Here is a 274,348-nt window from a genome sequence, read left to right as displayed (position 1 = left end):
AACCCCACAGGATGACAGAGCTGGGTGGTGTGGGGAGCGTGGAACCCCCACAGGATGATGGAGCTGGGTGGTGTGGAGAGCGTGGAACCCCCACAGGATGATGGAGCTGGGTGGTGTGGAGAGCATGGAACCTCACAGGATGATGGAGCTGGGTGGTGTGGAGAGCGTGGAACCCCCACAGGATGATGGACCTGGGTGGTGTGGAGAGCGTGGAACCTCACAGGATGATGGACCTGGGTGGTGTGGAGAGCGTGGAACCCCACAGGATGACGGAGCTGGGTGGTGTGGAGAGCGTGGAACCCCACAGGATGACGGAGCTGGGTGGTGTGGAGAGCGTGGAACCCCACAGGATGACGGAGCTGGGTGGTGTGGAGAGCGTGGAACCCCACAGGATGATGGAGCTGGGTGGTGTGGAGAGCATGGAACCCCCACAGAATGACGGAGCTGGGTGGTGTGGAGAGTGTGGAACCCCACAGGATGATGGAGCTGGGTGGTGTGGAGAGCGTGGAACCTCACAGGATGATGGACCTGGGTGGTGTGGAGAGCGTGGAACCCCCACAGGATGACGGAGCTGGGTGGTGTGGAGAGCATGGAACCCCACAGGATGACAGAGCTGGGTGGTGTGGAGAGCGTGGAACCTCACAGGATGACGGAGCTGGGTGGTGTGGAGAGCGTGGAACCCCACAGGATGATGGAGCTGGGTGGTGTGGAGAGCATGGAACCCCACAGGATGTTGGAGCTGGGTGGTGTGGAGAGCGTGGAACCCCACAGGATGATGGAGCTGGGTGGTGTGGAGAGCGTGGAACCCCACAGGATGATGGAGCTGGGTGGTGTGGAGAGCATGGAACCCCACAGGATGTTGGAGCTGGGTGGTGTGGAGAGCGTGGAACCCCACAGGATGATGGAGCTGGGTGGTGTGGAGAGCGTGGAACCCCACAGGATGATGGAGCTGGGTGGTGTGGAGAGTGTGGAACCCCCACAGGATGATGGAGCTGGGTGGTGTGGAGAGCGTGGAACCCCACAGGATGATGGAGCTGGGTGGTGTGGAGAGCGTGGAACCTCACAGGATGATGGACCTGGGTGGTGTGGAGAGCGTGGAACCCCCACAGGATGACGGAGCTGGGTGGTGTGGAGAGCATGGAACCCCACAGGATGACAGAGCTGGGTGGTGTGGAGAGCGTGGAACCTCACAGGATGACGGAGCTGGGTGGTGTGGAGAGCGTGGAACCCCACAGGATGATGGAGCTGGGTGGTGTGGAGAGCATGGAACCCCACAGGATGTTGGAGCTGGGTGGTGTGGAGAGCGTGGAACCCCCACAGGATGATGGAGCTGGGTGGTGTGGAGAGTGTGGAACCCCCACAGGATGATGGAGCTGGGTGGTGTGGAGAGTGTGGAACCCCCACAGGATGATGGACCTGGGTGGTGTGGAGAGCGTGGAACCCCCACAGGATGATGGAGCTGGGTGGTGTGGAGAGCGTGGAACCCCCACAGGATGATGGAGCTGGGTGGTGTGGAGAGCGTGGAACCCCACAGGATGACGGAGCTGGGGGGTGTGGAGAGCATGGAACCCCACAGGATGACAGAGCTGGGTGGTGTGGAGAGCGTGGAACCCCCACAGGATGATGGAGCTGGGTGGTGTGGAGAGCGTGGAACCTCACAGGATGACAAAGCTGGGTGGTGTGGGGAGCGTGGAACCCCCACAGGATGATGGAGCTGGGTGGTGTGGAGAGCGTGGAACCCCCACAGGATGATGGAGCTGGGTGGTGTGGAGAGCATGGAACCTCACAGGATGACGGAGCTGGGTGGTGTGGAGAGCGTGGAACCCCCACAGGATGACAAAGCTGGGTGGTGTGGGGAGCGTGGAACCCCCACAGGATGATGGAGCTGGGTGGTGTGGAGAGCGTGGAACCCCCACAGGATGATGGAGCTGGGTGGTGTGGAGAGCGTGGAACCCCAGGATGACAAAGCTGGGTGGTGTGGGGAGCGTGGAACCCCCACAGGATGATGGAGCTGGGTGGTGTGGAGAGCGTGGAACCCCCACAGGATGATGGAGCTGGGTGGTGTGGAGAGCGTGGAACCCCACAGGATGACGGAGCTGGGGGGTGTGGAGAGCATGGAACCCCACAGGATGACAGAGCTGGGTGGTGTGGAGAGCGTGGAACCCCCACAGGATGATGGAGCTGGGTGGTGTGGAGAGCGTGGAACCTCACAGGATGACAAAGCTGGGTGGTGTGGGGAGCGTGGAACCCCCACAGGATGATGGAGCTGGGTGGTGTGGAGAGCGTGGAACCCCCACAGGATGATGGAGCTGGGTGGTGTGGAGAGCATGGAACCTCACAGGATGACGGAGCTGGGTGGTGTGGAGAGCGTGGAACCCCCACAGGATGATGGAGCTGGGTGGTGTGGAGAGCGTGGAACCTCACAGGATGACAAAGCTGGGTGGTGTGGGGAGCGTGGAACCCCCACAGGATGATGGAGCTGGGTGGTGTGGAGAGCGTGGAACCCCCACAGGATGATGGAGCTGGGTGGTGTGGAGAGCATGGAACCTCACAGGATGACGGAGCTGGGTGGTGTGGAGAGCGTGGAACCCCCACAGGATGACGGAGCTGGGTGGTGTGGAGAGCGTGGAACCCCACAGGATGATGGAGCTGGGTGGTGTGGAGAGCGTGGAACCCCACAGGATGATGGAGCTGGGTGGTGTGGAGAGCGTGGAACCCCCACAGGATGACGGAGCTGGGTGGTGTGGAGAGCGTGGAACCCCACAGGATGACGGAGCTGGGGGGTGTGGAGAGCGTGGAACCCCCACAGGATGATGGAGCTGGGTGGTGTGGAGAGCGTGGAACCCCCACAGGATGATGGAGCTGGGTGGTGTGGAGAGCGTGGAACCCCACAGGATGACGGAGCTGGGGGGTGTGGAGAGCATGGAACCCCACAGGATGACAGAGCTGGGTGGTGTGGAGAGCGTGGAACCCCCACAGGATGATGGAGCTGGGTGGTGTGGAGAGCGTGGAACCTCACAGGATGACAAAGCTGGGTGGTGTGGGGAGCGTGGAACCCCCACAGGATGATGGAGCTGGGTGGTGTGGAGAGCGTGGAACCCCCACAGGATGATGGAGCTGGGTGGTGTGGAGAGCATGGAACCTCACAGGATGACGGAGCTGGGTGGTGTGGAGAGCGTGGAACCCCCACAGGATGATGGAGCTGGGTGGTGTGGAGAGCGTGGAACCTCACAGGATGACAAAGCTGGGTGGTGTGGGGAGCGTGGAACCCCCACAGGATGATGGAGCTGGGTGGTGTGGAGAGCGTGGAACCCCCACAGGATGATGGAGCTGGGTGGTGTGGAGAGCATGGAACCTCACAGGATGACGGAGCTGGGTGGTGTGGAGAGCGTGGAACCCCCACAGGATGATGGAGCTGGGTGGTGTGGAGAGCGTGGAACCTCACAGGATGACAAAGCTGGGTGGTGTGGGGAGCGTGGAACCCCCACAGGATGATGGAGCTGGGTGGTGTGGAGAGCGTGGAACCCCCACAGGATGATGGAGCTGGGTGGTGTGGAGAGCATGGAACCTCACAGGATGACGGAGCTGGGTGGTGTGGAGAGCGTGGAACCCCCACAGGATGACGGAGCTGGGTGGTGTGGAGAGCGTGGAACCCCACAGGATGATGGAGCTGGGTGGTGTGGAGAGCGTGGAACCCCACAGGATGATGGAGCTGGGTGGTGTGGAGAGCGTGGAACCCCCACAGGATGACGGAGCTGGGTGGTGTGGAGAGCGTGGAACCCCACAGGATGACGGAGCTGGGGGGTGTGGAGAGCGTGGAACCCCCACAGGATGATGGAGCTGGGTGGTGTGGAGAGCGTGGAACCCCCACAGGATGATGGAGCTGGGTGGTGTGGAGAGCGTGGAACCCCACAGGATGACGGAGCTGGGGGGTGTGGAGAGCATGGAACCCCACAGGATGACAGAGCTGGGTGGTGTGGAGAGCGTGGAACCCCCACAGGATGATGGAGCTGGGTGGTGTGGAGAGCGTGGAACCTCACAGGATGACAAAGCTGGGTGGTGTGGGGAGCGTGGAACCCCCACAGGATGATGGAGCTGGGTGGTGTGGAGAGCGTGGAACCCCCACAGGATGATGGAGCTGGGTGGTGTGGAGAGCATGGAACCTCACAGGATGACGGAGCTGGGTGGTGTGGAGAGCGTGGAACCCCCACAGGATGATGGAGCTGGGTGGTGTGGAGAGCGTGGAACCTCACAGGATGACAAAGCTGGGTGGTGTGGGGAGCGTGGAACCCCCACAGGATGATGGAGCTGGGTGGTGTGGAGAGCGTGGAACCCCCACAGGATGATGGAGCTGGGTGGTGTGGAGAGCATGGAACCTCACAGGATGACGGAGCTGGGTGGTGTGGAGAGCGTGGAACCCCCACAGGATGACGGAGCTGGGTGGTGTGGAGAGCGTGGAACCCCACAGGATGATGGAGCTGGGTGGTGTGGAGAGCGTGGAACCCCACAGGATGATGGAGCTGGGTGGTGTGGAGAGCGTGGAACCCCCACAGGATGACGGAGCTGGGTGGTGTGGAGAGCGTGGAACCCCCACAGGATGACGGAGCTGGGGGGTGTGGAGAGCATGGAACCCCACAGGATGACAGAGCTGGGTGGTGTGGAGAGCGTGGAACCCCCACAGGATGATGGAGCTGGGTGGTGTGGAGAGCGTGGAACCTCACAGGATGACAAAGCTGGGTGGTGTGGGGAGCGTGGAACCCCCACAGGATGACGGAGCTGGGTGGTGTGGAGAGCGTGGAACCCCCACAGGATGATGGAGCTGGGTGGTGTGGAGAGCATGGAACCTCACAGGATGACGGAGCTGGGTGGTGTGGAGAGCGTGGAACCCCACAGGATGATGGAGCTGGGTGGTGTGGAGAGCATGGAACCTCACAGGATGATGGACCTGGGTGGTGTGGAGAGCGTGGAACCCCCACAGGATGACGGAGCTGGGTGGTGTGGAGAGCGTGGAACCTCACAGGATGATGGAGCTGGGTGGTGTGGAGAGCGTGGAACCCCACAGGATGGGATGAGAAGGACATTGGGCTCTAGAACCTAGGGCTCCATCCTCCTCTTTGCAAACCCATTACCCCAGCATAACCATGAGGAAAACATCAGACAACCCAAACTGAGGGGCCTTCTACAAAACACCTGAGCAGTGCACCTCAAAACTGTCATGGTCGTCAAACCAAGGAGAGTCTGAGAAACTGTCATGGCCCACGGAGAGGTGATGATGCAATGCCACAGGGGCCTGGATGGGACAGAGGACGGGAGGGAAACCAGGAAGACGCGGGACAGAGAGCATGGGAGCGAGCCAGCAAGGCTGATCAGAGTGTCGGGTGTACTGGCTGGTCATCAGCACCGGCTTGCTGCGACAGATGGACCCCGCTGTCGTGGGGGGCTCATGGTGGCACAGGGTCTGGACCCTGCTGTCGTGGGGGGCTCACGGTGGCACAGGGTCTGGACCCCGCTGTCGTGGGGGCTCATGGTGGCACAGGGTCTGTGCCAAGAACTCTGTGCAACTTCTCTGTTGATCAGAAGATATTAGAAATAAAAAGTCTATTTAAATGTATAATTAAAGTCCCACCAGTGACTTTGTTGACATGCTGCTGGTGTCAGAAGTGGCTGCTGTGAGTGGGGGCCACGGGGGCTGCAGAGGAGACAGAGATGGAGGCCACGGGGGCTGCAGAGGAGACAGAGATGGAGGCCACAGGGCCACAGGAGAGACTGAGGCAGAGGCAGACAGGCACTCCTGCTGGTGGGGGTTCTGGAACAGGCACATCATGGGAGGGGAGGGCACTCCTGCTGGGGGTGTGGGTCCTGCGACATGAGTCCCTGGACAGGCACACATCGTGGGAGGGGCCCTGGAGTTGGAGATCTGGGTGCTGGAGAAGCCCGCTGAGCATTGGGCCTGGGGACACCAGACTTCTCAGACGTCCTGAGCTGTGCAGGAACAGCCCCCAGCTGGCATCAGAACGCCGGCTCCTCAGAGCAGATGGGCAGGGCCCACCCCAGGTGCTGCTGAACCAGTTCTTAAACACACTGTGAGCCCTGAGCTTCTGGATTAGAGAAGCCTCCAGACAGACCCTTTGGATCAAACTGAAGGAGGCCTTAAGGGACGTGCTGTGGCCTCAGTCCCGTGGGTCCTGGACGACCGCCGTGGCCTCAGTCCCGTGGGCCCTGGACGACCGCCGTGGCCTCAGCCCCGTGGGCCCTGGACGACCGCCGTGGCCTCAGCACCGTGGGCCCTGGATGACCGCCGTGGCCTCAGCACCGTGGGCCCTGGATGACCGCCGTGGCTTCAGCACCGTGGGCCCTGGATGACCACTGCCAGTGTTCCCTGGGGCTTGGCCAGGTCCCGGAACGTGAGGACACCTGGCAGAAACAGAACCTAGGGCTGCGGGCTCCACGAGGCCGGGAGGGAGCGGGCATGGAAATCTCAGCCGTGGAACCAAAGCGGCTATGGAAATGTCTCAAGCAAATCACCCTGGCGCAGCTCACCCACCACGCCGGCCCCGGATGCAGCCGCTGCTCACCTAGGCCCCCCGGCCCGCACCTCCTCTCCCTGGCACCTGCTCCCTGCCTCCTAGAGGCCCAGAGGGAATCTGGGGACCTGGGGCCTGAAAGAGGAATGAGGGCGGCCACTCCGGGGCCCCAGGGAGTCCGTGGCTGCCCTCAGGCAAGTGGGTGACAGAGGATGCCTGGGGTTGGAGTGGGTCCAGGGCAGCCACTCTGTCCTTGTGGGGAGCAACGCTGAGGGCTGACGGGACGGCCGGCTCAGGCCGTGGGGTGGACGCCCTGGAAGAGGTCGGGAGGGGCGCAGTCCTCAGTGGTCCTGGCCTGCCCCTGCCAGACTGAGCAGCTCTGGGCCTGGGGCTCCCGGTCTTCTGCTTTGGGGCCCAGGCCGCCAGGGTGAGCCCTCCTACCCTTGGCTGGGTGGGGCCGGCCGAGCTGGAGAGGCTCCGGGGCGGGGGTGGCCGATGACTCACTGGCCTCCAGGAAGAAACACAGGCCAGGCAGGGCCTTCCTGCAGGTGCTGGGACCCACCCGGGCGGGCCTGTGTGTCTGCGTATGCCCTGCAAACAGGCGTGCAGCTCGGGCCTGAGGTCACGCACCTGCACCTGCCGGGGGCGGCGGGACAGGAAGCGGCCCCACCAGGCCGGTGGAGCTGGAGGCCCCTGTGCGCCCCACCTGCCTCCCCCCACCTGGAGCGGCCTGGCTTGGGAGGCGGGGTAGAAAAGGACCCGCCTGGGCTCAGGCCTCCGCTGGCCGCTCTCGCCCGCCCGGCAGCCCTGCACTCTCACAGTGAACTTCCCCACCGCTCAGCAGGGCCTAGAGTAGCCGGAAGGGGGCTGGGGCGGCCCCCCTCCCTTGCCAGCCCCGCCCTGTGGGGTCCCCAACAGCCCCCAGGCCTCCACCTCTTCCAGGGGAGGGCTGAAGACACTCCCCATCCTCACGGCCTCCGACCGCTGAATCCCCAAACCAACCTCCTGACACCCCCAACCCCACATCTGTGTCACCTGCAGGAACCCACAGACTCCCAGGGCACCAGGGTTCCACCCACAGCACCCGCCCTCCCCCACCACAAGGGGCGCCTCGCAGCCTCAGCCCTCCAGCAAACCCACCCCAGCCGCTCAGCCTCTCCTCCCCCGGGGCTGGGGGGGCCGGCAGTCGTCCCCACTTTGTGTCCCTGCCTCCTTGACCACCACCCTGAATTTCCGGGGCGTCTGGCCCGGGATGCCCGCTGCTCTCTGCCAGGCCTCCTGCGCCGGGTGACTCACCCCCGGCCCCTCCCCCCCACCCCTCACCAGGGTCCCAGGCCCCCTCGGCTGCTCACACCACACACAGTGCACCCGACCTCTGACCTCAGACCCGGCCCGCCCCCTCCTCCTCCCCTCGGGGGCCTTGGTGCCTCGTTTGCTTGTGTTAGAGACTTCCCTTCGTGGGAGAGTTTTTCTTTCATTTTGAAATAATTTCTGCAGAACAGCGGCACATCTGCTTCTTCCGGGGCCCGAGGCTGTCATCCTGACACTTGGGTGTCTGTCCTGTGAACGGGGACCCCCAAACACCCGCAGCCGAGGGCAGGCTGCCGACCTTCCCACACCTCGTCCCCGCTGTCCCCACGGCGTCCTCCATAGGCTGAGGAGTCTCCTCAAGGCTGATCTGAGTCTCCATGAGCCTGGAACACGCCTGGGCCGTTCCCTGCTTCCCTCACAGGTTCCAGGCCAGGCCCTCAGCAGGAAGTCAGGCGTGGTCTGTCTGAGGTCCTCGTGGCTCCAGGAAGCCACAGAGCGGTGCTGAGTCCTGCTCCCGACCGGCCCCCAGGGCGGTTTCCCAGGAACTCATTCCTTCCACACCATCTGCGCGTTCCACTGTGAGGAGAAGCTTCTCCGCTGCCCACTTACTTACCCACGGCCCTCAGCGCGGCCTGGGCACTCCTGTTTTGTGGCGTGGGTCCTGGGCTGTCCTGTTTGGAGCTCAGGCTGAGCTCCTGCCCCTGGGACGCATCCCCATCATCCCCTGAGCTCTTTCTGGAGCTTCAGGGCACCCAAAGGTGCTCCAGGCTCCTCCAGTATCTTTTCTGCACAGTTCAGGAACCTGCCTGGCTCCTCCCGGTGGAGAATGGGATTTAGAAGCCAAGATCTGGGTGCGGGTGAGCTCAGGGTTCCTGGGGTGTCACTGGGGGGACGGAGCTCGGCGATGTGTGTGCGGCAGTCCACAGACACGCCTGAGCCTCTGCCCTGCACCCCCGCCTGCTGTGACGGGACCCCCAGGCTCCCACTGTGCCCGTCCAGCCTTCGGATTCTATGATGTTTGTGACATTTACCAACTTCTAAAATTACTGTGACTTTGTTTCAGATGCTAAATGAATGTTTCACTTCTTTCCAATTTTTCACGCTTTATTCTGTACCGCCGTTCGTGCTCTTTTTGAGGCAGGGTCTCCCGCGTCTCCCGGGCTGGAGTGCAGTGGCGTGATCTCCGCTCACCGCAGCCTCGACCTCCTGGGCCCCAGGGATCCTCCCACCTGCCGAGCCTCCTGGGCAGGAGCCTGGACCACAGGCGCCGCCACACCCAGCTAAGCTGTTTCATTTTTTGTAGAGATGGGATCTTTCTGTGTTGCCCAGGCTGGTCTCAAACTCCTGGGCTCAAGCAATTCTCCTACCTCGGCCTCCCAAAGTGCCGGGATGGCAGGCGTGAGTCACCGTGTCTGGTCTGTACTTTTTTTTATTGAGCAGAGCCCCAAACGATTTGAGGCTCGAGCCTCAGCAACCAGGATGGGTGCTGCCATCACTCCTCACCAACTTACCCAAGTCCCAGGCAGGAGCACCATCAGACCCCCCACTTCCTCCCTCTTTTTATCAGACCCCTTGCAAACTGCAGCCTGAGTTCCGTCATTCACCTGTGGGGAGCAGGCCTGCAAGACAGGTCCAAACTCACCGACTGCAATCCCCCAAATCCCCACACCACTTGGCCCCTCAGCAGGCGGGCACCTCCGGCTGGGCCCTCTGCCTTGAGCCTTGAGCACTTCCCCCCGGGCCCCAGGCACTGAGGGTCCCCACCTCCCTGCCCAGGCTCCGGACACTGGGGGTCCCCACCTCCCTGCCCGGGCTCCGGACACTGGGGGTCCCCACCTCCCTGCCCGGGCTCCGGACACTGGGGGTCCCCACCTCCCTGCCCGGGCTCCGGACACTGGGGGTCCCCACCTCCCTGCCCGGGCTCCGGACACTGGGGGTCCCCACCTCCCTGCCCGGGCTCCGGACACTGGGGGTCCCCACCTCCCTGCCCGGGCTCCGGACACTGGGGGTCCCCACCTCCCTGCCCGGGCTCTGGACACTGGGGGTCCCCACCTCCCTGCCCGGGCTCCAGGCACTGGGGGTCCCCACCTCCCTACCCGGGCTCCAGACACTGGGGGTCCCCCCCTCCCTGCCCGGGCTCCGGACACTGGGGGTCCTCACCTCCCTACCCGGGCTCCGGACACTGGGGGTCCCCACCTCCCTACCCGGGCTCCAGACACTGGGGGTCCCCACCTCCCTGCCCGGGCTCCAGACACTGGGGGTCCCCACCTCCCTACCCGGGCTCCAGACACTGGGGGTCCCCACCTCCCTACCCGGGCTCCAGACACTGGGGGTCCCCACCTCCCTACCCGGGCTCCAGACACTGGGGGTCCCCACCTCCCTACCCGGGCTCCAGACACTGGGGGTCCCCACCTCCCTGCCCGGGCTCCAGACACTGGGGGTCCCCACCTCCCTGCCCGGGCTCCAGACACTGGGGGTCCTCCCCCTTCCCTGCCTCCAGTGGCTCCTTTTCTGGCACCTCCTGTTCTGACCGCTGAACCCACGGCCTCAGGGCTGTCCTTGTTGTCACCTGGTCCCCAGACTGTGACGCCCTCCTCAAGTGCAAGTGACCCACGGCCACCCAGGTCCATGCAAACCTGCAGTGTCTGAGCTCAGATGCTGAACCCCGGACCCCACCCCGCACCAGCCTCCCAAATCCTGGGATCCTCCACACCCCGTCCCCAGAAGAGCAGGCTCTGCCTTCGAAGTGTGACCAGAACCTGGGGTCTTCACAGCCACAGCACTGTCCCTCAACTGCCAGTGGCCCTCCCCTGGCTGGTGCCTCAACGCCCACTGGCCCGTGGCCATCCTGCACCACTTCAGCCAGTGAGGACGTGGGAGCCGAGCCAGACCCCCACTCAGAGCAGACCCAAGTCCCTACGAGCCATGTCCAGGGGTCCCCACCTCCTGCACGCCTCTTCCCGCCGTCACCCAGGCAGGTCCCCTCCAGAGCAGCCCCCAGCATCTGTGCACTCCTGGGTCGGGTCCAAGCGCCAGCCTTCGTGCCCCTCCGGACCAGCCCAGCAGATCCCAGCAGCATCACTTGGGTGTTCCCCAAGCAGAGATGAAATGACAGTTAAAAAAACCCCAAAACCCATTCAATGTCAACTTGTAACTGGCTCTGCTTCTACCTAACAGCGGCCTCTGACCACCCTCCTCCCTCGAGGGGCAGGGCTGGTCTGGCAGGAGGAGGAGCTGAGCCCCTTCTGAGACCCCTGTGGGAGATTCCGGCCAGAGGCGGCCACAGGATGGCGGCTCTGTGCACCTTGGAGACAGTGGACACCGTGTCCCCTGCTGGAGCCACAGACCGATGGCACTGCCAGCCTGCGGGCAGCTTTGCTTCTGGGAGGCCTCGACTTGGCACAGAGCCTGTCCTGGCACCAGCCGGGCCCAGGGGTGCCCCCATCTCTGGCTCTGACACAGCCACGTTTGCACAGGTGACAGATTTGCTTCCCAAAACAGCCGTGCCGGCAGCATCAGCGTCTGATCTGAGTGAGAATTCTCAGATTCGGGGGAGGGGGCTCAGGAACCCCAGGCAGCACCAGGATGGAGCGGAGCGTGCTCTGCGGGTCCCCGGTGACCTCCTGGCCCCTGCACTCCATGCGGCTTTGTGGCCTCTGACCCCTGACTGGGTCAGCTGGTGGGGAAGGCCCACCCCTGAGCCTCGGATGCCCTGGCAGGCCCCACCCCGGCACCACCTCTGCCAATGCTGGCAGCCGCTCCCCCGGCTCTGCTGGACCTGCAGCCCCTCCAGCCTCCTGGACTCACCAGGGCTCTGCCCTGGGCCCCAGCCCTTGGCCTTCTGGGAGCCCTCCTGGGGGGTTAGCCGTGAAGTCGGGTGGCAGCGAGGTCATGGGGATCAGCCATGAGGTCAAGTGTGGTCGGCCATGAGGTTGGGGGAGCCGGCCATGAGGTCAGGCGGGGTTGGCCATGGGGTCACTGGGGTCAGTCATAAGGTCAGGTGGGGTCAGTGATGAGATCAGGTCGGGCTGGCCATGAGGTCATGAGGTCACGAGGGGGTCGGCTGTGGGGTCACGAGGTGGCACGCTCTCCCTGCCTGCCTTCCCCAGCAGCCGTTGGCTGCTCCCCGCTGTCCTGGCAGGGCCTGTCCTCCGGAGATACGAGGAGGGCTCTCGGCGCAGGGGCTGGATGGACGGGGCCAGGCTCAGGTGACAGTGTGACCCAGGTTCCCAGGGAGCCATGAGGGGCCGAGGTGTCAGCCAGGCGGGACTGGGGTTGGGTGTGGGGTGACCTCCAGGGAGAGGGGGAGCCGGGTGCTGTGGGCACTGCTGGCCGCTCGCCGAGGTTTCTGCCTCGTGGTGACTCCATCCCGGGCAAGTGCAGGTCTCAGCAGGAGCCGGGTGGGGCGAGTGACCAGCGCCCCAGTCCACCGGCCTCCCGGGGGGCAGGGAGGGTGGGGGCAGCGAGAGGCCTCGGAGGGGTTGGTGGCCTGTCTGGGGAGCTGCTCTGGCCCGTCCCCATCGGCAGAGCCTGCACCACGGAGGAAGAGGACTCGCCCGGGAGCCCCGGAGGCTGCAGAGCCCTGGCCTGTGCACAGAGCCGGGTGTGCCCAGCAGGCCATGCCCCGGCCAGGTGCGGCTGTTGGAGCTTCTCGGCTGGCGGTTTTGCTGATGCAACGCAGGCCCCAGGAAAGGCCGTCATTATGAGCTGTTTCCCCGCAGGGAGGGGAGCCCTGGGGGCCTGGCTCCTGTTGGCAGAGGCCTGAGCCAGCTGGGCCAGGTGCGGCCAGACTCCCCCGGGGCCTCTGCCGGGTAATTGGCCTCCAAAGGCAGGAAAGTGTCACCCAAGACACCGCTGGGACGAGAGAGAGAAAACCGCCCCCCCTTTTCCACTCTGGGGTCTAATTGTGCCCTGGGCCGCCCAGCCCGGAGGAGCAGGCTTGTTTTTCAGAGGCAGGGAGGGAAGACGCACTCCCACCTTTCCAGGTGCTCAGAGGGCTGGAAACAGTCCTGGGCCTGGGCAGCTGCCTGGGGTGACAGGGGGTGACGGGCTGGCTACGCCAGAGGGAGGGGACCCTGCTTTCCCGGACCTGGGCGGGGACCCTGCTTTCCGGGACCTGGGCGGCAGGTCCTGGGTGTTCTCAGGGCCGGGTGTGATGGGAGGAGGGGCAGAGACCACAGTGCATTTTGCCAGAGAGTTCGGGTTTTAATTGGGGCAAAATTCACATGGCATAAAATGATCCGGACATGGAGTTTGGTGGCGTTTGCTGCACTCACAGTGCTGAGGGCTCACCGCCCGCCTCGAGGCCCAGGACATTCTGCCGCCCGAGAGCTCCCAGGCTGCAGCCGACGCCCCTGCTCTGCCTCCACGGCCTCGCCGTCCCAGCGTTTCCCAGTAACAATTCGGGCCTTTCACGTCTGCCCGAGGGGACCCTGAGCGCCCCACCCTTCCCACAGCCTCGGCCTCCTTCTCCTCCGCAGGGGTGGCGTCTGTTCCTGCGGGGTCTGTTCCTCCATCTGCTTTGTTCAGAGCAGTGGCCCTGCCCTCAGTTTAGGTCCCGGGAGCTGGCAGGGCAAGGGGGCAGGAGGGGCTCCAGCAACATGCCCTCACCCTCAGGGACACCCAGGAAGGACGGGAGACGCCAGGCATCCTGGCTGGGAGCCGGGACTCTGTCCACTCGGGGCCACCTCCTGGCCGTGGAGAGCAGAGGTCGGCCTGGAACTGCTCCCGAGAGGCAGCTCGGGGCTGGGGGTGCTGGACAGTGAGTCGGGGAGCCCCCGGGCCTGAGGTAGGCAGTGCCGGGAGGCGGGTTTGGACCCGAGTTCTTTCTGAGAGCAGGACACTTTGGAGGCCGTTGGAACGGGAGGCTGGGCCCACGAGGCTGGAATCTGGGGTGTCCCGCCCAGGGTGGCTCAGCCCAGCTGGGCTCTCGAAGCTCTTGGAGCCAGAGCTTTGGCGTGAGAAGAGGCAGCTGCCGCCCTCCACGGCCCAGACCCCAGCAGGCGCGTGGCTCCAGCAAAGCTGGGTCCTCCAGAGGCAAGAGCAGCGGCGGGGGATGGACCTGGTGTTTCCCGACGATACGGGGCCGTCCAGGGAGAAGGACCCCGCTGCCCCTGCTCCCTGGTGGATGCCGGCGTTGCCTGGAGCTGCCTGAGAACGCGGCTAATGGGGGGGCCCTCCCTGTGCCAAAACGCTTGGGGTTGCTAATATCAGGGTGACCATGTGCCTGGAGAAGGAAGATCCCTTCAGAGGAGGAGGAGAGGGCGCAGGCAGGAGGTGGGAGGGGAGCAGGGGTCCTGGCTGCCTTCAGAGGCCTCATGGAGGCTGGGGCCAGGCCAGTGCAGAGGGCCTGTGGGGAGGATGGTCTTGATTGAAAGAAGGGGACAGGGCTGGGCGCCGTGGCTCACGCCTGTAATCCCAGCACTCTGAGAGGCCAAGGCGGGTGGATCACAAGGACGGGGGTGGGGTTGGGGTGGGGGTGGGGGTGAGGACAGGGCGGGGACGGGGTGCGGACCGGTGGGGGTGGGTTCGGGGAGGCGGTGGTAGGGCACAGGGGGCCTTAGAGGAGAGGCAGTGCCGGGAACCCCGAGTGCCCACCTGAGCGGGTCCAGCGGCTCCCGATTCCGGGGCTTTCGTCCGGTGGGTCGACGCTAAACTAACCGCCTCAGCATCGCCAAGGACGAAGCCGGGTGTGGCCGCGCGGACCGGCCCTGGAGTGGACCCGGCTTCTCCCGGGCTGATTTCTGGCCCGGCCCCCACGTTGGGCCGGCGCTGCAGCCTGAGCCCTGAGGCTGCCAGGGGCCTTTGGAGCAGTGACGGGGCGTCGGGGAGCACCCCACACCGTTCCCTGGCTGCCTGGTGGGGCCATTCTGGATGCCACGTGTGGACTCTGGGGCCCGTTTCGCTGCTTTACACGTCGACATCCCCACCTTCTGATCCAGGAAGCTCCCCAGGCCCCGGGCACCCGGGACGGAGTCCTGCTTCCATCAGATGCAGCCCAGCCCTGCTGCCTCTGCGCGTGGTCCTGGGACAGGGTTCAGCGCGTCTTGTGAATGGGGCCCTGCCCAGTGTGGCCCACAGGCTGGGCCCACCCATGACCTGGGAGGTGGGCGTGGAGGCTGCTCCATTGCAGAGATGGGGCCGTAGAGTTCACCTGCATCACGGAACAGACCCCAGGCACCCCCACCCGTCTGCAGCATGGCTGCCCCCCCAACCCGGGTGGCACATCTTCAGGGAGCTTCTCCCTAAGTTCTCACACGGTGGAGCCCCCACCGACCCCCCACAAGTACAGCCTGTCGTACCCCAGTCCTCTCTGCTGCAGTGACCACAGCCCCAGGCACCAACAGTTGTGTCTGAGTGGGCCATGCACCGTGGATCACTTCAGGCTGCTGGATGGGACCAGCTGTGGCCATCCCACTGCCCAGAGGAGGGGCTGGGCCTGGACTTGGTCAGATGGTGGCCTGGCCCTCGGGATGCTCCGGCACCCACGGGAGGGAGGAGGCTGCGCCCTAAGCTCCTTCGCACCGTCCAGCGTCCCCCTCACGTGGCCCACAGCCCGTCCCCGTCCCAGCCAGGGTCCTGGGCATGCATCCTTGCGGCCACCCCTGGCTGCTCTTCCCCGTGTCCTGCTCAGGTCCACGCTGTGGCAGGTGGGAGCGCAGGTGTCCCCCCGCACGGCTCACACAGGGCCTGTGGCGGGCGTGTCTCCGAGGCCATCTCAGGCCTCTCCGCTGGATCTGTGCTGACCGGGCACAAGCGGCAGGCTGAGGCCGCACGTGCGTGTGTGAGCCCCGGTGAGCACACCACAAGCACGCGGCGCGCCCCGCCAGCACCCCTCCTGGCGTCAGACGGAACAGCCAGGAGACTCTGTGCAGGGCAGAGGCGGGTCCCCCACACAAGCCTCCAGGTTGTCACTTTTGCAAAGTGACACTTTGCTCTTTTCTCAGAGGGTCCCAGGGAGACCCAGCTCAGACCCAGAGCCTGGAGTGGGGTCTTCGGGGCCACTGGGGCTTTGGGACCCGCGGGTGTGTAGTGAGGAGCCTTGGCACTCGGAGGAGGCCTGGCCAGCAGAGGTGGTGTGGGTGCGGGGCTTCCTGGAGGAGGGTGTGCCAGGGGTCCCACAGGAGGGTCTTTAGGGCCAGAGCAGGCCGGGGCCTGGGGGATCGGGCCAGGAGGCCACCTGGGCGAGGTCTGAGTGGGTGCCGAAAGCAGCATTAAAATTCAAATCACAGATTGGTAGAAAAACGTGGTCACCGCCTCACAGGCTCAGGGCTGGCGTCCGGAGCAGGTGTCCCTCCTGGCCCACTCCTCACCCATCAAGGGCGCCTGCCCCTCCCTGAACCCAGAGGGCAAAGGGGCGTGTGCAGTTTACCTTCGGATCCCGGACCTGCAGGGGCCCTGGCCCCGGACTCTTCCCTGGACGCTCCTGGCCGGGCCTCAGTTTCCCCGCGTGCACCGACCGTCGCTCAGGCCCCTGCTCCTTTCCTCAGCCTTTTGTCTTTTCTTTCTTTTTTTTTTTTTTTTGAGACAGAGTCTCTTATTATTATTGTTATTATTATTGTTATTATTATTGAGATGGAGTCTTGCTCTGTCACCCAGGCTGGAGTGCAGTGGTGAGATCTCGGCTCACTGCAGCCTCCGCCTCCCGGGTTCTAGTGATTCTCCTGCCTCAGCCTCCCAAGTAGCTGGGACTACAGGCACCCACCACCACACCCGGCTAATTTTTGTACTTTTACTAGAGATGGGGTTTCACCATGTTGGCCAGGCTGGTCTCGAACTCCTGACCTCAGGTGATCCGCCCGCCTCGGCCTCCCCCGGTGCTGGGATCACAGGCGTGAGCAGCCACCGGTGACGGCCGCGGCAGGAAGCAGCAGCGTCGAATGTCCGCACAAGCCCCACGCCGCCCGTGCCCGGCTTTCGTCGCCGGCCGGTGACTCAGGTCCCCGGTAGTGCCGGGGACGCTGACACAAAGCGTCCTCCGAGCACCGCCCTCGTCCTGCAGGGACCACGCTCCCAACGGCGGCCACGCCCAGGACAGCCGCGAGCCTCTTCCCCCCTGCAGCCCAGGCCCGGCTGCCCCCCGCTCTCCGGGTATCTGGCGGCCACCACGCGCCTGGGGCACCGTCTCAGGCACCCGAGGACCCGGCTGAGACCCACGCCCCGGACTTGGGGGCGGACCAGCCTGGGTCGTTTGCCGCCATCTACTAACACCCGAGTTTTCAGAGCAAACCGCCCGAGGCCACGCCCTCCAGGCCTAAGCTCGCCCTTCGCTTCTGGAAAACCCACCGCGCTGCACGGGCGGCGACCACCCCACCCCCGCGCGGGGGGCTCAGGAGGCAGTCAGGGAGGGCTTCCTGGAGGAGCAGAGGGTGGGGGAGGGCCAGGGTTCCCTTGCTGGAGAAGGAGGGGCCCGTGGGGTGGGAGCGGTCAGGTGCCCTGCTGAGACCGAGGGACACAGTCGCGCCGTCCGAGTCTTGTCTGTGGGGCAGCCTCGCCCATCTTGGGCCCACGGACCTCGTCCCAGGCAAGCAGGGGATGCGAAGCCACAGCGGTGGGTGCAGCTGGAAATGGGCGCTGGGAACGCAGTGAGAGGAGGAAGCAGAGGCCCCGGGACGGGCAGAGAGCTCTGCAGGGCGGCGCCTGTGGGCACGTGTGCTGGCTGTGCTCCTACCTCTGTATGGGGGATGTGGGACGTGTGGTGTGTGCCTGAGCATGCGTGTGACAGTGTGTGTGAGCATGCGTGTGAAGAACATGTGTGTGATTAAGCACATACTGTTCACTCTTGCATGTGGTTGAGCATGTGTGTCGCTGACTACACCTATGTGCACGTGTGTGAGGAGGATGTGTGTGTGATCAGCATGCCTGTGGCTGACTGCACATGTGGCCAAGTGTGCACGTGTGTGCACGTGTGTGAAAAGCCCAGGCACAGCTGCACAGGGTGGGGGGTGGGGGGCTGGAGGAGGAGACCCCAGGAGACGGAGTGGAGGACCCAGCTCCAGCCCTCTGGAGTTGTGAGGCCTGGAGCCTGAATGCTGGGAGGTGCCATCATCCGAGACCCGCCCCCTGTTCCCACTGGGCAGGAACTCGCCCAGCCCTGTCCCGAAGGCCTCTGTGGGCTCCTGTGATGGGAAGACGCCCCGGGGCGTGAACTCCCTTGGGCCATGCAGAATGCCAGCCTGAGCCTGTGCCTGGTGAGGGGAGGGCGTGAACCCTCCAGGGAGCCCCTCCCTCGAGAGTCCCCACTCCTGCTGGCAGGCTCAGGGGTGTCCACCGCACTGGCCAAGACCCCCTGGAGGGCCCGCCCCACTCCCTGCTGGGGGACCGAGGCCCCCTGGACACAGAACAGGCCCCATGAGTGTCGGGCTGCAGGACCCAGCAAAGGGCTGGGGAGGGGAGGGAGGCGGGGAGGCCGCTCCAGGCTTTAAAGCTCGTGCAGCTGCTGTGAAGGGGCCTGACACACACTTGTAACGTGCTTAAAACACGTGGGCCGGGCACGGTGGCTCACACCTGCAGTCCAAGCACCTTGAGAGGCTGAGGCGGGCAGATCACGAGGTCGAGATCGAGACCATCCTGGCCAACACGGTAAAACCCCGTCTCTACTAAAAATACAAAAATAATAGCCAGGCGTGCTGGTGCGAGCCTGTGGTCCCAGCTACTCCGGAGGCTGAGGCAGGAAAGCTGCTTGAAACCGGAAGACGGAAGTTGCAGTGAGCGGGATCGCGCCACTGCCCTCAGCCTGGCGACAGAGCAGACGGACAGACAAACGCACCATGTGATTTTCTTGGCATTTTTGTTTCTCGCTCGTCAGCTGTCATTTGTGTGTTTTATGTGCGGCCCAAGACAGCTCCTCCAATGTGGCCCAGAGAAGCCAAAAGACTCTGCCCTGTTCCCGGGAACCCCCTGCAGCCGGGACTGACTGGGTGACGTCAGCCCGGGGGGTGCACAGCCTGCCGATCTGGGGCGGGTACGGTGGGGGGTCCCAGCCACAGCCCTCCCAACCTCGGGGCCACAGAGAGCCTGCGGGGGGCGGGGCTGAGTGTCCGGCAGGGCTGAGGGTCCTTGGGGTGGGCCGTCCTGCACCTCTCATGGGGCCCCTCCTCCTGCCTCCTGGGCTCTGCCCACTCCCTCCCCTCCCCGCTCCTCCCCCACCCAGCCTTGACCCTGGCCCACAGGGCTCCTCTGCTCTTTCCTGAGGGTCGCCCTGAGCTCGAGCGGGAGGCAGGAGGATGGGAGCCCCCAAAGCACAGACCGTGGAGAGGACAGGGGACCCCCAGGAGCACCCCCTCCGCCTGGCAACACCGCCTTTGTCCTTGTGCACCTGGCACCAGGCGGGGCTCAGGTTTCCGGGCAGTGCTCTCTCCGGGCGCGCCCTCCCCACCCTACGGCCGGACTCAGCTCTGGGTGGGCGCCCGTCCAGCTGGAAACCCAAGAAGGGACGCGGCCGAGTCAGGCAGGTGGCCTAGAGGCCCCAGTGCAGCCCCCGTCCCGCCCAGGGCCCTCCCGACCCGCTGTCCCAGCCCTGCCAGCAGGGGTGCAGGGTCTCCCCCATCCCCCCAAGTCCTCAAACCACCGGCCGCCCCTCCTGCCGTCCCCCAGGCCCGGCCAGTGCCCGGGAAAGGGTTAAGTCCGCCTGGTGGCCACGCCTTTATTTACCCAAGAGCTGCACCTGCGCCCCAATTAATGCAGACAAATGAAGGGAGATGGGGCCCAACCAGAAAAGGAGCCGCCCCTCCCGTGTGCCCAGGTGGCCTTGCCCGGCAGGGACCCAGGAGTGGGCCGGGCTCCAAACCCCTACAGCTCCCACCCAAGCCCCCTCCTGCTCCCATCAGAGACATCTGAAGCTCCCTGTGTGGGATTCCGCTTTCTCAGCAGGTTTTAGGGGGCCAGTTGGAGCATTGGGCTCATCCCTGAGCAGGAACCACTGCCCCCCCTGCCCCGCCCCCCTCACTCAGCCAGGACCTGGCAGGCCCCACCCAATGTCCTGCAGCTGTGTCCCAGCCTGCCCTTGAGGCAGCCATGCAGGCCCTGGGGGCACCCACTGCCCCTCTGCTGTCCGAGGGGTGACCTGGGCCCTAACTCAGCACCCTCACAGGTGGGACGAACCTCTGAGGGCTTTGCCACCTGGGCTCAGGGGTGGACCAGCAGGCCCAGCCTCACCCCTGCTGTCCGCTCAAGCCCTCAACCATGCTGCCTTCTGGAAGAACCCCCTGACCTGGCACGGCCTCTGGCCTCTACTGTCCGGCTGGAATGCGGCCACCGCTCCCCACCCGCTGACCAGCCAGCCTGCCTCGCTGGTGTGAACGCTACAGCCCCCTGACCAGGGCACGGAAGCCAGAACCCCAGCCCACTCCACGAAAGCACGTCACCTGGTCTGGCTCCACAGGGCCGCCACTCCAGGCCCACCCTCCTCCGCGGCCACTTCACCACCCCCTGCAGTGTTTCTCAAAGCTCTGGCCCTTCCCCTGCCCCACCACTTACACCACAGGCCAAGGGCGGCCGTAGTCCCCAGCCCCGTCCCCAGGTCCACAGAGAATCGTGAGCGGCGGGCTCCGGGCACACAGGGGGCCGTGAGCGGCGGGCTCCGGGCACACAGGGGGCCGTGAGCGGCAGGCTCTGGGCAGACAGAGCGGTGAGCGGCGGGGCTCCGGGCACACAGAGGGCCGTGAATGGCGGGCTCCGGGCACACACGGGGCCGTGAGCGGCGGGCTCTGGGCACACAGAGGGCCGTGAGCGGCGGGCCTGGTAAATCTGGTGAATCCCCGTCCCTACTAACAATACAAAAAGTAGCTGGGCGTGTTGGCGCGCTGCTGGACAGAGGGCCCCGGGGCCACACACACCGAGTGTGAGATGTGCTGCTGGACAGAGGAGCTGGCCAGTGCATTTGCAGAAGATGGTGGCCTTCAGGCCAGGGGCTCCTGGGTGACGGGGACGGGACCTAGGCTAGGAGGGCAGCATGTGAGGAGCCCGGGATGGCAGCGGCTGCACAGGACACCGTCCATCCCTGCCTGAGACCTCAGGGCTGGGGACACCAGGCCGGAGAACGGGCCCCGCCCTCAGCAGCCATCAGCTGGGAGCTCCACCCTCTGGGTCCCAACGAAGGTCAAGACGGCCACAGGCTTCAGAGGTCGCTGAGCCCTCAACCGTCCCCAAAACCTTCCCGCGGGACCATGGCTTCTGTGGGGCTCTGCGCCCGCCCAGACCCCACCGAACTCCAAATGCGCAGACGTGGGCGCCTGCCCCAGAACTCCGAAAAGAGCTGGTCCCATCCCAGCGAGACTCCTGTGGGCGCCGGGGCAGGACAGTGGAGCCCGGGAGATGGCCGGCGCCGTGTGTGGGGTCTGGTGCAGGGACAGCCTGTGCCTGAGCCGGGCGCACAGGAGCCCCCACCTCCAGGCAGCCCTCAGGCCCCTGGGGGAACCGGATGTTACTGGCGCTCCCAGATGGCACTGAACGGTTTAGGGAGGGAGGCGCTCACGACCTGCTCTGATTTTGGGGAGTGGAGTCGGGGTGTGAATGGTTTGGGGCAGGGCGGGAAGCAGGCACGGGCATGTGGGGTGAGGACAGGAAGGGTTCCGGGATTCCACCCTGAAGGGGGTTTTGACAGCGCAGTTCCTGAGGCCTGTGTTTCTTCCGAGAGAGGGAAAACCACAGTTTTCTTGCACACGGAACGGAGCTCCGAAAAGAAGCACAAGCAGCCGCCCTTTTCCAGGAAAAGGAAACACAATCCCTCCCCCGTCCACACCCGCAGGCCAGACTCCAGACGGCAGCCCCGCCCCAGCAGACGCGGGACTAGATCCGACTGGCGAGACCCCAGGGCCCCTGACCGGTGGGAGGGAGGCTGGGGGGACTTCGAGCAGGGCCAGGGCCACGCGGGGTCGGCCAGCAGGGAGGAAGTGAAACGTTAAACCCAGGAGGTGCCGTCCTGGCCGCCGGCCCAGCCCCCGCCTGACACCGCAGGTCAGAGGCCAGATCCGCCGGGGACGCCGGGCAGGCGGGCTGCGGGCCGGGCGCAGGGCGAGGGTGTGGCCGCCGCAGCCCCCCACACCGGACGCCCCCCACGCCGCAGCCCCCCACACCGGACGCCCCACGCCGGAGCCCCGGCATCAAGGCTGCGTTGCCTGCTCAGCCAGAGCGTCCTCCTCAGTGTGAACCCACCGGGAGGCGCGTGCCAGTGACGCCGGACACCCAGCCCCGCCCGACACAACGTGGCCTGTTGCTTCTCACCGTAAACATCTCCACATAAACCCGAGCGACCTTCCCGGGGGGTGGGTGTGACCCGCCCTCCCCACCATGCTCAGTACAGTGTCCCCCCACCTGCAGCTCCCCGGGCTTCCCAGGGTGCCCGGTCCTTCCCCTTCGCGTTTCCTGCTTTCTCCTACTCCCCACATCCACACCCCCCAAAGCTCCCCCCACATCCACACCCCCCAAGCTCCCCCCACATCCACACCCCCCCAAAGCTCCCCCCACATCCACACCCCCCAAAGCTCCCCCCACATCCACACCCCCCAAAGCTCCCCCCACATCCACACCCCCCAAAGCTCCCCCCACATCCACACCCCCCAAAGCCCCCCACATCCACACCCCCCAAAGCTCCCCCCACATCCACACCCCCCAAGCTCCCCCCACATCCACACCCCCCCAAAGCTCCCCACATCCACACCCCCCAAAGCTCCCCACATCCACACCCCCCAAAGCTCCCCCCACATCCACACCCCCCAAAGCTCCCCCCACATCCACACCCCCCAAAGCTCCCCCCACATCCACACCCCCCCAAAGCTCCCCACATCCACACCCCCCAAAGCTCCCCACATCCACACCCCCCAAAGCTCCCCCCACATCCACACCCCCCAAAGCTCCCCACATCCACACCCCCCAAAGCTCCCCACATCCACACCCCCCAAAGCTCCCCACATCCACACCCCCCAAAGCTCCCCCCACATCCACACCCCCCAAGCTCCCCCCACATCCACACCCCCCAAAGCTCCCCCACATCCACACCCCCCAAAGCTCCCCACATCAACACCCCCCAAGCTCCCCCCACATCATCACCCCTCACAGCCCCCCCATACCAACCCCCCCCACGGCTCCCACACATCGAGCCCCGGCAGCCGCTCTGGTCTTTCATTTGCCAGTGGACACATCCCAGGTGACCCCTCACTCAGACGAGGCCCTCCCGGCAGGCGCCCGGCCCCAGTGTCCAGGGCTCGGGGCAGCGACGGTGGCGGGTCTCGGGCAAGGGTGGGATCTCTCTACTGCCCAGCCCCGCACCCCACACCCCGCACCCTGCACCCCACAGCCCGCACCCCGCACCCCACACCCTGCACCCCGCACCCCGCACCCCGCACCCCGCAGCCCGCAGCCCGCACCCCGCACCCCGCACCCCGCAGCCCGCAGCCCGCACCCCGCACCCCACAGCCCGCACCCCACAGCCCGCACCCCGCACCCCGCACCCCGCACCCCGCACCCCGCACCCCGCACCCCGCACCCCGTCTCGGGCTCTGCCCCCCGGGCTCCAACCCCGGTGCGGTCTGCGTGCCCGTGACTCGGACTCTGGCCTCGCGTCCGGCGGCGCGGGGGTCCCTCGCGGACACCTTCTCCGTGGCCGCCCCCACCTTCCCGTGGAGTTTGTCTCTCGTCGCCCGACTTTGCACGAACCCGTTTTAGCTTTAACGTCCGGGTGACGGAAGGAAACGCGGGGGTCCCTCCGGTCTGCGCAAGAGAAGAAGCCTCGGAAGGAAAGGCCGAGCGCCAGGAACGCTCTGGGAGGATGAGCGGAAACACGTGGCCGCGGGAAAGGACGGGAATTATTCCGGGGACAGAAATGACTCGACATCCGCGGCGCCGCCCCACATCGTGACGACATTCGCCAGAGAAAGAGAAACGGCAGAACCCGGTGAGGACGGAGTCACGTCCCGGGGCCGAAGGGCCGCGTTGCCCGGCGGAGGAGCCCGTGACGCAGCGCAACGGACCCGCGCGGAAGGAAGGACGAACGCCTTCAGCAAAAACCCGCGGACGCAGCTTCCGCGCCGGGGACCGGGTCGAGACGTCCCCGCGGACCCACAGCGGCCTCGGGAGCCGGGACCCCGGGGCGAGGTTGGCGAGGAGCGCGCGGGATTCCGGGCCAGCCGCCCGGCGCCCCTCGTTCCCGCGCCCGCGGAGACCGGAAAGGGGAGGGACCTTCGGGACGGGACCTTCGGGACGGGACGGGACCGCGACACCCACAGGACGCCCGTCCTGCCCCGGCCCCAGGGCCCGACCTGCACCGGGAGGTCCCTCGAAACACGCGGCGCGCGGGAACGGAAGTCCCTGCGGAGGGGCTGAGGCCGAATCCGTGGGAAGTTCGGAGAAAACCAGGCGGCGCTCATCAACTCCAGGAAAACAGCGCGGCCCGTCCCCGCCCAGCAGAAGTGACACCTTGGACCCGGGGCAGAGACGGGCCGGCCGGGACGGTGGAACCGGAGGCGGGAGGGCGGCAAACAGCCCCTTCCGTGCGGCGGGTTCAGAGCTAACCTGAAACTGGGGGGCAGGGGCCTCCAGGTGTCCGGAGCTCGTGGCCTCGGCGTGGCCAGTGGCCAGTGGCCACGTGGGTGCAAGCCTGCGGCAGTGTTTGACTCGCAAGCAACCTACAAGCCTAACTTTTTTTTTAATTTTTTTTTTTTTTTTTTTTTTTTTTTTTTTTTTTTGAGACGGAGTCTCGCTCTTGTTACCCAGGCTGGAGTGCAATGGCGCGATCTCGGCTCACCGCAACCCCCGCCTCCCAGGTGCAAGTGATTCTCCTGCCTCAGCCTCCTGAGTAGCTGGGATTACAGGTGCCCGCCACCACGCCCAGCTATTTTTTTTATTTTTTTTATTTTTAGTAGAGACAGGTTTCACCACGTTGGCCAGGCTGGTCTCGAACTCCTGACCTCAGGTGATCCACCTGCCTCGGCCTCCCAAAGTGCTGGGATGACAGGCGTGAGCCGCCACGCCCGGCCACAAGCATAACTTTGATAGAAAAGGTAACACAAAATTAAGTTGGTGCGCACTCTGTCCTCCGAAGCCTGGGAATCGTTTTAAAGTATTGGAATGATCAGTCATTAAAGGTTTCCAAGATGCAGAGCTGTGAACTTATCTGTTCTCAAGGGGGCGTCGTGGATAGATGTTCCTAATTCTTCTGCGATGATCACCTGTTCCTGTCTTCCACTTCTGCCGGTTCTGACGCTGGTGCTCAGCCAGAACACTGTCTGCTTCCCCAGATTCTCCCCTCCCAGGGCCACGTGGAGGGCAGCTCCCCCACCACGTCCACGGCGTTCCGCCCCTTTGTTGGGTGACCACGTGTGGCCGTGCTGTGGGGGATGCTCCCCATCTGAGGCCAAGGGCAGGCGATGTCTCATTCCCTCTGCCTCGCAGGCCGCCCGGACGCTCTGAGCTGCAAATCTCTGCTGGACTGGATTTCAGCCGGGACAGAGCAGGCTGTGCTGGTGGCATCTGCTCCGCCCACCCAGGCCCCCTCCCACGTTGTTCACGGGCCCACGTGCCCTGTCAAATGGAATAAATTTGGTTCCTCGCAAGAGCTCTCTGCCAGGAAATGAAAATCATGGCTTCTCAGTCTCTCTCCCCATTCCAGGGCCCCCTGGCTGGTCATTCACAGGCTCCCGGGGACTCCGGGGCCTTCACAGCCATCTGTTCCCACAGGAACCCCAAAATACCCATAATCATCACAGGGACCCCAGACCCCAGCTTCTCCCAGGGGCACGTGGCCACCCCGTGGCCCCTCCGTGTAGCCACAGTCAGGCTGTGGGACCCCAGGCCCGGCCCACCTGACCAGCACAGCCCCACAGACCCCAGCAGACCCTCACCACCCCGTAGCCAATAGCAGAAACCACCAGCCCTGGGGAAGGGCCTCCGGCTGAAACCCTGGCTGCACCTACCAAGACTGTGCCCTGGGTTCCCCAGCGGGACCCCCGGACCCCCTTAGCACAGCACGGAGGCCTGAGGCTGGGCCCCAGCCAGGCAACTGGGAAGGGGCTGGTCCTGGAAGAAAAGCTTTGTGGGGTCGGAGGCTTTCGGCTCATCAGAAGCCCCTGGAGGCCACCAGCCCTCCAGACAAAACCTCTCAGCTGCCGCCGGTCAGACCCACAGACCTCAGTCCTACCTGGTCCCAGGACGCGGAGGGCGGCGTGTGCGGGGAGCTGACTCCCCTGGGCGCCCTCGTGGTCTTATCTTGGCCCGGCCGGAGGAATGTGGTGGAAACCTTTCCCTGGTACAAGCTCCAAGCAGGAATTTTTTATTGAATAATTTTTAACTTCTGCTCTGCGGAAAGCCGGCGCCTCGCGGAAAGCCGCCTCGGAAAAGCAGAGAGAAAAGAGCAGGAACAGCCAGAGGGGCTGGCAGACCTCCCTGCTGCTCAGCAGTGGCCAAGCCCACAGGCCTGACCTCGCAGGGGGACACCTCCCCACGGGGGAAGCCACGGGCATCTGGGGGTACCAGCTCCCTGGAGGCCAAAGCGTGGTTTGCGTTTCGTGGCGGGGTGGGGGAAACGCTGCACCCAACAGCTCTCTGGGTGCCGAGTAGCTCCGGAACCGCCCCCTCTCCTGCGCGCCCGCCCCTCCTGTAACCCCAGGCCTGCTCCTGCACAGCCTCTTTGAATGCCAGAAACTGCCGGAGCCCGCGCCACCCCCAAAACCTGCACCCGGCCTTGCACAGTCGCGCCAGACCTGGGGGTTCGTTCTGCGCTCGTCCGAGGCTCAGGCCTGTGACCCTGGCTGCAGGCTGCCCCCACCCCCACAGCAGGGGCCACAAAGCCCCCATCCTGGGCCCACGGGGGCCGTGGCGATGACACCTGGGCCCTGCGGCTGCACAGAGACCCAGGGCCACTTCACCTCCAGCCACGGTCCGGGGGACGGTGGCCCTGTGGCTGTGCCTATGGAGTTGGGAAATGCAAGGCCCGAAAGCCGACTTGACCTTTAGCTGAGTCTCCCCCGGCTCGGAGCCGGCTTGGGGACCCACCTCTCACGAGAGCACTGGTCTGCTGGGTGCCAGAGCCCCCGATACCGCACGGGAGCCAGCGGGGCTGGGCGTTGCTGTGACGTCGGCCCCACACACCCGGCCGCCTTGGCTCAGGGCAGCACCCGGGGAAGACGGGGGTTAGGGTGGCCGCTGGTCAGCCCCATTCTGTCCGGCCCCCTGGGAGTGGCTACGGAGGGCACCCCACGTGCTGGAGGGGCCGGGATGGGGAGGGCTGTTGCCCAGAGACCCAGGGGTGACATTTCAGAAAACCGGGCATCACGTGCAGGGCAGGACACAGCTCGCCTTTTCCAGGGGATGGTGGACGCAGGAAGGTGAGGAGGACGTGCCGGATTCTGCAGAGACTCACACGCCGGCTCCTCACATGGGAAGCGCCTCCAGGGAGCTGCACTTGGGAAAATATCCACCATGCACCAAAGAAGCACAGCCGTGAAGCTTCCACGAGGAAAAACGTACTCCGATCAATGAACCTGCAGCGGGCCGGGCGCGGTGGCCCACGCCTGTAATCCCAGCACTTTACAGGCGGGCGGACCACTAGGTCAGGAGATCGAGACCATCCTGGCTCACACGGTGAAACCCCGTCTCTACTAAAAATACAAAACATTAGCTGGGCGTGGTGGTGCCCACCTGTGGTCCCAGCTACTCAGGAAGCTGAGGCGGGAGAATCGCTTGAACCCAAGATGGCGCCACCGCACTCCAGCCTGGGCGACAGAGCAGGACTCCATCTCAAAAATGAATGAATGAAACAAATAAAACGGCAGTGAGGGCCCAGCGCACGCACCACTGAGCAACGAGGCAAAGTGAATGCCGTGGGTGCGGCGGCCGGACCTCAGGCACGCTCGCTGTCCGACACGAACAGCAGACCTCACGGCCCCTGCTCGGGGAAGCTGCTGAAGCCACAGCGAGGTGAGCGACACGGGGCAGGGGGGCAGAAAGAGCCGCATCCCACGGCACCCGTGAGACAGGAAGGCCCCGCCTCCCTCGACAGCACCGGTGAGCCCCCGCCAGGAGCAGGTTGGTGCCAGGCTCCGCGGCTCAATGGCAAAGAACGAAGCCCAGGTGTGGGGACAGCGGCCAGGAGGGAGGAGGACGGAGTGGGTAGAGCGAGGGAGGAGGACGGAGTGGGCAGAGCGAGGGAGCATCCGGGGTGGGTGCCAGGCCAAGGGCACGTGTGGGGAGGATGAGATGCCCCAGCCCCGGGAGAAGCTGGCAGTGGGGGCGGCACCGGGGCCCGGAGGGGTCCTGCTGGATGACGGAGGCCACGTGGTGAAATCACAACCACGGTCTCAGACAGGGCTGCCCCGCCATGCTGGCCAGAGGGGTGGCTGTGCCTGGACAAGCGGGAGGTGAGGGCCAGGACAGGGGCCGGGACAGGGGCGGGGACAGGGGCAGGGACAGGGGCGGGGACAGGGGTGGGGACAGAGGCCAGAACAGGGGCCAGAACAGGGGCTGGGGATCCCCTGCCGGGCCAGGTGTCCGCGCCTGGTGACCCACCAGCGTCATGGCACTCTGCGACCCACAGGGCTGGGACTGTCCCTCTCCCACAGCCGTGTCCTCAGTTGTCCAGGCAGGTGCAAAGGCCAGCGTCCCCTGGTGGCCTCTTTCAGCTCATGGAGCCGTTCAAGCCATCTGGGGATGGACGTGCCAATGTTCACCAGCACACATGGCAGCAGGGACACAGGTGAGCAGCCAGGGACAGGCCCGGAGCAGGTCTGCCCTGGCAGGTGCTGCATGCACACGTGTGTGTGTTAGTGCACACATGAATGTGTGTAGGTGTGTGTGCAGGTGTGTGCAGGGTATGTGTTTCAGGTGTGTGTGTGATATCTGTGTAGGGTGTGTGCAGGTATGCATGTGCAGGTGTGTGTAGGGGTGTGTGTGCAGGTGTGTGAGTGCAGATGTGTCTGTGTGTAGGGGCATGTGCAGGTGTGTGTGTGCAGATGTGTCTGTGTGTAGGGTGTATGCAGGTATGTGTGGGCAGGTGTGTGCAGGGTATGTTTCAGGTGTGTGTGTGATATCTGTGTAGGGTGTGTGCAGGTATGCATGTGCAGGTGTGTGTAGGGGTGTGTGTGCAGGTGTGTGAGTGTGCAGATGTGTGTAGGGTGTGTGTAGGGTGTGGTGTGTGTGCAGGTGTGTGCAGGTGTGTGCAGATGTGTGTGTAAGGGCAGGTGCAGGTATGTGTGTGCAAGGTGTGCAGGTGTGTGTGTGCAGATGTGTGTATAGGGTGTGTATAGGGTGTGTATAGGGGTGTGGGGTGTGTGCAGGTGTGTGTGTGCAGATGTGTCTGTGTAGGGGCATGTGCAGGTGTGTGTGCAGATGTGTCTGTGTGTAGGGTGTATGCAGGTATGTGTGGGCAGGTGTGTGCAGGGTATGTGTTTCAGGTGTGTGTGAGATATCTGTGTAGGGTGTGTGCAGGTATGCATGTGCAGGTGTGTGTAGCGGTGTGTGTGCAGGTGTGTGAGTGTGCACATGGGTGTAGGGTGTGTGTAGGGTGTGGTGTGTGCAGGTGTGTGCAGATGTGTGTGTGTAAGGGCAGGTGCAGGTATGCGTGTGCAAGGTGTGTGCAGGTGTGTGTGCAGATGTGTCTGTAGGGGCATGTGCAGGTGTGTGTGCAGGTGTGTCTGTGCAGGTTGTGCAGATGTCTGTGTATGTGTGTAGGAGTGTGTGCAGGTGTGTGCAGGCGTGGGCAGGTGTGTCTGTGTATAGGAGTGTGTGCAGGTTTGTGTGCACAGGTGTGTCTTGTAGGGATGTGTGCAGTTGTGTCTGTAGGAGTGTGTGCAGGTGTGTCTGTGCAGGTGTGTCTGTGTAGGAGTGTGTGCAGGTGTGTCTGTGTAGGAGTGTGTGCAGGTTTGTGTGCACAGGTGTGTCTTGTAGGGGTGTGTGCAGTTGTGTCTGTGTAGGAGTGTGTGCAGGTGTGTCTGTGCAGGTGTGTGCAGGTGTGTCTGTAGGAGTGTGTGCAGGTGTGTCTGTGTGTAGGAGTGTGTGCAGGTTTGTGTAGGTGTGTGCAGGTGTGTCTTGTAGGGGTGTGTGCAGGTGTGTGTAGGTGTGTGCAGGTGTGTCTGTGTAGGAGTGTGTGTGGGTGTGTCTGTGTAGGTGTGTGCAGGTGTGTGTGCAGATATGCCTCTGTGTAGGGGCGTGAGCAGGATGTGTGTGTGCAGGTGTGTCTGTGTGTAGGTGTGTGTGCAAGTGTGTCTGTAGGTGTGTGCAGGTGTGTGTGCAGGTGTGTCTGTGTATAGGAGTGTGTGCATGTGTGTGCAGGTGTGTCTTGTAGGGGTGTGTGCAGGTGTGTGTAGGAGTGTGTGCAGGTGTGTGCAGGTGTGTCTGTGTGTAGGAGTGTGTGCGGGTGTCTGTGTAGGTGTGTGCAGGTGTGTGCGCAGGTGTGTCTGTGTAGTGTGTGCAGGTGTCTGTGTAGGAGTGTGTACAGGTGTGTCTGTGTAGGTGTGTGCAGGTGTGTGTGCAGGTGTCTTGTAGGGGTGTGTGAAGGTGTGTCTGTGTGTAGGAGTGTGTGCGGGTGTGTCTGTGTAGTTGTGTCCAGGTGTGTGTGCAGATATGCCTCTGTGTAGGGGCGTGAGCAGGATGTGTGTGTGCAGGTGTCTGTGTGTAGGTGTGTGCAGGTGTGTCTGTGTAGGTGTGCACAGGTGTGTGTGCAGGTGTGTCTGTAGGAGTGTGTACAGGTGTGTGCAGGTGTGTCTGTGCATGAGTGTGTGCAGGTGTGTGTAGGTGTGTGCAGGTGTGTCTGTGTGTAGGAGTGTGTGCGGGTGTCTGTGTAGGTGTGTGCAGGTGTGTGTGCAGATATGCCTCTGTGTAGGGGTGTGAGCAGGATGTGTGTGTGCAGGTGTGTCTGTGTGGGTGTGTGCAGGTGTGTCTGTAGGTGTGTGCAGGTGTGTGTGCAGGTGTGTCTGTGTAGGAGTATGTACAGGTGTGTCTGTGTAGGTGTGTGCAGGTGTGTGTGCAGGTGTGTGTGGGTGTGTGCAGGTGTGTCTGTAGGTGTGTGCAGGTGTGTCTGTGTGTGTGCAGGGGTGTCTGTAGGTGTATGCAGGTGTGTCTGTGTATAGGAGTGTGTGCAGGTGTGTCTGTGTAGGTGTGTGCAGGTGTGTGCAGGTGTGTCTGTAGGAGTGTGTGCAGGTGTGTGTGTAGGAGTGTGTGCAGGTGTGTGTGGATGTGTGTTCCTGGCTGTGCCTTTCTCACACATGCCACCATCCTGCCCCTGAGAGGTGGCCGCTGGAGACAGGTGACGGAGCTGTCCAGTCGCCGTCCTTTGGCTGCAGAGGAGAGTCTGGCCCTGGGAGGGTGGCGGGGGGAAGCCTGCCCAGGACCCAGGTTAAGTTCAGGGAGGTTGGGCTCGGCCAACGTGTCACCAGCCACGCGGTCCCCAGACTCTGAGCAGTGGGTCTTCCCAGGCACCAGTCCTGAAGGCTCAGGGCCCTCCCCCGAGGACCGCCAGGGGTGTCCCAGGTTCTGTGACTTCCGGAGGCCTCAGGGCTCCCAGCCAAGCCACTGTCTTCTCTTTGGGATAGGAGGGTCACACTTTGGTGAGTCTCCTTACAAATGTCTCCTATGCATTGATCGAAATAAGTACAGGGTTAGAAGGTCAGTGACTCTCTTTCATTCAGGCGGTGTCGCGTTTTGCCAGCTGTCGTCAGTACAGATGGATCAGATGTGGTTTAGCAGCCGAATGTGCGGCTGGTGCCGTGACGTTTGCCGTAACAGGGTTGGCTTCGGAGGGAGAAGGAAGCGCAGCGTCCCTTGCTCATTCAGAATTCAGGGAGGACGCCGGGCACTTTGGGAGGCCGAGGCAGGCGGATCACAAGGTCAAGAGTTCGAGACCATCCTGGCCGACATGGTGGAACCCCGTCTCTACTAAAAATACAGAAATTAGCCGAGCATGGTGGTGCACACCTGTAGTCCCAGCTACTTGGGAGGCTGAGGCAGGAGAATCGCTTGAACCCAGGAGGCGGAGGCTGCAGTGAGTCAAGATCACGCCCCTGCACTCCAGCCTCGATGACAGAGCGAGATTCCGGCTCAAAAACAAAGAAAAAAACAAGAATTCCAGGGACGAGGCCACCACACCTGTGCTGCCCTGAGAGCAGCTCACACTGACTTCACGGACCTTACAGGGAGGCTGTGGTGTGGGGAGAGCCAGACTGGCTGAAAGGCCAGCACTCCAGGGCTGCTGGGGGGCCGCTGCTGCCAGCGACGGGGAGGACCCCCACCCTGCGGCCTCTGCCCTCCCCCGTCGTCCGTCCTCCCAGAGGGTCCCTGACTGTGGCGATGGCATGGCGTGTGTTTGCAGCAGCCTGTGCCACGGGGCAGTGCTGGGGTCCGTCCGTGGCTTCTGCTTATTTGAAGGCTACTGTGACTTTTTTTGTTTTTGTTTTTTTGAGATGGAGTCTCACTCTTGTCACCCAGGCTGGAGTGCAATGGCGTGGTCCCGGCTCACTGCAACCTCCGCCTCCTGGGTTCCAGCGATTCCCCTGCCTCAGCCTCCCACGTAGCACGCGCCACCACGCCCAGCCAATTTTTGTATTTTTAGTAGAGACAGGGTTTCACCATATTGGTCAAGCTGGTCTCAATCTCCTGACCTTGGGATCCACCCACCTCAGCCTCCTAAAGTGCTGGGATGACAAGCGTGAGCCACCGCGCCTGGCCACTGCTGTGACTTTCTTATGTTTATCAGCAAACTCATGGCTTCTTTTTCCTGTGAGCGAGCGAGGGGGCCAGGGCTGGGAGCAGACTCTGTGCTCCCTGGAGCTGGTCTCCTGGCCTCCTGGAGGGCTTGGGTCTCTGGAAGAAGATGGATTGGGAACGGGTCCCCTCCAAGTGCTCTCCACGCCAGGACGCAGAGGGCAAAGGTGTGGATGGGGTGCCCGGCCTGGGAAATGTGCTTGCCTGGACTCCCGGGGGTTGGATGAGGACAGAGGACCCAGGACTCTCCCTGCACAGGGCCTGGGCCTCCCGCTCCTGCCCTGGGGCCACTAGAGTGTCTGGAGAGGAAATTCTGGAATCCTGGCCTGAGCTGGGGCTGAGGGTTCACCCCGAGGCTGACCCCAAGGGCATCCGGCCCTGCGGTCAGGGAAGGAGCGGAGCCCATCTGAGGTGTGACGCGGGCCCTGCTGGCCTCAGAGGCCACCCTGCAGGACACGCCTCGGCCGCTGCAGTCCCACCTGGAGGAGGAGAGGCCTCAGGGCAGACACACGCCCCTCCCTGTCCTCGCCACGGTCCTCTGAGCTCCTCGGACCCGCTCCTGTGGTGGGGGTGGGCGGCTGCGCTGGGCTGTGAGACCGAGTTCTTCCCTGCAGGGTCAAAATGCCGCCTCGCAGTCTGAGCACCGCCCCGGGGCGTCTTTCCGGGCCACTGCCTTCACTGTCGTCCCATCAGAACAAGGAGAGCAGGCGTGGGGGCCGGCGACATCAGAGGCCACCCTGTGCCTCAGGCTGGGCGCCAGCAGCCGGGGCTCCCACGGGCCCCGAACTGAGCTGGGGACTCCCGGCCAGAGCCCCCTCTCCCGACATCCCTCCTGCCTCCCCCAGGCTGACAGAACCCTTGGCCGCCACGGCCACTCAGGGCCTGGCCTAGGGAAAGCCATCTGTGGCCTTCGTCCCGGTGAGCCCTCATTTGTCAAATAAATATTTGCCCAGGGCGGGGCTTGCTGCTCAGGGTGAGGCATTAAATGAGCCTAAAGTCCGCGGAGCCTGTGGCGGCGCTGTGGCCCAGGCAAGCGACGGGAGGCTGGACCTGGGGTCTCTGACTGCCCCGGACGCCTTCCCGCACCAAACTCCTGACTCCCAGAGACACTGCGAGGCCGACGGGTTCTCGGGCTCTGGAGAAGGTGGAGACCCCAGAGCTGACGCGCTCTGGGTGGGGTGGGAAGGGCCCCCCCAGCCTGTGAGGCCAGCTCCTTCTCAAGAGAGCCTATAGCGCCTGCCCTGCCTACACGGGCTCTGAGGACAGCGTGGTCCCACGGGGCTGCAGTTCCCAACAGGAGAACAGAGGCGGGGGGACCCCTGGGAATGTGGGGTCTCAGAGGCAGCAGCCCCAAGCAGCACGGACTGGGTGCGGGAGGAGCCCCGACGACGCCCAGAATTCATGTGGCTTCCTGCAGAAGTCAGCTGCTACCGTGTAACAAGAGACCCCACACACAGTGGCTGAAACATGGACGTTGATCACATCTGCTTCCGGGGCTCCGGAACCCAGAGCTGTGCACACGGCAGGAGGTGCGACTGTGCGGTGGACGGGGGCGGTTGTCAGAGCTCAACCGCAGGGTGTGTGTGTGCGGGAGTGTGCACAGGTGTGTGTGCACAGGCGTGTGGGTATGTGGGTGTGCACAGGCATGTGGGTGTGTGCAGGAGTGTGCACAGGTGTGTACAGGGCTGTGCAGGTGTGTGTGGTGTGTACAGGGCTGTGTACTGTGTACAAGTGTGCATAGGTGTGTGCAGGCATGTGCAGGTGTGTGCAGGTGTGCACAGGGCTGTGCAGGTGTGTGCAGGTGCGTGCAGGTGTCTGGTGTGTATAGGACTGTGTACTGTGTACAAATGTGCATAGGGGTGTGTGCAGGCATGTGCAGGTGTGTGCAGTAGTGCAGGATTGTGCAAAGGTGTGTATGAGTTGTGTGTGCAGGAGTGCACGGGTGTGTGGGTGTGGGAGTGTGCACACGCATGTGTGTACACAGACATGTGGGAGTGTGCACAGGTGTGTGGGTGGGTGAATAGGTGCATAAGCATGTGCATAGATGTGTGTGCAGGAGTGTGCATGGGTGTGTATGCAGGTGTGTACAGGGTTGTGCAGGTGTGTGCAGGTGTCTGCAGGTGTACAGGGCTGTGTAGTGTGTACAAGTGTGCATAGGTGTGTGCGCAGGCATGTGCAGGAGTGTGCACAGGTGTGCACGTGTGTGCACGAGTGTGCAGGTGTGTGTGCACGAGTGTACACAGGTGTGTGCAGCATGAGAGCATGACCTTCCGTACTTGCTCCTGGACTTCTCCCCGGCTGGGGCTGGCGTCCCAGGGTGAGCCATCCCAGGCACAGCGCGCAGGATGAAGCCATCATAACCCCATCTGGAGATCAGCACCCTCAGTTCCACCTTTGTCCCCAGGGGAGGGGCTTGCACAGGTGGGTCCCTGGATGGACATGGCCGTGGGTTTGCTGTTTGCCTGGAAGCCGCTCCGCCCCATCTGCGGGTTTGCCGGACTCGAGGCTGGCTGGTTAACGGTATGAAGTGGAGCCATTTTGAGAAGATCCGCATTTTGCTTTGGCTTCATGCGGGCACACGCCGGCACACGCGGGCCCAGGAGCCCAATCTCGGAGAAGGCTGTGTGCCCTGAGGCCAACAGCCGCCGTGGAAGTGCGGGAGGCGTCCTCACGGCCTCTCCTCAAAGCATTCCTCGTGGTTTTCACAGACACAGCTCCGTGTTTCACACTTATTTCACTGCCTGTGTCATATTTAATTAAACTACATCCTTGCACAACCAGGTCTGAGTGACGGACGTCTCTACGGCACAGCAGTTTCCTGAGTGGACGTGGGACTTTGGTGCATAGAGATCCCCGTGGGGCGGAGGGGTTGTTGGACGGGCCCCCAAGTGGGCCTCTGGGGTTCGAAGCCGGGATGTCTGCCCCACACAGGCGCCACATCCCTGAGGGCCGAGGGGCACCCCTTGAATCAGGAGGTAGAATCTGGCACCAGAGAGAGGCGGCGTGGGCACAGGAGGACGCCAGCAGGTAGGAAGGGGGCGCGCGAGGCGTGGGGTGCAGTCGGGGTGTGAGGAGCGTGGAGGGGTCTGAGGTTCCGCAGCTTCGCTTCCCCGGGAGCTGGCCTCATAGGCCGAGGGCAGGGCTCTCTGCCACCCACCCAGCCCAGCGGGTGGGGAGTGCTGCCTTGCATCAGTTCCGGGGACTCCTCCAGGCCCTGAGAACCCCCGCTTGGGGCCCCCCGAGGAAGGTCCTGGCCACCCGCCTGCCGTCCCAGGCAGGAGGTGAGCGGCTGGACGGTGTGCAGTGCCCTGGTCCAGGCCCGGCGCCCGCGGGGGAGGGGCGCCCCCTGCAGGCGGGCTGGGAACCTGGCGCTGGGAGACGAGGGTCTGCGGATGCCCCAGCCTGTGCTCCCAGAGCCCCATGACCTGAGAGTCTCCGCCCCCGGGTGCCAGCCTCACTGAGGGAGGGCGGAGAGCGGGGTCCTGTGGGGGCCATGGTGGGACAGCTGTGACCGTGGTCATCTCAGCCCCGGTGAGAGCAAGCCTGTCCCACGGCCGTCGGAGGCTCCTTAGCAAGCGCAGGACAGTTTCTGGGGAGGAGACGCCACCCAACATGACCGGCCATCAGCCGAGAGCCCAGCAGGCATCGGGGCTGGCGGCTCAGCCTGGGAGGCACCAGGACCTCAGGGCCGGCTGGCACCTCTGCCCAGAGCGAGGAAGGCCCCACCCCACCCACAGAGCGGGAGCCACCATGGGCTGGCCTCACCCCGTGGCTGCTGCAGGGGCAGGTGAACCAGAGGGGGGAATCCCAGGGGGCAACGGGGTGGCCGCAGCACGGGCACCTGGAGGGGCTGGGGGTCGCCACAGCCCTGTCCTGCGCAGAGAACACAAGGTCCACGGCTGCACAGACCAGGAGACTTGGCCTCGCAGGGCGGCCTGGCTGGGGAAGAGGAGGGGCTGTGAACGCCGCTTGCCTCCTTTAATTAGAGGATTAACTGTGTGCTGGTAATTGAGCCGCCCCCAGCACCTGCCTGTTTGGGACGCGCGCTCCCAAACACCTGCTCCTCCCTCGGGGCCGGGAGGCCTCTGAGCCCTGTGGGTCGGGGGTGGATTCAGCACTGCCAGGGGTACGGGTCACCGGCTGTGGTTCTGAGCCCGCCTCGTAAAACGCACGTCCCGGTGCAGCCGTGTCGGGGCTGAGCCCCTTCCCCGTGAGCCGAAGGGCAGCCCCCATTGGGGAGGCGAGGCCGGGCCTGCTGGGAAGAGCAGCCCTTCTGGGAGCGGCCTGTGGATAATTGGGGTCCCAGTGCAGTGGGAAGCCAGGGAGCCTTGGCACGCCAGCTCCAGGGACTGCTCCAGGGACGCGACAGAAACCGAGCCCGCTGAGGTCCCCAGATGCCCTCGGAAGAGGCTGCTGTTTGGCGTAGCTGGGAGCTCTGCCTCGGTTTTCCTTCCTTCACAAGTCATCTTCTAGGGTTTTTTTTTTTTTTTTTTTTTTTGAGACAGAATCTTGCTGTGTTGCCCAGGCTGGAATGCAATGGTGCGATCTCGGCTCACTGCAACCTCCGCGTGCCTCAGCCTCCCGAGTAGCTGGGATGACAGGCACCCACCACCACGCCTGGCTGATTTTTGTATCTGTAGTAGAGACGGGTTTCACCATGTTGGCCAGGCTGGTCTCGCACTCCTGATCTCAAGCGGTCAGCTGGCCTTGGCCTCCCAAAGCGCTGGGATTACAGGCGTGAGCCACCACGCCCAGCATCTTCTAGGGGTTTTGAACTCTTTGTCTAAACAGCCATGTTCTAGAAAAAAGGACAAAGTCAAAGGCCCAGAGGCCGTCAAGCCCAGTCAGGGCAGAGGAGCTCAGGGACCCCAGGCGCCCACCCCTCACGGCTGGAACAGGAAGGCATCCGGGCGCACGTGTGCGGCTCCCCCAGCCCCGCAGTCCCAGCACCCGCCCCGCCGACCGCTGTGGTCTGTGATCCAGACCCACTTCGAGAGCTGTAGAGCCCGGCGCGTCGGGGGGCAGGAGGGCAGCGTGAGCCCAGGAGTTCCAGACCAGCCTGGGCCACACAGCAACACGTCCCTGCTTAAAACATTTTTTTGAAGAGGGACTAGCAGACCGTGGAATCAGAGCAGGTGCCCTTTCGAGGTGGGATCTGCTCATCGGCCAGGCCCCTCGAGTCGTCCCAGTCACCCGGACGGACGTGCTCTCCTTTTGATTATCTGCTTTTGGAGATGGAGCCCTGCTCTGAGACCCAGGCTGGAGGGCAGCGGCACGATCTCAGTTCGCCCCAACCTCCGCCTCCCGGGTTGCAGCAATTCTCCTGCCCCAGCCTCCCTCGTAGCTGGGATTACAGATGCATGTCACCGTGCCCGGCTAATTTTTGTATTTTTAGTGGAGACGTGGTTTCACCATGTTGGCCAGGCTAGTCTCAAACTCCTGACTTCAAGTCATCCGCCCGCCTCGGCCTCTCAAAGTGCTGGGATTCCAGGTGTGAGCCACCGCGCCCAGCAGGCTGCTGGCTCCCTCAGGGTTGGCACGGGCTGGGCTCCCACCCACCTGTGGGGGCAGCGTCCTTTGGAGTTTGGACCTATTGCAAGTGAAGCTGCCGGCGAGTGTGTGAAGGTTTTCACTTCTCTGAGGCGAATGGCCCAGAACGCCGCTGCTGCCCTGCACAGCGCGCGTGAGGGACCAGTTGCCGCCGTTTAAACTCCGGACAGGCGTGTGGCATCTCCTCATGCTGTTGATTCGCAGCCGACCAGCAAACATTTGACACCGTATTTACAAAGGCCTATGTTCTGACTCCTTCGCAGACACTTTCAATCAACAAAACCTTCCCCACTAAGTCGCTGACAGCCATCCAAACTGTTCACCCCATAGTTTATCCCTGAAATTCTCTCAAGTTTTCCAAGACTCTGCATAAGGGTAAGTACCGAGCATAAATACCTTCCTCATTCGAACGGTGAGGACTCGCAGGCCAAGTTCTCCCATTGCTAACGCTGAGCCGGGCACGGCAGCTCACGCCCGTGGTCCCAGTGATGTGGGAGGGGAGGCGGGAAGGTCCTTGAGCCCGGGAGCTGAGACAGCACCGCTGCATTCCTGCCTGGGCGACAGAGAGAGTCCCCATCTCGAAAAAACGCCCCCACAAAATCCCCACACATTGCAAACATAAAACAGGTTCTGTTTCAATACAAAAAATATGAGTGTGCAACTCTTGAGTTCCCCAGCCCTTCCCATGCTGGATTCGAAATCTCCAGGGAGGAAAGGGCTCCCTTTCAGAAACTCAAACACCCCAGTCGGCAGAGGTGGGGTCCCCGGTGCCATCTGCGGGTGCTTGCCTCCCCCATGTAACCCGAGTGTGGGACCCAGCCTGCGCGGCCCCTACGGCGGTAAATGTAGTTTCTGCGTTAGTCTACAGATAACAGGTGTCCTTTCCCCCCACGTGGCCTAGTGGAATCTCCCACCCTTTCATGTTCTCAGCAAATGCACAGCCTGTGGGGTGACTCAGGATATTCCAGGGGTGTCTCCAGTGGCCACCTCCCCCTCCCCCAGAGGGAGGACCAGCTATCCCACTGCCCACCTTACAGAAGAGGGAGTGTCCGGTGCTCAGGCAGCTGGTGCCAGGTTGGCACAGGCCGGCAGGGGCTCTGCTCCCAGAGAGCAGGTGGGTGCTGGTCGGGCCCTGCAGCCCCAGCCAGAGGCACAGGCACATGCACTCATCGGCTTCCCGCAGCCCCGGGGCTCCGCCCTCTCACCCCGACAGGGGTCCACGTGCCACATGTAGACAGATGCCGACCCCCGTGACTGGGCAAGGGCGGGGACGCTCACACAGCAAGCTCCAGCACGAGGACAGGTCTCCCAGGAACACAGCCTCGGGCCAAGCCGAGGGGCAGGGACTTGACGCTTGAACAGGCAGCTCCCGCACCTAACGCCCGTGGAAACGCCGGGAATGCCGGCCTTCGGGAAAGTCGAGAGTGGACGCCAGGCTTGGTGGCTCACGCCTGTAATCCCAGCACTTTGGGAGGGCCAGGCAGGAGGACTGCTTGAGCCCAGGAGTCTGAGACCAGCCTGGACAAAATAGTGAGGACCCCCCCCCAACCATCTCCACACACACACAAAATGTGCCAGGCCTGGTGGCAGCTCCACGATGAGCTGCCGCAGACAGCAGCGGCCGGTGGCACAGACTGGACTCCGAGGGGGACGGTGACTGTGTCCTCCCGGCGGTCCTCAGAGTCGCCAGGCCGGTGCCGACACACACAAGCTGCACGCCCGCGGGCGCACGGCGGAAACCCTGCAGCTGCCAGAGAACCCTCCGTGCGGGGCGCGCACAGCCCGGGCTTGGTGGCATCGGCTCCAGCCCAGAGGCCCCGAGGGCACCGGGCCGGACCCCCAGGCGAACGCTGTCCCTCTAAGAGAGGACACAGACGTGGCTTCCCCACCTGTCCCCAACCTCTTGTTTAGGAAACGTCCTCATGCTGTTTACACGGGAGCTTTATTGCCATCGAACTCTCTGGCGTTTACACTTGGGACGGAAGCGCCGAACGGGGACAACCCCAGGGCGCGCGCGGGACGGGCCTGGGGCCCTGGGAGCTGCCAGGAGCCGAGGAGGCCGGAGGGGGCCTGGGGGGCCGCGCCACCTGCAGCCGCCGACCCCCGCAAGGCGCTGGCCGGGCCCGGAGAGGGCCGGGGACGCGGACAGGCCCCAGCGTTTGCTGAGCGCGCCGCGGGACGCTCACAGGGTCCGTGTTCTCCGAGGTGGCTCAGAGGGCGCAGCCCCGGAGAGGCCCACGCGCCCGGCCCGCGGGGCAGCGACGCCGCCGAGACTCACGGGGACCCGGGACCCCGTTGGAGGCCGCAGGGCCCTGACCCGTCCGGGAGGCGGCGCCCCCGGGTCCGAGCCGAGGCCCGTCCCGCCGAGGACTCAGCACAGGCGCCGGCTGCGGACTTCGGGCGCGTTTGGCCGAGCGCTCCGTGGCTCTGGAGAGCGCTGGCTCCGCGCGCTCGCGGTCAAACGTGGTGCAGCCGCGCCGCCGCCTCGGATGGAGTCGGAGCCGCCCCGGTCGCCCCAACCGCTCCGCCGCCGCCTAAACCGGCGGAACGCGACGGACACCAGCGCCCGTGCAGCCCCAGTTCCAGCTCGGGGGGGCCTCATCCGGGACACTCGGACGACACCCCGCCCCGTCTCCCGGCAACGCCAAGCCGCCGGAGCGCGAGGAATCCTGGGGAATGCAGTCTGTCCCTGTCGGGGACCGAGGCATGGGCCGGGTCTCCCAGGACTACATTTCCCAGAGCACTCCGCGACCACCCCCTTCCAACGGCCTTGCTCGACGGAACCACCGGGCGAGGACGGCTCTCGCACGGCCCGCCGGGACTTGTAGTTTTCTTTGGGAGCCGCGGAGCCTGGCCCTGCGGCGGGGGCGGAGGAAAAACTACAAGTCCCAGGGGGCGCGGCGCCACCGCCTGAGGGCGGGGTGTACGAAAGAGAAGCTCGGAGGGCTCCGGGGTGAGTGAGGGGCTGGGGGCGGGCATGAGGGCGGTGGGTGGGGGCGCCGGGGTCCATCTCGGCGGCCCGGGCTGCGCGGGGCGCGCGAGAGGCGGACAAAGGTCGGCGCCCCCGGCCGGGTCGGAGAGACGCCCCCTGCGCGTCCCCCTTCGTGCGGCGCGCGGAGCAGCCGCCCGCGCCTTGGGCCCGCGTCCTCGTCGCCGCCTCCCAGCGCGCTGGGGACGACAAGAGAGGGGGTCCCCGGGGCGGGGAGGAGGCACCTGGGGCGGGGAGGGGGTTCCCGGGGAAGAGAGGGGAGGGGTCCCCGGGGCGGGGAGGGGGTTCCCGGGTCGGGGACGGGAGGGGTGCCCGGGGAGGAAAGGGGGCGCGCTCTCCTGGCCCTCCCCGCAGCCGGCAGTGGGGGTCCCGGCGTGGCCCCCGGTGTCCCAGAAGTCGGCCACGTTTCGGGTCTTTTTCCCGCGCGGCTTTGGGATTTGTTTGGGTCCGTCTGTCGCCTGGAGCAGCCGAGGTGTTTTTGGGGTGCGGTGTTTCAAGGGCGCGTCGTTGCGGTGGCAGCGAGGCGACTTGTGACTGGGTTCCTGGAAGCCCGGGTGTTCCTCTGCTTTTCTGACCGCGAGCGCAGCTTCCCCGGGAAACTACTCTGCGTCCTGTTAAAAACTTCCAGATGTCAAACTTGGCCCCGTTTTTTGGTTTTCGATTTCCTCGGTGTCACCACAGGGTGCAGAGACTGAACGGTGTTCGGCCAGGGTCCTTGGTGGCCACATCGGTTTTAACGTACGTGTTTGTGGATTATACGGAAACGTTCTTTTCCAGACACACACACGTCCCACCCCCAGTGCTCCTCCCAAAAGCCGACCAAGCAGGTGTCTCCGTGCGCCGTCACCTCCGCCCTGGGGCCCACAGGCAGCACCCCGGCCGGGAACCCCACAGATACCCCCCAGCCCCTCCCTGCCTTGCGGCTGCTCTCCACCTGCGCTCCGACTTACTGGGTAACTTATTTAACGAATCGCCAGCACTGTGGATGCTGAGGTGGGAGATGGCTCCGGCCTGGGAGTCTGAGGCCAGCATGGTGGCGAGCACCTGTGGCCCTGTTACAGTCAGTAGCCGGTGGGACGTGAGCGGGGCAGGAGAGGGCCCCACCCGGGGACATTCGGCTGGTCAGAGAAGAAGGCCTCAAGGGAGCGCGCGCACAGCTGCAGTAAACAGTCTGCCGTCCTCCCTCCCGAGTGCTGGCAGCCGCGGTGCCTGTGGACAGCCCACCCCACGGGAAGAGTCGGGAGAAGTGACACGAGACCCCAGAAGCGTGGCAGCGTGTAAGACCCTGAGTCAAAGGTCAGTCCACACTCGCCCTCTTTCAAGGGGGCTTCCCTTCCCTTCATTCCTGCTCTCAAGCTTCTTAACAGACCGTTGCGCCTGCTCTGAAACTGGCTCGATCTCTGCCTCATGCGGTTCAGTCACGTTCTTTCTTCCGAGGGGCAAGGATTGAGGCTGCAGACCTGGACGGTTCACTGCTGCTAACGTGCTTGGGTGTCCGACGTGGGGTATGTTCTGCCACCAACAGTCCCAGGTACTCGAGGGGCTGAGGCCGGAGGAGCGCTGGAGCCCAGGACGCAGAGACTGCGGTGACCCGAGATCACAGCCTGGCACTCCAGCCTGGGTGAAAGAGGGACACCCTGTTTCAAAAAAAAAAAAAAGAGCACCCGTTCTCACCGCAGTGCCGAGGGTTCCGCAGGCCCAGGGTGGAGCGTGGAGCTCAGGCGGGCTCGTAGGGCTGCCGTGGCAGAAGGTACCTAGTCGGGACACCGCAGCGCGTCCGCGGCGGCGAAGCCAGGTGGGTCTGCAGCTGCCTCCGTTCCTGCCTCCGCAGAAGGAAGAATTCGACTGCGGGGCATGAGGCGGGAGGGACCGAGGCAAGCTTTAGCGCGGGCGTGGAGGGACCGAGGCAAGCTTTAGCGCGGGCGTGGAAGGAAGGGAAGCACCTCGGAAGAGGGCCAGGCGCGGCTTGAGGCCGGGACGCTTCCGGAGTCTTGCGTCCCTTCCCCCTGTTCTTCCCTGCTGGCACGTGGGAGGGAGCGCGCGGCCCCGGCTGACTGCAACGGCGCCCGTGCTCACGTGACGCGTTCTTCCCTGACCTGTGAGATGTCCCAAGGACGGCGCGGAACGGTTACATGCCGCCATTTTGCCTCAGTGCACACGCGTGACCCGCCTGCCCCACTCCTGAGACCTCACGTGGAGCTGCCGATCACTGGTTTCAGGCGCTCTCTGTCTTCCGGGAGACGGCCTTTCCCTGGCGCCGGCGCAAGCAGTTCTTTTGGAGGCAGTGGGCAGCCACCTCCTGACATTGCCGGTGGGGCCGGGCCCTCCTGCCCTGCTCACGTCTGCCGAGTCACCTGCAGTAACAGCCCGACTCGCGTGTTCTGAGCCCACAGGCGGGTGGGCAGCATCCCCTGCACGCCACGTCCGTCACGGGGTCCGCGAGATGGGATCTTTGCACAGGCTCGTGTTTCCGGCTCCCAGACCGTTCTTACTGGGCTGCAAAGCCGCGTTTCACGTTGGCTCCCTCCGCTTGCTGTGAAGATGACCAGCATTAGCTGCGGGGATGCGGTGGGGGCGCCAGCCGGCTCTCAGTGCTGTGTGTGCCCGGGTTCCTCGGTGGCAGAACCCGCTCATGAGCTGCCTCCTGCCTCCTGTTTTCAGTCTGGCTGCGTGGGAGGCTGGAGTTTCGGGGACCTCGGTGTCACTGACCCACTGCCTCGGCCGGTGGTTTTGCAGGATTGTCTTGCAGGATGTTACTTCTATAAACTCACAGCGACCCGCGGCATCATTTCTTCACTGAAACCGATTCTTTGTTGTGGCTGTTGAGGCGGGGTCTGGCTCTGTGGCCAGGTACAGTGTGGTGATGTAATCACGGTTCACTGCAGCCTCCACCCGCCGGGCTTAAAAGGTCTTTCGCCTCAGCCTCCCAAATAGCTGGCGCTGGCCCTGCCTGGGCTCAAGCGATCCTCCCAAATGCTGGGATGACGGGCCTGAGCCACCACACCTGCCGTGCCCCAAGGGAGGCCCAGCGTGGTCAAAGTGCCTAGCGGAGTTCACTGTCTCCCTACGTGTCTCATTGCCTTGTAGACGTTTTCACCCCACTGCTAAGCTTTTTGGCTCCAATAAGGTTTTCAAAATAGAAAACACATTTATTTAGTTACTGAGGCATAATTTCCATGCAACGGAACGCACGGCGCTTGTGTCCAGTTCAGTTGTTTTGACAGAGGCGTCCACACACCTGTCAGGATGTAGACTCTGCCTGTGACGCGTGCAGGTCGCCCCGTGGGCTGCCGCGCTGCACAGGAGCAGTGCTGCATTTTTCCACCACTCCCGAGTGTCTGGAGTCTCGCGTGCGTGCGCGGCCTTGTGTCTGCCCCAGCTCCGGAGGACTGTTTCTGAGCGTCTCTGAGGCGTCGTGCGAGCGTCTGGTGTGGGGTGTGGAGTGTCAGGAGTCACGCGTGCGTGCGGCCTTGTGTCTGCCACGGTTTCGGGGGGACTGTTCTTGAGCTGCTCGCACAGGCAGCTGGTGTGGGGTGCACTGCCGTGTGTCCGTCATCTGTGGCGGCGCGGGCGGGTGTCCGGTGTCTGAGGACGTCACGCACCTCTCTGGGCCGGTGTCCGTTTCTCCTCGGAGCGTGTGCGGCCGTGGGCGGCATCCCGGGTGTGAGGGCCGCGTGCTGTCTCCTCGTGGCTGTCGCGTGCATTTCCGCGGCGCCGACCCGTGTCGGGCGCTTTCCGCCCGCCTCCTGCCGTGCGCACCGGCTTTCCGAGCTGCTGGGCACAGTGACCGAGCTGTGAGTCCGTCGTGGGTTCCGTGTCGGCGCTTCCGTCAGGCTCACACGCCGGACGCCTCCCGGTCTGGGCCTGTTCGTCGTCTCAATGGCGTCGTGAACCGAGAACAAAAGCCAAGTCCCCGGCTGACCGAACAAGCCGCCTCTGGCCGAGGGGACCCCGGAGGAACCTTAAAACTCGGGTTTCCGCCTAAGAGGATGGGAGGTGGGGCCCCTGGTTTAGACACAGCCGAGCGCGTTAGTGGACAGACTCTGCGGCGACGAGACTCCGCCAGGACCCCAGGCCGTGCAGGACGCGCAAGTCACGCCCCACACCTGAGGGCACGGCGCTCCGGCTCGTCGCCAGCAGCTGGGCACGGCCTGGCCCGAGACGAGCCCGTGGAGAGCTTGGCGGCTGCTGTCTGCCAGGCACCGACCCCCACCCCGCGTCTCAGCGCCACGAAACCGCAGCCTCCCTTTCCACAGCTTCTCCTGATGAGAGGCCGCTGGCCGGACTGGCGCTGCTGGTGTGTAGGGGACGCTCACGGAGAGTCCCCCACCTTTCTCCATGCGGGGCCGGGTGGTCGTGCGTGTACATGTGAAGTCTCAGCGGACACGGGTCCTGTTTTACCTTGTGTTTATTCAGTACACGTTGCATTAAGACGCTCGGGACGGAGGATCACTCGAGCCCAGGAGTTCGAGACCAGCCTGGGAAATATAGCAAAACACCAATTTTACCAAAAAATAAAAATAAAATGAGCCAGATGTGGTGGCAGGAAGGTAGTCGCAGCTACTCGGCAGGCGCGGTGGGAGAATCGCTTGAGCCCCGGAGTTCAAGATGGCACCACTGCACTCCAGCCTGGGCAACAGGGCAAATCCGTCTCTAAAAGAGGGAAGGAGAAAAGAGGAAAGGAAACTGTTCCCTCAAATACGAATTCCCCATTTGTTCCTCCCGCCCCAGCCCCTGGCAACCACCATCGTCTCTTCCGTCTCTGAATTTGCCGACCCCGGGAGCCTCCTGGGAGTGGAATCGCAGCTGTTTGTCTCGTGATGGGCTGCTTTCTCTTAGCTTGGTGTTTTCGGGGCTCATCGTGTTGCAGCAGGCGTGAAAAGTTGCCCGCCCGTCAGGGCTGCGTGATGTTCTGCTGGGCGTTTGTTTGGACCACGTTTCGTTTATCCGCTCATCTGCGGGCGGTTGTGAGCAGCGCCGCTCCGGGCGCGGTTGCACAGGCGTCTCTTGGAGTCCTGCTTTCCAGTTCTTCGGGGTGGAGACCCAGAAGTAAAGTTGCTGAGTCGTAGGGTCATATTCTGTGTTTAATTTTGTGTGTGTGTTTGATTTTTCAAGAAACGGACGCACTGCTTTCCACACCAGCTGTTCCGTTTTGTCTTCTCAGCAGAGTACACGACGGTTCTCATTTTGGTTTTGATTCGCATTTCCCTACCAATTCGTGACATTAATCGATACTTCTGAGTTGGGGTGCTGAGCCATTTGCAGTTAATGCAGGTCTCAGAGTGTTGGGTCGCAGTCCGCCATCTGTAGGTTTGAGTTCTGTTTGCCACCTCCCTTTTCCCTGTGCCTCCTTCCTTCCTTCGTAGGTGAATCAGGTGTTGTTAATTCAGTTTTCTCTCCTCTGCTTTTGAGTTCTGCCTCTGTGTGTGTGTGCTTTGTTTTCTTTTGTTTTTTGAGGGAGAGTCTCGCTCTGTTGCCCAGGAGGCTCACTGTAGCCTCCCTCCCGGGTTCAAGTGATCCTCCTGCCTCAGCCTCCCAAGTAGCTGGGACTACAGGCACCCGCCACCACACCTGGCTGATTTTTGTTTTTAGTAGAGATGGGGTTTCACCATGTTGGTCAGGCTGGTCTTGAACTCCTGACCTCGTGATCTGCCCACCTTGGCCTCCCAAAGTGCTGGGATTACAGGCGTGAACCACCGCGCCCGGCCTTGTGTTTTTTTAAAGTGGTTCCTCTGGAGATTGAATATGTCCGTTTAACTTACTGCGGTCCTTGTTTAAAAATATTCCTGTACTTCCAGAACCTTAAATCCAATGTCTTTACTTTTTTTTTGAGATGAGGTCTTGCTCTGTCATCCAGGCTGCGGCGTGGTGACACAATTAGGCTCACTGCAGCCTCAGCCTCCTGGATCAAGCGATCCTCCCACCCGCCTCCCAGGTAGCTGGGATCGGGCATGTGCCGCCGTGCCCGACTGATTTCTGTCAGGGGTTTCGCCGTGTTGCCCAGCCCTCAGGTGTCCTCCGGCCTCAGCCTTCCAGAGTGCTGGGATTACAGGCGTGAGCCACCGCTCCTTGCCTGTGCTGCTTCAACTGAGAATTTCTGTAAGATTTTACGGGACTTGGCCAGACATGCTGAATATGTTTGTCGAATGTTGCAAAGCATGTGGTATGGTCAGCTCCAGTTGAAACCAGCAGACAGCAGCTCACCCTGGAGCCAGAGGGCCGGGCCCAGGCCTAACCCTGCCGCTACGCACCGTGTGATCTTGTGCAAGACTTCTTGTCATCTTTAAAGTGGGGTGATAAGAGGCGCTGCTGAGGTTAGTGGAATCAGTTTGTGTGTGTAAATTGCTTTGCGTGGTGTCTGGCACAAGGCGAGTGCTGCGTAAGGGCTGCTTCCTGCCGTCGTTGGACAGTGGACAGGTTCATATCCCTTGGAGATCGAGGATCTGCAGCAGAAAGAGACTTATCCCTTCAGCCCATGCTCTCCAAGTTCTCTGCTGCTAAAGCTTTTTTCTTTTTTTAGACACAGGGTCTAGCTCTGGTGCCCAGTCTGGCTCTGGGACAGGATCCAGCTCTGTGGCCCAGGCAGGAGGGCAGTGGTGCGTTCATGGCTCCAACAGCTTGAATGCACCTGCACATCAGCTTCGGACTCCTGGGCTCAAGCAGCCTCCCGAGTAACTGTTATTTTAGGTGTGAGCCACGTACGCAGACTGCAGGCTTGTTACTGCCCAGAGCTCGGCACCTGAGAAGCAACGCCAGCACCCACCATCCGGAAACTAAAACTGCCTTGGTTTCTGGGTACAGAAAGCCATATGGTGGGATCCCACTTCCAGTGGGGAAGAATAAACTTCTAACAAAGTGACCCTGCCATGGGCACAACCATAGCCCTGGACAGAGTGCGAAAAGCAGCTCCCGAGGGCCCTGGAGAGCGGCACGTTTTGCAGGGAAGTTTAAACTTGGAGGAAGCAACCAGCACAGTTTCCCGTTTTTGCATCTTCACCCTGAGGGCAGCCGCAGTCCCCACATAACAGTGTAGGGTAACTAAAGCGCTCATAGAAAGTCCACGATCTGGGCCGGGCACGGTGGCTCACACCTGTAACCCCAACACTTGGGGAGGTCAAGGCAGGGGTTGGAGACCAGCCTGGCCAACATGGTGAAACCCTGTCTCTACTAAAAATACACAAATTAGCCAGGCGTGATGCAGGTGCCTGTAATCCCAGCTACTCGGGAGGCCGAGGCAGGGGAATCACTTGAGCCCAGAAGGCAGAGGCTGCAGTGAGCCAAGATTGCGCCACTGCACTCCAGCCTGGGTGACAAAGCAAGACTCAGTCTCAAAAAAAGTCTGCTGTCTGGCAGACTTTTTATCAAGAGCAAAAGAGCCATTATTTCTCAGAATCTGATAGACAGTAATAGACTGTTGCCAGCTGCGGTGACTCATGCCTGTAATCCCAGCACTTTGGGAGATTGAGGCAGGAGGATTGTTTGAGCCCAGGAGTTCAAGACCAGCCTTGGCAACATAGTGCTTCAATTTTGCCTCATAGCAAGACCCTCTGTACAAAAAATTAAAAAATTAGCCAGCTGTGGTAGCACTTGCCTGTGTTACCAGCTGCTTGGGAGGCTGAGGAGGGAATTGCTTGAGCCTGGGAGATTGAGGCCATGGTGAGCTGTGGTCACACACACAGCTCCAGCCTGGGTGACAGAGCAAGACCATGTCTCAAAATAATAAGAGACTGTATGAACAATTTTAGGCAGTAAGCGTAGCAATTTCAATGCAGTGGATAAAGTTTTTGAAGAATATAGCTTGTCAAAAGTGACAGGAAATCTGGACAGTCCTCTTTCTGTTTAGAAAATTGAATTAATTACCAAAGAACCTACCTGCCAGGAAAACTCTGGGCATACATACGTGGTTTCCTGGTGAATCCCATCAAACCTTCCAAGAAGAAATAGCACTAATCTTATGCAAACTTTCAGAAAATAAAAGAGGAGGGGGAATGGGTGCCGGGGCTCCCACTTGTAACCCCAACACCTTGGGACTCTAAGGCAGGAGGATCACCTGAGGCCAGGAGTTTGAGACCAGCCTGGACAATAGAGTGAGACCCCGTATACAAAAATAATAGTAATTACGCCTGTAGCCCCAGCTACTCAGGAGGCTGAGGTGGCAGGATCCCTTGATCCCAGGAGTTCAAGGCTGCAGTGAGCCATGATCGCACTATTACACTCCAGCCTGTCAGCAAAGTGAGACCCTTTCTCTTTTTTAAAAAAGGAGGTCGTGTTTCCCAGCTTGTTTTATGAGGCAGTGTAACCCAATACCAAAACCTGACAAAGACGTCTAAAAACCAAATCGTAGACCACTATCCTTCATGCACACAGGCAGAAACCCTTAAGGTGCCGTCAGGTGAACCCAGCCATAGCCGGAGAGGGCAGTGCGCCTCGGCAAGCGAGGTTCGCCCCGCGCTCAAGGTTGCTTCGATTCGTGGTCGCCATGTTACCAGAACAAAGGAGGAAAAGCATGATCACCGAAATAGATGCAGAAAAGACGTTTGGAAGTGTTCACACCTGTTTTATGATAAAAAATAAAAATAAAAAGCCTCAGCAAACTAGGAATAGAAGGAAACTCCCTGAGCCTGATAAACTGACATCTGTGAAAAACCTACACTACCCATTGTACTGGGTTTTTTTTCTTGAGATAGTCTCGCTCTGTCACCCGGGCTGGAGTGCAGTGGTGCGATCTCAGCTCACTGCAACCTCTGCCTCCTCCCGGGTTCAAGCGATTCTCCTGCTTCAGCCTCCTGAGTAGCTGGGATTACAGGTGCCTGTCACCAGGCCCAGCTAAGTTTTGTATTTTAGTAGAGATGGGTTTCACCATGTTAGGCTGGTCTCAAACTCCTGACCTCAAATGATCTGTGTGGGTAACCCCCGCTATAGCCACCGAGGAATGAGAGCTAAGCAGAACCCAGGCACAGTTAGGGCTTGAGGAATATCTCAGTTTACAGTGTTACTACTCAGCTATTTCCTTTTATATAATCCTTTATACAATCCTATATTAGTTTATAGAATTAGGGCTTGAAGAATCCCTTTATATAATCCTCTATGTATAATCATATAAGAGTTGATGGTATGAGTGCCTAAGGAATATTTCCCTACATATATACCTATAATTATACCTTAGTTCATAATCGGAGGAATGCCTAGAGCGGACACAGTACAGAGCATGAATTAAGGAATAAGCAGCTTATAATCGGAGGAATGCCTAGAGCAGACACAGTGCAGAGCATGATTTAAGGGAAAAAACAGTCATACCAGGACAAGAACCCATGGCCCAGGCGGCAGCGTTCAGTATCGTAAAGACACCCGCTGTATGGCAGGCTTGGGGCGAGAGCCACTCCTCCTGATAAAGGAGTTGTAGGACCTTGCTCCAGTTCTTGTGGAGGGCTGCCCTCAGAACGGCAATCCACCTTGGTGACTGTGAACTTTATCAGCTCTTGCTACTGTGCTGCTTGAAAAGCATCTTCCCGTAGAACCCACTGGAAGCTGCCAGAAGGTGGCGGTAACCCTGACAGCTCTGTCACTGCTGTGAGACTTAAAGCATCCTCCTATAAATCTTCTTAGAAGTAGTTTCCCATAGACAGAAGTATTGCACATGCACCCTCTTCACTGCACACGACCCACCTTCAAGCCTCGGTGACCTAATGGGGGTGGACCCCTTACTGCACACGGCCCTTGCCTTCACGGGAACGGGCCCCTTGCTGCGCACTGTCCACCTCCTGGCCTAGGTGAGCTAATGGGGGTGGACCCCATGTTTTATTGCTCACGACCCTATCACTATCCTTAAAGATGATTTCACTCACTGCCCTGCCCCCTAACCTATACACAATAAATACTCAGGCTTCTGGACATTCGGGGCCTCGCCTGACTCTGCTTATAGGTGGCGTGGCCCCCCGAGCCCAGCTGCGTTTTCCTTGTACTTCCGTGTCCTGTCGCTTTATGTCTCGGCTCCTGCGCCTCAGCACAGCATAAGGCTCACCCCACGACCCTGTGGGCCCTCAGCCCTACATCTAGCTCCCAACGTGCCCTACACAAGGGAGAGGGGTTTGCAGGGGGGTGGGTTTGCAGGGGAGAGGGGGTTTGCGCAGGAGGAGCCTGGGCCACTGCATTCCGTGCCTGCTCCCTGAGCAAAGGCTGGGCTGATGGCCTGCATCCCAGGAACTCTCACCTGCAAGAAGCCAGCTTGAGGGAAACGGTCCTGGAGGCAGCTGTGCCGAGACCCCCTACAGCCCAGTGATGGCCCCTCCGGGATGCGCTGCTCGACAGCCAGGGTCCAGCAAGGGGGTGGACGGAGGGCCTGGACTGGACCCAGATCCCCACTGTAGGCCATGGCCCACATGGGTTGCCCTCCCCCTGACCTTGGCCTCACCTGCAGCCTTCATCTGCAGGACCGGGCCCAGGTCTGCAGGGCTCAGCTGAGCCCATGAGCTCCCAGAGCTGACCCCTGACCACCTCGGCAGGCAAGGGGCTGATGTCGGTAGCCCCCATCCTGGAGGGGCAGGTAAGACCCCCCCGCCAACACCTCGCCCCACCCGTGCCTCCAAAGGCCCCAACCCCTCACTCTTTCGCCCCACCTCCATTTGGCCCCGCCCTCCCTGTCTAGGCACTGCACCCCAGCTGTGGCCCTGCCCCATCTCTATCTGTCACGGCCCCGCCCCACCCCGCCCCATCTCTGTTTGCCCCCTCCCATGCTACAGCCCTGCCCACTTCCATTTGGCTCCGCCTACCCTATTTCTGTTTGGGCCCACCCTCCCCACCACAGCCCTGCCAATCTCTACTTGGCTCCAGCCTCCATTAGGCCACTCCCACCACAGCCCCGGCCCATCTCCATTTGCCTCCGCCCTCCCTGCCTCGGCCCCACCCCATCTCTTTGGCTCCGCCCTCCCAGCCTCAGCCCCACCCCGTCTCTTTGGCTCCGCCCTCCCTGCTTCTGCCGGACCCTCCCTGCCTTGGCCAAACCCCCATCTCTTTGGCTCCGCCCTCCTGCCTTGGCCCCACCCCATATCTGGCCACACCTTTCCTACCTCAGCACCATCCCCTTTGGCTCCGCCCTCCTGCCTCAGCCCCACCCCATCCTGGCTCCGCCCTCCTCCCTGGTGCAGGTCACGCGCACCTCCTGCTCTCAGCATGGCACTGCCACACCTCGCCCTCCTGGCTGGCCTTCTGGTGGGAGTCGCCAGCAAGTCCATGGAGAGCATGGTAGGTGCCCCTGTCACGTGTTCATGTGGCTCACACCAGGAAGTCAAGCCAGAGCCTCTCTGGAGGGCAGTGGGCCTGTCCCCTGGAGGGATCTAACCCTTCGAGGTTTAGAAGTCGCTGATGTCCCAGCCCCAGAGGTGCTGACTGGGTCCCCTGTTGGGGTCAGAGGGGAGCCCTGAGCTGCCTACCGGGTGAGCACCTGCTCAGGAATGGCTGGTTCAGGTGGGGCCCCCACGGTGAGGTGTCCTGGCCCCACTGGGAACAGCTCAGCCAGCGGCAATGGCACAGCACGCCCCGAGTTTCTATCAGGGAGCACGTATAGCGGATGCAGGCTCCAGACTCCGAGGCAGAGTGGGTGGGGGGTGAGGCCCCCTTGCTGACCTGGCTGGGGCAACTGAGGGGCTGCACTTGGGCCCCTCCCTGGCAGTGTGGAGTCTCTCCCACACTCCTCAGTCACCCCGAACGCCCTCACCGTTCACGGCGCTCACATCATGAGAAACAGCCCAGCTGTGGTCAACACACAAACTGAGGGCCCCCCAGGCCTGTCCGGCCTGCCTGTGGTCAGGGAATGGGCCCTCGAACGCGCCATACACACCAGTGTATTCACACCTGGGCGTGAATTCGTCCCTGAAACAACGGCCAGGCCCGGGCACTTCCTCTGTGGGGCCAAGGTAGAAACGGCTGATGGAGAGGCGTCCAGAGAACCGCCCCAAACGTCGGGGGCGCTGCCGTGGCCTGTGGGTGCTGCCTCGTGGCTGTGAGGTCTTTGGTCCGGGCATGGCGCACCTCCGGGTCTGGTTTACTCTGTTTCAGGCCCAGGTTTTCCCTGGGGATGGCCTACATTGGGTCCCACAGGGATGTTCGGTGTGGCCGTGAGTCCCCTCCTCACTCCCAGGCCCACAGAGGACAGAGGGCCACCTCATGCTGACTCCAGAAGGGACTGGAACTGTGGGCATTGCGAGCGCTCACACAGCACCCTCAGCTGCTGCTGCTCCAGCATGAGCCTGCCTGGCGGGCGTCCTGGAGTTCACTGCCGTGTCCCCTCCAGGCCCAGCCGCCCCAGTGCTGCGTGGATGTGGTGGGCGTCAACGTCAGCTGTCCAGGCGCAAGCCTGTGTGGCCCAGGTAAGCCGCTCCGTCCCTAGCAGATACAGACTGGCCCCTGAGCCACGGGCGTGTGTGCACCCAGGTCCCTCCCCTTGTGACAAGGACAGTGCTCACAGGCGCTGCGGGGCCAAAGGGGTGGACAGGGTGGTGAGGGCCGTGGAGCTTGGGGAAGGACACCTGAGTCTCCCGGGCAGGCAGCCTTGAGCAGCAGCCCTGAGAGGAGGCTGACCCTGCGGAGGGCGGGAGCAGGAGTGCGAACCGAGCTCAGAAAGGTGCTGGGTGAAGGGTCTGGGGGAGCGGCCCATGACCTCAGCCATTCTCACGGGGAGTCCTCTGGCAAAGCCCAAGACAGTTTTGGCTGTCTCTGCTTGGACAGAGGTGCTGTTGGCACCTGGTGGGTGGAGCCGGGGATGCCCATCAACGGGACGCCGACCCCAGAGGACAGCGGGCCTGTGTCAGTGTGCCACGGGCAGGCCCCGTTCGTGGGAGGTTCTGGGAGGCTGTGGAAGGAACCGTCTGGTGGCAGCCAGCGGAGCAGCCAGGGGAGGGGAGGATGGAGTGAGGAGGTGCCAGGGCCACTCCTCGGCAGCCCCTGGGGTGGTCTCCTGGTGGGGCTGTGGTGGACTTGGGGCTGAGATGCCCAGGCTGTCCCTCCAAGGGCCTTGGCACCCCCATCCTGAGGCCCAGCCCTCCTGGGATGGAAGAACCCGGAGGAGCTGCTCCTAGGGACCCAGGGGCCTCGGGAGGAGGGCGTGGCCAAGATGGAGGGCGCAGCAGTCAGTGAGGCTGGGCGTGGGGGGTCTGAGGGTGAGTGTGGGGGCCTGAGGGTGGGCGTGGGTGTCCGAGGCTGAGCCTGGGGGTCCGAGGCTGGGCGTGGGGGTCCGAGGCTGAGCCTGGGGGTCCGAGGCTGGGCGTGGGGGTCCGAGGCTGGGCGTGGGGGTCCAAGGCTGGGCGTGGGGGTCCGAGGCTGGGCGTGGGGGTCCGAGTGTGGGTGTGGGCGTCCAAGGCTGGGCCTGAGGATCCGAGGGTGGGTGTGGGCATCCGAGGCTGGGCATGGGGGTCCGAGGGTGGGTGTGGGCGTCCAAGGCTGGGCCTGAGGATCCGAGGGTGGGTGTGGGCATCCGAGGCTGGGCATGGGGGTCCGAGGGTGGGTGTGGGCATCCGAGGCTGGGCATGGGGGTCCGAGGGTGGGTGTGGGCATCCAAGGCTGGGCGTGGGGTTCCGAGGCTGAGCCTGGGGGTCCGAGGCTGGGCGTGGGGGTCCGAGGCTGGGCCTGAGGGTCCGAGGGTGGGTGTGGGTGTCCAAGGCTGGGCGTGGAATTCCGAGGCTGGGCGTGAGGGTCTAAGGGTGGGTGTGGGGGTCTGAGGCTGGGCATGGGGGGGTCCGAGGCTGGGTGTGGGTGTCCGAGGCTGGGCATGGGGGGTCCGAGGCTGGGTGTGGGGGTCTGAGGCTGAGCGTGGGGGTCTGAGGCTGAGCGTGGGGACTGGCAAGGCCGCAGGAAGGCAGTGGTGACATCTCAGGTGTGAGCAGCGAGGAGGAAGAGGGCGCTGCTCTGAGGGAGAATAGACGGGCTGGGAGGAAGCTGAGCACCTCGGAGCCCCTCATCCTCTGGCGGGGAAGCTGTGGCGGCCACTGCACTCCCACCACGTGGCAGCTAGAGTGCTGGGACTGGGCGTCTCCTGGGGGGTTCTGTACCCCAGGCACTGCGTGGGTGCAGGCAGCTATGCAGCAGTCACGGTGCCCGCGGAGGTGCCAGGCCTGTGGTGTTGGACGCGCTTCTCCTGTGTGCGGCCCAGCTGGCGGCAGCTCTCAGAGAAGCTTGGTCACCTCCGCTGGGGGAGGCTTTGGGCACTTCTGGGGACGCTGCCACGCTGCTGTCGGGCTCCCTGCGTGGCCCCTATTCCTTGGCCTTCTGGGGCAGAGGCTCTCAAGTAGACAGAGGGAGCCTCCCTGAGGTCAGCACAAGCCCTGTTCCGGGAGACACCGGGAGACCGAGGCCATCCGCAGTGCAGGGAGAGCGCGGGTCCCGGGCCCACTCTCCACCGCGGGTCTCCGTGTGGCCGTGGCCTATTTGTGTTCGGCTTAAACACCAGCAAAATCCACGATGAAGGGCAGAGGCGTGTGGTCCACCCGTGGCCCGCGCCGGCAGCCACAACACAGTCAGTATCCAGCGTGTGTCTGCTCAGCTCAGGGCTGAATGTCAGAGATGTTTAGAAACTCCGCGGGTAAGGCGTGATTCCCGTCCTTAGAGGCGCCCTGGCTGGCGGGCAGGACAGGCTGTCCGTGAAGCCCAGCAGGAGGGAGGGGTGTGGCTTCGGGTGCAGCATTGGCCTGGGATAGAAATGAGGCCTGGTTCTCCAGGATCCCCCAAGAGAGACCTGGGGAGGGTGCAAAGGCGTGGGGGTGGCAGGTGGACCAAGGGTCAGCGTCAGCTTGGGACAGAAGGCCGTGCTGCTGGGGGGTGGGCCTGTCCCGCCTGGGCTGTGTGAGGGAACACAACACACAAGGCAGCAGCTTCAGGCACTGTAGGTGGGGGGTCCTGGGGGAGGCCGTGGGGCGGGGGCTGCAGGTGGGGGTCCCGGGAGAGGCTGTGGGGCGGGGGCTGCAGGTGGGGGTCCTGGGGGAGGCTGTGGGGGGTCCCGGGGGAGGCCGTGGGGCGGGGGCTGCAGGTGGGGGTCCTGGGGGAGGCTGCGGGGGGTCCCGGGGGAGGCCGTGGGGGGTCCCAGGAGAGGCCGTGGGGCGGGGGCTGCAGGCGGGGGTCCTGGGGGAGGCTGTGGGGGGTCCCGGGGGAGGCCATGGGGCGGGGGCTGCAGGTGGGGGTCCTAGGGAGGCCGTGGGGGGTCCCGGGAGAGGCCGTGGGGTGGGGGCTGCAGGCGGGGGTCCTGGGGGAGGCTGTGGGGCGGGGGCTGTAGGTGGGGGTCCTAGGGAGGCCATGGGGGGTCCCGGGGGAGGCCGTGGGGGGTCCCGGGAGAGGCCGTGGGGCGGGGGCTGCAGGCGGGGGTCCTGGGGGAGGCTGTGGGGGGTCCCGGGGGAGGCCGTGGGGCGGGGGCTGCAGGTGGGGGTCCTGGGGGAGGCCGTGGGGCGGGGGCTGTAGGTGGGCTCCTAGGGAGGCCGTGCGGGGGGTCCTGGGGAAGGCCGTGGGGGGTCCCGGGGGAGGCCGTGGGGGGTCCCGGGGGAGGCCGTGGGGCGGGGGTTGGGCGGTGGTGGAAGCTGGCCTCCATCCTCCAGTCCTGCAGAGCACAAGCCCCCACGCAGGCCTGTTCATTCCGGAGGCTGCCGCCCAGTGCTCTCAGGAGTGCGCAGCGCAGTGTTCCCGGGGCCCTGCCACGCTTGCCGGGGGCGTGCTCGTCTGCAGCCCGAGCCCGCCGCGCACCTCCAGAGCACGTTAGCGTTTCAGATGAAAGTTATCTCACAAACTCAAAATAGAGAATCATTCCCGGGAGACCGAGCTGCTGTGGATTTCGCTTTGGCTGAGACGCCGGTCCTCTGCCCGTGCAGGCTGCTACAGGCGCTGGAACGCGGACGGGAGCGCCAGCTGCGTCCGCTGCGGGAACGGAACCCTCCCGGCCCACAACGGCTCCGGCTCCGAGTGCAGAAGCTGTACGTCTGCCCGGCTGTTCCCCGGGTCCCTTCTCGCAGCAGGGCCACAGCTCCGGCCTGGGGAGAAACCCGGGGAGGTGCTGTCCCTGTCCCCACCTCGCCTCAGAGCCGCTGTGCACTGGGGGACAGCCCCGGGAGCCGCGCCTTCCTGCGTCCTTTGGCCCCTCCGGGACAGCTCTGGTGAGGGCTGCCCCGGCCCGACAGCCCCTCGCTTTCACATTTCTGGCCTGAGATTCTCTTCGGGGTGTGCACGGGGGTCCCCTGTGGGCTCCGTGCATGCAGGCTTCCCGCAACTCCGCTCTCCCACAGTCGCTGGCCGCGGTGCACCGTTCCCCGTGAACAGAAGCTCAGGGACCCCCGGGCGGCCACATCCCGGTAAGTCCCTGCCGGGGTCCTGAGCCACCGCCAGGGCGGACCCTGACCACTGATGCGGCCACCGCAGGGTCGGTCTGCACTGCCAAACCGGACCAGAGGGGAGTCTGACAGCCCCAGGGGCTGGGGTCAGCTGGCGTGGGGGTGTGTTGGGGATGTCACACGTGGAGCATGCTGTCCACGTCTGTAAAGGGCCGTGGTTAGGGGAGGCCCTCACGCCCACACCACACGCTCTCAGGTTCACGCTCATGGGTTGGTCCTGCCTCTGCCTCACCCAAGCTCACCCCGGCCTGCGGCCACAGTCGCAGGAACCAGGAGGAGCAGGTGCTCTGAGGTCTCTGACAAGCATGCCTAGCGGCTCTTCCTGAGACGTGGGTGTGGCTGGGCCACGGGTCGTGGTGCCCGCCCAGGTAGTTGCAGACCTCATCCTTCAGCAGAGGACGTGCTGGACCTGGGGCCGGGGCAGAGGGCTGTGTTCTGAGAGGGCAAAACCCTCACATCTTTAGAATGTGGACTCGGGCCTGGAGCTGGCCTGGGCCCACTGCTGACCTGAGAGGCAGTGTTTTTGGGTAGGGTTGGCCTAGATGGGCTCTTGGCCTCTGCGGCTCCCTGCCGGGGCTGGAAGAAGCAAGGCCCCCAGGCCTGGCAAACATGCCTGTGTGTCGGGTTGGGAAGTCCCCTCCCCAGCGCCTCACAGCACACCCAGCAGCCATCAGCAACTGTCCCGAGCCCTGGGCCAGCAGCCCCGCCCATCCTGGCCCAGGCAGCTGGAGACAGGTGGGGAGCAGGGGCATCTGCTGCCAGCTCAAGGCTCTGCACCACGCGGGGGCCCCAGGGCCTGTGCTGAGCCCCAAGGAAGGAACAAGCCTGGGAACCCCAGCTGTCGGGGCAGCTGGAATCGGAGAGGCATTTCCACAGAGCCTGGCCGGGGCCGGCCCCTGTAACGCGCCCAACGTCCGAACTCCTGCAAGAAGCTGAGGCCAGGGAGGTCATAACTTTCCCAGACCCCATGGCCAGATGCCCAGGCGTGGCTGAGCCTGCAGGGACCACCCAAGTCCGCGTGCAGGGCCCTAGCCCCCGCAGCCGGTCCCATGAGGCTCAGGCGTGTTCGGGGAGCAGGAGTCTGCCGGGTGCAGGGGTCGCTGGGGCCGGGTGCAGGGCTGGGGCGCCGTCCTGCTCAGTCGCCTGTGTTTCCAGGGGCTCCCCGCGTGGCCGCCTCCCTCTTCCTGGGAACCTTCTTCATCAGCTCCGGCCTCATCCTCTCCGTAGCTGGGTTCTTCTACCTCAAGCGCTCCAGTAAACTCCCCAGGGCCTTCTACCGAAGAAACAAAGGTATCTCACGGAGCAGCACACGTCCCACGTCCCACGTCCCACGTCCCACGTCCCACGTCCCACGTCCCACGGGAGGGCGCAGGGTGGGCGGGGCCGGCCGTGGGGATGGGCCTGGGACTGTGAGAGGCCGGGAGGGCGCGGGGCCTGTCACGGGGCTTGTGAGAACAGCAGTCACTTCCCAGAAACACCCTTGTGTGGATTTGAGGGGTCCCTCCGTGAAGGCGTGGACTCTGCTCGAAGCACTAGGAGGCCTTCCTCGGGGCCCGGAGCCTCCACTGGAGCCCTCCTCCGGCCCAGCGTCTCCCTGGGGTCCCTCAGGGCACCACGAGGGGAGGGGAGGGGAGCGGGGCCAGGTGGCTGTGGGCAGCTTGGACGTGTGGGCTCCTCTGGCAGCCACGGCCCCTCCCTCTCCTCTCCTGGGGTCAGGGCTGGCCAGGCCGGTGCAGGGCCCACACCCCAGCCTACACAGGTCACCCCTGGCCTGGACACGACCCCTCCCACCGGAGAGGCAGGGTTGTGACTGCAGCACCCTCAGGCGGGGCCGGGCTCTGAGCAGGGTCCCTGGCACCTTTCCTCATTGTCCCTGCCAGGGAGGGTGCAGTCGGCGGGTCAGACCCTGAGGTGAGCACGTGGCCATACTGTCGTGGCCAGAGCTAGGGCCTCCTCCAGGCCCCTAGGCTGCCCCGCCGGCCACCCCCTCAGCCAGCGCTGGTTGCCTTCGTGGGTCCTGGGAGTTGGAGGCCGGGGCCTCTGCCACTCTTGGGTTCCCAGGGCCCAGCCTCCAGTCAGGGGCTGCTGCACAGCCGTGCACCGAGAGACCCCCCACGTCCCGGCCTGCTCAGCATCTCTGCCTACGGGCACCCCGGAGCAGGGGACGGCTCAGGGCTTGGAGCGCCCTGCTGGCCACGGGACAAGGAGAAGCCAGGTTGGCCATGATGCCACGGCCCCCCACCATGGAGGCAACCGCCCACGCCCTGGGGCCGAAAGCCACCTCGTGCCCGAGGCTCCTCCTGGGAGAGCGGGAGGGAGCCCTTCCCCTGGGGCCTGGAGTCTAGAGAAACACTTCTCATGAGAGTGGCTGGTCCCCTCCGCTGAGGCGGGAAGGTGGGTCCGGGCAGGGGAGTCTCACCTGGGGGACTAGGGAGGCCCCTTCACCCCTGAGTGCTCTGGAAGAATGTGGCAGGGTGGTCGGCCAGGCTGACGGCGCAGCAGGGAGAGGGGCGTGGGACCAGCCTGACCCTCAGCCCTCACCCCGAGGGCCTCTGCTTCCCCTGGACGCGACACCGGGCTGAGGCAGCCCCTGGGCTCCAGGTGACCCCCGCTTTCTTCCCCACAGCCCCGGCCCTGCAGCCTGGCGAAGCCGTAAGTAACCTCCGTTGTCCGGGCTGGGCGTCCCCGGCTGCGGGTGCCTGTGCCGGGCCGTCCGCGTCCTCACCCTGCCTTTCTCTCCTTTTCAAGGCTGCAATGATCCCCCCGCCACAGCCCTCAGGTAACGCAGCATCACGGGCCCGTGGGGCTTCCCGTCCCTGGGCCACACCCAGGATGCTCTGGACCTCGGCCGCCCCTGCCCAGGTCCCCAGGAGACCCACCCACGAGGCAGGGCCAGGGCCGGATTTGGCCGGCGCCCAAGAAAGTTGCCCAGGTGCCAGGCAGGAGACTAAAGCCGCAGTGTGTCCCGGCGTAACTGAGCACTCCCAGCAGTGACACCAGACAGACACTAGAGTCGCTCACACGTCAGTTACATAATCTTATGACGTCGTCATTCTCTGTTCATCTTTGCTTAGCGTAGGAACTCGTCTCACGGCATAGCTCTGTTCACTGTCACTGCCGTGACCAAGCGACCACTAATCTGTCACGCCAGGACAGACTGTGCCTTCAGTCTCCCGCCTGGCACCTGGGCGGCTTTCTTCCCACCCCCACCCCCCTTTAACCCCTGTGACTTCCACGCCCTTTCCCATTCTGAGACGTGGGGTCTGCAGGAAAGGAGGACCCCCCACAGGGCAGACCCCCAATGCCTGTCCCTCCTCCCAGTCCCAGCTCCCCCCGGGACAGGTGCAGCTGGCCTCTGCCAGGCCCTCAGCAGCTGAGAGCAGCCACCCTTCAGCGACGCTGGGTCAGGCGCACCCAGGGGTCAGCCCGATTAGGACCCATTTTATAGGCGAGGCCACAGAGGCTGAGCGACCACAGCCCCGCAGCTCCAAGACTAACAGGGCTCGCCCGGCTCCGTCCCCGTGTGCAGAGGCCTCTCACGGGGCAGGTGACAGTGTCCTTAGGGGACAGACAGTTCCTTGATCAAGGCTGGACCTGCCCCGTCCTTAAAGCAGCCCCGTCTGCAAATGTCCAGCTGACCTCACGGTGCCCGAGCGCCCTGCGGCTGCAGCTTCAACAGACCTTCAACCTGACGGTCGCAGAGTTCAGGACTCCAGAGCCGCTGGCAGGCAGGCCACACCCCTCCGGAGGCTCCCGGGGAGGACCCTGCTGCCTCCCCAGCGCTGCCGGCTCAGGCGTCTGTGGGTATGGCCTTGTCGCCCGTCTCTGCCCCCCGGTCCCACGGCATCTCCTCTGTCTCTCTCCGCCTCCCTCTCAGGAGGGCGCTGGCCACGCATTAGGGCCTGGGCGATCGCACCTGAGGTCCTGACATAACCCCGCCTGCAAAGACCCTTCTCATAAGGCCACAGTCGACGTTTCGGGGCTCCCCCAGCCCCTGAAGTGTGTGATGGTGTGGGACCCACACCTCTGCCTTCAGGGGTAGGCTGACCCTCGTCCAGGCCCCCGAGCCCAGGTTCAAATGAGAGGACGCAGCCGGGCAGGAGCTCTGAGGGTGCCTTAGGGCAGGGACATCGGGGTTCCCGCCTGGTCAGAGCCAACAGCCCCGGCTGCCAGTGCCACAGCCGCTCCTGAGAGCCTCCGGTGACAGCTGAGGCCTGCACTGTCCCCGCTGACCAGGTCCCTCTCACCCCGCCTGTCTCTGACCCCGTTTCAGTACGGAAGCCGCGGTACATCAGGCGGGAGCGGCCCCTGGACAGGGCCACGGACGCTGCTGCCTTCTCGGTGGAGGCCCGCATCAGCAACGTCTGACCCGGAGGCCGCGACCACGCCGTGCGCTTGGCACAAAGGGTTGGCGTCGCCCAGCACCCGGGAGAGGCTGGCACAGCCCTGGCTCTGAACCCCCCGTCTCCCAGCGACAGACGCCGAGGGGCCGCGGGCCGCCCGAGCCTCCTTCCCACCGCAGCCGCCTGCATCCGTGAGACCTTGGAGCTCTAGATCGAGGCCTTGGGGGGTCCAGGTCCCCCCAGGAGAAGCAGTGAGGCCCCGGCGCCTGGCTCAGGCAGCCAAAGCTGGGGTGGCCCAGGGGGCAGCCGCCACTCTGCCTGGAAAAGCCAGGGCTCTGCTGCTGTGCCCTCCAGAGCCCATGAGGGGCAGGACCCCAGCACCACTGCAGCCAGTGGCCCAAGACCCCTCTGAGGCAGTGGGGTTGGTCCTTGGGCCGTTCCAGCTGTGGCCCAGCCAGTGGGGAGGATGCAGCCTAGGAACCAGCTGCCTGAGACCAGGGCGCCTGCGGGTGCGCTCCCGCGTGGCGAAGACCTCAAGCACACAGTCACCCATTTCCGAGTTAAGCAGAAATTCATTGTGCAGGAAAGTCCTGCAGAGCTTGGCGACCCTGCTCAGACCCCCGGGCCTGGGACCCCGGGCCTGGTTGATCCTTGCCCACATGGGGCAGGTTCTGGCCGGTGGCAACGGCTACTGAAGCCCTAGGCCAGTGCCCTCAGTGGTACATCCAACCCCAGGGGCCCCCACAGGTCACTGCCTCGTGGACCTGCCAAGGCTGCCCTGGTGCTGAGTCCCAGGGAACCCCTGGCCACCCAGGCTCTTCTGCTGAGTCCCGGGGTCCCTCCCAGGCCCTGGCACCGAGTCTTGGGGTCCCTCCCAGGCTCTGGCGCTGAGTCCCGGGGTCCCTCCCAGGCTCTGGCGCTGAGTCCCGGGGTCCCTCCCAGGCCCTGGCACCGAGTCTTGGGGTCCCTCCCAGGCTCTTCTGCTGAGTCCCGGGGTCCCTCCCAGGCCCTGGCACCGAGTCCCGGGGTCCCTCCCAGGCTCTGGCGCTGAGTCCCGGGGTCCCTCCCAGGCTCTTCTGCTGAGTCCCGGGGTCCCTCCCAGGCCCTGGCACCGAGTCTTGGGGTCCCACCCAGGCCCTGGCACCGAGTCCCGGGGTCCCTCCCCAGCCTCTGATGCTGAGTCCCGGGGTCCTCCCAGGCCCTGGCACCGAGTCTTGGGGTCCCTCCCAGGCTCTGGCGCTGCCCCTGTGTGTCTCGGGCTGTACTGGTGGCAGGTGACCCCGGGGTTCCTGTGAGAAAGGCGCTTAACAGGCTCGGGCTTGGTCTTGGGTCTCGCATGCCCTGCAGTGACCAGCACGTCTGCTTTAGCGTCGGGTCCACCTCTGTCTGCCTGGCCGCCAGGGCCCCATGCTTTTCCTGCGAAGTGCACTGTGGGTGCTGTCATGGTCCCCGGGACCTCGCCAGCAGGAACGTGGGGACGCGGGGTGCTGATATAAAGTCGGCCTTACACAAGACACAAGCTGTGTTCTGAGCTGCTGTCTCCCTCCGCCTGGTCCCTGCCCCAAGGATCCTCTGTTCTCTAAGGGCGGGGGGAGGAGCAAAGCCCCCACCAGGCTGCCCCCCCCCCGCCACCATGTGCTGGGGACAAGGAGGCAGGGCGGGGGTGAAGGGGAGTCCAGGAGCCCCCATCTGCTGCCTGGTTGGGGCCCTGAGAGCCACGAGCACAGGGTGACCACCCCCCAACCCCTGCACATTTTCCCCCACAGATCCATTCCCCAAATGCAGCCTGTGCAGTGGGACCTGTGGCTCCCGACCCCCCAGCTCGGCCCTGAGGCAGGGGAGAGCGTGGGTGTGCATTTCTCTAGGCCAGCCGGGGCTCCAGCAAGACTGCAGTTGGGGCCATTTGGGGAGCGGGGGCCCCGGCCACCCCGAGCCCAGCACAGCAGTCGCTCCTCAGCTCTTTGAGAGGCCGCAGTGTGGGGACGTTTGCTGACAGCGATGGGCCTGGCCAGAGAGGGCCGAGCTGGGGCAGGACAGGCCCGCAAGGGGCAGAGGGCCTGGTACTACGATGCCAGAGTGCTGTGCCTGCCCCCGTCACTGCGGCAGGAACGTGACTGCTGCAGGGCCGTGTCCTTAGACACCTGTGTCCCCGTCCCCATCCCTGAGGACACCCGGCCCAAGGTCTGCAGCCAGGTGGCACCGGGGAACATCCGCTCTGCCCTGGGCCCGGGCGGGTCACCTGGTCCTGGGGAGAAAGGGGGACTGGCCAGCACCGACGGCCCCACCTGAGGCCCTGGGCCACGCGCCTGTGATTCAGGAGCCCCCAGACTCCCCACGTGGGGAAGGAGACAGACCAAGATGGGGTGGAGGGAGAGTCCATGTGCCCCTGGAAACTCCACACCTGCGTTTGCACCAGGCCAGGTGTGTGGTTTGGAGGATAAAATCGGAAACAGCACGGTCAGCAGGTCCAGCAGGCAGGCTCTGGAGGCCGGGCCGGACAGACGGGCACCGTCTCAGCCCACCCTCCGAGCAGCGCCCCAAGCCCTCCCTCTCCTCCCACCCAGTGGCCCAAACCAGAATCCCAGGGTCATCCTGCCACCTCCACACACCCCCTGCTCCACGGGCTCCCCTCGGCCCCACCTGCCCATTCCATCTCGATTGGCCCTGCCGGGCAGCACGTAGTCAGCCAGGACCTGCGGCAACACGGGGCACGCCCTCCTTACCGGGCACAGGAGGACGCACCGGCTGGGCCTCCTGCCAGAGTGGACACTGAGCCGGGCCGCGGGTCGGCCCCACACTGGAAATGGGTGACCGTCAGGGGTAACACTGGACCCCAGTCATGTCCCGGAGCCCGCCTGTCCCATCCCTGCTCCCCACACCGGCCTCCCCTCTGCACACCTGGTCCTCGGGAAAGACGTCCAGCCCCGGAGCCAACAGGGTGGCTGCACTTGAACCAATGGTCCAGCGTGGGGCGGGGTGGGCAGGGCAGGGCCGGGGGCCCCAGAGCAGCCCAGGTCTGGAAGGCCCCTCCCCCCACCAGCCACACCGTGTTCCCAGGCCTGGCAGCACTGGGTCTGACCCATAACCCAGGGGCCTGGCGGGGCGTGGAGGGGAAGGAGTCCCTGAGAGGGCGTGAGGAGACCAGAAGTGAAGGAGGTGGGGGATCAGGCGCACACGCCGGCATCCACACGCATCACGCACACGCGTGCTCACACACACGCCCAGATGCTCAGCCTCCTGCTCGCTGGCCGGGACAGAAGGGACCAGGCGGGCCCACCCTCTGCCCTGGACACAGCTGGCCAAGCTGCTCCGCGGTCCCCCCAAGCCTCCCCAGAGCCCAGCGCCCTGGCCCCTGCCTGGTCTGGGCTGGGAGGAGGGAGGCCTGGCCTGGCCCCGAGATGGCACGTTCCTCCGGCCTTCCCTCACCTTTGCCTCCGGCACGAGTGTCAGCCAGGAGCCCGGAGTGACCTCAGTGCCCAGATATTCCCAGGAGCTGTTGGGAGGATGTTCCCAGAGCAGTGGGGAACTGGGCCCTTCCTGGAGACAGCACGTGACCCTGAGTCACAACCTCAGGAAGCAGGAGCCCCCAGTGAGCACATTCCAGGCTGGATCTCAGCATGGCTCCCTGCACAGGGCCCCTCACAGAGCTCCCATCCCTCCCTCTCTGGACCTCCATGCCTTGCTGAGACCCGCCCCCTATCTTCCACCCCAGCCCTCACCCCCCTCTCTGAGCATCTGCCCCCACTGTGCCCCCACTCCCTGCCCCTACTCTCCCTGGTCTGAGCACCCAAATCCCCCCCCGAGCTCCCACACCCCTGCTGAGCCCCCACCCCCTGCTGAGGCCCCTCAGCCCCCACGGAGAGTCCTCCTGGAACTGGCAGGGGCCCGCCCTCCCTTCCTGAGCGCAGGCCCCCGTCCTCCTCCACGGGGCCTTCCCCGGCCCCCTCTGCAGTCACGGTTCCCACTTCCCAGTGTTCCTTGGGCTCCAAGATGCCCGGGGCATCACTGGGGGAGCCTCTGGGTCCCCACTGAGGGGTCGGCGGGCACCTGCAGGGGAAGTTGCCTGAGGCCGGCCTGTGGGGTGTCCCCGCCAGCTCTCCCACCAGGGTGGGCTCTGAACTGCCAGCCCACCAAGAGCGACATGCCCCAGGCCTGTGTGGGGCCCTCATGGTGGGGATGGGGCCATGACACCGGGTCTGACCTGCCCTCGCATGGTGGGGGGAGCTGGTGGCTGGACGGCCTGGGGGTGCAGCTCGGTCTACACCAGGCCCTCAAGCGCATGGCAGTGTGCATTGCAGGTCCAGTCCAGGCCACTGGCTGCTCCTCTAGGCACCCCCACACCCTCCATCCCAGCCCTGCTAGCCTCAGCCCCCAGACTCTTACCAGCTGCAGCCTTGGTCTTTGCACAGACCAGTCCTGTGGTGTGCTATGGTGTGTGGACAGGGCACATGTGAGAGTGTGACACGGGCATGTGTGAGAGCATGTGACACAGGCATGTGAGAAAGTGTGACACAGGTGTGAGCGTGTGACACTGAGGGGCATGTGTGTGTGACACAGGCATGTGTCAGCGTGTGACACTGAGGGGCGTGTGTGACAGGCGTGTGAGCGTGTGACACTGAGGGGCGTGTGTGTGTGACAGGCATGTGTGAGCGTGTGACACTGAGGGGCATGTGTGTGTGACACGGGCATGTGTGAGAGCGTGTGACACAGGTGCGTGTGTGAGCGTGTGACAGGTGCACATGTGTGTCAGCGTGTGACACTGAGGGGCGTGTGTGTGTGACAGGCATGTGTGAGCGTGTGACACTGAGGGGCGTGTGTGTGTGACACAGGCATGTGTGAGCGTGTGACACTGAGGGGCGTGTGTGTGACACGGGCATGTGTGAGAGCGTGTGACACAGGTGCGTGTGTGAGCGTGTGACAGGTGCACATGTGTGTCAGCGTGTGACACTGAGGGGTGTGTGGGTGTGTGGACACGGGGCACACATGAGTGTGGACATGGCCATGTTGAGAGCAGGCATGTGTGTGTGCGGGTGTGGGTGTGGGTGGATGAGGCAGGTCAGCACACGGGTGGGTGTGGGCAGCGAAGTGGCAGGAATGGCTGAGGGCAGACGGCAGTGACCCCAGGGCCGGGGCAGGCTGGCCTGATGTGGGGGGCTCGGGGAAGGTCTCTGCTGGGAGGCCCACCCAGGAGCTCAGGGCCCCGGGGACCTGAACCTGGGTGGGCAGCTTCCGGAGCACCGGCCTTCTGGGGCCAGAGGGAGAGAGGGCTTAGTCCACATCCCAGCCCAGACCTGCCCAGGCTGCCGAGGCTGTGCCGACCCCACCAGGCGGACCCTCACCCCTCACGCACTGCCCTCCAGCCACCTCTGCCTGGCCCACCAAGGTGTGGACGAAGCCAGCCAATCCCTGCGGCCACACCCTCGGCTGGCACGACCCACAGGGTATAAATAGACCTGCCTGGGAGCCCACACCCGGCAACTCACACCTGCCTCCGACCAGAGCTCTGCCCTGCGCATTCCCTGTGCCCCGCCTGTCTGGGACGGAGCAGAAACCACACCTGCCAGACCAGTGCCACCAGCACAGCTGCTGGGAGGGTTACCTGCCAGGTGAAGCACAGGCCGGCAGGAGGAGAGGAAGCAGACGCTGGGGAGCAGGGCAGCCCCAGGCCCTGGAGCCCCACTGTGGCCGGCGAGGACGACCATGCCCAGGACCCGCTGACCCCCAGCCGCCAGGTAAGGCCAGCTCTGCCCACACTCACCCCTCACCTGCACAGGCTCAAGGTGGGGCCCCATCATGGAGGGGTGGGGCCTGGGGCCAAGGAACCGGTTCTGTGGGGTGCTCGGGCCACAGAAGACACTCCCCAGGTCCCGGTGCCAGGGGCACTCACGACCTCACGGTGACGGAGCATGACTCAGGTGGTCACAGTGGCCTGTGTCATCCCTCTGGCCTGCCTGGGACTCACTGGCAAGTCAGGGGTGGGGCAGGGCAGTGCCAGGTGGCACGTCACAGGCACGCACAGTCAGCCCCTCGAGGCTCACTGTCACCCCTTGCCCCTTCCCTCCAGGTGGGACACCTGTGGCCTGAGCCACCAGGGCCAGACAGTCCTGTGGCTCCTTGCAGCGGAGCCTGTGTGCAGAGGAGGGGCGGGAGGCAGAGCAGGGCCCCAGGTCAGCTGAGATGCCCACCTGAGCCAGGTCAGGGGCAGAGTCGCATCCCCACGGCCCCTGCCATGAGGTGGGAGTGGGTCAGGGAGAAGAAACACATCCTGCTTCCCCCTGGGTGGGTGGCGGAGGGTGTCCTGACCGTCAGACAGGGCGCTAGCCCAGAGGGAATGGCTGCGCTGGTACAAATCCCCACCCCCTGTGCCCATCAGACCCTCAGCAGTCAGACAGGCCGGCCCTGAAGGCCCCAGGCTGTGGCTGGCATGCACCTTCCTCAGGCACTGACCCGTGCCTGGGCCCTCCCTGTCTTTCCGAAGCCCTGGGGCTCAGCTCGGCCCCCAGACCCAGAGACCCCCACATCCCACCCTCACACAGCTGCCTGCAAATCGGGCCTGCACCACCCAAGCCAGGCGCCCATCCTGGATCCGAGTTCAAACTCACTTCACCTAACTTGGAGCCCCCGGCCTGCCTGAGAGCCACATCTACTAGGGCCCAGGGGCTGCTGGCTCCCTTGGGGTGGCCCTGGCTGAGTCTCCCATGCTCTGGGCAGCCTTTTCCACATTGCAGTGTGTATGAGTCCCGTGACGTGGACCCTGTGGCATCTGTGAGTCCCGTGACGTGGGCCCTGTGGCATCTGTGAGTCCCGTGACGTGGGCCCTGTGGCGCCTCTGAGTTCCATGATATGGGCCCTGTGGCATGTGTGAGTCCCGTGACGTGGACCCTGTAGCGTCTGAGTCCTGTGACGTGGGCCCTGTGGTGTGAGTCCCGTGACGTGGGCCCTGTGGCATGTGTGAGTCCCGTGACGTGGACCCCGTAGAGTGAGTCCCGTGACATGGGCCTAGCCTTGCATAAACAGTGGCGACTGTGGCCCATCATCCTTACCATGATTTCCACCCAGGCAGCAGGGCCAGGCGGGGCAAGGCCAGCAAGAAGCGCCCGCCGAGTGGTCAGTGAGACTCCCGTGCATGTGGTCAGCATTCCTGGGGTAGGCTCACCGCTGCAGTAGCTGTGTGATGGCAGGTGGTGAGGGCTGGATCATGCTTGGGGCAGAATGACCTCCCGGGGCACTGGAGGAACTTTCTCTAGGAGTGCATGGGGAACAGAGCCCTTCCCTGGGATCTCTGAGGCTGGTGCTGGGCAAAAGAGGAGGGGGGAGACGGAAGACCACCAGAAGGGGCGGCCTGTGGTTGCTCACCACGATTTCTGTCCCACAGCTTAGAGACGTGTCCTCAGGCCAGCAAGTGTGGCACACGGCTGTGCCACCCCCTTGCCGGAGCAGCTCCACAGCCTCCATGCCCCGGTCCCCCAGCTCAGCCGGCAGCCCCCGGTCCCCTGGCACCCCCGGCTCGGAGAAAGTGGCATCCCCGCTGGAGTGCTCCATCTGCTTCTCAGGCTATGACAACATCTTCAAGACACCCAAGGAGCTCTCCTGCACCCACGTCTTCTGCCTGGAGTGCCTGGCCCGGCTGGTGGCTGCTCAGCCCGAGGGCGGCCCCGGCAGTGAGGCTGTGCCTTGCCCCTTCTGCAGGCAGCCCACGGCAGTGCCGCCCGCCGGAGCCCCCGCTCTGCGCACCAGCCGCCAGCTGCAGGCCCGGATGCCAGCGCATCTGCGGCGCGAGGAGCCCGTGTGGCTGGAGGGCACCAAGCTGTGCTGCCAGCCACCGCCTGCCACGCCTGGCCGCAAGCCTGGCTTTGTATGTGTGGACGTGGGCCTGAGCAAGCCCGCCGAGCCCCCTGAACCCATGCCCGCCCAGGACCCTGCCCCCCGCCGGGGCCGCCTGGCCCGTTGCTGGGCACGCTGCCGGGGCTGGAGGCGCATGGCGCTGGTCTCCACCCTGCTGCTGGTGCTCTTCTGCGTGGTGCTCTGGCCCGTGCAGTGCGCCCTCAAGACGGGGAACCTGAGCTGCCTGCCCCCGACCTCCCAACCCGCCCCCACCACGGCCGCCTTCCCCCTCGGGCCTCTGACCGGCAACTAGGGTCACCAGCCTAGCCCAGGTCAGCCGTGAGTGGGTTCCCCGCTGGGGTCTCAAGGGCGCAGCAGCCACTGAAAGTCGGTCCCTGAGGACCCGAAAGGAGCCCGGCATGTCTGAGGATTCCTCCTGGGCCCCGCCATTTAGTTCAGGCTCCATTTAGCTTGTTCGCCCCTCACTCTCCGGGCTGGGCCCTGATGGGGTGGATGAGAGGGTCCCCAAGGCCTCCCAGAACCACAGGCTCCCACAGGCCGCAGAGACCACCCACAGCCCCTGTTATGCAGATGGGGAAGGGCCCAGGAGGGAACCCGGCCAGCACCCCGCCGTCCATGCACACAGAATCGCCGGCCAGGGAAGGGAGGGGCCTGCCATGCCCCGGCTCACGCTCACGTTTCACCCCCGGGTCCTCCCCAGGCCTTCTTCAGGCGGGGCTGGTCCCTGCCGTTGGGTGGGGGTGCTAGTCTTACCCTCTGACTGGGGGGACGGGGGGGCAGGGCAGCCCCCCAGTGCGTGATAACCACGGAAACTTCCAGCTGCCCCTCCAACCCTTGTGAATTGTAGATTTTTAAATAAATTATTTGTATCCATCTTCTGTAAGAGGGCCTCACTCTGTGTGCCCCTGCCCCAGCCTCGACCGAGATTAGACCCAACGGGATCAGACTCCGAGCAGCCACTGGGACAGGCGGGCCCAAGGTTCTAGGGATCCAGCTCCCAGCGCCTGTGGCTGCGGACAGGCTGTGGGTTTCTGGAGTTGGCTGGCGCCTCAGCAGTGTGACGCTCCCCACGGAGATGGGGAGAACGCGGGGCACCTGGGACAGGCCAGGCAGGACCAGGGGGAGGGCTTCAGCTTGGCCCAGAGCCCAGTGGCTGACAAAGGGAGCCTTTCTCTTCCCCCATCCCCCACCAGGGCCATACTAGACTGCACCTCCAGGAAGTCATGCCCCATGGCCCTGCTAGGGTCCCTGACTAGAGAACCCCAGAACCTGTGACCCCTGTGGGAACCCAGGCATAAGGGTCCCCAGAAGCAGAGGCAGGAGCAGCCAGCATCCAGCCTCCAGATCCGCAGACCTGCAGCCCCCACAGACCCTCTGGCCCTCCCAGGGCCAGCCTCGCTAGAGAAGGAGGCAGAATGCAGCTTCACGAGGGCTGGGCAGGAGGCTCGCCAACCCCGGCCCGACCTCGTCCGTCTGCCATAAACCCCAGGAATCCTGCACCACCAGGCCGGCACGGCCAGGAGGGCCCAGCCAGTTCCAGCTCAAGCCGGTCTCAACCCCTGACCCCAGAGCCCAGGTACTTCCTGCTCCAACCAGCTGGGCCTCTGGCCAGGGTGGGGAGGGGCTCGGGAAGGCCCCACAGAAGCTGAGTCCAGCTGTGGGGGCCCACACCCACCCTTGCCCCGGGCCCCAACGAAGACACAGAACGGAGGACACAGCACTTTACTGGAAGGCCGCAAAGCCACAGGCCATCCGGGGATGTGGGGAGTGGAAGCACGGGCCACGGCAGTGACGTCACTCTGACACACAGACCCACACCCTTGTCAGCGGCAGGGCCAGACGCATGACGCCGCACAGGTGGTCACAGGAGCATGTCACGCACACCTCACTCGACGAACATCCACCCTGTGACTGACGGGGCCGTCTCCACCGGGGCCACGTCCCAGACCACGGGAGCACGCAGGGCCCGCAGGCCGGTGTCCCGGCCGCTCAGACCCGCACCGAGCGGCTGAGCTAGTGGCGCACACGAGTTCACACGTGGTCACCCGTGGGCTTCGCAGCCGCCGCCACTCCCTCTGCCGCCCCTGGGCCTCCATGAGCTGGGGACGAGCTGTGGTCTGTCCTGGACGCAGTCCCGACCCACAGCTCCCGCCCCATGCGGGCGCGGCCAGGCCGGGCGTTCCCTGTGGCTCCTCAAGCACCCTGCGCCCCGCACACCCCTGGTCCCTCCCGGAGGACCCCGGCCCGTTCCCGGCGCCCCACTCACACCGCGGGCGCCCGTGGAGACGCTGGCCGGGGGCTGCAACCCTATTCGCGGGGGGCGGCGCCCGCGTTTTGGTTCTCGCGCTCCTGGGGCGGCTCGGGCCGGGGGGCGGGGCCGCCGATCACCATGGCGACGCCCGCACAGGCCCCGCCCCGCGCAGGCCCCGCCCCACCCGCTCGCGCAGGCGCAGTTGCTCGCCCTGGATGTAGCGCTGCAGCGCCAGGTACACGAACTTGTACTGCGCCTCTGTCTGCACCATCCCGGAGCGCTGCCGCCGAACCAGCTCATCGTCTTCGCGACGTCGATGTCGCAGTCCAGCCTTCGGGACACGCGCGCTCAGGGCGGGGCTACGGCTGAGGGGCGGGGCCTGCAGGCAGGGGCGGGGCTGTGGCGGAGGGGCGGGGCCTGCAGTCAGGGGCGGGGCTACGGCTGAGGGGCGGGGTCGGCGGGCAGCGGTAGGGTCGTCCTGAAGGGTGGGGTTATAGCAGGGCCGGGGAGGGGCGGCTCACCCTGCCTGCGGGTGACGTCCACCAGGATGCCAATCACGGTGATGGTGCCGGTGCGTCCGGGGCCCTCGCTGAGCACAAACCAGGCGGCCTTTGATGAGAGTGGGGGGCGGGGTGGGGGGCCGCCCCACCCCACCCGATGGCTCTGCCCGCAATGTCCCGCGTGGCCCCGCCCCGCCCCCACACCTGCACAGCCCGCGTGGCCCCGCCCCACCCCCACACCTGCACAGCCCGCGAGGCCCCACCGCCCCCACACCTGCACAGCCCGCGTGGCCCCACCGCCCCCACACCTGCAGTGCACCACCACGGGCCCGGCCCCCGGCTCACTGCTCTGGACTCGGTTCCCCTCGTCCAGGAAGCCGAGGACGCTGTGGTCCGGCCAGCTGAAGTACTGCGGGTGCTGCACGGTGCACGGTGCACGGTGGCTCCTCCTGGGCGGGGCAGGCGGTCAGTGCTACCCCCTGGTGAGAGGGGTTGCGGGGAGAGGCTGAGGCCTAACAGGGTTTGGCTGGAGTGCCCAGGTGGAGGGGCTGCGGGGGCCAAGGCGAGCAGGAGGAGGGAGGAAATGGGGAGGGGGGCGCCGAGATGGCCCCCGATGGCTCAGGTGCCTGGAGAAGGGAAGAGGGAGCTGGACGGGGGGAAAGCAGGCTGTGGGGACAGTGATTCTATAAGGAAGAACCCAATGTGAGGGCTCCATGGAGACCTGTGTAGGGCTGAGGGCCCCACAGCGCCGTGGGGTGAGCCTTATGCTGTGCTGAGGCACAGGATCCGAGAAATAGACAGGACACAGAAGTACAAGGAAAACGCAGCTGGGCTCGGGGGGCCACGCCACCTATAAGCAGAGTCAGGCGAGGCCCCGAATGTCCAGAAGCCTGAGTATTTATTGTGTATAGGTTAGGGCGCAGGGCAGTGAGTGAAGTCATCTTTAAGGATAGTGATAGGGTCGTGAGCAATAAAACATGGGGTCCACCCCCATTAGGTCACCGAGGCCAGGAGGTGGACAGTGCGCAGCAAGGGGCCCATTCCCATGAAGGCAAGGGCCGTGTGCAGTAAGGGGTCCACCCCCATTAGGTCACCGAGGCTTGAAGGTGGGCCGTGCGCAGTGAAGAGGGTGCAGTGTGCAATACTTCTGTCTATGGGAAACTACTTCTAAGAAGATTTATAGGAGGATGCTTTAAGTCTCACAGCAGTGACAGAGCTGTCAGGGTTACCGCCACCTTCTGGCAGCTTCCAGTGGGTTCTACGGGAAGATGCTTTTCAAGCAGCACAGTAGCAAGAGCTGATAAAGTTCACAGTCACCAAGGTGGATTGCCGGTCTGAGGGCAGCCTTCCACAAGAGCTGGAGCAAGGTCCTACAACTCCTTTATCAGGAGGAGTGGCTCTTGCCCCAAGCCTGCCATACAGCGGGTATCTTTACGATACTGAACGCTGCCGCCTGGGCCATGGGTTCTTGTCCTGGTATGACTGTTTTTCCCTTAAATCATGCTCTGCACCGTGTCTGCTCCAGACATTCCTCCGATTATAAGCTGCTTATTCCTTAATTCATGCTCTGTACTGTGTCCGCTCTAGGCATTCCTCCGATTATGAACTAAGATATAATTATAGGTATGTATGTAGGGAAATATTCCTTAGGCACTCATACTATCAACTCTTATATGATTATATATAGAGGATTATATAAAGGGATTCTTCAAGCCCCAATTCTATAAACTAATATAGGATTGTATAAAGGATTATATAAAAGGAAATAGCTGAGTAGTAACACTATAAAGTGAGATATTCCTCAAGCCCTAACTGTGCCTGGGTTCTGCTTAGCTCTCATTCCTCGGTGCCTATATGGGGGTTACCCACAACCCGCAGGACCCCCCCACTGGGCAGGGGCTGGGGGGAGAAGGAGGTAATCTACCCGGGACAGAAATGGGCGCCGCTGGTATACAACAGAGCCCAAAGCTGCAGTTTGAAGAGGTGTGTGTGAGGAGCGGCCGCTCGCCCAGGACCGAGAATGCGGCCACGTCATGACCCGTGCCCAGGCCTGGAGTGCGCCTTCTGGGTTGAAGGATGTGGAGGCCCCCAAAGGAAGTGGGGTTAGATGCAGCCAGGTGTTGAGGTCTCCCAGTGCAGGCCCACAGCGGGCACACTCCACGGCTGCCAGGCTCACTAGGCCCGGATGCCACACCTGCAGCTCCCACACAGTCGCCCGTGGCCTGGCAGCTCCCAGGTTACGCACACACGCTCGGCCGGACTCCTGGCTGCCATCCAGCTCAGGCCAGTACTGGAAACACTTGTTCTGGGGAGAATGCTTTGCATCAGCCTCCCTGACAGCCCCCAGCACCTCCTCCCTCCGTGCCCTGCAGAGACACAGGCATGTGCGTGCAGCCACGGGGCTCTCTGGGACCCTCCCCAGTCCTACGGCTTCCCACAGGCTCCTTGGTCTGGTCGGGAAGGGCCTCAGGCAGCTGAAGTGCACGGGGTGGGATGGGCACTAGTGTGCCCGCTGGCACCTCGCCCCTACCCGGCCTCACTCCACCTCCCTGGTGGTCATGAAGATGGCATGTGTTCTCCTGGTGCACCATGGCCTGCAGACAGCCCTGCTTGGTAATGTACACCCTGGCCACGCCACGGCCTGGCTCCTCCTCAGGGTCAGTCTGATATGCAGAGGAGCCCCGGTGGCTCACACTTCTCACTCCAGGCCCGCAAGGGGCTAAGGACCAATGCCTATCCAGCCTCTCCGAGACCCCTTTCGGACTGCCGCCCGCCGCCTCCCCAGAGACCCTGGTTCTTCCTGGGCCCCCCAGGAACCGTGGGTCCAGGCCCGCCTCCCGCGCACACCCACCCTGGTGTAGCTGGCATTGACGTCGTCGGTTCCAGGCCTGCTGTCACGTGGAGCAGGATGACTCGGGTGGTGTCAGCTGGGAAGGGAGGCGCCGCTCAGGTCTCCAGGGTGGAGCTCATGGGCCCCACCCTGCCTCTTTGCCCACGGACCCTGTGGAGAGCAGAGAGGGGGCGTCCAGGGTGTGCAAGAGGGAGCCTCAGGTCAGCGGTGGCAGAGGCACGGCCTCCCCCCACCTCCCCCAGGCCTGACAGATGGAGCCCTGCCCTCTGCCCTCACAGGGAAAGGTGTTCTTGTAGCGATTCTTGGGCTTGTTCTCCACCCACTGTCCCTCCTTCTGGGAGTAGAGGAACCCGAATTCCTTCTGCTGCAGCATCTGAATGTGATGGAGCCTTCAGCCTACGGCCCCAGGCCGTCCCCGGCCCTAGGTGCCCAGCCCAGCCCATCCCGGACCCTAGATGCCCATCCCCAGCCTGTCCTGGACCCTGTGCTCCTCCCAGGCACTTGCCCAGCCCAAGGGAACAGAGTCTGGGGGTGGCAGCCATCAGGGTGCACCTCAAACTCCTCCCAGAAGCCCTTCCTGGCCTTTCCGCTGGCATCGGTGGCTCTGCTGAGCTCCTGCACATGGCTCTCGAGGCTCCAAGCGCTGATCCTCATGGCCTTGTGGGGCTGCCACAGAGAGGCCCATGTCCAAGCTGTGGGGGACCCAGGGCCCTGCAGACCCCACCACACACCCCCAGGGCCCAGTGGAGCCCTGAAGACCCCAACACACCACCCCCGAGGGCAGCTGCCCCGGCCCCCACACCCCTCCACCTACTCCGGGACCCCCTCCTTCCCATGCTCCCTGGAGGTCAGGGCCGCCCTGCCCCGGGACCCCCTCCTTCCCATGCTCCCTGGAGGTCAGGGCCGCGCTGCCCCGGGACCCCCCTCATTCACATCCCCCCTGGAGGTCAGGGCCGCGCTGCCCCGGGACCCCCCTCATTCACATCCCCCCTGGAGGTCAGGGCCGCCCTGCCCTGGGACCCCCCTCATTCCCATGCCCCCTGGAGGTCAGGGCCGCCCTGCCCTGGGACCCCCCTCATTCACATCCCCCCTGGAGGTCAGGGCCGCCCTGCCCCGGGACCCCCTCCTTCCCATGCTCCCTGGAGGTCAGGGCCGCGCTGCCCCGGGACCCCCCTCATTCCCATGCCCCCTGGAGGTCAGTGCCACGCTGCCCCGGGACCCCCCTCATTCCCATGCCCCCTGGAGGTCAGGGCCGCCCTGCCCTGGGACCCCTCGAGTTCACATATGGGTAACCCCCCTTCTGGGCACTGAGGAAGGACAGCTAAGGACCCAGGCTCTGGTGCTGGGGAGGGGCCTACCTGGTGAGGTGCATGATGGCCCTGCCTTCTCCACCATCGGACTCTTCCTGCAGTGCTCCCCCAGGTCCCCGAGGGTGTCAAAGTGCTCCCTGCCTCCCATGTGGTACTTCCTGTCTGGCTTCGGGGGCGGCGGTGAGGGGCCTGGCCAAGGTCACCTGCCCTTCCCAGGGGCCCCTGCGGCCCTCTGCCCCCTCCCACCTGGAATCGAATCATGATGTGGCGACCCATGGCTGGCCCTCCGTGCCCCGCGCCTTGTCCTGTTCCTGTGCCAGCACTGGCAGCGTGAAGTCCCCGGGCTTGCTCTGACTCTCTTGCACCAGGAAGCTGCCTGGCGCCCCTTCTCCAGCAGCAGCTTCTGGGCCTCCTTGCCAGACCACCTGGCAGGGAATGGGGCAGCACAAGTGAGACTGGAGGCCATGGCCTAGCCAGGTGAGGGGCAGAGACCCACACAGATGGGGCAAAAGTCTCAGACAGACACACGCAGACCTTGGGGGTCCAGGCAGCACCCCCATCCAGGCCCCATTGCTGCTCTGCCCGCCTCCCTGGCCCTCACCCCGTCCAGGAGCCGGCAGAAGGCTGGCAGGCTCTGCAGGGGCAGGCACCAGCCACCAGGTGGCAGCCTCGTCCTCAGCAAGGAGGGGCCCAGCAGCCTCCCCAGACCAGGCCTCCTTCCCTGCAGATGCAGCCCTGCAGCCGGGAAACGGAGGGACCAGCTCAGCCTAGGGCACCACCCAGGAGGGCAGGGGTGGGGCCGTGGCAGGAACCGGCTCCCCAAGTCACCCCGGCCTCCAGTGCCTAAGACCTGCAGGAAGGAGGCCCCGGGGCCTCCACCTGGGTCTCGGACTTCCAGCCTCCGGAGGGATGGAGGGCGGGCGCGCCTCCCGGCCCAGCTTACAGTCCTTCCAGCAGCCCCGCCGCCTGACGGGGTCTCATCTCCCGGAGGGCAGAAGCTATTCCACGCACTGCGGCGTCCAGGTCTGTAAACGCTTGAGAGGAGCGACTCACAGAGGGGTGGGGGTGGATGTGCAGGGGAGGGGCGAGGCTGACGGGGCCTGTGTGGCCCCTGGGAGCCAGGCTCCGTGTCTCAGGGCAGGTCAGGAAGATGGGTGTCACTGAGGAACTGGATCTTGGCTCTGGGCACCTCAGGGCACAACGCAGGCAGAGGCGGGTGCTGTCGGTGTTGGGAGGGGAGGCTGGAGGCTGGAGCCCTGCCCCTTCCTAGAGAACAGCCTGCCCTGCCCCAGACCCCCCCCTCATTCACATCCCCCCTCAAGCTCAGGGCCGCCCTGCCTAGGACCCCCCTCATTCACATCCCCCCTCGAGCTCAGGGCCACTCTGCCCGGGACCCCCTCATTCACATCCCCCTCGAGCTCAGGGCCACCCTGCCCGGGACCCCCTCATTCACAGACCCCCTCGAGCTCAGGGCCACCCTGCCCGGGACCCCCTCGTTCACAGACCCCCTCGAGCTCAGGGCCGCCCTGCCCGGGACCCCCTCGTTCACAGACCCCCTCGAGCTCAGGGCCACTCTGCCCGGGACCCCCTCATTCACAGACCCCCTCGAGCTCAGGGCCGCCCTGCCCAGGACCCTCTCAAGCTCAGGGCCACTCTGCCCGGGACCCCCCTCATTCACAGACCCCCTCGAGCTCAGGGCCACCCTGCCCGGGACCCCCTCGTTCACAGACCCCCTCGAGCTCAGGGCCGCCCTGCCCGGGACCCCCTCGTTCACAGACCCCCTCGAGCTCAGGGCCACTCTGCCCAGGACCCCCTCATTCACAGACCCCCTCGAGCTCAGGGCCGCCCTGCCCAGGACCCTCTCAAGCTCAGGGCCACTCTGCCCGGGACCCCCCTCATTCACAGACCCCCTCGAGCTCAGGGCCACCCTGCCCAGGACCCCCTCATTCACATCCCCCCTCGAGCTCAGGGCCACCCTGCCCAGGACCCCCTCATTCACATCCCCCTCAAGCTCAGGGCTGCCCTGCCCCAGGACCCCCCTCATTCACATCCCCCCTCGAGCTCAGGGCCACCCTGCCCAGGACCCCCTCAAGCTCAGGGCCGCCCTGAGCCTGCATACGAGATCACAACTCCTTACTTCCGTGGCGCGGGTCTCCAGAGCTCAGGACTAAATTGTACTCATGTGGAGCCCCAGAGCCCAGAAGGTCAGCAGAAAGAGCCACACACATGAGTGACAAACGGATGGACGAGGGATAGAGGGAGGGAGGGAGGTGAGGCAGGAAGGCGGTGAAGGAAGGAACCGAGGACTCAGCGCCCCAGCCCTCTGCCTTCCCCGGCTGCGATGTCTCCCCAGAGGCAGCTCCCGGGCATCTGGCTCCTGGGCATCTCCTGGCTGCATAGATGACACCCAGCGGGCCGGCGCCTCAGGAGCTCCACACTCAGGCCCCCAGGACAGCGCCCCCACGCCCCACACTGGCCCAGCCTGCTTGTTTGTGGAGTCATAACCTGCGCACAAATGTGTTGGGGCTGTGGGCGGCCCCTCCGCCCTACGAAGGGCCGTTGCTGGGTTCTTTCCGGAACGAAGGCCACACGGCAGTGACTGTGAAAGGCCTCCATGGCCAGCTGCAGTGGCTCATGCCTATAATCCCAATTACTCAGGAGGCGGGCAGATTGCCTGAGCCCAGGAGTTCAAGACCAGCCTGGGTAACACAGCCAGACCTCATCTCACTTGAAATGAAAAGAAATAAAAAATAAAGGCCTCCACAGCGTCTCATTCTTGAGAGGAATTGAGGGGAATGACTCAGTAGAGGGGTGGGGGTAGTGCAGAGGGAGGGGCGAGGCCGATGGGTGCTAAGACCTTGCCCCACCTGCGGCACCCACAGCCCTGGCTGGACCCCTGGGGACCCCATCCCTGGCTCCAGCCCGCCCTGGCCTGGCCCCTCTCCCCCTGGGGACCCCATCCCTGGCTCCAGCCCGCCCTGGCCTGGCCCCTCTCCCCCTGGGGACCCCATCCCTGGCTCCAGCCCGCCCTGGCCTGGCCCCTCTCCCCCTGGGGACCCCATCCCTGGCTCCAGCCCGCCCTGGCCTGGCCCCTCTCCCCCTGGGGACCCCATCCCTGGCTCCAGCCCGCCCTGGCCTGGTCCCTCTCCCCCTGGGGACCCCATCCCTGGCTCCAGCCCGCCCTGGCCTGGTCCCTCTCCCCCTGGGGACCCCATCCCTGGCTCCAGCCCGCCCTGGCCTGGCCCCTCTCCCCCTGGGGACCCCATCCCTGGCTCCAGCCCACCCTGGCCTGGTCCCTCTCCCCCTGGGGACCCCATCCCTGGCTCCAGCCTGCCCTGGCCTGGTCCCTCTCCCCCTGGGGACTCCATCCCCGGCTCCAGTCTGCCCTGGTTGGGTCCGTCTCCCGAGCCCCAGCCCCCCCTCCTCCTCCAGGCGCTGCCTCCATCCCTGGAGCTCCTGCCCTGCCCCTCTGCTCACCTCTGAGCACAACTTCCGGAAGAAGCGCCACGGCTGTGTGATTTGTAAATGCGAACGAGTCAAAACTCAGCAACGGCGAAATTGCTGCTGCTCAGGAACACCGTGGTGCGGCCGGGCTGGTGGGCGCGGCCACCCTCACCCACATCTTCAGGGCTGGGTCCCGCCCTCCAGGCCCAGGCAGGACTTGGCTCTCAGGCTCCTCACGGCGGGTCAGAGCTCCGTCCTTCCAGTGCGCCTTCTCCGGTGGCTCCGCAGAGGCCGCGCTCCCCGGCTTCCCAACTTCCCTGGCTGGGGCCCTTCGCCCTCCTCTTTCTGAGCCCTTGTTGAGCCCCCAGGCTCTGAGCGCCTAACAGACACCTGGTTTCAGCATCTCCGTTTGGAAAGTTAACAGCACCTGTTTCCTGACGTCTGCAAAACTCGAAGCTCCTGATCAGGCTCCTGCACCCCTGCCCCTGTTCATCTTTCCCATTCGGGCACGGGTGCCGGCCCCGCCCCCGTCCCCGCCCCTGTCCTCCGCCCCGCCCGGCCCCGCCTTCCGCCCCGCCCCGGCCCCGGCCCGGCCCTCCGTCCCGGCCCCGCCCCCGGCCCCGCCCCCGGCCTCCGCCCCGCCCGGCCCCGCCTTCCGCCCCGCCCCGGCCCCGCCCTCCTCCCCGGCCCGGCCCCCGCCCCTGCCCTCTGCCCCGCCCTGCCCCGCCCCCGCCCCCGCCCTCCGTCCCGCGCCGGCCCCGCCCTCCGCCCCGGCCCGGCCCCGCCCCCGGCCCCTTTAGGCACGCCCGTCCCTGGCTCTGATCCATCAGCCCCTCTGGTCCTACCTTCAAAAGGTGCCCAGAGACCACACATGGTGGCTCATGCCTGTAATCTCAGCACTTTGAAAGGTCCGAGGCGGCCCAGTCACCTGAGGTTGTGAGTTTGAGACCAGCCTGACCAAGAAGGTGAAACCCCATCTCTACTAAGAAAACAAAAATTAGCCAGGCATGGTGGCGTGTGCCTGTAGTCCCAGCTACTCCGGAGGCTGAGGCAGGAGAACCGCTTGAACCCGGGAAGTGGAGGTTGCAGTGAGCCGAGATCGCGCCACTGCACTCCAGCCTGTACGACAGAGCAAGACGTGGCTTCAAATTTTAACAAAAGGTGCCCAGAACTGACCAGTTCTCCCACCACGCCTGGCTCCACCTGACCCCACAGCCAAGCATGGCAGACAGGGGCTCTCAGGAATTGCACGTCGGAGGTGCTCACAGCTCAGTGTCGGCCTCTATGGCTCTCACCAGACACAGAGTTCCGTCAACCCCGCCCTGGCCAGCCACCTTGGCCTGTCCGTGAGGCACGGCACACACCTCCAGAGAGGCCCTCCCGGGCTGGCACCGACCCGTCCCTGTCCCTGCTTCTGTGTACGGTGCAGATACAGCAGGCGGCACCCCACGTTTGTGTTCACTGGTCTCCCTGTGTCTTCGCCTCTAGAGGAGGGTCCAGGGGGTTGGCCCCGGCCCCAGCGGCACCCCAGGGCCTGCACACTGGTTCAGGGAGGCCCAGGCACTCAGAGGATCCGTGCAGGGCCCCAGCAGTGAGCAGACCCCTGTCCACACCTGACCTGTGGGGATAGCCAGCCGGGCACGTCCTGGGCACTTGCTGAGCTTGCTGCCTAAGCTCCTTCCCACGAAACTGGCTTGGTGGGGGAGCCAGACCTGGGAGCAGTTCTCACTGGGTGGTCCTCAGGGAGGCTACCAGGAGAGGCTTCCCGGAGGAGCAGTGCCACATGGTGACCTCCAGGGCCAGTCACGGGCGAGCAGGGGAGGCCACTGGGAAGGGGTAAGCGCAGCCCTGGACCCAAAGTGAGATGCCGCAGGTCGGGGGGAGGGACTAGAACCCAGGAGGGAGCTTCCACCCACCCCCTAGATGGGCGATGCCCAGGTGTGGGGGCGGGACGAGGGTGGGGACGCAGAGTGGGTGAGGGACCTTACCTGTCCCTGTGGGGACTCCCAAGCATACTTCCCTCCTCCTCTCCTGCCTGAAAGCTGCCACCGAGTCTGTGGCATGGAAATCTCCAGGGGTGTGTCCCGAGGGCTGTAGCAGCTCACACCGACACCCCCATCCCGCTCCCGGCCAGCCCACCTGCAGGGTCCAGCCCCACAGGGTCTAGTGGGTGTTCTTTTGTGTGAGGAGATGATAGATCGTAGAAAAAAAAGAGACGAGGACACAGAGCTAAGAGAAGAATCCAGCCGGGCGTGGGGACCGCTGCTAGCAAGGGGCGGAGTCCAGCAGTGGCCCCACAGTATCAGCCTGGACACGCCGATATTTATTGCGTACAAGGCAGGGGGGCAGGGCCGGAGAGTGACTCATCTGACATGACTGGTAGGGGTCAAGCAAATCACATTCTTACAATACGGGGGGCCGAGTGGGTACAGCACGGAGGGCCCCTCCCTCTCAGGCAGCGGCTGCAAGGAGGGGAGGCGCTTACGTCAGGATCTTTCTGTGCACTTATCAGAGACAGCAAAGGCTTCACGATTCCTCTATTCTTCTCACAGCTTCTAAGAATTTACAAGGGCGCATCGGGTGGGAAAGTGGAACGTGAAGGTGGACGAGGATGGTGACCGTCGGAGCACAGACCACGGAGAGGGTTTAAGCCCCTGGATGTCTGCGGGCCGGCTGGCCAGCGTCAGACCTTCCCCAAGAGCCGGCAGGGCAGAGTTTTCTCTGAACTCCCCAGTGAGAGGGAAACCGCCCCTCACGGCCTGCTAAGCAGCCGCCCCCCAGGGCACCCCCCAACGCTGCTACCCCGAGGCATTTGCTCTCGCCTCTTGATCACGTCTCACAACGTCCCTTCAGTTCCCAATTATATTTCACCCGATTATGTTGATACTATAAGACTAGAGGGCCGGGCGCGGTGGCTCACGCCTGTAATCCCAGCACATTGGCACTTTGGGAGGCCGAGGTGGGCGGATCACCTGAGGTCAGGAGTTCGAGACCAGCCTAGCCTGGCCAACATGGTGAAACCCCATCTCTAAATAAATAAATAAATAAAAATAAAAATAAAAAGTCTAGAATGTTCCTACACTAAAGATTAATAGAGAATAAAGACGTAATAAGATTATGCAATTGATTATGTGATTGAATCTAAGTCTAATCGGTGTCATTGCTGTAACTAAGTAATCAGCTATTTATTATGCTGGGATAGATTATGCCCTCAGTCTCCTGCCGTGGCACCTGGGCAACTTTCCCCCCACACCCACTGCCATCCCAGGCTGAGCCTGGGCCTCACACTGGGCCTGGAGGTGGAGCTGGGTGTCCAGCAGGCAATAGGGGAGGACAGGGAGGCCCAGGTTCCCAGCTCCCATCCCTCCCTCTGGAGGCGCTGCTCAGGCAGGAGAGGGGCTTGGAAGGCCTGATCCCCATCCCGAGGGCCAAGGGTCACCTCCGTGTCGAAGGGCTCCTGGCTCTGTGATGGGCCAGTGACTCAGCTCTGCCCTGGTGACGTGGCCCGCAGGGATGGGGTGGGGGGGACTGTGGGGTGGGCAGGACACACTGGGCTTCAGGCACCCAAGGTCCCCCAACAGGTCTAATGAGGTCACCAAAGAGGTCAGCCCGACCCAGACTGGCCACCAGCTGCTGCAGCTCCCTGTGTGGCTGTGGTCTCGGCGTCTGATCCGTGGGGGGGATGGGTGCAACGCTGGGACCCTGGGACTCCCCCTGAGGAGAAGTGTGGGTGGGAGGACCCGTGAATGGCTTGTCAATGCGTGTGTGTGTGCGCGCGCGCGCACACACACACACACACACGAGGGCACGGTATGGGGCTGCTTTCCCCCAGGCTGGGGCCTGGCCACACCTGCCTCTTGGTGGCCGGCATGCAGAGCCGGGGGGAGGGGTCTCAAGCTCTGGAGGTGCCCTTCCCACCTCCCTCCCTAGAACGTGGAGGTCTCTCCTGCAGCCCCCAGGGCCGGCCACTTGGAGGCGGAGGAACCACAACCAGGGGGGGCTCTGCCTCTGAGACCAGCCACAGCCCCGTTTCTGTCCCCAGCCCCTGAAGAGCAGGGGACCCAGGGGCTCGGTGTGCCCACCTCGGAGGGGCCCAGGACCCAGACACCAGCATCGAAACAAAACATGCACCAGTCACGACCTCACCAGCCCAGCTCTGCTGCCCCATGTCCGAGTGGTGTCCACTGAGGTGCTGCTGACCCCAGACCATGAGGAGGGGCTGGGGCAGTGGGGTGGGCTCAACCCTGGGATTTGGCCCCGCCTGCCCAGGCCTGATAGGGTTGTGGGCAGGGTCCCAGGGGCCAGAGGAGTAAACAGTCCAAATGGTCATCCCAGGGCAGGGCAGGGAAGGGTGGCAGCTTGCGGCAGAGCCTGGCCCAGGGCTTTCCCAGGCAGGCCCCGGTCACATGCTGATGACACGCACACGGCTCTCCCTGAGCCCCAGCACTTTGCCCAGGGGTCCTGCCATCCAGTCCCCGAAATGGACAGTACACAGCAGCCTCTTCCTTCCTGGGTTCCGGCTGGATGCAAAGCATTAGAAACACAGGGCTTTGGGCCGACAGGTTCTTAGTGATCTGACTCAGTTCCACTGTTGCTGAGCCTAAGAGGCCCAAGACCCTGCAGGAGGCTGCCCGGGCTCCCCCCACACACCTCGGCTGCTGGGTAGGGGTGGGCCAAGGGTCTCTACGGACCTTGAGCTCCGGCCAGGAGAAGCCCTGTGAGCCCCTGTTGGTTCCTTCACGGATCTGGGGGTTACTCAGGGTCTCAGGGCAACTCCTGTGAGCTCCAGGCTCACCAAACCCCAAGCTCCAAAGGTGGGGGCTCTGGGTGTTGTGCCCGGACCTGGGAAGTGGTGATGTGTGGCTGTCACCTCCAAAGCTCCCAGCTGGCGGCAAATGCACGAGGCAAGGTGAGCCCACACGCGTGTGCACTCTCGGCAGAAGGGGCGGGAAGTGCCCAGTTCCTGTAAACCTACCACCTCCCTCTCCCTGGAGGCAGGAAGCAGGCCGGACCCGTGGCCTGTCCCAGCTCTCATGCACATCCGCCCTGAGCCCCTCAGCCAGACGGGGATCCTGCCCTCGACACTGGGCCCCCTGGGGGGTCTGGAAGGGAACCTGGTCCTGGGAGGTGAGCAGAGGCCACGCCTGGGTTGGGAGGGAAACTTGGCCTCCAGGACCCCCTGGTGTTGCCGCCTCAGTTTCAGGACTGGGAAGGCCCCCCGACAGACTGCATCGCTGGGGTAGCCAGAAGGGAGTGTGGAGGAGGGCACGGGGCCCAGGGGACAGGGGGCTGTGTCAGCCACAGGCAGGACACCTTCCCGGGGTCAGGGTGCTGCTGACCCTCACCAGGCCCAACCCCTGCAGCCCTTCCCACCCGCCTGAGGGAGGCCAGGCCTGTCGGGCCAGGGACCAAGTACCCTGGCGGGGCCTGCGGGTGGAGGAGGGCGGGCGCGTGGGACCCCAGGCAGCGCGAGAACGTCCCGGGTGGCATCTCGCCACGCCCACCCGTCGGGGCCCTCGGCGCTTCCCCTGGATTCTGGGCTGCCGTGCGCCGGGCTCACCTGCGCCAGGTCGGGTCTCACCGCCGCTCGCCGGCACCCGGGCTGCGCTCTGGGAGGCCCCGCCCCGTCCCCGCCCGACGCCACGCCCCGGCCACGCCCCCGGCTTCCTTAAAGGGCCCGCGCCAGCCAGTCGTGCCGGGCGCTCGGGAGTCTGGGCTGCAGGCAGAAGCTCGGCGGTCCCCGCTTCAGAGCCGGGGGTCCCGCGGGCAGCCGGGTCGTGGGCCGCGGGCGCTGTAGTCGGCTCCATCCCGCGCTCCCTTCCAAGACCCTCCGGCCCTTCCTTGGCCGCCTCCTCCGTGGACCGGGGCCGGGGCTCCAGGCTTGGGGGGCAGGGCCCGCGGGACCCCGGCCCTCGCCTGCGCTCCGCCGCCCCCCTTCTCAGGGGTGGCCCCGGGCTCCACCTCTCAGACCCACAGCCTCCAACCCGGGACCTACCAGCGCCTCTCCGCCCGCGAGGCCTTTCTCCTCACCCCAGGCCGCGGAAGGTCTCGTCACCCTCCAGGTCCCCTTAGTTCTCTGGGTGCTCCTCAAACCCCCTCTCCTGGTTCTGCGCCCCCTCCTCATCCCTCCTCCATTTCTGGCATCGGGCTTGTTCTCCCCTCTTAGGCTCACCCAGCAGGGGCACCTGCCCGGGCTTCAGCCCAGCCACCCCCTGTCTGGCACCCCTCGACCCCCCGGACCCCACTCTGGGGACCCCAGCTCCCCCAGCCCACGCAGTCCCGCTGCCCAGCTCCATCCAGCCCCCGTTGCTCTGACCCGTGGCCTCCGGCTGCTCCTGTGCCTCCACTGCCTGCTCAAAACTCCCTCGTGCAGCCCAGGGCCCCTGCACGCCATCCCGATGGACCCACACCACGTGCTTCACCCCGGGCCTCCACACCTGCCCTCCCCCAGCTCCACTTTTGGGTCTGGGCTTGGGCGTCTGTTTTCCCTGGACCTTTCCGGAAGCCCAAAATTAGTCTGCTCCCCCCTGCCACCATCAGAGACCTGTGTGTGGCTGCCGATCCCGGACCCTCTCCTCCCTGACCCCTGACCCCTGGCACCTGCCAGGCACACAGGGTCACTCAGAGTGTCCCCAGAGAACCAAGTGATGAAAGGCTGAGAAAGCAAATGTCCAGACGCATGGGACCACCTGGGCGTTGGAGATACGAGTCTGGCTTTGTGGCCCACACTGGAGCGCAGTGGTGCAGTCTCGGCTCACTGCCACCACAGAGGTGAGTGAGATGCCAGCAGGCCAGGGCTCTGGTGAGGATGGACACAAACGATGCTTTTAAAGTTTTCAGACTTTATTTCACAGCGATCGACAGAAACATACTGGAGTTAGTAACACGGCGCCCAGCCTGCCCGCTGCCCGCTTTATCTGGTCCTGCTCCTAAGAGGACTGGGCTGGGGCTGGGGCTGGAGGTGGAGACAGGGTGGGGCATTGCAGTTTAAGGCATTTCTGGCTGCGGAGCCATCCTTGCCACCCCTGCACCTGCCCCTTGACATCGGTCAGACACTGGCTGGCCCGGGTCATTCTGAGACAAGGTGACCATCCCTGGCGCTGGAGGGAGGATCTGCAGTGAGGCCGCTCTCGGCTGACACGGGAAGGATGGGATCCACCACTCCAGGGGTCAAATGAAACAAACACACGAAGAACATGGCAGGTGGCCAGGCCCAGGTGCCCAGGCAGCCAGCAGAGGCCAACCCCATCCTACAGGGGCTCTGCTCAGTGGCTCCTCACAGGGCCTGGGGTGTGGCAGAGGGACACGGTCACATCCAGGGTGGCTGGGTGGCTGGGCGGGGTGAGCTGAGGGTCAGGGCACCCAGGTCGGCCCTGGTCTGGCCTCTGCTCCCTGGAGCTGGTGCAGGCAGCAGGGGCGGGACTTTGGAGCTGGCCAGCGGTAACATTGTTTCTAAGTCACAGTATTGGCCCCGGAGGCCCAGGCAGGGCCAGGCCCTGGGGCCTAGCCAGCCCGGGAGAGGGCGAGCCGAGGCCCAGAGCACACACAGGTAGAAGCAGCTCAAATGGGAGCTTAGAAAGCCCCGTGGGGGCACCCAGAGGAAGGGCCCCATCAGACCTCACAGCCAGACAGAGTGAGGGTGACGGGAGCCTCGGCTGCTTCCCGGCAGGCGGGGATGCCTTGGGGGAGGCACAGTGCAAGGCGGGGGCTCGGTGCCCAGAGGCAGGGGGTGCGTCCTGAGGCTGCCAGCCACGCCCGGCCCTCCACGCTGCCACCTTGCCCGCACGTCCCTCAGCACCAGGTCTGTCTGCAGCACAGCTGCCGGGACGGAAGGGAGGCCGGGCCAGCAGTCCCTCCGGCCAACACGCAGGCAAGAAAATCATATCAAAAAGCCACAAGTTTACAAAAATAGAAAATAATTACAGCGGGGAGTGAGGGCTCTGGTGCCAGCTCACGGGGCGGGGCAGGGCCGCAGCTCCGGCTTGGTGACGGCGTCCTCCAGCAAGTGCAGCGGGCGCTGGCCCACCACCACGTCCCGCAGGCAGCCCACGAAACCCGTGCCGTAGGCCTTGGGCAGCGCTGGGCCCACAGGCAGCTCCGGCAGGCCCCCTGCGGCACAGACAGTGGGAGTCACCAGCTGCGACTCAGTGATGCCAATGGGCACAGGGACCCACCGGCACCCCAACAAGCAGGTGGTCCACGGCAGGCTACACACAGGCCCTCACCTCCTGACCCCACAGCACTGGAGAAGAAGGGGCCCAGCTTGCCAGCTTACGTGCTGTCCTGACTCAAAGCCGGCCCTGGGGGTGAAGTCTGTCCCTCAGATATCAGGAGACCCTCGGGCACCCCTCCACAGTCTCCCCCACACACTCACCAAGCCACAGGGCTCCATCGGTGTCCAGCTGCGTGGCGCCCAGAGGGGAGGAGCCGGTCACCGGGGCCTCATTGCCCACCTGCAGGGAACCTTCCCTCTGCTCCCTGGGAGCACAGTGCAGGGGACCGTCAGGGGCCAGAGCTCCCTCTACCTCCTCTAGACCCGAAGTCCTGCACCCTTCCTATGCCTCACAGGTGCCTCAGCCCAGGGGACCACCCAGGTGTCACCCTTGGGGGCAAGGATGGGGCAGCCTTGACCCCAAGGAGAGCACTAGGAGCCAACGCCAGGGACATCCCTGCAGCTCAGGCTTTGCTGGCGGCGATGCCAGGCTCACACCAGAACGGCCCCAGCAGCATCTGGCAGGGCAGGGATGACTTTCAGACCAGGAAACCCATCACTGCTTCTCCCACCACCTTCTCGTCCCTTCCTCCTCCCGCTGGCAGTGACCTCAGCTCAGATAGCAAAGCGTGTCCTCCCCGACCCCTGGGCACAAGTGGCTGGGCACAGCCTAGCTGGGCAAGTCCGGGCAGCGCTTTCCACTATCTTTGGCATGCTGAGTCCCCCACTGACCTGTGTGCAACGACCCGCAGCCAGCGGCTGGTGTTGACGGGCACGGTGGAGCGCAGCACCACGGGCTGAGAGCCCAGGTTGTAGCTCAGCTGTAGGTGCCCGTCCACAATGGCCAGTGCCACGTAGTCTGCCCTCTCCGTGGCCTTGCCGCTCCAGAGAACCAGCCCCTGCGTGGCCTCCGTGCGCAGGCTCAGTTCAAAGTGGTTGCTCTGCAGCGCCTTCTCGCTGGAGGGCAGAGGCTGGGTCAGGGCCTCCCAGAGGGTGGCAGCAGGACGGGGGGCAGGGGCAGGAGGACAAGGGCCTCAGCTGCGGAGGCGACAAGGGCTGGTGATGGGACCCAGGGGTCATGGGTGGGCAAACACGGACAGTGGGAGAGAGAAGAGGGATGGAGACGGGGCAGCCTGGCAGAGATGAGAGAGCGGGGTGGGAGGACAGCCGGGCCAGCCGGGGGTCTGCAGGTACTGCTGCCACATGCTCACCTGTGAAGGGCCCCGGAATCCAGAGTTTTGGGGCTTAGAAGCAGGAAGAGAGGGAGGCGGGTGAGCAGGGGACAGGTGGCCCAATGCAAACCCTCCTCAACACTGGGTCCAAGGAGCAGGCACCCGCAGAAACCACGCATGACCTCGAAGATCACTGGCCCGCCCACCAGAGCCCCAGCAAGGACACACATAATAAGCGTGTGCAGACACGTGAGGGCACAGACACCCGTGTGCAGACAGTGGGGCAGGACAGCCAAGGATGGGAGCAGAGATCAAGGAGGTGGGCGTAGGGTGGCATGGAGTGGAGACCCGGGGCTCAGATGCCAGGGACACACATGCATGTGTGCATGCACGCAAGCCTACACACGGATACACATCTGCATGTTCACAAAGACCTGCACACACACACGGAGACACACCTGCATGTTCACACAAACCTGCACACACAGAAACACACACCTGCATGTTCACACAGACCTGCACACACACACGGAGACACACACCTGCATGTTCACACAAACCACACACACACAGACACCTGCATGTTCACACAGACCTGCACACACACACGGAAACACACACCTGCATGTTCACATAGACCTGCACACACACGGAGACACACACCTGCATGTTCACACAAACCTACACGGAAACACACACTTGCATGTTCACAGACCTGCACACACACAAACACACACCTGTATGTTCACACAGACCTGCACACACACACATCTGCATGTTCACACAGACCTGCACACACACACACCTGCATGTTCACACAGACCTGCACACACACGGAGACACACACCTGCATGTTCACACAAACCTACACGGAAACACACACCTGCATGTTCACACAGACCTGCACACACACGGAGACACACCTGCATGTTCACACAGACCTGCACACACACACACAGAGACACACACCTGCATGTTCACACAAACCTGCACACACACGGAAACACACACCTGCATGTTCACACAAACCTGCATACACACACAGAGATACACATCTGCATGTTCACACAGACCTGCACACACAGAGATATACACCTGAATGTTCACACAAACCTGCACACACACACACTTGCATGTTCACACAGACCTGTACACACACACACAGAAACACACACCTGCATGTTCACACAGACCTGCAAGCACACACACCTGCATGTTCACAGACCTGCACACACAGAGACACACACCTGCATGTTCACACAGACTTGCACACACACACACGGAAACACACACCTGCATGTTCACACAAACCTGCATACACACACAGAGATATACATCTGCATGTTCACACAGACCTGCACACACAGAGATATACACCTGAATGTTCACACAAACCTGCACACACACTTGCATGTTCACACAGACCTGCACACACATGGAGACACACACCTGCATGTTCATACAGACCTGCACACACAGATACACACTTGCATGTTCACACAAACCATGCACACATGGAGACACCTGTATGTTCACACAGACCTGCACACACACACAGACACACACCTGCAGGTTCGAACAAACTTACACACACACGGAGACACACACCTGCATATTCACAGACCTGCACACAGACACACACCTGCATGTTCACACAAACCTGCAAACACATGGAGACACACACCTGCATGTTCACACAGACCTGCACACACACATACCTTCATGTTGAAACCTGCACACACACACACGGAGACACATGTTCACACAGACCTGCACACACACACATCTGCATGTTCACAGACCTGCACAAACACAGACACACACCTGCATGTTCACACAGACCTGCACAAACACACACCTGCATGTTCACACAGACCTGCACAAACACACATCTGCATGTTCACACAGACCTGCACACACACACGGAGACACACCTGCATGTTCACACAGACCTGCACACATGGACACACACCTGCATGTTCACACAAACTTACACACGGAGAAACACCTACATGTTCACACAAACCTGCACACAGAGACACACCTGCCTGTTCACACAGACCTGCAGACACGGACACACACCTGCATGTTCACACAGACCTGCACACACACCTGCATGTTCACACAGACCTGCACAAACACACCTGCATGTTCACACAGACCTGCACAAACACACATCTGCATGTTTACACAGACCTGCACACACACACGGAGACACACACCTGCATGTTCACACAGACCTGCACACACACACATCTGCATGCTCACACAGACCTGCAAACACACATGGAGACACACATCTGCATGTTCACACAGACCTGCACACATGGACACACACCTGCATGTTCACACAAACTTACACACGGAGACACACCTACATGTTCACACAAACCTGCACACAGAGAGATACACACTTGCATGTTCACACAGACCTGCAGACATGGACACACACCTGCATGTTCACACAGACCTGCACACACACGGAGACACACACCTGCATGTTCACACAGATCTGCACACACACCTGCATGTTCACACAGACCTGCACAAACACACACCTGCATGTTCACACAGACCTGCACAAACACACACCTGCATGTTCACACAGACCTGCACACACACACGGAGACACACACCTGCATGTTCACACAGACCTGCACACACATGGAGACACACCTACATGTTCACACAAACCTGCACACAGAGACACACACCTGCCTGTTCACACAGACCTGCAGACACACAACTGCATATTCACAGACCTGCGCACACACACACACCTGCATGTTCACACAGACCTGCACACACACAGACACACACCTGCATGTTCATACAGACCTGCACACACAGATACACACTTGCATGTTCACACAAACCATGCACACACACGGAGACACCTGTATGTTCACACAGACCTGCACACACACACAGACACACACCTGCAGGTTCAAACAAACACACACACGGAGACACACACCTGCATATTCACAGACCTGCACACAGACACACACCTGCATGTTCACGCAAACCTGCAAACACACGGAGACACACACCTGCATGTTCACACAGACCTGCGCGCACACACACACCTTCATGTTCAAACCTGCACACACACACACGGAGACACATCATGTTCACACAGACCTGCACACACACACACACCTGCATGTTCACACAGACCTGCACAAACACAGACACGGAGACACATCATGTTCACACAGACCTGCACACACACACACCTGCATGTTCACACAGACCTGCACAAACACACAGAGACACAGACCTGCATGTTCACACAGACCTGCACACATGGACACACACCTGCACGTTCACACAAAGTTACACACGGAGACACACCTACAGTTCACACAAACCTGCACACAGAGACACACACCTGCCTGTTCACACAGACCTGCAGACACGGACACACACCTGCATGTTCACACAGACCTGCACACACACGGAGACACACACCTGCATGTTCACACAAACCTACACACAGACATACACACCTGCATACACACAAACCTACACAGACATACACACCTGCATACACACAAACCTACACAGACATACACACCTGCATACACACAAACCTAAACAGACATACACACCTGCATACACACAAACCTAAACAGACATACACACCTGCATACACACAAACCTACACAGACATACACACCTGCATACACACAAACCTAAACAGACATACACACCTGCATACACACAAACTTACACACAGACATACACACCTGCATACACACAAACCTACACACAGACATACACACCTGCATACACACAAACCTACACATACACACCTGCATACACACAAACTTACAAACAGACATACACACCTGCATACACACAAACCTACACACGGACATACACACCTGCATACACACAAACCTACACAGACATACACACCTGCATGTTCTCACACACATACACATCCCCGTACGTACACACTACATAGACACACACCTGCACGTCCACCCCCATACCCAAAAACGTATATCTACATCACACCTGCATGTTCACACACACACAGACATGCACACACGGACGAGACATGCACGTGCACACGTGCAGCCTCAGTGGCGGGGGCTGGCTGCGGGGTGACCCTCAGCCTGTGCGCTGGGAGGGCTGACTGCACTTGAGACAGGAACTAGCCTCTTGCTGCAAAATAGCACCCGACCCCCACCCTCCGCCACAAGGGTGGACAGTTCTGGGGGCTCAGGCCTGTGCTCCCCACCGGGAAGAACGGAGGAGGGAGAGGGAGGGAGCAGGTGGGGGCCGAGCTCTACTCACACTGGGATCTCATTGGCCAGTTCGCTTGGAAACAAAGAGACAGACAGTGAGAGGAACAGAGGCGGCAGCACCGGGCCTTCCCTCCTGGCCTCGGAGCGAGAGTGTGCGGGGGTCGCCCCGAGGGCACAGGCGGGACAGGCGGCCCGCGGAGGATGGCACGTTACCTCTCGGTCACAGCGTCGAGGTACTCGATGAAGGTCCGCCCGTCAAAGGCCAGGGCATCCAGGTCCCCCGCCGACTTCTCCACCAGCCCTGTGAGACCAGCAGGTGAGGATGGGCCTCACAGGCTCCCGCCGTCCAGCCTCTGCCCTCTGCCCTGTGCCCGGCTCACCCTTCTCGCAGTGTGGCCCCGAGAATCCCCCCGGACACAGGCACACGTAGGCCGCCTCCCTCGGGACGCAGGAGGCCCCATTGAGGCAGGGGTGGCCCGAGGCCCGGGTGCAGGGGTGGTCGGCAAAGGATGTGACGTCCATCTGCCGCAGCACGTGCTCCGGGGTGAGCAGCTGGCGGCCTCCCAGGGAGACCTGCAGGAGCGGGGTGAGAGCCTTGTCCCGCCTGCCGCCCTGCCCACCCCGGAGGCCCTGGGGGGACTCCCCATCCCCACTTACCAGCTGGATGGCGCCGTTGAAGCCAGAGGACACTGCGGCAGCACGGGCCAGCTTGCTGAAGTCGGGAGCCCCCCCTACGTAGAGCGGCTCCTTCAGGTTGAGGACCGTGTGTGGAACCTGTGGGGGCGCTGGGTGAGGCTTGTGCAGAGCCCACCCGCTGTGCAGACCCAGGGCCCAGCCCCTGCGCGCCCCCCGTCCACTGTCTATCTAGGGGGCGGTGTTAATCACACAGAAACGGCAGGGTCCTTAGTGGGGAGGAGCTACCCCGGGGAGGAGGCGTCGGAGATGGTGAGCGGACGAGGCCGACGGTACCTTGCGGGATTTCTGGCCTCCGAAGAGCAAGAGCAGAGAGCAGGGAGGCAGAGGAGGCAGAGAACAGGACAGGCGGCCAAGAGAACAGGGCAGAAAAACAGCTCCGTGAGCGCTGGCAGGGGCGGGGCCGCTGCCCGGAGGAGGAAGAGCAGGCGGCAGAGGGTCCCCTCACGGCCCAGGGCACTCACCGGGGACTCCCCCAGCACGCGGGGGCCGTCACCCACACGCATGGCACCCTTGCGGCCGTTTCGCTCCAGTGAGACGCTGGTCCAGGCGCCCAGAGTGACCGGCTCCTTGCTCCTGGTGAGGAGGGGGCAGGGTGAGTGGGCTCTGGCCGCCGCCAGCCATCTGCCTGTCCAGGGCCCAAGGCACCTGTTGGCGCCCGGCCTCGGGCACTGAAGCGTCACCTTTGCTGGCCCACCTGATGACCGCCGCCCCCTTGCCCAGGTCATAGCGGAACTCCAGGTGGCGGTCCTGCAGCGCCAGCGACATGAAGTCCCCCTTGCCATCCGTCTTCTGCCCGTTGTAGAGCAGGAGGCCGCTGGGGCCTCGTGCCAGGAACACCACCTCCAGCGCCATCTTCTCCCTGGGGTCACAGGGAGTCGGGCTGTCTCGCTGTCCCCAACAGGACAGACAGGGGCGGGGGCCGGCCCTTCCCCCGCGCCTGACTCACTGACCCCAGGTCCCGTGCGAAGGTGTGCAAGCCTCTCAGCTCCAGGTGGGAGAAGCCGTTGAAGTCGGCCAGGAAGGGCCGGGAGCCGTCCTGCCCTGAGGCTGTAGGGAGTCACCCAGGCTTCAGTCCTGACCCCCAGGACCCCCTGCACCCCCTGCCGGCCGCGTGTGGAAACTAACCCTAACCCTAACTGCGATGCCACCTAGACAGTAGTACCTGCCCACGTGTTTGACCTCCCCACCCGCCTCCGTGAGAGCCCCACGGCCCCGACCTGTCTGGCAGAGGGTGCCCCCCCGTCCCAGGGGGCACTGGCACTGGACGCCACCCTCTGGCAGCACACGGCATGGTGCCGCGCCATGGCAGGGGTTGGGCTGGCAAGGGCTCTTCTCCTCGGCGCAGGTCGGTCCTGGTGGTGGAAGATGTCATCGGTTGAGCACCGTCCATGGGCCCCAGGGTCCCGCCCCCACCCACTCTGGCCCCACCCTCACCAAAGTGGCCGGGCGGGCACAGGCAGTGGAACCTTCCAGCCTCCAGGGCCTGGCATGGGGCCCCGCCGTGGCAAGGGTTGGGCAGGCAGGGGTGGTCCCCACACTCGCCCACGCCAGAGCCTCGGGCCGCAGCCCCGGGCCCAACGCTGAGCTCCAAGCGCTGGTTGTTGACGTCCAGCAAACGGATGCAGCCCCTCAGGCCAGCGCCCACGAAGATCCGCTCGAGCACCCTGCCACCAGGAGGGGCACCGGGTCAGGGTGCAGGGGCCGCAGGCAAAGCCACCTCACACACAGAGACCCCAAAGGGCCAGGGTCAGGCGTTGGGGCCACACCACCCTCCAGGGGGCTCACACAGCAGCCTGGTCCTCAGGTACGCCGCCCACAAAGAGGTCTGTGTCCAGGTTGAGGCCGTCGGTGCCACTCGGGCTCTCGCCTAGAATGGGGGTCTCACCATCCACTGAGAGGGTGCCCCGGCGCCAGTGCCGCGACAGCTCCAGTCGGTGCCACCGCCCCGGCTCTACCGGCACCGCACTGGTCAGCACCGCAGGCCCCGAACCTGTGTCAAACCTGCCGGCGGAAGCAGGTGCTCAGGACCATCGCCCGGCCCGGCCCGGCCCGGCCCGGCCGGCCCCCACCCCACCCCTCTGAGCGGCACTTGGCCCTGCCCTTCCCGCCCACCTGAGCTGCCCCCTGGCCCCGCCACCCTCCCCGCCCCCCTGAGCTGCCCCCTGGCCCCGCCACCCTCCCCGCCCCCCTGAGCTGCCCCCTGGCCCCGCCACCCTCCCCGCCCACCTGAGCTGCCCCCTGGCCCCGCCACCCTCCCCGCCCCCCTGAGCTGCACGCGGCCCCGCCCCGCCCCTCCCCGCCCACCTGAGCTGCACGCGGCCATCTAGCAGCGCCAACGCCAGGAAGTCCTTGCCCCGGGCGTTGCCGTTGTACAGCAGCAGCCCCTGAGGCTCCAGCGTCCGGAATTCCAGCGCCAGGCGCAGCGTGTGGTAGGCGCGGAGGGTGGGGAAGGCCAGGAAGGAGTGGCCCCCGAAGGCCGGCACAGGGGCGTGCAGCACTGCAAAGGCGACCGGTAGGGCCGGCTGGAAAAGCTCCGAGGACTCCCCGCTTTTACCCCTGAAACCGCCCCTTCATCCCGGCCGCTGCCCCCAGCCCAAAGCCTGACGGTGGTTCAGCCCCGCCCGCAGTCCGTGCCCCCACCCTGCCGCCTCCCCGCCCTCCCCTGCGGAGGGCACCCTTACCCCTCTCACAGACGGCGCCGCCCCAGCCTGCCGGGCAGCTGCAGGTGAAGTCCCCGCCTGAGGCCCCATCCTGGCAGGTTCCCCCGCGTAAGCAGGGCTGCGAGTCACAGGGCTTGGGAGGTTGCTGGAGGGCTGGGGGCAGAGGCCGGCGTCCGGGCACACGGCTGGGGGCAGTGGTGGGGGGCCGACGCGTGGTGGGGGCTGCCGTGGTCTTGCCGACGGGCCGGCTTGTGTGACCGGGTTGTGGGGCCCGAGGGGTCGCAGCAGAGGGCGGGGGGCGGGACGCTGCGGTGGCTCTGGCAGTGGCTACTGCAGCAACGGCTCCCGACGTGGCCCCGGTGAAAAACGCAGGAAACCAGTCTGTGGGCACGGGGGGCTGTTAGGGTTTCCTGGGAGCAGCGCCAGGAGGGGTGGGGGCATGGGCATGGGCAGAGGCGGGGGTAGGTGAGCCGTGGCACACGGCCTGGCACTCACCAAAGTCCATGAATCGCACGTGCTCCTGCACCGGCCTCCTCACCCCCAAGGACCGGCGCCTGGACACCCGGAGCTGCCGGAGCAGGGCCCGGCCCACGTCGGGGGCCCTGAAGGCCGTGGCTGGGGAGGAGGGAGTGCTAAGCGCCGCAGAGCCCCGGGCAGCCCCCACCCATTGCCTCCCAGGAGGGGTGCGGGCTGGGGGTCTCACCGGGGTCAAAGTGCACATCCACAGTGGCACGGACGGACCTGCCGGGCCCCAGTTCCCGCAGGCGGACGCTCCGAAAGTCCTTCTTGACGTCCGAATTCCGGAACAGGTCGTCCAGCTGTGGGCGGGCAGTGGGCAAGAACTCGGGGGCCGCCCCAGCTGGCTGCCTGGTGCCGCTCTGGGTGTCGGGGGAAGGCCCGTGGCGGGGGCGCCGCGCCTCCACCGTCTTACCGCGCTCTCGATGGTCCTGGCTGTTTCCCCGAACAGCTCGGACTTGGGGTCGGCCATCTCTGGTGTGTAGAACAGCTCCTGGCCCTCGACGCCCTCCAGCTCCAGCACGCCCTGGAACACCCTGGTGGCTGTGGGGGAGGGGCGGTGAGGCCCTGCCTGGCATCTGCCCGGCCTCCAGGCTGGCCCGGGCACAGGCCCCGGCAGTGGGCCACACGGTGCGGGGAGGGTGGCTGTTAGTCAGATGGCCATGAGGTTAGTGAGGACCCCAGGGTAGGGCCGGCGTCAGTTACCAGGCGGACTCCTCGGAGCAGGGTGCCACGCCGGCTTGCAACGAGAGAGACGGGTTAGGCGTGGGGTCCCGGGCACGCACGTGTTTGTGGGGGCCGAGTCCCAAGACCATAACCCCCGGCACTGACCTGCTGCCTGGGCGAGGGGCCAGCACCCCGGCGGAGCCCAGGCTGCTCCTCACTCCCCTCGCCCAGCCGCCCACTCACCGGGGCAGTTGGAACCCTCTGCGTCCAGCGAGGGCGTCTTCCCATCCGAGCAGCAGCCCAAGGGAGCGTTGTAGCAGGAAGCCCTCTCAACGGGCGGCCCAGGGGTTGCCACGCTGCTGCCCTCCAAGGGCTCGATGCCTGCAGAGCCCACGTCTGAGCCCAGGCCCTGGCAGAGCCTCTGTGTGCCCACCCACCACCCAAGTCCAGATCCCTGCTCACCCCCAGAGCCACCCCCACTGGCCTCCTGGTCCCCGCTCAGGTCGTCGTCACCACTTCCATCGGCACTGCCAGATTCACCAAAGGCAGACGCCACGAGGCTGGGTGCAGGGGAGGGTGCCGTGGGGGGCACGGGCCACACAGTGGTCCTGGGGATGCTGGCGGTGGTCCGAGGTCTCGATGCGGGCGGAGGGGTGGCCTGGCTGTGTGTGGTACTGCTGGGAGCCAGGGGGAGGGCGCTGGGTGGGGCCGGCAGTCCCTGGCTCAGGAGCCCTGGGGTGGTCACGATCACGGAGGCAGATGTCGGGTGAGTACTGGGAGCCACAGCCTCTGCAGGGAGAGGGAGGTTGGTGGGGGGACCGGTTGGCAGAGGGACAGGATCGAGTGGCTCAGGGTGCGTGGGGCTGGACTCGGGGCAGCGTCGGCCTTCCTGGTCAGCTCTGGGGCGGTGCCTGTCAGGCCTCACCCTGGCACGGGCCCAGGCTCTGGATAGAGAGGTGCAGGCCCTGGCGGCAGGCGATGGTCTTCAGCTGACACTCGTTGCCGTACGTGACTCCATCTGACCCGCAGACCTGGGGCGCAGAACAGGGGTGCTCAAGGCGAGGCCCCTCCCCACTCCCTCCTCTGAATTCCACACCCCTCACCTTGGAAGCATTGGCCTCCGGACAGGTGAGCGTCGGGCAGACACAGTGGGCCGAGCCGGAGTCCTCCACACACAGCGCACCAAACTCACAGCGCACCTCCGCACAGGTCTCGGGCGCAGAGGCATCTGGGGCACAGGCATGGGAAACCCCTGTAGCTCAGGTGGCTTCACCCCAGCCCATGAAGTCCCAGGGCAGCGCTGGCCCTCACTCACCAGCTTCACAGCCCGCAGGGCCCAAGGCACGGCCATCTGGACACTGTCCGCACTTGGGCCCGGCCACCCCGGGCTTGCAGGAGCACAGTCCAGACATCTGCTCACAGTCGTCCCGCACGGCGCCCTGGGGATCGCAGCTGCAGGCTTTGGGGGAAATGGGGGAGGAATCTTGTAGGGCTGAGGACCCCACAGGGTCATGAGGTGAGCCTTATGCTGTGCTGAGGCACAAGATCCGAGACATAAAGCGACAGGACACGGAAGTACAAGGAAAACGCAGCTGGGCTCGGGGGGCCACGCCACCTATAAGCAGAGTCAGGCGAGGCCCCGAATGTCCAGAAGCGTGAGTATTTATTGTGTATAGGTTGAGGGCAGGGCAGTGAGTGAAGTCATCTTTAAGGATAGTGATGGGGTCGTGAGCAATAAAACATGGGGTCCACCCCCATTAGGTCACCGAGGCCAGGAGGTGGACAGTGCGCAGCAAGGGGCCTGTTCCCATGAAGGCAAGGGCCGTGTGCAGTAAGGGGTCCACCCCCATTAGGTCACCGAGGCCAGGAGGTGGGCCGTGCGCAGTGAAGAGGGTGCAGTGTGCAATACTTCTATCTATGGGCAACTACTTCTAAGAAGATTTATAGGGGGATGCTTTAAGTCTCACAGCAGTGACAGAGCTGTCAGGGTTACCGCCACCTTCTGGCAGCTTCCAATGGGTTCTATGGGAAGATGCTTTTCAAGCAGCACAGTAGCAAGAGCTGATAAAGTTCACAGTCACCAAGGTGGATTGCCGGTCTGAGGGCAGCCTTCCACAAGAACTGGAGCAAGGTCCTACAACTCCTTTATCAGGAGGAGTGGCTCTCGCCCCAAGCCTGCCGTACAGCGGGTGTCTTTACGATACTGAACGCTGCCGCCTGGGCCATGGGTTCTTGTCCTGGTATGACTGTTTGTCCCTTAAATCATGCTCTGCACCGTGTCTGCTCTAAGCATTCCTCCGATTATAAGCTGCTTATTCCTTAATTCATGCTCTGTACTGTGTCCGCTCTAGGCATTCCTCCGATTATGAACTAAGGTATAATTATAGGTATATATGTAGGGAAATATTCCTTAGGCACTCGTACTATCAACTCTTATATGATTATATATAGAGGATTATATAAAGGGATTCTTCAAGCCCTAATTCTATAAACTAATATAGGATTGTATAAAGGATTATATAAAAGGAAATAGCTGAGTAGTAACACTGTAAACTGAGATATTCCTCAAGCTCTAACTGTGCCTGGGTTCTGCTTAGCTCTCATTCCTCGGTGCCTATATGGGGGTTACCCACAGAATCTGATGTCTGCACCTGGACAGGCTTCCCTACCTCCTCCAGAGCCTGGCCCCTAACCCTGGCTCCGCCAGCCCCAGAGAGGTGTGTGTCTGGCCAGGGCCTGGGCAGGTGAGGAGGGGCACAGCCATGGGGGTAAGACAAGAGGGCACAGCCAGTGGCCAGCCCCGGGCCCTGTCACTCACGTGTGCAGCCACTGCGGCCATCAGTGACGATGCCTCGGAAGTTCCAGAAGCCAGGCTCACAGCGGTCACACCTGAGGCCCCCCACGCCGGGGCGGCAGGAGCACTGGCCTGTGGCTGGGTCACAGGTGCTGCTGTAGGAGCCATGGGGGTTGCACTGGCAGGCACCTGCAAGGCCAGGACAGGATGAGGTCACGTGGCTGCACAGCTGCACCAGGCCGAGTCAGGACTGAGCTCGGGTACTCACTGGGGCAGCCAGCCAGGCCCACACCCCGGGCCACGGTGATATTGTCCTGACAGCAGCCATAGGGCGTCTGGGCACAGTGAGAGGGGGCCACAGGCGGCAGCGGGGCGAAGGTGGGGCCTGCAGGTAAGGGTACAGGACTCAGACTTCGTGCAGTGCTGGACACCCACCTGGGCCCAGCCACTCTGCCTCAACTTGCCCCCAGAATCACCACTCAGGCCTCCCGATCCCAGCTCCCAAAGGAGCCTGGGAGCCTGGGGCTGAGATCACAGATGAGGCCACCACGTCACACACGAGGACGTGTCTGTAAATGCAGGCCCAGGAACACAGAACACAGAGCACCCAAAGATCACGGACACGCAGCTCTGTGACACACGGAGGAGCTGTGCACACGCAGATGAACGCCCTTGCAGATCGAGACACGTACATCTAAAGACGTCAGCATGCACACTCACCCACGTTCCTCCAAACCTGTGCGGTTAACGTACCACTGCAGACACACATCTGCGTACGTGCTTGAGCCCACAACAGGCACCACTCATTCCTCCTCAACATGATACACTGACCCGATCCATGTGTCCAGAGAAAGCACCCACAGGTGGGAGTCCCACGTGGTCACGCTGCCTCCCAGCAGTGAAGCCTGGCCTGGTGCAGGCTCACAGACTGACGGACACACGCCCACACACGCAGCTACACAAGCATGCACCTGCAGCAACACTGGGGGCTTCCTGCTCACAACATGCACGTCCACACGAGCCACCCACATGCCAGCTGCTCGTGTGCCCACGGAAACAGGCCGCCACACCTGTGCACAGGACGCCGTGCGCAGCGCCCGCTCACCTTGGCAGGCTCCCTGAGCCGCCACATGGAGCTCCCGCTGTGACTCGCACCTGGCCTTCTTCAGGTCACACTCGGTGCCATAGGTGACCCCATCTGAGCCACACACCTGGAGGGTGGTGTCAGTGTGAGCGGCTGCAGCCTCGTCCTCGCCACCCACCTAGAGCCAGGGGTGCAGGGCTCACCGGGCTGCCTGGGACACTCTGGCAGCTGAAGTCGCAGACGCACGGCCCGTCCTCCGAGTCTTCGTCCCAGATGCCACCTCGCTGCCGGCACAGCTCCTGCTCACAGTCACCATCCTCCCCGGAGCCGGAGCCTCCGGAGCCGCACTCCACTGCAGGGAAGCGGGGGTCAACCAGGGGCTTTGTGTCCGAGGCTGGAGCCCCGCAGTCTCACCAGCCGTCCCCCGGCCTACACTGCTCGCACGGCCCTGCCCGGGTCTCCTCAATCTGCTTCTGCTGCCGGCAGGCGGCTTCCCGTAGCTCACAGGTGCTGTCATAGGTGACGCCGTCACTGCCGCACACGGGGCCGGGCGGAGGGTGCTCACACCGGGGACACACGCACTGCCCCGCAGAGCACACAGCCCCAAAAGCACACACGGCATGTCCACAGGTCTCTGCAAGAGACAGAGCCAGGTGGGGTCAGCAGGCCCCGGCTGAGGGAGGAACAGGACCCCGGACCACCTGGCCCCACTCACCGCAGGGTCCAGCTGAGACCACGTGCAGGCTGATCTGGTGAGTGCAAGCGTGAACGTGCAGCGTGCACTCGCTGGCGTATGTGTGCCCGTCAGAACCACACACAGGCTGGGCCAAAGCCACGCATTCGGAGGGGCACACGCAGCGCCCGGTCTCGGCCTCGCACAGGGCTCCAAAGCGGCACTGCCCGCAGTGGTCTGGGGAGGCGGCTCCGTCACCGTGGCGACTGGGAACCTCCCTCCCGCGGCCTCCACCCGGCCCCTCGCCCGCCACTGACCACAGGGTCCTTTCCGCATCACCCGGACCTCCCGCCCGAGGGTGCAGGCCGCGGCCTCCAGCTCGCACACGCTGCCGTAGGTGACGCCGTCGCTGCCGCACACGGGATCGTAGAGGCCCGAGCACTCCTGCCGGCATTCACACGCCGCCTGCCCGTTCTTCACCGCACATGTCGCCCCAAACGCACACTGCACCCCGAGGCACGGGGACGGGGCCGGGTCTGCGGAGGACACCGGCGCTCAGCGAGCCCGCAAGCCCCCTCAGCCGCAGGCAAAACCCCCAGCTCCACGCAGCAGTCCCTCTCCCGGGGAGGGGATGGTGGAGAAAGAGAAGACACAGGAGAAGGGCCAGATGCACAGCAAACACGGCAGAGAAAGCGACAGACACGTGGCAGAGGTGGGTGGGACACACCCAGGAGGCCCTGCGTGGCCATGGGCGGGGCTGCCCCCAAGCTCGGGGCTTCCCGACCGTCCACAGCAGGCTATGGGAGGGCCAGACTTCCCCAGCCTGCCCAGGCCACTGACCCCTGACTGCCAGCATCCCCGGGACACCCATGCATGTGGGGATGTGCAGGGCTCTCCGTGGGTGGGAGGAGTCTTGCCCCCCCACCGAGCCACACCCAGGGCTGCACGGGGGAGGAGGTGTCTGTCCACTTGCTCTGAGGACCACAAGGCCAGGCAGCAGCAAGCCACCCCCCCGCCATGCCAGGGGCAGACCTCGGGCTGTGGGCTCCTGACGGGCAGGCACGGCACCTCATCCTGCCAGCAGGTCAGGCTGGAAGACACAAGAGGCGGAGCCGACAGGGAAGGAAAGAGCACGAAGAGACAGACGCAGAGAGAACGGCCAGACGATGGGAGGACCGAGAGGACCGACCGAGACAAACACAGGCAGGCAGAGCCGCGGCACCGGGCCCACACGGGACACGGTGGCCACTGCCTCCACCTGGCCTGCCGTGTCCTGACGCAGACACTGCCTCCAAACGGGCTGAGGCCTGCCCGTGTCCCAAGAGCGAGGGCCCCGGTGTCGTGTCCAGCCTGCCCGCCCCCGCAGTCTGTGCTCGCTTAGTGTGGAGATGCATGAACAGGCCAGAGGGCTCGCAGGGACAATGTGGCTGACTGCAGGGACCACTGAGCCCACATGAGGCCCTGCCTCTGCCCCACCAGCCCCTACCAGGGTCCTAGGCACCCTGTGCACACAGTTTCTACCCTCCCCAGTAACCAACCCACTCCCAGGACCCCAGGAGGAGTGTGACAGATGAAGATGGCGTGTGATGTCCTGGCAGGGACTGATGCAGGACCAGCCCTCACCCTGCCTGGCCTCCACCCCGGGGTGCTCACCACACGGGCCCTGGTGCTTGCTGGGGATGGCACGCTGCTGCCGACACTCGGCCTGCTGGCGCCAGCAATCATTGTCATATGTGCGCCCATCCTGGGCACACACAGGCCTGTAGGCCCCGTCACAGGTGACACGGTCACAGGAGCAGCGGGGGCGGCCACGGCGGGAGAGGCACACGGCATTGAATGGGCAGGGCTCCGGGCACTGGTCTAGGGGGCAGGGGTGAGGAGATCATGGAGAGGCCAGAGCACCTTTCAGCCCTGCCCTGGGATATGTGGGGAGCACAGGAGCAGAGAGCCCTCCCCAAAGGAGCTGCCCACGTCGAGGTTGGCACTGCCCAGAGCCCTCCCCTGGGGAACCGCCCACCCACCTCGAGGCTGGCACTGGCCGGAGCGCACTTTCTGCAGGACGAGGCCCCGGGCGGCCCCCGATCGGCCCATGACACAGTCGTTTTCATAGGTAACGCCATCGTCCCCACACACTGGCGCCCGCCGGGCAGGGCAGCTCTCCGGCCGTAGAAGCATCTCGGGGCGCCGCGTGCGCGGGTTCACGCGGCAGCTGCGGCTCAGCTCGACGAGGGCGCCCTGGCAGGGGTCTGGGGGTCGAGGGCAGGGGTCAGGACACTGTCGCCGCGCGCCCACAGAGGTCGAGCCGTGCGCCCGCCGCCGCGCTCACCGCAGGGGCCGTCGAACTTCTTGAAGACGTTCTCCTGGCGGGCACAGGCGCGGCGCAGGAGCTGGCACTCGCCGCGGTAGTCAGCGCCGTCGCTGCCGCACACGGTGCCCTCGGGGGCGCCCCGGCAGGTCTCGGGGCACAGGCACGAGGCCGTCAGCCCGTCGGCCGAGCGCGCGCAGGTGCTGCCGAAGCTGCAGGTCACGTTGGAGCAGGGGTCCCGGGAGCCTGTGGGCGGGGCTCGCCGGTCACACAGGCCGCCCCCTCCCCGCCCTCCCCCACGGGCCCCGCCCCTCCTGCCCACAGGCCCCGCCCATCCCCGCCCCACAATCCCCCACATGCCGCGCCCCCTCCAACACACAGGTCCCTCCCATCCCCGCCCACAGGCCCCTCCCGGCCCCGCCCCGTAGGCCCCTCCCATCCCCGCCCCGCAGCCCCCCCCGCCCCGCAGGCCCCTCCCATCCCCGCCCCGCAGCCCCCCCGCCCCGCAGGCCCCTCCCATCCCCGCCCACAGGCCCCTCCCATCCCCGCCCCGCAGGCCCCTCCCATCCCCGCCCCGCAGGCCCCTCCCATCCCCGCCCCGCAGGCCCCTCCCATCCCCGCCCCGCAGGCCCCTCCCATCCCCGCCCCGCAGGCCCCTCCCATCCCCGCCCCGCAGGCCCCTCCCATCCCCGCCCACCGGCCACTCCCGGCCCCGCCCCGCAGGCCCTCCCATCCCCGCCCCACAATCCCCCACATGCCGCGCCCCCTCCAACACACAGGCCCCTCCCGGCCCCGCCCCGCAGGCCCCTCCCATCCCCGCCCCGCAGGCCCCTCCCATCCCCGCCCCGCAGGCCCCTCCCATCCCCGCCCCGCAGGCCCCTCCCATCCCCGCCCCGCAGGCCCCTCCCATCCCCGCCCCGCAGCCCCCCCCGCCCCGCAGGCCCCTCCCATCCCCGCCCCGCTCACCGCAGGGCCCGCGGCTGAGCAGGCGGATGCGGCGCTGCTGGCTGCACTGCGCCCTCTGCAGCTCGCACTCGTTGCTGTAAGTGGAGGCGTCCGAGCCACACACCGGCGCCACCACGCTGGGGCACGGGCTCTTCTTGCACACGCAGGACGCCCGTCCCGGCCCCTCCGCGCTGGGTTCGCACACGGCGCCGAAGCCGCACAGCATCCCCCGGCACGCTGGGGCGGGTGGGGGAGAAGGAAGGGGTCGGGGCGCCGCACCCACGTCCACACGCCCGCGAGACCCTGCTGTGCTCGCGGCCCGTTCATTAGCCGCCCCCGCGGACGCATCCACGAGCGCCACCTTGGGCGTCCACCACGGACACGGACGCGCGTGCGCTCGCTCACGGGGCGGCCCTGCCCCTCCCACACCCCGCCGCCGAGGGTTCCCGCCAGCCCCGGGCCTCTCGGGGAGCACAATCTCCCCCCACCCCGCCCCTGCAGCCGCGGAGAGGGGCGTCTCCTGCAACGGGCACCGGCCCCTGTTTCTGCGACGGGCGAGGACCCACTTCCCACCCACCTCGTGGGCCCCCAACGAAAAGCAGAGATGCCTCGAAACCAACTCGGGCACAAGCAGACCAGGCCCCAGGTGTGCACCGGACGTCCTCATCGACTCACCCGGTGAGGACCCTTCCCGGGGGGACCCTTCCCGCGCTGCTGCAGCGTCCAGCACACCCGAGCCCTGCCTCCTCCCGCCCGGGTCCGCCCAGGTCCCGCCCGGCACTCAGGGACATGAGGGCATCACAGGGGGGTGGTGAGGTCTGAGGCCTGGTCACAGCTCTGACCCACCTCTGGCACCTCCAGACCTTCCTGCCGGATCCCTGCGCCCAAGGCGGGTAGGTGACCTTCCAGCGGCCTCTCCTCCCCAACTCGTCCCCAGCTTCCCTGGAGAAGTGCACATTCCCTGCCTCCGCCTGCCTCTACGACTCCTATTTTCCCTGGCCAGCGCCCCCCCCCCACCCCCACTGGCACCCGTCCTTCCGCAGCCTCCAGCCGCTCCCTGGGATCCGTGGGGCACCCACACTCCCCCTCCTCCGCCGGCGTCCCCCTGGGCCCCACTTTACCCTGCCTCCTCCATCCCCCTCACTCTGACAAAGCGACCTTCTTGGGAGATGCGAGAACTGTCTTTCGTTTTACTTCTTACTCTTGCAGACCTTAGTGCCTGGCACACAACCCTTCTCTACACCACGTGGCCGGCTAAGGTGCCCCAGGCACGTTAAAACCCAGAGCCCCTGGGGCAGCCCCTTCTGAGCACTCCCCACCCCCAGGATGGTCCACCCAGGATCAGGGAAGGGCCCATTAGGGGCTGCAGCTGTCTGGATTTAATAAATGTTTAATTGGGCCCAATTATCATTAATAAGTCATGTCAGAGGGGTGGCTACCACCCATCACTTCCCAGCACGCTCGGGAAATGGGGCAGGGGGGAACCCCCCCATCTCCAAGGAGGGTGAGTGCACCAGCTGTTGCCATGGCGACAGCCCACCCCAGGCTCCGGTGCTGTCTGGGTGTTCCTGCCCCACCCCAGAAGGCTGAGTGAGGGTCATCAGCCTGCCATCCCTGCAACCCACCCATGCCCCCTCCACCCCAGCCCTGTCGTCCTCCCAAATCTGGGCTGTGCGCCCCTCTTCCACTTCTTTCCCACCTCAGGTCCCGTAGCCAGACTGCTCTGCACTACCCACCATGGGACTGTGGACAGGTTTTCACCTGCCTGTGCCTCAGTGTCCCCTTCTGTGAGTAGGAGTAATAGCACCTGTATCCCAGGATTGTGGGGTAAATTGGCCAGAATCTGCAAAGCTTGGAGAGTGCCCAGCACAGAGCACTATGTGGCCTGTCTGCTACCACCGTAAGTACAGCAATGAGAGCTGCCATCACCACTGGCCTCCCCGCTGTCCCGGCTCAAACCAAACTCAAAACCACGTGCACCCCTGGCCCCTTCACTTCCCTCTCCCCTCAGCATCTCCCTCTCCCTTTTGTCCCTGTCTTGTCCAAGGCCTTCGGACTCCCAGCCCAAATCCAACAGGCACCTGCCGATGCCCAGCCAGCTGTTCTCCTGGGCTTCAGCTGGACCAGTGGACCGAACGAGGGTTCCCCTGGGTCCCAACCCCACGGCCAAGGACCCAGTCACCTCCCTGCACCTAGGCTACTCAGCCTTTCTCCCCTTCTGGTCACCTTGGCCCAGCCAGACTTCTCCCGAGGCCCTGACACCATGGCCAAGGGCACTGTTCCTGGATGGCCAGCGTGCTCATCCACCAGGACCTGCAGCTCCCTCCAGTCCAGCCTAAGGTCTTGCTGCGACCCGAGACAGAGCCTTGGAGAAGAAGGTGATGATGGCAGCTCACCAGGATGAGTGGGGCTGGGGTACTTGCGGGGGTGCGGGGGTGCGCCGGAGCAGGCTCTGGACGGCGAGCGGGTGGGCAGCGATACCTTAGGACAGAGTCTGAGTTACCAGCTACTGGACCAATGAGGCAGGGCAGTGGAGAGACCCTGGGTGCCTGGGGGGAACCCTGGAGCCAGGGCCGGCCCTGGCTCCCCCTCTGCCTCCAGGGTCTCCGAGAGTCCACTCCTCTGGGACGTCCTCGGATACGAGTGGGGGTGGCAGTGTTTGATGATGTGACGCTACCAGCCAGCACAGAGTTTAAAGATCACAGTGCTGGTCCCTCCTTCCTATTCCCATCCAGGCTTGAAACACATCTGCTCCTCAAGAGTGAGCTCAGTAATCGCCGCCTCCAGGAAGACCCCCATTCTACGCGCAGCTGTGGCGTGGGTGAGGGGCCGCGCACACCACTGTGCTGAGTAACTGCATGCTTCCCCGCAGGCCTAGGGGATCACAGAGGCCCCACCCGGGATCATCGCAGACAGGTGCACGCGGTGACGGCACGCACGCACGTACACGCTGGCGCCGGTCGCGGTGACGGCACGCACGCACGTACACGCTGGCGCCGGACGCGGTGACGGCACGCACGCATGTACACGCTGGCGCCGGACGCGGTGACGGCAAGCACGTACACGCTGGCGCCGGTCGCGGTGACGGCACGCACGCACGTACACGCTGGCGCCGGACGCGGTGACGGCACGCACGTACACGCTGGCGCCGGTCGCGGTGACGGCACGCACGCACGTACACGCTGGCGCCAGAAGCGGTGACGGCACGCACGCACGTACACGCTGGCGCCGGTCGCGGTGACGGCACACACGCACGTACACGCTGGCGCCAGAAGCGGTGACGGCACGCACGCACGTACACGCTGGCGCCGGTCGCGGTGACGGCACGCACGCACGTACACGCTGGCGCCAGGCACAGCGCATCGCAGCAGCCACGCCCGAGGCGTCAGTCCACTCGCCTCCCCAGCTGGCCGGCAGGAGGAAGGTGAGACACGGCTGAGGCCGCCGGACGAGGCCACGCTGCTGGAAACGCCGCGCTGGGCTCAGACGCAGCCGTGCTCCGGTTGCTGCCCACACGGCCCCTCACAGAGGCAGGTGGCGCACGTCGGGGTCCTGCCTCGCCTGCCCTAGCTCTGCCTCCTGTAGGAGCCCCGCCCCGCCACTCTCCCACGGCGCGCGGGCCCCTCCCTCGCCATGTGCGATGCTGGAGGCGGCAGTGCTTTTTATAGGAGCGGGTATATTTAACTCCCTTCCTGGTCCCGGGTAGGCTGGGGGATGGAGAGGACGTGGCCCTGCTGTGGGCTCTGGCCCGTGACTATGGCCGCAGTGAGGTGGCGCCTTGGTGTGGAGCCCTCCGTGTTAAAGAAAAGGAGACACTCCGCAGCCTGCTGGGTGTCGGGAGAGGAGGCTGAGCACCCTGAGCGAGGGGACCTCCCACCTGAGCTCATCTGTAAACCCACGTGGCCCCGGGCCTCCCACCTGAGCTCATCTGTAAACCCACGTGGCCCCGGGCCTCCCACCTGAGCTCATCTGTAAACCCACGTGGCCCCGGGCCTCCCACCTGAGCTCATCTGTAAACCCACGTGGCCCCGGGCCTCCCACCTGAGCTCATCTGTAAACCCACGTGGCCCCGGGCCTCCCACCTGAGCTCATCTGTAAACCCACGTGGCCCCGGGCCTCCCACCTGAGCTCATCTGTAAACCCACGTGGCCCCGGGCCTCCCACCTGAGCACATCTGTAAACCCACGTGGCCCCGGGCCTCCCACCTGAGCTCATCTGTAAACCCACGTGGCCCCGGGCCTCTCGCTCACAGGTGGTGCAAACTCAGTTCTTGCCCTGGCCGCAGCCACCAGCCAGACCTGCCTCCTCCCCAGGACCCCGCCCACTGGGAGGGTTCAGGCGCCTTCCTGCAAAACTCAGGTCCTTCTCTGAGTCCACACCCTCCTGGACTGGCCGGGAGGGAGGACAAGCCAGCTGCTCACCCGCCTGCTCTCCCAGCCCACTGTGGGCCCCTGCAACCCCATGTCCCCTCCCACGCCTCGGGTCACAAACCACCCATGGCGCTGCGCTGCCCGGATCACAGGGCTCCTGAATCTCAGGAGGGGAACGGCAACCCCACCGGGAGGAGGCCCCTCAAAGGTCACGGGCCTCCACCACTGCCGCAAGCCACTCTGGCCTCTACCGCCTTGGCCATGCAGAGAGCTCTCCCCTCCCCACAGTCCAGGAGGAGCCTGGCACTCTGAGGGGCCCTTGGGATCCCACAGGAACAGCCTGGGGAGTTGGAGGACCATCAGGGGCTGAGGCTGGAGGCCAGCAGACAGGTTGCAGGGCGAGAGCCCAGAAGTAGGCCGGGTTCTCCACAGCCACTGCCCCCCATTCCCACTCTGCCCGGAGTCCCTGGGACCAGGAGCTGAGTAGCCTCTCGTGGGAGAACAGGCTGCCCACTCACTGGCTCAAGGCTCCTGGAGTGAAGGACGGTTGACTGTAGGCAACCCCAGCCTGGCCGGCGGCCCAGGAGACAGAGGCACCTCCAGCTCACACTCCTGAATCCAGCTCCAGTTCCCAAGTGCCCAAACTCCACACTCCCAGGGAAGACTCTACCCTGTCTTCAGACCACCGAGCACCCCAAGCTGCCCCCACCTCTCAGCACAGGTGGGCAGCACAGAGCTGCAGACGGTGGGATGGAGGCCCCGCCCCCACCAGGCCCAAGCCCACAGCCACCACCTCCAGCCATCGTTCCCCACTCCCAAGACCTGAGAGTGGCCCAGGCCCTGTCCTCAGGCCACTCCAGGATTCCTCATGTTGTCCTCCCCACCCCACGTCCTGGTCAGGAAAGCCTCACAGCACAGCCCTCGAACAGACAGCCCTGCACGCGGGACTGAACGCAAGCCAAGACCCAGGGAAGGGGCGGGTGCTGAGAGGACAGCTGGGTGCCCCTTCCCCGCCTTCTGGAGAGAACCCCAGTCTTGGCGAGGGAGCCGCCAGTCTCCCCTGCCCCTGCTCCCTCTCTTCCCCCTCACTACCCTGATGACAGCGGCCCCCCAGGAGGACAGGCCCCGCCTCACAAAGCAGGTCAACAAGGTCAGCCCGCCGTCTCCATCACTTGCGCCCCCGCGACAGCCTGTGGAGTCCCAGGGACAGACTCCGGCCTCCAGGCCCCTCCCCCAGCCTCCCCTCTGGGCTCTTGTCCACTTCCAGCCTCTGTCCAGCCCCACCCCTTGCTGAACGGGGAGAAGAGAGGACAAAGGAGAGGAGCCTCCTGACCAGACCGGCCCTGCCCCACATGGGCAGACACCACCTCACAACCTGTGGGTACCAGGACTGGTTCCCAATTCTGAGGCTGAGGGGGCCGAGGCCCGGAGAAGTGAGAGCCACGCTCCGGTGCAGCGACCTCCAGACCCCCAGCCCCGTCTGCTGCCCACCACCGTGGACTCCCAGGACAGGCCCAGGTGCCTTGTCCGGCCTCCTCCCCACTCCAGACACACTTCACACATCTGGTGTGCACACCCCCAAATGGCCCTGACTCCCAAGCGTGCCATGGCCCATCCAGGTCCCCAAACTCAGCCCCACTCACCATCAGGAGGCGTCGGAGACACTGGGGTAAAGTGGGTCCCAGGTTTGTCTGGAAGAAAACAGATCTCCAAGTTAGGCCACTCTGAGCAGGTCCTTCCCTGTCCCATCCCTTTGCCGAGACTGAAAGGGGTCACCCCTGCCCACCCCTCCCCCACCCCAGAGATCCAGGCCGGGAGGCAAGGATGCTGAGGGGTCCAACCCTGACCCCATGGGCTGGTTGAGGCTGTGGGGTAGATGCAGGTAGAGGCCCTTGCTTTTCTCCGCCCCTCCAGCCAAATGGTCACGGCCTCACCCCTGTCAAGATGGGGCCCCAGCCACGGGGGTGCAGGCCGATTCCCTGGAAGAGTCCACCGCAGGCCCTGCCCTACGCGAAACTGCCCCTCCCTCCCCAGCTACCACAGAAAGTGTTTCTGCAGCTTTGGGCGAGGGCCGGGACCCAAGGACAGGCCTCCAGGGACCCAGGGGTCTGGAGAGTGACCCATCCCATCCCCAGGAAGCTGCGGCAGCCCCTGGGGTTCCGCCGCGCGCCCCAGCCCCTATGCGCCCGGCTCCGGGGTTGGGGCTTGGCCAGTGCAGCGGCCCCGCCCGCGGCCACGTACAGTTGTTGAGGAACAGCAGCGCCGCGAAGCCCAGGGTGGCGGTGGCCAGCAGGATCAGGCAGGCGTTGCAGGGGACCATGAAGCCCCGCACCAGCAGGGACGCGCCAGGCGGCTGCCGGGTGTCCCGCGCCAGCGGCAGTGGAGGCATGGCCCGGGGCTCCAGCTCCGCACCCCACTCTGAGCGCGGGGGCTCCTCACGGGGTGCCCTTAGGCCTCTTCAGGGCTGCTCGGCCCATCCTGGGACCCCTGGGGCAGCGACAGCAGCTGTGCTCTCAGAGTTCACCCAGGCACAGCCCTGGGGACGCCAGGTCCCGGCGCCAGCCCTGCGGGCTCATCGTGGGAGGAGCGCAGGATTCTCCCGGAGTCGAAATCCCAACCGTGGGCTCAGAGCAGGAGGAGAAGAGACGGAACCCGCGGCCACCGCTGCTGCCCCCCGCCTCCGCCGGGCCGGCCGCCCTCCCCGGAGCCCGCCGGCTGGAGAGGCGGTGCGCGCGGCAGGCAGGTGCGCGGGGTCCCGGCGCCGAGGGTCCGGGCAGCTCCTGTCCCCGGCAGAGGCGGGAGCGGCGAAGGCAGCGCGCAGGCAGGAGGGGCGGCCGCGTCAGGAGCGACGAGAAAGCGCCGCCTGCGGAGGCCGCGCCGGCTCCCGGGCTCCCGCCACTGGGCGAGCAGCGCCAGCTCCCCTCGCCGGGCTAGGGAGGCGAGTGAGGGGCGAGGGCGCCGCGGAGGGCGGGCGGGAGCAGAGACAAAGGAAGCCGCCTCCGGGGACCCCGGCGTCCGCGGGGAGTCGCAGAGGATCGCGCGGACGCGGACGGGAGAGCGCGGCACAAAAGGCAACGCCAGGCAGGCGGGGGCGGCGGCGGAGCTGGGGGCGCTGGGGCTGGGCCGGGGATGGGGTCGGCGTTGGGGCCGGGGCTGGGTCGGCGTTGGGGCCGGGGCTGGGTCGGCGTTGGGGCCGGGGATGGGGTCGGCGTTGGGGCCGGGGATGGGTCGGCGTTGGGGCCGGGGATGGGGTCGGCGTTGGGGCCGGGGATGGGTCGGCGTTGGGGCCGGGGCTGGGTCGGCGTTGGGGCCGGGGCTGGGGTCGGCGTTGGGGCCGGGGATGGGGCTGGGACTGGGGGCGCTGGGGCTGGAGGTGGGACCGGGACTGGGGCTGCGGGCGCTCAACCGGGACTGAGTCGGCGGCGGGGCTGGGCCGGGGGAGCAGGGGTCGCGCCGGGCAGGGTCTCCTGCTGAAGCGGAGGCGGGGGCGGCCGGGGCAGGTCGGGAGGAGGAAGCGCCCGGCGAGCAGGAGCTGGGTGGGGCGGGTCCGCGCCCCGCGCCCGCTGGGGTGAATCGGAGTCGCCGCAGGGGGCTCGGGCGGGTCGCGTGCGCTCGCGTGTGCGCGTCGTGCGTGAGCCCGCGAGTGTTTCTGCGCCCGCGGCCCCACCCTGGCGGGCCGTATGTGGGGGAGGCCCCAGGTGGGGCGCACCCTGGAGGGTGGAGTGAGGTGAGCGGCCCACGCTCCCCTGGGAATTGACAGCGGAACCTCCAGTCGCCCGCGGCCCCCATTCCCGTGCGGGGCGGGGTCATGCAAATAGCGGCGGGGCCCCCCTGCGGGTCTGGAGCGCTCCCCAGAGGCGGCTGCAGGAACGTCTGGGCCCTGACGTCACTGCGGCCCGGGGTGGGGGATGGGGACTCGGCCCAGCGGGGACCCCTGTCGCGGAGTCCCGTCCCCATACCCACCCCCGTAGGTCGCCCCTTTCCCTGGCCGCTGCCCAGCAGGGGCATCCGGGGGTCAACGAGGGGCCCATCTGGTCCGGTGTGTGCGCCGTCTCTACCGTCCACGCCAGGCCTCCACGACTGCACCTCGGCTCTCGCACACCCCTGTCCACCCGCAGCTTTTGGAAGAAACCCCTGCAATTACCCCCATCCCCCAAGGCCCAGCTCCAGGAAAGCAAGGACCTGGCGCCAGGGCGCTTCTGCTACGCCAGTCCCTCCGGACCAAGCCGTCTGCCACATGGTCTCACGCCCGCTGCAGACGACAGCTGCCGGCAGCCACCAGTGCCTCCACGTGGTCATACCCAGGCCTCACCTCAGTCCACCCCGGAGGACCCACTGCCCACACCCGCCTCCCTGAAGTCCCCTGGCCGCGTCTGTGGGCCCCTCGACCCCCACAGCCTCCTCCCTTCCGGGTGCTGGGTCTCACCCTCCCGCTCAGCCTCCTCCAAGAGCCCTGCCCAAATCCCAGCAACCCCACCTCAGCTGGGAAGGTCCTGTCTTGCCAGTTCCCTCTCCTGGGACTCCTTTCCACCCCACAGCCAGGCGTCCAGCCCATGTCCGCCCTGCCCCATCACCCACACTGGAGGCCTCCACATTTCTATGGCCCTGGAATCTGGTGTTCCAGTGAAACCTTGCAGGAGAATCCAAACGCAGCCAAGGGGTCTCCCCCACCCCAAGCCACATCCCATCCAGAGGAGCTGTCAAAGGAACCACTTGGAGACCCACCCCTGCTGGCCTCACCCTCTCCTCAGGGCAGCTCCTATCCCATCCACTCCGCCCCGCTGGACCTTGGCACTGTCCATGCCAGGTGGAGTGTTCCGGCGGCACTGACTGTGGGCACCGCAGGCAGGGACTTTTTATCTCCCCAGCGTAGGGTGTGGCCCAGGGACGAGAAAACCCAGAACAGGACTTGCTGTGCAGAGCTCAGGTGGCTCACACGGAGTCTCCATTTCTCACCTCCCAGCTCAGAGTCCCAGGGGCAGTGCCAGGGTCAAACCCAGGCCGTGCTACCAGGTAACGTGCCAGCCTGCCTGCTGCCACCACCTCCAGCCAGGGGATCTCTTGGGGGGCTCTGCAGGAGGAAGTCATGCAGGTACCAGGATGTGGGAGGGGTGGGGGAGCCCCGGGTATGGGCTGGTAGAGGGGGGGCCTCAAACACTGCCTGGGAAGTTTGCCCCCACACAGCGAGACCATGGGATCTGCCAGCTAAGGGGGCCCAACAGGCTGAAAGTCACATGGGGGGCCTGGCTGGCCGAGGGCAACACTGCAATGAGGCTTGGGGCCCTCTCGGGCTGAGCCAGGGGGAAGGGGGACCAGGCAGGCAGCCTGGCTCCACCCAGCCCCAGTCAGTGTCTGAGCCCCCCACAGAGGCCCAGATGCCTTCAGAAAGACAAAGGGCCATTGAGGCCCCAGGCCCAGCCAGGGAGGGGAGCTCAGGCGACTTGAGCTATTTTAGGATCTTCAGGAAAAAAATCATTCAGCCCTCACCAGCCCACGCAGGCTCATGTGTGGGAAAGTGCAGGGTACTCTGAGCCAGGCATGAGCCCCCTGGTCTCTGAGCTTACACTCACAGTACCATGCGCTGCACACACACTGCCACAAAATAGGTGCCCCAAGCCTGCCCAGTCCCAGTCCCAGAACCCCTCCCCACCCAGCCTAGGTATAGCCCTGGTCCCAGCAGCTATGCATACACTCACAGCTGTACATACCCACAGGCACCAGGTGTCACAGATGTACCCCACCACCATCTGCCCGCATAGACACCGATGTCCCCACACCTGCCCACGGAGACACCGATGGCCCCACACCTGCCCACGGAGACACCGACGGCCCCCTCCACCTGCCCGCATAGACACCGACGGCCCCACACCTGCCCACAGAGACACCGACGGCCCCCTCCACCTGCCCGCATAGACACCGACAGCCCCACACCTGCCCACAGAGACACCGACGGCCCCCTCCACCTGCCCGCATAGACACCGACGGCCCCCTCCACCTGCCCAAGGAGACACCGACGGCGCCCCACACCTGCCCAAGGAGACACCGACGGCCCCCTCCACCTGCCCGCATAGACACCGATGGCCCCCTCCACCTGCCCGCGGAGACACCGATGGCCCCACACCTGCCCGCATAGACACCGACGGCCCCCTCCACCTGCCCGCATAGACACCGATGGCCCCACACCTGCCCACGGAGACACCGACGGCCCCCTCCACCTGCCCGCATAGACACCGACGGCCCCACACCTGCCCGCGGAGACACCGACGACCCCACACCTGCCCACGGAGACACCGACGGCCCCCTCCACCTGCCCGCATAGACACCGACGGCCCCCTCCACCTGCCCAAGGAGACACCGACGGCGCCCCACACCTGCCCAAGGAGACACCGACGGCCCCCTCCACCTGCCCGCATAGACACCGACGGCCCCCTCCACCTGCCCGCGGAGACACCGATGGCCCCCTCCACCTGCCCGCATAGACACCGATGGCCCCCTCCACCTGCCCACGGAGACACCGACGGCCCCCTCCACCTGCCCACGGAGACACCGACGGCCCCCTCCACCTGCCCGCGGAGACACCGACGGCCCCCTCCACCTGCCCGCATAGACACCGACGGCCCCACACCTGCCCACGGAGACACCGACGGCCCCCTCCACCTGCCCGCATAGACACCGACGGCCCCACACCTGCCCGCGGAGACACCGACGACCCCACACCTGCCCACAGAGACACCGACGGCCCCCTCCACCTGCCCGCATAGACACCGACGGCCCCCTCCACCTGCCCAAGGAGACACCGACGGCGCCCCACACCTGCCCAAGGAGACACCGACGGCCCCCTCCACCTGCCCGCGGAGACACCGACGGCCCCCTCCACCTGCCCGCATAGACACTGACGGCCCACTCCACCTGCCCACGGAGACACCGACGGCCCCCTCCACCTGCCCACGGAGACACCGACGGCCCCCTCCACCTGCCCGCGGAGACACCGACGGCCCCACACCTGCCCGCGGAGACACCGACGTCCCCCTCCACCTGCCCGCATAGACACCGACGTCCCCCTCCACCTGCCCGCATAGACACCGACGTCCCCCTCCACCTGCCCGCATAGACACCGACGGCCCCCTCCACCTGCCCGCATAGACACCGACGGCCCCACACCTGCCCACGGACACACCGACGGCCCCACACCTGCCCACAGAGACACCGACGTCCCCACACCTGCCCACGGAGACACCGACGGCCCCCTCCACCTGCCCGCATAGACACCGACGGCCCCCTCCACCTGCCCGCATAGACACCGACGGCCCCACACCTGCCCACGGAGACACCGACGGCCCCACACCTGCCCACGGAGACACCGACGGCCCCACACCTGCCCACAGAGACACCGACGTCCCCACACCTGCCCACGGAGACACCGACGGCCCCCTCCACCTGCCTGCATAGACACCGACGGCCCCACACCTGCCCGCGGACACACCGAAGGCCCCACACCTGTCCGCGGAGACACCGACGGCCCCCTCCACCTGCCCGCATAGACACCGACGGCCCCCTCCACCTGCCCGCATAGACACCGATGTCCCCACACCTGCCCACGGAGACACCGAGGGCCCCCTCCACCTGCCCACAGAGACACCGACGGCCCCACACCTGCCCGCATAGACACCGACGGCCCCACACCTGCCCGCATAGACACCGACGGCCCCACACCTGCCCGCGGAGACACCGACGGCCCCACACCTGCCCGCGGAGACACCGACGGCCCCCTCCACCTGCCCGCGGAGACACCGACGGCCCCCTCCACCGGCCCGCATAGACACCGACGGCCCCACACCTGCCCGCATAGACACCGACGGCCCCACACCTGCCCGCATAGACACCGACGGCCCCACACCTGCCCGCATAGACACCGACGGCCCCCTCCACCTGCCCGCATAGACACCGACGGCCCCACACCTGCCCGCGGAGACACCGACGGCCCCCTCCACCTGCCCGCGGAGACACCGACGGCCCCACACCTGCCCGCGGAGACACCGACGGCCCCACACCTGCCCGCGGAGACACCGACGGCCCCACACCTGCCCGCGGAGACACCGACGGCCCCCTCCACCTGCCCGCGGAGACACCGACGGCCCCCTCCACCGGCCCGCATAGACACCGATGGCCCCACACCTGCCCGCATAGACACCGATGGCCCCACACCTGCCCGCATAGACACCGATGGCCCCACACCTGCCCGCGGAGACACCGATGGCCCCACACCTGCCCGCGGAGACACCGATGGCCCCACACCTGCCCGCGGAGACACCGATGGCCCCCTCCACCTGCCCGCATAGACACCGATGGCCCCACACCTGCCCGCATAGACACCGATGGCCCCACACCTGCCCGCGGAGACACCGATGGCCCCACACCTGCCCGCGGAGACACCGATGGCCCCACACCTGCCCGCGGAGACACCGATGGCCCCACACCTGCCCGCGGAGACACCGATGGCCCCCTCCACCTGCCCGCATAGACACCGATGGCCCCACACCTGCCCGCGGAGACACCGATGGCCCCCTCCACCTGCCCACGGAGACAATGATGTCTCCCTCCACCTGTCCGCGGAGACACTGATGGCCCCACACCTGCCCGCGGAGACACTGGGTGTCCCACACACGTCTGTGTAACATTAATTGTGTCTCTCAACCCCCACCCACACGCTGGGAAGGCATGTTCCCCCACACTCTCACATGTCCCTGTGTAGACACGTGCACGCTCTGGTTGGGCACTCACAGGTACTCATCCTGCCCTCAGAGGGAGGGTTGGGGCCTGGAGAGGTGGGAGCCCTGGGGCCCTCTGGCAATTGACAGGCCCCAGAGGGGCTGCGGCTCAGTTCCTTCGGAAAGGGTGGGGTGGGTGTGGGTGCTGTCGGCCACACATTGCACATGCAGGCACGCAGGCTCTGATGCAGACACTGACTCCTGGTCTACCCGACCCCAGCCAAGGGAAACAGCTGCCATGGAGCGGTCAGTGCTTACAGGGGCTGCCAGCCAGGGGCCGGGGGAGCTCTTCCCCACAGGAGAGGGAATGGCCGGCAGGGAGACAGCAGCTGGGAGGCATCTGAGGCAGGAGTCAGCTGTGGGATCACGGCGGTGGGTCTCAGCCCTCTCCCCTGCTGCATGTCCACAGCAGCTTTCTCCCACCCTCACCCAAACCACAGGGACCACTGTTCTCTGCGCTCACCTTCACCCCCCAAGACACAGCTCACCCCTGGCTTCCTTGGGAAGCCCTGTGGAGGTGGCCCTAAGAGGATCCATGGCCAACCGTGAGTTGGGGACGGGACCAATGAACGCATCAGTGAAGTGCACACCCAGCCCTGTCCGCGCCCAAGCCTCCCCTGGGGAGAGAAGTGGGTGCACGGCCCCTCCCCACCAGCGCCGTGGGCCGTGGGCGCCGTGGGCCATGGCCACCGTGGGCTGGGTGCCTGTGCTAGGGCTTCTCCAGCGTGGGGCTGCATGGGTGCCTCCCATCTGTGGACACACAGGGGCTGCTTCTCCTAGGGCCTGGTGTGAGGGTTGCCAAGGCGGGCTGCCAAAGGGCAGGGCAGGGTGGCTCAAGCGGACGACAGACTCACCCTCCCACCCTGCCCCTGCCTGGTCTGACTCCCAGACTGCCCTGCTTCCCCCAGACAGAGCCCCATCTGGGCCGGGGTGGGCATCTGTGTCAGCCTGGAGGTCCGGCCGGCATGTGAGGGGACAGTGACCCAGGACCCTCCTGTCCTCACTGCAGCCCCGAGAAACCCCAGTGTCCTCATACAAACATTCAGAAGCCACATCGTGCATCCCAGAGGCAGCGCCTGCAGAAGGTCCCGGGCCTTTCGCCAGGCTCAGGGCAGTGCTAGACGCAGTGAGTTGGGGGCAGGAGACTGAGCAACCAGCAGCAAACTGAGGCGAGACTCGTGTGCAGGAGGTCAGAGGTCAGAGCCCAGCTCCGAGATACCCAGGACAGGACAGGGTCACCCCCCACCAGCCCCATCCCTGCAGCACCGGCCTAGGCTGAGTCCAGGGACACAGGGGGTGGAGGCTCCAGCCACAGTTCTAAAGGGCACGGGCTGGTACATCTGAAGCTGCAGGCACATGCACACACGTGTGTACAAACACATACACACACTCGTGCACACATGCAGGCCACACAGCTGGAAACAGCCGGCTGCCTGTAGGACAGAAAGCTCCCCTTCTCCCACGCCTCTGCTCAGTGGGGGGACTGCAGGGGGAGGGGGCTGGGAGGAGCCATCTCCCCTTTCCCAGGTCCCGCTGTGAGCTGCCCCTGGCAGGGGGCCTTCCTCAGAGGAAGTTCCCAGGATCTGCACTGGGGGGCGAGGCCCCTTCAGGGGGCTTTCCTCTGTGCTGGAGGCTACATTAGAGAGCCGCCTCACCCCCTGGATCCCAGCCACAATCTTGCCACAGCCTGGGGGCGCACAGGACTCCCCCGAGCCCCAGTGCAGCCCCCGCAGCAGGCAGGAGGTGCGGGGGCACAGCTGGCAACTGTCGTGGGGTGACATCTCAGCCCTGAGCTTCCTTTTTCTCATCTGTGAGGGGCAGGCACCCCCTGGGACCCTGAGTGGGGGTCAATCCTCAGGTGGTGGGGCCACCATGGTGATTATGTCTGCAGCCCTAGTCCAGCTGGGCCTCGGGGGCCCTGGGGAGCCCAGTCCAAATGGGGAGGGGATGGCAGAACTAGGACTGCAGGAAGTGGGTCCATTCCTGCACCACCCAGGCCACTGGAGGGGTGGAGCGTGGCACCCCAGCTCTGAAGTGGGCTGTGGACCTGGGTTCCACGGGTGGAAGCAAAGGACTCGGGTGGGGGGGCCCTGCTGCTGCAGCTGGCAGCTGTGGTGATGGGGGCAGGTCAGCCTTTCAGGAAGGAAGCTGCATGGGCCTGGCCAGAATGACCTCTGGCTGGACCTGTGGCCCTGAAGCATGGGCACCCCCTTCTCTGGAGCAGCCCCCTCCCGCTCTCTGCAGGCTGTGGGGCTGAAGATTCCCTTTCCTGATACTGTAGGGACAGGACCTGTCCTCGCCCTAAACCCCTCTCCCCCCTCAGCCTGGAGGCTGCAGCAGGTGCCATCCCCACCACCACCCACAGAGGCCCCACCAGAGCGTCCAGTGTGGACAAGTGGGAGGGAACCCAGTTCCCGAACTGCTTTCCACCTCCCGTCTGCAGGGAGAACAGAGCCAGGCTCTTCTGTGGGCGGGGAGCGAGGGGCGGGTGGGGTCTGGAAAAAGCCTCGTGTAGTTTACACCAGCTCAGCCCGGCTGCTCAGAGGCCGTCCCCACAGAAGCGAGCCACCGACTTCCCCGACCCCTCCCAGCACGTCGCTGCCTTTGCTTTCGGCCGGCAAAGCCCACCCCAGGGCCGCCCCAGTGAGCCCGCGGCAAGGCAGGGGCAAGCCCAGGTGAAGTCGAAGCCGAGACGAGTCCGTTCACGCACTCGGGAAGCACCGAGCCAACTTCCCACTGGGAGCCCCTGATGGGGAGAAGACTGGTGGGCCCTCCCCGTCCGGCAGATCCCCTCCCAGCTGCAGGAGGGAGACGGGCAGCGGCCTCCAGCCCAGACCTGCCTGGGGGAGACCCTAAGAGGGGCTCATGGGGTGGGGCTGGGGGGATCAGGGGCGGGATGAGAACCTAGAGTCAGAAGGGGCAGGAGAGGATGGCAGGAACGGAGAAACTCCCTCCCGCTGTGCAAGAGGAAGGTGGAGGAGTTGGAGACAGGAGCTGAGCCCCGGGCAGGAGAGGGGGACGGGCCCAGCCCTACGGGAGGTCCTCCTGTAGCCCAGAAACCTCCCCCATCTCCTAGACTGCCCCACACTGAGGGGAGCCTGGTCTGCGGGCGTCCGGCCCCTCACCCCCAGCACCGATGCTGCCCCCGGGGCCGTGGGACCCTGGGCTTCCCCCAGGACTGCCGTCCTGAGGCGTAGACAGCTGGCCAGGCAGGGAGGAAGGGAGGGCGAGAAGGCCGGAATACAGGCAGGGCCGGGCCGCCAGGACCCTGGGCTTCGGAGTTGGGCAGGGCCGGGCTGGGAAGACGCCAGACTCACTCCGACCCTGGTCCCTGCCCTGTCCCTGTGCCAGGCCCCGGCAGGGGCGGACAACACTGCCTTTCTCTGCTCCTGGCTCCTATCAGGGAGGGATGTGCCCCAGGCGTCCCTCGGGGGCGTCGGCGAGGCTCTACGACCAGCCTTTGTGAGGTGGGTCAGTGCCCAGACAGGTCAGGGTGGAGGGCCGGAGGAGTGGCCTGCTCAGCCGCCAGCCCTGGGCAGCTGGCACTGCGGAGACCGGGCCACTTCCCTCACAAAGCAGGGGCGGGGGTCTCCTTCCGGAGGGAGCAGCGGGCCTCCTCCCCCGCCCAAAGGTGGCGCAGAGGGAGGGACACATACCTGCCTTAGTTATGCCAGGAATGTGGCTCCCCAGGCAGGAGGGGAGGAGCCGTCCCGGGGGCTGTGGACTGGGGGAGGGGCCCTGGCTGGGCGGGGCCAGGAAGACCAGGCTGGGCAGGGCCAGGCGAGAAACTGAGGAAGGAAGTCCCGGCGGAGCCGAGTCCAGGTGTGGCCCAGCAGCAGGTGCGCCTCGGGCGGTGCGCGGCAGGCCTGGTGGGGGCGTGGCCTGGGGGCGTGGCCTGGGAGGATGTGCCCTCCCCCACCCTGGGAGCTCAGAAGGGCCTTGGCTCCAGGATGGGGGTTCCCCATTAAAGGTGGGACCCGGCCGGGCGAGGTGGCTCACACCTGTAATCCCAGCACTTTGGGAGGCCGAGACGGGCAGATCACGAGGTCAGGAGTTCGAGATCAGCCTGGCCAACATGGTGAACCCCGTCTCTGCTAAAAATAGAAAAATTAGCCGGGCGTGGTGGTGCGCGCCTACAATCCCAGCTATTCAGGAAGCTGAGGCAGGAGAATCGCTTGAACCCAGGAGGCGGAGGTTGCAGTGAGCCAATTGCGCCATTACCCTCCAGCCTGGGCGACAGAGGGAGATTCCATCTCAAAAAACAAACTAGGTGGCACGTAGTGGACTCGGGTGGCTTCCGAAGACGAGGGGCCGCCCAGACTTCACCCTGTGCCCTGGGAGGTGGGGTCAGAGCCAGATGGGGAGAGGCCAGCTAGGCACAAGCCCCCTTCATCCATCCCCCTCACTAGGGTGAGGCCTCGGCTCCCAGAGGGCCTAGGGCGGGCACACAGGACTGTCCCTTCTCCAGCCAGGCCGGCTCCAGGGACCTGTCCCTCAGGGCTCACCCAGGCTTCTGGGAGGCATTTTCCCCATCCTGGCACGCGTGCCCCCAGCCCCTGCAGGTATCGCTGGCCGGCTTCCAAAGCAGAGGCCCACCTGTCCCATGGGAAGCTCCTGGGCTCCCGGGCACCTTCCGGGGCCCCACTCATGCTGCTTCCCTCCCAGAGGCTAAGCCACACCCTCCTGGCAGGGGCTCCCCACTGACCCTCCTCCCAGTGCTGGGCTCAGCCTGGGCACTCACTCCAGAGCCAGGGCCTGGCATGCATAGAGCGGCTTTGGCAAGACGGCCGGGGTGACTCTCCTGCCACGCGCCCTCTGGCCCTACGGCAAGTCCTCAGTTACTGAGTCACGGACCCTTGGGCTGGACCTGCCTGGCTGTGGGGTTAATGATTCCCTCTCCTGATCCTGCAGACAGGAACTGTCCTCACACCGACCTCCTTCTCCAGCCCCTCCTCAGCTCCAGCCGTCACCGCCCCACAGCCGGTCCTGGCTCCACAATGCCTCATCTTTTTCACAGACCACGAGGGCCCCGAGGAGGGCTAAGGTATTGCATCCCTCCAGTGGAGGGCCGCTTTGGGGAGGGACCCGGGGACCCTCCTCCGTGCTGCATTTGGACCCTGGACCCTGGACCCTGAAGACGGCTTGGGGGCTGCTGACCACCGGCTGGGCGAGAGGCCATCCCCCTGCACAGCCCCCAGGCAAGGACAGAGACAGGAAGGCAAGAGCAGTGGACAGTCCGGGACCCCGCAAGGACCCCACAAGAGCCAGGCTAGCGTCAGCGCAGCAAAGTAGACAGAAGCCAGCACTTTCCTGCCGGCCAGCGGAGCAAATCGGAGGGACAGGAAGTCAGGACCCTTGCCGTGGCCTCGGGGAGGAAGCATTCTCCGGGCCCCCCACCGGCACATCCCTTCCCAGACAGCCATGAGGGAGCAGACAGGATGTGGGGGCGACAGGGACCTCCTATATTTTCCCTGCCACATTCCCCAGCCAAGGACCTCAGCCCCCAACTAGGACTTGTCCTGGGGCTGTCGTGGGACTTCTGCTCCCCCTGCCCCCCCCCCCCCGCTGGGGTCAGGGTTAGGGCCACTCTCAGGCCATTCAGCAGAGACAGGGGAACAGCGAGCAGGAAGACCTCTCAATGGCGAATTCCGCACCGTCCAAATTCACAGAAGCCCTCACCTCGCAGCCCCGCCATCCCACCCTACGCCCACGGTTTGGGGCGCTCACGGTGTGGGGTGCTCAAGGCGTGGGCCCCTCTAGATGGATGTCTGGGCTAACACAGGAACTTAACAGCTGGTGACATTCACCTGTCCAGCTTCTCCCTAGAAGGGGCCTCCAGGAGGAAGTGTGGAGAGCCGGGAGGAGGCAGGAGGCCAACCCTTGCAGGGCTGGGACTTGCCTTCCGCCCCAGGGCCAGAGATGTCTAACTCGGGGCTGGCGCTGCTGACCCCTGACGGCTGGAGATGTAGCCGGGAGCCAGGGAGGGGGAAGCTAGTGGAGGACGAGGTTAGATCACAGTCAGACCACACATCGGACTACAAGACGCCGGGTGCTGCAGCAGAGCACGAGAGGACCCCTCCAGCGGCCCCTGCAGCCTGCCCACCTTGGCCACCAGCCGACCCCCGTGGCCCCCCACACGAGCCCTCCGCCACGCACCTTCCACACAGAATTCCACCTCCTCCAGGTTCCGCAGAGTGATGCGCATGAGACTGGAGTTGAGCATCAGTTCGTTCTTGTGAGCCGGCCACAGATACGGGGGTGCAGGGTTCACGAAGAAGATCCGGGTGTCCCCAGTGGACACCTGGTTGTCGCAGATGAGGGGGTCTCCAAAGCCGCTGATCACCACCTTGTTGCCGCCGTCCAGCAGGCTCTCCCGGGCCACCAGGTCTTTGCCCTTCAAGTACCTCCAGACCCGGACCTGGGGTGGACATGGGGATAGGTGTCATTAGTCCTTTCCTGGGGAGGGGGCTAGACTGGGGCTTCAGCTGCTCAGTGCAGTGTAGACTCAAGCCCTGTGCAGAGATGTGAGGAGACGTCTGGTCAGCCTGCCGGGTGGGGGCTGGGGAAGCACACCCTGGCGGCCGCAGCCCATGCAGGAACGCTCAGGGATGCGCTACCTGTGAACACAACCCCCCCTCCAGGAAGCGGCTCCCACCCCGGGTCTAACCGACTTCAGCCACCCCAGCTCCAATAACGTCCCTCTCAGCTGAGGCTGAACTGGGGAAGGGGGCCCACCTGGCCCGGGGTGCCTGCCTCCCATCCCCTCCCACCTGCCCACTGCTCAGGGCCCCCCTCCCGGCAATCCTGGGCAGTGGCCATGGAGGACTCGGCTTCAGGGTACGGGGCAGCATGGCTCCTGGTGGCCCTGCCCTCGGGAAGTGAGAGCCCCTTTTCTGGGCTCCTGGTCTGTGCAGTCAGGGCAGCCCCAGAACCACAGAGTCAAGTTTGGGCAGCACAGGGCGCCCCACCCTCCACCTTCTCAGCTGCTCTCACGGTGGCCTGTGGTTAGCCAACTGCAGACCCGGCGGCCCTCGCGGGGTCGGGGACCCAGGCACCCCTTGAAAACGGAGCCGGGAGAAGCAGCCCCCTTCAGGAGCTCTGGGGGGCTGGGGCGAGACAATGGTTGGCCTGTCCACTGCGCAGCCCCGCCGGGAGCCTCAGGACCGCCGCATCTGCAGGGACCCCTCCAGCAGCCCGGGAAGAGCCGCTTCCAACCCCGCCCCCCCAGCAGTAGCTTCGGGAGGCAGATCACCCAGCAGGGGGGGGGGTCTGGTGGCCTTCATCGCCTCCCCCACCCCAGCCACACCCAGGAGCAGCGGGGAGGAAGTCGGGAAAATCCTGCAGGGACCTGGCAAAGTGCCCTGGCCGCTGTGGAGGAGCCGGGGCCGGCGGGGGAGCCCAGCCGTAGCCCGCACCGGCCGCTGGTAAAGAAGCTGCCACCTTCTCCGCCTCCGTGGGGGGGACGCGAGCCGATTTCTGGTCCCAGGAGTTGGTTTAGGGGGCACAGGGGAGCCGGTTCTGGGTCTCCCGGGCCCCTGCTGCGAGAAGATGGCGGGGGGCCCGGCGTACCGACCCCGGGGGCTCCCAGAGGCACCTGACCGCGACGCAGGGCGAACTTCCCGGGCCGGGGGAGCCCCGGTTCCCGCAAGAGCGCGACGGGGCCCCGGCCCCGCCCCCAGCACACGAGGCCCGGCGACGGCCCCGCCCACTTCTCCCGCCACTGCGGCACCCCCCGCGCGGGGTCGGGAGCTCAGGCCGCGCGCCCCGTTCTCTCTCCCGACCGCCCCGCTCGCCCCGGGAAAGGCGTCTCGGGAGGGGGCCGGCGGGCTCGGGCCCCTCCGCGGTCCCTCTCGTCCTCCACGGCCGGCGGGGAGGGCGCGCGGCCGCCGCAGTCCCGGGCGAGCTGCACTTGTTTCCGCGGTCGGGAGGGGCCGCGGCGGAGGCGCGGACGCGACCCGGCTCCCGCAGCAACTTTCCCGGCGCCCCCCCCCCCGGGGCTCGGCGGTCGTCAAGGGAGCGGAGCCGGGGCCGCGCCGTTCCCACGGCCCGGGGCGGGGTCCCGGCGGGAGGCGGGCGTCGCGCGGCGCACCTTGCAGGAGTAGGTGTGCTGCACCGGGTCCACGTTCAGGATCTCCTCCACCGTGCCCGTGAGCACCACGTTCGCCTCCTCCTCGCGCCGCTCCAGCGCGCGCTCCGGGCACGTCCCGCCGGCGCCGGGCAGGGCGCGCGCGGCCACCACCAGGAGCAGCAGCAGCAGCGGCCGCAGCGGGCCCGGGCGGGACGGGCCGGGGCCGGCCATGGCGCAGGAGAGGCGGCGAGGAGCGCGCGGGCCGCGCCGGGGACGGGACTGGACAGGACGGGACGCGGCTCCGGAGGCGGCGGCGGAGGGAGGGAGGGGGCGGGGCCCGGGTGCGCCCCTCCCCCCCGCCCCTCCTCTCCCGCCCCGCCCCCTGCCCCTCCTCCCCTCCCTCCTCCCCTCCCTCCTCCCCTCCCATCCCCTCCCTCCTCCCTTCCCTCCTCCCCTCCCATCCCCTCCCTCCTCCCCTCCCTCCTCCCCTCCCTCCTCCCCTCCCTCCTCCCCTCCCATCCCCTCCCTCCCCTCCCTCTTCCCCTCCCTCCTCCCTTCCCTCCTCCCCTCCCTCCTCCCCTCCCATCCCCTCCCTCCCCTCCCTCTTCCCCTCCCTCCTCCCCTCCCTCCTCCCCTCCCTCCTCCCCTCCCATCCCCTCCCTCCCCTCCCTCTTCCCCTCCCTCCTCCCTTCCCTCCTCCCCTCCCTCCTCCCCTCCCATCCCCTCCCTCCCCTCCCTCCTCCCCGTCCCCGGCCCGCCCGGCGCCCCGCGACCCGCGCTGGCTGCGAACAAAGCCCTGGGACGCGGCGCCCGGCGAGGCCGTGGGGCGGGGAGGGCGGCCCGGAGGGGGCGGGGAAGGAGTGGGGGGGCCGGCTCCCGCAGGCGCCCCTCCCCGCGGCCCCCCGGAAGTGCGGCTGCACCCGAGTTAATGCCTAATCTGGAGGAGACGTGACGGGACTGCCGAGGGGCTTCGGGAGGGGCCCCCGCCCCCGCCCCCGCCCCCGCCCCGGCCCCGATCCCGCCCCCCAGGCCGCGCCCCTCCCCCGCGGGACCGAGGCTGGGCCGCGCCGGGACCCGGGGGCTGCGGCGAGGGGGCGGGTCCCGGCGCCGGGGCCGACGCTGATTGGCCAGCACGGCGCGCGGCTCCGCCCTCCGGGCCCCGCCCTCCCGGCCCCGCCGCGGGGAGGTGCGCGCCCCCTGCCGTTCGGCGGCTGCCAGCGCTGGTCCCGCCACGCCCCCTCCCCGCTACGGGCCGCGCCTCCGCGGCTTGGCCGGGCTGGGTGCAGGGGAAACGGGGCTGGACGGCCCAAGTGGGAGCTTGGCCCAGCGGAATTCGAGGGGCGAGCGGAGGCCCACTTTGCCCCCTCAGAACTGAGTCTCGGCCGGGCGTGGTGACTTACGCCTGTCATCCCAGCGTTCTGGGAGGTGGAGGCGGGAGGATCGCTTGAGCCCACGTGTTCGAGACCAGCCTGGGCGACATAGCAAGACCCCCGTCTCTCAAACAGAATTTAAAGTTAACTGGGCGTGGTGGTGCGCACCTGTGGTCCCAGCTGCTCAGGAGGCTGAGGCGGGAGGATCGCTTTAGTGTGGGAGGCGGAGGCTGCAGTGAGGGTGGTTTTACCACCCGCACTCCAGCCTAGCTAAGAGTATGACCCTGCTTTTAGCAAGTACATTTTTTGTTTTTTTGAGACAGAGTCTCGCTCTGTTGCCCAGGCCGGAGTGCAATGGCGCGATCTTGGCTCACTGCAACCTCCACCTCTTGGGTTCAAGCAATTCTCTTGCCTCAGCCTCCTGAGTAGCTGGGATTACAGGTGCCCACCACCACGCCTCACTAATTTTTGTATTTTTAGTAGAGATGGGGTTTCACCATCTTAGCCAGGCTGGTCTCGAACTCCTGACCTCATGATCCACTCACCTCATTTTCTCAAAGTGCTGGGATTACAGGCGTGAGCCACAGCATCTGGTCTGTAGTTATTTTTAAAGGACTGGGTCGGCCGTGTGCAGTGGTTGCAGTGGTTCCACCTGTAATCCCAGCACTTTGAGAGGCTGAGGAGGGCAGATCACGAGATCAGGAGCTCGAGACCAGCCTGGCCAACACAGCGAAACTCCGTCTCTACTAAAAATAAAAAAAAATAAAAATAATAAAATAAATAAAAAAAATTAGCTGGGCATGGTGGCAGGCACCAGGAGGCTGAGGCAGGAGAATTGCTTGAACCTGGGAGGCAGCGGTTGCAGTGAGCTGAGATCATGCCACTGCACTCCAGCCTGGGCAATAGAGCAAGACTCTGTCTCAAAAAAAAAAAAAGGACTGGGTCTGTGGTGCACCCCCTCACCCCAAGCTAGCTACTGATCTCTGGGTCAGAGTATGACCCTGTGGGGGGTTCAGGAGAGGCTCCTGGGCCAGATTCACATGCCTACTGTGACAAAGGAGTGAGGTGGGGACCAGAAACAAGGCTGGAGCTGGGACAGCCCCTGATGGGCACACTCGGGCACACAGTGGTCTTGGTGCAGCCGGATGGGGATCCCCCACCCAGATATGGACCCCACAGACCACGGAGGGCTCTTCATCTCCAGCCAGATCCCCCCCAGGGCTCTGAAAGCCGAGGCCCAAGTGCCCCAATCCGGACTCTGTGCGTCCCACTGTGCCCTGTCCTCGAAGTGTCCTGGCTGACAGCTGGCTTCTGGGGGGACTCATTTAGCAAACTGGAATCAAGAGACAGGGAAGGGCACATCAGTGGGGAGGGGGTGTAGCTTGTACTGACTTGGGTACCCCCACCTGGGACGAGCCCTTCTTCCCGGACAGTGTCGGCCTCAATTCCAGGTGCCCCCCACTGCTGGCCACTGCCCCTCCCTCACGCAGAGCCCTGAAGAGTGTGCTTGGGGCCACCCAGGCCATCTTCTGCTCTTCTGCCACTGGCTACAGTGGTGATGTGAGTGCTCGGACCCATCTGTACCCCTCCCTAGCCCAGCCCAGGCAGGTGGAGCAGGCTGTGCGGGCTGCCTAGGGACAGCTAAGGCCCCCAGCCCCCAGTTCCTGTGCAGAGCCTGCCTCACGGCCCACTGGGTAGGCCCTGAGGAATCACCCCTCACTGCTTCCAGGAGCCTCCCCGGTAGCCTTTTGATCTGAGCAGGCTGGTCCCTGCGCAAGCCATCTGCTGTCCCAGATGCTGGAGGGCCAGGTGGGTTCCAGCAAATGCATCTCTTTTTCTTTCTCTAGAAGATAATCTCCCAAAGGGTGGGAAGACCTGTCTTACTTCAGTTTTGGGGGGTCCCTATTTTGGTCCCTCGAGGCTATGACTGCAAACCCTCATCCCTTCACTTGGCAGCGCAGGCCTGGCCACCAGGATGCACCCCGGGTTCTCCCTCCTGACTCCTCCCCTAGCCCCATCAGCAGGGGTCAGAGGTGGACCCTGGAGGAGGGGCAGGCGCAGACACAGAGGCAGCCATTTCTCCTTGCAGCAACCTTTATTTCCAGCACTTGATCCTGCTCAGATGCTGGCGGGAGGCCCTCTGCTCGGCCCGCCAGGCTCCACGCTGCCTCCCCGCAGGCGAAGATTCATGTACACGGTGCACAGGGGCTTGAGGTCATACTCCCCCAGCGGGAGCTGGTCCTCCATGGGCTTCCCCTCGAAGGTCAGCCAGAACAGGTCTTCCTGCACGCCCTCCTGCTGGCTCACTTGCCGCTTCAGCTGCGCCACGGTCTGGGTCAGGGCCACCTCGTAGGTGCTGCTGCGGCCCTTGTCATTCCTCACCAGGATGCTCAGAGGTTCGTGACAGCTGTCCACCACCAGCAGGACGGTGCTGCCGGGGCCCAGGCCCTGGCTGGCAAGGGGGACCCTGTCCTGCAGTGCCGTGCCGCTCGGGTGGATGGCCAGACGCTGCTGGAAGGCGTGCACGCCGATCTTCTGGGTGATCTTTGCCTTCAGCTCTGACACTGACGTGGAGTTGCTCAGGGGCACCTGGAACTCCTGGCCCCCCAGCATCTTCACCGTCAGGTCCCAGCCCTGCAGGAATCACACAGGCTCAGAGACTCCGCACCAGCCCCGGGCCCACCACACATGAGGCTCTGGCTGCCCAGGGACACTGCTCCCTCCGGCCCGTCCTCCACGTGCTGGCAGCAGGGACCCCAGGCACAGAAGGCACTGAGGGGTCACTGCTGGAAGGCCAGCTGCCCACAGCCACCCTGTGGCCTCCCCTTACCTGCTAGGGCGCCCCTCTGTGCCCCACCCCGACACTCTCAGGAGTGGCCCGCTTTCGGGAGCACGCTCAGGTCACCTGGCTGACCACTCAGCAGCTTCCCTCTCCCTGCACCCCTGGGAGACCCTGGCTGGGGAAGGGAGAGGAAAAGGGACTGGAACGCAGCCCACCCGCCCCCCACCCATGGCATCTGCCTTACCATGGCTGTGGGTTGTGGCACAAGCTCCCGTACAGCAAAGATGAATGCGCTGCCTCTCAGCCGCCGGCTCCCGCGGACAGACCCGGCCCTCTTATAAGCCCGAGCCGCACACGTCAGGGGGCGTGCCGGGTGAGCCTGCGCCTAGTGGCCAAATTCGGCTTCGGTTTCAGTTTCCTTTTCCCGAGGCAAGCCCCGGAGTGAGCAGAAGAAACACAACAGAATGACGTAAAGACAGGAAAAGCGGAAGCCGGGTAGGCAGGGTGTCAACGGCACGGTCAGGGACAGGGACTCAGGACAGCGGACAGCGTCCCCACCCTGCCCGACGCCCTGGAAACGCCCGAGTATCCAGCATTCCAGGTCCTTCACAAGATGCATTAAGTCCGTCACATGAACTAATGATTGGCAGTTTTCATTTTCCATTTACCAGTTTGCAAGATTGGTAAACTTGGAAACGAAACGGTGACCGTCCAAACCACCCAGAGATCGCCTCACTTGGTTTAGGGCAATAGTTGCTCAGATTGGTGTTTTTTGTTGTTGTTTTGTTTTGTTGAGACAGGGTCTCACTCTGTCGCCCAGGCTGGAGTGCGGTGGCACGATCTCAGCTCACTGCAGCCTCCACCCCCTGGGCCAAAGCGATCCTCTCGCTTCAGCCTCCCAAGCAGCTGGGACCACAGGGGTGCACCAGCTAATTTTTTGTATTTTTAGTAGAGATGGAGCCTCTCCATGTTGCCCGAGCTGGTCTTGAACTCCTGGGCTCAAGTGATCCACCCGCCTCGGCCCCGGAAGTGCGGGGATGACAGGCCTGAGCCGCCACGCCCGGCCTCATATTGTTTGTTAATAGAAGAGACATATCTTTTATTTTCTACAGAAGTGAACTCTGGGGCCTACTGAGAAAGTGAAAGGACAATCCACAGAATGGGAAGAAATATTTTCAAATTATCTCCCTGATGAGGGGCAGCATCCAGGGCGTACAACTCAATTTTAAAAAGGCAAGTCAATTTTAAAATGGGCAAAAGACTCCAGCAGACATTTCTCCAGTGACACAGAAACGGCCGCCTACCACGGGAAGGAGGCCAGCATCATTATTCGTGGGGAAATGCAAATCAAAACCCCAATGAGAAGGTGATTCCGATTAGCGTGACTGTAATAATGAAAATAAAGGCCAGGCCAGACGCGGTGGCTCACTGAACCTGTCATCAGGCATTTTGGCAGGCTGAGGAAGACGTAGCCCCTGAGGTCAGGTGTTCCAGAGCAGCCTGGCCAACATTTTTAGTAGAAACTCCATCTCTACTAAAAATACAAAAATTAGCCAGGTGTGGTGGAGGGCACCTGTAGTCCCAGCTACTTGGGAGGCTGAGGTGGGAGAATCTCTTGAACCCTGGAGGTGGAGGTTGCAGTGAGCCGAGACTGCGCCACTGCACTCCAGCCTCGGCGACAGAGCGAGACTGTCTCAAAAAATAGTATAAAATAAAAAGAAAGGACAGTAACAAGCATTGGTGAATGGATACACGGAGAAGCTGGAATCCTGGCACATACGCTGCTGTTGGGAACGCAACAGTCTGGCCACTGTGATCCTCTAAACGTCAGACGTAGAACTGAGTAACTCAGCAATTCCACTTCCGGGCATGTGTTCAAAAGAATTGAAAACGTGTTCAAATACACGTATACACGTGTTCATAGCAGCACAGTTCACAACAGACAAATATTGGAAACAGAGCAAACGTCCATCAGAGATGAATGGATAAACAAAATGCGGAACATCCATACAATGGAATAGTATGCAGCCAGGAAAAGCACTGAGGCACTGATTCCACCTACTGCCGGGGAGATGCCCAGAACTGACAGACCACAGCAACAGGAGGTCGGGCCTGTTACCGGGCGCCGGGGAGGAGGGATGGGGGTGGCAACATTCAGAACTCCACAGAGTGATGGCTGGACAACGCCGTGAATAACTAAACGCCGCTGGGTTACATTCTTTAAATTCGTTAGTTTCATGTTATATGAATTTCACATCAATAAAAAGCAAAACTGAAAAAGCCTCATCATGCTTTCACCGGTTTGTAATCTGCTTCATTCACGCAACAGTGTATCATAAACATCTATCTAGGCCGGGTGTGGGTGGCTCACGCCTGTAATCCCAGCCTTTGGGAGGCCCAGATGGGCAGATCACTGGAGGCCAGGAGTTCGAGACCAGATTGGCCAACATGGCGAAACCCCGTCTCTACTAAAAATGCAAAAAATTAGCTGCGTGTGGGGATGTGAGCCTGTCATCCCAGCTACTTGGCGGGAGAATCACTTGAGCCTGGGACGTGGACATTGCAGTGAGCAGAGATCACTCCACTGCACTCCAGCCTGGGCAACAGAGCAAGACTCTATCTCAAAAGAAAAACCCCCAAACACAAAAAGCACACATCTGTCTGTGTTGGTGGATACATCTATGCAAGTTGTTTTAACTGTGGGACGAGTCCCTGACGGCACACGGTCAATTCAGTTAACCAATCCCACAGCACTCAGGGGCTGCGTCGTTCCCAAACTGCTGCTGTGACATGCACCACGTAACAGGCGAGGGCAGCTAAGACTCAGCAATAATACATAAGGTTCAAATCAGTAAGTAAAGGAGTGAGAAAACAACATATTCTGAATACGAATCCTGGCCCTTCCCCTCTCCCAGCAAAAATCTAGAGGGGCACGAGAATCATGAGCATGTAAAAAGCAAAGACACAGCCGGGTGCAGTGGCTCACGCCTGTCATCCCAGTGCTTTGGGAGGCCGAGTCAGGAGGATCACTTGAACCCAGGAGGTCGAGGCTGCAGTGGGCTATGATCTCACCACTGCACTCCAGCCTGAGCAACAGAACGAGAACTTGTCTCATAAAACAACACGCAGGCCAGGTGTGGTGGCTCACGCCTGTAATCCCAGCAGCCTTGGGAAGGTGAGGCAGGAAGATCACCTGAGGTCAGGAGTTCAAGACCAGCCATGGCCAACACGGTGAACCCACATTTCTACTAAAAATACCAATACTAGCCTGGCGTGGTGGTGGACACCTGTAATCCCAGCTACCTGGGGGGCTGTTGCAGGAGAACCGCTTGAACCCAGGAGGCAGAGGTTGCAGTGAGCCGAGAGCACATCACTGCACTCCAGCCTGGGCGACAGAGCTCCTTCTCAAAAATAAAAAAATATATATATATATTTGAGACAGTATCTCGCTCTGTCGCCCAGGCTGGAGTGCAGTGATGTGCTCTCGGCTCACTGCAGCCATCTGGCCTCCCAAAGACCTGGGGTTACAGGTGTAAGCCGCCACGTCCAGGCTTGATTTTGTCTTTAAGCCTTTAACTATCCGGCAACAACAGAAACAACAGGAAAAATCATCCCGAGACTGGTCCTCACCACTTACACCTGCGTGCCCTGGTCCCGGCCACAGCGGCATTTCGCATGGGCTCCCGTGGACACTCCCGGCGGTCCTGCTCTCATGCCGACCCCACAACCTGCTCTTCACCCGGTAGCCAGACTGATCCGCACAAAGCCTCCCATGGCTCTCCTCGGCTCTCAGGGCGACCGTCCCGGCCTGGGCTCGCTGCGTCATGGCCTCTGGCCTCTCCCGGCGTCCTCTCTGGTCGCCCACGACTGCCCCCCATCCCGGGCTCTTTGCTCCAATGCCTGGGTCTCTGGGCCATGGCTGGCGCACACGGGCACATGGGCACCCCAGCCTTCGAGACCCATCTTCCACTGATGCCCCGCTGTCCTCAGCCCTCTAGTGACTGCTGCCGGGTCTTTCTCCCTCAGCAGAATGTTAGTTCACTGTTAGACCTGCCTTGTATGTTTAATGAAACTAAATGCAAAATGCAAACGTGCTGAATCTTAAGTTCTCAAACATTCTGATTTCTTCCTTTTTTTTTTTTTTTTTTTAGAGATGGAATCTCACTACGTGAGACCACTTGCCCAGGCTGGTCTTGAACTCCTGGGCTCAGGTGACCCTCCCACCTTGGCCTCATTCTGATTTCTTTTTTTTGAGACGAAGTCTTGCTCTGTCACCCAGGCTGGAGTGACAACCTCCATCTCCCGGGTTCAAGCGATTCTCCCGCCTCAGCCTCTGGAGTAGCTGAGATTAGTAGAGACGGGGTTTCACCGTGTCAGCCAGGATGGTCTCGATCTCCTGACCTTGTGGTCAGCCCGCCTCAGCCTCCCAAAGTGCTGGGATTATAGGCGTGAGCCACCGCGCCCGGCCCATGATTTCTTAAAAAACTCAGTAACGTCCTCCAGTCTTTCTCCTTAAATAATAAACCTAAATGTTTTATTGAGTTTGCATTTGAATCTAGAACCTTAAGGCTCATCTGAGTGTAAAAATTATGGGTCTAATTTTTTACAGTTTTAATTAGGTGTGACTGACACACAGCAAGTTGCATCTAATTAATGTGCAATTTAATGAGTTCTGACACAGGCACCACCTGGGAAACCGTCAAACGGGGCTTTTCGTGCTTCATCACGTGTCTGTGTAATCCTCACCCACGGAAGGTCACGCCAAGGCTTCCTGCCTTCCCACAAGAGCCAGAGTGATCTCAGGTGCGTGAGCCCCGTCCGGGTCTGAGGCCTGGGCCAGGTGCAGAGCTGACTTGCGGCCCTGGACTCCCAGGGAGGCCTGAGCCTTGGTCAGGTGGCTGTTGCAGGGATCCAGCCTCACAGAGGCCAGAGGCCGGGGCTCATCCATCCGAAGGAGCCCGCCAGCCTGCGGTCCACTTCTTCGCTCCCGTTCACATCCAGACCCTTCCCCGCCTTCCCATCTGGTCAGTGACCCCTCCTCAGCCACCGCCTGGATGACATCTGATTGACTCATGGCTCCCAGTCACATGTAACCTTTCGTCACAGCTCAAAGGTCACTCTGACGACAGGGCTGGACCTCCACCTGGTTCCACCGGGAAGGACGGGCTGGGTACCCCACAGGCACACCACGGCACTCCGAGAAGGTCGCGCTGAGCCTGCCGTGCCCTGTGGCCAGCGGAGGATGACCCGGCAGTGTGTCATGGGATTGACCACCTTTCCTAAGAAACATGCATTGCTGAAGTTCGAGGCTGGGCGGATGACAGGCAGCCCCTCCCCTCCAGACCCATGAGGAGGAGCCGCACCCTGTCTCGCCACCTGGGACCAGGAAGCCGAGCTGCCACCACCTGACCTGGGGCACGAGTCTCACAGTCCTGGATCCCATCTTCCCAGACTGGAGCCTCCCCACCCACGTGGCAGGCATGTCCCCTCCCAGCTGCAGCCCCCTGTAAGGGCTCCCTGGGAGAGCAGGACCCAGGACAGGGCAGAGGGCCCCACTCCACACAGTGGGCCCAGTGGGACACTCAGAACCGCCTGGAGTCTGGTGGGCTTGGCCCTAGGGAGGGGGTCTGCAGGTTAGAAGCATGCCTTTGGCTGTGTCAGGGAGGACAGAGTGGAGGGGAGGCCCATGACCCAGGAGGGCTGCTGCTATTCCAGCCAGAGGGGAGGCAGCCAGCTGGGGAGGGCTTGGGGGTGGATGGAGCCTGGTGCGCTGAATGAGAGCGAGACACCCCCGCTTAGACACACAGGACCTGGCAGAGGACACAGAAGCTGCACACCTGTGAGGAGCAGGGCCCAGAAGCCCCAAGCTGGATACCTGATGTCACACAGCGGAGGGCGGGGCCCTCCTGTGCCGAACCACACCCTCCCACTGCCTGGTACAGTCACCCGGTGGGAGGTCCACCCACCGGATACACTTGCCCAGCTGTCCTGGGGGAACTGCAGCAGGGAGCTAGGGCTTCGCCAAACCAGGCTCCCTAGTGTCACTGCCACTAAATGACACGTCCATCCCTGCCTTCCCAGAGCCAGCAGGCAGAAAACCTGGGGCGTTCACTTGTCAGGCAGCCCTGCCCCTGCAGGGGGAGGGTAGAGGAGAGGAGGGATCACTGCGTTTTCCGACTCCCCTGGAATCCGGCTGCTGTGGCCTGCTTTGGCCAGCGGAATGTGTGAAAATTTCATTGTATGCGTACTGGACCCCAGCTTTCCACCTCGCCCTCCTGGAAGGCTGGCCTTGCCTCAGGAGGAAGCTGACGGGGCGGGCAGGATTCCAGGCCGCACGGCTCTGGCAGAGACTCCAGCAGCCAGGGACAGCAGCCCTGGGTGTCCAGCATGGCGCCACTCGGGCCCTCCCCACTCAGCTGACCTTGGCCCAGGGCGAGGCCTGAGTGAGGCCCCAGGAAGCCGCTGGTACCACCCTGATCCCCGCCGCGAGAAAGAATGGGCAGGTGGTGCTTAAGCCACCCGGGCTGTGGTCTCCCCACAAGAATGGGAGGAAGGAGAGGAGGGAGGGAGGGTGAGGGGCAGACACAATGGCGGCCAGACAGGCTGCTCCCGATGACGAGAGGAGAAGGGACGGAGGGGACTCGGGAGCTCAGACGAAGGCCGGCGAACACACTGGAGACCTCGGGGGCTGAAGGGCAGCAGAGCTGGGGTGGGAGCCGGGCAGAGCCGGGAGAAGCCAGACCGTGGAGGGGCGCGGTCAGGAGAAAGGACCCAGACCAGCGGGGCGAGCGGGGAGGGTGCAGGACCCCTGAAGGAGAGGAAGCCCAAGCTGCTGAACCACCCATCTGGATTTTGAAAGCATGGCTGCGGGAGGGACAGGGAGCAGTGTCCCCTCCTTCGGGAAAGGGAGCCAATGACCTCGACGTGATGATGTCTGCCAGCAGAGCTGGGGTGGTTGGTGGAAAAGGAAACAGTCTGGAAGCGCCAGTGAGGAAGGACAAGGGCACCGAGCTCGTCCCGTGCAGCGGAGGGAAAAGCAGCGCCTGCTGGGAGCGGGCCGGGGGGGCGTCGCAGACACGCGGGGCCGGGAGGGCGGCGCAGACACGCGGGGCCGGGAGGGCGGCGTCGCAGACACGCGGGGCCGGGAGGGCGGCGGCGCAGACACGCGGGGCCGGGAGGGCGGCGGCGCAGACACGCGGGGCCGGGAGGGCGGCGCAGACACGCGGGGCCGGGAGGGCGGCGGCGCGGACACGCGGGGCCGGGAGGAGGCCGAGCACCACCGCACGTGGGGACACAGCTCCCCTGCCGCTAAGCGGGCATGCATCCGGGCGGGAGCGTAACCGCTGGGTGCTCCTTCTCCTGCCTGGGTCCTGCTCTTTCTCCTGCATCCTGGATTCCTGCAGCCCTGGCCTTCCGTCACTGATCCCAGCAAACACCCAGGACCAGCTCTGCGCCCAACTTGGCTCTCGGGGAGAGAAACCCAGGCTGGCCCAGCGCGGTTCCTCGGTGGCTTTGGTCCCAGCTGCCTGCGTGCCCTTGGCAGGAGTTGGGGAGCACGCTGAGGACCGCGTGCAGGGCGTGGCTACAGGTCCCCGTTGTCAGGAGCCAGCGTGCGAGGGGGACGCTGAGGGGCACAGCAGGAGGGCAGCGGCCACCACCGGGTCAGAGGTTGGGAGGGGAGGTCACGGCCAGCACCTGGCAGGCCGCACGGGGACACTGGCTGGGCGTCATGGCATGTGGCCACAGTGGCCCAACGTGAGGAGACCCCCCACGAGGCTGAGGACCCTCCCCTCAGGGAGGGACGGAGGACCGAGGGACTCAGCCGGTGCCCACCCGCAGTACTCCAAGACGGTCATGGAGAAGTGGCGCCTAGTGCCCATTAATGAGAGAAACAGAGAGACAGACGCAGACGGGAGCTGCCGTGTGGCAAAGACGGCGGGAAGAGCACGGCCTGGGGTCCCTGGACTGGGCTCCCTGTGGGGGCGGCGGGGACCAGGGTCCCTTCCCGCCTCATCTGCCCTCTGCTCCGCGAGGGCCCCGCCTGCTGCCCGGGGCAGGAACCGTGGCAGATGGACGTCGTGCTCACTGTGTCAGACCCCGCCAGGTCAGCGGCTTTAAAAGTAGAATCGCCTTCGTCTTCGCAACAACCCTGCGTTAAATAGAAAGTGAGCCCCTTGTGCAAATGAGGAAGCAGTCACAGGGAGGGAAGGGGGCCCACGTAACCAGCAGCGAGGGAGACGTCAGCCCCAGCCACGCGGGCAGGGAGGAGGCTCGTGCCTGTAGCCCCAGCGCGCTGAGAGGCCGAGGCAGGAGGCTGCCTCGGGCTGGGAGTTGGAGACGGGCCTGGGCAACAGAGGGAGCCACCCCATCTCTACAAAAGAATAAGGAAAAAACAGCGATCCTCAGGCCCCTCCTTCCATCCTGAACTCCCTGCCTGTCTGGAGACCGAGGGAGGCCCAGATTCCGCCCAGATCCGGGCCCAGGGGCTGGGGAGACTCAGGCCGGGAGCTCCCCTGGGATGACCCCCAGCAGGGTGCTGCGGACCCTGGGGACGCTCCCGAGCTTTCCCGCCTCGGTGCAGCGCTCAGGCCGGGGCGGGGGCGCGGGGCGCCATCCACGCCACCTCCTGGGCTGCGGGGCCGGTCTGAGCAGAGGGGTCCGCGCAGGCGCGCGCGGTTCCAGTGGACGGTGCCGGGGCCACCTCCGAGACGCCCGCCCGGCCCCCGCGGCTCTCCCCAGTCGCCGAGGGGCTCGGACAGCCTGTCCGCCGGGAGGGCCCCCGCTCCAGCCTCGCAGGCCTCCTAGGCGCGCCCGGGTGCAGGCGGCGGGGTGTGGGGGGCGCCGCAGGGGCTCGGAGCGGGGGAGGCTTCCGGACGCAAACCCCGGGTGGGTCCCGGCGCTCGGGCAGGGGCGAAGCTGCCACTCAGCCGACTCGCCGGCCAGAAAAGCCCCCAGAGCTTCCCCGACCCCTCCCCGGCCAGAAGCTCGCGGTTCCCGCCGGCCGGCCGCCCCTCCCACTTCCCTCGCCCCTGCGCCCCCTCCGCGCCCCCCCGGGGCTTTCCTGCTGAAGCCCCGCTGCCCGCAGAAGCCTTTGGGACCACCCCGTGGACAGGCGTTTCTCCACCAACTCGGTTCTTACGACCGCGAGACTGCGGGGTCTGCCTCGGCCTCCAGCGCGCTCTCCAGGGGGCTCAGGAGGCCGCCGGCGCACGGACGCGTGAGGCCGCGGGGGACCCCGAGTGCCGAAAGGGCCAGCGCGCCCCGCCGCGGCACTCATGGTAAAAACAGCGCACGCGACAGTGACGCCGCCGGCGCCCGCATCCGGCCCTTTGCAGTAACCGGCACGAACAGCGCCCCTCGGTCCTCCGTGAGCCCGACTTCCTGCAGCCGAGCGCGCGGACGGGTCACCCGGAAGCTCGTGACGACACCGGCCCGTGACGTCATCCCACTGACTCGCGTCTCCCGCGGACGTCCTGCTCCTCGTGGTCCCGCCCGGCCCTGCGGGGTCACCCGTGCGCCCCTTCACCATCCGGCGACGCCGCCCTCTCCCCGCCCGTGCGTCCCACGGGGACGCTTCCTGCAGCTCTCGGCGCCCCAGGACGCGCTGGGGGAGGCGCCCCCGGAGGCCGGGCCGGTGTCGTGCCAAACCCGGAGACCCAGCGGGGCCAAAACCGGCACCCGAGGGGCGCGCGGGGTTCGGACCGAGGAAGAGGCGCCGCCCCGGGCTCGCCCACCCCTCGGGGCCGCCCGACCCCGCGCCCCGGGCGAAAAGTCCTTCACGACTCCCTGCGCCGCCAGCCCGAGCTCCGTTCCACCCCCGCTCGGCCCCCGGGTGGGAAAGTGAGCCCGAGACTCCGCCCAGCCCGGGGTCCCCGGTCCCCGTTGTCCCCCCGCGCGGTGCTCAGCCCCGGCTGCAGGGGAGGGGCGCGGATCGCTCGGCCCGGCCCCAGGGTCAGAGGAGGGCGCGGGGGGCCCCCAAGCCTTTGTCGCCCGCGGCCGGGAGCCGAGGCGTGACTGACAGCGGCGCGGGAGGCTGCGGGCGCCGATTGGCTGGCGCGAGTGTGGGAAAGAACGCGGCGCCGGGTTCACACGCCCCGCGGCGGCGAGGCCTTAAACAGCAGCGCGAGCCGGAGCCCGGACAGGCCGCTGAGCGCGGCCGAGCACCGCAAGGTGGGGTCCGGGACGGCGGGGGCGGGGAGGGACGGAGGGACGCGGGGTTCAGCCGGCGCCGGCCGCAGTCCTCCAAGCCGGTCACGGAGAAGCGGCGCCGAGCGCGCATTGGCGAGAGCCTCGCTCCGCTGAAAACCCTCATCCCGGACGCTCTCGGGAAAGAGGTAACCCGGGGCCACGGCCCGAGACCCGGAGTCGGGGGCGCAGCGGAGCCTGGACCTCCCGCCCCGTCCCCGTCCCCAGAGCTCCCGCCACTCGAAGCCGGAGAAGGCGGACGTCCTGGAGATGAAACGTCTGCGGCGCGTGCAGGTGGCAGGTGCGGCGCGGGGACGGGGGCGCGCGGGACCCCCGGGCCGGGCCCCGACCGCTCTTCGCGTGTCGCCTCCGGAGCCGCGCTCAGCGCCGACCCCGCCGTCCTGGGCAAGCACCGCGCCGGCTTCCACGAGTGTTTGGCGGAGGTGACGCGCTTCCCGGCCGCCCGGCTGTCCCCGTCGCAGAGGCCCCGGCGCCCGAGGTCTACGGGGGCCGCCCGCCGCTGCCGTCGCTCGGAGGCCCCTTCCCCCCGCTCGCGCCGCCGCTGCTGCCGGGTCGGACCCGGGCGGATCCTGGCGGCCGTGGCTGCGTTGAGGCTGCGGCCCTGGGACCGCCGCGGAGGCCGCGCCCCGTTCTAGGGCCGGGGCCTTTTCTGAGACTGTACCGGAGGAAACGTGTTTATTATTCCGGAGGCCGCGTCACGAGTTTTCCTTCTTTCGTCTTTGTGAAGAGTCGGCTTTGGTGGCGCCCCCCGGGGTCCCGCCCTCCCAGGGCCGAGGTCCGCAGGTGGCTGGGGTGACCCCTCCGCGACCCCCTCCGCCTCCTGCAGCCCCCGCGCGGGGTTTGCCTCGCCCTGCGGTGCGGTTCCGAGGGGTCCCCCCGAGGCTCAGGCGGGAAGGCGAAGGTCCCTGAGTGCCCAGATGTGTCCCGGCGCTGGAAGGCGGTCGCGCAGCATCGCCGGGCGTCACTTTTTCCGCGGTCCCTTCCCCGACTCCCAGTCCCCGGACCGCGGAAGGCGGAGGCTGCGGTCCTGAGCTGAGCTGAGCCCTAACCCTTTGCCCCGAGGCCTCCCGCTGGGTTCTGCTCGTGCGGAGCGGCCTGTGCCCGCCGCAGACCCCTCCCCCGGGCTCTGTGCTGCGGAGGGTTCGGGGCCGAGCTGGGGTGCGGACGCCAGGTGCCCGGACCAAGGACGCGGCCTCCCCTTCCCGGGCAGGGGAAGGTTCCACTCTCCAGTGGGTAAGGGCTGGGGGCGCCTCCTCACTGGCCCTGAGCACGTGCCGTTGGCCACCACCGAGTTACCAGGCAGCGCCGGGCGTCCCCCGGAGCCACCGCTGCGGTCGCCATCCCGGGTCCTGTGCTCCCCGGGGGGACCGAGGCAAAGGATTTCCCTCAAGCCCCGCCGAGGGCCATTTCCCATCAGGGCTGAGTTCACCGGGGCCCACGGGAGGCGAGGGAGCCGTCCCACCAGCACGGGGCCGCGAAGGCTCCAGCAGGAGCCCCCTAGACCCTCCAAGACACAGCCCCGCGCCACACCTCGCAGGAGCCTCCCAGGCCACCCTGCCCCACCCCCCCACTGAGCTCCCAAGGACCGGCCAGTGACCCTGAGCCGGGGTAGCATTGGGCTGGGAGCCCTAGCCTTGGTCACACCAGCTCTGAGGGAGGCCGCCGCAGCACGGGGATGGGACGGTCTTCTTGGGGGTGGCTGGAAGCTCGGCGGGCTGGCGGAGGGGAGCTGCTCAGAGCAGGCGTCAGTGCAGAAGGGGAGAGAGGACCCGGGAGTTCGTGAAGCTGGGAGTGGGGAGGGAGCCCGGGGCAGGAGGGGCGCCCTGCAAAGTCACCCAGGCTGTGGGTCCTAAGAGGCAGGCCAGCTCTCCACCGGACCCCAGCCTGAAGGCCCTGCACCTCCACTGTGGCTCTCCAGGGCCCACTCAGGTTCTGGGGGAATCACAGCCCTTGGGCAAGCCCGTGGCAGTCTGGGCCCCTCTGTGCTCAGCACCCTGCCCCAGCTTTCCCTGACTTTCCTGCTAACTCGTGATCCATCCCGGCTGCCGCAGGCTCGGGGTCCCTCATATCATCTGGGCACAGCTGGATGGGGCTCCAGAGGGCGAGAGCCCGTCTGTCCTGACGCTCTGTGCTCAGCACCTGCCCAAAACAGGGAAATGGACCCACAGGGACCTAATCCGACCATGTGAATGACACAGCTGGGAGGACTGGGCTAGACCAGGGAGGTCTCGGGAAGCACAGCCTGAGGGGCCAGGCCGGGCGGGCACCATGGGCCCCCAGGCTTCCCCTGCCCCCCGCCGGCCTCCGGGAGCCAGCCTCTGCCCACACCCGGCAGGGACGCCTGCCAGAACCTGCTTCCTGGGGCCCCAGCTGTGGGCTGCCCCCTCTCACCCGGGGTCCTTCCTGCCCCCCGCCCTCCAGACATTTCCTGCCCCTCCCCGCGTCAGGTGGAGGCCGGGTGCAGCTGGGCTGTGGGCGGGTCCCACGTCCCGGCGATTTTTATCTCGCCTTTGTCTTCCTGATGAGTGACAGATGAAGGTCACCTTCTCGATGGAGGAGTGTGGCGGACGGTCACCGGTCACTTGCATTTCACCTCCCGCTGCCTCCCTGATGAGGACGAAGGGTCAGTAAATGTTTGCTGAACTCCTTCGCCTCTGTGGGGTCTGAGCTTGTCATCGAGGATCTGGGCAGCACAACAGACCGCGGGTTTTCAAAATCCGGAGAACAAATGAGTCCTGTGGTGAGACGGTCAGGCCGGGCCGTTACCTCCAAGCGCGGAAATGAGGGATGGGGGTGGGGCTGGGGCTGCCTGGAGCCCTGGCTTGTGAGAGGTGAGGCTGAAGCTCCCCCCCAGGCCCCTGTGCTCACCTGGGTCTCAGCCCCCCCCCCCAGGCCCCTGTGCTCACCTGGGTCTCAGCCCCTCCCAGGCCCCTGTGCTCACCTGGGTCTCAGCCCCTCCCAGGCCCCTGTGCTCACCTGGGTCCCAGCCCCCCTAGGCCCCTGTGCTCACCTGGGTCTCAGCACCCCCCAGGCCCCTGTGCTCACCTGGGTCTCAGCCCCTCCCAGGCCCCTGTGCTCACCTGGGTCTCAGCCCCTCCCAGGCCCCTGTGCTCACCTGGGTCTCAGCCCCCCGCCAGGTGCTCACCTGAGTCTCAGCCCCCCAGGCCCCTGTGCTCACCTGGGTCCCAGCCCCCCTAGGCCCCTGTGCTCACCTGGGTCCCAGCCACCTCTCCTCTGGCTCCCCTGGCTCCAGGACTGTCTCGTCACCCAGGCCTGGCTGCTGCCCCACTGTGCCCTGGAGCCCCAGGGCTATACCCACCTAGGATGCAGCCAGGGCAAGGGCCCTGAGGCCCGGGGTGGCAGCCTCCCCAATGGCCCACGGGCCCCTCATGGCATTCACACCTCAGTGTCCTGAGAGTGGCCTGTGGGGTCCGTAGGATCCTGCTGAGGTGATGGGCTCAGAGTGAGACCCTCTCTCAGAAAAAAAAAAAATCAGTTGACAGTGAATGTGAAGGCTTATTTTTCTGGACTCTCAATTATATTCTGTTAATCAATATATGTCTGTCCTTGTTCTATCGTCGATCGCAGTCTTCCTGGTCACTGCGGCTTCGTAGAAGGTTTCTGTTGTTGCCGTTTAGTTGGGTTTTGTTTTGTTTTGTTGAGACAGAGTCTCTGTCACCCAGGCTGAAGTGCAGGGGTATTATCTTGGCGCACTGCAACCTCCAGCTCCTGGGTCAGCCTCCCGGGCAGCTGGGAACTGCAGGTGCCCGCCACCACGCCCAGCTCATTTTTGTATTTTTAGTGGAGAAGGGGTTTTGCCATGTTGGCCAGGCTCAGGCATTTCTTTTATTTTCTTTTTTTTTCTTTTGAGACTGAGTCTCACTCTATCTCCCAGGCCTGAGTGCGGTGGCATGATCTCGGCTCACTGCAACCTCTGCCTCCCGGGTTCAAGTGATTCTCGTGCCTCAGCTCCCAAGTGGCTGGGATTACAGGCAGCCACCATCATGCCCAGCTAATTTTTGTATTTTCAGTAGAGATAGTTTGGCCGTGTTGGCCAGGCTGGTCTTGAACTCTTGACCTCAAGTGATCCACCCGCCTCAGCCTCCCGAAGTGCTGGGATTACAGGTATGAGCCGCCACCCCGGCCCAGTCGCAGGCATTTCTTTATAACAATGTGAGAACAGGTTTTCAGCCTGTGAGTTCAGGACGGGGCACGTGGAGAGGGAGGCCGTGGGGAGAAGAAGGTGGCGGCGTCCGGGCTGTTGGGCTCATTCTGACCTGGACAGAGCATCGGCTTTTCCTGTTGCTTTATTTTCATTTGATTCTTGAGACGGAGTCTCGCTCTGTCGCCCAGGCTGGACTGCAGGAACGTGATGGTGCAATTGTTAAGGACGATTCTTTTCTCCATGGAATTGTTTCGGCACCTGTGTTGAAAATCAGTTGACCGTAGGCCGGGCCCGGTGGCTCACGCCTGTAATCCCGGCACTTTGGGAGGCTGAGGCGGGCGGATCACCTGAGGTCAGCAGTTAGAGACCAGCCTGGCCACCATGGTGAGACCCCGTCTCTACTAAAAATATAAAAATTAGCCAGGCACGGTGGCAGGCACCTGTAATCCCAGCTACTCGGAGGCTGAGGCGGGAGAACCACTGGAACCCGGGAGGCGGAGGTCACAGTGAGCCGAGATCGCACCACTGCACTCCAGCCTGGGCGACAGCGTGAGACTCCGTCTCAGAAAAATAGATAGATAAATAAATACTTAAAGTGTGTTACGTGTTCATTATACTTCAATAAAGCTACAAAAAATGAAAAGGAGGCCGGGCGTGCTGATGGCGCCTGTGGACCCAGCTACTGGGAAGGCTGGGGCTGCGGGATCGCTTGAGCCTGGGAGGTCGAGGCTGCAGTGAGCTGGGATCGCGCCATTGCACTCTACTCTGGGCGACAGAGTGAAACCCCGTCAAAAACAAAAAAGGAAGGAAGGAAAGAGAGACGGAAAGAAAGAGAAAGAAAGAGAAATAAGAAAGCTAAAGAAAGTAATCGGCGCCCTGACTGTCTCAGGACAAGGGCTTTCACCTGGGCTACGTGGCTTCAGGAGAGGGAGCCCAGCAACCCCAAGGAAGGAGGGGGCAGGACCTGGGGCCCCCTGACCAGGGCGGGAGTCACGGAGCCCGTCCGCTGCTCGGTGGTGTCCCGGTGCCCTCCGGTGGCCGCTAGGAGCACAGCAGGCCGGGTCCCCCACCCCCCAGGCCCGGGTGCTGGTCTCTGCCCCCACCGTAGAGCTGGGTTATTCTTCCTCCCTGGACTGAGGGGTGCGGCTGCCTGAAGTGGGGGGACCCTGCCCATTCCTCATCCGACAGCCGCCTTCCCCCTGCGGCTCCCACCAGGAAGGTTCCTGACGGGGCTGGGAGTGAAGCCGAAGCCTCCGGCCAGCCCCGGGGACAGCGTGTCCTGAAAAGGCCTCACGTGGGACCTCTCCGTCCTCGACCTCCCGCCGCAGGCCCCTGGCCGCAGCCTGGCCGTTGGCCTCCCTGCCTCTCCTGTCCCAAGCCCCAAAGCCTTCGCATCTGGTGACGGTCACGTGGGGCCCGGATGCCCCCTGCATGGCCAGCCAGGATGTGGTGCTGGGTCAGCTAGGCGTCCACATGAAGACAGAGAGGAGTCCCGTGCCCCCACGTCCGTCCACAAATGTCCATGCCAAGCGTGTGCAGATCCGGGCGTGAAAGGTGACATAATGAAGTTTTTTTTTTTGAGATGGAGTCTTTCTCTGTCGCCCAGGCTGGAGCGCAATGGCATGATCTCTGCCCACCACAACCTCTGCCTCCTCGGTTCAAGCCATTCTCCTGCCTCAGACTCCAAAGTGTCTGGGATTATAGCCACACGCCACCAGGCCCGGCTATTTTTTTTTGTATTTTTAGTAGAGACGGGGTTTCACCGTGTTGGTTAAGCTGGTCTTGAACTCCTAACCTCATAACCTGCCCACCTCAGCCTCCCAAAATGCTGGGATTACAGGCGTAAACCACCATGCCCAGCCACAGTGAAGTTTTTTTAAAACGTGAAGGAGTATCAAGCCAGGTGTGGGGGCTCACACCTGTAGTCCCAGCATTTTGAGAGGCCAAGGCGGGTGAATTACCTGAGGTCAGGAGTTTGAGACCAGCCTGGGACACATGGTGAAAACCCATCTCTACTAAAAACACGAAATTGGCTGGGCGTGGCGACGCACGCCTGTAACCCCAGCTACGCAGGAGGCTGAGGTAGAAGAATCGCTCGAACCCAGGAGGCGGAGGTTGCGGTGAGCAGAGGTTTCACCATTGCACTCCAGCCTGGGCGACAGAGTGAAATTCCATCTCAGACAAACAAAGGCACCGTTCAGAGGGTGGAACGTGCAGGCAGAGAGCTTGTCCAGAACATGCAACTCTGGGAGCCGCGGGGCAGCGATTTCTGAAGTGGACCCCATGCGTCCTACAACGCGAGAGGGTCGTCAAAAGGAACGGTCCAGGATAGCCGTGGCTGCGCCACGTGTGAGAGCCGCAAACTGGACATGACCCACGTCGCCACCCATGGGAAACTCGGGCAGCCACGTGGCACGTTCACGTGGGACAGCCTCGCCCGCAGCCACCCACGGCCCTCGTGGCAGCTGTCTCCAGAGCGCAGGCTCGGCCGAGGACAGCACCGCAGAAAGGTATGCAGGGTGTGAAGGCTCACGACAGGCTGGCCCTGGGGGCGGAAGCCTCGTCCTGGGGGCTCCTGCCGGCTGCTTCCTGAACAGCATCGCGTGGGACCAGGCCCCCACCACCACCCCTCACAGCACAGGCCCCAGCACCCTGGGCTCTCAGGAGCTTCCGGGTCCAAGGTCCCCTCCTCAGAGAGGTCTCTGGCCCCTCCGGCCACCCCCCTTCTTCCTTCTTTCTCAGGACGTGTTGCCGTCGGAGCTCAGCTCATCTGCCTGCTTGATCGGATGTTTATTGTGGCTCCCTCGCGCGGTCCTCCTGTCCCCGGCTCGGAACCTGCCTGGGGGTGGGCACCGTGAACCCCAAGGTCAGGACAGCCTGGTGGGTGCAGCTGAGCAGCGCCCGGGATGAAGGCACCGGCCCTGACGCGCCCTGGCTGTGTGGCCGTGCAGGTCACTCGCCCTCACATGAGCCCTGAGGTCAGGACACAGAGGCCGTCTCAGAGCAGGTCACGAACATTCCGGGGCGGCAGGGAGGGCAGGTCTGAGGTTTCACTGCGGCGGCGGAAGCACAGCGCGGCCTTCAGCTTGGGAAGTACCCTGCGGTGCAGCCCATGTCCGACCCACTGCAGCGAGCACCACGCCAGGAAGCTGTCCTCACAGCCGTAGCTGGAGGGCCCTCAAATGCCATCTATTTGTGGCCTGGACCCTGAGGGCTGGCACGCGTCACATGTAACCACAGGGACACGGTATTTTTGGCACAGGGGGTGGAGCCTCTTCAGCCAACCTAGTGCCATGCTGCCAGGGACGGGCTGCTCGGACACCCTGCTCGGCCGCCGGGACCCAGGTAGGACACGACCCGCTGCTTGCTCCTGACCCGAGGGTCCCAATGGCAACAACCCCCAGAGACTTTTCAAGGGACCAGAGAGGAGGTCAAAGGTCAGTGGGCAGAAAGCCGCCGTTCCCTGGCCTCAAGGCACCTCCATCTCAGGACTGTCCCCGTGAGTGACCTCCCACCCCCTGGGTCCAGAGGGGCTGACCTGAGGCCGAGGGGAGCCCCCTCTCAGGGTACACCTGACAGCCAGCTAGGGTCTCCCTGCTTCTCTGAGATGGGGCAAAGGCAGGCACCCCGGGTAGCTGGGCAGGCCTGGGTCGTGGTGAAGACCTTGAGGGCGGCCCAAGGTGGCCGCTGGCTGCTAAGAAACCATCTCACCCTGCACCTCCTGCCCAGGCTCTCCCTGCTGGCCTGGGACAGCACCACTTGGTGAGCTCGGAGGAAGCCCGTCCCAGCCAAGGCGATGGGAAGGTCATCCCCAAGGGCTGCGCACCTGCTGGGCCCTGTAAACCAGCTGTGGCATGCTGGTCAGGCCAGGGCTGCCCCCCACAACCCGAGGTCACTGGTGCCATTGGTGGACCTCGAAAGGGGCTTTGCTGTGTAAAGACAGAGCTGGCAGAGGGTGGAGGAGGTGAGGCTGCTGAGAAGCCGTGATGGGACACAGCATTCGGACCTGAGGACTGCTGGTGTTATAGGGTGCTTCACTGACAGGTCACTCCGACTTGAGAAATGTAGCGACCTGTCTTTCAAAGCCCGTCTGAGCGCGCTGGGAAATAGGGCCACGGGAGCTGCGGACCTCCTAGCTTGGAGGAAATGGTCGCCACTAGGTTTGAAGGAGGCACGGCCCCTCTACATGCTGTTCTCTTCCTTCCAGGGCACGGATAGAGCCCCGAGGCGGTGGGAGCCCCCAGGTCTCGTGGGGCAGGGGCGGCAGGTGCAGGGTGGTGCTGACCCCACATGGAAAATTTCCAGTACAGCGTCCACCTGAGTGACCAGGACTGGGCCGAGTTCTCAGCCACCACCGACGAGTGTGGCCTCCTGCAGGCCGGCCTGGCCTCTGGGGACGAGCTCTTGTCCAGTGACATTGAGCAAGGGGACAGCAGCAGCAGCCCCCCCAGGGCCCCGCCTCTCCCGAGTGGGCAGCCAGAGGTGGGGGGGCAGGGCCGTGAGGAGGAGGAGGACGTGGCCCCGCAGTCCCCGGTCAGCAGGTCTCGGTGTGAGCCTGTCTTGGCCCTGGGGACCAGTCACCAGACACCCAGCACGTCCGCACGGGCAGAAGCTCCGCTGTCCCTCGGCCCCGGCACCAGCCCTCCCGGCCGGCGCTCACCCTGCCCCGGTCCGGCGTCTTCGGCAGATCAGATGCAGAGACTTCTACAGGGGTCTGCCCCACGGCCCCCGGCGGAGCCCCCTCGGAGTCCCGAGGCCCCTGCCCACTGCGCTGCCTCCCAGAGGCCCCCCAGTAGCCCTGGAGCCTCGCCACGGAGCCCCGGCCGAAAGAAGAGGCGAGCGGTGGGTGCTAAGGGGGGTGGGCAGGCAGGAGCCCCTGCTGCTGCCCGGACGGGCCCCCCACTGCTCCCTGCGGCCAGTCCTGAGATGGCAAAGATGACAGCCAGAGCCGGGCAGGAGAAGCCGGGGCCAGGCCCTGTAGGCGCTCCCGAGCCTGGCCCCGGGCCCCCTGTGCAGGATGCCACACTAGGGCCAGGTTTGGGTCTGTCCACACCTGTCCCCGTGACTGAGCAAGGTACAGACCAAATCAGAGCCGCCCCCAGCGCCAGGCTGCACACGGTGTCCAGACCCATCCAGGAAGCCCACCCAGATGTCTCAGGGTCTGAGTCAGACATGACTGTGTCTACACCCGCCTCCAGGCCTCAACCTGGCATGACCGTGTCTACACCCGCCTCCAAGCCTCAGTGTGACATCGCTGTGTCTACACCCGCCTCCAAACTTCAACCCGACATGGCTGTGTCTACACTCGCCTCCAAGCCTCAACCTGACATGACTGTGTCTACACCCGCCTCCAAACTTCAACCCGACATGACCGTGTCTACACCCACCTCCAAGCCTCAGTGTGACATCGCTGTGTCTACACCTGCCTCCAAACTTCAACCCGACATGGCTGTGTCTACACTCGCCTCCAAGCCTCAGTGTGACATCGCTGTGTCTACACCTGCCTCCAAACTTCAACCCGACATGACCGTGTCTACACCCGCCTCCAAGCCTCAGTGTGACATCGCTGTGTCTACACCTGCCTCCAAACTTCAACCCGACATGGCTGTGTCTACACTCGCCTCCAAGCCTCAACCTGACATGACTGTGTCTACACCCGCCTCCAAACTTCAACCCGACATGACCGTGTCTACACCCACCTCCAAGCCTCAGTGTGACATCGCTGTGTCTACACCCGCCTCCAAACTTGAACCCGACATGGCTGTGTCTACACCCACCTCCAAGCCTCAACCTGACATGACTGTGTCTACACCCGCCTCCAAACTTCAACCCGACATGACTGTGTCTACACCCGCCTCCAAGCCTCAACCTGACATGACCGTGTCTACACCCACCTCCAAGCCTCAGTGTGACATCGCTGTGTCTACACCCACCTCCAAACTTCAACCCGACATGACCGTGTCTACACCCACCTCCAAGCCTCAGTGTGACATCGCTGTGTCTACACCCGCCTCCAAGCCTCAACCTGACATCGCTGTGTCTACACCCGCCTCCAAGCTTCAACCCTACATGACCGTGTCTACACCCGCCTCCAAACTTCAACCCGACATGGCTGTGTCTACACCCACCTCCAAGCCTCAGTGTGACATCGCTGTGTCTACACCCGCCTCCAAGCCTCAACCTGACATCGCTGTGTCTACACCCGCCTCCAAGCTTCAACCCGACATGACCGTGTCTACACCCGCCTCCAAGCTTCAACCCGACATGACTGTGTCTACACCGGCCTCCAAGCCTCAACCTGACATCGCTGTGTCTACACCTGCCTCCAAGCCTCAACCTGACATGGCTTTGTGTACACCTGCCTCTGAGCCTCAACCTGACACAGACATGACTGTGTCTACACCCACCTCCACTTCTCAACCAGACACGGACACGGCTCTGTCCACACCAGCCTCCACACCTTGCCTGGATGTGGCCTTGGCTACAGCAGGCCGAGCGGTGAAGCTAGAGGTGGCTTCACCTCCACCTGTCTCAGGGGCTGTGCCAAAGATGGCCGAGTCAGCCGGGCTTCTGTCTACACCTAGTTCTGGAGCTGACGCCACTGGCCCCGCCTGGTCTCCCACCCGAAGAGCTGGGCCTGACGTGGTGGACACGGAGGTTGCGGGGTCTGAGCCCTCAGCAGGGGCCCACGGACACCGCTCTGGGGAGCCCGCACGGGGTGTCACCCAAGTCCCCAAGAAGAAGAAAGTGCGATTCTCCATGGCTGTGCCAACCCCCAAGGAGCCAGGCTCAGGAGAGGCCTCAGGCCCGGCCCCGCCCGCCACAGCCTGGCCCTCAGCCCCCCGGACAGCGACTGGGGGTCACGGGAGGCCCGGAGTCTGGGATGCTGTGGTCGTCGGGCCCCAGCCCCACCAGCCTCGGATCCTCAAGCACCTGCCTCGCCCGCCCCCTTCTGCCGTGACGAGGGCCGGGCCCGGGAGCCGCTTCGCCGTGACCCTCCCAGAGGCCTACGAGTTCTTCTTCTGTGACCCCATCGAGGAGGACGAAGATGCCGAGGCGGCAGCGGCCAGCCAGGGCCCGGCAGACGTCCAGTGGCCGGACACGTGCGAGTTCTTCTTCCGAGACTGTGGACCCCAGAGGTCGAGGCAGCGGGGGGCCCCAGCGCCACCCCCGAGAGCTGGTCCCGTGCCGGCCCCCCCACCTGGAGACCCCGTGCCCATCTCCATCCCTGAGGCCTATGAACACTTCTTTGGAGAGGACGGGCTTGGGGGTGTCCCGGGTGCAGGTGCTGCCCCACACTGGCTGCAGGCCCTGGAGCCTCCCAGCTCGGCCTCCCGGGGGGCAGGGCCCGGGACCCCCTCCAAGCCAGCCACAGTAGAGCGGCTCCACCTGGCTCTCAGGCGGGCAGGTACGTGCCCTCGGATCCCACAGCCCATCCAGGTCCCAGACACACACTGTCCAGGGAGCTCGGCCACGGGGCCACTGGGGGGCGGGCAGGCAGGGCCTGGGTCATCCCAGGACACAGTCCAGACGGGGCGGCCGTGGCCAGGCACCCGGGCCGTTCAGGGGTTTGGCTCCGCACTGGCCGTTGGCCTGTTCAGCCCACGGGATGACAGCGCCTCCCCCGGCCTCTGGCAGAGCTCCCGCCCGCCCAGGCCTGGCTGCCTTCAGGGTGAGGCGTCCGCCAGGTAGCATCACACATCTCATCTCTGGGAGGTGCTTTACACACCAGAAAATGGGGGCCCACAGGCAGTTCCCCCAAACTGGCCCAGCTCAACCACGTGACAAAGTCTCAGGCAGAGGAAGCGGGGGAGCTGTGACTCAGACAGACGCGTCGGGGCAGGTGGTTCTTGGGAAGACGTGTCCAGGCAGTTGTGTCCAGGACAAACGGATCTTGGGACAGACGTGTCCCAGGATGGATGTGTCTGGGGCAGGCGTGTGCGGGGCAGGCGGTTCCTGGGGCAGACAGTTCTCGGGGCAGGTGGCTCTCAGGGCAGGCGGTTCCTGGGGCAGACAGTTCTCGGGGCAGGCGTGTGTGGGGCAGGCTGTTCTCGGGGCAGGCGTGTGTGGGGCAGGCTGTTCTCGGGGCGGGCGTGTGCGGGCCAGTCTCTGAGTGCGGCAGTGGGGCTGAAGATGAGCTTTTTTCCTAGGGGAGCTCCGGGGGCCTGTCCCATCATTCGTCTTCAGCCAGAATGACATGTGCCTGGTGTTTGTAGCCTTTGCCACCTGGGCTGTGAGGACGTCAGATCTGCACACCCCGGACGCCTGGAAAACAGGTTCGGGTGCCGGGGGGCAGAGGGAACTGCGCCTACAAGTCAGACCCGGGGCACCGGCAGGACGAGGGGTGTGTGGGGGACCCGGGGCTCTCCCCTGACCTGCTCCTCCCCGGCCGCACCGGCCTTGCCTGTCCTTCGAGTGCTGGGTGTTTCGGGCAGACGGTGCTGACGGCCACGGCTGGCCCTCAGGAGACCCTGTGCTTCCCTTGCAGTTTTGCTGGCCAACATTGGCACCGTCTCTGCCATCCGATACTTCCGCCGGCAGGTGGGGCGAGGGCGCCGCAGCCCCAGCCGCAGCCCCAGCCCCAGCTCCAGCCCCAGCTCCTAGGAGCCAGGCCCGGGCCAGGGAGACGCGGGACGAGGAGCCGACCCCGAGTGCCTGGGACAGGTGCCGCCCTCGCCCGGGCCCCCTGACCCGTTTTCTGCGGGGCCCAGGAGCGGGGGTGTGTCCCGGTGCTGCTCCCTCGGACTCACCTGCGGGTCCAGCCAGTGAGCACGACTGCTCCCCACACTGTGGAGGGAGATGCCAGTCTGGGTGGGTGGAGGCCAGGCAGGTGGCTGGGTAGCAGGGCGGCCAGATTCACAGACGAAAACACAGGGCATCCGGTTAAATTTGAATTTCGGACGTGCAATACTGCAGAGGCCATGTTACTGAGAAGTGACTTGTTTACCTGGAAACCGCACATGACGGGACAGGAGCTCTGGGCAGAGGAAGGGGTGAGGACCCTGCCCTCCTCACGGGTGGGCTTGGCGGCAAGGGCTCCGAGGCCCACCGCCCCTGATCCCAGAGGGACTGTGGCCAAGGCCTCTCGGGGCTCTGGCCTGACACAGTGAAGGCAGCCCAGCGGCCCCTGCCGGGGGCGGGGGTCTGTAGCAGAGCCCCGAGGGCCCTTGGTGCAGGTGCTGAGGGAGAATTTGGTGGCGTCAGATGGAGGACTGGGCTCCGAGCTTGTCCCGGGGGCTCAGAGGAGTCAGAGACGCAGTGGGAAGGCAGGTGAGGGGCCCGAGGTGGCAGAGGTGGGGCACTGTGGAGCAGCTGGGGGCCACAGCTGAGAGGGGTCAGAGACGCGGTGGGAAGGCAGGTGAGGGGCCCGAGGTGGCAGAGGTGGGGCGCTGTGGAGCAGCTGGGGGCCACAGCTGAGAGGGGTCAGAGACGCGGTGGGAAGGCAGGTGAGGGGCCCGAGGTGGCAGAGGCGGGGCGCTGTGGAGCAGCTGGGGGCCACAGCTGAGAGGGGTCAGAGACGCGGTGGGAAGGCAGGTGAGGGGCCCGAGGTGGCAGAGGCGGGGCGCTGTGGAGCAGCTGGGGGCCACAGCTGAGAGGGGTCAGAGACGCGGTGGGAAGGCAGGTGAGGGGCCCGAGGTGGCAGCAGCAGGGGGCTGCCTGGCTGGGTGCCAGGTGGGGGACCCCTGAGGCAGTGTGAGAGGGTCCCCAAGACTGTGGGAGACCCCAGCTGCTGAGCAGAGAACACGCAGACGCGGCACCAATAAAATATTTTTTTCTTTTTTTTTCTCTCTCTTTCTCTTCTTTCTTTTTTTTTTCTTTCTCGTCTGGTGGTGTCAGCCTCGCCCAGGCCACAAGGCCCCACCTGCCCTCCTCCTTGGGACACCCTGGCTTGTGCCCTTCACACTTGCTGACCTGTGACCCTCTTGCCCTCTGACCTCACATACTCTGACCCTGCTGACCTTGCTCTGTCCTCCGACCTTCACGCCCATGCCACCCTCCCACTCCCAGTAACGCCCCCACGAGTCTCCTCCCCCACTCCTGGCTGGCTGAGCTGAGGGCCGACCCTGTGGATGGCCGGGGCCTCCCTGACCTGTGACCCGGCCTCTCCAGCCACGGTGTCCTTGGGGCCCCTTCCTCACCCCAGCTGCTGGCGCTGAGGAGCGGGAGCCCAGGGCCCCAGACACTCCCCCCACCGCACTGAGTTCAGACCCTGACTTGGACTTTGAAGTGGCTTTGAGGGGTGGGTGCCATGGAGGCCCTGCAAGGGTGGTCCCGAGAACCCGCCCTGCCAGGGCCATCAGATCCACTGCACAAGCCCGCCACTGGCCTCAGGCCCTCCCAGCCGGGCGCACTTCTGGTGGGAGGAAGCCGAAGTCTCATCCCAGGGGTGGCCGCAGCCTGGGCCCTCGCTCCTCCTGGGGGGCTGGCCATCTAGGGGGAGGCAGAGATGCATCAGCCTACGGGACGCCACAGGCACCCACCCCAGGAGGCAGGACCGTCACTCACCTGTCAGAGGCAGATGCGGTTCGGGCGAACCTTCCCTGGCAGAAGAGACCTGGAAACCCCAAATCCCAAGTCTGAGGGGGGCACAGCCCCAGGCAAGCAGCTTGGAGGCGGCCTGTCCACGTGCAGTGCCGGGCCCTGCATCGCCCACATGCCCCTGCTCTCCCTGCCCGGCCCCGTCTGCCCGCCTCCCTGCTGGCTGCGCTGGTCTCCAGCTGCCCCTGCCCTCCTGTTTCCCTCCCTGCTCCCTCAGAGTCCCAGAAGGCCCCACACCAGCCCCCCAGCACCCCCAGAGCCCAGGGCACACCGGCATGGGGCCTGCTACTCACGAGCTGAGGGGCGTCTGGGGGCTGCGGCCCCACGCCCTTGCCTGAACCTCGGTGTCTCTGAGAGGCTCTGGACTGCAAGGCTCCCTTCTTGGAGAACGAGTGGGGGCCAGTGGGGCCGGGGGAGCTGGAGCCAGGGTCAGAGACACGCACAGATGCGGGCGACGAGGGGAGCGGGCTCAAGGGCACAGGTCCAGGCGAGCTCTGCATGGCGCTGAGGAACTGCCGGGAGGGCCTGGGCTGGGACCTCGGTGGCACCCGGGGACCCCAGCAACGAAACTCAACCTCCCAGCACAGTCTGAACAGACCTCAGGCTACGGGCAGCCCCGGACCCCAGGGCGAGATTCACGGGCTAGACCTCCTTATACCCTGAACCTTGGGGTGCGGGCACCTCCCGACCTCAGGCGGCCGGCACATCCCGCCCTTTCTTCGGCTCAGCAGGGGACTGACCTCCTCCAGGCCCTGGACATCTGTGATTCTGCGGTGGGAGGTGGCCGGCGGGGTGTAGGGGTCGGCGTAGAGGGGCGAGTGTGGTGTTTCTGTGTGGCCAGGGGCCTCTGGGCCGCCCTCCAGGCTCAGCCTGTTCAGCTGCAGGGCAGAGGTGGGAGAGGCGGGATCCTCAGCTGGAAGCAGCCTAACCCTCCCCTTCTCTGAGGTGAGGAGCGGCGGGAGCCAGGCCAGAGCCGGGTGTGTGTGCCGGGCCCACCTGGGTCAGGTCCAGGTGCAGCGGGGTGGCGGGGCCGCGGCCCTCTGCCCGGGCCTTGCTCCTGGGCGACCGGCTGCTGCGCCTCGGCTCTGTCCTCCGTTGGCAGATGCTGGTGGGGTCAGAGTTGGCCTGGTCCTGTGGGGACCACAGACCTTCCAGAAAGAGCCTCTGGGGCCCTCTCCCTTGCAATTCCCTGAGGCTGCCAGGGGCTCCCTCCAGTCTGAGTCCGCTGAGGAACCAGGGTCCTCAACACACGCTTACCCAACGGCCTTCTGCCCCACTTCCGTCTGCCACCCCCCAGGGACTCACGGGTGTGTGCAGGGAGGGACAGGCCATGGTGGGTGGCACTGAGGTCTCAGGCAGGGAGTGGCTGGTGCGGGTGGAGGGGGGCGCCAGGCACTCCAAGTCCCAGCTGGTCCGTCCACCTGAGGAGAGTGAGCCTCGGCCGCTGCCCATCGCCTGGGTGAGCAGTGAGTGGGGGTGAGTGAGGACTGGACCCCTCCCCACCTGCCCCCTGCCTGGACCCACCCCCTCCCCACCTGCCCCCTCCCCACCTGCCCCCTGCCTGGACCCAGCCCCTCCCCACCTGCCCCCTGCCTGGACCCACCCCCTCCCCACCTGCCCCCTGCCTGAACCCCTCCCCACCCACCCCCTCCCCACCTGCCCCCTGCCTGGACCCACCCCCTCCCCACCTGCCCCCTGCCTGGACCCAGCCCCTCCCCACCTGCCCCCTGCCTGGACCCAGCCCCTCCCCACCTGCCCCCTGCCTGGACCCAGCCCCTCCCCCACCTGCCCCCTGCCTGGGCCCAGCCCCTCCCCACCTGCCCCCTGCCTGGACCCACCCCCTCCCCACCTGCCCCCTCCCCACCTGCCCCTGCCTGGACCCAGCCCCTCCCCACCTGCCCCCTGCCTGGACCCACCCCCTCCCCACCTGCCCCCTGCCTGGACCCACCCCCTCCCCACCTGCCCCCTCCCCACCTGCCCCCTGCCTGGACCCACCCCCTCCCCACCTGCCCCCTGCCTGGACCCAGCCCCTCCCCACCTATCCCCTGCCTGGACCCACCCCCTCCCCACCTGCCCCCTGCCTGAACCCCTCCCCACCCACCCCCTCCCCACCTGCCCCCTGCCTGGGCCCAGCCCCTCCCCACCTGCCCCCTGCCTGGACCCAGCCCCTCCCCACCTGCCCCCTGCCTGGACCCAGCCCCTCCCCACCTGCCCCCTGCCTGGACCCAGCCCCTCCCCCACCTGCCCCCTGCCTGGACCCACCCCCTCCCCACCTATCCCCTGCCTGGACCCAGCCCCTCCCCACCTGCCCCCTGCCTGGACCCACCCCCTCCCCACCTATCCCCTGCCTGGACCCACCCCCTCCCCACCTATCTCCTGCCTGGACCCACCCCCTCCCCACCTGCCCCCTGCCTGGACCCAGCCCCTCCCCCAACTGCCCCCTCCTGGACCCAGCCCCTCCCCACCTGCCCCCTGCCTGGACCCAGCCCCTCCCCCAACTGCCCCCTCCTGGACCCAGCCCCTCCCCACCTGCCCCCTGCCTGGACCCACCCTGCTGCCCCCCTTTTTTTGTGGAGTCTCATTCTGTCACCAGGCTGGAGTGCAATGACACAATCTTCACTCACTGCAATCTTCGCCTCCCGGGTTCAAGTGATTCTCCTGCCTCAGCTTGCCAAGTAGCTGGGACTACAGGCATGTGCCACCACGCCTGGCTAATTTTTTGCATTTTTAGTAGAGACGGGGGTTTCAGGCTGGTCTCGAACTCCTGACCTCGAATGATCCGCCCACCTCAGCCTCCCAAAGCACTGGGATTACAGGCATGAGCCACTGCGCGTGGCCTGCTGCCCCATTTTTACCACTGCCCAGGACCTGGGTGGCTGCTGACCTCTCACCTGCATTCCTAGGAAGCTCTCGGTGCCAGGCAGCTGCCGGGCCCCCTCCCTGTGGGTGACGGCGCGGAGGCAGAGCAGCCAGTGGCTGTAGTCCTCGTAGCTGGAGCACAGCACTCGGATGGTGTTGATGAGGGGACCTGGCACACAGACGCTGTGAGGGGCTGGCAGGGTGGGGTGCACCCCTCGGCGCCCCCACTGGAGAGCTGGGGCATCCAGCAGGCTCCCACCCCCACGCTGGCCTGGCTGGCAGGAGGCAGGGCCCACCTTCGATCAGGAAGGAGCGGATCTGCTTCTCCTCCTCCTCCAGGTTGATGTGGACGGCGCGGAGCGGGAGCTCCCCCTGTGGGGGCAGAGCGAGGGCCGGGCCTTTGTGGGGCAGCCCCTGGGCCCCCGCCTGGTCTCATCCCACCCTCTTGCCCACCAGAGCTTGGCTGGGCCCTTGGAGAGCCGGGCACTGAGGCCACCACCCTGAGGGAGGCCAGTGGGTCCCATCTGTCCTGGGGCTGCCTCCAACCCTCAAGGGGCCTTTGCCAGGTGGGACTTACACACGAAGCCACAGGACTGGGCTCCTAGGGTCCCTGCCCTGGAGCAGTTGGGGCGGGGGAACCACAGGGAGGCCCCGTGCATTTGTTCCTCGGTGACCTTCCCGTGCGTGCATCCCATGCTCCCACCCCGGAGGGCGCGCACGCACACGTGAACACACAGCCCTCACACACCAGGGTGCACACCAGGCCATCCCAGGAGTGGCTATCACTGCCATGCTGCCCGACCCAGGGTGACGGTCGGCTGGGGCTGAGAACCTCAGGACGGCCTGGGGTGCAGGGCAGGGGCTCCACGTCACGGCGGAGACCAGACTGACCAGGACAGCGGACGGGGTGTGCAGGGCCCCACGCTCTGTCTCAACAGGCCCCGAAACACAGGTTCCTCCTGCATGGCCGCCCCCTCCCACCCCACACAGGTGCCTCCCTGGGGCGGGTCCACAGCGGGGAGGGGCCCACCTTGAAGCCAAGCCCGTCCGGCTCCTCAGAGAAAATGGCCAGGGACGTCGGGTACAGGACCAACAGCCGGTCCCATTGCTCCTGAGTCGGGGATCAAACAAGGGGGAGCTGAGCTGCTGGGCACCCCGGGCCGGCCCCCACCCTGCCCCCTCCTGTCCCCCTACAGCCCCACCTCCCACCCACCTGTGCGGGCAGGTGCTGCAGCTTGACCCTCGAGGCACAGATGGCGCTGCCGCCGGGTTCGTGCCCCGACGCTGTCCGCAGCTGGGTGAGGCGGCGCTGGAGAGTCCAGGGTAGCTCCTCTCCGGGGGGCCCCTGTGAGGAGGAAGTCAGAGCAGGCTGCGAGGATCAGGGCGGGGAGGGCCGTGGGGTCCCTGGCACCGACCTGTGGGGGTGCCGAGTGGCAGCGCCGCAGCCCCCCGACGAGGGCCATCTGCTTCTCCAGGTGGTAGAGCCAGCAGTCCAGCTCGGCCCGGCCGGGGCAGAGCACCAGGAGGGGTGCGGGCAGCGGGCCTACGGGCGGGGCAGAGAGGGCACAGGTTTGCACACACACTCGGCAGCAGGCAGGCGGGCTCCTCTCCAAGGCCTGGTCAGGGGTGCGTCTGGGGGCCCGGTCAGCATCCCACACACCTGTGATCTGGAAGGCGTGCTCTCGGGACCCCTTGAGCGCACAGACGCTCAGCTCCGTCAGTGGTAACAGCCCCTGCCGGGCACAGGATGGGAGGGCCTTCAGGGGTCCAGGGAGAGATGGACGGCCATGCGCCCCCACCCCTCGCTGCCCACCGCCTCACCTGAAATGTGAGTCCTTCACAGCCGTGGGCCTGGAAGTAGAGGTGGGCGGGGAACAGCTCCAGGTAGCAGTCGCTGACGTCCTGCACGGGGAGCGGGGCGGTCAGTGGAGGGTCTGGGGAGCAGGCCCCAGGCTGGTGGGGATGCTGGACGCTGAGCGTGCCCCGCCCACCTGGCCACACCTGGCTGTGCTGGAACCGCAGCTGGACCTTGGCATAGTGCACCACCTTTCCCAGGTTCCTCACGGGCACCCTCCGCCGCCCCTTCTTGAACACACTCAGGAATGGCTGCTCTGCGTTTTCTCGCTGGTTCTCCAGGTCCGGGATGTCCTAGGAGGAGCAGAACTCAGGGGAGGGGCCTGGCCTGGGCTCCCGGGACCCTCATCAATGTCCACACAGCTACACGACAACAGGCAGGGTCTGCCTGTGCACAGCCAAACAACACCTATGCAAAGAACACAGCCCCACGTGCACAGAGCCCTGCACGCTCACAGCCTCCCCACAGGAAGAGTCACAGCAGAATTTACACACACACACATGCATACATATATGCATATGCCCACACACGCGTATGTGCGCACACACAATACGTACACACACACGCACACACACAGACATGCATCACACGTGCACACCCACGTGCACACACGAATGCACACATGGACACACGTGCATACATAGTGTACATCCATGCACACACAAATGCACACACGTGTGCACACACACAGGCACACACACACGTGTGCACACGTACATTCACATACACGCATACGACACACACACAGACGCGCCTCCCCACACAGAGCTGCCTGGTGTAGTGGTAGACGTAAGACGGTGAGATTTGGACTCAGTGGATTAAACCCTATTTTCGTTCTTCCCTAAGACGAGTAACATGGCTTTGGTTATCCAACCTCTGAAGACTCGTTAAAAGAATCTGGGGGTGTCTGGGGGAAGTAGCACCTAAAACTCTCTCGCGTCTGCAGTATTGGCTGGCAAACGTTTAGCGCCTGGTTTTACAAACACACACACCAAGGACCTGATTAATAACGTTTGCCAATTTTCTCAGTGTAAATGTTCCCACTGCCACCCACTTCCAGCCCCAGCCCGAGAAAGATGTGGAGATTTCTGGAGTCCGTCTCCTGGGTGTGTGCTGGCCGCTCTCCAAGCTTCGCTCGGGTGACAGGCGGGTCCTGGCAGTGTCCGAAGGGTCTCCTCACATCAGGCCCAAGCTCTTCGGGACCACTCGGCCCCAACCCCTCCTTACCCACACTGCAGCTCTGCTCAGACATCACCTGTTCTAAGAGGCCCTTTTCTGACAGTCCTAAAATCCCAGCCTTCCCGATCCTCTGCACCTGGCCCCTGTATTTTTCTCCTTAGCGCCGACCCCACCCCACTTGCTGTATCTTCTATTTATTCGTCTCATCATCTGTCTCTGCTGTGGGAATAAGAGCACCAGGAGAACAGGGGTTTTTGTCTATCTCGTTCACTGCTGCGTCCCCAGAGCCTAAGATGGGGCCTGGGATGTGCCGTGGGCATCAATGCTGAGAGGGGCGGGGGAATCTATCTCCACCCACATTTAGCCAGTCCCAGCACACACCGTCCTCTACAGATGGAGGCTGGGATCACCAGGTTAGGGATCGGAAAGGGCATGGGCATGAACCTGGGGCTGGAGAGCTTTGTGACGCATCCACAGGCTCAGGGGCAAGTGGGTAGGTGCCCTGCTCCCTCTAGGAGCTGCCAAGGGCTACCTGCAGGGCTGCTGCGCCCTGGCCAAGCTTAGCTGCCCCCAAGCAGGCCCAGGAATGTGAACAGACAGATGCGTGGCTTCCCTGGCCTCCTGCCTCTGGGTGCGGCCTCCTGTACCCACACCCAGCATGGGAACTGATGCCGGGTTGGCACCCATGAAAAATAGGCCACAAACCAGGAAGGGCCACACAGCTGGTCCTGCAGCCCAGCTCAGCCTTGGGGCCCTGGGGAGGACGTGGCCTGGAGCGGTGGCAGGGCCGGTTCACGGCACAGGTGCAGAGCCCAGGCACAGGCCGGAGGTGCAGAGCCAGGCGCAGGCTGGAGGTGAACGGCTCTAGGACCGACCCAGAACTCCTCCCCCAGCCCCATCTTCTAAGGTTCAGCAGGTTGCCCCTTCCCCGGCAACCATGTCCTGGCAAGGGAGGACCACCAGGGTCACCACACCTCATAGGACCCCACCAGGGTCACACTGCACATCCTGGGCCTGGACAGAGGGAGTGTGGCACCTCAGATGCAGCCAGAGACCCCCACCCCGACCCAGCCCGGCTCTGCTCCCTGCCCACGCCTCTGAGGTAGCATGTTTCCGAAGCCTACCCCTGTCTGCTGGGTGCCCTGAAACTCTGGGGGTCAGGAGAGGCTGTGGCACAAGCTTCCTGCCTGGTGGGCCATGTTGGCAAGGGATCTGCACAGCTGCACCAGCTGCTGGACCCAGGTACCCAGGTGCAGGGCAGAGGTCCTTCCCCAGACGCCCCTGAGGCCCACACGTAGCAGAGCCCAGCCATCCAGGCTGCCGGAGGGGGCTGCAGTGGGGATTCCGGTCTGCCCTGAAGCCCAGGTTCCTCCTCCTGTTCCCTCAACCCAGCACCGGCCACATCTCAAAGGGGCTGGATGTCTCTACGCCGTGAAGACGCCACCCTGGGCCTGGCAGGTTGGGCGCGGGGGCGTTTACGCTCCTTCCGTGGCGAGGTGGCCGCGCGTGGGCCTGGGAGATGCCTCCTCGCTGCGAGGCCTTGGCAGGCTGGGAGGAGGCCGGCCAGCAGCAACTTCCTGCGAGACGCCCGTGGGGAAACTGAGGCCGGCGTAGGTGACCGGAGGGCTCACTGCTCCTGAGGCCCCTTACTCTCCAGGGACGCTACCGGCACGACCCCAGCCCCGCCGCAGCGGCCGAGATGGGCTTGCTGGTCCCCGGCCGGTCTGGGGGGCCCCGCCCAGCTCGCGCTGACTGACTCAGTCCCGCGTCTCGGTTTCGCTCTCCGCTCAGACTTTCGGCCGGATGAGCTCCCGGGGCGGGGCTGCTCCTCACCTGCGGGGGTCTGACTCCCCCGGGTGGAGGGAGGCGCGGCGCACACGCGCGGGCAGAGCCGTTCCCGCCCGCAGCTCACCGTGCCCGGGATGTAGTGGAAGAGCTTGTCGGCGGCGGCGTCCCCGCTCCCAGCGGCCTCGGGTCCCAGCAGAACGGCCGGCTTCCGCGCACTGTCCTCTCTGGGGACGAGGGAAGGGCTCACCGGCTGGGCCCGGAGCAGGTGGAGGAGCCCCGCGCCCAGGTGGCCGTGCCCGCGCCCCTCACCTGTTTCCCTTCAGCGAGGGCTTCCTGGAGAAGGAGGCCCGGAGCCTCCTGGGGGCCTGCGGGACGCAGTGGCTGTTCCCCATGGCCGACTCGCAGGTCGGCAGGTCTGGGTCCCCGTCCACAGCCTTCTGCCGCTCCCTCGGGCAGGCGGGGCTGTGGGACGTCCCGCCCGGCACCGAGGGCTGGGCCGGGGTGGAGCCTTTCTGGAAGGGGCCCTGCCGTACCTGAGCCGTCCGGGTCTCTGCCCTGGGCCCTCCGCACTGAGAGGCCAGCCTTGGGGAGAGCACCCCTCTGGCCCAGACGAGGCCTCCACGGTGCAGGGAGCACCCACTTGCCTGTGCTCGGCTTGGTGAACCCTGGCTGCCCCCACCAACCGTGTGGGCACACACCCCGTTTCCATCTACACTCGGGCCGGCCTGAGTCACCGGTGACTGCAGGGAAGGCTGAGGCAGGAGTTCCAGCAAGGGGAACGGCAGCCAGAGCCACCCAGCCTCTCCTCCTCATCACAGGCCTAAGCGAGGATCCCCAAGGTTTAAGGGGCCCCAGAAGACCACATGCCCCCTAGGCGGCCAGGACAGTCGGGGTACACGGGGGCACTGCCGTCCTGCCCGGCCCCACCCCCAGACCTCGGCCTCGGGACCCAGCCCCGGCAAACCCCACTCACAGCTGGGGACTGGCCACAAGGACTCCACGGCCCCAAGCCCCCTCCTCCCACGCACAGCTCTGCCTTGCAGCCCTCAGAGGCCCACGCAGCAACTCAGGCCCCACCCCACACCCCACGACAGGACCCAAGTTGTGCAGATGCCCCACAAGCCAGAGAGATGCTCAGCCTCAGGCCTGAGGAGCCCAAGAAATGTGTTTATTGTTCAAGTTGGCTTGTATTGCTGTGTAGGGTCCGTGTGCACGTGTGCGCCCACCACAAGATCCAGGGAAGATGGCACACGGCAGACGGGACCCTGCTCTCCATCCTTCCCAGGACCCCCGTGTGCAAAAGTTGAGCTGGGTCTGCAGCTGCTTGGAAGGCCCAGGACCTCGCGCCCCCCGGCCTGCAGGGTCTGAGCAGGCGGTGGCCCTGGGGCAACGAGGCCCCCACCCCGTCATTCCCTGCTGCCCCCAGGCAGGGAGCAGGTGGACACGGAGGGGGACTAGACGCTAAGGGTGTAAAGGAGCGGCCGCAGCACTGCTCGGCCCTCAGTAAATAGATAAACAACCAAGCACAGACGAAAAGGAACGGACGGGTGGTGCGAACGGACGGCGCGGGACGTCCCGGTGGGGGCCGTGGCCCCCTTAAGGCAAGTGGGAGGCCGCGGGCCTCTGGCGGTGGTCGGGTCAGAGGCTGGTGGACGACACGGACAGCGTGGGCGAGGACGGCGGCGGGAAGTTGAGCAGCTCCAGCACCGCCACCCCCACGCTGCTGCGCCGGGTGAACATGCAGGCGGCGGCCACCCACTTGTTGGTCCTCGGGTTGTACTTCTCGATGGAGTTGAGGCTGGAGCTGCCATCGTTACCCCCGACCGCGTACAGCCATCCATCCATGGCCACCAGGTCGTGCGTGCTCCTGGGGGGCAGGCGGGGTGAGACCCGGGAGGCGGAGGCGGGGAGGGAAGGGACGGGGAGGGGCCGCGCCGTGAGAAGGGGCGGGGCGGGACGTGCGCGCTGAGGACGCCCGCCCGGACCTGCGGATGTTCATCGGCGCCACGCTCTCCCAGGCGCCGGCCTTGGGGCTGTATCTCTCCACCGAGTTGAGGCAGCTGGTGCCGTCGTTGCCGCCTGCCACGTACAGGGCGCCCTCCAGCACCGCCACGCCCGCCGAGCTGCGCCGGCTCAGCATGGACGCCACGGGCGACCACACGTTCACCTGGGGGGGAGGGCGCGGGCTGGAGGCAGACCCGCCACGGGCATCCCTCCCCTGCTGCGGCCCCTCCTCCAAGGGTGGGTGTCGGGGATGGGTGGGATGTGAGGGGACACCGGGAGGGGTGCGCTATGCACCTGGGGCTCGTACTTCTCCACGGTGGCCAGGTGTGAGGAGCTGTCGTAGCCGCCCACGGCGTAAAGGCTCCCATCTGCAGGAAGCCAACACACCCATGGCACTCCTGCTGCGAGTGGGGTCTCCGGGGCGGAGGAAGATGGGGATGCCCCCAAGGCAGACCCCGTCACCCACCGAGCGTGGCCACACGCACATAGCGCCTCCGGGTGCTCATGGCAGCAACGGATGTCCACGCTCCCGTCAGGGGGTCGTAGCGTTCGGCACTGTGGGCACCACGACCCGCCGCAGCTCAGCAGAGACGGACGGCGCCCCGGCCCCAGGACCTGCCCTCCCCAGCGCGGGAGGCAAAGTACTCCCGGACAGGCAAGGCCCGGGTGGACAGAGGCCCCGAGCTGCCTGGACAACCCTGGTGTGCACCCGCCCGGGCCCAGCCTCTGGACTGGGGGTGAGGACCCTACAGAGGAAAGGGCACTGGCCCAGCAAAGCCAGGAGCTCAAGCCCAGTGTGACCGTGGCCTGGGGTGAAGAGACCGCACGCACCCCTTTAGCGGCCACCGTCAGACGCAACCTCGCCTCCTGCAGTCGGACCCTGTAAAGCCACTGGGTCCCCAACTACTACCTGTTCAGGCAGGAGGCCCCGTCATAGCCACCGGCCGAGTACAGGAGCCCGTGCAGGGCGGCCACGCCCAGGCAGCTTCGCCTCGTGCCCATGGACACCTCCGGCTGCCACGTGTTAGTCACGGGGTCATAGGACTCCACGGTAGCCAGGTCTGAGGTCCCATCGTAGCTAGCAGAACAGACCCACGCAGGTCAAGACCGGCCTAGCAGGCACGCGCCAGACCCGACCCAGGTCCCGCCTCCAGGCCTACCCGCCCACAGCATACAGCCGGTTCCCCACGGCAGCCACGCCCACCCGGGCCCTGCGCGTGGACATGGAGGCCACCACGTGCCAGCGGTCGGTGCGCGTGTCGTAGGCCTCACAGTCTCCGTGGATGGCAAACAGGCTCCCACCGCCTGGAGAGGACAGGTGGAAATGGGACTTGTAAGAGGACCCACTGCTGGGCCACACCCCGGGCTCCTGCGGAGGCCCCTGGATGGAGGAGCAGCTCAGGACCTGACCGGCACACATGGAGTAGGCTCGTGCTGGTAAGGGCGGAAGGCGCAAGGCAGGAGGGAAGGGAGTGGGGCCGTACCCACGGCGAAGAGCACTGGGCCGGCCCCCTCGCAGCGCCGGGGCCGCGTGCGGCTTGTGCCCAGGACGCCCCTCTGCTCCGGCAGCAGGTGGAACTTGAGAGCCTCGATGAGGAGGTCCTTGCAGTCGGGATGGTGCCTCACCAGGCTCTCGGCATCCACGTGGCCCAGCAGGAAGTCACGGCTCAGCAGAGGCAGTCGCACACACTTCATGAGCTGGGGCGCGGGGATTACCAAGGTTGGGCGGGACCCTTGGGCACACTTGGCCCCAGGGTTGAGACCCCCCCAGACGCCCGTACCACCTGTGACGAATTCTTCCTCAGACAGGTGCGGGCACCACCCCCATGGAGTCCCTGCACTCGGGGAAGATCAGGGCGCACCGGATCCTCAGCCACCTGTGCGCCTTCACAGACGCTGTGGGAGCCCCCGGGGCTGGGCCTCACCCGTGGGACATGCTGCCTGCGGGCGTCCACGTCGTGTTTCACCCAGCTCAGGACGGCGCGGTAGACGTCCTCCTCTGAAGGCACGTTCAGGCTGTCGCTAGACACCAGTTCCAGCACCTGGAGGTGAGGGTCCCCAGGCCTGAGATCTGGGGAGGGTCCTGTGGGCCCAGGGAGCCCTGAAGATGCCTAGGAGGGAGGGTCGGGGGTGGGGACTGAGTGCTCACACTGGGAGGGGCCGAGCAGAGTCAGGAGCCACGGAAGTGGTTCCTGGGGGGCCTCTACCCAGATAGGACTTGGGCGCGTACGGCAGGCACTGAGGGTGGCAGGCAGGGCTGCGTCACGGACAAAATGGGGTCAGCAGTCAAAGGCAAAGACTTGGGTGGGGTCAGGTTGAGAGCGAGGGCTGGGCCGCTGTTACCTGTTTCAGGGGCAGCAGCATGAACTCCTCGGTCTTGGCCACGTCCACGAAGTGCTGCAGCACGTACCTGTGGGCCGCCTTGAGCAGGTCGCTGCAGGAGTGCGCGTCGGCAAAGCCGCGGATGCCCAGGCAGTTGGAGGGGTCCAGCTGACTCAGCAGGAACTTGCAGCACGCGTCCCGGACACCGTTCAGCTGCAGCAGGCTGGCGGCTGGGAGCAGCGTCTGCGCGGCAGGGAGAGGCGGGTGAGGCACGGGGCGGGGGGGGGGGCGGAAGGATCGGGTGCGAGGCCCCCGCGGAGCCCGCACGAGGCAGCCTCACCTGCACGTTGCCCTCGCCCACCACGATCTCAGCCGTGTACGCAAACTGCACCAGCTGGTCCAAGGCCTGAGGGTCGATGTCATGCAGCGTCACGTGGGTCTGGCGGCTCTCGCTCATCTCATCTGTGGGGACAGAGTGTCAGGGGGGCCGACCCGAGGGGCCCACGGAGCGCACAGCGCCGTGCAGGCCGCGCAGGACGGTACTTGCTTGTGAACATGGCGTGGAAGTACGGGCTGCAGGAGGCCAGCACCACTTTGTGCGCGCGGATCTCCTTGGCGGCCACGTGCAGGACGATGTCGCACAGGAGACCGCGCTGGCGCATGCGGCTCATGGCCACGAAGGCGTCGTGGTAGTGGCGCTTGGAGTTGTGGGCCACGCTGTGGCCCTCGCGGCTCAGCAGCTGCACGGCTCCCTCCATGGGGGCTGCGGGCCGCGCCTGCCTGGGCCGGGCGCGCTCCGCCTCGGGGCTGCGGGGGGCGGGTGGTTGGGTCAGGCTTTGCCCCCCCGGAGCCTCTGGACCGGACCCGGGCAGCGAGCGGGGACCCTGCCCCAGGTGCGGCGGGGGCGCCGGCAGCCCTCGCCCGACCGCCGCCCAGGACCGCGCGCGCCGCGTCCCGGCCTGCGCTCCGCCCCGCTCCCCGGCGGGCGCCGCTACGAGCTCGGCTCCTTCGCATCCCAGGCCGCCCTCTCGGGCCCGCAGCGGGAGCCGCGTCCTCGGTGCGCGGGGCGCACGGGTAGCGGGTGGAGCCGCCGCTCCAGGGGGACCCCGCTCAGCACCCGAGTCCCGACCTCCCTGGGCCCTCGGGCGCGGCCCCCGCCCCTTCTGCGGGCGGACGCGAGGGCCGGGGCCGGGCAGGTCCCGCGCCCGCCCCCCGCGCCCTCCCCTCGCGCACTCACGCCGGCGGCTGCGGCGGTGGCGGCGGCGGCGGCGGCGCCTCGGGCCCGGGCCCCGGGCTGCCGTGCTCCGGGCTCTGCGTTCTGCCGGCCGGGCGCTCGCTGCGGGGCTGCATTCGGCCGCCGGACCCGCCGCGGATTCGCGGAGGACGCGCAGGCGGAGAGACGCGGGGACGGCCGGAGGACTGCTCGGCGGTGGCGGCCCGCTAAGCGTCGCTCACTGCCGCGGCTCCCGCCCGCAGCCGCTGTTTCTCGGCGCCGCCCGCCCCGCCTCGCGAGAGGCTTAGGGTACTCGACGTTAGACGCCAGTCCTTCGAGCGCCGCGCCTCCGGTCTGCTCCTCCTGTGAAAAGCCCCCCCAGGGCCCGCCCTCCCACTAGAAGCCCCCGCCCCAGGCCCCGCCCTCCTCCTAGAAGCCCCCCCAGGCCCCGCCCTCCTCCTCGGAGAAGCCCCCCCAAGGCCCCGCCCTCCTCTTCCTACGAGAAGCCCCAGGCCCCGCCCTCCTCTTCCTACGAGAAGCCCCAGGCCCCGCCCTCCTCCTCCGAGAAGCCCCCAGGCCTCGCCATCCTCCTCCTCCTCTGGAAGCCCCTCTACCCCAACCCCCTAACTTGCCCTCCTCCCGGGAGCCCCGGGGTCCCGCGTGCAGAGCCTAGGCCCAGGCTGGAGTCCAGGGAGTCCAGGCCACTCCGCCCACGTCCGCCTCGCCCGCCCCTGCAGCGCTAGGGCTGGGGGAGCCGCGCCTGCACCCGTGCACCCCTGTCGCGGGGTCTGGCTGCCTGGGCCCGCGGGTTTCAGGCTCGCAGCAGGGAAGGAGGCAGCAGCCTCGCCACCGCCTTCGTCTCGTGTGGCGTCCCAGGGCAGGGCCGCTCTGCGGCTGTCGGCGCCCAACGGGCCCCGGACGGGAGCGCCCCGCGTGGTGAACACAGCGCTGGCCGGGTCCGACGGGTCCAGCGAGGCCAGCCTGAGCATCGGGCCGCTGCCTCGTGTCGAGCCGGCGGCATCAGTGCAACCTCCGCCGCCTCTCGTGTTTCCTACTGGACTTATTGTTGATTTGTGGTAGCTCTTTACATAGGGGCCCCGCCGTCGCAGCCTGACATCCTCGCAGGCGCGCGCCCTCGGAGCCCCAGCTGGGCTGCGGGCGCGGCGGGGGTCCCGGCCTCTCTTCCCGGGGATGGAGGGGAGCACCGGTCTCGCCGCGTCCTACGGAGCCGGGCGCTGAGTCCGCACTTCGCATGCGAACGCGCCCGCCCGCCCCGAGGCCGGCTGCGCGGCGGTCGGAGAACCGTAGAGTCACTCGGCTGGGCGGGGTGCGGCGGGGCGGGGAACGGGGCGGGGCCTGCGCGGCGGAAGTGCGCAGCACGCGCGGCATTCTGGGACCGGAAGTGGTGCGTACGCCGCGGGCTAGTGTCATGGCGTCCGCGAAGCGCCGTAAGAGGTAAGTCGTGGGTCCGAGGGCCGGTTCGGCCTCCCGGTGGGTGTCTGCATCCGAGAGCGGTCTTGTTGCTCCTCTCGGCGGGGCTGGGGCCAGCTGGGCCCGCGGGCAGCTGGGACTCTTGCGTGACCCGCAGGCGCCTGGCGGAGCTGACGGTGGACGAGTTCCTAGCCTCGGGCTTCGACACCGAGTCCGAGTCCGAGTCCGAAAACGACCCCGAAGCGGAGGCGCGGGAGGCGCGCGAGGCCGCGCGGAGTCGGGATGAGCCGGGCGGGAGCCCATCGGCAAGGTGAGCGGGGACGCGCGTGAGCAGAGCCCCCTCGCTAGCCCTGTGGCCACCCCGCCACGGGGTCTCGGGGCCGAGGCCCAAGGCCCTCCGACCGCCACCGTCCAGTCCTGAGCGCCTGCTCGGCGCCAAGGCCCGTCCTAGGGAGTGTGGGCGTGCGCCGGTGAGTTCTGCAAGCCTCTTCCCGATCCGGGAGCGCTCTCGCGGTCTCGGGTGAATGACTGCGTGCGGTGTGGTAGATGGGGGATAAGCGCCGGCGAGGGAGTTGCAGGGAAACCGAGTGCTCTATGGGAAGGAGCGGCGGCTGGGCGCGGTGGCTCACCCCCGTCATCCCAGCAAGGCGGGCGGATCACCTCAGGAGTTTCGAGACCAGCCTGACCAACGTGGCGAAACGCCGTGTCTACTAGAAGTACGGAAATTAGCCGGGCGTGGTGGCGGGCGCCTGTAATCCCAACCACCCGGGGGCTTGAACCCGGGAGGTGGAGGTTGTGGGGAGCCGAGATCGCGCCATTGCACTCCAGCCTGGGCGACAGCGAGACTTTGTCTCAAAAAAGAAAGAAAGAAAGTAGCCGGGTGTGGTGGCACACGCCTGTAGTCCCAAATGTTCCGGAGGCTGAGGCAGAAAAGTCGTTTAAACCTGTGAGGCGGTGGTTGCGTTGAGCAGAGAGCAGCGATCGCACCACTGCATTCTATCCTGGGTGACGGAGTGAGACTCTGTCTCGGGAAAAAAAAAAAAAAAAACGGGGGTGAGGCAGATGTGGCTGTTTGAGAAGATGATGTCTGAATAAAGACCGGGAGTGAAGGAGCCACGCAGACAGTAGGGGAAGCGTGTCCGGGGATTTCAGGTAGCCGGAACAGCGAAGGCCTTGTGGTGAGAGCGTTTGGGGACAGTGCAGAGGTGAATGTGGCTGGGGCAGAGTCAGCCCAGGACAGTGAAGAGCCAGGTGCCCTAGACTGTCATAAGATTACTGTGTAAAACAGGAAGTTACTTCCAGGATCGAGCAGTGGAGTGCCTTGTAGGTGGCAAGGGTGGAAACGGAGACACTTTTTTTTTTTTTTGAGATGGGGTTTCGCTCTGTCACCCAGGCTGGACCGCAGCGGCGCGATCTCAACTCATTGCACCCTCCGTCTCCCGGGTTCAGGTGATGCCCCTACCTCAGCCTCCCAAGTAGCTGGGATTACAGGCATCCACCACTACACCCATCTAACTTTGTGTTTTTAATAGAGATGTGGTTTTTCCTTGTTGGTCGGGTTGGTCTCAAACTCCTAACCTAAGGTGATCTGCTCACTTCAGCCTTTTAAAATGGTGGAATTACAGGCGTGAGCCATTGCGCCGAGCAGGAGAGATCCTTATGTTAACTGAGCGTTGAGCTACGCGGTGTTTTGCGAAGAGGCAAGAACAGGTTTGAGAAGTCGTTGATAAGATGTGATGACAGGTTGCATGCTGGGTATTAGAGATAGAGATTTGCCTTTCATCTGAGCCCCTGAAGGGTGAAGTTACGAATGACCAAGGCGGAACATGGCGCAGGCACAGCCAGTCCAGGGAGAGGGCTAGGAGTCCTGTGTGTTGGGTCTGAGGGTGTGTCGTAGAGAGGCTGTTGGGTAGGAGAGATGGGTACCTCCTGGCGATCCTCCTGCCTTGCTTGTTGGTGACTCTTGTGAAGGAAGCAGACGAAGCCTCTAGGCCTCTCCTCGCCCCCTCCACGCCTCTCCCCTCTCCCTCCACTTCTGCTTTCCACTGAGGTCGCTGACTTCTGCCTTCTCAGCCAGCGTAAAGGCCGTGCCTCTGAGCACAAGGACCAGCTCTCTCGGCTGAAGGACAAAGACCCCGAGTTCTACAAGTTCCTGCAGGAGAACGACCAGAGCCTGCTAAATTTCAGCGACTCGGATAGCTCTGAAGAGGAAGAGGAGCCGTTCCACTCCCTGCCAGATGTGCTGGAGGTGAGGGCCTGGGCGGAACTGGGAGGGGGTGGTTGCAGCCTCTCTACTGTCCTTCAGCTCAGCCTTTCTGTGCAGGAAGCCAGTGAGGAGGAGGAAGGAGCAGAGGAGGGGGATGATGGAGACTCAGTCCCCAGAGGGCTGAAGGGGAAGAAGAATTCTGTTCCTGTGAGTCTCGCCATGGTTGAGAGATGGAAACAGGCAGCAAAGGTGAGCAGCGGCAAGAGGGGGCAGCCGGGTCCCCCAGGCAGGAATCTGTCCTCGCCCCACCGGAGGGGCCTGAGGCTGTGCTGGTGGGAGGAGCTCTTGTCCAGCAGGGGACACTGGAGCCCCATTCAGCACAAGTGACGCCACGCTGAGTGCAGTCCCTGCTCCCCGGACGCCCCGGTACTTTTGTTCCTTCAGCAACGTCTCACTCCAAGGCTGTTCCATGAAGTGGCGCAGGCGTTCCGAGCAGCCGTGGCCACCACCCGGGGAGACCAGGAAAGTGCTGAGGCCAACAAATTCCGGGTCACAGACAGTGCTGGTGAGCGCTGGGGGAACCTGGCGTTCACGTTCTCTGCTGCCCTCTCTGTCCCATGAGTGCAGCTAGGTCCTTTCCTTGCAGTGTTCAACGCTCTGGTCACCTTTTGCGTGAGAGATCTCGTTGGCTGTCTTCAGAAGCTCCTGTTCGGGAAGATGTCAAAGGAGAGCAGCAGGTGAGAAGGAAGGGGTGAGGGGGTGGGGGGAAGGACAGCAGGTGAGAGGGAAGGGGTGAGGGGGTGGGGGGGAAGGACAGCAGGTGAGAGGGAAGGGGCGAGGGGGTGGGGGGAAGGACAGCAGGTGAGAGGGAAGGGGGAGGGGGTGGGGGGGAAGAACAGCAGGTGAGAAGGAAGGGGTGAGGGGGGTGGGGGGAAGGACAGCAGGTGAGAGGGAAGGGGCGAGGGGGTGGGGGGGAAGGACAGCAGGTGAGAGGGAAGGGGTGAGGGGGTGGGGGGAAGGACAGCAGGTGAGGGAAGCGGGGAGGGGGTGGGGGGAAGTACAGGTGGGAGAGAAGGGGTGAGGGGGTGGGGGGGAAGGACAGCAGGTGAGAGGGAAGGGGCGAGGGGGTGGGGGGAAGGACAGCAGGTGAGAGGGAAGGGGGGAGGGGGTGGGGGGAAGGACAGCAGGTGAGAGGCAAGGTGGGAGGGGGTGGGGGGGAAGGACAGCAGGTGAGAGGGAAGGGGGGAGGGGGTGGGGGGAAGTACAGGTGGGAGAGAAGGGGTGAGGGGGTGGGGGGAAGGACAGCAGGTGAGAGGGAAGGGGCGAGGGGGTGGGGGGGAAGGACAGCAGGTGAGAGGGAAGGGGTGAGGGGGTGGGGGGAAGGACAGCAGGTGAGGGAAGCGGGGAGGGGGTGGGGGGAAGTACAGGTGGGAGAGAAGGGGTGAGGGGGTGGGGGGGAAGGACAGCAGGTGAGAGGGAAGGGGCGAGGGGGTGGGGGGAAGGACAGCAGGTGAGAGGGAAGGGGGAGGGGGTGGGGGGAAGGACAGCAGGTGAGAGGCAAGGTGGGAGGGGGTGGGGGGGAAGGACAGCAGGTGAGAGGGAAGCGGGGAGGGGGTGGGGGGAAGTACAGGTGGGAGAGAAGGGGTGAGGGGGTGGGGGGAAGGACAGCAGGTGAGAGGGAAGGGGTGAGGGGGTGGGGGGAAGGACAGCAGGTGAGAGGGAAGGGGCGAGGGGGTGGGGGGGAAGGACAGCAGGTGAGAGGGAAGGGGTGAGGGGGTGGGGGGAAGGACAGCAGGTGAGGGAAGCGGGGAGGGGGTGGGGGGAAGTACAGGTGGGAGAGAAGGGGTGAGGGGGTGGGGGGGAAGGACAGCAGGTGAGAGGGAAGGGGCGAGGGGGTGGGGGGAAGGACAGCAGGTGAGAGGGAAGGGGGGAGGGGGTGGGGGGAAGGACAGCAGGTGAGAGGCAAGGTGGGAGGGGGTGGGGGGGAAGGACAGCAGGTGAGAGGGAAGCGGGGAGGGGGTGGGGGGAAGTACAGGTGGGAGAGAAGGGGTGAGGGGGTGGGGGGAAGGACAGCAGGTGAGAGGGAAGGGGCGAGGGGGTGGGGGAAGGACAGCAGGTGAGAGGGAAGGGGCGAGGGGGTGGGGGGAAGGACAGCAGGTGAGAGGGAAGGGGTGAGGGGGTGGGGGGAAGGACAGCAGGTGAGAGGGAAGGGGTGAGGGGGTGGGGGGAAGGACAGGTGGGAGAGAAGGGGTGAGGGGGTGGGGGGAAGGACAGCAGGTGAGAGGGAAGGGGCGAGGGGGTGGGGGGAAGGACAGCAGGTGAGAGGGAAGGGGTGAGGGGGTGGGGGGAAGGACAGCAGGTGAGAGGGAAGGGGCGAGGGGGTGGGGGGAAGGACAGCAGGTGAGAGGGAAGGGGTGAGGGGGTGGGGGGAAGGACAGCAGGTGAGAGGGAAGGGGCGAGGGGGTGGGGGGAAGGACAGCAGGTGAGAGGGAAGGGGTGAGGGGGTGGGGGGAAGGACAGCAGGTGAGAGGGAAGGGGCGAGGGGGTGGGGGGAAGGACAGCAGGTGAGAGGGAAAGGGCGAGGGGGTGGGGGGAAAGGACAGCAGGTGAGAGGGAAGGGGCGAGGGGGTGGGGGGAAGGACAGCAGGTGAGAGGGAAGGGGCGAGGGGGTGGGGGGAAGGACAGCAGGTGAGAGGGAAGGGGCGAGGGCGTGGGGGGGAAGGACAGCAGGTGAGAGGGAAGGGGTGAGGGGGTGGGGGGAAGGACAGCAGGTGAGAGGGAAGGGGTGAGGGGGTGGGGGGAAGGACAGCAGGTGAGAGGGAAGGGGCGAGGGGGTGGGGGGAAGGACAGCAGGTGAGAGGGAAGGGGTGAGGGGGTGGGGGGAAGGACAGCAGGTGAGAGGGAAGGGGCGAGGGGGTGGGGGGAAAGGACAGCAGGTGAGAGGGAAGGGGCGAGGGGGTGGGGGGAAGGACAGCAGGTGAGAGGGAAGGGGCGAGGGGGTGGGGGGAAGGACAGCAGGTGAGAGGGAAGGGGCGAGGGGGTGGGGGGGAAGGACAGCAGGTGAGAGGGAAGGGGTGAGGGGGTGGGGGGGAAGGACAGCAGGTGAGAGGGAAGGGGTGAGGGGGTGGGGGGAAGGACAGCAGGTGAGGGAAGCGGGGAGGGGGTGGGGGGAAGTACAGGTGGGAGAGAAGGGGTGAGGGGGTGGGGGGGAAGGACAGCAGGTGAGAGGGAAGGGGCGAGGGGGTGGGGGGAAGGACAGCAGGTGAGAGGGAAGCGGGGAGGGGGTGGGGGGAAGTACAGGTGGGAGAGAAGGGGTGAGGGGGTGGGGGGAAGGACAGCAGGTGAGAGGGAAGGGGCGAGGGGGTGGGGGAAGGACAGCAGGTGAGAGGGAAGGGGTGAGGGGGTGGGGGGAAGGACAGCAGGTGAGAGGGAAGGGGCGAGGGGGTGGGGGAAGGACAGCAGGTGAGAGGGAAGGGGCGAGGGGGTGGGGGGAAGGACAGCAGGTGAGAGGGAAGCGGGGAGGGGGTGGGGGGAAGTACAGGTGGGAGAGAAGGGGTGAGGGGGTGGGGGGAAGGACAGCAGGTGAGAGGGAAGGGGCGAGGGGGTGGGGGGAAGGACAGCAGGTGAGAGGGAAGGGGTGAGGGGGTGGGGGGGAAGGACAGCAGGTGAGAGGGAAGGGGCGAGGGGGTGGGGGGAAGGACAGCAGGTGAGAGGGAAGGGGTGAGGGGGTGGGGGGAAGGACAGCAGGTGAGAGGGAAGGGGCGAGGGGGTGGGGGGAAGGACAGCAGGTGAGAGGGAAGGGGTGAGGGGGTGGGGGGAAGGACAGCAGGTGAGAGGGAAGGGGCGAGGGGGTGGGGGGAAGGACAGCAGGTGAGAGGGAAGGGGGGAGGGGGTGGGGGGAAGGACAGCAGGTGAGAGGGAAGGGGCGAGGGGGTGGGGGGGAAGGACAGGTGGGAGAGAAGGGGTGAGGGGGTGGGGGGAAGGACAGCAGGTGAGAGGGAAGGGGCGAGGGGGTGGGGGGAAGGACAGCAGGTGAGAGGGAAGGGGTGAGGGGGTGGGGGGAAGGACAGCAGGTGAGAGGGAAGGGGCGAGGGGGTGGGGGGAAGGACAGCAGGTGAGAGGGAAGGGGTGAGGGGGTGGGGGGAAGGACAGCAGGTGAGAGGGAAGGGGCGAGGGGGTGGGGGGAAGGTGGGTCAGGACCACACATAGGAGAAGCCAGAGGCCTTGTGGCCAGGACAGAGCCAGGCTCTTCTTAGGACCCCGAGCAGGCGGGGGGGCACAAGGGACCCTTGGGATGAGGCTGGCACTGGGGACCAGTTGGATCGGCCCTGCCTTATTTCCTTCCTAAAAAGACGCGTTCTCTGCTCAGTCTCTGAAGGGTGGAGCGTGCAGCCGCCTTTGCTGTCAGATTTTCCCAGGCTGGGGTTCTTGTTCTGCCCCCTTCATAAGGATGCGTAGGTCCTGTCCGTGCTCCTTGGCCTGTCTCCTGGAGCTGGCTGTGTCTGTAGACAGGAGCCTCATCAGTGCTCACAGCCTGAGGGCCTCAACTTCCCCCTTAAAGGAAGATTGGGCAGAGAAGGCCGTGGAAGGTTTTAGAGAAGACAGATGCACGGCAGAGCATTGGGTAGAGCGTGGGTCACGCTGTGGTCCGGGGGGCCGTGCAGCCATGTGGCATTGAAGCTATGGAGGCCTGGAGTTGAACTTGCCCGAATACACCTTTCCAAGGGAGAGGCCTCCCTGTCAGCATCTCGGGGCAGGGAACAGCGGCTCAGGAGATGGGGGCACTTGCTGCTGGGTAGTGGTTGGGGCCGGACGGTTAGAGCTGAGCTGTGTCCACATGGAGGCGGTGCTGTCTGGAGGGGATGGGAAACTGGCAGACAGGGCGGAGGGACAGGCAGCGACTTGGGGGCAGCGAGAACTACAGCCTGAGCCACCAGGCCAGGGACGCTTGTCCAGGCGGCGGCTGCACCAGAGGTGCCCAGCAGCCAGTGCCAGTGCTGGTGTGAGGAGGGCTGGGGGCGGGGGCCTTTCTGGGGCCTGCCGTTTGTCCTTCCATGCTTCTGCAGCTTTCCCTGAGCACCTGCTACGTGGGCTCTGAATGCCGAGGGGTAAATGCTTTTTTTTTCTTATGAGACAGGGTCTTGCTCTGTCCCCAGGGCAGAATTCAGTGGTGTGATCGTAGGTCACTGCAACACCTACCTCCTGGATTCAAGTGATTCTCCCACCTTATCCTCCTGAGTAACCGGGACTATGCCCCCAGGCCTGGATAAGTTTTTTACTTTTTTTTTTTTTTTTTGAGATGGAGTCTGTAGCCAGGCTGGAGTGCAGTGGCACGATCTTGGCTCACTGCAGCCTCTGCCTCCCGAGTAGCTGGGATTATAGGCACGAGCCACCATGTCCAGCTAGTTTTTGTATTTTTTAGTAGAGACGGGGTTTCGCCATGTCGGCCAGTCTGGGCTTGAACTCCTGACCTTGTGAGGCCCGCCTCAGCCTCCCAAAGTGCTGGGATTATAGGCGTGAGCCACCTTGCCTGGTCAATTTTTTGTACATTCTCGTAGAGACAGGGTCTCACTACGTTGCCCAGGCTGGTTTCAAACTCCTGGGCTTAAGTGATCTTCCTGCCTCAGTCTCCCAAAGTGCAGTGACCACTGGCTGAGCCTCCACACCTGGCCTCTGTTTTTTCTTCCTTTGTGCAGCAAATGTGGGTTGAAGGAAACCAGCCTGCGGCTGTTGGCAGTGCCTGGGTCAGACCCCAGAGGTGCTGAGTGCCAACTGCCGGGCTCAGGGGCCTCGTGGTCCCCTGGTGGGGGTGTGACCAAGGGGACCTAGAAGAGGTTCACGTCTGAGGGAGGGAGCTGCAGAGGCTGGGACTTATGGGGACTCAGGGAGGTGGCCAACCCTGGGCCCAGGGCAGACGGGAGTTCCCAGCCGCCGAGGGAGGGGCCCTGTGTCTGTCCAGCTATAAGGGCCTCTCAGCCTTTTTGAGGAGCGAGAAGGGGGTCTCCCTGCAGGGTTACGGATGCCGTGCTGGCCAGGACATGCGCCAGCACGCTGAGCAGCCTCGTGTTCGAGCTGTGGGGCTTTCCAGACAGGGATGGGTGATCTCTCTGCAGGATGCTGCAGCCGTCCAGCAGCCTTCTCTGGGGGAAGCTCCGTGTGGACATCAAGGCATACCTGGGCTCGGTCATACAGGTGCAGTTCTGGTGGGGAGGGCACGGGGGCCTGGCTGTATCCATTGGTCCAGTGCTTGCTCGTCTCCCAGAATGCACTGGTGTGGGGCCTCACTGTCCCCTCCCGCCCCCAGCTGGTGTCCTGTCTGGCGGAGGCGACGGTGTTGGCGGCCGTGCTGCGGCATATCAGCGCGCTGGTGCCCTGCTTCCTGACCTTCCCCAAGCAGTGCCGCATGCTGCTCAAGGTGGGTGGCCCGGTCCCCTCCCTGCGTCTGTCATGGGGCCGGGGCGCCACGTGGCTTCCTCCACCACATCCCGCTTCTGGCCGGGACACGGGTCAGGTGGTGCCCACACCCCACTGGCTCCACTTGGCCAGAGAGATCACAGAAGCACCTGGCCACCACCCCCACCCACACGGGCAGCGTGGCTCAGTCTGTGAGCACAGCCGCGGTGAGGCGTCCTCTTCCCCATGTGATCTGACCTACGTCGGCGTGTCGGACGCGGCAGGCTTTTATGGTCCTTTTCTCGCAAGGAGCAACGTGCCTGTTCTGTTTTCACTTCTGTAACTGAGCTCCTAACTCACGGCTCCACTGAGGTGCTTTGGGAAGAGCTGGTGGCCACGGCAGCCTTTGCCTGGCTGGGGAGGGCGTGCTGGCCCTGGGGCATCCCAGCTGAGGAGGCTGGGGGGCCAGCAGTGACGTCTGATCTTGCGCAGAGAATGGTGGTCCTGTGGAGCACCGGAGAGGAATCCCTGCGGGTGCTGGCCTTCCTGGTCCTCAGCAGAGTCTGCCGGCACAAGAAGGATGCTTTTCTCAGTCCCGTCCTCAAGGTAGTGGTGGGCTCTGCCTCTGTGTCCCTCAGCGTATGTGTTGGAAGTGTCAGCCTGTGGGTGGGGGGGTGCCCCTCAGTGGGCCTTGCACTGCAGCTCTGGGCAGACCTGGGCCCTTGGGTCACAAGTTTCTCACAGAGCAGCTGGGGGTGGCAGGCCGGGAATAGAGCGCCCGGCCTCTTCAGGGCCCCACCTGGACCCTGCTCCACACAGCTTCCCCCAAATGAGGGCCTCCCTGGCTGGAGGACACTGGGTGTTGGGGGGAGCTGGGACCTGGGGCCCCCACACCAGCCCAGTGTGCAGCGAGAGCTTCTGCCCCAGCTCCTCCCGGGCCTGAGGCTGGTGGGCACATGGGGGTGGGGGCCGTGCAAGGGGCTGCAGCTCTTCCTCGAGGCCCAGCTGTGAGGGAAAGGCCCAGGTGTTCACAGGGGCCTAGAGCGGGTGGTGGAGCTGCATGGCCCTGAACCCGGGGGGCTCTGACCTCGGTCCCTCCACAGCAAATGTACATCACGTACGTGAGGAATTGCAGGTTCACCTCGCCCAGTGCCCTCCCCTTCGTCAGCTTCATGCAGCGGACCCTGACGGAGCTGCTGGCCCTGGAGCCGGGTGTGGCCTACCAGCACGCCTTCCTCTACATCCGCCAGCTGGCCATCCAGCTGCGTAACGCCATGACCACCCGCAAGAAGGTGTGTGGTGGGGCCCTTCAGGCTCGGGCCCAGTGTGGGGGCAGCCCGGGTGCCCGGCCGTCGGCAGTGCCCGGGGCCTCCCTGAAAGTCCGCTGGAGGCAGCCCGGCTCCTCGGTGCCGTCGGTCCCGCGGGAGGGGTAAGGGTGGGGAGGCGTGCAGGTGAGGAAGCAATCCAGCCCGGCCGGGAGCTGATGTGCTTCTCCCTGGGCAGGAGACGTCCCAGTCCGTGTACAACTGGCAGTACGTGCACTGCCTCCACCTGTGGTGCCGGGCCCTGAGCGCCCTGGGCCCCGGCGAAGCCCTGCAGCCCCTGGTCTACCCGCTCGCCCAGGTCATCATCGGCTGCATCAAGTGAGTGGTGGGGTGGGCAGGGCTGTCCATGAGGGTCAGAAGAAGCATCTGAGCTGGGACGGCGCCTCTGGCGTTCAGGGCCTTGGGACCTCAGTCTGTATCCTGGCCGTCCCTGAGGAAGGGCTGGGGTCCCCGTGTAGTCTGCAGTTAATTCGGGTTCGTGACGTGGGCTCCTGGGTGGAGCATGTCTGGGACAGTGCTCCGTGTTTGGGGTGTGAGCATTTGGGAGGCGGGGGCAGGGAAGGGGCTGCAGCCGGAAAAGGTGGAAGCTGCACTTTGGCCGGACACGTCTGTGGCCTCTCTGGCCAGGAGGGGGCATCTCTGTCTGCTTGAGCCTTAGAAACCCAAAGTTGGGAAGGGAGGTCCAAGGGAAGAAGCAGGAAAGCGGGGACAGACGACTCCTGGCACTATGTTAAAATGAAATTAAGTTGAAAACTGGATAAGGCACCCGAAGCCCCGTAGCTGAGCAAGGAGGCAGATCCTTCAGGTGGAGACCTGCCTTGTCCTACTTGCGGGATCTGATGCCTTTGAGTGGGGAGGGGGTCCAAGACAGCAGGGTGCGCGGCAGGGGCTGCCGGAGCCTCTGCTCACACAGCCTTCCCACGCCCAGGCTCATCCCCACTGCCCGCTTCTACCCGCTGCGAATGCATTGCATCCGTGCCCTGACGCTGCTCTCAGGGAGCTCGGGGGCCTTCATCCCAGTGCTGCCTTTCATCCTGGAGGTGAGTGGGGCTGCGGAGGGCGTGTGGCACGTCTGCCTGCTCCTGCGGGGAGCATCTGCTGCTTGGGGAGTCTGTGCTGAGCCATCCCACGACCTCCCGGAGCTCTGGCCACCTCCTTGTCGTGGGTGTCTTGAGGACACTCCTCCGTGAGCCAGGGGCAGCGTTGGTAGATGTGGGGCCACTGGGGACGAAGACAGCTGCTGCCAGGGCTGCGCTTGAGGGTGCCAGACCCCGACCCTGTAGGTGCTTCCCCAAGACTGGCGTTAGGAGGGAGTGCTGGTTGAAAGCCCGAGCCTGATTGCTGAGCTGTGCTCTCTGAATGGCCCGTCCAGTGTGCGTGTGTGTGGGGTGTGTCTGTGCATGTGTGTGTGTGCACCATCTGTGAGTGCATGTGTGTGCATATCTGGGTGTGTACAGGTGTGCATCTGTTGGCGTGTGCATTTGTGTGTGCGTGCACCCTCTGGGTGCATGTGTGTACAGGTGTGCATCTGGGTGTGTGCATGTGTGCATCTGTGCACCATCTGGGTGCATGTGTGTACATCTGTGTGCAGGTGTGCATCTGGGTGTGTGCATGTGTGTCTGCATCTGTGTGCACCATCTGGGTGCATGTGTGTACATCTGTGTGCAGGTGTGCATCTGTGGGTGTGTGCATGTGTGCATCTGTGTGCACCATCTGGGTGCATGTGTGTACAGGTGTGCATCTGTTGGTGTGTGCATGTGTGTGCACGCACCATCTGGGTGCATGTGTGTACATCTGTGCAGGTGTGCATCTGTGGGTGTGTGCATGTGCGTCTGCATCTGTGTGCACCATCTGGGTGCATGTGTACATCTGTGTGCAGGTGTGTATCTGTGGGTGTGTGCATGTGCGTCTGCATCTGTGTGCACCATCTGGGTGCATGTGTGTACATCTGTGTGCAGGTGTGTATCTGTGTGTGTGCATGTGTGTCTGCATCTGTGCACCATCTGGGTGCATGTGTGTACATCTGTGTGCAGGTGTGCATCTAGGTGTGTGTGCATGTGTGTCTACATCTGTGTGCACCATCTGGGTGCATGTGTGTACATTACACATCTGGTGTGTACATCTGGATGCGTGTGCACATCTGGGTGTACATGTGTGCATCTAGAGGTGTGTGCATGTCCGTGTGTGTGCACCATCTGTGGGTGCATGCGTGTGCATCTTGCACATCTGGGTGTGTACATGTGCATGTGGGGGTGTGTACAGCTGCATCAGTGGGTGCGTGCATGCATGTACATCTGTATGCATCTTGCACATCTGGGTGTGCATGCGTGCATGTGTATGCCTCAGTTCATGTGTGCGTCTGTGCACACACGTGTGTATCCACAAACACCTGTGCCTGCATGTGTGTACATGTGTGCTCACCTGTGTGGGTGCATATCTGTATGCAGGTGTGCATGCGTCTGTGTGCACACACATCTGTGCGTATGTACCTGTGTGTGCATGTGTACCTGTGCATGTGCATGCTTGGCATTTATGTGTATGTAGCTGTGTGTGTGCACGTGTATGTACATGTGTGTGCATGCTTGCACGTGTGCATGTGTACATGTGTGTGCATACATATGTACTTGTATGTGTGCATGTATACACCTGTGTGTGCACTTGCATGCATCTGTGTATGTAGCTGTGTATATGTACCTGTGCGTGCGTACTTGCATGCACCTGTGTGTATGTACTTGTGCATGTGTACACCTGTGCACGTGTACTTGCATGCATGTGTATGTAGCTGTGCATGTATATATGTACACTGTATGTTCCTGTCTGTGTGCTTGCATGCATCTATGTAGCTGTGCGTGTGTGCATATGCACACCTGTGTGTGCATGTGTATGTTCCTGTGCGTGTGTGTACTTGCATGCATCTGTGCGTACATACCTGTGCGTGTGCATGTTTGCATTTGTGTATGTACCTGTGTGTTTGCATGCACGTGTATGTAGCTGTGTATGTAGCTGTGTGTGTGTGCTTGCATGCGGGCATGTGTACACTTGTGTGCATGCACATGTACTTTGTGTGCATGTATACACTGTGTGCACTTGCATGCATCTGTGTGGCTGTGTGCATGTGTACACCCATGTGCGTGTATGTATATGTACCTGTGGGTGTGTGTGTACTTGCATGCATCTGTGCATACGTCCCCGTGTACAGCTGTGTGCGTACGTACCTGTGCGTGTGTGTGTACTTGCATGCATCTGTGCATACGTCCCTGTGTACAGCTGTGTGCGTACGTACCTGTGCGTGTGTGTGTACTTGCATGCATCTGTGCATACATCCCCGTGTACAGCTGTGTGCGTATGTACCTGTGCGTGTGTGTACTTGCATGCATCTGTGCATACGTCCCCGTGTACAGCTGTGTGCGTATGTACCTGTGCGTGTGCATGCACATGCATCTGTGTGTGTGGTGCATGTGTGCGTGCTTGCATGAATCTGTGCATACGTCCCCGTGTACAGCTGTGTGCGTACGTACCTGTGGGTGTGTGTACTTGCATGCATCTGTGCATACGTCCCTGTGTACAGCTGTGTGCGTATGTACCTGTGCGTGTGTGTGTACTTGCATGCATCTGTGCATACGTCCCCGTGTACAGCTGTGTGCGTACGTACCTGTGGGTGTGTGTACTTGCATGCATCTGTGCGTACGTCCCTGTGTACAGCTGTGTGCGTACGTACCTGTGCATGTGTGTGTACTTGCATGCATCTGTGCATACATCCCCGTGTACAGCTGTGTGCGTACGTACCTGTGGGTGTGTGTGTACTTGCATGCATCTGTGCATACGTCCCCGTGTACAGCTGTGTGCGTACGTACCTGTGGGTGTGTGTGTACTTGCATGCATCTGTGCATACGTCCCCGTGTACAGCTGTGTGCGTACGTACCTGTGGGTGTGTGTGTACTTGCGTGCATCTGTGCATACATCCGCGTGTACAGCTGTGTGCGTATGTACCTGTGCGTGTGCATGCACATGCATCTGTGTGTGTGGTGCGTGTGTGCGTGCTTGCATGCATCTGTGCATACGTCCCTGTGTACAGCTGTGTGCGTACGTACCTGTGCGTGTGTGTGTACTTGCATGCATCTGTGCATACGTCCCCGTGTACAGCTGTGTGCGTATGTACCTGTGCGTGTGCATGCACATGCATCTGTGTGTGTGGTGCGTGTGTGCGTGCTTGCATGCATCTGTGCACATGCACATGCCAGTCAGGTCGGGAAAGGTTCGAGTCTGAAACTGACATTCGGTGGGTGGACTAGGTACCAGCCCACCATAAACTTAGGAATTTACGATCTCCACGCCGGTTAATGAGTTATTAGCCTCAAGAAGGCTCAGAGTCATGTCACACCTGTCCTTGGGGCTGGGTCACTAGGTTGCCACGTCCGGAAGGTATGGAAGCCCCAGGCATGTTCTGATTGCCCTTTCACCGAGGCAGGGATGCTGCAGTTTGTGACTGTGTGAACGTCTTTGGGAAGCCATCTTCACTCCCACGGCAGCCAGCAGTGGTCTCTGACTGCCCAGTCCTTGGCCTGGCCCCTGTCTTGGGATCCCCGCTGTGGACCTGCAGCTCTGCTGGCCAGCTCCCCGCATGCTTCGTGCCTGTCCCCTGTGCCCCGTCTCCCCAGGCTGCATGCTCTCTTGCAGCGTCTGTTTCTTCACCTCTGCACTGCTCTGTTTCACTGCAGCTGCACCCTGAAGGCCCCTCTCATGCAGGGATGCAGTCTTCTAGAAAAGGCAAACCCCAAACGCTGAAACAAAGCCCTCAGCCGTAGGCTGTGTCCGCCCTTCCTGTGGTGCCTGGGCAGGAACCCACTCACCCACCCATACTTCAGCCCAGGCTAGAGAAAAGGCAGTGCCCTCCCAGGAGTTCATCACTGCTAGGGCGTTTTTCCATCTGGAGCTGAGCTCAGCTGTCCAGCAGCCACCCCTGCGGGGTGGGGTCTCTTCCTGGGGCTTCCCCGCTTGTGCCCCCCATAACCTGCTTCTGACCTCTGGGTGCCCCAGCACATATCCTGGATCTCTCTGGTTCACGGCCTTAGGGCCCCTGTGTGAGGGGTCTCCTGGTGGTCGGGGAGGGGTCACAAGGCTGAGAAGCCGGACTAGACTCCCTCTGCTTTTCCTGGCACGTCTGTGGAGGCGCACGGCTTGTGGCTTCTGTGGAGATACGGATTGAAGGGGGTGCCCAGGCCTCCCGTGACCTTCTTCCGTCCCTTCCTGTGCTCAGCACTCCTCGCTGTTGCTGCCTCGTCCTCTGGCTGATGGGGACGCAGCCCCACGTGGCGCTGCCGTGCTGAGGGCTGGGGCGGGCCTTGGGGCCGTGTCGTCGGGAACAGGGCTGTCCTGGCACGCAGCGTGGCGGGGAACTCCGCGTCTCCAGACACGGACCCTTAGTGCTTCCCAGGATTTTGGGAGAGGGCCTGCGTTCCTGGTCCTTCTCTGCTGACCAGAGCCTCACTCTGGGACACAGCAGGCTGTGTGGGGCCACGGGACTGGTGCCACGTCTGGCTGCTCATCTCTGGTCTCAGGTCAGGTCTCCTTGTGCTGAAGCCTGAGGACCAGGGTGCATCCTGGCACGGGCTCGAGGCAGAGCCTGACACGCCCTCGGGGCAGATGTTCCAGCAGGTCGACTTCAACAGGAGGCCCGGGCGCATGAGCTCCAAGCCCATCAACTTCTCCGTGATCCTGAAGCTGTCCAACGTCAACCTGCAGGAGAAAGCGTACCGGGTGAGACCGGCCTCCTGGGGAGGAGCCTGGGCAGCTCCGGGAGGGGGTTGGCGGTGCCAAGGTGGATGGGAGGGGCTGGCACCCTGCGAGGTCCAGCACGGACCTTCATGTTCTCCAGGGCTGGGGGCCCGGGGGCCTCTTCCTTGAGTCCCTGCCCTGGAGATGGGGCTGACCTGACAGCCTGAGGGTTAGGGGCCCAAGTGCCTGGCCCCTCGCCTCTACCTCACAGACTCGGCCCTCCCCTGCTCTCAGGATGGCCTGGTGGAGCAGCTGTACGACCTCACCCTGGAGTACCTGCACAGCCAGGCACACTGCATCGCCTTCCCGGAGCTGGCCCTGCCCCTGGTCCTGCAGGTGTGTGTCCTGCCCACACCCCTCGGGCTGCTTGGTGGCTGACTCAGACTGTCTTACAGTGGGCTCAGCTGCCCGGGGCTCGGAGGGGGTGCACTCCTCCTGGGTACAGGGCCGAGGACGAGCCTGACTGGTATGGAGGCTCCCGGGGCAGCTCCTCCCTGGGGCCCCCATGTAGGGGCTGATGGGGTGTGGGAGCCTGAGGGTGTCCTTGGGGGCCATGGGGTCCTGACGAGTTCTGAGCCACTCAGGAGGTTTGGGGCAGGCCCAGGCAGTGGGCCAAGGACCCCAGGAGCACAGCCGCCCTCTCTGCAGGCTGGAGCCACATGACCGATCTTCGGTGTTGGGACTGAGTGTGCCGACCCTGGCTCAGGCTGGTCCCTGGCCACACACTTTCCCAAGGCCATCCCTGTTGTGGGTGGTGGGCTCTCAGGTGTCAGGAAGACCCAGCCTGCCTGGCCAGGTACCCCGAATCAGCCCTGCCTTAGGCAGGGGTTGGGTGGAGTGGGGGTTCTCCCTGTCCTCAGAAGGTCCTTCTGGGCCCCACAGGAGGTCTCTTTGCTCAGCCCGGATGTTTCCAACCTCAGGGATGGCTGTGCCTGATGGTGGGGGTGGGCGGCCCTGCTCTCTGGCCCTAGTGGCTAGAATCAGATTTGCCAATTACAGGTCTGTGGGGTGCGGGGTGGGAGCTGCTCTCCTGAGACACAACTGGTCAGAGGCTCATCCAGACACAGGGTGTGTGCGTAGGTGTGTACTCAGTCACATGTGACCCCACAGAAACATCACATGCACACACAGGACTGTCACATGCACAGAGCTGGGACCTCCTTTCCTGGGGCGGGGGCACTCCCAGCAGGGGCAGCAGCCTCTCTTCCTCCCGTGTCCTCTGGGGTGGTGACGCCTGGGATTTGGGGCAACTCTGCTTCTGGGCTCAAGGTCCCAGGGTTGGAAGGTAGACACGACAGGCTTTGTGGGTGTGCTGTTTCTCACAGATGTTCAGCTGCACAGGCAGCACATGAAGATGGACGCGTGGCTGGGCTCCAGTAAAACTTCATCATTTATTTATTTAGGTAGAGTCTTTCTGTGTCACCCAGGCTGGAGTGCAATGGCGCGATCTCTGCTCACTGCACCTTCTGCCTCCTGGGTTCAAGTGATTCTCCAGCCTCAGCCTCACAAGTAGCTGGGCCTACAGGCACCTCACCACACCTGGCTAATTTTTGTGTTTTAGCAGAGATGGGGTTTTGCCATGTTGGGCAGGCTGGTCTTGAACTGCTGACCTCAGGTTCTCTGCCCGCCCCAGCCTCCCAAGGTGCCGGGATTACAGTCGTGACCCACCGCACCTGGCATAAAACTTTATTTCCAGAGACGAGCAGCAGGCAGGGTTGGCCCGGAGGGTGGGCTGATTCTGCCTCTGCCACCCCAGCTGCAACAGGTGCCCTTGGGCTCTGAGATGGAATCCGTGTCCCTTCCTGGTATGATGCCTCCCCGTGGCCGCCACGTGTGGCTTTTGCACAGGACCCGAGCCAGCCGTGCGCGTGGAGCTGCTCCGGGCTTCTGTGGCTGACGCCCCTCTCTTCCGCAGCTCAAGTCCTTCCTCCGGGAGTGCAAGGTGGCCAACTACTGCCGGCAGGTGCAGCAGCTGCTCGGGAAGGTTCAGGAGAACTCGGAGCACATCCGCAGCCGCCGCCAGAGGGTCTCATTCGGCGTGTCTCACCAGCAGGCAGTGGTCAGTGGGCCCTAGGGGGCAGTGCCAGCACCTGCCAGGGTATAGCTGGGATGTGGGGGTTTGCCCAGGGTCAGACATGACCCTGAACTCCCCCAACCCCCCAGGAAGCCTGGGAGAAGCAGACCCGGGAAGAGGGGACCCCACTGACCTTGTACTACAGCAACTGGCGGAAGCTGCGGGACCGGGAGATCCAGCTGGAGATCAGCGGCAAAGAGCGGGTGCGGCTGGGGCGGGGCCGGGGCCTGGGGGACGGGGATGTGATCGCTGGGTTTTAGAGCCAGTGCCAGCTTAGGGTGGGGCCTGGGGGACGGGGATGTGATCGCTGGGTTTTAGGGCCAGTGCCAGCTTAGGGTGGGGCCTGGGGGACGGGGATGTGATCGCTGGGTTTTAGGGCCAGTGCCAGCTTAGGGTGGGGCCTGGGGGACGGGGATGTGATCGCTGGGTTTTAGAGCCAGTGCCAGCTTAGGGTGGGGCCTGGGGGGTGGGGATGTGATCGCTGGGTTTTAGGGCCAGTGCCAGCTTAGGGTGGGGCCTGGGGGGCGGGGATGTGATCCGCTGGGTTTTAGAGCCAGTGCCAGCTTAGGGTGGGGCCTGGGGGGCGGGGATGTGATCGCTGGGTTTTAGGGCCAGTGCCAGCTTAGGGTGGGGCCCTGGGGGCCGGGGATGTGATCTGCTGGGTTTTAGAGCCAGTGCCAGCTTAGGATGGGTTCTGGGGTGTGGCGTGATTTGCTGGGTTTCAGATCTAGCTCACTGAGGATGACTTGAGACTTGAGGCCAGGCTGAGGGTTTGGAAGCAGTGCCGGGGGGCAGGGCCCATGGTGCTGGACTTCTCTGATGGGGCGTTACCCCAGGTGATTCAGCTTGGAGAGGGGTAGGTGTTGCAGAACTGGCCAGAGCCAGGAGTTTCCAGGGAGGGGAGGCCACACACCCTCAGGCCTGATGGGTTCCGTGCTCTGGGCGGGTGGACTGACCTCGGCATCCAGGCCGGCATGTGGGCAGCAGGGGGAGGTGGGGCGAAGCAGGAAGGGCTCTGCTTTTGACCTTGGACATGGGATGAGTAACTTGGAGGATGGCTTTGTGCTGATTGGGGGATGGAGGGGGCGGGGCTGGAAACTGGCCACACAGGGTCCTGGTGGTGGGTCTGGTGATGCCCGTCTCTGCTGTGGCCGTCAGCCCCTGCCTACTCCTACCTGAGGCCCTGACACCTTGCCTTTCCAGCTGGAAGACCTGAACTTCCCTGAGATCAAACGTAGGAAGGTGGCTGACAGGAAGGATGAGGACAGAAAGGAATTTAAAGACCTCTTTGACCTGAACAGCTCTGAAGAGGATGAGGACATGGAAGGCTTCTCAGAGCCAGGTGGGGCCTTGGAGGTGCTCCCAGGGAAGAGCGGGCACGGACGGCTCTCCTGGACTTCCCAGAGCCACAGGGCCACTTGCATCCACCCTGCAGGGCTCACCAGCCTCTGGCCTAGCTGGGGCCAACCTCAGTGTTACCCAGGCTTCTGGTGCCGGCTCCTTGCCTCTTAGGGATGAAGGCCTACTGGGATTGTAGCCCGTGTCCCCAGGCCCGTGACCTCCCAGTTCTTCCCCAGTAATCCTCAGCCAGCTTGAAGTCAGTGGAGGAAGGGCATCCAAGCAGGCGTGCACGCCTGGCCGCCTTCCTCCCTTTGCTGGTGGACCCTGTGGGTGGGAGTCACATGGCTCTGCTCCTTCTTCCCCAGGGATACTGGGGCCCTTGAGGACTCGGCACAGAGTGGAAGAGAAGGAAGACGACAGCGAGGAGGAGGAGGAGGAGGACGGCGATGACGGTGAATGGTCTTGGGGTGAGGGGTGTGGCCTGTGAGCCATCTAGTGGGAGGGCAGAGCAGCGGTGGGCGGGGGAAGGGGGGAGGCCTGGCCAAATGCTCTGTTCTCTGCAGCTCCGGAGGCCACCGGCAGCGGCAGCGGTAAATTAATTAGTGCCGTGATTAATTAGTGATGAGTAACCTCCAAGGCTGGCTTCTTCCTGATAAAGCAGAATTTATGTAGCCTCTGTCTCTCCCCACAGATGGAGACCCAGACGCAGAGGCGGGGCTTGCCCCCGGGGAGCTGCAGCGGCTGGCCCAGGGGCCGGAGGACGAGCTGGAGGATCTGCAGCTCTCGGAGGAGGACTGACGCAGCCCATCTGGGGGCCTTCGGGGGCTGGCGGCCAGAGTTGCCACCCCTCTGGCAGTCAGGCCCAGAGGCTAGCGTCTGTGCAGCTGGGGAGGCAGAAGAGAGTGGACAGGCTTTATTCACTTCAGCATGAAAGCCCAAACGCCGTGGGTGGCTGCCAAGGGGTGGAACCAGCACGTTGGGGCCTGCCTCCTGCCAGAGCCCCACAGCTGTGCGCTGTTCAAGGCACCCCGCCCCCAGCGGGGTGTCGGGGGAAGCTGACCTTGATGTCAGGATATAGACCAGTTCCTGGGGAGGCCTGCAGGCCCCTTCCACCCTCTCTGCCCTGGCTCTGCAGACCTCATTCATCAGCACCAGGCTCTGCGGTCACCCCACCCCCGTCTTTGGAGATTTGTTCATTTCCTTTGGAGTCACGTTTTCCCTTGAAGTGTGTTTCTTTTTTGCATCCCAAACCAAAGGAAACAAAGCTGTGTGAGAAGGGCCATTGCTTCCCGTGGTGGCTCCTGGGAGTCGGTGTGCCCCCCACCCCTGGCCACCTCAACACAGAGGCTGGGACGGGTCAGGGGCCCCTGGAAGCAGGGCCAAGGTCCCATTCTCCTGCTTGGGTGAAGCTCGGCTGGCAGAGGCGTGGCCCCCTCCATAGGGGGGTGTGGCGGTCGTGGGGGACAAGGGCTGCTCTCCTGTGCTGAGTTCCTGCTCCGGGGCCCGCAGGGTTGGTGGCTGCAGCGGCAGAGCCACAGGGAAGCTGGCCATGTAGAAGACACGGCCCAGGCGCCTGGCCACCTGCAGAGACAGGGCCTGGTGGGGCTTCCTGAGGGGCTGCTGCACACCCACCGGGAGCTTTGTGCCCAGCTGCGGTCTGGAGACCGGTCGCCGTCCCGCAGCTCACCTGGGCACGGATCTTGAGGGCGGGCCCCAGCTTCAGCCCCATGGTGGTCAGCAGGTGCTCCTCCGTCAGCAGTGGCAGGGTCTCCCCGTCGATCCCCTGCTCCCTGAAGACCTGGAAGAGGGAGGGACGGTCAGGATCCAGGTGCCTGCTCCATCCTCCAGCCCAGCAGAGCCAAGGAGAGCCCCGTTTGTGCAGCTCATGGGAATATCTCTTAAAAGATGTGTTGGGTTTGAGTTGACGTCGACTGTAAAAAAAAAGGTGGGGCGCAGTCCAGCCCCCTCCGTGCACCGCTCTTAGGGAATGGCCTTACCCTACCATCTTTCCAGGGAAGTAATGAGTGCCAGTTGGCTCCAGCCCCATCCCCGGGACTGTGTCCCCCTCCCTTACCCGCGTGTACTCTCCGCAGCCAGACAGGCTCCCCACGAAGCTGCAGACGTCATCCACGGTCCACTTGCTGACGTCCTCAGGGGCTGGGGCCTCCTCCCCATCCACGGAGAGTCCCCCCACAGTGCCTGAGTTGTGGGGCGCGTTACTAGGGCTCTGGCTGGCTTTCCAGTACCCGCCCGTCTTCTGACCTTCGTGTGCCCCAATTGCTCAGGCGTGGGATGGACGCCTAAGGGACATTTTCCTTCCCACGGATCCCCTCCCCGCTAAGACCCTTCCACAGGCGATCTGGAAGGATCTAGAGTGTGGGGGTGCCCACCTGTGTGGAAGTAGGGGCTGACGGCATAGGGGAAGCCCAGGGGCAGCGAGGACCCTGAGAAAAGCCCCTTCCCCTCAGCGCCGGCCCCTCCAGCTGGAGCTTGGCCCGGAGTGGGTTCCCGGCATCCAGCAGCTGCCGTCTCGGGGTCCTCTCCGTCCGAGTCTTTGGGGGGCTCGTCCTCGGAGCCATCTTGAGCCCAAAGCCTGGTCCCCGTCATCTCTTTGGACTCGCCGGGCCGGGCCCAGGCAGAGGCGGGACCCCCTTTCCGGGGGGCTCGCCGGGCCGAGTCCCGGGAGGGGGTGGGGGGTCCTGAGCTCGGGGGCCCCTGGGGGGGCAGGGCCAGCAGTGGCGCCGCGCCGTGGTTCAGCAGCAGCAGGGCCCCGCGCCGCTGCAGCTCCTCGGCGCCGTCGGCGGGGCGCAGGGCGGCCTCGGGCGCCAGCAGCTGCGGACGCGCGCCCTCCAGGTCTTTCTGCCGCAGGAGGTCGGCGGGCAGCTCCAGCCTGGGCCGGGGGCAGACACGGGTCAGCCGCTTCCCGGGCCAGGCCTCCCCGCCCGCCGCCCCGCACCTACCGGGCCAGGTTCTGCTTCCGCAGGAGCTCCTGCTGGCGGACGAACATCTCCGCCTGGGCGGGGGGCAGGAAGCCGTAGCCTGGTGGGGGGAGGGCAGCGCAGAGTCGCGGGTTCGAGGCTGCTCTCGGCAGCCGCCTACCCCGGCCGGCTCGGCTCCCGGGGGACGCGCGCCCACCTCCTCACCTGGGGTCTGGCACAGAGCCGAGGGCACCCCCAGAAAGGGGGGCCTGAGATGGGGGCCCAGGGCGATGTGAGGGGCATTCTGCGGCGACAGCAAGGGGGGCGGCTGTGGCAGCTCCCTGCGGACGGCAGCGCAGTGAGCGGCGCCCCCATTCCCGTAAAGGTCCCGCGCCCCTCCCCCGCCGCCTGCGCTAATTGCCGGCCCCGCGGGCGGTCGATGCTCAGCTCGTTACCGCCCCGGGTCGCGCGACATCCCCGCCCCCGCCGGCGGCGCCAATTAATCTCGGCGGCGGCGCGGAGGCGCTGACCCCGCGGGCGGCGGCGGCTGCCGCGGTAATTACTGCGCGCCGCCTGCTCCCCTCCCCTGCGGACTCAGCGGCGGGGAAGCGGGGGCGTCATTAGCCGCAATCCGGGAGGCGGCGGAGGCAGCTGCAGATGCCGGGTTCGGGGGCCGGGCGGGGACTCGGTCTTCAGGGGGCCCCCACCGCTTCTCGCGGCCCCCCGCCCCGCCGAGTCTCCTGGACCCCAGAAGCCCGGATCTGTGCCGGGAACAGATCAGGCGCCAGGAGCCCGCCCGCCCCCGCCCCAAGCTCTGAGTCCTCTGGCCGACCCGTCCCGACCGACCCCGGGGTCCCAGACTTGGAGCTCCCCTCTCTTCTCAGGCTTGAGTTCCCGTTCCGGGGCCCGCAGGATCCCCCAGATCTGCCTCGTCCTCCCCCACGCGCCCCAGCCGCGCCCTCAACACTTCAGCCCAGGGCAGTGTCATTCCCGAAACGTTTTGCCCGGATCCAAACCTAGACCTGAACACACTACTTGGCACGCTCGGGGAGCTCATCAGCCGCGCTGAGCGCGTGGGGGTGCGGGCCGCGGGCATGGCCCGCCCACCCCAGAAACAAGCCGAGAACCGCAGCCACCCCAGTACCTCTCCGAGAAAGTCGGGCCGGCGGCCGGGGCGGCGGCCTCGCGCTGCTGAGCCAGGCCCTGCTTCCGACGCTGACCTGCCGTGGAGGAGGGCAGGTGGGTTTCCAGGCCACTGGGGCTCCTCAGAGCTGCAGCTGCCACCTCCTGCCGGACCCTCAGGAGATCTGGGTGGGGGACAACAGCAGTGACCCCCCCAGCTACTCGACCCCCTCCCCAGCCCGCGTCCTGGCGTAAACTCTGAGGTGGAGAACCGACCACACCACCCGGCTGTGCTGGGCCCCTGCGCAGGTCTCGGGCACCAGGCAGAAGGTTGGCCGGGCACAGGGCCGAGGCCGCAGACCAGAGGCTGGGTGGGGAGGTGTCGGGAAAGGCCGAAGGCCTCTGGCCTGGGAGGAGGCTGGAGCCTGCAGGTCGCGAGGGCGCAGCGCCTGCGGGGCAGCCAGAGTACAGGAGAACCAGAAGGGGGCGGACCGCCCAGGGGAACCCCCTCCTCGGAGGGCAAGGAGATGTGAGGTCCCCGCAGTAGGCACGGCTGGCAGAAGCTTGCCACAGAGGCAAGGCAGCGCCGGGCCCGCACGGCCACACCAGCACAGGGGCCGTCCAGTCCCGGCTGCGCACGGTCACCGTCCCGCGTGGGCACACTCGCCCCAATGCCCCCGCAGCGCTCGCGGGCGCGCACGTCTAATGCGCCTGGTCCCGGGTCTCTCGGCCCCTCCCTGCCGCCCAGGCCCGGCCTCCCGAGTCCCCGCAGCCCCCACAGTGCAGCCTCCGCCAGCTCCACCGCCGCCTCTGCTTATAAATTAATTACCCGAAAGCGGAGGTGGGTCCCGCCCCGGGCCGAGTGCCAGCCCGCAGAGCCCGGCCGGCGCGGCCGCCCGCATCGATCCCAGCGGGGCCCAGCGCCCCCGCGCTCGCGGCCCGGGTTATTTACAGCCGGCTCCGCGGCGGGGCGGGGGCGGCGGCGGCGGCGCGGCCTGATTGACAGCGCGCTCCCGGGCGGCCGGCGCCCCCTCCCCCGCGCGGCCAGCAGAGCGGCCCCAGGCAGAGCAGGGAAAGCAATTAAAAAGGAGGATTTTTAAATTATTAACATTTGGTGAATTATTCAGGCTCTTGGTGCCTGAGCTGCCCTGGGGGACGGTGCCTGGTGTGAGGAATCCTGCCTCCTTTCCCGGCGCCCCCACCCACCTCTAGCCAGAGAAGCCCAGCTCCCCTGCCAGGAGGCGGCTGGGGCCTGGGAGGCTGCGTGCAGCGGGGCAAGGTGTCTGGCTGCATCCCGGAGTGACCCGGGAGGACGTCATGAGGTGGGGTGGACAGGGTCAGAGCCGACGCGGGGGAAGGGTGGGGACAGAGGCAGCCCCTCCACCCCCAATGGGGGTCTTCAGCACCTGGGGAGTCCCGGTGGCCAAGTGCCCACTGCACCCAGCCCGGCCTTTTGCTCAATGCCCCTCCCCAGGCTCCTGGGGCAGGCGTGTGGCAGGTCAGGTCCTGGCTGGAGAGACGACTGAGACCGTAACTCGAACCCTAACCCTGTGGTCCGGGACCTTGCTGGCCTGTGGAGGCGTTCCTTAGATGCCCACCGCCCACCGCTCACCCTCACCTGGGTCTACTCCGACTCCACTTCTCCATATACAAAATGTGAGTTACCCACGAGCCTGGGGGACACGGAGGTGTGGCCTGCCCCAGGGGGCTCGGGGCAGGACGTCTGGCAGAGGGGGCCCTCCAGGGACCTGCATCCAGCCTGGCCTTGGTGTCAGCAGGGCCTCAGCAACAGGAATGGCCGATTACATGTGGGTGGGGAGGTAATAAGGGCTTGTGTGGCGGGATCCTGGGGGGCGGGGCTCCTCACCTTGGCTGGGGAGGCCCAGGTGGTAGAGCCGCTGAGGGTCCTCAAAGGTGCCGGCCTCGCTCAGTGCTGACACGAGCCGGCGGTACTGGTCTTCCGGGGCCATGGTGGGCCCCAGCTCCGGGGGCAGCAGCAGTGCCTCTGCTGGGGAGGCCAGGATGAGAGGCTTCTCTAGACACTGCGAAGGACCACCCACCTCTGGAACCCCTGCCCGAGGTCCAAGGGACCCTCCGGGACTGCCCCCTCTCCTGGGGACCTGTCCCTCACCCTGGCCAGGCTCTTACCTTGGGGGGATTGGCTTCGTGCCCTCTTCTCCGAAGAGCAGTCGCTGCTGATATGGGAGGAGTGGCCCAGCCTCTTGCCCAACAGGCCACCTGCAGGTGGTAGTGAGTGCCCACCCTGCATCTCAGGGAACGCACGGGGGACCCATCCCCTGCCTCAGTTCTGCCTGGACCGCACCCACCGTCTCTCAGGCGGCCCTTGGTCCTGCTGAGTTCAGGCCTTGCCCAGCCGGGGCCCCCAGCCTTCAGCGAAGAGGACATCGTGCCTGGCTGTGGCGGGGCAGGGGCACAAGGCCTCCCTGACACTGGCCCTGGTCCCGGTGCGTGTGAGATTCTCGGCAGGCGCCTGGCTGCCCCACCAGCGAGCCCAGCCTCTGGTGCAAGGTAGTGAGTCCCCCAGTATCCCCCTAGAGAATAAAACCGGGCACCACCTTGCCCTCCTGGACAGGGGTGAGGGCGGGCTGTGCACAGTCACGCGCCAGTGTGGGGTGAGGCGCGCTGGGCAGGACCTCACCCCTGACCTTTTCCTGCTCCGTGAGTCACTGGGCTGTGGACCGCCAAGGCCTCCTCGAGGCCCCTCCACTCCCAGGCTTCCTCCCTCCTTGGTCACACCCATCCCTGCCCTCAGAAGGCCCAGATCTTCCTCTCTGGCCCACTCTTGCCTGAGCTAACACCCTGGTGTGCCTGTCACGCCCTTGTCCACCTGCCCAGCCAGGCTGTGAGCTCCTGGGTGCGCCTCCAAGTAGCCTTGTTCACCTCCTCGGCCGTGAGGCCAGCCCAGTCCCAGCCCCAAACACAGCCCGTAGCTGGCAGAGGGGGGCCCAGGCCAAGCCCAGCCCACTCTCCTGAGGTCCTCCCTCGGGTTCTGCTGACCACACCCATTCCAGACCACAGCGCTATGTATCCATCTCCCACTCAGCCCAAGCTCCTCCGAAGCCCCTGACGCCTCTCCCTGGGGATCTCCCGGGTCAGCCACAGTCCCTCCGACTCTGGCCCATCCTCATCCTCATGAGGCCTCTAGGTGGGTGGGGTAAGGGGCCACCCCCCTGTGACCCAAGACCTCTATGAGGCCTAGGCAGTGGGACTCCCAAGCCTGTCTCCCCCGCCACCTCTGCCGTCAGCTCCAGGCCTAATTCCTTTTTCTTATTCCCTTAATCTGTCATTTTTATCAGGCTGGGGAAGTGCGGCAGCCACACCGATCAATCCCACATTACAGCTGACAGAGCGGTGCTAATAACTTATTGATTGTGGCCGGGCAGCCGTCAGGCCCAGACCCAGAGAGAGGGTCAATCCTATGGCCTGGTCCAGGGTCCCGCCTCAGTGACAGATCGGGCAGCTGGGCCAGGTGAGCAGTGGGGGGCACCTGGCCGCACGCAGCTCCAGGCACCACTGCCCAGGCCCCCCACAGCCTGCTGTGCCAGAACTCAGTGGGCGGGGAGGGGTCCTGGCAGGGCTGGGGCAGCCTGGCTCTTTTCCACACCTGCTGCCTGGCCCACCGTGCACACACCCTCGGGGTCAGCAAAGCCTCTCACTTCCTGGCAATCAGTTTTCCCCTTACACACTGGAAATGCCCCTCTCGTTCTGCTGGGGGCTAAGGCTTCCTCATAGCCTGGCGGAGGTGACCCTGGGCAGCCGGAGCAGGTGGAAGGGGGCGGAGCAGGTTGAAGGGGGCGGGGGCGGAGCAGGTGGAAGGGGGCGGAGCAGGTGGAAGGGGGCGGGGCGGGACGGGTGGAAGGGGCGGGGCGGGCGGAAGGGGGCGGGGCGGGGCGGGCGGAAGGGGGCGGGGCGGGACGGGTGGAAGGGGCGGGGCGGGACGGGTGGAAGGGGCGGGGCGGGCGGAAGGGGGCGGGACGGGTGGAAGGGGCGGGGCGGGCGGAAGAGGGCGGGGCGGGCGGAAGGGGGCGGGACGGGTGGAAGGGGCGGGGCGGGCGGAAGGGGGCGGGGCGGGACGGGTGGAAGGGGAGGGGCGGGACGGGTGGAAGGGGCGGGGCGGGCGGAAGGGGGCGGGACGGGTGGAAGGGGCGGGGCGGGCGGAAGAGGGCCTGCCCAGAGACCACAGGAAGGCCATTGAGGACACGCTCACTCCTCGAGGACCCCGGGTGGTCTCACAGAGGCAGACAAAGGACCTGCTCTGAGTCCCTCACAGCCCAGGGCCCAGGGAGGTGCGGCTGTGGTGCGTGGAGAGGGTCCGGGCAGGGAACAGGATTGACGTGTGGTTTCTGGGGTCACGGGAAGGGAGAAGAGGTGAATACCCCCCAGGCGAACGCCTCCTCCAAGAGGACGCTCCCGGGAGCAGGCCAGGCCCTGACACGGGGTGTGTGGGTGAGACCCAGGCGTGAGACCCCGGACACGCGAGGTGCTGCAGAGCCTGGCGGCCCCACGGGCCAGAGCGCTGCCGGCAGCCCCCATCACGGGCACCACACGGGACCCCAGATGTGCACACACACACACGCACACGCGTGGACCTGAGGAGGCTCCCTGTGTGAGCGCACGGGGAGGGGCTGCTGACTGAGAATATCTCAATCATTACGGGGCTCCCTCGCTCTGCCGATTGATGAGGCAATTAGATTTTATCAACCACCTCTAGGCCATCTGCAAAAGCCGCCCCCACCTGGCCCCACAAAGGCCTTCCCAGGCCCACGAAGACACGGATGGGGGACACAGATGACACGGATGGGGGTGCCGAGTTCCAGGGGGGCCTCCCCCACCGCAGCTTCCCAAGAGCTGCAAGCCCTGCTGGGAACACCCCTGCCTGGGTCCACAGGACCTCAGAAGCGCCCCCCTCCTTTCACGGCCCACCTGGGGCTGAGGCTCAGCTGTGTCCCTCTCTACAGCAGTGGCCTCTGAAGGGGGCCTGGGTCCCCAAACTGCCCCCTCCCTCTGATGTCCTGTGTCAGGACCCCCGTCCCCCTACAACTGTGACCAGGCAGTAGCACCTCCCTCAGGCGCAGACCCCTTCCCTCCCGGAACCCTAGGAGGCAGAACTGGGAACCCCTTCCCTCCCAGAACCCTAGAAGGCAGGACTGGAGACCCCTTCCTTTTGGGGACCTCTTCCCTCCAGGAACCCTAGGAAGCAGGACCAGCCCGGCCTGCGCTGAGCAGTCCCCAGTGGGGGTGAGCATGTTCCAGCCTGTAAGCCAAGCCACTGCGGGGGGTGCATTTCTGAACCTCTAAAGCCATGCCTACGTCTGCCCTGTGAAGAGGGGGTGGCAGGCCCCAGCCGCTCCAAGCCCACCCCGGCGGCAGCCACAGCGGAGCCGCCGCCTCAGCCTCCTGTCTGCCTGGCTGGCTGGGATTAACACAATTACCATCACATGCAGCCCCGGGGGACAGGCCGCTCCTCCTGCCTCTCTGGCTGCCTGCCAAGGATGGCCGGCAGCCGCCACTGTCCTCTGGCCCCACAGCCCTGACCCCTCCCTCAGGCGCCCTGGGCTCCTCACCTGCGGGTCCCAGGCCAATCTCCAGGCTGCCTCTCTGGAATTCACAGCGGCTCTGATGCTCGGGCATAACGAGGTGGCGGCTGCGGTGGACGCTGGAGCAGAACAAGACCGGAGAGGCTGACCCCCTGGGCAGCGGCGAGAGGCTGGAGCCCAGCCTGGGCACGGGGAGTGAGCCTGGGGATGACCTCTGAGCGCCGCACTGCTGTGCCCACGCCTCTGCATGTGGCCCGTGACGCCACCGTGTGCACACCCACGGAGCAAGCCAAAGCGACACAGAACCCGGCCCCGGGACCCCACTGCTGCTCCGGGGAGGGTCTGTGTGGAGCACACAGCTGGCTCTGCCTTCACCCCTCCTGAGGGACTCTCACTGTTATCTCACTCCCTGCCCCAAAGGGCAGCTGGGGACCCTGCACAGGGCCAGGCTGCTCCTTCGGGACAGGCCCCCGGACAGCACGTGCCACCTGCCTGCTGCCAGCCCCTCGGGGCCATCCTGATGAGAACTTGCAACCATCCCCTGCTCTCAATTTCTGCACACAAGGAAACTGAGGCTCAGACCACAGTCCTGTGGCTGATGAGGTGCGCGTGCGTGCACACACACACACACACACACACACACACACACGGCACCCACATGGCAGGCACCAGGGCTGACATCCCGCTGTCCCCCAGGCAGGTGTGGGCTTGGAATCAGCATGCATTTAACTCTTTTGTTCACTGTTTCTCCTCTTCTTGCTAATTCAGCCGTATCCCACAACCACTGGGGTCCCAGGAGCAATGGGAGGGACTGTGTGGAGTACGGCCCCTTCCTGGTTCTGTGAGCCTCTCCCCAGGTCAGCAGAGAAGGGGCTCCGGGACCATGAGACACCCCCTCAGCAGCACTGCTAACCCTAACCCTAACCCTAACCCTAACCCTCAGCAGCACTGCTAACCCTAACCCTAACCCTAACCCTAACCCTCAGCAGCACTGCTAACCCTAACCCTAACCCTGACCCTCAGCAGCACCCCTGCAGTGTGGTCCCTGCCCACCTGTAATGGGGCAGCCTCCTGGCTGCACTGGCACTGGCGCTGGCGGGGCCTCTGCGCTGTGACCTGGGAGCCGACCCTAAACCTGGTTAAATAGCCCCCGGCCCCCCTGACCTGGGCTGGCTGGAGCTGGGCTAATCCAGGGCTGCCCCTAAGCAGATCAGTTTCAGCACCAAAGACTCCCAGGCTGGGCTCTAAAGCTTTCCAGAGACCCAGATGCCGGCCTCTCCCCACCCCCACCGGCTCCCAGTGGGAAAGGAAGCCCCCCGGGCACACAGGAGGGCAGGTGAGAGGGACTAAGTACTTTACGGGATTAATCGGCAGCGAGTCTCATCCCCTCCGTGATCCTGATCGAGGCGGGGGTGTCAAGGGAGATCTGCTGGCCTCAGCATGGGGTGGGGGCCGAGGGCTGTCCCAACAGCCACGGCTGCCCTGGGGTTCTCCCCAGGGGTCCACACTCCGGTGTCCCCTGGAGGGACGCCTGCAGGAGAACTGGCTCCCCAGAGACTCTGGAGGGTGGGGGCTGGCCCGTGAGCCCCGAGCCTGGTGCCCAGAAGGAAAGTGAGGGAGGGCCTGACAGCTGCCTGGAGGGGCTGTGGCCTGGCAGTGGTACCTGGTGGGAAGCGAGGCCGGCTGCCCTCCCCAGCCCTGGTCTCTGCCTCGGAGTTTGCTCCTGACATTCCGACAAAGCCTGGCTCAGCCCCTGAAACCCTGTTTCAGCCACTTGGCCACTCACTGAGCAGATTATGCCAGTTTTATGTAAAGAAACGTGAAGAAACCCTAGACATCCCAGAGTGAAGACGCAGGAACCCTGCCCGGGGGACACCAGTGCACAGTCCTCAAACACAGGACACACTCTGCTCCCTGCTTCGTACAAGGGACGAAACCCTGAGGGTCTGTACTGGGCCGGGGCGCAGATCAGGAGGTGGGGGAGCCAGGAGGGGCAGGAGGTGCAGGAAGGAGTGTGGGGGAGGCTGCAGCCTGTCAGGTGTGACCCCAGCTCCCTACGAAGGGGCCTCCCACGCTGACCTCAGTGACGACCACACAGTCCAGCACTTGCCCATTTTCCCACCAGCTCAGGGGCTCCGGAGAGAGGGGCCATGCCCTCGCCTGCAAACAGTGGCTCCAGGGACCGTCTACCACTCCCGGTTCTTGAGCTTGAGGGGACGGCCTGGGGCTCTGCTGGCTCCGAAAGGCAGGTGGTCACTGCAGAGCCAGCCAGACAGGAGGACAGGGATGGAAGGACCGACAGACAGATGGCGGTGGCCCAGCGTGTGTTCTGTGGGAGCCCACAGAGGCAGAAGGACCCAAGGACAGGCCAGAAGAAACGCAGACAGCCTGGGGCCAGCGTGGCTGCCAGGCTCCAGAACCACCACCCACTCTGACGAGACGCCAGGGTGAGGTCGACGGGCTGGGGGCAAGCAGGCTCTAGTCCACCCAGGCGTGCTGTGCCCTCCTCCTTCGGGGACCCCAGCACGACCTCCCCGCTGACTAAAATCTCCCCCTTGGGAGATTCAGAAACTCATTCTAGCCCCAGCCCTGGCCTCCTCCCAGGCACCCCAGGCTGCCAGCTGTCAGTGCTGGTGAGGGACCCCACATTCCCGAGGCCAGGTGGATGGAGGAGGGGGCTGAAGGCAGGAGGAGCCGCTCCTGGAGGCTGGGTTTCCCTACAGCCTCACTGACAAATAAAATGCCATCAATGTTCATGACAGTTCATAAAAATGATCAGTTGAGCTGGCAACCCCAAAATGAGGTAGAAATAAGTTTAAAGATGTTTTTATTGTAACTCAGCTCTGAGATGCAGACGTTCTCAGAGACATAAATAATAACACATCTGGCTCGGAGCCAGGACGCGCTCCCCCGGGGCCCTCATGGCTCTGGCCTGAGGAAGCTGGCCTTGCTGCCCTGGAAGCCACAGGGCAAGACCTGACCCCAGTGGCAGAATCCACAGCTGGGCTCTGCTCACAGACGGGCCACCCGCTTCCCCCTGGAGCCAGGAATGGGGTCCTCCAGTTCCCTTGACCCCTTCATCGGGAATCTTCCCACATCCTGAAATTGCACCCCCACCATCCTGCTTCCACAGCCTGAATCCCATCCCCCGTCTGCCAGGAGGGCCTCTAGAGGGACCTTCTCCAAACACACACCTGAGCAGTCCTCTGCGCAAGAACTTTCGGCGGCTCCCCGCCTAGAGGACGTGCCCACAGGCCCAGCACGGAAGACCCTTCGGCATCCCACTGAGCCGGAGCTGCCAAGTTCACCCCTCCTCCCTCACACGTGCCCTTCCCTGTTCCTACGCATCTCTGCAGGCACCCCCTCGCCTTAGTGAACTCCTACACGTCCTTCAAGACCCCACTCACACGTCCCCATTCTCACCTCCTGGTGGGTCTCTGAGAGGGTGGGAAGCGGGAGGTGACAGCCTCATTTTTGGGCAGATGGGCTCAAACGGCCAGTCTCACGTGGGCGGGAAGTGCACTCTAACTCTAGGGCCGGGCTGCCCAGAACTCGCACCTGAGCTGCTGCCGAGGTCTGCGTCTGACTGGGCCTGGGCTCCCTCAGTCTCAACTGGGCACAACAGGGTCTGCCTCCTGGGCTGGGGGACACCCTCGCCGCACATCAGACCCGGCAGATGCTCAGCCAGCACCAGCTCAGCAGATAGCAGGATAGCAGGCCACGGGCAGGGGTGGGAGGAAGGGAGGCAGGGAGCCCCTCACCCCTCCCACAAATGCACCGTGGGCTCCTACCTGCAGGACGTCTCTCGAAAGGAGATGTTCAGGTCCCAGTGGGTGTGCACTCTGCAGGAAGAGCAGCAGAAGGTCCACGTTACTCCGGAGGCCCCTGACCCCAGCCTCGGGACAGCAGGGCGTGTGCAGACCCATCTCGGGCCAGTGCCCTGCTGGGCCACAGCCCTGGGCAGTGAACGAGGGCGGCTGTGGTGCCCAGCACCATCTGGTGCCGGCTCCACGTGCTGGGGTCTCCCACCAGGACAGGCCCATGGGCCAAAGCCAGCTCCCGGCCTGGGCAGACACACGCGTCAGGAAGAACCGCACCGAGGCCCCGTCTCCCTCCGGCTCGCTGCCCTGCACTCGGAGGAGCCCTCAAGTGGTCCAGCAGGCGGGGGCCGAGGCTGCTTTTGCGTGGTCAGTCATGAGCCCGAATAGAACTCTTTACTGCTGGAGCTGCTCTGGCCAGACTGAGACCCGGTCGGCAGGGGAGCTGGAGTGTCGGCCCAGGCCGGTGCAGACCCCTGGGTGTGCAAGTGAGCACGCACAGCAGAGGAGTGAGGGGACACCAGACGGGGGCAGACGAGGAAACAGCTCCTGCCTGCAACCCGCACCGGACCCTAAAAAGACCAGCATCCGAGGGGAGGCGTGTAGACACCTCATCTGAGCAGCGGAAGGCCGGAAGCCCCGGCCGGCCCCCTCCGAGCCTCGCGCCTTCCTGCCGGCCCTGGGTCCTGGTACCTTCTCTTCATGATATGGACGTGCGGGCCATCTTCCCGCTTCAGGCCCGGCTGCCGCCCACAGGTGGGGCCGCTCCCGTCGCTGTCACCGTCGCTGGCAGAGCAGCTGGGGGTCCGCTCCTTCTTCAGGCTTCGGGCAGCCGGCAGGGTGACCGTCCTCTTGTCTGCCAGCCGCCCCCGGTTCTGGTGGGGCAGGAGGAGAGGAAGGTGAGGCTGGACCAGGCCTTCAGTCTTGCGGGAGCCTGCCCTGGCCTCGATCCCCCGGCCCAGCCCCAGGCATGGCAGAGGCGCCCTCAGAGCAGCCATCCTTCCTCCACCACCACCTGCCTCTGGGACGGGCCTCGGGCCAGCAGGAGCCACAATTGGCCAGAGACCCAGAGGACAGCCGAGAGACGGGGCCTCAGTTGTCTCCCCGACAGACGCCCACCCGCTCAGCCGTCCCCCGCCCCACCCCACACCGGCCTGGTTCCGCCGTTTCTGCCCTCCCAGCCCTTGAGGATGCTGGAGGGTCCTGGCCCATTCGGGGGCTTGAGTTGGGGAAGCCCCTGTGTGGCAGGCCTCCCTCCCGGCTCACTCACGTGCCCTCACTCCCAGCTCCCTTCCCAGGGCCCCCGCGTCTCCTGGGATCTGCGTAGAACTAGCCTGGCTGTAGTGGACTCTCACTCGACACGCACACCTTACTTCCAGTTATCTGCCTGGCAACGCCAGCATGCTCTTTGTGAACCCTCCCCCCCACACCCCGCCACTGACGCCAACATGGACAAGCCAATTCCCTTTTCTACTTCATCAGCGCCACGCAGAGTCCGGCTCAGGGGCAGCTGCCGCCTGGCACGAAGCAACTGGCTACTGTGAGCCGAACCCTCGCAGAGTGCAGGCCTGGGGCTCACAGGTCACCAGATGATGAGCCCGGAGCAGCCCAGGTCCCCCGTTCCACCAGCCCTGCCAGGCATTTTCACGTGCCTTCCTTCTCCCCATCTCCCTTGCACCCACAGAACGAGTGGGTGGAACTGTGGGTGCTTCTGGTGGGAGCAGAGACGTGCACCGTGCGACCCCTGCAGAACACAGGCGAGCCCCGAGCTCACGCACACATGAGGACACTCAGATGCGCGGACATGCGGTAGACATACACACGTGCACATGAGGACACTCAGCGGACACACACTCGGACCTGTGGGCCCGAATGCGCACAGCAGACACGCACACGCGCGGGGACACGCACACAGGCACGCAGCACGCTGCGTGGCACAGCAGCGCAGGCCCAGCCCCAGGCACTTCCGGATTCCTCCAGCGTGTTTAGGTCTTATCACCGCAGGGGAAAGAAGGACAGCCACTGATTATCTTCCACATTTAACAGTAGGCCGCTGGCCGCGGGCTGGCAGGGGCCCTGAGAGCGTCCGACTCCCTCTCCTCTGTTCAGTCACTGCGTCTCCTTGGACGTCCTCCCTCCCGTTGCCGAAACATAGCCGGGAGCTTGAGAGGAAGGAGTTAGGAGATTGTCTTCCTCAGGCCTAGAACCACCATCACCTTCAAATGCACAGCCCCAGTGCCAGCTCGGTGGGCAGCGCCCCCTCCCCAAGGCTCCGGAAGCTGCAGCATCCCCCTCCCCAGGTGGAAGCCCCTCCCCAGAGCCAGCCACTGGGCCCGTGCTGGGTCCCCTCTTTTCTCTCCACCACAGCTCAGTGGGAAAACCCAGCACTGCTGACAGGGGGCGGTGGAGCGTGGGGTCCGAGGTCCCTGCTAAGACCCTGGCCTGGGCGGCCCCAGGCTGTAGGTGCAGCGGCTGTCTGTGCCTGGGCTTCTGTGAGTGAGCTGGAGCTGGGGGCGCCTTCGACGGCCACGGCCTGTCTGGTGTGTGCTGAGCTGGAGAGTCCCGCTTCGCCCCACCCTTCTGCACAAGCACCAGGGTTCAGAGCATCTGATGGCCTCTCCTCTCCCACCTCCCTTCTCTTGAGAAGAAAACAAAGTGCTTTTTTCTCTGCTTCTTGTCTGTGGCATGGGGAAGAGGGGGAAGCCAGGACCAAAAGATGGGCCCTTGGAAGAAGGCCAGGGCCAGCTGGCTGGGAACGGAGTCCACCTCAGCCCGTGCTGCACGGGGCTACCTCAGGCCCAAAGTTGGCAAGCGGAGGTGCGTCCGGCCACTCAGGCCCACTCTGCACCTCTGCCTCCCCTACCCCTTCCCGCAAGAGGGGCTCTTACCCCAGCAGCCACGGCCCTAATTGGCTCCAAATCGGTCCTTCCCAACAGGCAATCTTCCTTTTCAGACCAATCCTCCAACCCTCGCTGCCCGACCAGGGGGCTGGGGGCTGGGTGGGGGGTGCAGGTGCCTCCCTGTTCAGAAGGCAGCACCCAGCACCCCAGTCTGGCCTGCCTGCTCCCTCAGTGAGGGCGTCCATAGCTGTCTACCCTGGGCTGGGGCCTTGAACCGGCCTCCAGCTCCAGTTCTCTGGACACCAAAGGCCCACACTGCAAAGACTCTGCCCCTGGCCAGGTTCTGTGTCCTCAGGACACCTAGACGTTCAGGCCCTTGCCCGGTAGGGCTCTGGCTCTCCACACCCCAGAGACGCACGTCACTCACACTCAAGACTGTGGCTCCCCAGAATGCTGTCGCACCTACAATCACACCTCACCGGCTGGACCAGAGAACACAGTGACCCCAAGCTGTGACGGGGCCCAGGTTTAATTACCCCACTCATGGAGAAGACCTGGACCCACACCACCCGAGGAGAAGCAGTTCCAAGGCACCCTAGGGGAAGCTCCAGGACAGGCACGGTCCTCCCGCCTCCACACTGGGAGGGAGCTGGGGGCCCCCCCGTCCAGGTACAAGCGCTGGGAGAGCCAGAAGCAAAGCCCCTCCCCGCTGCCCTTCGGAGGCCCCCTCCAGCACGCCCGCAGGGACGAGGTTAGGACTCCGGATCCTGCAGACCGCAGGGACAAGCTCCGCAGTGGAGACAGCAACTCCCAGCCCCAAGAGCCCCGCATCTCACCACCGGGGACGATATTCGGCAGCCCGGGCAGTCGCAGATTGGAGGGTGCACCTGCAGGATCCCCTTGGACATAAGCGTCTTCAGACTTTTCCCTGCGAGCAGAGCCGAGGCAGACGCTGTGAGGGGGCGGTGCGCTCCTGGGCGCATCGGCGGCAGGGCCGGCCCCCTTTCCCGGCTCGCGGGCGAAACGCACCCCGACCTCCCAGCCCGCTTCCCGCCCCACCCTCGCGCACGCCGCAGGGATCCGCCGGGCTCGGCAACTCCAGCCCTGGAGGAGCGCCCTCCCCGGACGCAGCGCCTGGGCGTCCCCGCGCGGCGCCCCTCCTCCCGCGCTCCACCCTCTCCCGGGCCCCGAGGGAGCCGCAGGCCGGGCCCTGAAAGGCTGAGTCCCGGAGCGCTGAGCGGCGTGCGCAGCAGGAGGGGGCGGCCACCGGGAGCCACGCGCGGCTCAGGTCCTAACTTCCTAACCCCCCGCGGCTCCTGGCGCCCACCTCGCCCCCCGGGTCCCCGCTCCGGCGCCCCCGCGTCGCACCCTTGGGGCCAGGCGCCCGCAGGCGCCAAAACAGGCTGCGCCCGGTCCTGGCGCCGCCTCTCGGTCTCCGCGTGCGCCCCCGCCCCGCCCCGCAGCCTCCCCCGCCGGTCCCGCCCGACCCCGGGGCTCTGCGCCCTCTCCACCCGGCTCCTGCCTGCGCTCTCGAGTTCCCGTAAACTTCCTTCGGGGCTTAAGGCCCGGGAACCTCGCAGACACCTTCCGAGCGGAGGGGCGGCCCGCGAACCCCAAGCGCTGTGGCCCAAGCTGGGGGGCGGTGCAGCGAGGGGAGCGCCGCCCGTGTCCGCCGAGGCGTCCTGGAGCTGCAGCGCCCCCTCGGCCGAGCCGGAGGGTTCTGGGTGTCCGAGTCGGGTCGGGGGTGGGGTCGGGGCCCGCGGGCGTCGGGTCGGGGAGCGGAGGGAGGGGCGGCGGCACCTTGGTGGCGGATGCTGCGCTTCCAGTCCTTGGCCGTCTCGCGGCCGCTGACGAACTGGAACTCGTTGGGCGTGAGCCACTCGCCGCGGTGGCGGATGGACGGGCCCTTGCTGCCCTGGCAGAGTTTGCGCACGTAGAGCAGCGCGCGGTTGGCGCCGCACTCCACCTCGATGCACGGCTCGCCGTTGTCCAGCAGCGGCTGGAAATCCGGGGCCGCGGCCCCGGTGGCCGAGAAGCGCTCGAGGGCGCGCGGGTCCCCGGGCAGGTGGAGGTGCGGGGCGGCCCCGGGCAGGCTGAGGTAGGCGCGCGGGGGGCGGAGCGGCGGGGCCAGCAGCGCTTCGTAGCCGGCGGCCGAGGCGGGCAGCGAGGCGGCCGGGGGGAGGGCCGCGGCCGCGGGCAGTGGCGCCAGGTAGCCGGGCAGCGGCGGCAGCGGCAGCGCGGCCAGGCTCGGGTGGAACGTGGCCACAGCCAGGGCCAGGTCCTCGCGGCCCGGGAGCTCCTTCTTGACCGCGGGCATGGCGCGCTCTCCGCCGGCGGCAGCAACTTACTCCGGCCGCGCGCCCACCCCGTCAGCTACTGCGCCCCGGCGCCCGCAGCCCCCGCCAGGCCGCCCCGGACTGCTGCTGCCCGGCCCGGCGGGGCCTCGGCGGCCGGAGACATGGAGCCGCGGGCGCTGCGATCGATCCCGGGTCCCCGCGCCGAGCGCCGCAGCTCCGCGGGGCGTCGGGGGTCCCACGTCCCGGCCACTTGCGTCCGCGCCCGGGGCGGTCCCGCCGGCCAGGCCGAGCCCCGCAGCGAGGAGTCGCGGAGTCCCCGCCCCGCCCGGGGGTCCCAAGCCCCCGCCCCGCCGCCCCGGCCGCGTCAGCCGGGCACCCGCGTCCACTGGCGCGCGCCCGCCCGGCGGGGACTTGGGAGACTCCGCCGCCGCCGCCGCCGCCGCCACAACTTGGCCCATTTAAACGGCCCCGGCGCGGCGGGCGGCGCGGGCTCCCGCGGGGGGTGCGTGACGGCCGACTCGGTGCATCCGGCGGCGGCGGCGGCGGCGGCGGCGGCGGCGGCGGCGGCGGCGGGACAGGGCTGCGGGCCCGGCGCTGTCCTGAGCACCGAGTCCCTGGGAGCCGCTGGAATCCAGGACCCCGCGCGGGACCGGGACGGGCCCCTCTCGGCGGGAGGGAGCGGGGGGCCCGGTGCGTGAGCGCGCGCTGGCGGCTGCGGGTTTTGCACAGCGACTCCGAGGGTGGGCGTGGGTGTCCGGGCGGGCGTGGGTGGTCTCAGTGCGTCTGCGGGGAGCGAGGTTGTGGATTTGCGGCGTGTTGTCTGGGCAGAGTGTCCCGGAGGGCAGCAGCTGCCGCCCATCCTTGCGCCTTCTCATGCATTTCACAGGGCTGAGTTCGCCTGAGCCACCGAGTCCTTTTTAGACGCTGACACAGAAAGGTCGAGTAACTCTCCTGAAGTCACACAGCTGCTTCAGATGCAGAATGTCTCACTCCAGGACAGAGCCAGAGCCACGCTGTGGGGCGAGAGCTTCCTCTCACCCCACACCTCCCAGGAAGAAGGTGCTGTGGATCCAGGTCAGGCTGGGGTGGCGGGCAGCGGGGTGGGAGGGTGCGCACCTGCAAATTTTCTTTCCCCACGAGGAGCAAGTCTAGCGGAGTGGACCTGCCACACCATGTCCACTTGGTTGCCTTCTGACAGGTCAGCCTGGGCCCCAGTCCCTGGTCACCTGCCTGCCCGCCCAGATGGGTTCGGAAGAGCAGCAGAACCTGGGGCGCTGGTAGCAGCAGGCGAGGCAGGCTTGCCCTGCCCTGCTGTGCCTTGTCGCACACGCTAGAATGGGGCCTCCTGTTGCCACCCTGGCCTCTGCCCCCGAGATGCACATGGCTTGTCCCTGTGGGCATCTCCCTGACCAGGTCCAGTCGGTGAGTGGACCACAAGCCTGTTTGCACAGGCACCTTCTTCAAGGGAGGGAACAGCCCATCACCACCTCCGTCCAGGCCAGCCCCACTGAGCATAAATCTGACCCCTGGTGACCACTCTGGGCTCCCTCACAACTCATGTCCTCACCTCGTCCCAGCAGAGGCTTCTGCTGGCCCCAAAGCCAACCCTCGGAGTAAGGTCTGGGCCAGCCGTGCTCTGCCCAAAGAACATACCCAGAAGCCTCCCCCGCCATCCTGGCTACCTTCTGTGGGGGCTCCTTCTCGGTCTGTTGGGGTCTGAGGGCCAGGTGTGAGTGCCGGTGACCCTTACGTGGCCACCCTTGGCCTGTCAACCTGTCTGGGGCCGGAACACCAGCATATCCCTGACCCCAGGTGTGGCTGTCAGTGAGTCCCTGTGCCTTCCTCCCCTGAAGCCTGAGTCTTGTCTCAGGTCCGATGCCATGTGGAAAGTCGGCTCCTGGGCCGGCTTGGAGGCCATGTGCACTGGCCCTGCGTGCCCACTGGCCCCTGCCCTGCCCTATGGTCACAGCTCCCGTGTGGGCTTCTAGGTTCACCTGCACCTGACCCCCCGATGCTCACACGGCGACTTGGGGAGGGGGGCTGGCTGGGAAGGTGCAGGTCACATGGCAGCACCTTTCTGGGTCTGAGGCCCTTGGGCCAGGCCTCTCCTCTGACCTGGGCCCGTGGAGGGGCCTCCTTTCCCTTCGAGGGCCCTCCCCTTGTTCGCCTGGCATCTCACCATGCTCAGGCCTGCAGTGCAGTTGCGGGGGGCATGCGGTGGCCCTGGGTTTCTGGCTGGGTGGCCTGACCTCCAGCCCACAATCTGGCTCCACCTATCTCTGGAGGACCAGAGTCTCTTCCTGAAAAGACCCTGACTGTGTCCACAGCTGGAGGCACCCTGTCCTCACCATCCAGTCCCTGACGTCCAGGAGGTCCCTCCAGGGGCTGGGCGAGGAGGCCTTCCCCACCACCTCCTCACCCCCAGCATCACCCTTCTCAGCGGGGCTGTGCCCCTTCCTTGGGCCTGTCCATTCACACACTCATCCTGTGGTGTCCCGTGCACACAACCGTGTCCACTCCCACACCTGTCCCGTGTCCACTCACACACCTGTCCCATGTCCACTCCCACACCCGTGTCCACTCACACACCTGTCCTGTGTCCACTTCCACACCTGTGTCCACTCACACACCCGTGTCCACTCACACACCTGTGTCCACTCACACACCTGTGTCCACTCACCTGTCCCGTGTCCACTCACACACCTGTCCCGTGTCCACTCCCACACCCGTGTCCACTCACACACCTGTCCTGTGTCCACTTCCACACCTGTGTCCACTCACACACCCGTGTCCACTCACACACCTGTCCTGTGTCCACTCACACACCTGTGTCCACTCACACACCTGTCCCGTGTCCACTTCCACACCTGTATCTCACGTTCACTAGTGCATCCACGTTCCACGTTCACTCCCGCACACCGGGGTCCCATGCCCACTCACTCACCCGTGTCCTGAATCCACTGGCTCACACCCTGCTCTGAATCTACTTGCTCACACCTGTGTCTCATGTCCACTTGCACACCTGTCTTGGTCTGGGACACCTGGGCCCCACTCTCCTGCACTCCTCAGACTGGCGAAGCTGGAGGGAGGGAGTTTTGGTGCTGGAATCATCCTGAGCGAGGCAGGGACGTGGTGGTGTGGACTCCACAGCCCCTCTTCTGGCCCACCAAGCCCAGCCTGCCTGGGCCTTGGTGCCTCTGTCGCTGCTCCGGGTCCCCCTGCTGGGGCCCCTCCGCTGCCGCTGGGCTAAGGCTGGAGCCGCTGCCTGCCGCCACCAGAGGGAGGAGGTCATAAATAACCCTGGGGCTGTGCTGGAGCAGACGTTGACCCGAGACGTCCTGGGGGAGTGTGGGGGCGCCAGGGGCCGCTGCCCCAGCCCGCAGGCCGCCTCTGCCGTCCGGGGGTGCCTGCCCAGGCTCCCCAGCACTTCTCTTAGCACCCCCTTCTCATGCATCCCCTCATCAATCAGCCAACCGTGTATTGAGCCCAGATGTGGTATAGCTCCGAGATGGGAGGGAGAGGAGAGATGGGGAAGCCGGGTCTGGGCCCACAGGTGCAGCCAGGACGTGCAGGTGAGCAGCGATCAGCCGCCCCTCAGCCTCCATCCTGAGCTCGCTTACTTCTGGTGATGGAGGGAGATGTACAGAAAAGACCCTGCAGCCTGCAGGCATAGCACAGTGACTCTTGGCCGAGGATGCACCCCTGTGTGAGTGCCCGGCCGCTGGCAGAAGCACACGTGCTCAGAAGCACAGGTGTGCCCACACCCCACGTGCCTGTGTACGGCGCAGCGGCTCCCCACTCACACGGCACCAACGGACCCTCCCATGGCCACACCGATGAAGACGGCTTCACCACAGACGCCGGTGCGGATGGGATGTGCACTCCTTCCAAGGCCCGTGCGTAAGGCAGACGCAGGGCCTGCGGACACCAGCACCACACAGACCCCGGCACACACGCCCTCAGCCACAGCGGCCGGGACAGTGCCAGGGCCTGTCGCTGTGGGCTGGAAAGCCTAACCTGGGAGGTCAGGGGTCGTGCTAAATCAGCTGGGCTCCCTCGGACACTCCTGTAGAAGTGGCCAGAACCTCTGGGAACGCACCTGCCCCTGGTCAGCGAGAGGAGCGGCCGCGCTGCAACCTGCCCGTGCCTCCGGCCGCTGTGAGCTGGCTGCGTGCCATGGGACGGGAAAGCTGCTTCCGAGTCCAGTCTGTCCACCGACCTGAACCTTTACCGTTGAAAGAGCCAAGGAGTGGGCCCCGAGGCTCCTCCCCTGCCCTCCGTGCTGCGTAGTGAGGGATGCTCCTTCAGACACGCGGCTGGGCTCAGACTGCCGGATTCAGGGGTGGTGCCGTGGTCGTCACCCGCCGTGTCACCAGGGTGCTGACTGACACCCGCACACTGGTGAGAGTGAGTGCTGGCCGGGCACACCCAGACACTTCCTCCGTAGAGGGGCTGATGCAGAAGCCAGGGGCCACCACCTTAAGCACAGGGAAGGAGTGGAGTCCAGAGCCCCAGGGAGTGGGAGGGCCTGTCCCGACGCGTGGGCTCGGTGGAGCTCACCCCCTCCTCCTGCAGACGCTGCCGGCCTGCAGCTTGGACCGGCCTGGGTTGTGCAGCTGCTGCCTGCGGGTGGACGTGGGCCTTGGTGGTCCTCAGCGCTCACGGCCCGAGCCCCTGAAGCACTGTCGCTGCCCCTTCTCTGACGACGGGTCAGGGGGTCACCCGGAGCTGGGTGCAGAGCCAGGGCCCAGCATGCAGGCTTGGGCCCCAGGCCCCGGCGCCCCACATCTGGAACATGCCAGCAGGGTCCAGTGTGAGAGAAGAGCAGATCCCCATGTGAGTGAGGGTGGAGGGCTGCCCATCTGCCGTGGCCACGGTGCCACTGTCCACATCAGCTCACGCCAGCACAGATCCCGTGTGAGGCCTCGGGGACCATGCCCCTCGTTCTGGGTGCCCGGGCTCTGGCCGGCTGCTCCCGCTCTGCAGGCCGCACGTTCACTAGCTGGTGAGCTTGGCGGGTCTGTGGGCACAGAGAGACCAGAACCTGCTCGATGAGGCCCCGTGAGGATACCAGGCTGTGCTGACCCCCGAGCTTTGGAGGAGAGGGGCACCAGCCAGGGACCTGCACAGACAGCCTCAGGTGCGAGAAGCTGGAGCCTAGGGCAGCTGAGGAGGGGCTGGGTGCAGTGGCTGGAAGTTGCCATTCTCAGACCCGGCTCCAAGGCCCTCTCCAACTGTATTGGCGATCCAGGTTGGACCCCAGGTGTGACTGTGTATCTCAGGGGGCTGGGATGGGAGCCCCCTGAAAGCAGGGTTTTTGTTAATTCACTGACAAACCCACGTGCCTGGCACGAGATAGGTCCTCACTCAGTGAAGACCACACACCCTGGGGTCATCCACGGTGTCCAGAGGAGGGGTGGGCCCTGCTAGCAGCCAGACTGGGCACAGCCCCCGGCACACGCCAAAATGATGCCACCCACTCACCCTGCCCTCCGGGAAACGCAGTGGGAGTCCAGGACTTGGCCTTGGATGGGGTGCGGGTCCGTGTGTGACCTCAGAAAGTCAGTCTGGGGCATCATTTTGGCGTGTGCTGGCGCCTCTGTGGACCTGGCGTGAGGCTCCTCTGCTGCCGAGTCTCCCATGGGCCATCTGTCTTCTGCGTGGCTGCTGAGGAATCACAGTGGGGTGGCCCTACAGGTGGCTGAATGAGAATAGGACCTCCATGCTGCACCTCCCTGCCTGACCCCGGGGGTGTCCCCAGTAGCGGAGGGCCGAGGCTGGGCGGCAGGGATTGGCTGAGATCCTACGAAGAGCCCAAGGGCAGGGCCAGGCCTGAGCCCAAGGTGCAGGGGAAAGGCAGCAAGTCCAGGGCCCCTTTCTTCGCCGGGTACCTGGAGTCCAGCCTGAGCAGCAGGAGGGACTCAGCCCCTCACCCAGGCTGGAAGGGTCCCGAGCAGAGGCCCCTCCCGCATGCACCCCCAGCCCCCACTGCGGCACTGGGGCCAAGACTAATAAAACACCCACCTCACAGGAGACAGCTTTATCTTGTTGATCGGAAGTCTGCCAGCCCAATTTATGATGGAACCTAAGATCTCCAAATCTGAATTTATGCGCCGTAGCGTAACAAGAGGTCAATGAGATTAAACGTGGGCTCCTGAGAGGCCCAGCGTCAGGCTTGCTGCGAGGCGCTGCACAGAAAACCCACGGCCAGAGCCCCTGGGCCCCGCCCAGGCAAGACAAGAAAAGGGGGTGGCAGGTGGGATATGGGCCTGGGGCTCCCGGGAAGCCCACGGAGGGAGGCCAGAGAGCCAGGCAGCCCAGGGCAACCATGGGATGGCCCCTGGATGCAGGAGAGCAGGGAGGTGCCGAGGGTTCCGTCAGGGTTGGGAGCCTTTTCCTGGTCACAGACCCACCCCACTTCGGTCCCCAAGCCCTAGGCGCCCCTGGCTCTGAGGACATTGGAAGTCTGCCCTGAGGCAGGTTCAAGGACAGAGCTCTGACCCTGGCCCAGGGCTGCCTTGAGTGCCATGAACTTGGCTTCTGGCTCACAGTAGCTCCCTGTGCCCCTTCCCGAGCCTTCTGTGCTCTGGAACCCGTGGGCAGGGTGAGGGAGGGGTGCTCTGTCCCAGTGGGGGCCTGGGTGCCCAGCCAGCACAAGGCTGGCTTGCTGAGCTTAGGGCAGACCCCGACCTCAGAATTTATACAAATAAACGCAATGAAAAGTGCTGGCAGCCTGATCTGATTACAGAGTCATTCATTCTCTGGTCGTTAATAATTTGTGCAATAAAGGACTGCGGGCTGCTCGGTGCGGGGGACGCTGTGGCCCAGCCTTCCCTCGGCGCCGGCCCCGGGAGCTGGAAGCATAAATTATTAGTTTCTTATCGCTGGGCCTGCCATCGCTCATGCTGCCAGGGCCTGGCGGGAGCCGGTGGCTGTTCTGCTGCCCACCAGGGCCGGCTCTCAGCCGTTGCCTGGGGCCCTTGGTGACGCCCCGCCCGGGCCCCGGTCCCCCAGGTGTGGGAGCCCTGAGGCTGATGCTGGAGCCGGGCACTCTGGAGGTCGGGAAGGTGGGGCTTTAGCGCTTGTCCTCCACCCTCTCGGTAACTGAGCCGAATCACTCCTGGTTGGAAGCGCAGCCTCCCACACCTGCCACAGCAGAACGGCAGCCTGCAGCTGCCCTTGCCCAGAGCTGGCCAGGAGGAAGAGACGGTTGTGTTGGGTTTGTCAGTCCTCTGGGTGTGGCGGGCCCCTCTGGGTGGGACTTGGCACCTGTACCGGGGGCACCTGCAGGAGCGGTGCCCACACTGTCTCCCCGTGTCCGGCGCTGGGGGTCCGGCGCGCAGGCATAGGCACCTCGCACCCCCTCACGCCCTCACACGCCTGCCGCCGGGGTTCTCCGTCCCACCCAGAAGGGAGAAGCTGAGGCTGAGGCGAGGTTGGGAAATCGGGGTGGGCCGCTGGAGTCAGACGTCCTAACCCTGGATGCAGGGGGAGTTGGGGCGTGAGTGCAGGGTGACCTCATGGGCCCAGACTCCGGGGCTCAGCTCCGCTTTCTGGAGGGCTGGGGATTCTGGAACCCAGCCTTGAATTGTGAGGATGGCGGGGTCTGGAGGGTAGGCGGTGCAGGAGGCTGTGCCCACTGCTGGCTGTGCAGCCTCGGGAAGACTTCTAACCCGTCTGAACCTCAACCTGTAAAACGGGAATGCAAATTAAACGATGAAATTAACATGCATTGTGCGTGTGGGTGGGGCAGACACAGCCACCCCGGCAGCTGGTGAGGCTCTCACAATATCGGGTCCTGGAGCCCACGAAGCCCCTTGCGGAGACTGCAAGCGTCTTTCCTCTTCCAGTGGTTGACCCCTGCTCAGCCCACACGTTTTGGCTCAGAAGGTCCCCCCTGCCCTCTGGCCTTGGGATCGCTGGAGGCGGTCGGGGGACGGGGCTGCCTCGGTGCCCTGTGGACCTGCCTGGCTGCCTGTCACTTCCCCAACAGCTCCATCGATGGGTGCTCCCCTTCTGGGTTGCATTTCCTGCTGCTTTGCACGCTGGGGACTTTTGGTTGGGTGACAGGGATTGTGAATTTTGTTGGGCGCTGACTCTTTTTTGTAAACATTTGCTTTACTCAGGACTCCAGGAAGTTACTTGGAAGCTGTTTGGACCTTTGCAGTCTTGCTTTTAAGCCCTGCTGGGAGGACCAAGGCAGCATTTGGTCTGGGGCTGACTGTGCCCTCCTCTACCATGGCACGGCCCTGCTAGGCTCTCTGCCAGGAGCTGAGGTGCCCCAGCCTGGCTGGTGGACCGCACACCTTCCCTGTCCACGGCCCTGGTGGGCTCCAGCCGTGGTTCCTTCTGGTGATCTTGGGTGTTAGTTTCCTTTCTCTTTCTCTCTTTCTTCTTTTTTTTTTTTTTGACAGAGTTTTGCTCTTGTTGCCCAGCCTGAAGTGCAATGGCTCTATCTCCACTCACTGCAACCTCCACCTCCTGGGTTCAAGCGATTCTCCTGCCTCGGCCACCCAAGTAGCTGGGATTACAGGCATGTGCCACCACGCCCGGCTAATTTTGTATTTTTTTTTAGTAGAGGTGGGGTTTCTCCATGTTGGTCAGGCTGGTCTTGAACTCTTGACCTCAGGTGATCCGCCCACCTCAGCCTCCCACAGTGCTGGAATTATAGGCATGAGCCATCATGTCCTGTAGTTTTCTTTCAGGTGAAAATCCTCACTGGGGTCACTCTCTGTGCCCTCCTCTCCCCTCGGCCTCCTGAGACTCCTGGCTTGGCCTCCTCTCCTGAGGGAGACCCCTGAACACACCTGGGTCCCCATGGTGGCACCACAGCCCAGACACTCCGGGCAGCGAGTTGAGCATCGCAGGGCTCCCCCCATCGTTCCCAGCCTTCCTCACCTGCAGCTCTGGCGGGAGGGGATCTGGCTGCTCCCCCTGCCTCCATGTCTCTCCCTCTCGCGTGCTCTCGACGGCGCCCTGCTGCCTCCACGTCTCTCCCTCTAGGGTGCTCTCGACGGCGCCCTGCTGCCTCCACGTCTCTCCCTCTAGAGTGCTCTCAACAGCCCCCTGCTCGCTGCGGGGCTCTTGCAGGCATTTTCTGAGTGGCTTGGGTGGGACCTGGTCGACCTGCTGGACGACAGACCCTCCACCCATCCCCTGCCAAACTAGCTCAGCCCTGAGCTCCTGACACAGGATGGGACAGCCTGAACTTCAGCCCAGGGAGGGGTGCAGGGGCCGAGGTCAGGTGCCTGCTGCTCCCTGTGCACCACAGATGGGTCACCTGCTTCTTCCTCCTCCAGAATCTCTGGCAGCCCCTGTTACCCAGGGAGGTGGTCCCACTGCAGGGGCCAAGACAGGGGCAGAGAGTGGACAGCACGCCCACTGTGAACACCCTGGATGGGTCCTTTCCTCTCCAAAGGCTTTGTTACCAGGGCCCAGGTGACAGGAGGCTGTCATTGTGAAGGAAATTTAATCTTGGAAACCCCCCAGGAGAGCAGTGACGCCTCAGGGTGCTGGATTTATTACTTCAAAGTGCACTCTGGGCTGCGGGCAGCAGCCGTGGCCGTAACACGTGTGTGCCACACCAGGGAACCCGTCTACTAACGGTGGCCATGGGACCTGGGCGGGCTGGCAGCACCTGGCTTTGGCTTGGAGTGGACGTTGGAACAGGCGGCCCTGGGTCTCAGCCTGACATTGCCCCGGCACTGTGAGGGCAGAGTGTTGCTGACCTCGTGGGCTCAGGGTGGTGGTGGTGGTCTCCAGGACTGGCCTTCTGGATGAAGGAGCGTATGGGGCATGGTCTCAAGCAGGTCCCTGGACCCCTGACCCGCAGGCAGGCCCAGGCCTTGGCTCACAGCCCTCAGATGAACAGGCAGAGGGGGTCAGGACAGGGTGGACCAGAGCCGAGAGGGGCCCCTGGACAGAAGGGGATACAAGGGGGCAGGAGGGGCCATCTCCTTGGGTTTGGGTCTTGAACAGGGTGTGGTTTTTCTGTTTTGGGGCAGCCTGCACCCAGAGGCTCCAGTGGGCATGGCGTGTTTTCAGGGGGCAAGTACATCTCTCTTTTTTTTTGAGCCGGAGCCTCACTCTGTCACCAGGCTGGAGTGCAGTGACTCAATCTCGGCTCACTGCAACCTCCAGGTTCAAGCGATTCTCCTGCCTCAGCCTCCCAAGTAGCTGGGTCTACAGGTGCCGCCACCATGCCCAGCTAATTTTTGTATTTTTAGTAGAGATGGGGTTTCGCCATGTTGGCCAGGACGGTCTTGATCTCTTGACCTCGTGATCCGCCCGCCTCAGCCTCCCAAAGTGCTGGGATTACAGGTTCGAGCCACCGCGCCCGGCCAGGTAAACGTGTTTACCAGAGGCTCCCTGGGAACGGGGCCGGTTCAGAAGGCTACCTCTCTCAGTGCAGCCAGCAGCAGGGCAGAGCTCTGGGGACCCCAAGTTGGAGCCCACATGGGCAGGGGACACTGCCTCCAGCCACCCCTGGGAGCCAGAGTCTAGGGTCACTCCTGGTGTGGCTCCCTCCCTGCCAGGCACAGCTCGCAGAGGCAGCTGCTTTGGGAAGCTTGGCCCAGACACTGCCGAGCTGCTGCCTGGGGCGTCTCCTGCCACGCCCTTTGCCATCCTTCCGACAAGCCCCCGGTCTCACGGCTGCTCCCCGAGCCGGGCCTGTCGGGCGTCCCCTGAGGCTCCTGCAGTTCCTCGCGCGTCTCCACACTGCCTCAAGCAGGAGCATCGGAGCTGTCATTTCCTGACGTCAACCCGAGGCTCTGCGCCCACAGGACGGTCACACATCACGATTTCTCCGATTCCTTCAACCATCACTGAGCCTACCTCTGTGCCAGGCACAGAGCTGCAAACCCAGGAAGGCAATGGTGAGCAGCTCACTCAGCCCCTTTCTTCCCGGTGTGGGTGTAGAAAAAGCAGCTCCAACCTTAGACCCACCTTCTACCAAAGCCTCCCGGGTGGTGCAGTTGAGGAGGGGCTGACTGCCTTCACCCCACAGCAGCACTTTGACCTTCCTTCACTCAGACACCAGTCCCCTCTGTCTAATCCAATTCATCCTTGATGCTAATTCAAATGCCGCTTCCTCCATGAAGCCTTCCTGGATCCCTCCAGTCAGAATGAGTTCATTGTCTTTGAACTTTTCGACACACATCCCGGCACTTCCAGAACTGGGCGTGCTGGCTTCCTCAGGAACGCTTCGTGGCTGGACTGCAGGCCCCGCAGGGGTCTCGTCTCTGCTCCAGGGGCCAGCCGGCACTCAGGAGGTCTTGGGAGTATGTGTCCCAATGGCTCAGCCCTTTATAAGCATTATCTCAGGTGGTCCTGAAGCCACTGTGAGGTGGGTGCTGGTTCCACCTCCTTCACAGGTGCCAGCTGGCAGGTGGTGGAGGAGGTTTGAGGCCTGATCCTCTGGACCTCCGTGTTTTCATCAAAGGAGCCCACAGCTGCTCTGGGCCATGGCTCGTCCAGAGCTCATCACTGTGACTATTCCTTAACCGCTTAGTTATCAGCTAGGACTTCACAGAGATTCCTGGGCTGAAAGAAAAAGCAGGGCATTCAGGAGGACCTGGAGGTGCTGGGCGCTGTCCAACCACCTGGGCCTGAGCTGAGAGCTGCTGATCTCCGGACATCTTAAGGTCCAGGGCTGCGCAAGGCTGCCTTGTCCCGCGGAGGAAAGGCCGTGAGCGCACTGGGTGTTTGACCACTGACAACGTAACGTTCCTTATTCTCAGTTTTATCCTCTGTAAAGATGGGAATAAAATACTGGCTCGTACAATTGTTGATAAATTCTAGATGTTGACCAGTGTATAGTGGGCCCAATAAATTGCAAACACCATTGTTTTTGATGATTTTAATAACAACCGAAAATCTATACACATCTAGCATGGAGTCTGTGTGGCGTACACCCCACTGTGCACCGTGAGCTGCCTGCGTCCCTCCCTCTGCATCAGGCTGAGCTCTCAGACACCCCATCTTCCCTGCACCCCTCTACGGCTGCCCCTGCTCTTCCGATTCCTTGGGTCCCTTACCCTGGGGACATACCTTCTCCACTCTGCTGCCTGCCTGGCACCCACCCTGGCCACCACATCCAGACCCCACATCCCAGACGGCCTCCCTCAGCCCCTGGCCTCCACAAGCAAAACGTACATGCGTGGTTTCACCAAGGGCACACATGAGACACAGGCGAACCCAGCGACTCGCCCTTGCCAGGCTGCGGGAGCGCTGAGACAGCTCCTCAGGTTTCTCTGGCCCCGGCCTGGGAACCCTGTGTGGGGAGCACCCCCCCCATGCTGCATGCTGGCTCTAGACTGATGCCATTTATCACTGGCTGAGGACGAGTAATTTTATCGTGAACACGGTTCAGGGTGATAGATGAGGGGCTGGGGCAGGGATTGGCGTGCTGCCTGCTCCAGAGGGAGGCTGGAAGGAGACTCCTGCCTGTTTGTTAAGAGACGGTGGCCCTGGAGGGGCATGTGGAGGAAGGAGCCCCCTCTGCGGAGGCCGGCACAGCCAGAGCGGGGTGGGGAGGCGTCCGCGTCGTAAGGCCGGGCCGTCACACGGAGACCATCCCCCACGTCCTGCCTGGGGCCGAGGTCCCAGGGGCCCTGCGCTGTGGGAGGATGGGGACAGGCAGGTGAGTGACTCCAGTGTCCAGACAGAAGAAAAGGAGCGTTTCCCCTGAAGGCCGCCCCCGTCCTTTCCCGGAGCTGAACCTCCCCTTGGAGTCCAGCTCTCTGTGAGCTGACGTCTCACCGCAGGTGAACCCACACTTCCCAGGACCAGGGAGAAGCCCTCGGAGCCCGCTCTCCCTCCCCCTGCGGGCCACGCACAAGTGCAGCGGACACGTGGGTTTTCTGGAGTCAGGGAAGCTGCCACACCGGGGCCCGGCGGGCACGGCCGCCTCTAAAGGGCCGGGGGTGGGGGCGAGTCCGTCCCTGCCTGTTCAGGGGCCAGTTCCCGGGCCTGGGAGGAAGCCTGAGGGGTCCGCCGGTCACCAGGCACCCCGCCAGCCGCTCAGCCGCGACCCCCGCAGACGCCACCGCAGAGCTCCCCGCGTGCGGCCAAGCCCCAGGCCCCGCAGGCCGGGACCGACAGAGGCCGCCCGGGGAGACCCCGCCGGGACCGGGAGGGGCACCCGCAGCCTCCGCGGCCGACAGCAGACGGGCCCTCCCTCCGCGGGCAGCGGAGGCGCCAGGGCGTCCGGGAAGTCTGGCCCCGCGGCCGCCCCCGGGTCCTGCGCGCGGAGCCGATCCCGAGCCAGGGGCGCCCCCGACCCCGCCCCGCCGTGACCCTTTCCTCTCCGCGGCGGGGCCCGGGGGGCGGCGAGGGCGGAGCTGCCGGTCCCAGCGCCAGGCCCGGCCCGGGAAGCCGCCCCCGCGCCCGACCCCCGCCCCGCCGGGCCCGCCCTTCCTCCCGGCCTCAGGGGTGGCAGTGATGACACCAGAAACGGCCACCGCTGTCGCCAGCGTCGGCGCCGGGGAATCCCTGCGGCCCAGGAAACGGGCGGAGCAGAATCCCCGCCCCCGCTGCAGGGCTGACCCCTCCCCTCCCCCCCGCCCCTCCTCTCCCTCCCGTGTCCCCTCCCCTCCTTACCCCTTCCCCTCCTGCGGACGTCACAACACACAGAGCTCTCCCTGCTTGCCTGTCTCTTCCCCTTTTGTTAAACTTCCAAAGCATTGGCTGTGCTGGACGCCTTGTCTTTCTGGCTCTGTGACCTTCCCGCCCCAGCTCCCGCCCCCCAGCCTCCACCCTGTTCTGAGGCCGTCCGTCCGCAGCCCTCAGCCCTGCTCTCCTGCCCCCACCAGCCCGCACCCCTGTTTTGAGGCCTTGACAGCCCCTGGGCCGCTCTCCTGCCCACCCTCCTGCGGGCCTGGCGGGCTCCGCACCTGCTGACCGTGAGGAGGACGGACTTGTGCTGCCTCCGACTTCGGCCACTCTGGTTCCTGTGCCTGCAGCTTCCATCCTAACAGCGGGTGGGGCTGATCGTAAACAAATCCACTAATGGTAAAGAAGAAAGCTCCTAGTTATCCTTGGAGAATGCAGGTAGGGTGATTGTCACTGGGTCAGTGCCTCCTGGGTGTCAAAGACCCCATCCTGACAGGTGACCTGTGAGCCTAGCCTTGCCCAGAAGACCCTTCAGGTGGAAGGAGGGACCTGGGAAGTCCCAGGGGGCTTGTCGAGCTGGAGCAGGGATGGGCCAGCCTCCCAGGTGGGAGAGGGTCTGCACTCTCTTGGCTGCTCAGAAGGATGGAGCAGGAAGGAGGTGAAGAGGGTCCTTCTTACCCCTTCAGGAGCCCCTAACCCTAACCCATGGAGGAAGAGTCAACTCCAGATGCTTCCTAAGCCCAGAGAACATGGAATCCAGCAGGCAAAGTCAAGGATGCCCCCAACCTCACCTCTCCTCCTTGTCCCTTGAGGGCAGGCAAGGAAACAGCGAACCCAGCCCCTCTGGCCAGTGCCAGAGGCCGGAAGGCCTTGTATTCTAATCATGAAAAGAAACCTTTTTTGTTTTTTTGAGATAAAGTCTCCCTCTGTTGGCCATGCTGGAGTGCAATGGTGCGATCTTGGCTCACTGCAACCTCTGCTTCCTGGGTTCAAGCGATTCTCTCACCTCAGCCTCCCCAGTAGCTGGGACTACAGGCGTCTGCCACCACACCCTGGTAATTTTTGTGTTTTTAGTAGAGAGACAAGGTTTCACCATGTTGGCCAGGCTGGTTTTGATCTCCTGACTTCAAATGATCCACCCGCCTACGCCTCCCAAAGTGCTGGGATTACAGGTGTGAGCCACCATGTCTGCCTATTATTTTTATTTTTAGAGATGGAGTCTCACTCTTGTTGCCCAGGCTGGAGTGCAGTGGCATGATCTTGGCTCTCTGCAAACTCTGCCTCCTAGGTTCAAGCAATTCTCCTGCCTCAGCCTCCCCAGTAGCTGGGATTACAGGCGTCTGCCACCATGCCAGGCAAATTTTTCTATTATTTTAGTAGACATGGGGTGTTACCATGTTGGCCAGGCTGGTCTCGAACTCCTGACCTCAGGTGATCCACCCACTTTGGCCTCCCAAAGTGCTGAGATTAAAGGCATGAGCCACGCCCGGCTTTTTCTTTCTTTCTTTCTTAGATGGAGTCTCGCTCTGTCAGCCAGGCTGGAGTGCAGTGGCGCAGTCCTGGCCAGCTGCAGCCTGGGAAAGGAGAGTGCCTTGGAGCTGGCATCCTGGGACCGAGGTGGCTCAGCCGGCGCAGGAGCACCCAGACCATGCTCCCCGCACTTTGGGTGCTGTCGGGTGTGGTAAATGAGTGTGCTTAAAGGGGAGGAGACAGCAGACTCTGGCACTGGCCTTTCTGTCTGTGGCTAAGGAGGGCACCCAGGACATGTGCTGCCTGCAGGGTGGCAGGAACCAGCTGCAGTCTGCCTGTGCTGCCCTCCAGGGGGGCTCCAGACTGCCTTCCTGGCCCTTGTGCATTTCACGTGGAGGCTGGCCGAGTCGAAGGGGAGAGGTCGCTGTCCCATCCATCTCTCCTTCATGACCCCAGAGACCATCTTGCTCAGGGAGCCGCTGACTAGGGACCCCCACAATTTTGCTGACTGAGAACGGGCTGAGGGTGACAAGCAGGCGGGTTTGAAAGCCAGACGCATCTCTGGTTGCACACAGGATGCTTTCACCTCCAGCAGGAGGGTAGCAGAGCCAGAGGGACTAACCATGAAAAAAGGTGAAATACCCAACCTTGGTCAGAGGCCAGGGTCCTGGTTAGGAAAGCCGGAGGCCCTGGCGGATGCAGTGGACATATCTGGGCAGATATTCCCGAGTCTCCAGACTCCTGGAAGCTCTGAGCCTCTGCAGTCAGCTCCTCCATGGGCGAGAGGGACAGGCAGCCGCTGCCCCTCCCTGGGCACTGGGCCTGGGAAAAGGTCAGCTCACCAGCACGTGCTGAGCTGCTGCAGGACACAGCTAGTCCTGGCAGTGGTAGTGACGCGGGCTTTCACCCAAGAAGATGGCCCTGGGCTGCTCCTGAGGAGACGTGGGTGGGGCTGTGTGTTTGGAGGCACAGTGGGAGCTTGGCCAGGAGGTCTGAGAGGCCCAGAGAGGAGAAAGTCAGGCTCAGGGAACACCGCTCCTTCCCCATGACAGGGGAGAGGCTGAGCGTGCTACCAGCCAAGGTCTGCTGAGGAGGCAGGGGTCGAAGCTCCAGGAGTCCCGGAAGGAGCGGAGCGGACCAGCCTGGCACTAGGCCAAGAGCAGGAGTGCCCTGTGGTATGACCTGGGTAGGGGCCTAGCAGGCAGGGTCACGGGCAGGGCTGGGGGCTAGAGGGGTCCATGGTTCATGGCTCAGGAAGACGGAAGGGGCTCCGTGAGGATTTCAGACGTGGGGTGAGCGCAGAGGCGGGGAGACAGGCGGAGGGGGAGGACCCTGCGGGCGCGGGGCGGGGGGTTACCACAAGGCCACACCCCGAAGGCCCCGCTGCCTGGTGTATTCTATTGAGGTGAAATTCGCAAACAATTCAGTGGCATTCGGGGCTTTCTCCACCACGTGGTCCCGGAACTCGCCCTCGCCCTACAGGGAACCCCGCACCGTTAGGCAGCCAGTCCCTGGGGCCGCTCCCTGGAGCTCGGCCCCCGCGATGGCGCTTCTGTATCTGTGACTCCCTGTCCTGGACGTTCCCACGTGTCCCAGGCTGGTCCCTGTCGCTGCCCGTGCCCGGGCGTGATGCTCCAGCTGCGCACTGGGCCGCCCTTGCTCAGCTCTCCGGGAGGGCGCCGGGAGGGGGTTCCGCGCTCACCTTTGCGAGAAGCTCCGGGTGCCCCGCGGCCGCCCCACCCCCAGCGCGCAGGGGCCGCGCCCCCACCTCACGGCTCCCCCTCCCTCTCCTGAAATCGCCGCCCTGCTGGTGGATGTGCCTGGCTGGGCCCGGGTGTTCCTGGAGAACGCGGACGGCGGTTTCGGGGACCGGCGGGGGGGGGGGGCGGCGAGGACTCGGCGGATGCCCGGGCCCGCGGTTCCCCTCCCCGCTCCCTCCCTGGGCTCCCCCCCGGGTTCCCTCCCTGGGTTCCCCCACCCACGGGTTCCCCACCCCGTTCCCCCCCACAGGGTTCCCTCCCCCGGTTCCCCCCCCAGGGTTCCCTCCCCGGGTTCCCCCCCCAGGGTTCCCTCCCCCGGTTCCCCCCACAGGGTTCCCTCCCCGGGTTCCCCCCACAGGGTTCCCTCCCCGGGTTCCCCCCCCAGGGTTCCCTCCCCCGGTTCCCCCACAGGGTTCCCTCCCCGGGTTCCCCCCACAGGGTTCCCTCCCCGGGTTCCCCCCACAGGGTTCCCTCCCCGGGTTCCCCCCACAGGGTTCCCTCCCCGGGTTCCCCCCACAGGGTTCCCTCCCCGGGTTCCCCCCACAGGGTTCCCTCCCCGGGTTCCCCCCACAGGGTTCCCTCCCCGGGTTCCCCCCACAGGGTTCCCTCCCCGGGTTCCCCCCCCAGGGTTCCCTCCCCGGGTTCCCCCCCCAGGGTTCCCTCCCCGGGTTCCCCCCCCAGGGTTCCCTCCCCGGGTTCCCCCCACAGGGTTCCCTCCCCGGGTTCCCCCCACAGGGTTCCCTCCCCGGGTTCCCCCCACAGGGTTACCTCCCCGGTACCCTGGGACGCGGCCGGGCCGGGGGGGGGCACCGAACAGCCTCCCCGCCCCCCACGAACGCCGCCAACAGCCTCCCCCGCGGCCCACGCCGTCCCCCGCCTTCCCTCCACGCCCTCCCGGCGGCGGGGTCCGGCCACGGCCAGAAACGGATTTCCGCGGACAGAGCCTCCTGGAACGTGGGCGCGGACTCCGGTGTCCAGGAAAGACCCCGGCGCTCCGGGCACGCGGCCGTCGTGGCCGCGCGGGTCTTTGTGTCGCGGTTTCCGCCGCGGGTGGCGGGAGGCGGCGGCGGGAGGAGCTGCGGCGCCCCCTGGTGGCGGCGGCGGCCACGTGCGGAGGCGGCGGCTTCGCGGGACTGCGGCGGGCGGGGCGGGGCGGGGCGCGGGGACAGTGGTCTCTTTGGACCCCGCGGCTTTGAGGGGGCCCCGGCGCTCACGCCCTGAGCCTGTGTCCGAGGGGTCGTCGCCCGCCCGGATGCCGCCCCTCCCCGACCCCCCACCCTCGGCTGCGTCCTGGGCTCTCACCGGCTGCGGTGGAGGACTCGCTTCTGATAAACACCGCAGGACCGGGACGGCCAGGACCCCGGGCCCTGGGGCTCGCGCTGCCCCCTGCATTGGCCCCTTGCGCATCCGTGTCCCCCCAGCCCTTCCAAACCGCGACCTTCCGCCCCAGGCCTCCCGTCGTCGATCTGAGTGCACGTGGAGGGAGCTCCTCGGGATGCTGGGCTGGGCGCAGGGCTCACACCGGCCCACGGTCCCTGCGCTGAACTTGCAGGGCTCCCTCTCCGCCCCGCGTGTCCAGAGACACCCGGGCTCAGCCTGTTGGGAACAGAGCTGCCCAACCTTGTGCCCCCGGGCCTCTCTGTAGGGGTCCCAGGACTGCCTTCTTGACGCCTTCCCTGCTGGGGTTCTCACAGTGGAGTGGACAGTCTTGCTCAGCCCAAGGGCCATGCGGCCCCGGGGTAAATGTGGCTGTCCTGGCACCGCCGCGCCTGGGGCTGCCCTAAGGAAACAGTCGGCCTCCAGTGCCCGGGCTGCCTCTGTAGACACAGAGGGCCAACTGGGGGACTGGAGCATCTGTGGATTTTGCTATCTGTGAGGGTCCTGGAACCAGTCCCCCACAGATAGGGAGAGATGACTGGGTGAGTTAAACAGAAGTTAATTTTATCACAATTCTGGAGGCTGGAAGTCCAGGGTCAAGGTGTGAGCTGGGCATTTCCTGGTGAGGGCCCATTCCTGGCTTGCAGACGGCCACCTCTGTCCTCACACAATGGAGACAGTGGGTACTCTGGTGCCTCTTTCTGTAAGGACACTAATTCGATCAGATTGGGGCCCCACCCTTATAACCTGATTTGACCTTAATTACTTCCTTAGAGGCCCCTCTTCAAACCCAGTTACATAAATTAACCTGCAACACACACCGCACAGTGGTTGGGAGGTGTTGTGGACTCCAAGTGTGTGTCTCTGCTCCCAAATTAACCCCTAGGACCTCAGAATACGGCTGTTTGGAGATGGGGTCTTTAATGAGGCCATTAAGGTTAAGTGGAGTCCCGGGGTGGGCCCTGATGCAATCTGACTGGTGTCCTTAGAAGAAGAAATGAGGACACAGGGAGCAGATGGTGTCCGCAAACCAACGAGCGGCCTCAGGAGAGGCCACCCCTGTGGACACCATGACGGTGGACCTCCAGCCCCCAGAGTCAGCAACTAAACCCGCTTGCTGCTGCGAACCAGTGGTGCTCTGTTATGGCGACTGCACCAACTAGCTCGGGGCAACTCTGGAACCTCTCGCTCTGGGCCTGTGGCCTCGGCCCCCTCACCCCACACGCGTGGGCACAATCTTTCCCCTAACCCAGTTTACCTTTCACAGGAGGGGTCTTGAAGCTGGATTGACTTCCCAGAACTCAGGTGAGCAGGGATTATTAGTATCACCACTGTTAATTAGCCCCACACACCCACCCCTCTCTCCCATCTCGGAGCCCAGCCTGGGTTCTTCTTATAGGGAGTGCAGGGCAGTGTGGGCCAGGGCACCGGTCAGTGTCGGCCTAAATGGCCGTCCTTCCCCTGGGTGAGGACCCAGGAGGTGAGCAGGGGGTGCGCTGTCCACTTCCAGGTTTCGGGCTCTTTGTTGGGAGGCACCCAGGAGTTGCTCCTCTTGGAGGTGACCCCAAGCGCTCCTGAGCCGTTCACTCCTATGGCACCTCCGGAGGGGAAGTCACCTGGCATCACACCCACTTCCAGCCACCTCGCTCCCTCAGCCCAGGGTCTAGCACAAAGACTGCCTTCAAGATGAGGCGCTCATGGGCACCTCCCGGAGACACGCCGTACCCCGATGTTTCCTGGCAAATAGGGTTGCCTGCATTTCATCCCTAATTTGTATTAACCAATGAAATTCATATTTTAAACATTTTGCATAACTGGAAATGTATTCCAAAATGTCTCGCTTTTGGCACAGTTTTGTGAAAGGGTGAAAACAGGCCAGGCGCGGTGGCTCACGCCTATAATCCCAGCACTTTGGGAGGCCAAGGCAGGTGGATCATGAGGTCAGGAGATCGAGACCATCCTGGCCAACATGGTGAAACCCTGCCTCTACAAAAAATACAAAAAAATTAGCTGGGCATGGTGGTGCGTGCCTGTAGTCCCAGCTACTTGGGAGGCTGAGGCAGGAGAACAGGAGAATTGCTTGAACTCGGGAGGCAGAGATTGCAGTGAGCTGAGATCGTGCTGCTGTATTACAGCCTGGACGACGGTGTGAGACTCTATCTAAAAAAAAAAAAAAAAGAGAGAGAGAGAGAAAAAAACAACAAGGTACCTAGATTAGAAGTGGGCCAGGTGTGGTGGCTAACATGAGGTCGGGAGTTCGAGACCATCCTGGCCAACATGGTGAGATGCCGTCTCTACTAAAAATACAAAAATTACCTGGGCATGGTGATGTGTGCCTGTAAACTCAGCGACTCGGAAGGCTGAGGCATGAGAATCACTTGAAACCAGGAGGCTGAGGTTGCAGTGAGTCGAGACTGCACCACTGCACTCCAGCCTAGGCAACAGAGCCAGACTCCATCTCAATAAAATAAAATGAAACAAAGTAAGATAAAAAGAAAAGAAAAGAAGTGGAACTGGAAAAGTTCCCTCATCCCCCTCGCGGGGCGTGCAATGGGGGTGTGGCTCCTTTGGTACCCCGACATTCAGACCTCTAGGAGGAGCATGCAGACAGGCAGGTTGTGGGTCTCCAACTCCACTGCAGTGTCTAGGGGTGAATGTTTACAGCTCCTGAAGCCCCAGCAGGGTTACAGGGTGCTCTTTTAGTTTAGCCGTCCCTAGGTGGCTTGTTAGTCAATTCAACTAGACTCTCTGCCTTACTGCAAGGACAGAGGGCTTTCTGTATCCTGGAGTTTCTTGCTTTGGTGTACCTGAAGAGTCAGCTCACACGTGGGCTTGGAGAATGAGTTCGAGGTTTTATTGAGTGGAAGTTCTCATCAGATGGATGGGAGCCAGAAGGGAGACAGAGCAGGAAGGTGGTTTTCACCTGGAGTTGGGCAGCTCAGCAGCCTGGGATCTCCTCCTACCACCCCCCAAACTCCGTGTCGTTTCTCAGGTGGATGACCTGCTGGCATCTGTCGGCGTGCTCTTCTGCCTGCATCCTCTTTATGTCCAGCCGCTGTGTTTTCTTCTGCTGATGCATTCCTCTCCACGTCCAGCCACTTGTGTCTCTCCCTGCTAGGGTCTTGGGGTTTTTATAGCACAAGATAGGGGCATGGCAGGCCAGGGTGGTCTTGGGAAACACAACGTTTGGGGAGGAAAGCAGAAATGCCTGTCCTCACCTAGGTCTGTGGGCACAGGCCTCAGAGGGGTGAGCCCTGGCCAGGGACAACACCGTCCTCTACCCAGCACTTCTCTGTCCCCCTTCCATATCAGAAGTACAATTATCGTTATTCACAGATGACATGATCTCGTAGTCAGAAAATCATTAAAAATTCACTGAAGACTGTTAGAACCAATAAACAAGTTTACAAAATAACAGAATACAGATAATATATAAAAATGAATTTTATTTCTGTACACAAGGAATGAACAATCCAAAGATGAAATTAAGGAAGCAATTGTAGTTACAGTAGAATTAAAAGCAAAATACTTAGGAATAACTTACCAAACAAAGTGTAAAGTTAAACACTGAAAACTCAATACATAGCGAGTGTCAGAAACACCATGGTGTGATCCATGGGCCGTATCTCCTTGGCTCTCAGGAGTTTACCTTCACAGAGAGAGGAAAGGGATTGTATTCTTGGCTTTACTCTTATTAGAGGTGAGCTCAGGGCGTGATCTATACATTCAGATGTGTATTACTACATCCATTTTTATGGATAGACGGCTGAGGCCCACAAAGACAGGGAATGACAATCCATATCGTAGAAGGTGGATGTCAGGCACTGATTTCCCCTATGGAACCCCCGACAGTTATCCTGTATTTAAAGGATTCCCAGATACCATACCCACAGGTGTTGGAGAGAGAGGCCTGAGATCCAGGTGTCTGAGGAAAGAAAGCTAGGAATGCCAAAGTCTCAGGCAAGAGTGCCCTGGGAAGATCAAGGCTGACTTCCCTGGATCTGCAGAATAGTCACTGAAAGGCAATTGTAGGATCAGAAGACAGATAAACTTGAAAAAGGCAGGGCATACATTAGGAAAAGAGAAAACCAGGGCTAGGCCTTGGGCAAGAGTGAAGCCTCTCACACCCTCTATCCACCCATCCCTAAGCTTTATTCCCTTTCACCCAACCCCATTCCGCTTCTCAAGCCCATATCAACCCTGATCACTCAAATTGGGCATTTCCCTGTATGAAGAGGAACTTCAGTGGTAGTGGAAGCTCTGAGGAACCCCTGTGCCTAGATTTCAGCAGAAAACAGAAAAAAAAAGGGGGCAAAGTTCAGGTCCATCTCACACAAACAAACGAAGTAAAGATTAGATTGATAAATGGGTGGATGGATCTTGGGGAATCTCTGGCGAATAAAATTCAGACACTTGCAGTGTAAATTGGCACAAGGACCCTGGCGTGCACCTACCCTATGACCCTGCTATTGTATTGCAGTGTGTACCCTAGAACGTTTTTCCGACTATGTAATAAAATCCACTGCAGCTCACACCTGCAATCCCAGCACTTGTGAAGGCCAAGGTGGGCAGATCACTTGAGGCCACGAATTTGGGACCAGCCTGGCCAACATGGCGAAACGCCGTCTCTACTAAAAATACAAAAATTAGCCAGGTGTCGTGGTGCGTGCCTGTAGTCTCAGCTCCCGGGGAGGCTGAGGCAGGAGGATCGCTTGAACCCGGGAGGCGGAGGCTGCAGTGAGCCGAGATCTCGCCATGGCACGACAGCCTGGGCGACAGAGCGAGGATCTATCACTCACACACACACACACACACACACACACACACACACACACACACACGTTTGTTCTATAACACCAAGGCCTATATCAGAACTTAAAAAAAAAGAAAGGTTACTTAGTAATATAGTCGGCTAGTTGGGCCGCATTCGAATTTTCCCATTCTTCTCACAATATGCCTGGTTGTCAAACCGATTTAATAAAGAACCAGATTCCACGTGTGTCAGGCGTGTAGACTCCAAACCCGATCCGTCCTCAGCTCCTGCCGGGAACAGAACTTCCCGCCTCAGTACCGCAAGGTCTCGTGGGAAACGCAGGCCGGGCTTCCAATGACGTCACCAGCACCGGACGGCGGGAAGGGCCTTTGGGGTTCCTTTGCGCATGCGCCGCCCCGCCCGCTTCCGCCATCTTCCGCCTGAGAAGCTCGGCCGTTGCTGCCATCGAGAGGCTGCTCTGGAGGCCCTGGGGCGGGCGTCTTCGTCCCTGCCGGTTGGTGGGAGGATGAAACAGGAGCCGGCGGGCTTGGGGGCGCCCTAGGGAGACGGGGCCGACGTGCCACAGTTGATGGGAGCAGAGGCGTGGGCGCATCCCGGGTGGGCGGGACCCGACGTGCAGGTGCGTGCAGCGGCCCCGGGCGGGGGCGGAGAGGGCGGCGCTGTGGGGAGGGCGGGCGCGGGGTCCCGGCTCTGAAGCCGGTTCCGGAGGCGCCGGGGACGGGGGGCGAGGCCGGTGGCGCGGGGACGGGTCTGCGGGGAGGCCGCGCTCCGGCGCTGCATGGACCCTGTGGTGGCCGCGGCGTTCCGTGCACCACGTGTGAGGTGAGCGTGCGGACAGTTTTGGGGAGACGCCCTCGTTCCCAGAGCAGCGCGCGCACAGCGTCTGTACTTGGCGCTTGCGTTCGTGGGGTTTCCCCGTGTCCCGTGTGAGGGGAGCGTGCGGACAGTTTTGGGGAGACGCCCTCGTTCCCAGAGCAGCGCGCGCACAGCGTCTGTACTTGGCGCTTGCGTTCGTGGGGTTTCCCCGTGTCCCGTGTGAGGTGAGCGTGCGGACAGTTTTGGGGGAGACGCCCTCGTTCCCAGAGCAGCGCGCGCACAGCGTCTGTACTTGGCGCTTGCGTTAGTGGGGTTTCCCGGTGTCTCTTCAGCAGGTGGAGATTCTGCTTGTGTCACCTTCCTACCCGTCCCGTCCCCACTTCAGTTTATAGGAGTTTATACAAGATTTGGTTTCTAGGGACGATGGGGTCTCAGGTGATGGTCCTGTTTTCTTTGTGATGAAGTAGGTGTTACAAAGTTTGGAGGAGGGCACCCTTCAGGAATCCCACCCAAACACCGCCCTGGACTCTCTCTCACTGGTACCTCAAAGCAGAGGAGGTGTTACAGGTGAACAGCCCAGCTTGTGTGACCCAAGCCATTATTTTCCCGCTCCTCAGAGTGCTCAAGGTTTGGTTGATAATACCTTATCCAGTAGCTCTCAAAGGCTGGGTAGTAGCAGAAGGTTTGGACCAACATTCAGAAGGAAGAGGCGAATTTGGCTGAGAATGACGGGCAAGGGCCAAGGAGATGTTACTTACTGGAGGGGACTTAACAGTGGTCTTAGGTGGAAAAATAACCTGTTATACCTGAGAGGATCTGTTTGGAGTACTCACAGACACTTTCATTCCCTCAGTCTTTTCTCGTTGTTTCCAGTGTCTGTGCTTTATTCAAAGTAGTCTAGGCTGGGCGTGCTGGTTCACGCCTGTAATCCCACGACTTTGGGAGGCCGAGGTGGGGGAGATCATCTGAATTCAAGAGTTCGAGACAAGTCTGGCCTACATAGTGAAACCCCATCTCTACTAAAAATACAAAAATTAGCTGGGTGTGGTGGTGCGCATCTGTAATCCCAGCTACTTAGGAGGCTGAGACAGGAGAATCACTTGAACCCGGGAAGCAGAGGTTGCAGTGAGCCAAGGTCGTGCCACTTCACTCCAGCCTGGGCGACAGAGCGCGACTCTGTCTCAAAAAAAAAAAAAGTCTAGGCAGAGACGGGAGGATCACCTGAGGTCAGCAGTTCAAGACCAGCCTGGCCAACATATAGTGAAACCCTGTCTCTACTAAAAAATTAAAAAATTAGCTGGATGTGGTGGTGCACACCTGTAGTCCTAGCTACTGGGGAAACAGGCAAGAGAATCGCTTGCACCCAGGAAGTGGAGGTTGCAGTGAGCCGAGATTGTGCCAGTCTACTCCAGCCTGGGCAACAGAGTGAGACTTCGAGTCTTAAAAAAAAAAAGGTCTATCACCAAATTTAGGATCTAGTGATATGCCGAAGCTCCCTCTATCCTCGTCCTGGTAGTTCAGTAAGGGTTTGACAAAGTATTTCTACCTTATGAGAAAGATGAAAAAAATTTGGCTTTGAGGAGCTGTGACATACCAGGGTCACATGATATATAGATATTATGCATCCTGACTTTTTGCCTGGTGTTACTCATTTTGCCTCAATTAAGTCAAAACTGTTTCCTTTTGAAATTTTTGTTGACACTGAAGCTAAGAACAAACATTGCTTTAAAGTACTTTCCCAGCCCCTCCCCGCCTGCCCACCCCTCCCTCCACAAAAAAATTAAAGTACCTTCCCTTGCCATTGGGAGGCCAAGGCAGGAAGATTGCTTGAGCCCAGAAGTTTGAGAATAGCCCGGGCCGTACAGGGAGACCCTATGTGTTAATTAAAAAAAAAAAATTAAACATTTAGCTGGTTGTGGTGGTATGCACTCGTGGCCCCAACTGCACTTGAGCCCAGGGGGCAAAGTTATGGTGAGATGTAGCGAGACTGTCTCAAAACCAACCAGCCAACCAGAAACGTTTCCTTAACCATCGCTTTTTTTTTTTTTATCCCCAGCTCTTTTTGTGAATTATGTTACCTCAAGGGTAAATAACACAAGTGTTTCCCACTTAGTGTCAGTAATCTGAAATTATAAATTCTGTAGGAAAACAATAGCATATTTTATATATTTAAAAACTGTGTCCCACTTCTACTCCAAACCAATATCTTAAAATGTAGATAGAATACAGCACAATGCTCACTTGTAAGAGATCCTTTTTGTGTGTTTTGTATTTTAAAGTCAACAGATTTTTTTTTATGATGTAAAGAACCTCAAAACACAGTTTACTCGTATGCAAACAGTGGCTTTTTATGATTCACATCATCTCCTGGCACCAGCAGTCTCACTGATTTCCATGAAGTTGGCATTTATTATGATTTGCAAAACTTCTACATGAGGTTGTGATGTTCTAATGATCGTATTTGACAAGTAATTTCACATTAGCTCCTTCACATGGTTGTCTTAAAAATACTGTGTTCTGGTGGCTTAGGTGTATCAGTGTTCTCTGTGAAAATAACCAACCAAAACTCACTGGCTTAAAAAGAAACAACTGTTTTATTTGATTGAGGTTCTACTGATTCACATTTTGGCACGTGTTCACCGGGGCATTTCCTATGCTAACGTTGTTTGGATCACAAATGAAGCTTCAGTCATCTGGTGCCTTTACTCACACGTCTGGTGGTTCATGCTGACCCTTGTTTAAGAAGGGAAGCACCAGTGGGCAAGCACTTTTCCAACCTATGTTTTCATCGTATTTTCTAATGTCCCATTCGGCCAAAGCAAGTCAAATGGCAAAGCCCCATTTGTTATCAGCAGACAATATGAGGTCTTAGATACAGGGAGACATGTCATTAGGAAACGTTACTAAAACAGTGAATCCCAAGAAATACACAGTATGTACGTTTTCACCCCTATATAATATAATTGTGGGCAAAGAACGTTGGCTTGCAAGGTGCATACTTCCATGATGCTTAGGTACGTAAGAGCAAGATGTGTTCTAGTGGAAACACCTATATGAAATCATGTAGAATCTCTTTATTAGCAGTGAAATAGTTAATGCAGCCCAAGTATATTTTACAATATTAATTTCATTGAAGACAAGTGTATCTTTCTTTGGTTTAAATTATTAAATTGTTTCTTTGGGTAAATTAATTGTTCCTAAATCAGTAGGTAAGATATGTTTTCATTAACCCAGAAATAAATTGTATGTGTCTCTACCAGTTAATGTACTTGTGGGTACATCTTCAGCAGGGAATTTCTTGCCCCTTATTGAGGCATGAATGACTATCTGTCACAGGGAGGTTTTTGTTGTTGTTGTTTTAGTCTGTTCCAGCTATTGTGTAGAGGGTTTTGGGCAGGAGAATCTAGAACCAAGCCACACCAGTTCTCCCTTAATCCACTCCATTTGATTTTTCCCCCAGCTATGCTTCCAGAGTGCTCTGTGCATTTCCAAGATCAACAGTGAATAAATCTCTGGTGAGTTACTTGTTTATATATGTCTCACTTTGTTTTACATTGCATCCTTTGCCTTTATGGAGTCCGTGGATTAAAATGGAAAAATAAAAATAAGTAAAATTCAGGTTAAAGGAAATGCACATAAATAAAATAATGCTGGTGGGCCGGGTGCGGTGGCTCATGCCTGTAATCCCAGCACTTTGGGAGGCTGAAGTGGGTGGATCATGAGGTCAAGAGACCGAGACCATTCTGGTCAACATGGTGAAACCCTGTCTCTACTAAAATACAAAAATTAGCTGGGCATGGTGGCGCTTGCCTGTAGTCCCATTTACTTGGGAGATGAGGCAGGAGAATCACTTGAACCCTGGAGGCAGAGGTTGCAGTGAGCTGAGATCGTGCCACTGCACTCCAGCCTGGTGACAGAGCGAGACTCCATCTCAAAAAAATAAAATAATGCTGGCGTGTAGACGTATGCAGGTTATAAGCCATTGAACTTGACTACAAATGTGTCTCTGGTCTCTCTGATGCTGCATCAAAAAGGCAGTCACATTTGTTATATGATTGGAATGGAACCTGCAAAGAGTGTGTGCTGCATTCTCGTGAGACAGGAAGACTTGCTGCTACCAAAGTCTGGGACACTAACTTCATTGGTCGCAGAGATGACATAGTGGAAAGTTTTTTTACTACCCGTCTGGAAATACACACTTATAGCATTTGGCAATAGAAATAGTCACTTAGTACTAAAGCACGACTTCCATGATGAGGTTTTTCTGGAGCTGCGAGAACAGTGTGGTCCCAGACAGCTTTTGGAAGGCCCTGCTTGATTCATGGCTAAAACCTAGAACATCTGGAGGATTGAGTTGAGCACAGGTCCCTACATAACCCCCCCCCCCCATACATTTCTGTCAGTTCGTCTGTACATACAGAATTTGTAGCAGATTGTTCACTGTTATATTTTCTGACAAATATTTCCACTGCTCACTTGCACTTTCATTCAGTGTAGTCTTAATTGATTTGTTTTAATGCTCACCATTAACCTAAATTATACGCAAATCCAATGGCTATTCTCTATTCTGCCTTACTTGAATCTTGTGGGGTACAGTAATCCCCCTTATTCACAGTTTTGCTTTCTGTGGTTTCAGTTACCTGTAGTCAACTGCAGACAGAAAATACAGTAAGATATTTTGAATATCTTGAATATTTTGATATTTGATATTTTGCAAATTTTGAATATGTTGAATATGGTAGAGTAAGATATTTTGAGAGGCCACATTCGCATAACTTTTAATATAGTATATATATATATATTTTTTTTTTGAGACAGAGTTTCGCTCTTGTTACCCAGGCTGGAGTGCAGTGGCTCGATCTCGGTTCACTGCAACCTCCGCCTCCTGGGTTCAAGCAATTCTCCTGCCTCAGCCTCCCGAGTAGCTGGGACTAAAGGCGTGCGCCACCATGCCCAGCTAATTTTTGTATTTTTAGTAGAGACGGGGTTTCACCATGTTGACCAGGATGGTCTCGATCTCTTGACCTCGTGATCCACCCGCCTCGGCCTCCCAAAGTGCTGGGATTACAGGCGTGAGCCATCGCACCCGGCCATAGTATATTATTATAGTTGTTCCATTGTATTATTGTTGTTAATATCATACTGTGCCTAATTTTAAATTAAAGTGTCAAGGGTATGTATATGTAGGAAAAAACATAGTATATATAAGGTTTGGTGCTATACATAGTTTCAGGCATCTGCTAAGGGACTTGGAATGGATCCCTCATGGATAAGGGGGGACTCCTGCATTTCACATTACTGTTCATGATCTTCTCCTGGAAATTCTTCTGTGTTAGTTTCTATCGTGACCTCACTGATGGTGCTTGTCTTTTTTCCCTGAATTCTTCTACTTCTCTTTTACATAGCTTATCCGTGTGTTCCATCCAGTTCCCATCTATCCCACTGTGCAGTTCCGTTTTTTTTTTTTTTAACAGTTCTGCTCTCTGTTGTGTAGCAGTTGTGTTCCTCTCCAGCTTGGACTTCTCCGGCCTTCAGACCAGGGGTCTCCAACCCCCAGGCCATGGACTGGTACCAGTCCGTGGCCTGTTAGGAACTGTACTGCATAGCAGGAGGTGAGTGGCAGATGAGCAAGCATTACTGCCTGAGCTCTGCCTCCTGTCAGATGAATGGCAGCATTAGATTCTCATAGAAGCACGAACCCTATTGTGAACTATGCATGTGAGGGATCTAGGTTGCCTGCTCCTTATGAGAATCTAATGCCTGATGAACAGTTTCATCCCAAAACCATCCCCCCTCACACCCTGGTCTATGGAAAAATTGTCTTCCACAAAATCTGGTGCCAAAAAGGTTGGGGGTCACTGCTGTAGGCCACAGGTTCAACTCTCCATTGAATGCTTCTTTGTAGCTATCCAAAAGGCACCTCAAGCTTAACAAATCCGAAATAAAAATTACATCCTTCTCTCTTCCTGTGCGTATGGTATTAGATAAAAGAGTAATTAGATTCTACCTCTCAATAAGAGGAATAGTAGGAATCTGTAGCAGTCTTTAATAAACCACGTTTTTTCCCCTGGCCACAAATTATTTACATTCCTCCCACATGCAAAATATGTTTAGCTTTAGAGACAAGTATTCACCCATGGAACCATCAGTAGAAACAATGCGATAAACAACCTTTGCCTCCACAGGTTTCTCCCTCCCTCTCCCCTGCCCCTTTTGGGATACAACCATTTGACATTAGTTACATTCTCTGTATTGGTCCATTCTCCCATTGATATAAACAACTACCCGAGACTGGGTAATTTATAAAGAAAAGAGGTTTAATTGGCTCATAGTTCCATAGGCTGTAGGAAGCATGGCTGGGGATGCCCCGGGAAACTTAAAATCATGGTGTAAGATGAAGGGGAAGCAGCCATGCCCTATGTGTCTGCAGCAGGAGGAAGTGGGTGGTGAAGGGGCAGGTGCTGTACACTTTTAAACAACCAGATCTCCTGAGAACTTACTATCACGAGAACAGCAGGGGCAAGTCTGCCCCCATGATCCAGTCACTTCCCACCAGGTCCCTTCTCCAACCTTGAGTCTTACAATTTGACATGAGATGTGGGCAAGTACACAAATCCAAAGCATACCATCCTCCTAACGAATTTTTAAGTGTACAATATAGTATTAACTACATGCATGGGTCTGTGGACTCGATATTTAGAATTTACTCATTGTATAACTGAAACTTATATCCTGTAACCAATACCTCCCCACTTACCCTTCCCCTTCAGACCTTGGTAACCACCATTCAGCTCTATGTTTTTATAAGTTTAACTGTTTTATATTTTTATTTAAGTGGAGTTGCACAGGCTCTACAGGAAGCATGGCTTCATTTGTGCTGGAGCAACAAAATACTTCAGACTTGGTAATTAATAACAGAAATTTATTCTTAACAGTTCTGAAGGCTGGGAAGTCCAAGATCAAGGCACTGTCATCTGGTGCCTGAGGAGAGACTTCTTCCTGCATCCTTACATGGTGGAAGGCAAAAGAGTGGCAGAGAATGAAGGCACTCCCAGTCCATTCAAGAGGGCCCTAATTCATTCAAGAGGGAAGAGCCCTCACCTCATCACTCCCCTGAGGCCTCACTTTCTGATGTCATCATCTTGGTGATTAGATTTCAACGATGAATTTCAGGGGAATACATACATCCAGACTATTGCAAATGGGATTATGTACTACTTTGTTTCGGTCTCGCTCGTTTCTTCACTTAGCACAGTTATCTTCCAGGTATGTGCATGTTGTTGCAAATGGCAAGATGTTCTCCTTTTTTAAGGCTGAGTAATGCTTCGTTACGTGTATAGACCACATTTTCTTTATGCATTTATTATTGAGAGTTATTACAAATGGGGATGTGTTTTTTAATATTGATTTAATTTTTGTTACTAAAAACATTTTTAGTTTTTTTTTTTTTTTAATAAATGTACTTTATTTGTTAAGGCAGTTTTAATTTCACAGCAGAATTAAGAAGGACATAGATTTCCCGTATACCCTGATCTGCATGTATGTGTAGCCTTCACCCATTTCAGTACCTCCCCCACCATAGTGGCACATTTATTAAAATGAGGAGCCTACACTGAGACATCATAGTTGTCCGAAGGCCATAATTGACATTAGGGCTTACTCTTGTGGTTTTACATGCTATGAGTCTGAGCAAATGTATAAGGACATGTATCCAGCCTGATAGTACCTCATAGAATACTTCCCTTGTCGTAAAAGTCATCCCTGCTCTTCCTGTTTGTTACTTATTCCCTTAACCCTGCAAACCATCTCCAGCATTTTGCAGAATGTTAAATAGTTGCGGTTACACAGTAGCCTTTTCAGACCAGCTTCTACTTAGTAATAGGCATTGAAGGTATCCTTGTCTTTTGAGGACAAGATAGCCCATTGCTTTTTACTGCTGAAATATAGTTCATTGTGTGTACCATAGTTTTTCTGTTCACTTACTGAAGGCCATTTTGGTTGCTTCCAGATTTTAATTATTTTGAATAAAGTTGCTATAAATACCTGTTTGCAGGTTTTTATGCTATCATTAATTTTCACCTCCTTTGGGTGAATACCAAGTAGTGCAGTTGCTGTATCGTATAGTGAGAACATGTTTACTTTTGTAAGAACAACCAAATTGTTTTCCAGAGTGACGACACTGTTCTGCATTTCCACTGTCGGTGAAGGAGAGTTCCTGTCTCTCCGCATTCTCAATGGCAGTTGTTGTCAGCACTCCAGATTTTGGCCATTCTACTAGGTTTGTAGCGGTATCTTGTTTTAATATATTGCCCTAATGTTATACAGTATAATGTATCCTTTTATATGTTTATTTCCTGTACGTTTCTCATCATTGGTGAGGTATCTGTTACGGTCTTTGGTCTGTTTTATTAGGTGGTTTTCTTACTATAGAGTTTTAAGAGTTTTTGGAAGGTTTTGTAAAACTGTCTCTTTATGAGATGTGTCTTTTGCAAATATTTTCTCCCAGTCTGTGGCTTTTCTTCTAATTTTAATGGCATTGGCTTTTGTAGAACATAGTCAGAGACTGGCTATGTTTTCTACAAAATTCATGGTTTTTTTCTCTTGGACACATGGACTGCATTTCTCAGCCCCATGTTATTGTGGCTGAGACATATAACTGAGCTCTACAGTAGACGCTGTACACAAGTTAGGGTTAGGGCCAAATATTCCTCCCTGACATTGAAAAAAGAAACATTTTATTTTCTTCAGACATGAAGCAGAACTTTTATGTGTGCTTTTGGAGGAGGTCACCATGTATAAGAGATTTCTATTCAGGCCATTTATGTATCAATTTAATCATACATAGATACCAGTCTGGACGCTCAGTTACTTTAATGTTTTGCTTGTTATCCAGTTCTGCAGATTTTGTTGCTCTTTGTTTATACCCTGTGGCCATTGGGAGCTCTTTCCACTGTCTCCTTTGACATAATTGCATGTATTTATTTATTTATTTACAATTTCTGTTACTTCAAAAGTACCCTGGCTCATATATTTTCTGTCCCACTCCTAGTTTCAACCAGTTTTTCAAAGACCCCAATTTCCTTTGTTAGAGAGTGATATTAAAAACTTACATCTGGTCACTAAATGTGGTTATTGCATCATGACCCTCACTGCTGACGGTGCAAACAAATATATGTGTGTATTCTAACTTGTATGTACCCACTTAATTATACAGGTTTCTACATGGAACCATCTGTGTGTGTGTGTGTGTGTGTGTGTGTGTGTGTGTGTGTGTGTGTGTATATTAAGTTAAATGTGAGTTTATATCTACATTTTATATATGTATTCTGATCCATTATCACAGAGATCATTCCAGGCTTCCCACGTTTCTTATCTGTAACTTCTCACTCTAACAGTGGGGAACCTGGCTTTCACTGTGTGCCATTTATTTCATCCCTTGTTCCATTGGGAACAAGGAATTCATTCTTGATCCAGATTCCAGGTTGGGGTTTAACGAGAAATATATTTGGTCTCTGTCTCCAGTTCATAGTACAGAGCTCCTAAAACTTTTATAATTTCCTGAACAATAGTGGTGCTAGGAACATCTTGTGTTCTCACATTTGGTCTTTGGCCCTGGTTCCTGACGTGGAGTTCCTAAATTCCTTGGAATCTCCTGAGTGATAGGAATGTCTTCTGTAAGGGCCCTCTGTGGGTCCCTGGATGGTTTCAGGATTGGGGATAGTCACTGGAAAGACAAGCCCTGATAAGAAGCTTGTAACTTTTAGCTTCGCATACAATCCTTTGAAGGTGTGAAGGGACTGGAGATTGAGTAAATAGTTGATCATGTCTGCATGATGAAGCTTTCATAAAAATTCCTAAAATGTGGAATCTGGAAAGTCTCAGATCAACTCTGACAGATTTGATGTCTAGTGAGGGCTCATCTTTCATAGCTAGTGCCTTCTAGCCATGTCCTGACATGGCAGGATTGGGGGGGGAAGGCTCCTAGATTATTTTATAAGGGCACTGGTTTCATTCATGAGGGCAGCACCCTCATGATGCAGTCACCCCTCAGTTACCTCTGATTACCATCCCTTTGGGGATTATGTTTCACCATAGGAATTTGGAGGGTATACACACATTGAGACCATAGTAACTAGTAAACATAAGTGAGTGTTTCCCTGAGTTCCATAAGCCATCATAGCAAATTATCAAACCTGAGGAGGGGGTGTAGGAGTGCATTGTTTCTAGCCAAGTCATAGAAGTTTGGGTAAACTGGGGATTCCCTACTTTTGATTGGCATCTGAGGATGGGGACAGTCGGTGTTACTACGCCCTTAACCTGTAGGGTCTGTACAATCTTCAGTAATTGTCATAATTGAATTATAGGACACCCAATTGTTGTCCAGAGAACTGGAAAATTGGTTGGTGTGGGAAACATCACCCACCCCAGTTTGCTGTCAGAAGTGAAGTGTTGAGAGTATGGAGGAAAATCATGGTTATTTTTCTTTTTACAGATACAGTGGTTTCAAAATTAACTATTATCCCTGTGGGACATAACTTTATACAATAGAGTCCACTGTTTGTGTATAGTACATTTTGCTTTTAGTCTGTGGATTCTACTCATTTCCAAAATGACTTAGGTCAGTACCTTTGGCCCACCATTTGCAACATACATTGGTAATCCAATTAGATTCTTAGTTGCCGTCTGTATTTTGTCCTTAGATACTTCGTAACCTAAATAATAGAATTTGTGTAGATTGTGATTCGTTCTTTGTGCTTTAACATCCTGTGGGTTTAAATATATACATAGTGTCGGATATCTACCACTAAAGTACCGAATACTTCAAATCCCCACCCCAGTCACTCATCTGATCGTCATCTCTGTCGTTGTGCCTTTTCCAGACTGTCTCATGAATGGAGTCATATAATGTACAGCGTCTTCATGCTGCCACCCTTCACTTAGCAAGATTCATTCATTTATTTTCAGGGGTTGAAAGTTCGTTCCTTTTTGTCGCTGAATGGTACTCCATTGCATTGTTGTACTTCAAGTTGATTATGCTAGTTTTTGTTTGAAAGTAATTTTTCAAAGCATCTGTCTAAATATATACATTTTAGGGATGCATTTGTTGGATTGTAGGTAAGACTTGTTTATCTTTGGGAAAAACTGCCAAACTATCTCCCAGAGTGGCTGCACAATTACTGCATTCTGCTAACAGTGAATGAAGCCCCTGTTGTTCTTCAACCTCCAATTGTTGTTGTTGAGCTTTTCTTAGAGTCTCACAGTTCTACTGGGTGTGCAGTGGCATCTCAGCATTACTTTAATTTGCAGTCTCCTAATGAGACATGATGTTGAACATCCTTTTGTGTAATTATTTGCTATCTGTATATTTTCGGTGTGTGTTTTTTTTTTTTAAGACAGCGTCTCTCTCTGTCATTGAGGCTAGAGTGCAATGGCGTCATCTCGGCTCACTGCAACCTCTGCCTCCTGTGTTCAGGCAATTCTTTTGCCTCAGCCTCCCAAGTACCTGGGGTTACAGGTGCCCACCACCGCGCCTGGCTAACCTCCAGATTTGGAGTTATTTTTCAGGATTGGTTTGGCTTTTCAGGATTCCTTGAAATTCCGTATAAACATTAGGATCAGCTTTTCCATTTCTGTCCCAAGGCCTTTGGGATTTTCGTAGGAATAACATTGAATCTGTAAATTGCTTTGTGTAATTTGGCAAACTTAACGAATATGGTCTTCAAATCCATGAACATGACATGTTCTTACATTTATTTGGGCTTTGTTTAATTTCCTTAAGCAGTGTCTTATAATTTCCCCCTTTTAAGTCTTACCCTTTGATTACATTTATTCCTAAGCATATTATTGCCATTGGTATTATTTAAAGTGAAATTTTTATAATTTTGTTTTCAGATTATTCATTGCTAGTGTATATGTATAAAATGGATTTTTTGGCCAGGAACGGTGGCTCACACCTGTAATCCCAGCACCTTTAGAGGCCGAGGCAGACAGATCACCTGAGGTCAGGAGTTGGAGACTAGCCTGGCCACCATGGTGAAAACCTGTCTCTACTAAAAATACAAATTTAGCTGGGCATGGTGGCATATGGCTGTAATTCCAGCTTTACTGAAAGCCCTTTCTGCAACAGCTGAGAAAATTCTGGGGTGTTTTCCATTCATTCTGACAATACTGTGTGTTACATGAAGGGCATTAGTGTGTGGGACCACCGTGGATTTACTGGGATAAAAAATCATGTTCGTGGTGTCTGATGCCTTCAAAATGCTGTGGCTTTTAATATGCTATTGTTTTGTTAAAGATTATTAAGTCTATATTTCTGAGGTTATAGATCAGTCCTTGAAGTGGCATGGCACTGAGTAGGATAGATCAGGATGAGACTGTGTATAGACTGCAGTTGGTATTTACAGAGTTAGTGTGTCAGGATATTTTAAAATCAAGAGATACGAGTTGAAGGGTTCAGAGTTTACCAGTTGAAGATGATGGCATAAGGGCTTCAAGTAGGAGATTCAGGTCGGTGGTTGGGAGCTGCATAGTAAGACATTAGAGAGATCAGGTGAGTAACCAGGGTTAGACTGAGAGGTCAGGATTACAGGGAAGAGTTAGGGTGAAAGGGCGGTGAGGTTTAGGATTAGGGTTACAGTAAAGGTTTGAGTAGGTTTAGATTAAGGTTAGAATTAGAGTGGGTAAAAGTAAAGTTAGAAATTATGGTTGAGGGTTACCACAAGGTTAGCTTTAGAGATAAGGGTAATCAGAGTAGGGTTAGGGTTAGGGTTGGGGTTAGGGGTTAGGGTTGGGGGTTAGGGTTAGGGTTGGGGGTTAGGGTAGGGGTTAAGGAACATCTCTTCACTTATTTATATTTCTTTTGGTTTCTCTCAACTGTGATTCATGGTTTTCTGAATGCATATTTGCGTACATTTTGTTACATTCATACTTAAGGGGTTCAACTTTAGGGGTGCTATCGTAAATGGCATTTTAATATTTCCAGTTCCAATTATTTCCATTCGTTATTGCTGATATGAAGGAATGAAACTGACTTTCGCCTACCGGACATCTTTTTTAGTTTTTAAAATCTCTGTTCTGGCCGGGCACGGTGGCTCAAGCCTGTAATCCCAGCACTTTGGGAGGCCGAGGCAGGTGGATCACGAGGTCAAGAGATCGAGACCATCCTGGTCAACATGGTGAAACCCCGTCTCTACTCAAAATACAAAAAATTAGCTGGGCATAGTGGCGCGTGCCTGTAATCCCAGCTACTCGGGAGGCTGAGGCAGGAGAATTGCCTGAACCCAGGAGGCGGAGGTTGCGGTGAGCCGAGATCGCGCCATTGCACTCCAGCCTGGGTAACAAGAGCGAAACTCCGTCTCAAAAAAAAAAAAAAAAAAAAAAATCTCTGTTCTGGCCAGGCATGGTGGTTCACACCTGTAATCCCAGCACTTTGGGAGGCCAAGGTGGGTGGATCACCTAAGATCAGGAGTTTTGAGACCAGCCTGGCCAACATGGCGAAACCCCATCTCTACTAAAAATACAAAAATTAGCAGGAAATGGTTGCATGTGCCTGTAATCCCAGCTACTTAGGGGGCTGAGGCAGAAGGATCACTTAAACCTGGGAGGTGGAGGTTGCAGTGAGCTGAGATCATGCCACTGCACTCAGCCTGGGCACCAGAGCAAGACTCTGTTTAAAAACAAAAACAAAAAACAAAAAAACCCCTCCATCTGTTCCGTCAAGGCACGGGATGGTGGGCTCGATTTCAGTTGAAATTTCGAAAATCACAGCCTGAGATAATCTAAACCCTGATTTTCCGAAATTCCCCAGGGCTTCCACCAGGGGGCGCCGAGCTCCTGCCGAACCAGGAGCGCCCGCGGGAACCGCAGTGGATTCCTCACTCGTGCCCTGGGGCTTCGACCCTGAGGAAGGAGCCTCCTTCTCCTCAGGACCCGCCACCCGGGAGAGGCCGTGGTTCAGGACAGTCAGTCACCAGGCGAGGTAAGGAGGAAAATGCTTCCTGTCAGCAGCCACAAGTGCTGAGGAGGGAGCCCTGCCATGGGCCTTACTTCCCTGTCACGGGCCTTACTTCCCTGTCACGGTCTACGCAGCCTATTGTAAAATGGTGTCCCTTCTGCCCGACGTTGGCTGCGTGTCATGACAGCTGAGTGCAGCTCGTCTTACAGATCCGGGCTCGTTTCTGGGGAGAGATCGCGGTGCTGAGAAAGGAGTGACACTGAGCAGTGCCATCAGGACGGGCGAAGCGGGGCGGTGACTGGGGACCCACAGGTGCTGCGGGGTCACAGACACTTTCACTCGTGTTTTAATAGCTCATTTGTCTCACGGCATTAAAGTAGCTGAAACAGTATGGATGTATTTAACAGTACGCCACGTGATAACTAGAAATGTTAAGTTTAAATACATTGTTTATACCTCTCCACACAAAATAACATATACCAAATATTCATATATAAATATGCAAAGACTGTGAGCTGAACAAAGTGCGGATTTAGCTTGAGAATCTGGGGAGGGGATATGATGTCTTCGACCCTTTCCAATACCTGCCAGAGTACAGGAACTGCAGGAGCAGTTCTTACTTTTGTTTGAGGGCCGCGTAGCTGGGGATCTGGGCAGGAGCAGTTTTTTTGTTGTGTGAGGGCCGAGCATCTTGGTATCTGGGCAGGAGCAGTTCTTACGTTAGTTTGAGGGCCGCACAGCTGTGGCCCGGGGCAGAGGCAGCCCCCGTTTCAGTTTGAGGGCCGCTCTGCTGTGGCCCTGGGAAGGGGCAGCCCCCGTTTCAGTTTGAGGGCCGCACCGCTGTGGCCCTGGGCATGGGTAGCCCCCATTTCAGTTTGAGGGCCGCGGGCAGGGGCAGCCCCCATTTCAGTTTGAGGGCCGCGGGCAGGGGCAGCCCCCATTTCAGTTTGAGGGCCGTGGGCAGGGGCAGCCCCCATTTCAGTTTGAGGGCCGCTCTGCTGTGGCCCTGGGAAGGGGCAGCCCCCGTTTCAGTTTGAGGGCCGCACCGCTGTGGCCCTGGGCATGGGTAGCCCCCATTTCAGTTTGAGGGCCGCGGGCAGGGGCAGCCCCCATTTCAGTTTGAGGGCCGCGGGCAGGGGCAGCCCCCATTTCAGTTTGAGGGCCGTGGGCAGGGGCAGCCCCCGTTTCAGTTTGAGGGCCGTGGGCAGGGGCAGCCCCCATTACAGTTTGAGGGCCGCGGGCAGGGGCAGCCCCCATTTCAGTTTGAGGGCCGTGGGCAGGGGCAGCCCCCAATTCAGTTTGAGGGCCGTGGGCAGGGGCAGCCCCCATTACAGTTTGAGGGCCGCACCGCTGTGGCCCCGGGCAGGGGCAGCCCCCATTTCAGTTTGAGGGCCGCGGGCAGGGGCAGCCCCCATTTCAGTTTGAGGGCCGTGGGCAGGGGCAGCCCCCATTACAGTTTGAGGGCCGCACCGCTGTGGCCCCGGGCAGGGGCAGCCCCCATTTGAGTTTGAGGGCCGCGGGCAGGGGCAGCCCCCATTTCAGTTTGAGGGCCGTGGGCAGGGGCAGCCCCCATTTCAGTTTGAGGGCCGTGGGCAGGGGCAGCCCCCATTACAGTTTGAGGGCCGCACCGCTGTGGCCCCGGGCAGGGGCAGCCCCCATTTCAGTTTGAGGGCCGTGGGCAGGGGCAGCCCCCATTTCAGTTTGAGGGCCGCGGGCAGGGGCAGCCCCCATTTCAGTTTGAGGGCCGCGGGCAGGGGCAGCCCCCATTTCAGTTTGAGGGCCGTGGGCAGGGGCAGCCCCCATTATAGTTTGAGGGCCGTGGGCAGGGGCAGCCCCCATTACAGCTTGAGGGCCGCACCGCTGTGGCCCCGGGCAGGGGCAGCCCCCATTTCAGTTTGAGGGCCGCGGGCAGGGGCAGCCCCCATTTCAGTTTGAGGGCCGCGGGCAGGGGCAGCCCCCATTTCAGTTTGAGGGCCGCGGGCAGGGGCAGCCCCCATTTCAGTTTGAGGGCCGTGGGCAGGGGCAGCCCCCATTTCAGTTTGAGGGCCGTGGGCAGGGGCAGCCCCCATTACAGTTTGAGGGCCGCACCGCTGTGGCCCCGGGCAGGGGCAGCCCCCATTTCAGTTTGAGGGCCGCGGGCAGGGGCAGCCCCCATTTCAGTTTGAGGGCCGTGGGCAGGGGCAGCCCCCGTTTCAGTTTGAGGGCCGTGGGCAGGGGCAGCCCCCATTACAGTTTGAGGGCCGCGGGCAGGGGCAGCCCCCATTTCAGTTTGAGGGCCGTGGGCAGGGGCAGCCCCCAATTCAGTTTGAGGGCCGTGGGCAGGGGCAGCCCCCATTACAGTTTGAGGGCCGCACCGCTGTGGCCCCGGGCAGGGGTAGCCCCCATTTCAGTTTGAGGGCCGCGGGCAGGGGCAGCCCCCATTTCAGTTTGAGGGCCGTGGGCAGGGGCAGCCCCCATTACAGTTTGAGGGCCGCACCGCTGTGGCCCCGGGCAGGGGCAGCCCCCATTTCAGTTTGAGGGCCGCGGGCAGGGGCAGCCCCCATTTCAGTTTGAGGGCCGTGGGCAGGGGCAGCCCCCATTTCAGTTTGAGGGCCGTGGGCAGGGGCAGCCCCCATTACAGTTTGAGGGCCGCACCGCTGTGGCCCCGGGCAGGGGCAGCCCCCATTTCAGTTTGAGGGCCGTGGGCAGGGGCAGCCCCCATTTCAGTTTGAGGGCCGCGGGCAGGGGCAGCCCCCATTTCAGTTTGAGGGCCGCGGGCAGGGGCAGCCCCCATTTCAGTTTGAGGGCCGTGGGCAGGGGCAGCCCCCATTATAGTTTGAGGGCCGTGGGCAGGGGCAGCCCCCATTACAGCTTGAGGGCCGCACCGCTGTGGCCCCGGGCAGGGGCAGCCCCCATTTCAGTTTGAGGGCCGCGGGCAGGGGCAGCCCCCATTTCAGTTTGAGGGCCGCGGGCAGGGGCAGCCCCCATTTCAGTTTGAGGGCCGCGGGCAGGGGCAGCCCCCATTTCAGTTTGAGGGCCGTGGGCAGGGGCAGCCCCCATTTCAGTTTGAGGGCCGTGGGCAGGGGCAGCCCCCATTACAGTTTGAGGGCCGCACCGCTGTGGCCCCGGGCAGGGGCAGCCCCCATTTCAGTTTGAGGGCCGCGGGCAGGGGCAGCCCCCATTTCAGTTTGAGGGCCGTGGGCAGGGGCAGCCCCCATTACAGTTTGAGGGCCGCACCGCTGTGGCCCCGGGCAGGGGCAGCCCCCATTTCAGTTTGAGGGCCGCGGGCAGGGGCAGCCCCCATTTCAGTTTGAGGGCCGCGGGCAGGGGCAGCCCCCATTTCAGTTTGAGGGCCGTGGGCAGGGGCAGCCCCCATTACAGTTTGAGGGCCGCACCGCTGTGGCCCCGGGCAGGGGCAGCCCCCATTTCAGTTTGAGGGCCGCGGGCAGGGGCAGCCCCCATTTCAGTTTGAGGGCCGCGGGCAGGGGCAGCCCCCATTTCAGTTTGAGGGCCGTGGGCAGGGGCAGCCCCCATTTCAGTTTGAGGGCCGCGGGCAGGGGCAGCCCCCATTTCAGTTTGAGGGCCGCGGGCAGGGGCAGCCCCCATTTCAGTTTGAGGGCCGTGGGCAGGGGCAGCCCCCATTATAGTTTGAGGGCCGTGGGCAGGGGCAGCCCCCATTACAGCTTGAGGGCCGCTCCGCTGTGGCCCCGGGCAGGGGCAGCCCCCATTTCAGTTTGAGGGCCGCGGGCAGGGGCAGCCCCCATTTCAGTTTGAGGGCCGTGGGCAGGGGCAGCCCCCATTTCAGTTTGAGGGCCGTGGGCAGGGGCAGCCCCCATTACAGTTTGAGGGCCGTGGGCAGGGGCAGCCCCCATTACAGCTTGAGGGCCGCACCGCTGTGACCCCGGGCAGGGGCAGCCCCCATTTCAGTTTGAGGGCCGCGGGCAGGGGCAGCCCCCATTTCAGTTTGAGGGCCGTGGGCAGGGGCAGCCCCCATTTCAGTTTGAGGGCCGTGGGCAGGGGCAGCCCCCATTACAGTTTGAGGGCCACACTGCTGTGGCCCCGGGCAGGGGCAGCCCCCATTTCAGTTTGAGGGCCGCGGGCAGGGGCAGCCCCCATTTCAGTTTGAGGGCCGCGGGCAGGGGCAGCCCCCATTTCAGTTTGAGGGCCGCGGGCAGGGGCAGCCCCCATTTCAGTTTGAGGGCCGCGGGCAGGGGCAGCCCCCATTTCAGTTTGAGGGCCGCGGGCAGGGGCAGCCCCCATTTCAGTTTGAGGGCCGCGGGCAGGGGCAGCCCCCATTTCAGTTTGAGGGCCGCGGGCAGGGGCAGCCCCCATTTCAGTTTGAGGGCCGCGGGCAGGGGCAGCCCCCATTTCAGTTTGAGGGCCGCGGGCAGGGGCAGCCCCCATTTCAGTTTGAGGGCCGCGGGCAGGGGCAGCCCCCATTTCAGTTTGAGGGCCGCGGGCAGGGGCAGCCCCCATTTCAGTTTGAGGGCCGCGGGCAGGGGCAGCCCCCATTTCAGTTTGAGGGCCGCGGGCAGGGGCAGCCCCCATTTCAGTTTGAGGGCCGCGGGCAGGGGCAGCCCCCATTTCAGTTTGAGGGCCGCGGGCAGGGGCAGCCCCCATTTCAGTTTGAGGGCCGCGGGCAGGGGCAGCCCCCATTTCAGTTTGAGGGCCGCGGGCAGGGGCAGCCCCCATTTCAGTTTGAGGGCCGCGGGCAGGGGCAGCCCCCATTTCAGTTTGAGGGCCGCGGGCAGGGGCAGCCCCCATTACAGTTTGAGGGCCGCGGGCAGGGGCAGCCCCCATTTCAGTTTGAGGGCCGCGGGCAGGGGCAGCCCCCATTACAGTTTGAGGGCCGTGGGCAGGGGCAGCCCCCATTACAGTTTGAGGGCCGTGGGCAGGGGCAGCCCCCATTTCAGTTTGAAGGCCGTGGGCAGGGGCAGCCCCCATTTCAGTTTGAGGGCCGCACAGCTGTGGCCCTGGGCAGGAGCAGTTGCTTCGTTGTTAGAGGGTCGCACGGCTGCGGCCCTGGGCAGGAGCAGTTGCTTCGTTGTTAGAGGGTCGCACGGCTGCGGCCCTGGGCAGGAGCAGTTGCTTCGTTGTTAGAGGGTCGCACGGCTGCGGCCCTGGGCAGGAGCAGTTGCTTCGTTGTTAGAGGGTCGCACGGCTGCGGCCCTGGGCAGGAGCAGTTGCTTCGTTGTTAGAGGGTCGCACGGCTGCGGCCCTGGGCAGGAGCAGTTGCTTCGTTGTTAGGGGGTCGCACGGCTGCGGCCCTGGGCAGGAGCAGTTGCTTCGTTGTTAGGGGGTCGCACGGCTGCGGCCGTGGGCAGGAGCAGTTGCTTCGTTGTTAGGGGGTCGCACGGCTGTGGCCCTGGGCAGGAGCAGTTGCTTCGTTGTTAGGGGGTCGCACGGCTGCGGCCCTGGGCAGGAGCAGTTGCTTTGTTGTTAGAGGGTCGCATGGCTGTGGCCCTGGGCAGGAGCAGTTGCTTCGTTGTTAGAGGGTCGCACGGCTGTGGCCCTGGGCAGGAGTAGTTGTTTTTGTTGTTAGAGGGTCGCACGGCTGTGGCCCTGGGCAGGAGCAGTTGCTTCGTTGTTAGAGGGTCGCACGGCTGCGGCCCTGGGCAGGAGCAGTTGCTTCGTTGTTAGAGGGTCGCACGGCTGCGGCCCTGGGCAGGAGCAGTTGCTTCGTTGTTAGAGGGTCGCACGGCTGCGGCCCTGGGCAGGAGCAGTTGCTTCGTTGTTAGAGGGTCGCACGGCTGCGGCCCTGGGCAGGAGCAGTTGCTTCGTTGTTAGAGGGTCGCACGGCTGCGGCCCTGGGCAGGAGCAGTTGCTTCGTTGTTAGGGGGTCGCACGGCTGTGGCCCTGGGCAGGAGCAGTTGCTTCGTTGTTAGGGGGTCGCACGGCTGCGGCCCTGGGCAGGAGCAGTTGCTTCGTTGTTAGGGGGTCGCACGGCTGCGGCCCTGGGCAGGAGCAGTTGCTTCGTTGTTAGGGGGTCGCACGGCTGCGGCCCTGGGCAGGAGCAGTTGCTTCGTTGTTAGAGGGTCGCACGGCTGCGGCCCTGGGCAGGAGCAGTTGCTTCGTTGTTAGGGGGTCGCACGGCTGCGGCCCTGGGCAGGAGCAGTTGCTTCGTTGTTAGGGGGTCGCACGGCTGCGGCCCTTGTCAGGAGCAGTTGCTTCGTTGTTAGGGGGTCGCACGGCTGCGGCCGTGGGCAGGAGCAGTTGCTTCGTTGTTAGGGGGTCGCACGGCTGTGGCCCTGGGCAGGAGCAGTTGCTTCGTTGTTAGGGGGTCGCACGGCTGCGGCCGTGGGCAGGAGCAGTTGCTTTGTTGTTAGAGGGTCGCACGGCTGTGGCCCTGGGCAGGAGCAGTTGCTTTGTTGTTAGAGGGTCGCACGGCTGCGTCCGTGGGCAGGAGCAGTTGCTTCGTTGTTAGAGGGTCGCACGGCTGTGGCCCTGGGCAGGAGCAGTTGCTTCGTTGTTAGAGGGTCGCACGGCTGTGGCCCTGGGCAGGAGCAGTTGTTTTTGTTGTTAGAGGGTCGCACGGCTGCGGCCCTGGGCAGGAGCAGTTGCTTCGTTGTTAGAGGGTCGCACGGCTGTGGCCCTGGGCAGGAGCAGTTGCTTTGTTGTTAGAGGGTCGCACGGCTGTGGCCCTGGGCAGGAGCAGTTGTTTTTGTTGTTTGAGGGTGGCAGAGTTGTCGACCTGGGCCGGAGGTGGTAATTTTGTTTGAGGCCACGGAGTTTGGGGTCTGGGCAGGAGAAGTTCTTACCATAGTGTGTGGGCCGCAGAGCTGTGGCCCTGTGCAGGAGCAGTTGTTTTTGTCATTTCAGGGCCTGGCCGCTTGGTATCTGGGCAGGAGCAGTTCTTTGTGTTGTTTGCGAGCTGCACAGCTGCCGACCTGGGCAGGAGGGGTCTTACATAATCCACACAGATTGTGTTCTGTGCAGGCGTGGTTCTTACCTTAGGTTGATGGCCGCATTTGGATACCTGGACAGGAGTAGTTGTTACTTTAGTTTGAGGGCTGCTCGGCTGGGGACTTGGGCAGGAGCGGTTCTTACTTTAGTTTGGGGACCGTGCAGCTGGGGACCAGGACAGGAGTGGTTCTTACCTTAGTCTGAGAGACCAGTAGTGGTTTTTGCTTTAGTTAGATGTGGAGATTCCAGAGAATCCAGTGTTGTTGTTGAGTGAGGGTAGGTTAGCTGGAATCCTTGGGAGGAGTCAGTGATGCTCTTATGTCTGAGGTTCTTGGAGCTAAACATGGAGCCAAAGTTGGGAAGGAGAGAGAGAGTCACAGGAGGGCACCTGAAACTGTAGATGTAGCTGTACACCAAGCAAGCTAAGCCTGGGAGTGTCTCAGGCCTCGATGTCAATGCTTTCCCTTTCCTCCTTCACAGTTGGGATTTATTTTCTGTCTCACAAGACAGAAAGACCCTGATCAATATCCTCAGCAATTGAAAAGCTTAAAAAAACTAAATGATGTTAACAATAATAATAGTAGAAATTTAACCAGGATTATCCTGACTGATAGAGACAAAATCACACATACACGGAAAATATGTCTTTTCAATAGTTAGTAAAATAAAAATAAATAGAAAAATAGGTCCAAGTAAAGCTCTATAGTTGTTTCATGGAGAAGGGGTGAAGGACAGAGGTGATTCTGAGAGTTGCTGCTGATGGACACACGGAGAACTTACATTTTCCTCACGCAGTTTCAGTGTACAATCATCTTCTGTGAGACCTGGCAGCTGGGTCACTTCGCACAGCTGGGGATGCAGTGGGTGTCACAGAAGGACCCCGTCCCAGCTGGTCCTGCCCCTCTGCTGTGATGAGTGTGGCTTCTGATCTCCAACAACTGACTGTGTTTTGAGGGGAGGCCAGGCCTGTGAGCAGCACAAGGGTATCCATGGTGAGGTTCCGTGGGTGGAATGTCTCGGATGTGCTTGAGGTTCCTTCCTGATGCTCGTCTGCCGTCTTGCTCTTGAACACATCTTGTTTATAACTGTCTTCTCAATACTGTATAGGAAATAAGCACTTGTATAATATGGGTCAGGCATAAGGAATGTTCACACATTGGACACACGGGACCTCCACCAAGTTTAGGGAGTAGAATCTGAAGAAACCAAACTTTGGATGCTCCCTGGAGGCCCCTCCCGAATCCCAGTCCCTTCCCTTCTCCTTCAGAGGGAGTGGCTTTCTGCCTTAGTCTTTATCATTCCCGTACTTTTCTTCATGGCGCGTTTCTTTCCCCGCATTTGTGCGCATCCCTAAACAATACTGCATGTGGTTTTTGAACACTCTGCTGTCTTTTGGAGACAGGGTCTTGCTCTGTTGCCTCGGCTGCGGTTTTGAACTTTGATGTGAAGAAGTCTCCTGTGTGGCTGCTTCTCTGCTGCACTGGCTCTGAGCATTTGCTCCATGTCTGTTTTCTTCCTCCGTTCTCTTCCTGAGACCCGTCCACACTGACCAGATTCATTTTCATTGCTGCATCATCTCTCATGGTGGAGGGGACCATGAGAAATGTCTTCGTTTTCCTGCTGATGAGTGTTTGGCCAGGCGGGCCCCTAGGACCGTGTTGCTGCGAAGGTTCTTGGGCATTTCTTTTGTACACAAGTGCAGTTTCTTCTGGTCAGTAGCTTTCAATTTTTAAAATTTCATCCCAGTAAGAAATGTAATTTTCCTCATAACCCACGACGCACACCCTTTCATAAGGAAGCGCAGCAACAGTAATTCACAGTCATTCTTAGTGGTGGCTGAGCATTCCTGTGGCTCTCCATTCTCCCCAACACTTGCGCTGATTGTGGGATTTTTGCCAGTCTGCTGAGTGTCACCTGGTATCTCACCCTGTTAGGCTGAGGCCCTTTTCATGATTTTATCGGCCATTCCTCCACATTTTTTTCTTCTGTGAAGGGCTGGTTCCGCTCTTTTGCCATGTTTCTGTTTACTCGTTTAAACTTTTGCCTTTTTCTATTATTGCTATTACTATGCTCTGTCCCCCACGCTGGAGTGCCGTGGCACAATCTCAGCTCACTGCAACCTCTGCCTTCTGGGTTCAAGCGATTCTCCTGCCTCAGCCTCCTGAGTAGCTGAGATTACAGATATGCACCACCACATCCAGCTAATTTTTATTTTGTAGTTTTAGTACAGACAGGGTTTCACCATGCTGATCTTAAATTGCTGAGCTCAGATGATCCACCCACCTTGGCCTCCCAAAGTCCTGGTATTACACAAGTGTGAGCCACTGCTCCTGGGCTCATTTCTTAAACTTTTTAAGATGAGATGTAGCGAGACTGTCTCAAAACCAACCAGCCAACCAGAAACGTTTCCTTAACCATCGCTTTTTTTTTTTTTTATCCCCAGCTCTTTTTGTGAATTATGTTACCTCAAGGGTAAATAACACAAGTGTTTCCCACTTAGTGTCAGTAATCTGAAATTATAAATTCTGTAGGAAAACAATAGCATATTTTATATATTTAAAAACTGTGTCCCACTTCTACTCCAAACCAATATCTTAAAATGTAGGTAGAATACAGCACAATGCTCACTTGTAAGAGATCCTTTTTGTGTGTTTTGTATTTTAAAGTCAACAGATTTTTTTTTATGATGTAAAGAACCTCAAAACACAGTTTACTCGTATGCAAACAGTGGCTTTTTATGATTCACATCATCTCCTGGCACCAGCAGTCTCACTGATTTCCATGAAGTTGGCATTTATTATGATTTGCAAAACTTCTACATGAGGTTGTGATGTTCTAATGATCGTATTTGACAAGTAATTTCACATTAGCTCCTTCACATGGTTGTCTTAAAAATACTGTGTTCTGGTGGCTTAGGTGTATCAGTGTTCTCTGTGAAAATAACCAACCAAAACTCACTGGCTTAAAAAGAAACAACTGTTTTATTTGATTGAGGTTCTACTGATTCACATTTTGGCACGTGTTCACCGGGGCATTTCCTATGCTAACGTTGTTTGGATCACAAATGAAGCTTCAGTCATCTGGTGCCTTTACTCACACGTCTGGTGGTTCATGCTGACCCTTGTTTAAGAAGGGAAGCACCAGTGGGCAAGCACTTTTCCAACCTATGTTTTCATCGTATTTTCTAATGTCCCATTCGGCCAAAGCAAGTCAAATGGCAAAGCCCCATTTGTTATCAGCAGACAATATGAGGTCTTAGATACAGGGAGACATGTCATTAGGAAACGTTACTAAAACAGTGAATCCCAAGAAATACACAGTATGTACGTTTTCACCCCTATATAATATAATTGTGGGCAAAGAACGTTGGCTTGCAAGGTGCATACTTCCATGATGCTTAGGTACGTAAGAGCAAGATGTGTTCTAGTGGAAACACCTATATGAAATCATGTAGAATCTCTTTATTAGCAGTGAAATAGTTAATGCAGCCCAAGTATATTTTACAATATTAATTTCATTGAAGACAAGTGTATCTTTCTTTGGTTTAAATTATTAAATTGTTTCTTTGGGTAAATTAATTGTTCCTAAATCAGTAGGTAAGATATGTTTTCATTAACCCAGAAATAAATTGTATGTGTCTCTACCAGTTAATGTACTTGTGGGTACATCTTCAGCAGGGAATTTCTTGCCCCTTATTGAGGCATGAATGACTATCTGTCACAGGGAGGTTTTTGTTGTTGTTGTTTTAGTCTGTTCCAGCTATTGTGTAGAGGGTTTTGGGCAGGAGAATCTAGAACCAAGCCACACCAGTTCTCCCTTAATCCACTCCATTTGATTTTTCCCCCAGCTATGCTTCCAGAGTGCTCTGTGCATTTCCAAGATCAACAGTGAATAAATCTCTGGTGAGTTACTTGTTTATATATGTCTCACTTTGTTTTACATTGCATCCTTTGCCTTTATGGAGTCCGTGGATTAAAATGGAAAAATAAAAATAAGTAAAATTCAGGTTAAAGGAAATGCACATAAATAAAATAATGCTGGTGGGCCGGGTGCGGTGGCTCATGCCTGTAATCCCAGCACTTTGGGAGGCTGAAGTGGGTGGATCATGAGGTCAAGAGACCGAGACCATTCTGGTCAACATGGTGAAACCCTGTCTCTACTAAAATACAAAAATTAGCTGGGCATGGTGGCGCTTGCCTGTAGTCCCATTTACTTGGGAGATGAGGCAGGAGAATCACTTGAACCCTGGAGGCAGAGGTTGCAGTGAGCTGAGATCGTGCCACTGCACTCCAGCCTGGTGACAGAGCGAGACTCCATCTCAAAAAAATAAAATAATGCTGGCGTGTAGACGTATGCAGGTTATAAGCCATTGAACTTGACTACAAATGTGTCTCTGGTCTCTCTGATGCTGCATCAAAAAGGCAGTCACATTTGTTATATGATTGGAATGGAACCTGCAAAGAGTGTGTGCTGCATTCTCGTGAGACAGGAAGACTTGCTGCTACCAAAGTCTGGGACACTAACTTCATTGGTCGCAGAGATGACATAGTGGAAAGTTTTTTTACTACCCGTCTGGAAATACACACTTATAGCATTTGGCAATAGAAATAGTCACTTAGTACTAAAGCACGACTTCCATGATGAGGTTTTTCTGGAGCTGCGAGAACAGTGTGGTCCCAGACAGCTTTTGGAAGGCCCTGCTTGATTCATGGCTAAAACCTAGAACATCTGGAGGATTGAGTTGAGCACAGGTCCCTACATAACCCCCCCCCCCCATACATTTCTGTCAGTTCGTCTGTACATACAGAATTTGTAGCAGATTGTTCACTGTTATATTTTCTGACAAATATTTCCACTGCTCACTTGCACTTTCATTCAGTGTAGTCTTAATTGATTTGTTTTAATGCTCACCATTAACCTAAATTATACGCAAATCCAATGGCTATTCTCTATTCTGCCTTACTTGAATCTTGTGGGGTACAGTAATCCCCCTTATTCACAGTTTTGCTTTCTGTGGTTTCAGTTACCTGTAGTCAACTGCAGACAGAAAATACAGTAAGATATTTTGAATATCTTGAATATTTTGATATTTGATATTTTGCAAATTTTGAATATGTTGAATATGGTAGAGTAAGATATTTTGAGAGGCCACATTCGCATAACTTTTAATATAGTATATATATATATATTTTTTTTTTGAGACAGAGTTTCGCTCTTGTTACCCAGGCTGGAGTGCAGTGGCTCGATCTCGGTTCACTGCAACCTCCGCCTCCTGGGTTCAAGCAATTCTCCTGCCTCAGCCTCCCGAGTAGCTGGGACTAAAGGCGTGCGCCACCATGCCCAGCTAATTTTTGTATTTTTAGTAGAGACGGGGTTTCACCATGTTGACCAGGATGGTCTCGATCTCTTGACCTCGTGATCCACCCGCCTCGGCCTCCCAAAGTGCTGGGATTACAGGCGTGAGCCATCGCACCCGGCCATAGTATATTATTATAGTTGTTCCATTGTATTATTGTTGTTAATATCATACTGTGCCTAATTTTAAATTAAAGTGTCAAGGGTATGTATATGTAGGAAAAAACATAGTATATATAAGGTTTGGTGCTATACATAGTTTCAGGCATCTGCTAAGGGACTTGGAATGGATCCCTCATGGATAAGGGGGGACTCCTGCATTTCACATTACTGTTCATGATCTTCTCCTGGAAATTCTTCTGTGTTAGTTTCTATCGTGACCTCACTGATGGTGCTTGTCTTTTTTCCCTGAATTCTTCTACTTCTCTTTTACATAGCTTATCCGTGTGTTCCATCCAGTTCCCATCTATCCCACTGTGCAGTTCCGTTTTTTTTTTTTTTTAACAGTTCTGCTCTCTGTTGTGTAGCAGTTGTGTTCCTCTCCAGCTTGGACTTCTCCGGCCTTCAGACCAGGGGTCTCCAACCCCCAGGCCATGGACTGGTACCAGTCCGTGGCCTGTTAGGAACTGTACTGCATAGCAGGAGGTGAGTGGCAGATGAGCAAGCATTACTGCCTGAGCTCTGCCTCCTGTCAGATGAATGGCAGCATTAGATTCTCATAGAAGCACGAACCCTATTGTGAACTATGCATGTGAGGGATCTAGGTTGCCTGCTCCTTATGAGAATCTAATGCCTGATGAACAGTTTCATCCCAAAACCATCCCCCCTCACACCCTGGTCTATGGAAAAATTGTCTTCCACAAAATCTGGTGCCAAAAAGGTTGGGGGTCACTGCTGTAGGCCACAGGTTCAACTCTCCATTGAATGCTTCTTTGTAGCTATCCAAAAGGCACCTCAAGCTTAACAAATCCGAAATAAAAATTACATCCTTCTCTCTTCCTGTGCGTATGGTATTAGATAAAAGAGTAATTAGATTCTACCTCTCAATAAGAGGAATAGTAGGAATCTGTAGCAGTCTTTAATAAACCACGGTTTTTCCCCTGGCCACAAATTATTTACATTCCTCCCACATGCAAAATATGTTTAGCTTTAGAGACAAGTATTCACCCATGGAACCATCAGTAGAAACAATGCGATAAACAACCTTTGCCTCCACAGGTTTCTCCCTCCCTCTCCCCTGCCCCTTTTGGGATACAACCATTTGACATTAGTTACATTCTCTGTATTGGTCCATTCTCCCATTGATATAAACAACTACCCGAGACTGGGTAATTTATAAAGAAAAGAGGTTTAATTGGCTCATAGTTCCATAGGCTGTAGGAAGCATGGCTGGGGATGCCCCGGGAAACTTAAAATCATGGTGTAAGATGAAGGGGAAGCAGCCATGCCCTATGTGTCTGCAGCAGGAGGAAGTGGGTGGTGAAGGGGCAGGTGCTGTACACTTTTAAACAACCAGATCTCCTGAGAACTTACTATCACGAGAACAGCAGGGGCAAGTCTGCCCCCATGATCCAGTCACTTCCCACCAGGTCCCTTCTCCAACCTTGAGTCTTACAATTTGACATGAGATGTGGGCAAGTACACAAATCCAAAGCATACCATCCTCCTAACGAATTTTTAAGTGTACAATATAGTATTAACTACATGCATGGGTCTGTGGACTCGATATTTAGAATTTACTCATTGTATAACTGAAACTTATATCCTGTAACCAATACCTCCCCACTTACCCTTCCCCTTCAGACCTTGGTAACCACCATTCAGCTCTATGTTTTTATAAGTTTAACTGTTTTATATTTTTATTTAAGTGGAGTTGCACAGGCTCTACAGGAAGCATGGCTTCATTTGTGCTGGAGCAACAAAATACTTCAGACTTGGTAATTAATAACAGAAATTTATTCTTAACAGTTCTGAAGGCTGGGAAGTCCAAGATCAAGGCACTGTCATCTGGTGCCTGAGGAGAGACTTCTTCCTGCATCCTTACATGGTGGAAGGCAAAAGAGTGGCAGAGAATGAAGGCACTCCCAGTCCATTCAAGAGGGCCCTAATTCATTCAAGAGGGAAGAGCCCTCACCTCATCACTCCCCTGAGGCCTCACTTTCTAATGTCATCATCTTGGTGATTAGATTTCAACGATGAATTTCAGGGGAATACATACATCCAGACTATTGCAAATGGGATTATGTACTACTTTGTTTCGGTCTCGCTCGTTTCTTCACTTAGCACAGTTATCTTCCAGGTATGTGCATGTTGTTGCAAATGGCAAGATGTTCTCCTTTTTTAAGGCTGAGTAATGCTTCGTTACGTGTATAGACCACATTTTCTTTATGCATTTATTATTGAGAGTTATTACAAATGGGGATGTGTTTTTTAATATTGATTTAATTTTTGTTACTAAAAACATTTTTAGATTTTTTTTTTTTTTTTAATAAATGTACTTTATTTGTTAAGGCAGTTTTAATTTCACAGCAGAATTAAGAAGGACATAGATTTCCCGTATACCCTGATCTGCATGTATGTGTAGCCTTCACCCATTTCAGTACCTCCCCCACCATAGTGGCACATTTATTAAAATGAGGAGCCTACACTGAGACATCATAGTTGTCCGAAGGCCATAATTGACATTAGGGCTTACTCTTGTGGTTTTACATGCTATGAGTCTGAGCAAATGTATAAGGACATGTATCCAGCCTGATAGTACCTCATAGAATACTTCCCTTGTCGTAAAAGTCATCCCTGCTCTTCCTGTTTGTTACTGATTCCCTTAACCCTGCAAACCATCTCCAGCATTTTGCAGAATGTTAAATAGTTGCGGTTACACAGTAGCCTTTTCAGACCAGCTTCTACTTAGTAATAGGCATTGAAGGTATCCTTGTCTTTTGAGGACAAGATAGCCCATTGCTTTTTACTGCTGAAATATAGTTCATTGTGTGTACCATAGTTTTTCTGTTCACTTACTGAAGGCCATTTTGGTTGCTTCCAGATTTTAATTATTTTGAATAAAGTTGCTATAAATACCTGTTTGCAGGTTTTTATGCTATCATTAATTTTCACCTCCTTTGGGTGAATACCAAGTAGTGCAGTTGCTGTATCGTATAGTGAGAACATGTTTACTTTTGTAAGAACAACCAAATTGTTTTCCAGAGTGACGACACTGTTCTGCATTTCCACTGTCGGTGAAGGAGAGTTCCTGTCTCTCCGCATTCTCAATGGCAGTTGTTGTCAGCACTCCAGATTTTGGCCATTCTACTAGGTTTGTAGCGGTATCTTGTTTTAATATATTGCCCTAATGTTATACAGTATAATGTATCCTTTTATATGTTTATTTCCTGTACGTTTCTCATCATTGGTGAGGTATCTGTTACGGTCTTTGGTCTGTTTTATTAGGTGGTTTTCTTACTATAGAGTTTTAAGAGTTTTTGGAAGGTTTCGTAAAACTGTCTCTTTATCAGATGTGTCTTTTGCAAATATTTTCTCCCAGTCTGTGGCTTTTCTTCTAATTTTAATGGCATTGGCTTTTGTAGAACATAGTCAGAGACTGGCTATGTTTTCTACAAAATTCATGGTTTTTTTCTCTTGGACACATGGACTGCATTTCTCAGCCCCATGTTATTGTGGCTGAGACATATAACTGAGCTCTACAGTAGACGCTGTACACAAGTTAGTGTTAGGGCCAAATATTCCTCCCTGACATTGAAAAAAGAAACATTTTATTTTCTTCAGACATGAAGCAGAACTTTTATGTGTGCTTTTGGAGGAGGTCACCATGTATAAGAGATTTCTATTCAGGCCATTTATGTATCAATTTAATCATACATAGATACCAGTCTGGACGCTCAGTTACTTTAATGTTTAGCTTGTTATCCAGTTCTGCAGATTTTGTTGCTGTTTGTTTATACCCTGTGGCCATTGGGAGCTCTTTCCACTGTCTCCTTTGACATAATTGCATGTATTTATTTATTTATTTACAATTTCTGTTACTTCAAAAGTACCCTGGCTCATATATTTTCTGTCCCACTCCTAGTTTCAACCAGTTTTTCAAAGACCCCAATTTCCTTTGTTAGAGAGTGATATTAAAAACTTACATCTGGTCACTAAATGTGGTTATTGCATCATGACCCTCACTGCTGACGGTGCAAACAAATATATGTGTGTATTCTAACTTGTATGTACCCACTTAATTATACAGGTTTCTACATGGAACCATCTGTGTGTGTGTGTGTGTGTGTGTGTGTGTGTGTGTGTGTGTGTGTGTATATTAAGTTAAATGTGAGTTTATATCTACATTTTATATATGTATTCTGATCCATTATCACAGAGATCATTCCAGGCTTCCCACGTTTCTTATCTGTAACTTCTCACTCTAACAGTGGGGAACCTGGCTTTCACTGTGTGCCATTTATTTCATCCCTTGTTCCATTGGGAACAAGGAATTCATTCTTGATCCAGATTCCAGGTTGGGGTTTAACGAGAAATATATTTGGTCTCTGTCTCCAGTTCATAGTACAGAGCTCCTAAAACTTTTATAATTTCCTGAACAATAGTGGTGCTAGGAACATCTTGTGTTCTCACATTTGGTCTTTGGCCCTGGTTCCTGACGTGGAGTTCCTAAATTCCTTGGAATCTCCTGAGTGATAGGAATGTCTTCTGTAAGGGCCCTCTGTGGGTCCCTGGATGGTTTCAGGATTGGGGATAGTCACTGGAAAGACAAGCCCTGATAAGAAGCTTGTAACTTTTAGCTTCGCATACAATCCTTTGAAGGTGTGAAGGGACTGGAGATTGAGTAAATAGTTGATCATGTCTGCATGATGAAGCTTTCATAAAAATTCCTAAAATGTGGAATCTGGAAAGTCTCAGATCAACTCTGACAGATTTGATGTCTAGTGAGGGCTCATCTTTCATAGCTAGTGCCTTCTAGCCATGTCCTGACATGGCAGGATTGGGGGGGGAAGGCTCCTAGATTATTTTATAAGGGCACTGGTTTCATTCATGAGGGCAGCACCCTCATGATGCAGTCACCCCTCAGTTACCTCTGATTACCATCCCTTTGGGGATTATGTTTCACCATAGGAATTTGGAGGGTATACACACATTGAGACCATAGTAACTAGTAAACATAAGTGAGTGTTTCCCTGAGTTCCATAAGCCATCATAGCAAATTATCAAACCTGAGGAGGGGGTGTAGGAGTGCATTGTTTCTAGCCAAGTCATAGAAGTTTGGGTAAACTGGGGATTCCCTACTTTTGATTGGCATCTGAGGATGGGGACAGTCGGTGTTACTACGCCCTTAACCTGTAGGGTCTGTACAATCTTCAGTAATTGTCATAATTGAATTATAGGACACCCAATTGTTGTCCAGAGAACTGGAAAATTGGTTGGTGTGGGAAACATCACCCACCCCAGTTTGCTGTCAGAAGTGAAGTGTTGAGAGTATGGAGGAAAATCATGGTTATTTTTCTTTTTACAGATACAGTGGTTTCAAAATTAACTATTATCCCTGTGGGACATAACTTTATACAATAGAGTCCACTGTTTGTGTATAGTACATTTTGCTTTTAGTCTGTGGATTCTACTCATTTCCAAAATGACTTAGGTCAGTACCTTTGGCCCACCATTTGCAACATACATTGGTAATCCAATTAGATTCTTAGTTGCCGTCTGTATTTTGTCCTTAGATACTTCGTAACCTAAATAATAGAATTTGTGTAGATTGTGATTCGTTCTTTGTGCTTTAACATCCTGTGGGTTTAAATATATACATAGTGTCGGATATCTACCACTAAAGTACCGAATACTTCAAATCCCCACCCCAGTCACTCATCTGATCGTCATCTCTGTCGTTGTGCCTTTTCCAGACTGTCTCATGAATGGAGTCATATAATGTACAGCGTCTTCATGCTGCCACCCTTCACTTAGCAAGATTCATTCATTTATTTTCAGGGGTTGAAAGTTCGTTCCTTTTTGTCGCTGAATGGTACTCCATTGCATTGTTGTACTTCAAGTTGATTATGCTAGTTTTTGTTTGAAAGTAATTTTTCAAAGCATCTGTCTAAATATATACATTTTAGGGATGCATTTGTTGGATTGTAGGTAAGACTTGTTTATCTTTGGGAAAAACTGCCAAACTATCTCCCAGAGTGGCTGCACAATTACTGCATTCTGCTAACAGTGAATGAAGCCCCTGTTGTTCTTCAACCTCCAATTGTTGTTGTTGAGCTTTTCTTAGAGTCTCACAGTTCTACTGGGTGTGCAGTGGCATCTCAGCATTACTTTAATTTGCAGTCTCCTAATGAGACATGATGTTGAACATCCTTTTGTGTAATTATTTGCTATCTGTATATTTTCGGTGTGTGTTTTTTTTTTTTAAGACAGCGTCTCTCTCTGTCATTGAGGCTAGAGTGCAATGGCGTCATCTCGGCTCACTGCAACCTCTGCCTCCTGTGTTCAGGCAATTCTTTTGCCTCAGCCTCCCAAGTACCTGGGGTTACAGGTGCCCACCACCGCGCCTGGCTAACCTCCAGATTTGGAGTTATTTTTCAGGATTGGTTTGGCTTTTCAGGATTCCTTGAAATTCCGTATAAACATTAGGATCAGCTTTTCCATTTCTGTCCCAAGGCCTTTGGGATTTTCGTAGGAATAACATTGAATCTGTAAATTGCTTTGTGTAATTTGGCAAACTTAACGAATATGGTCTTCAAATCCATGAACATGACATGTTCTTACATTTATTTGGGCTTTGTTTAATTTCCTTAAGCAGTGTCTTATAATTTCCCCCTTTTAAGTCTTACCCTTTGATTACATTTATTCCTAAGCATATTATTGCCATTGGTATTATTTAAAGTGAAATTTTTATAATTTTGTTTTCAGATTATTCATTGCTAGTGTATATGTATAAAATGGATTTTTTGGCCAGGAACGGTGGCTCACACCTGTAATCCCAGCACCTTTAGAGGCCGAGGCAGACAGATCACCTGAGGTCAGGAGTTGGAGACTAGCCTGGCCACCATGGTGAAAACCTGTCTCTACTAAAAATACAAATTTAGCTGGGCATGGTGGCATATGGCTGTAATTCCAGCTTTACTGAAAGCCCTTTCTGCAACAGCTGAGAAAATTCTGGGGTGTTTTCCATTCATTCTGACAATACTGTGTGTTACATGAAGGGCATTAGTGTGTGGGACCACCGTGGATTTACTGGGATAAAAAATCATGTTCGTGGTGTCTGATGCCTTCAAAATGCTGTGGCTTTTAATATGCTATTGTTTTGTTAAAGATTATTAAGTCTATATTTCTGAGGTTATAGATCAGTCCTTGAAGTGGCATGGCACTGAGTAGGATAGATCAGGATGAGACTGTGTATAGACTGCAGTTGGTATTTACAGAGTTAGTGTGTCAGGATATTTTAAAATCAAGAGATACGAGTTGAAGGGTTCAGAGTTTACCAGTTGAAGATGATGGCATAAGGGCTTCAAGTAGGAGATTCAGGTCGGTGGTTGGGAGCTGCATAGTAAGACATTAGAGAGATCAGGTGAGTAACCAGGGTTAGACTGAGAGGTCAGGATTACAGGGAAGAGTTAGGGTGAAAGGGCGGTGAGGTTTAGGATTAGGGTTACAGTAAAGGTTTGAGTAGGTTTAGATTAAGGTTAGAATTAGAGTGGGTAAAAGTAAAGTTAGAAATTATGGTTGAGGGTTACCACAAGGTTAGCTTTAGAGATAAGGGTAATCAGAGTAGGGTTAGGGTTAGGGTTGGGGTTAGGGGTTAGGGTTGGGGGTTAGGGTTAGGGTTGGGGGTTAGGGTAGGGGTTAAGGAACATCTCTTCACTTATTTATATTTCTTTTGGTTTCTCTCAACTGTGATTCATGGTTTTCTGAATGCATATTTGCGTACATTTTGTTACATTCATACTTAAGGGGTTCAACTTTAGGGGTGCTATCGTAAATGGCATTTTAATATTTCCAGTTCCAATTATTTCCATTCGTTATTGCTGATATGAAGGAATGAAACTGACTTTCGCCTACCGGACATCTTTTTTAGTTTTTAAAATCTCTGTTCTGGCCGGGCACGGTGGCTCAAGCCTGTAATCCCAGCACTTTGGGAGGCCGAGGCAGGTGGATCACGAGGTCAAGAGATCGAGACCATCCTGGTCAACATGGTGAAACCCCGTCTCTACTCAAAATACAAAAAATTAGCTGGGCATAGTGGCGCGTGCCTGTAATCCCAGCTACTCGGGAGGCTGAGGCAGGAGAATTGCCTGAACCCAGGAGGCGGAGGTTGCGGTGAGCCGAGATCGCGCCATTGCACTCCAGCCTGGGTAACAAGAGCGAAACTCCGTCTCAAAAAAAAAAAAAAAAAAAAAATCTCTGTTCTGGCCAGGCATGGTGGTTCACACCTGTAATCCCAGCACTTTGGGAGGCCAAGGTGGGTGGATCACCTAAGATCAGGAGTTTTGAGACCAGCCTGGCCAACATGGCGAAACCCCATCTCTACTAAAAATACAAAAATTAGCAGGAAATGGTTGCATGTGCCTGTAATCCCAGCTACTTAGGGGGCTGAGGCAGAAGGATCACTTAAACCTGGGAGGTGGAGGTTGCAGTGAGCTGAGATCATGCCACTGCACTCAGCCTGGGCACCAGAGCAAGACTCTGTTTAAAAACAAAAACAAAAAACAAAAAAACCCCTCCATCTGTTCCGTCAAGGCACGGGATGGTGGGCTCGATTTCAGTTGAAATTTCGAAAATCACAGCCTGAGATAATCTAAACCCTGATTTTCCGAAATTCCCCAGGGCTTCCACCAGGGGGCGCCGAGCTCCTGCCGAACCAGGAGCGCCCGCGGGAACCGCAGTGGATTCCTCACTCGTGCCCTGGGGCTTCGACCCTGAGGAAGGAGCCTCCTTCTCCTCAGGACCCGCCACCCGGGAGAGGCCGTGGTTCAGGACAGTCAGTCACCAGGCGAGGTAAGGAGGAAAATGCTTCCTGTCAGCAGCCACAAGTGCTGAGGAGGGAGCCCTGCCATGGGCCTTACTTCCCTGTCACGGGCCTTACTTCCCTGTCACGGTCTACGCAGCCTATTGTAAAATGGTGTCCCTTCTGCCCGACGTTGGCTGCGTGTCATGACAGCTGAGTGCAGCTCGTCTTACAGATCCGGGCTCGTTTCTGGGGAGAGATCGCGGTGCTGAGAAAGGAGTGACACTGAGCAGTGCCATCAGGACGGGCGAAGCGGGGCGGTGACTGGGGACCCACAGGTGCTGCGGGGTCACAGACACTTTCACTCGTGTTTTAATAGCTCATTTGTCTCACGGCATTAAAGTAGCTGAAACAGTATGGATGTATTTAACAGTACGCCACGTGATAACTAGAAATGTTAAGTTTAAATACATTGTTTATACCTCTCCACACAAAATAACATATACCAAATATTCATATATAAATATGCAAAGACTGTGAGCTGAACAAAGTGCGGATTTAGCTTGAGAATCTGGGGAGGGGATATGATGTCTTCGACCCTTTCCAATACCTGCCAGAGTACAGGAACTGCAGGAGCAGTTCTTACTTTTGTTTGAGGGCCGCGTAGCTGGGGATCTGGGCAGGAGCAGTTTTTTTGTTGTGTGAGGGCCGAGCATCTTGGTATCTGGGCAGGAGCAGTTCTTACGTTAGTTTGAGGGCCGCACAGCTGTGGCCCGGGGCAGAGGCAGCCCCCGTTTCAGTTTGAGGGCCGCTCTGCTGTGGCCCTGGGAAGGGGCAGCCCCCGTTTCAGTTTGAGGGCCGCACCGCTGTGGCCCTGGGCATGGGTAGCCCCCATTTCAGTTTGAGGGCCGCGGGCAGGGGCAGCCCCCATTTCAGTTTGAGGGCCGCGGGCAGGGGCAGCCCCCATTTCAGTTTGAGGGCCGTGGGCAGGGGCAGCCCCCATTTCAGTTTGAGGGCCGCTCTGCTGTGGCCCTGGGAAGGGGCAGCCCCCGTTTCAGTTTGAGGGCCGCACCGCTGTGGCCCTGGGCATGGGTAGCCCCCATTTCAGTTTGAGGGCCGCGGGCAGGGGCAGCCCCCATTTCAGTTTGAGGGCCGCGGGCAGGGGCAGCCCCCATTTCAGTTTGAGGGCCGTGGGCAGGGGCAGCCCCCGTTTCAGTTTGAGGGCCGTGGGCAGGGGCAGCCCCCATTACAGTTTGAGGGCCGCGGGCAGGGGCAGCCCCCATTTCAGTTTGAGGGCCGTGGGCAGGGGCAGCCCCCAATTCAGTTTGAGGGCCGTGGGCAGGGGCAGCCCCCATTACAGTTTGAGGGCCGCACCGCTGTGGCCCCGGGCAGGGGCAGCCCCCATTTCAGTTTGAGGGCCGCGGGCAGGGGCAGCCCCCATTTCAGTTTGAGGGCCGTGGGCAGGGGCAGCCCCCATTACAGTTTGAGGGCCGCACCGCTGTGGCCCCGGGCAGGGGCAGCCCCCATTTGAGTTTGAGGGCCGCGGGCAGGGGCAGCCCCCATTTCAGTTTGAGGGCCGTGGGCAGGGGCAGCCCCCATTTCAGTTTGAGGGCCGTGGGCAGGGGCAGCCCCCATTACAGTTTGAGGGCCGCACCGCTGTGGCCCCGGGCAGGGGCAGCCCCCATTTCAGTTTGAGGGCCGTGGGCAGGGGCAGCCCCCATTTCAGTTTGAGGGCCGCGGGCAGGGGCAGCCCCCATTTCAGTTTGAGGGCCGCGGGCAGGGGCAGCCCCCATTTCAGTTTGAGGGCCGTGGGCAGGGGCAGCCCCCATTATAGTTTGAGGGCCGTGGGCAGGGGCAGCCCCCATTACAGCTTGAGGGCCGCACCGCTGTGGCCCCGGGCAGGGGCAGCCCCCATTTCAGTTTGAGGGCCGCGGGCAGGGGCAGCCCCCATTTCAGTTTGAGGGCCGCGGGCAGGGGCAGCCCCCATTTCAGTTTGAGGGCCGCGGGCAGGGGCAGCCCCCATTTCAGTTTGAGGGCCGTGGGCAGGGGCAGCCCCCATTTCAGTTTGAGGGCCGTGGGCAGGGGCAGCCCCCATTACAGTTTGAGGGCCGCACCGCTGCGGCCCCGGGCAGGGGCAGCCCCCATTTCAGTTTGAGGGCCGCGGGCAGGGGCAGCCCCCATTTCAGTTTGAGGGCCGTGGGCAGGGGCAGCCCCCGTTTCAGTTTGAGGGCCGTGGGCAGGGGCAGCCCCCATTACAGTTTGAGGGCCGCGGGCAGGGGCAGCCCCCATTTCAGTTTGAGGGCCGTGGGCAGGGGCAGCCCCCAATTCAGTTTGAGGGCCGTGGGCAGGGGCAGCCCCCATTACAGTTTGAGGGCCGCACCGCTGTGGCCCCGGGCAGGGGTAGCCCCCATTTCAGTTTGAGGGCCGCGGGCAGGGGCAGCCCCCATTTCAGTTTGAGGGCCGTGGGCAGGGGCAGCCCCCATTACAGTTTGAGGGCCGCACCGCTGTGGCCCCGGGCAGGGGCAGCCCCCATTTCAGTTTGAGGGCCGCGGGCAGGGGCAGCCCCCATTTCAGTTTGAGGGCCGTGGGCAGGGGCAGCCCCCATTTCAGTTTGAGGGCCGTGGGCAGGGGCAGCCCCCATTACAGTTTGAGGGCCGCACCGCTGTGGCCCCGGGCAGGGGCAGCCCCCATTTCAGTTTGAGGGCCGTGGGCAGGGGCAGCCCCCATTTCAGTTTGAGGGCCGCGGGCAGGGGCAGCCCCCATTTCAGTTTGAGGGCCGCGGGCAGGGGCAGCCCCCATTTCAGTTTGAGGGCCGTGGGCAGGGGCAGCCCCCATTATAGTTTGAGGGCCGTGGGCAGGGGCAGCCCCCATTACAGCTTGAGGGCCGCACCGCTGTGGCCCCGGGCAGGGGCAGCCCCCATTTCAGTTTGAGGGCCGCGGGCAGGGGCAGCCCCCATTTCAGTTTGAGGGCCGCGGGCAGGGGCAGCCCCCATTTCAGTTTGAGGGCCGCGGGCAGGGGCAGCCCCCATTTCAGTTTGAGGGCCGTGGGCAGGGGCAGCCCCCATTTCAGTTTGAGGGCCGTGGGCAGGGGCAGCCCCCATTACAGTTTGAGGGCCGCACCGCTGTGGCCCCGGGCAGGGGCAGCCCCCATTTCAGTTTGAGGGCCGCGGGCAGGGGCAGCCCCCATTTCAGTTTGAGGGCCGTGGGCAGGGGCAGCCCCCATTACAGTTTGAGGGCCGCACCGCTGTGGCCCCGGGCAGGGGCAGCCCCCATTTCAGTTTGAGGGCCGCGGGCAGGGGCAGCCCCCATTTCAGTTTGAGGGCCGTGGGCAGGGGCAGCCCCCATTTCAGTTTGAGGGCCGTGGGCAGGGGCAGCCCCCATTACAGTTTGAGGGCCGCACCGCTGTGGCCCCGGGCAGGGGCAGCCCCCATTTCAGTTTGAGGGCCGCGGGCAGGGGCAGCCCCCATTTCAGTTTGAGGGCCGCGGGCAGGGGCAGCCCCCATTTCAGTTTGAGGGCCGTGGGCAGGGGCAGCCCCCATTTCAGTTTGAGGGCCGCGGGCAGGGGCAGCCCCCATTTCAGTTTGAGGGCCGCGGGCAGGGGCAGCCCCCATTTCAGTTTGAGGGCCGTGGGCAGGGGCAGCCCCCATTATAGTTTGAGGGCCGTGGGCAGGGGCAGCCCCCATTACAGCTTGAGGGCCGCTCCGCTGTGGCCCCGGGCAGGGGCAGCCCCCATTTCAGTTTGAGGGCCGCGGGCAGGGGCAGCCCCCATTTCAGTTTGAGGGCCGTGGGCAGGGGCAGCCCCCATTTCAGTTTGAGGGCCGTGGGCAGGGGCAGCCCCCATTACAGTTTGAGGGCCGTGGGCAGGGGCAGCCCCCATTACAGCTTGAGGGCCGCACCGCTGTGACCCCGGGCAGGGGCAGCCCCCATTTCAGTTTGAGGGCCGCGGGCAGGGGCAGCCCCCATTTCAGTTTGAGGGCCGTGGGCAGGGGCAGCCCCCATTTCAGTTTGAGGGCCGTGGGCAGGGGCAGCCCCCATTACAGTTTGAGGGCCACACTGCTGTGGCCCCGGGCAGGGGCAGCCCCCATTTCAGTTTGAGGGCCGCGGGCAGGGGCAGCCCCCATTTCAGTTTGAGGGCCGCGGGCAGGGGCAGCCCCCATTTCAGTTTGAGGGCCGCGGGCAGGGGCAGCCCCCATTTCAGTTTGAGGGCCGCGGGCAGGGGCAGCCCCCATTTCAGTTTGAGGGCCGCGGGCAGGGGCAGCCCCCATTTCAGTTTGAGGGCCGCGGGCAGGGGCAGCCCCCATTTCAGTTTGAGGGCCGCGGGCAGGGGCAGCCCCCATTTCAGTTTGAGGGCCGCGGGCAGGGGCAGCCCCCATTTCAGTTTGAGGGCCGCGGGCAGGGGCAGCCCCCATTTCAGTTTGAGGGCCGCGGGCAGGGGCAGCCCCCATTTCAGTTTGAGGGCCGCGGGCAGGGGCAGCCCCCATTTCAGTTTGAGGGCCGCGGGCAGGGGCAGCCCCCATTTCAGTTTGAGGGCCGCGGGCAGGGGCAGCCCCCATTTCAGTTTGAGGGCCGCGGGCAGGGGCAGCCCCCATTTCAGTTTGAGGGCCGCGGGCAGGGGCAGCCCCCATTTCAGTTTGAGGGCCGCGGGCAGGGGCAGCCCCCATTTCAGTTTGAGGGCCGCGGGCAGGGGCAGCCCCCATTTCAGTTTGAGGGCCGCGGGCAGGGGCAGCCCCCATTTCAGTTTGAGGGCCGCGGGCAGGGGCAGCCCCCATTACAGTTTGAGGGCCGCGGGCAGGGGCAGCCCCCATTTCAGTTTGAGGGCCGCGGGCAGGGGCAGCCCCCATTACAGTTTGAGGGCCGTGGGCAGGGGCAGCCCCCATTACAGTTTGAGGGCCGTGGGCAGGGGCAGCCCCCATTTCAGTTTGAAGGCCGTGGGCAGGGGCAGCCCCCATTTCAGTTTGAGGGCCGCACAGCTGTGGCCCTGGGCAGGAGCAGTTGCTTCGTTGTTAGAGGGTCGCACGGCTGCGGCCCTGGGCAGGAGCAGTTGCTTCGTTGTTAGAGGGTCGCACGGCTGCGGCCCTGGGCAGGAGCAGTTGCTTCGTTGTTAGAGGGTCGCACGGCTGCGGCCCTGGGCAGGAGCAGTTGCTTCGTTGTTAGAGGGTCGCACGGCTGCGGCCCTGGGCAGGAGCAGTTGCTTCGTTGTTAGAGGGTCGCACGGCTGCGGCCCTGGGCAGGAGCAGTTGCTTCGTTGTTAGGGGGTCGCACGGCTGCGGCCCTGGGCAGGAGCAGTTGCTTCGTTGTTAGGGGGTCGCACGGCTGCGGCCGTGGGCAGGAGCAGTTGCTTCGTTGTTAGGGGGTCGCACGGCTGTGGCCCTGGGCAGGAGCAGTTGCTTCGTTGTTAGGGGGTCGCACGGCTGCGGCCCTGGGCAGGAGCAGTTGCTTTGTTGTTAGAGGGTCGCATGGCTGTGGCCCTGGGCAGGAGCAGTTGCTTCGTTGTTAGAGGGTCGCACGGCTGTGGCCCTGGGCAGGAGTAGTTGTTTTTGTTGTTAGAGGGTCGCACGGCTGTGGCCCTGGGCAGGAGCAGTTGCTTCGTTGTTAGAGGGTCGCACGGCTGCGGCCCTGGGCAGGAGCAGTTGCTTCGTTGTTAGAGGGTCGCACGGCTGCGGCCCTGGGCAGGAGCAGTTGCTTCGTTGTTAGAGGGTCGCACGGCTGCGGCCCTGGGCAGGAGCAGTTGCTTCGTTGTTAGAGGGTCGCACGGCTGCGGCCCTGGGCAGGAGCAGTTGCTTCGTTGTTAGAGGGTCGCACGGCTGCGGCCCTGGGCAGGAGCAGTTGCTTCGTTGTTAGGGGGTCGCACGGCTGTGGCCCTGGGCAGGAGCAGTTGCTTCGTTGTTAGGGGGTCGCACGGCTGCGGCCCTGGGCAGGAGCAGTTGCTTCGTTGTTAGGGGGTCGCACGGCTGCGGCCCTGGGCAGGAGCAGTTGCTTCGTTGTTAGGGGGTCGCACGGCTGCGGCCCTGGGCAGGAGCAGTTGCTTCGTTGTTAGAGGGTCGCACGGCTGCGGCCCTGGGCAGGAGCAGTTGCTTCGTTGTTAGGGGGTCGCACGGCTGCGGCCCTGGGCAGGAGCAGTTGCTTCGTTGTTAGGGGGTCGCACGGCTGCGGCCCTTGTCAGGAGCAGTTGCTTCGTTGTTAGGGGGTCGCACGGCTGCGGCCGTGGGCAGGAGCAGTTGCTTCGTTGTTAGGGGGTCGCACGGCTGTGGCCCTGGGCAGGAGCAGTTGCTTCGTTGTTAGGGGGTCGCACGGCTGCGGCCGTGGGCAGGAGCAGTTGCTTTGTTGTTAGAGGGTCGCACGGCTGTGGCCCTGGGCAGGAGCAGTTGCTTTGTTGTTAGAGGGTCGCACGGCTGCGGCCGTGGGCAGGAGCAGTTGCTTCGTTGTTAGAGGGTCGCACGGCTGTGGCCCTGGGCAGGAGCAGTTGCTTCGTTGTTAGAGGGTCGCACGGCTGTGGCCCTGGGCAGGAGCAGTTGTTTTTGTTGTTAGAGGGTCGCACGGCTGCGGCCCTGGGCAGGAGCAGTTGCTTCGTTGTTAGAGGGTCGCACGGCTGTGGCCCTGGGCAGGAGCAGTTGCTTTGTTGTTAGAGGGTCGCACGGCTGTGGCCCTGGGCAGGAGCAGTTGTTTTTGTTGTTTGAGGGTGGCAGAGTTGTCGACCTGGGCCGGAGGTGGTAATTTTGTTTGAGGCCACGGAGTTTGGGGTCTGGGCAGGAGAAGTTCTTACCATAGTGTGTGGGCCGCAGAGCTGTGGCCCTGTGCAGGAGCAGTTGTTTTTGTCATTTCAGGGCCTGGCCGCTTGGTATCTGGGCAG

At 62.2% G+C, this 274,348-nt stretch overlaps 9 protein-coding genes across 15 annotated transcripts; 4 read left to right on the top strand and 5 right to left on the bottom strand.

Annotated features, from left to right (window-relative positions):
- The first annotated feature begins 40,987 nt into the window (after window positions 1-40,987).
- On the top strand, window positions 40,988-61,887 carry CUNH1orf159 (chromosome unknown C1orf159 homolog). The gene is made up of 10 exons (XM_021667455.2): window positions 40,988-41,025; window positions 51,492-51,604; window positions 52,206-52,302; window positions 53,351-53,426; window positions 56,907-57,008; window positions 57,318-57,383; window positions 58,578-58,712; window positions 60,049-60,074; window positions 60,171-60,201; window positions 61,696-61,887. Exons 3-10 carry the CDS (start codon window positions 52,231-52,233, stop codon window positions 61,788-61,790), a joined length of 603 nt encoding a protein of 200 aa, XP_021523130.2. The 5' UTR covers window positions 40,988-41,025; window positions 51,492-51,604; window positions 52,206-52,230; the 3' UTR covers window positions 61,791-61,887.
- Window positions 61,888-68,758: 6,871 nt separating this feature from the next.
- Window positions 68,759-69,902, top strand: RNF223 (ring finger protein 223). The gene is made up of 2 exons (XM_064371943.1): window positions 68,759-68,911; window positions 69,030-69,902. The coding sequence occupies exons 1-2, from the start codon at window positions 68,759-68,761 to the stop codon at window positions 69,900-69,902; spliced, it is 1,026 nt and encodes a 341-aa protein (XP_064228013.1).
- A 16,894-nt stretch (window positions 69,903-86,796) lies between these two features.
- Window positions 86,797-127,385, bottom strand: AGRN (agrin). 2 transcript variants are annotated; one of them, XM_064371978.1, is made up of 39 exons: window positions 127,176-127,385; window positions 125,243-125,504; window positions 111,962-112,009; window positions 105,970-106,185; window positions 105,025-105,249; window positions 104,720-104,944; window positions 104,352-104,558; window positions 103,016-103,234; window positions 102,741-102,935; window positions 102,459-102,659; window positions 102,229-102,377; window positions 102,047-102,152; window positions 101,210-101,326; window positions 100,966-101,130; window positions 99,463-99,606; window positions 99,251-99,375; window positions 99,073-99,178; window positions 98,610-98,936; window positions 98,391-98,528; window positions 97,897-98,024; window positions 97,669-97,783; window positions 97,461-97,580; window positions 96,987-97,346; window positions 96,610-96,802; window positions 96,091-96,306; window positions 95,740-95,969; window positions 95,523-95,657; window positions 95,256-95,352; window positions 95,000-95,164; window positions 94,767-94,878; window positions 94,579-94,590; window positions 94,267-94,383; window positions 93,990-94,182; window positions 93,823-93,910; window positions 93,659-93,682; window positions 89,390-89,422; window positions 88,911-89,135; window positions 88,341-88,444; window positions 86,797-88,075 (listed from the first exon to the last, which is right to left on the bottom strand). In XM_064371978.1, the coding sequence occupies exons 1-39, from the start codon at window positions 127,383-127,385 to the stop codon at window positions 87,918-87,920; spliced, it is 6,210 nt and encodes a 2,069-aa protein (XP_064228048.1). In that variant the 3' UTR covers window positions 86,797-87,917. The 2 variants fall into 2 exon arrangements, with proteins under 2 accessions (XP_064228048.1, XP_064228049.1); XM_064371979.1 differs by lacking the exons at window positions 89,390-89,422; window positions 93,659-93,682; window positions 94,579-94,590.
- A 3,197-nt stretch (window positions 127,386-130,582) lies between these two features.
- On the bottom strand, window positions 130,583-134,615 carry ISG15 (ISG15 ubiquitin like modifier). Its single transcript, XM_012467928.2, has 2 exons — window positions 131,551-134,615; window positions 130,583-131,158 (listed from the first exon to the last, which is right to left on the bottom strand). Exons 1-2 carry the CDS (start codon window positions 131,551-131,553, stop codon window positions 130,643-130,645), a joined length of 519 nt encoding a protein of 172 aa, XP_012323351.1. The 5' UTR covers window positions 131,554-134,615; the 3' UTR covers window positions 130,583-130,642.
- A 13,825-nt stretch (window positions 134,616-148,440) lies between these two features.
- PERM1 (PPARGC1 and ESRR induced regulator, muscle 1) lies at window positions 148,441-154,281 on the top strand. Its single transcript, XM_064371941.1, has 4 exons — window positions 148,441-149,114; window positions 149,885-153,085; window positions 153,828-153,953; window positions 154,166-154,281. Exons 2-4 carry the CDS (start codon window positions 149,968-149,970, stop codon window positions 154,279-154,281), a joined length of 3,360 nt encoding a protein of 1,119 aa, XP_064228011.1. The 5' UTR covers window positions 148,441-149,114; window positions 149,885-149,967.
- Window positions 154,282-155,974: 1,693 nt separating this feature from the next.
- PLEKHN1 (pleckstrin homology domain containing N1) lies at window positions 155,975-164,289 on the bottom strand. 4 transcript variants are annotated; one of them, XM_064371930.1, is made up of 16 exons: window positions 164,207-164,289; window positions 164,022-164,121; window positions 161,077-161,223; window positions 160,897-160,977; window positions 160,736-160,808; window positions 160,491-160,618; window positions 160,289-160,420; window positions 160,106-160,186; window positions 159,372-159,447; window positions 159,108-159,244; window positions 157,522-157,671; window positions 157,213-157,347; window positions 156,957-157,094; window positions 156,510-156,728; window positions 156,184-156,232; window positions 155,975-156,108 (listed from the first exon to the last, which is right to left on the bottom strand). In XM_064371930.1, exons 1-16 carry the CDS (start codon window positions 164,287-164,289, stop codon window positions 155,975-155,977), a joined length of 1,863 nt encoding a protein of 620 aa, XP_064228000.1. The 4 variants fall into 4 exon arrangements, with proteins under 4 accessions (XP_064228000.1, XP_012323301.2, XP_012323300.2 ...); XM_012467878.3 differs by having other exon boundaries at window positions 160,289-160,384; XM_012467877.2 differs by having other exon boundaries at window positions 160,491-160,808.
- Window positions 164,290-165,535: 1,246 nt separating this feature from the next.
- Window positions 165,536-169,573, bottom strand: KLHL17 (kelch like family member 17). Its single transcript, XM_064371983.1, has 12 exons — window positions 169,461-169,573; window positions 168,771-169,030; window positions 168,564-168,685; window positions 168,245-168,466; window positions 167,827-167,943; window positions 167,386-167,599; window positions 167,062-167,206; window positions 166,812-166,979; window positions 166,368-166,456; window positions 166,196-166,269; window positions 165,883-166,064; window positions 165,536-165,764 (listed from the first exon to the last, which is right to left on the bottom strand). The coding sequence occupies exons 1-12, from the start codon at window positions 169,571-169,573 to the stop codon at window positions 165,536-165,538; spliced, it is 1,935 nt and encodes a 644-aa protein (XP_064228053.1).
- A 1,266-nt stretch (window positions 169,574-170,839) lies between these two features.
- On the top strand, window positions 170,840-191,261 carry NOC2L (NOC2 like nucleolar associated transcriptional repressor). The gene is made up of 19 exons (XM_064371962.1): window positions 170,840-170,891; window positions 171,025-171,177; window positions 172,941-173,115; window positions 173,191-173,322; window positions 173,518-173,638; window positions 173,720-173,810; window positions 179,187-179,265; window positions 179,378-179,488; window positions 179,959-180,072; window positions 180,570-180,758; window positions 180,970-181,109; window positions 181,720-181,831; window positions 186,435-186,548; window positions 186,801-186,902; window positions 188,482-188,625; window positions 188,730-188,843; window positions 189,844-189,982; window positions 190,347-190,433; window positions 190,673-191,261. Exons 1-19 carry the CDS (start codon window positions 170,866-170,868, stop codon window positions 190,777-190,779), a joined length of 2,250 nt encoding a protein of 749 aa, XP_064228032.1. The 5' UTR covers window positions 170,840-170,865; the 3' UTR covers window positions 190,780-191,261.
- SAMD11 (sterile alpha motif domain containing 11) lies at window positions 190,880-208,554 on the bottom strand. Of its 3 annotated transcripts, none has more exons than XM_064371960.1 (15): window positions 208,038-208,554; window positions 207,074-207,165; window positions 204,091-204,272; window positions 203,371-203,421; window positions 202,110-202,120; window positions 199,607-199,723; window positions 196,170-196,259; window positions 195,889-196,029; window positions 194,044-194,206; window positions 193,125-193,240; window positions 192,942-193,020; window positions 192,372-192,871; window positions 192,056-192,180; window positions 191,669-191,779; window positions 190,880-191,562 (listed from the first exon to the last, which is right to left on the bottom strand). In XM_064371960.1, the coding sequence occupies exons 1-15, from the start codon at window positions 208,552-208,554 to the stop codon at window positions 191,317-191,319; spliced, it is 2,541 nt and encodes an 846-aa protein (XP_064228030.1). In that variant the 3' UTR covers window positions 190,880-191,316. The 3 variants fall into 3 exon arrangements, with proteins under 3 accessions (XP_064228030.1, XP_064228031.1, XP_021523117.2); XM_064371961.1 differs by having other exon boundaries at window positions 195,889-196,026; XM_021667442.2 differs by lacking the exon at window positions 202,110-202,120 and having other exon boundaries at window positions 199,607-199,698; window positions 208,038-208,111.
- Window positions 208,555-274,348: the final 65,794 nt, after the last annotated feature.

This window comes from Aotus nancymaae, unplaced genomic scaffold, assembly GCF_030222135.1.
Source record: "Aotus nancymaae isolate 86718 unplaced genomic scaffold, 86718_ANA_hifiasm-v0.15.2.pri h1tg000250l, whole genome shotgun sequence".
Taxonomy (NCBI): domain Eukaryota; kingdom Metazoa; phylum Chordata; class Mammalia; order Primates; family Aotidae; genus Aotus; species Aotus nancymaae.
This window is presented reverse-complemented; position numbering and strand designations above follow the sequence as displayed.

Bases quoted from the DNA above. Each gene is read 5' to 3' on its own strand.
- CUNH1orf159 (XM_021667455.2), top strand. From the start codon at position 52,231: ATGGCACTGCCACACCTCGCCCTCCTGGCTGGCCTTCTGGTGGGAGTC. The intron at 53,427-56,906 runs GTAAGCCGCTCC...CTGCCCGTGCAG, and splicing joins CGCAAGCCTGTGTGGCCCAG to GCTGCTACAGGCGCTGGAAC. The intron at 58,713-60,048 runs GTATCTCACGGA...TCTTCCCCACAG, and splicing joins CTTCTACCGAAGAAACAAAG to CCCCGGCCCTGCAGCCTGGC.
- RNF223 (XM_064371943.1), top strand. From the start codon at position 68,759: ATGGGCCTAGCCTTGCATAAACAGTGGCGACTGTGGCCCATCATCCTT. The intron at 68,912-69,029 runs GTAGGCTCACCG...CATGGGGAACAG, and splicing joins ATGTGGTCAGCATTCCTGGG to AGCCCTTCCCTGGGATCTCT.
- KLHL17 (XM_064371983.1), bottom strand. From the start codon at position 169,573: ATGCAGCCCCGCAGCGAGCGCCCGGCCGGCAGAACGCAGAGCCCGGAG. The intron at 168,467-168,563 runs GTGAGGCTGCCT...CCTGCCGCGCAG, and splicing joins TGGGCGAGGGCAACGTGCAG to ACGCTGCTCCCAGCCGCCAG. The intron at 167,600-167,826 runs GTGAGGCCCAGC...CCCGCGCCCCAG, and splicing joins GCAGGCAGCATGTCCCACGG to CTCATGAAGTGTGTGCGACT.
- PLEKHN1 (XM_012467877.2), bottom strand. From the start codon at position 164,289: ATGGGGAACAGCCACTGCGTCCCGCAGGCCCCCAGGAGGCTCCGGGCC. The intron at 160,809-160,896 runs GTGAGGCGGTGG...TGTGCCCGGCAG, and splicing joins GTGAAGGACTCACATTTCAG to GGGCTGTTACCACTGACGGA. The intron at 157,348-157,521 runs GTGAGTCCCTGG...TGGTCCCCACAG, and splicing joins GTCCCTCCCTGCACACACCC to GACCAGGCCAACTCTGACCC.
- AGRN (XM_064371978.1), bottom strand. From the start codon at position 127,385: ATGGCCGGCCCCGGCCCGTCCCGCCCGGGCCCGCTGCGGCCGCTGCTG. The intron at 104,945-105,024 runs GTGAGCGCGGCG...CTCGACCCCCAG, and splicing joins GAAGTTCGACGGCCCCTGCG to ACCCCTGCCAGGGCGCCCTC. The intron at 97,784-97,896 runs GTAAGACGGTGG...GCCCGCCCACAG, and splicing joins CCAGGACCATCGAGAGCGCG to CTGGACGACCTGTTCCGGAA.
- SAMD11 (XM_064371960.1), bottom strand. From the start codon at position 208,554: ATGCCCGCGGTCAAGAAGGAGCTCCCGGGCCGCGAGGACCTGGCCCTG. The intron at 192,181-192,371 runs GTGGGCACCCCC...CCCACAACTCAG, and splicing joins CAGCCCCTACTTCCACACAG to GCACTGTGGGGGGACTCTCC. The intron at 191,780-192,055 runs GTAAGGGAGGGG...TCCCTCTTCCAG, and splicing joins GCTGCGGAGAGTACACGCGG to GTCTTCAGGGAGCAGGGGAT.
- PERM1 (XM_064371941.1), top strand. From the start codon at position 149,968: ATGGAAAATTTCCAGTACAGCGTCCACCTGAGTGACCAGGACTGGGCC. The intron at 153,086-153,827 runs GTACGTGCCCTC...CTTTTTTCCTAG, and splicing joins CCTGGCTCTCAGGCGGGCAG to GGGAGCTCCGGGGGCCTGTC. The intron at 153,954-154,165 runs GTTCGGGTGCCG...CTTCCCTTGCAG, and splicing joins CCCGGACGCCTGGAAAACAG to TTTTGCTGGCCAACATTGGC.
- NOC2L (XM_064371962.1), top strand. From the start codon at position 170,866: ATGGCGTCCGCGAAGCGCCGTAAGAG. The intron at 171,178-172,940 runs GTGAGCGGGGAC...CTGCCTTCTCAG, and splicing joins GGCGGGAGCCCATCGGCAAG to CCAGCGTAAAGGCCGTGCCT. The intron at 173,323-173,517 runs GTGAGCAGCGGC...TTGTTCCTTCAG, and splicing joins GATGGAAACAGGCAGCAAAG to CAACGTCTCACTCCAAGGCT.